The following is a 253122-nucleotide window of genomic DNA, read 5'->3' on the forward strand; positions in this document are numbered from 1 at the left end:
TACATAACAATGTTAAGCTTGATACACAGTGTTCCTGATGTTGTCTATTTTTTTTCACAGGAGACAGTGGATACCCTTGCATGTCCTGGCTGCTCACTCCTTATTTGGCTCCCACACCAGGGCCACAAAGTGCGTATAATTCCGCACTTACAGCCACCAGGCAAGTGGTGGAGCGCTGTATCGGCCTTTTAAAAGGCCGATTCAGATGCCTCCACCGCTCTGGTGGCGAGCTCATGTATGTGCCGGATATGGTGTCTAAAATTGTGGTCCTGTGTGGGATATTTCACAACATTGCCATAAGGAGTGGTGTCCCAATGCAGCCAGAGGATGCCTTACCTGAGGATGGCCCCCCCGAGGTTGGTCGGAGGTCAGTATGTGGGGGGGCCATACGCGATGATGTGGTGGCCAGATTTTTTAGGTAAGTTGTAACAAAACTACAGTGTTTATACCTAATGTGTTTGTGTTTGTTTGCGAACATCTAATTTTGTGTTTTTTTTCTCACCATCTTCTGTTTGTTCACATAATCTTTGGCACTCCAACGCTCACTACTTCCTGCTACCCTTACCAAACCTGGATCTGGTCCTTTTGGGCATATATTCGGGAACCCATATCGCAACGCCATGTTTGTGGAATCATGTTGGCATGGTCCTTCGTCAACCAGTTCTTGATTTTTTGTTTTTATTTAATTATTTCTTGGTATGTGTTGTATTTGAATTTATCACTGTGTTCTTTTTTTGGGAGTGACCACTTTGTTTTCTCTGTTATGTTGTGAATAAATGTTTGGAGAGTGAAATGGTCTTCCTTTTTTGGGACGTTAACAGCAAGTGTAACCAGGTTAACACAAGTTACATTTGACTAAGGGGTAATCCAGTACTGACGCCAGTTGAGCTAAACTGAAATATGTTTTCAGCTTCCCAACCCACACCAAAAGGAAGCCTGGCCCAACCTTGGGATTTGTAAGATTGGCCTAAGCAGCTTGCGCACCAACTAGGAACCTGTAAAATGTAGAAATATGTAATTGACACTACACCCAAAAAGGGAAATGACATTGTTACTGTTATGTGTTTCTTGTGTCTGTTTGACATACAAAGACAAAACACAATCTAACTTTTAAAAAAGGGAAATCCTTGCAGGAACAGTCTACTTATGTCATGCTAAACTATCTTGGTTTTGGATTTAAAAAATGAGCCAGAACGTATATTTGTCTGAATAAATTTATTTTGAAACGTTAACAAAAATAAAAAAACTACTGGCGAAGGAGGCCAGACAGCCGGTCGAGGGCCACCAGAATGCCAATTACATGTTGGCGCATCTGGCCAACACAATCCGCCACCTCTTGCCGACGCCTCTGTTCCTCTGTGGGTGAGAAAAGTGTGTGGGTTAATACAACAATAGGGAATCCACATTAAAAAAACAAAAACACAACGAAATCACTCCTAAACTTAAAAAAAAAAAAAAAAAAAGGGGGTGCTGCCAAAAATACAAGGCCTATGTACAAATTCCCACAGGTGTGATATGTGTATGTTGAAATCACCAGGAAGAGGTAAAGGCAAACTGCAAAATCACCAAAAGTCAAGCCACAAAAACACGAAGAAAGGCACGACACATGATTACATACAAACAGTTTGTGCTTTAAAAAAAAACAAAATAAAAACATACCGGGAGCCAAAACGGGAGCTCCGGAAATGCCTCCATGATCCTCCTCGGAGGATCCGTCATTCCCCAAAGAATGGGGAGGAGTTATGATGGACTCCGGGGAGGGGGTAATTGGAAGAGGGGTGGGTGGAGGAGAGGGGGAAGTGGGACGGAGGGGAAGGAGGCCCGACATTTCCGGGAGAGGGTCTGGGAAGGATGGGGAGGAGTGGGGAATAGGGGAAAGATTTGGGGTGGAGTGTTGGCTGGGGGTTGGGGATAGTGGCCGGGAACGCCGTCTGGACGGACGGTGATGGCGGAGTCTTGGCTGTCCCCCTAAAATATGTCAAAGAAATTGCGGTTAGTTTATGGACAAATCCGGGGACCAAAACTAAAAAAAAAAAACAACCCAAAAAATAAGCCAAATAGGAGTAGAATGAATAAATCAGAAATAGAGGGAAAACATGCACACGCAGATATGAGTACAAATAATAAATAGGACAGACAGGAAAACATGCACACGCAGATATGAGTACAAATAATAAATAGGACAGACAGGAAAACATGAACACGCAGATATGAGTACAAATAATAAATAGGACAGACAGGAAAACATGCACACGCAGTTATGAGTACAAATAATAAATAGGACAGACAGGAAAACATGCACACGCAGATATGAGTACAAATAATAAATAGGACAGACAGGAAAACATGCACACGCAGATATGAGTACAAATAATAAATAGGACAGACAGGAAAACATGCACACGCAGATATGAGTACAAATAATAAATGGGACAGACAGGAAAACATGCACACGCAGTTTGCCCCACAAACACAAACATTAAAACCACAATACATAACACTTACTTTCCAGGATCTGCATGCGAAAGCATGCCAGCAAGCGGGGCGCTCGCCGTTGCAGGTCGGACCACCTGCGCTCCAGCTGCCCGATGTTGCGGCGTGAGCCGAAGGACCGCAGGCGGGACCGTGCCTCCGCATACGCGGAGCGCTTCTGCCGGTTGGTGATGGGTTGAGGTTGGCTGGTGATCCGGCGATCCATGACCTCCGTAAGCACCAGCAGCTCGCGCCTGGTGAATGCGGAGGCTCTCATGATGGCAATGGTGTTTTTCTTAAAAATCATTTTTGATAAAGTGTGTAAAAATTTTCTGATTGGCTTATGTATTTTGGAAATTAACAGGAGCAATTTTATTGGTTAGTGTATGAGTCATGTGTTCGACAGGGCCAGAAATCTCTGGAGAGTTATGATAGGCTTGATGCAGTGACATGCGTAAGCAAATTTAAATAAAGAAATGAACCCAGGGAAATATGCGGGGATCCACAGCAATAGAACAATTGTTTAATTGTGGTTCACATGTTTTTTGAACAATAAAAGCGAATGTTTCATCCGTACGTATTCTGCGGGTAAACACAAACACGGACAAGAGTAAAGTTTCTTGCATTGTGTTGAAAAAAAAAAACAATTAAGCTAATTGATACATTGATTGGCATGATACGATTGAGGGAGGTAGGCAGAATAAAGGAGCAGGTAATCGACATCTGACAAGGCCACTTCCTGTTTATACTTGTGCGTGCGTTCCTTTCAAGCCATTTCGGGGATGTACGCTCGCTATTTCGTACGCTCGTTAGTTAGAGGAGGGGTCGTCAGAGTTTAGGGAGGAATTTTAGATGCGAACGAAAATACGAGCGAGCCATTGAATTTAAATATTTTTGTACGTACGCCTAACGTACGTGCGCCCGCTTGCGAGTGGGTCTGAATGAGGGCCATAGATTGCAAGCTCTGTAAAGAGCTGCATAATGTGTCCATTATATAAATAACTGATAAGTAAATAAATAAATGCCTTAGTCTAAAGTACCCCTTCAGAATCCTATTATAGCTGAAGACTTTATCTAGCAATAAAATAGTTGCATATCCCGCCCCCTTCAAATGTAAATTAGCCTGAAACAATATGAATTTGACCTGTCTAGGTATCATGATACCCAGTCCTGAGGTTACACAGACACACACCTTCTACACGCCTCAGGATTCTATTTACAGTATTGTTAAGTGTAGGAAAAGGAAACAGAGGGATTCAACCATTTTCCATGACCCTGGCTACCAGACATTTGTAAGTAAAACTATCCTGCACTTGGGGTCTCCTTTACAGGTCCTACTCTCTGAGAAATCACTGGGGAGCCGTCCTCCTCTACTCCGTCAGGCCTGGTTAGTCTGGCGCTCTGCTTAGAAGTTATTTGAGGACATGGGTATGGATTCTGATGTTCCGGTCCAGTTTAAAAGTGGTCTTTCCAAGCTGGACTCAGACTTTTTGGCACCCTCATGGGGCCAAATGGAATAGGGGGAGAGTTTAGAAAATTTGAGAAGTACGCACAGACTATAGAATTATTACTTCACATAATCTGACATTTATGCAGGCTCAACATTATGTCCGCACAATAGTATGTTGATTAATGACAGCGGACTTGACTAAATCGCTGAATCAGCTTGTGCAGAAACCGGTCCCACCTCGAAAGGCAATAAGCCACTCATTACAGTATGCTACATTTACCGTTAGATTACTCAAAGGTGTCAACGGGTATAACGAAGTAGCTGGAGAATTTTCCAGGACTCATGATTGAAAAATTACTAAGTTCGTTGGCAAACTCTGCACGTGTTATTCCGGCAATTTCATATACAGAAATGTTTTGTAATCTATTTCACAGAACATATACAGTATATCCCCAAACAGACGTTTCTTTATGATGTTATCAGAGGATCACAGGTGTCCGAAATGTAAGGCTTCTATGGCCGATCTATATCACTGCCTATGGCAGTGCACTTATATTAAAAAAGTTATTTTATGAGGTGTGGCAATTTATGGTCCATCATTTAGTTAGTCCCTTTCCTTTATCCCCGGAATGGGCCACCCTTGGGATACTGCCAGAAGGACTCAGGCCCTCATTCAGAGGCGGTCGTTAGATGCAAGCGGTCACCCTGAATCAGGGCGGCCGCTTGCATCCTGAACGGCTGCCTCCTTGTAGATCGTTAAGCTGTGGGTTACCACCCACAGCTTAACGACCGACCAGGTTGATGGTCGCGATGGTGATCACCATCGCGACCATTGGGGCTTACGACCAGACCCTAAGGTTGGATCTGGGCACTCGTAAGCTCTAAGGAGCTTTCTGCTCTGATGGAGCAGGAAGCTCCCCACTGACATCACTGATTATTTGACAGTGCAGTCGCCCACAAAACGGTAGGCGTTTGTAAAGGAACACTTCCGTTTTGGAAACCACCCCCCGACCCGCCTACCGATCAATATCAACAGCCGCCCCTTTGGTAGCGAGCTCCGGAGCGACTGAGTATCTCTGTTGCTCCGGGGCTTGCGCACGCGCAGTGCACCCGCTGTGCGTGCGCTTGCCTAACCATCGAGCTGGTTACGAGTGCATCGGTGCTCGCGACCGACTCTGAATAAGGTCCTCAGTATCCATAAAGGCTCCAAAAAATTATTACTGGCTGTATCTTCAGCAGCTGGTAAGTGTGTGCTAAAAATGTGGACAAAATACCTCCAACGATGCCCTTATTTAGGGCAAAATTGTATTATATCTTCCGAATGGAATGGGTGGAGGCATCAATACAAAAAGAAAAACGAGTAAAACAATTATTTGACACACGGGAAAGCTTTACTGGAATTTTGTCCATGAATATTAAAATACAGATTCAAAATGGTTTCTGCCAACCAACTGGTTTGAAACTCAGATACTTCTAGGGGAGGATCCGATAGTTAGTTGAATAGACTCAAATTTTGGTAAATGTAGAGGTTCCCGTACGCGCGTATCTATGAACAAGAATTAGTAAAACTGTTTAGAAATTGATATATGAAAACTGTAAAATAATAAATGTTGTAAGACTGGAAAATATGAATATTAAAATGTACAATAGAAATGGTTGAGATTTTAATATGAGCATATGTTTCTAATAAAGTATAATTAAAAAAAAAAAAAAAAAAAAAAATTTGAGAATTTAGCAGTAAATGCTCACACTATTACATAGGTTGAGTTGTATATTCAAAATGGGAAAACATCTAGATGAGAGTTTAAATCTGAAAAACATGGGAGTTTGCATATTCTCTGACTTCATTACATTGGCCGAGTTTAAAAAGTGTGAGAAAACTAACGTTTTGTAATCTCTCACCCTATTACATTTGGCTCGTGGTGTCAATACACTTGGTCACTTGGTTCAAAATGGTGTTCTCCACTCCATCAAACATTTGTGCATGGAGTTTGACCTTCCCCACACGGCCTTTTATAGATATCTCCACCTCAGTCATGCCTTGTGCGCCCAGTTTGGATCTGAGCTTATTTTGATATTCCTTTTCTATTTTAAGACTGCTCTCATTAACTACCCTCTAGTATGACGGTCTCCTATCTTTATAGTGACCTTACCTCTCGCATTCTGCTAGAACCCCTTCTTCCCTTTAAAAATAATTGGGAATCAGACTTGGGTCATCTTCAAGATGAACAATGGACTCAGATACTGGGATCTATACGGTACACTTCACCTTGTGTTAGCTTTCACTTTTTGACAATTATGTTCCAACCAATTTCTCCAAGTGTCGCGCACTTGATTGTGATTTTTTTGGCATTTGTTATGGGACTGCCCTAAGGTTAGTGACTTTTGGATGTTGATATGATCGGATATAGCCAAAGAAAAACCAATCGCACAGGTCATACATATTATTACCAAGTTAGAGAGATATCCCCTTGCAATAATTATCCATAGAAGTATCCATATACAAAGCTAGGGGGTGCTACCACTTCACAAGCTTACATACAGTATGGCACAAAAAGACTGGATAGGAAATAATTTATATTGTGTGGTGTACAAAGAGAAAAAGGTATAAATAAAAAATAATGTTTTACATTTATTAAAATGTAGATGTTAAAAACTGCGAAATAACGTTAAAAGAATCGATGTGTCAAAAGTCAAAACTCGTGAATAAAGTCACTGTGTGCAGGATTGTCGCTGCTGTGTTCAGTAATGTGTAACCAACAAAGTGTCTGATGTCTTAATATAATTATATAGAGTATACCACAGGTAACAGGTTTGTTACACCTAAAGTAGTATATATGTTTAGAAACTAATTATGAATGGATATATGACACAATCTTAATTTCCACATATTGTAATTAGTAGATACATTTACACCCGGGAATATGTATTATCCAGATTGCTGGTGCATCATGTGTGTATCGTCTGTGATTAGGGCTAATACACATCCCCTTTATTACACATCTGTTGCATAACATTTCACATACTGTATGAATTCCAAGGTGTAATCCTTATTACACTACAGGGTCACAGGATTTAATTGGTATGTAGCCATTAATCGATGTGTGATCCAAGGGCCTGATTCGTTACTGATTGCAACTTCGATTGACCACGTAATCGGATGATTTTTGCGCTCTGCGCATGTGTATGCTTTGCAGTGCACAAACACTCCACTGCGATCGCAGTCACTACGCAGACCCAACACAGAGTGATTGACAGGAAGTGAGTGTTTGGTGGGTGGTGACCGGCGAAACGCAGGTGTGCCAGTGCGTTTGAATGCTGTTGCAGGGGCATGCATAAATTAGCCACTGTTATACCATACACATCTTGGCCTTTCACTGCGTGCGATGAGGTTAGCAATTCCTGAGTAAGGTCAGACTTTGTGTAAGTGTGCGTGAGGCTGCGATTGTACTCAATGTTACCAATGGTTTTACAGACTTGCAAAGTATTACGGATGGGTGTAAGGTAAAGGAAGTGTCCTTATGTTTGGCTGCAACGGCATTGCGATCACAATCATTAGCATATTTTTGCAGTGAGACTGCGTGCGTAATCGCAGTTGTGATCCTTAATGAGATCAGGCCCTAATGGTACACACGTAGCGATATAATTGAGCGATTTGAACGCTAACGATATAATTCAAATCGTTATTTTTTTTGTCCCTACCAACTCACCATTGACCAGCGATGCTCGGCCATGTATGGACGATAGCGATATCGTCTATCAGCCTGTGCATGTAGGTCAACTTGCTCGATATCAAGCAGGTTACTATAGGGACCAGCGATCGTTGATGGCGGGTCGCTATAGTCGTCGGGTGAGATGGTGGTGTGCTAGATGATCGATATCGATCATTCAGCACTCCAGGGAGAGTGCAGGACGATCAGCCAGCAATATCGTATCGCTGGCTGATCGCTACGTCTGTATGCACCATTAGTCACACCATCACATACTCATGTATACGATCTACTTGCACCCTCTGAAATTAATACATACTGTACAAGTGATCTCTTGTGTTCAATAGATCACAGTGAGTGTTTATACTATTATGCAGTCATGAGTATATAAGGAACACAGCGAGAGCCCGCAGTTAATGCTTCGTCCCGACTTAGGGCCTGATTCTGCACAATAGCGATTACACACTCAAGTCTCAATGCGAAGATATGCTAATGACTGCAATCGCAATGCCGTCGCAGCCTAACATAAGAACGCCCACCTTACCTTACACACATCTGCAATACTTAGAAAGTCTGTGAAACCATCGGTAACACTGAGTACCATCGCAGCCTCACGCACACTTGCACAAGCTGACATTACTCAGGAATTGCTAACCTAACTAATTGCTAACAGGAATCGCACGCAGTGAAAGCCCAAGCTGTGGATGCCATCGCAGTGGATAATTTATGCACGCCCCTGTAACAGCGTTCAAGCGCACTGGCACACCTCTTTCGCTGACCACCCCCAAAGGGTGCTTCCTGTCAATCACTCTGTGATGGGTCTGCGTAGTCACTGTGATCACAGTGGAGTCTTAGTGCATGCGCACTGCGATGCATACACAGCCCACAACAATCGGCCGATTGCGTGCGTAATCGCAGTTGCTATCGGTAATGAACCAGGCCCCATGATCGGTATGTTTACACTAGCCATAAAGCTTTCATAAATTTCACAAATTATGGGACAGATGGGCTCTCTCCCCACTGGGTCTGTGCAGGCCTAATAGGGTTCTTCCTTGTACAGTAGCATATTGTATTCTTATTCATTTATTTCCCTCCCTTATACGCCTTTCATTTCCCCTTCTTTTTGTTTTACATTTTGATTCTATCCCCAATATGGTTTGCGTTCTTTTCATGATACGAGGTCCAGCTTGACTTCTGCTAATCCTTTGATCGCATAAATTTTGTCACTATTATTATCATTTATTTATATGGCGCCACAAAGGTTCCGCAGTGCCTTACACAGGACATAAACAGATGAGCACACAAGACAAGTACATAAACAAATGAGCACACAAGAAAACAATTATTAAGAGTACAAACAATACAGGACAAATACATGATTTATAAACATTGCAGCATAATACCTAAATAAGCAGCAAGGTGTCAGCAACCAAGTGTTAGGTGCTGTTGTAAATTGAAGTATAAGTAAGGAAAAGAAGCACGTGAGGGAAGAGGGCACTGCTCGTGAGAGCTTACATTCTAAAGGGGAGGGGGCAGACAAACAGGGTGACACAGAAGGGCTGGATTGTGAGGAAGGAACATGGAGTAGTGGGTTAGGATGAGCGCTGGAAAGCTTTGAGGAAGAAAAGGGTCTTGAGAATCCATTTGAAGCTTAGGAGCCAAGAAGCAAAGTTATCAGGGAATTTTGAGTCCAGGGGGACGAAGAAGTCAGCTACTCGAGGAAGTTGGAAGAGGCGAATATCATGAGCATTGAATGGAAATAATAAAATGGAGAGTTTAGAAGGTAAGAGTAGGTGGAAGTGACCAGACAATAGAAGTACCCAAACATCAAGACTGTGGCAACCTCCAGTCCAGGGAGTGTGAAAGAATGTGGAGGCCCCTAAAGGAGATCGCTCCAGGAGAAGTGGTGTCAGATGGGTAAATCCAGGATTTGGTGATGGCTGGGAGATTCAAGGAGTTGGAGATGGAGCTGTCATGGATGGGGGCCAGTTGATTATAGACAGAACTGGCTTTCCAGAGGAGACAGGAGAGGGTGATTATGGTTGCTGTAGTGTGGGGTTGAGATTGATTTAGTGCAGGGGGATAAAGAGAGTGTGGGTATGTGGTGGGCTTCTGAATGAGGAAGAGTGACAGCAGGTGGTGGGCAAGGTGGAGGTTTAGTTTGGTGTGGGTTGAGAAGAAGAGGTATAACATGGAGAAAAGGGAGGGAGCAGTGCTTAGGAGTTATGGGAGATACAGTTGAGAGTACTAGATGGGATGAAGAGAGACAGAGGAGAAGAAGGAGGGAGAGGAGACTGTGGAGGGAGGAAAGAGATGGGAACTGGTAGTAGAGGAAAGAATGATGTAGCTTCTGAGTGATGAGGGGAGCAGAAGAAGAGAGAGACAGTGTAGATGAGGGAATTGGGAGAGAAACAGCAGTAGTAGTGATGAGAGTGAGATACAGGAACAGTACAGTTAAGATGTCAAAAAATTAAGATAAAAGGAAGAAGATTGTTGGTAGATGTGAAGGCACAACTACAATAGTATATAATAAACAAAATGAGTGTAGAGCTGTTAAAGTTGCAGGACTTTAGATTAAGGATAAAGTATTCTTAAAGATGTACAGGTGTTAAACTGGTAGATTTGACAGTGGTACAGTAATGATATTAACAGTACACAGGATAGGTAAAGAGTCCGCACTAGTTTAATTAAGCCAAAATAATTAGTCAAAACCAGCATAATTATCCATCTAGCAGAATTATCTTGGATGATACTAAGTTGGTGGTTCTCCCGAATATATTTTGTGTAATACACATCACATGTTTTGCAGAGAGAGCAAAAAAAAATAAAAACCTGGTTTTTGGGGCACTTACAAAAATTTATGGTGAATAGTACAATGGTAATCTAATTATAGGATATATACAAAAATTATTATGTCCTAAAATATAACTTTTAATGAAAGCATTAAAAAAAGAGTGAAGAGAGATTGTATCTACTCCTGTAAAAAATATAGGCACATAAATCAAGTTATTAGATCACTCAATAAATGCTTTATAGCATAAAAATGGTTTCTAATCAGCGAAAATATATAATGGTTCCCCTATTAAATATTTTGTTCAGTCCTAGGGATTTAATCATTATGGTATAAATCCGTCCCAAGGACCTGTAGGGAAACTCACACTAATAAATGTATCCGATGAAAATTGTAGTATCAATCCATTAGAGCAAAGAAGTATACGGATAAGATATCATCTCCCAACTGTTTGTGTTTACAATTTCCTGTACACATATATCTATTAATTCACAGTAGCAATCTTAATTCTCATTCGCATTTGAAAAAATCTGTTCACTTTGACGTCGAATATAAGCAATTGCATTCATCATATACATTTGTGATATCTGACAACAAACAGAAAATAACAGTGGAGAATTATTATCTCAATTGAAAAGTCCTTAATCAGGCTCAGTTGGTTACAATACAATTATCATATATGCTGCAATTAACTAGTATCTGAGAAACAAATTGAGCAATATATTTGTTGCAGGTACAGCGTGAATTTGATCACAGTGGAAAAAAATATTGAGGTCTAGAAGCTGTTTAGTCTTAGTTTCTAAACAAATGCATAATGACATCTGCTATACAATAGATTGATTAATGAAAAAATGGAAGCATGGAAGCAGTGTCCTATATTGAGATAGCCCTGGGAGGCTCCTCTAGACTCAATTGGATAAATAAAGTGGAAAAAAGAAAAGCTCCAAAAAAGAAGGTAATGCAACCACTTCTGCTTTCGCCTGTCTCTGAGTCAAACAGGGGATGAGAGAGTGGAGATCGCCGTATCTGGAGGAAATGACAGGAGAGTGCTTCTGCTGTTTGGGCACCTAGCCTTCTCACTCCCCTGATACAGGAGGCATTGCAGAGGAAGGTACTAACTTAGCCCAAATGAGAGGGTGATGTGTGGAGGGAGAGGAAAGTACCTGAATCAAAGTCTCCGTGATTGCGGATTTATATGCCTATATTTTTCACAGGAGTAGATACAATCTCTTTTCACTCCTTTTTAATAATACTTTCATTAAAAGTTATATTTAAAGGACATAATATTTTTTGTATATATCCTATAATTAGATTACCATTGTACTATTCACCATAAATTTTTATAAGAGTGCTCCAAAAAACAGATTTTTCTTCAGTTTTGCTCTCTCTGCAAAACATGTGTCATGATATAAACAGTGTAAAGTCAAAAAACATACATTTAAAAATTAAAATGCAGCAATATTAAGTGGTAGTTGCTTGCACTGCTGAAGCAGGGTGTTGGCAAAAGGTGTGTCCAAGTTATATTGAGAGCTGGTGGCTGAGTTGCAAGGTATCCAGAAGCTCAGAAGATCCTTTTCAATTGTTTCCAAGTTGTAAAGAGTTCTTATTAAATGTTGTCCACCTCTGTTCCTTCAGTCTAACTCTTTAAATTCTGCTGTGTATATAATACAACTTAGAAAACAAACCACTTTGAAATGAAAACCTATGCAGCCTGTAACCTACTGAGTATATAGTGAACTATACATGTGTAGCACTGATTGCACCCCACCCCCCAATATTCTCACCCACACCAGATGCAGTGTAGGTCACAGTAACATTTTAATAAACCATTTTGAAAAAATGTGCTACAATTTGGCTTCTGATACTACAGCGCTGAGAGCAACAATGCAGCATGTGCCATGCAAGAGGTTGTTCCACCTGTCACATATCATCCCTGTGATGTGGGGATACAGTCAATATCCCGGCGGCCTCGATGCCGATGCTGATATTGCCGGCATGGGAATTCCGACTGCCGGGATCCCGACTGCTGGCATCCCATACCCAACCTGTGATGTGTTATCACACAATACAAAAATCTTTCAGATTAAAACCACATTCCAAAATGTTTATTTAGAAAATATTTTAAGACGGAAAAGTAAAATGTCAAAAAAAAAAGTAATGTCCAGCAGGAAATACTAAAATATACACAGAGGAACAGTACAGTGCTTAAAATGAGGGCAATCAATCTTTGTTTTTTGTGACATCGAATGGCTTCCACCACTGGGCGAACTGCAAAACTTTCTTCCTTTGGTCATCAAAATTCTCTCGGACAGCTTTCCTCCAAACTCTTGGCTCTAGATCCAGCATGCCCCCGATGATTTCCTGTGAGACAGAAATGTGGAGAGAACCGTGAAGCGTTCAGCAGCTGCCATCCTGTTCCTGTACTGATGGGACTTAATACTAAATCAGGAAAGTGTCCCAGTACAAGAGCAAAAAGCAAATACACGATTTAATTTTAGAGCACTCAATAATGGTCAAATTCTGACATAAACTTGTCTTACGATTTACTTAATGGAAATAATAATATGGTAGTATAAACTTTTTTTTTTTTTTTTTAAGGCAGACCTACTGTACAATCAGGCAAGGAGCCTATCATTACCCCTTTATTTATAACCCACGGATAAACAGATGTGTCCTTACTCAGCTTTGCTCTCAGCATGACTTGTATTCATGAGAGTGGTGTCAGATCTCGCATTACAGTTTCACAAGTGTATTTTCGCACTGCCGTCACTACTGTACTAAGCTTAACATAGCACTTTCTTTTGTGCAAATATTTGCGAAAAAGTAGCCTACCTGCAATGTTAGCTAAAAAGTAGCATAATGTTAGGGTATAATAAGTAGCATACCTGCAATGTTAGCCAAAAAAGTAGCATAATGTTAGGGTAAAAGTAGCCTACCTGCAATGTTATCCAAAAAGTAGCATAATGTTAGGGTAAAAGTAGCATACCTGCAATGTTAGCTAAAAAGTAGCATAATGTTAGGGTAAAGGTAGCCTACCTGCAATGTTATCCAAAAAGTAGCATAATGTTAGGGTAAAAGTAGCATACCTGCAATGTTAGCCAAAATGTAGCATAATGTTAGGGTTAAAGTAGCATACCTGCAATTTTAGCCAAAAAGTAGCATAATGTTAGGGTAAAAGTAGCCTACCTGCAATGTTATCCAAAAAGTAGCATAATGTTAGGGTTAAAGTAGCATACCTGCAATTTTAGCCAAAAAGTAGCATAATGTTAGGGTAAAAGTAGCCTACCTGCAATGTTATCCAAAAAGTAGCATAATGTTAGGGTAAAAGTAGCATACCTGCAATGTTAGCCAAAAAGTAGCATAATGTTAGGGTTAAAGTAGCATACCTGTAATTTTAGCCAAAAAGTAGCATAATGTTAGGGTAAAAGTAGCCTACCTACAGTGTTAGCCAAAAAGTAGCATAATGTTAGGGTAAAAGTAGCCTACCTGCAATGTTAGCCAAAAAAGTAGCATAATGTTAGGGTAAAGGTAGCCTACCTGCAATGTTAGCCAAAAAGTAGCATAATGTTAGGGTAAAAGTAGCATACCTGCAATGTTAGCCAAAAAAGTAGCATAATGTTAGGGTAAAAGTAGCCTACCTGCAGTGTTAGCCAAAAAGTAGCATAATGTTAGGGTAAAAGTAGCATACCTGCAATGTTAGCCAAAAAAGTAGCATAATGTTAGGGTAAAAGTAGCCTACCTGCAATGTTATCCAAAATGTAGCATAATGTTAGGGTAAAAGTAGCCTACCTGCAGTGTTAGCCAAAAAAGTAGCATAATGTTAGGGTAAAGGTAGCCTACCTGCAATGTTAGCCAAAATGTAGCATGTTAGGGTAAAAGTAGCCTACCTGCAATGTTAGCCAAAAAAGTAGCATAATGTTAGGGTAAAAGTAGCCTACCTGCAATGTTATCCAAAAAGTAGCATAATGTTAGGGTAAAGGTAGCCTACCTACAATGTTAGCCAAAAAAGTAGCATAATGTTAGGGTAAAAGTAGCCTACCTGCAATGTTAGCCAAAAAAGTAGCATAATGTTAGGGTAAAGGTAGCCTACCTGCAATGTTAGCCAAAAAAGTAGCATAATGTTAGGGTAAAAGTAGCCTACCTGCAATGTTAGCCAAAAAAGTAGCATAATGTTAGGGTAAAGGTAGCCTACCTGCAATGTTAGCCAAAATGTAGCATAATGTTAGGGTAAAAGTATCATCATATTCGGGTAATTGTAGGAAAGAGCGTGCAGTAAACTAATCAGCATTGCTATCCATACAGAAGACTGACAATGTGGCTAAACGTGGAAAATCATGTGATCATACTGTACATTGCTGTTTGTCATTGATCACTGTATTATATGTATGACATGAGCTCTCCACGTTTAGCCCCATTGTTAATCTTATGGATAGACATTAATGTTCATTGGCCTGAACTCTCTCTCCTACTTTTTCACTAATATGCGTTGTAGACGATACATTAAAACTGAGCTGTGGTTGTATTTGAATTGTTTATTATCATAGGCACCATGATCGCTATGGTAAATGAAAGTTATGCACACACTCAAGAGAGCAGCACACTACAAAATTAGGCAGCAGCGGGTCTACTGGCCGTGCAGCAGGTGCATATTACCTGGCCACTGGTGACTCAGCAGCTCACCACCCTGCGCGAGACTATGTGGCACTGCTAGCTCATCCAACCCGTGTACAGAGGACAGTGTCACAGTAAGGTGCCTGCTGTGTGACGCCCAGTGGCTAGCGTAATTGACGCACCAACGTAGCAATGTCTCAGTCTCATGCCCGTGTTGCTAGTTCCCCCAATGTACAAAGGACGCATTTATCATACAGATAAGTGATCTCAATAAGTTGCTCAATTGGAGTTCATATTAGCAGTGAATTGTGCTTGCTCACTCTCCTGGACCATTCATCCCAGACAGCTGGACATCCTCTTACATTCTGTTCATTTCCCCAATTAAATGGGCAGGTCCATGATGCAATTCACATCACCTCCCCCACCCCGCGGTACCTGCCACTTGCATAGCCCGGAAGGGAGATCACAAACATAGGCAAGTATGTAGGGAAATCTAGTTAAAAGCGCAGCAAGTAAAACACTATTATATTTGCTAATGTCTACAAGCTCATCTCTCTCACTTTGCTTCTAGCTGCAGAGCTCAACATTTCTGTTAACTGAACAGAAGAGAAAACAAAAAAAACACAAAAAACAGTTGTTGGAATGTTCACGGCTGCTAAGCCCCAATTTAATAAATCAATATCTGACACACTGCATTCATTGGTGATATGAAATTCAAATACCTTGCCAAAGTAATGTGGGAACTTGTTCTGATCTTCAATAACGTGAGCAAACCCTCCTTGGAGCCCAAAATCCACAGAAAAATAAGGCAAACCTTTTGGAACCTAAAGACACAAACATAAAAAAAAAAATGTAAATGAAAATTAAAATAAAAAATAATGTGAAAAGGAATTTGTCTAAATATGTACTGAACACACATTGCTGCTGAGCTTGGAAATGAAAAAGACAGATATTAGGGACCTGGATTTTTCAAAGATACAATAATAATATGATGTCATTAAATGCTCGTAATATTGATTTCTTAACCATTATGAAATTTTAATGATGGCCGTGGTCATGCCGCTCTGAATTGATAATGTGGAACAAAATAATGAATTTGTTCGCACTGCTGAACGTTACTAGTAATGTCATATACTGTATGTCCTATTTTATCTAATCCGCTAACTTTCTCACATCCATTGCTTCCGACAGTTACGTCTATTCAGTATTTTATATACAAAGACTCTAAACCAGCCGGTATGCAGCATACCGCCACTGTAATCATAGAAGTAACTCAAAAGATAAATTAGTTCGGGAAAATACGCACGCAACACAGACGAGCCGCCCAATCCCAGTACAACATAGCTTTATAGCCGTCACGTCAAGATGGTAAAACCGGAATCTGTAATCCTGATCACTGACGAACGGGTCGAAGAGTCACATAATGTCAAATAATAATTAGGTCTTTCAGTTGGCACAGGAGATTTTTGCTTCTCCTCTTTAATAAGCCAATACTGGATCTGTTCCTTTTATGTTATTAATAGTATATATACTGTATATAATGAAAAGAACAAAAAAAGATCAAAGAAAAGACCTGTGAAAGGGCGTTCGATGCTAAAGGCTTCCATTAGTGTGATCATTTTAAGATAGTTCTATGGTATCTGTTGAATACCTTTAGGCTTACAATAGATATACAGTACAGTAGGACTAGAAATGGTTAAAAGGAATTTCACCAGTCTTTGTGGAAACGCTGAGTTACAAAGTGTCAAAAACATTTCTCTATCTAAGCAGAAGGCACTTGGCCAGTAATCAATACCTGCCATTAATCCCCATTTTGGATAGCTACTCAATAACCCAGCTCATCTAAATAATACATCTTGATGTTTAGACGGTGAATCATGAAAGCGTTATTTGTCTCCAAACATTGCTGGTTAGGTTCCTAAATTCCAAGTGATAGCATCCACGTTGTGTTTCTTGTGTCAGTGTTTTATAGCAGTTTTAGTGACCATATTAAGTTAGTGGCGAAGCTGGGTGGAGGCTGGCTTGTCACCTACACTGGGTGCGGATGTTGGGGAGGGGAGCGCTGGGTACCTTCAGTGAATTACCCACTGGGTGCCATGAAGGGCTGCCAGCTACTACCAGCATGTGGCTGCACTGGAGTATCGCTGCTGTTCATCATTAGGCTCGGCTGATATACAATAAGCGCGGCATCGGAGCTCCCTGCAGATAAGTCCCAGAAGGTAGCTGCTAGAATAGATCTGCTTTGCCGTAGAGACCTTATGATGTTACAGGCAGTGACCAAAAGATACAACCCACGGATTCACAGACATCGTGACCAGGAGAGATACCAGCCGCACCCTGCTAATACAGTGAGGGGTTACAAACCAGTCAAGAAACACAGAATCAATCCAATTCAACGCAGCACAAAGGGCTATGATTGCATGTAGGAACTCGCACCATGCTGTTGATTTGTGTGCACTTTTGTATAATACAGTATGTAGGGAGATCTGCTGGGCATGTGGGATGGTGTAGGGAGGTCTGTGGGATGGTGGAGGGAGGCATGTGGGAAATGTGGGATGGTGCAGGGAGGTATGTGGGATGGTGTAAAGAGGTCTGTGGGACATGTGGGATGATGTAGGGAGGTCTGTGGGATGGTGTAGGGAGGTCTGTGGGATGGTGTAGGGAGGTCTGTGGGATGGTGTAGGGAGGTCTGCGGGATGGTGTAGGGAGGTCTGCGGGATGGTGTAGGGAGGTCTGTGGGATGGTGTAGGGAGGTCTGTGGGATGGTGTAAGGAGGTCTGTGGGACATGTGGGATGGTGTAGGGTGGTATGTGAAATGGTGAAGGGAGGTCTGTGGGATATGTGGGATGGTGTAGGGAGGTCTATGGGACATGTGGGATAGTGTAGGGAGGTCTGTGGGACATGTGGGATGGTGTAGGGAAGTCTGTTGGACATGTGGGATGGTGTAGGATGATCTGATGGGCATGTGGGATGGTGTATGGAGGTCTGTTGGACATGTGGGATGGTGTAGGGAGGTCTATGGAACATGTGGGATGGTGTAGGAAGATCTGATGGGCATGTGGGATAGTGTAGGGAGGTCTGTGGGACATGTGGGATGTGTAGGAAGATCTGATGGACATGTGGGATGGTGTAGGGAGGTCTGTGGGACATGTGGGATGGTGTAAGAAGATCTGATGGACATGTGGGATGGTGTAGGGAAGTCTGTGGGACATGTGGGGAAGTTTTATGGCATGTTGGATGTCTACCCTTTCAGAACAAATGGGTTTAGGTAGTGGCTGTTTTTTTTTTCAGAGGGGGCGTTAAGGGGAGTGCAGAGCAGAGTCTTTGCCTTGGTGAAAGAAAGTCTAGCTTTGCCCCGGATTAAATTATGTGTCGTCTTAATTTTTCCTCTAAGGGCTCAAGGTGAAAGTCTGTTGCATTCCAAATAGAACAAAATAACTGATGTGGCATGGAGGTCGCCATAATTAGACGTCACTGTCCTACCCTATTCTAACCTTAATTTTCACACTTTGCGTTCCATGAGCACTGAAAAAGACAGGTACTGTACCTTCTTGTCTTAACTATCCCTAAAGTCAAGTAAGAGGTATACAGTATACAGATATCCAGGATAATGAAAAGCACGTGCGTTTAAATAAATCCTAAAGGAGAACTTTCCACCTGTCTAGTGATGTGTTATTTTTACTTCTGGCTTTGTCCCTTGCCCAGAAGCTTTTCAAAGTGTATGAGTTGCATGTTATGGTGCCACCTGTTACTTTTCCTACAACTCAGATCGGCAGGAGTGTATTCCAAACTACTTTGATCTCTGAGGTTTTCTCTCATTCAAAGAACAGTTCCCATCAAGCCTTGTCCCAGGGCCTGGAGTTCCTCTGCTCTGCCATATACGTATTCCATGCAGGCATCAATCAAAATGAGGCATCCGGCTCAGAAAATGGTCCAAAAGCAGTAAAGAGTTTAAGCTGAAGATATGGACACCAGTGGAATAGAGGAATACTGAAGCCATTAAGGAAAAAAGTGGTAGGAGATAGTTTTATACTACTAATTAAATAATGTTTGGGTGTTTTTTTTTTCTCTTTTATGGTGTGACCATCGCCATGGATTACGGCAATTCATCAAAACCACGTGTCATGACTATGTATTTTGTGTGCCCTGGGTAAAGTGTGCTCATGGTACTATGAGCAACAACCTGACCCTGAGAGTGATATGTACTATTATTGTTCCCCTAAAATATATATTTCAGGAACGTCTGCTTGCTATGAATGGGTACAGTATGTCAAAACTGGGTTGCATCAGTTAATCAGAACCAAGTGGCCAGGTGCTATCTAGTATTTGAAGACAAAAGCTTCATGGAAGTAATGTTTGCTCTCACCCAAGGGGGCCATTGTGCAAGTCCAGTACACAGACACACCGGCTGCTAAGAGGGTCGTCTTTAGCACCTTAAGTTGTCTTCTTACAATAAAATATCTTCAAAGCCCAGAGAGATATGAGGTTTTGGTTCCTGGAGCTATGCTAATTTACAAATACACAAACCTTGGGAGCACAAAGGGCCAGTCCTATTGAGCCTGGAAAGAGTGGGGGCTGCTGGGGGAGAGGGTTGTTGTGGAACCATAAGAGCCAGCCACCCACGTTTCACTGTGTTCACTCTACCAGGGAGTGCTCGCCATCTTCGATCTATGGTGGTCTCCCTCCATACACAGATCCCCTAAGATCTCAGAGTAAGACTTAGGTTTCTGACTTTTTATCATTTACTTTTATCTGAAATCAAGCTGTGCATTTATATCTGCATATCTTGTTTATTCACCTGTTTTTCCTTGTTATTTTAACCCTGGAGATATTTTCTCAATAAATCCTAAATATATATCAGCGTATCTGTGCTCTATGAACGCACATGCCTGGAGAGGCCCATGCTACATTTGTGTTATTATTTGTGGAATATTACGTAAGATTTAAGTGTCTGGCGATCGCAAGAGCGCTATTCTAATACTATTCGTGGTGGCAGCTCAAGTAAAACCCAAGTCACAACCGCCCACCTGCGTCAGTTTGGCGTATCTGAGCGCAGGCTGGGGTGCAGGGTCATGACATATGGCAATACCATTTCCAGCAGATACCTGTCACCACACAAATGCTTATTCAATCTTCCATCCATGTAACCGAAGAAGGGTAAATTAATCTAGCTGGCAGCCTGAAAAATGCAATAGTTTGAGGTGAGGATTGGTGCATGAATTATGATGGTCTACATCAGCCATGGCACAACTTGCATCCCTCTGATGGGAGCCCCAGACCCTACAGTAGTGTGAACCAAATAAAGAGAGTATGCACTGCAGGAGGATGTGTTTCTTATGGGGATGTGATGGTGTTGCTGCAGAGGTGAGGAAATGTGGGAAAGGGGAAAGTGTTGCTACATGGGATGGCCACACCCCCTATGGTGGTGCATCCTATTTTGCAGCATTGCACCCACTTCTGTCTCCATAGGGACCTTTTAACAATGCCTTTTCCATGAGTATGTTGTAAATATTTATATATTTAAAAGGAAAGGTTTCATTGTGTACCCTCCAATGAGTGCCATCTCCAAGTGCATCCCCTAGACTAAAAAAGGTTGTGCACCCCTGGCCTACATTGTGAAAACAAAATAAAGTGGACCTTTCACAACCCAACACTGGTATCTATAAAACATCAAACACAAATTTATTAACAGACAAACGTTAGAAATGAAAGGGTCGTTAAAAAACCTAATTTCTAAGTTAGCGGTAACAAAAAATAAAGTAAAAAATAAAAATAAAAAATCAGTTGTCAAAATGAGGCCACCAGATACAACTGTTCAAAAATAAGAGTTATGGTATAACATACCTTTGTTAACACTTTTTCTTCGAGGTCCATGGGGTCCACAGCCAGTACGTTGGGGTATGAATCCCGGTCACCAAACAGTTAATACAAACGAGCTCTCTGCTCCCAGGATGCACCTGGGGTTCATCCTCATATACCCCACCTCCGGCCTCAGGTAGCCAGTTCGTTACCAAGCTCAAGCAGGCAGAGACAAACAAAGGTTAAGAAAGAAAAGACCCATACTTACGAGTCCAGACTCTCAAGAGAAGAAACTACGGAAAACCTCCCCCAGAACTACAGGTGCGTCTGGGTGGGTGTCCTGTGGAACCCATGGACCTCGAAGAAAAAGAGTTAACAAAGGTATGTTATACCATAACTCTTATTTTCTTCTTCGGGGTCCATGGGGTCCACAGCCATTACGTTGGGGATATCCCAAAACACTAACCCTACGGGCGGGGACGCTCCTGACTCTCGGAAGAGAGGAGAATCCTACGCCCGAAGGAGGCATCCCGAGAGGCAAAAGTGTCAAAGGCATAACATTTGACAAAAGTATGGATGGAAGACCATGCGGCTGCTTTACATAATTGCTCAGCAGAAGCACCCCGGCGGGCCGCCCATGATGGACCTACCGCCCTAGTAGAATGTGCCGTCACTGAATCCGACACACGCATACCAGCCTGTGTATAAGCCAATGAAATTGCCTTGCGAATCCACCTGGCCAGTGTCTGTTTATTGACTGGCCAGCCACGCTCATGACAACCATAAAGCACAAAAAGTGAATCAGATTTCCTCCATTTGCTCGTGCGTTTAACATAAATTCTCAACGCACGGACCACATCCAGGGAAGCCTCACCTTGTGAGAGACTTGTGCCCTGAAATGCTGGAACTACTATTTCTTCATTAATATGGAATTTAGACACCACTTTCAGAAGGTAACCCTCCCTAGTACGTAGTACTGCTCTATCTTGATGAAATATCAAGAACGGCTCCCGGAAGGAAAGCGCAGCTAAATCCGACACTCTACGTGCAGATGCCATAGCAAGGAGGAATACCGTCTTTGCTGTTAGCCACTTGATGTCTATTGAATTTAAAGGCTCGAACGGAGGAGCCTGTAAAACCTTCAGAACTAGAGTCAAGTCCCACGGAACAACCGGGGAAACGAAGGGAGGCTGAATCCTCAACACCCCCAGAAAGAAGGTCTTTATATCCGGTCTCAGAGCAATTTTATGTTGGAACCAGACTGAAAGAGCTTAAACCTGTACCCTTAAAGAGGCCAGGCGTAGTCCTTTTTCCAGACCGCTTTGAAGAAAATCCAGCACTCTGGATATCAGGAATTTATGTGGATCATACCCTTTCAGTTCACACCACTGAAAGAAAGTATGCCAAACCCTATAATATATATGGGCTGAGGATGGTTTCCATGCCTTCAGCATCGTCCGTATAACAGACTCAGAAAACCCCTTTTCCCTCAAGACGGAGGCCTCAAGAGCCATGCCATCAAAGATAGCCGATGAAGATCTGGGTACCAGCAGGAACCATGTAGCAACAGATCCGGTCTCAATGGCAGAGGCCATGGAGTGTCTATGGAGAGAGACCGTAGATCTGTGAACCAGTGCCGTCTCGGCCACGCTTGAGCTATTAATATGACGGTGCTGCCCTCTTGTTTGATCTTTCTGACCACTCTGGGCAGAAGAGCAAACGGGGGAAACAGATATACCAGCTTGTAACGCCACTTTACGGTCAGTGCGTCTACAAACTCGGCTCTCGGATCTCTTGTCCAGGATCCGTACCTGGGAACCTTGTTGTTCCTTCTTGATGCCATCAGATCTATTTCTGGTAGACCCCACCTGTCCACAAGGTTCCGAAAGACCTGTGGATGTAATGCCCATTCCCCTGCATTTAGCTCTTGCCGACTGAGAAAATTGGCCTCTCAATTCAGGATTCCTGGAATGAACACGGCAGATATCGTGGGCAGATGAGTCTCTGCCCATACCAGGATTCTTGATACCTCTGCCAAGGCGGCCCGACTCCTTGTGCCCCCTTGATGATTTAGATAGGCGACCGCAGAGCGATTGTCCGACTGTATCTGCACCAACCTGCCCTTTAAGATTTCCTGAGCCTGCATTAAAGCTCTTAGTTCCAGGATATTTATCGGTAGCCGGCTTTCCGTCACTGACCACTTTCCTTGGAAAGTGTGTGACCCCGTCATCGTCGCCCAACCTTGAAGACTGGCGTCGGTTCTGACTAATGTCCAATCCGACACCCAAAAGGGACGACCCTGCCTGAGATGCTTTGTCTGCAACCACCAGGTCAGGGACAACCGTACCTCTGGAGAGAGATGCAGCAGCTGGGACCTGATCGTGCGATGATCCTTGTTCCAGCGGGACAGAATGAATTGCTGCAGTGGTCTGGAGTGGAATTGAGCGTATTCCACCATCCTGAAGGTGGCCACCATCGACCCCAGGACCTGCATGGCTACTAGAACGGATATTTGCCTGTTGCGAAGCAACCTGCGTATTCGTGATTGTAGAGCAAGGATCTTCTCCTCTGACAGATATATTCTCTGCACCACGGAGTCCAATCTCGCTCCCAAATGACACATCTGTTGTACCGGACAGGGTGACGACTTTTGCCAGTTTATGATCCAGCCGTGACTGTACCGACATGATACTGTCAGCCTCAAATGATCCTGTAACTGCTGTGGGGACTGCCCCAGCAACAGGAGGTCATCCAAGTAAAGCAAAATCCTGACGCCTTGGCGCCTGAGGCATGCCATCATCACTGCTATCACCTTGGTGAATACCCGAGGGGCTGTGGACAGGCCAAACGGCAGGGCTTGGAACTGAAAATGTTCGTCCCCTACCGCAAAACTAAGAAATTTTTGATGAGCCTGTGTGATTGGGATGTGAAGGTAGGCATCTTGTATGTCTAGGGACACCATATAGTCCCCCTGTTCCATTGCCAACACAATCGATCGCAAAGTTTCCATCCTGAACCCGGGGGCTCGAACAAATTTGTTGAGCTCTCTCAGATTTAGAATAGGCCGGTATGACCCATTTGGTTTCAGAACCAAGAACAAATTGGAGTAAAACCCCTCTCGGAACTGGTTCTCTGGCACTGGAATCACTACTTCTGATGCTAGTAAGGCAAGAATAGCCTTCTGAAGGGCCAAAGCTCTTTCTGAACCCACCTGCGGGTTTACACAAAAGAACCTTTGAGGAGGAGTCCTCCAAAACGTCAAGGCGTACCCTCGGGAAACAACTCCCCGAACCCAGGCATCCTCCATCGTGAGGTGCCAGGGCTCTGAGGACCGAAGCAGTCGGTCCCCCACCCTGGGATCCCCCAGAGGGAGGCCCGTCCCATCAGGCCACTGGTTTATCCTGGACCCTAGATCCTGGACATTTGTTCTGCCAGGGCTTCCTGGGTCCTGTCTTTCTTGGTGGAAATCTCGCTGAGGGCTGACCTTTGGCCTTGCCCTGCGGCCAAAACCCCCGTAAGGATGCCCTCCTCAATTTAGATGAGGTTGCTGATGGTAAACCTGCCGTCTTTGAGGCTGCCATGGAGGATACAATTTTGTCCAGTTCTGGACCAAAGAGCACACCTCCTGTGATTTGAAGGAATTCTAGGGCTTTTTTGGACCCGACATCTGCCCTCCAATCTTTCAACCAGAGGATCCTACGTGCCACCACGGACTCAGCTGAAACTTTAGAGGAAAGGATCCCTGCATCTAAGGCGGCATCCCCCAAATAAGAGGCCCCTTCTCTAATAAAGGAGATCATATCCAGTTGCTCCTTAGAGGCATCTGGTAAAGACTCCGTTAGAGTTTTGGCCCACTCCTCAATAGCTCTTGCTACCCAAGCAGTGTCCAAAGCTGGGTGGGTGGCCGTTCCTGCCAGCGAAAAAATTGATTTGAGACAAGACTCCAGTCTCCTGTCCGTGGTTTCCTTCAGCGAAACTGCTGGGATTAGTAAAGTGGTACGTTTAATCAGCTGTGCCACATGCGCATCAACTGATGGTGGATTCTCCTACTTGGCACAGTCCTCTGCTGGAAAAGGATATAGAAGCGCCATTCTTTTAAAAGAATGGCTTATCTTATCCGGACGGACCCAGGCTTCCTCCATAAGTTCTGATAAATGTTCAGGCTTTGGGAATTCTGCCTTAACCACTTTTTGGGCGCTTGAACAGGGGGGCTTTCCTAAGCGGAAGATCCCCTTCCTCGATATTTAACACCGATTTTACAGCCCTTATCAGAAAAGGGACATTGGCTACTGGGAAATGATCATCACCCTCCTCGGAGCTAGACTCCTGCAAAAAGTCCTGTGCCTGTTCCTCCTCGGAGGAGGCACTTGAGTACTCACCCATGTAAGGCGGTACATGGCGCCTAGATTTAGGCTGCTTTGGTTTGACAGCCTGAGGCTGAAAAACTCCCGAGGATGATGCCATAACCTTACCAGCACCAGGGTCCATCCAAGGCGGCCACATCATGGGCATAGGATGCATCTGCTGAGGCAAACCCCAAACCGGTGGTACCGGGGAAGCCAGCCGTTCCGCCACCTGAGCCATAACCTGAGAAAATGATGCCCAAGGAGGCTCAGGGCCTGAAACAGGCAAACTTAATTGGTGTGGTGGCTGTCTGAAACAGTTCCCACAAAGCCTATTTTGTAGAAAGTCCTGTGGGGACAAACCTGCCTTACAGGCTACACAGGATATCAGCAACGGGGCTCCCGCCCCCTGACCCTGAGACTCCTTAGACGTAACACTATGTCACTGGTTCTGAGTGTATATGTGCTGCTTTCTACTCTCAACCCACACACCTGTAGCAAGGGAAGGGGAGAGACAGTGACAGTATACAGGAATTACAGTTCTTTTACAGAAGAAACAGTATCCATAAACAACAATCACATGTCATGCATAAATACTCTGCGAGCCATATGCATATAAGCTCTCACTACCATAATCAGCCTCAGCTTAGGTAGGATAGAGCCCTGTAAAAACCAGCAGTAGGCAAGGTATACAGGGAGACTGCCCAGCGTCCTCTCTTGTAGGAGCAGCATTCAGAGAGCAACTGACATACACTCTGGCTGCCCTATATGGAGGCTGGGAGGAACAATCCACAATCAACTGTGCCAGAAGACTGAACTAGCGTGTGGATGGGGGGAGGGGCCGTACCTCCCCTATGCTGCTTGGACCTGCCCGGTAAACTGACCTGGCCGCTCCCACAAGCCCCGGCTGGTCAGGAACATCAAATCCCGGCGGTATAGGCTAGGAGAACAAGCCGTATGCCTCCTGACTGCAGCGTGCCTCCGGACAGTCTCACCGCCGGAGGCCGGACCGCCACGTGGTCCCGGCGTCAGCGGTCACCGCGACCACCTGCTTACCTGCCATCCCCTTGATCCGGTTGCGGTCCAGGGCCAGAAAGCCCCTGCCGAATCCCCTGCCAAGGACCTGCCGAGGCTAGCGGTGCGGCACCAGAGGAGGTAGTTGCAGCGCGTGGCCGGTGCACCTCCAATCAGGCGCGAGGCTGCTTCCAGGACAGCTCAGACCACCCTCTGAGATAGAGAGTAAAACTCTCTTTTTTTTTTTGTACTCTTCTGCAGGACTGCTCCAGCAGTCCCACTGTCTGTGTGGTGAACACACCAAACAGGAAGAACTGGTTACCTGAGGCAGGAGGTGGGGTATATGAGGAGGAAAACCGGTGCATCCTGGGAGCAGAGAGCTCGTTTGTATTAACAGTTATTCATACCCCAACGTAATGGCTGTGGACCCCATGGACCCCGAAGAAGAAAGTATAATAAAACAAAACAAGCTAAGATCATTACAAAAACATTGTTAAGTCGTTTGACAAATAATGAAAAGGAAAAGTGATAACTGAAAAATCTAAAACTAAAAAACATTACACGAGCAACAAGTGAGAAATAGATTAAAAGTAAAAAAGGCATCTTTGTGAGACTGACATTAAATCCGACATTGAAAATGTCAAATAGAGCCCATGGGCTGATCTAGACTTTGTGAGATTTGTCATTACAGGAAAAGCTACAGTCTGCAGACAGCTCGACCTCCTTAGAAAGGACATATAATGTACTGTACAAGAGTGGATATTTTGAGACCGGACGTCTACAACAGCAAATGAATGTCAAGGCATTGCAGGCTGATCACACGGTGATCTGTGCGATGATGGATTACATTACTGGGAAACACATTAATCTATCACTTAAAGTGGATCAGATTTGATATATTCTCATCTAAGAAATACTGGAGAAAATTAATCCTCGCTTGACAAAATTCATACGACTTGAAATAATAGGTAATCTCACACAACTGGCTAGCAATCAGCTTTTTCTTAGTACAGTAAAACAACAGACTTGAAACAGTAGCTTAAATTCATTACTTCTATGGAACTTGAAAAAAAATAAAATTTAATATATATATATATATATATATATATATTATACATATATATACACAGTATATATATATCATATATATACACACAGTATACATGTGAGTGTGTGTTTGCGTGTACTATAACAGGAGGAGTGGCGGATATTTGTTATATATATATATATATATATATATATACATATACACACACACACACACACACACACACACACACACATATATATAAAATATTCTATAGCAGCAACGGGAGATGCAGGCACTTTAACTGAAAATATTTCCACATCTGTGACACAGGAAGTTAAAAACAAACTCTAATACTGACACCATTAAGCATAATTTAATCTGAGAAAGTTAAATTGACACTGCATTCTTATTAATGTCAAGTGTAAGTTAAAATATATAGACGTTCGCAAATTATAGTGGTATGCAAACATTTATCCTTCTTATTTCATATTCCCTATTTGAGAAGATGATTTGCAGTTCATGGTTAGTACATTATTGTTCTACAATGGAAAAAAGCTGTTAAAATATCAGGCCTGCCACACAAAGGGTTATCAATTTCTAAAATGTATTAGAAGTATATTATATATATTACAGGCTACACAGTGCAGATGGGGGACTGCTAAGGTCTACACAGTAATCTTATGGGTTGATTCAGTAAAGCCATGAGGCGGCTTGCACTTCCAGCGGTTACCATATCATTGCAACGGTAACTCGCCCACCCTTGCGGCTAATTGAATTGTCCCCAGAATTGGTGTTTTTACAAAGTGACATGATATAGGGAGGTTGGGTTGACCCACAGGAAAATAGGTGCATTGAAACATCTTTCCTTTAGGATATCATTTTTGGTGGATTGAAAGGTTGAGAAGAGTTTCACAAAATGAATTTGAATAATGCTGCTTCCTAAATTCTTACCACTGATTTGTGCCTCACTTTGAAATCTAATGTAAACTGTTCTAATGAACAACAAGTTAATAATTCATAAAGAAAAACATCATTTTGAAAGTACATTCATTAACATACTGTAGTTTTAACAACATTCACAATCTCCTGCAGCTGGTCTGTAATTTTCACAAGCTACATAATAATCTGCCATAGAGAACTCATTGACCTGCCTATGGCTTCCATTCACCCTTAAAGTGGAGTTGTAAATCAAACGGTGCTTTTTTCCTAAATATAGAAAATACAATGCTGAGCTGGACATAAACAGTTTAGGGCTACTATCTCAACCTGTTCTTCCATCTACTCTTTAAGCTACCGATATCTTCTGTGTAGGTCAAACATTCAATAAAACCATTTAGGTTACATGTAAAGATTTAGGGGGTAATTTTCAGTCTTGCCAATGTTCAGCTGCACACATTCCAAACCTTGAAATTTTGGTTGCACATATTTAGCTGTAGAACTGCTGCTGTGCTTATAACCACTGCCCCGTAGCATGACCACATTTCAGGCAAGATTCAGTTGCTAAAGGGTCTCAAATTCTCCTATACAATATGCCAGTATAAAGAAAAGTTCACAGCGGTCTTAAAGACTGTGAGGTTTCCAGATCTTATGGCTGCAAAACGGCTCCAAGTAATCAAGTCTTCTCCAAAAACTGGTGGTTCTTGTAGTGAAACTCTGTGTTGGTTTTCACCAAGCTTGGTGTTGTGCATTAAGACCGAACGACTAGACTTTGGTCTTGAATGTCCAGAAGACATTGTAGCAAAAGTGGTGCGAGGTTTTCAAATGCAACTCTGCAAGGCCTCCTGTAATGTTCTTTTTTTGAGAGAAGGGGCTAATATCCCTGCTACTTTACCATAAACACCATTCTTGTTCAGTCTTTTTTTCATAGTAGAATAATGAGCATAATGTTTACTATGATATACCGGAGATCCCTGTAAACTTTTGGGTTCTTTGCAATTCGCTGTGGCGCATCATATGGACTGATTCTCGAGTGAATTTGTGGGACCCCATTCCTGGAAAGTTGTCAACTGCCTTCAATGTATCACATTTTTAAATAATATTTCTCATTGAAGAATCATGGACTTCAAACGGTTTGTAAATGGTCTTCTAACCATTTATAGACTGATGAGAAGATGCAATTGCTTCTTTGAAATCTTTGCAAATGTCGTTCCTTTTTGGCATGGTGTAAATGCAAATCAGAATGATCCATACTGAGCTGCCAAAGACTATGCTTTCATGTAGAAGTGAAGTGCACTTGGCGCAAACTACTAGTAAATACTATTGATAGGCATGGAACTAGTAAGGCCGTACCTACTTTATCATGGTTTCTTCAATTTGACTTATTTTTTGATGGGTAAATGATGACTGGTATGGCCCTTTGGTCATGTAAGAATACATTTAAAAAAATGTTAGCACTTTGAGACGGGCAGTTCGCTTTTACTCTATAATGTTCGAATCTCAAAAACGGCATCATATTGGCTATCCGGCTCTCGCGTGTTTTAGATAGCCAATAAGATTAATTCGAACTTGCGCTAATTTGGCGAAAAGAACGTGTCAAATCCGAACCGCTCATCTCTAGTAAAAATGCTGATTTAAAGAAGATATGCTATTTTTTAACAAAATACATACACAGTATATAGACAGGTTCTGAGGCACCAAGACTTTTGGAAGTAAAGGTGCACAGACAGGTATGAGATAAACAGACACATAGGAAGACAGGCTGATTACCACACTGTACTTCAACTATCATGCTACTTACAGATCTCCGGACATCCTTTGAAGAGAGATCGATTAACTTCTTATTCATGGACCATTCCTCGTCAGATTCCATTATTGCTTTCTGGGACAAAGACAAAACTCTCAGTCATAAATCATATCTGGATGGAGGCAATTATAGTGTGAATGAACATCTTTGTTTCCACTGAAGTTATTTTCATTTCTATACTTTGAAAACTCTCTAAGGTCCAATTAGACAAGTTCCAGAAATTTCCATTTATAGGGCACTATACTGTAGATGTGATGCTAATCCTATAAATACACAGTGAGTGAGATGGTCGTACATTGACTATTGCTGACATTACCAGACGAAATGCAATAGATATACGTGACATAACAAGCATGGTAGCAACAGAGGAGGCAGGAGGCCGGCAATTGTCAAGAGCTAATGTCACATCAACATGCTTTGCCTAATGAAATCTTGCCTGGGTTCAATACCATTTTGCTGAGCCACATGTGGATGTGTTCTTCAATACCCCGAGTCCTATTTGCAATGCATTTCACCTTCGCTGCTGAATACATTGAGCTGTGATTCATTTCTGTAATATCCATCCATGAATCTCTGATAATGAGTTTTAAGTAAGTGTGCAGGAAATCCTTTTATACACGGAATTGTTGCCTGATTGAAAAGATGTGATCTTTGGCCTGTCTGCTACAAGACTTCAAGTGCAATTTTACTCCAGAATATCTTAAGACTTTACTGTGGTGAAAACTTTAAAGTCTCTTCAAATAAAAAGTTTTTCTCAGCTATTCCGAAATAAAAATGAAACACTTTATTTAAGTAAAATAAACATGACGTTGTACACAACAGAATCGGTTTCGATGATATTGCAACCATAGCTGTACGCAAATGAATGCAATTAAAATCTGACAAACGATAGATAACATTTAGGCAAGATGGGTGGTATAAATGCTTACTTTGATTGAATAAAAAAAAAAAAGAATGTACAATCATTTTTCCTTATAAAGTTGTATTATGTATGTTGCCCGTGTCTTTGCCCGCGTTGATGTAGTGTCTACTAATATTTTTTTTCATTTGAAGTGTTTTAGTTTGTACTGAGGAAACCCTAAGTGCGCGTGGCATGGGGGCCCACACGGGCGAGTGGCCAGAGCTGCCATCAGTGTTACACGGATTGGGGAGCGGCTGTTCCTTCACCCATCACTCAACCCCGTTCAGTAGCTTTTCAGTTAACCCAGAACAAACAAAGCAGACAAATATTGGGAATTCGGTCTAGGTAGCCTACAAACTATACGTCAAGTGGAAATTGCCTGAAAATTTTTACAAATACAAAGTTACAATTTTATTGACATGTATGCCAAGCTTTCCTACTAGCTCCATATAGATGTCAAATCTATGCCAATTTCTCCACCACTATTGCCATGTTATGCTGAGCCTCAGAACATAGAGTTTATAGGATGTGTGCTGAACATTTCTTGCCCAGAATGCCAGGATAGGAAGTAATGTATATTGAAAGTTGAATGTCAGGTTCTTCAGAATATTTGCTGAACATTGGTTGCTAGTGTTACATACAACGTATGCCAACATTTGGATGCCAGGATGAAGGAGAATGTATGACGCAAAACTGGACAACAGTCGCCAAGGTTAGGAAGAATGCTTGTTGCTAGCTAATAGTGAGTGTAAGAGGATGTACAGTGAAGTGTGGTTGAAAGGGTAGGACGGAAGCTATGCTAAAGACCGATTGCCACCATGAGTATGCCAGTGGCTCGGTGAGAGAGACTGCATGCTGGGTACTAAGATAGGGGGAAGGGATACACAATGAAAGATAATTGCCAGGGTAAAACAGATATATACAATTTAAAGTTGGTAGCTAGGGACAACCAGAATGTAAGCAGCACTGCTTTCCAGAATGTGTCCTAATCACTGGTTTCCAGGGTGAGCGAAAATGTTGTTTATGCTAAGTGCTAATAGAAGGGAGCATACGGACAATGTGGTTTCTACAATCAGTCGGAATGTGTGCAGTACCCGGGTTGCCATGGTCATAGAAAATGTATAATGAACACTTGTTGTCGGGATTGGCAAGGCACAGTAACAGAGTTTGAATGCAGTAGAAATCAACATACGTTAAGCAATAATAATAATAATAATAATAAAATAAAAAAAAAACTCATTAAAAAAAAAAAAAAACTACTGTCAAATAAAACATTTTTAAAATACTGTAGCTCAAAAACTGTGAAATGTGTAAGGGCTACTAACCTTGAAATAAATTGGTGCCATATCTCCAATTTCCTTTGGAAGCGGTATACATTCATAGACCAGATGAAAACGCTTTTTTATGCTCATGTTTGTTTCAAGAAAAACACAATCCAATCCTTTCTCTTCAAACATCTTCACCAGCGCTCTGCGGAACATCTAGGAGACATGAAGAAAAATGATAAAGTCTAGGCTAAGGTATAAAGTCACTATGTAAGGCTCCAGTGCAAGAGAGGGTGGCAACAGGGAAGTGGCACTGACATTAGCTCTGCCTGTTCTAATCAGTCAAGCGAGATTAGTGCACAGGAGCCCAGCACAGTGACTGCAGGAGGTTTTACAGACCATGATTACCGAATGTAAGGCGCATCAAACCCGAGCATTCGTTAAAGCTTAAAACATGAAAGGTAATACCATAATTGACACCTTGTTTAAAACACATTTTTGGAAGAAAAATATCACTAACACACTAACCAACAAAACACATTGGCAAAACTACATTGAACTACAATTATAGATAAAAAAAAAAAATCTATAGATAAAACACATCTGCAAACACATACAGTATAATATATTCACATAATAATATACACAAAGAGAAGACAATTTCTGTTTGCTTGTATAAAACGATATAATATATAAATACCCTGTTAAAACTGTTATATAAAACAAAAATGTTAGAATACATGGTAAATTCATATAATATAAAGAACATGGAATTAAAAAAAAAAAAATGTATAGGAATATATGAATACAGTGAATCTTTCAAGACTTTCTTGGAAACAAATACAACTTCCAGTGCCACCTCTACACGAACAACACCAATATTAACATACAAAACCCTCAACACCACCCCTCAAGCGTCTCATATCTCATCTCTAAGCACTATCCCCTTGTAGCTCTACTGATCTGTCCCCACAGACCTGTGCACTTCATTAGCATACAGTGTACTAGGTATGCAGTTTAAGCATAACGGTGCATGGTGCAGATCACTCGTATTGGGCCTGTCTTTTGTCTTTTTACCCTTGATTGTGTACTTTTCCCTCTATTGTGCTTCTTTTCCCTACCTTTTCCTCTATTGTGCTTCTTCTCCCTACCTTTTCCTCTATTGTGCTTCTTTTCCCTCTAATGTGCTTCTTTTCCTTCTAATGTGCTTTTCCCTACCTCTTCCTCTATTGTGCTTCTTTTCCCTCTATTGTACTTCTTTTCATCTATTGTGCTTCTTTTCCCTCTATTGTACTTCTTTTCATCTATTGTGCTTCTTTTCCCTCTAATGTGCTTCTTTTCCCTACCTTTTCCTCTATTGTGCTTCTTTTCCCTACCTTTTCCTCTAATGTGCTTATTTTCCTCTATTGTGCTTCTTTTCCCTACCTTTTCCTCTATTGTGCTTCTTTTCCCTCTATTGTGCTTCTTTTCCTTCTAATGTGCTTTTCCCTACCTCTTCCTCTATTGTGCTTCTTTTCCCTCTATTGTACTTCTTTTCATCTATTGTGCTTCTTTTCCCTCTATTGTACTTCTTTTCATCTATTGTGCTTCTTTTCCCTCTAATGTGCTTCTTTTCCCTACCTTTTCCTCTATTGTGCTTCTTTTCCCTCTAATGTGCTTCTTTTCCTCTATTGTGCTTCTTTTCCCTACCTTTTCCTCTATTGTGCTTCTTTTCCCTCTATTGTGCTTTTCCCTACCTCTTCCTCTATTGTGCTTCTTTTCCCTCTATTGTACTTCTTTTCATCTATTGTGCTTCTTTTCCCTCTAATGTGCTTCTTTTCCCTACCTTTTCCTCTATTGTGCTTCATTTCCCTACCTTTTCCTCTATTGTGCTTCTTTTCCCTCTAATGTGCTTCTTTTCCTCTATTGTGCTTCTTTTCCCTACCTTTTCCTCTATTGTGCTTCATTTCCCTACCTTTTCCTCTATTGTGCTTCTTTTCCCTCTAATGTGCTTTTCCCTACCTTTTCCTCTATTGTGCTTCTTTTCCCTACCTTTTCCTCTATTGTGCTTCATTTCCCTACCTTTCCCTCTATTGTGCTTCTTTTCCCTCTAATGTGCTTTTCCCTACCTTTTCCTCTATTGTGCTTCTTTTCCCTACCTTTTCCTCTATTGTGCTTCATTTCCCTACCTTTCCCTCTATTGTGCTTCTTTTCCTTCTAATGTGCTTTTCCCTACCTTTTCCTCTATTGTGCTTCTTTTCCCTACCTTTTCCTCTATTGTGCTTCTTTTCCCTCTATTGTGCTTCTTTTCCTTCTAATGTGCTTTTCCCTACCTTTTCCTCTATTGTGCTTCTTTTCCCTACCTTTTCCTCTATTGTGCTTCTTTTCCCTACCCTTTCCTCTATTGTGCTTCTTTTCCCTCTAATGTGCTTCTTTTCCTCTATTGTGCTTCTTTTCCCTACCTTTTCCTCTATTGTGCTTCTTTTCCCTCTATTGTGCTTCTTTTCCTTCTAATGTGCTTTTCCCTACCTCTTCCTCTATTGTGCTTCTTTTCCCTCTATTGTACTTCTTTTCATCTATTGTGCTTCTTTTCCCTCTAATGTGCTTCTTTTCATCTATTGTGCTTCTTTTCCCTACCTTTTCCTCTATTGTGCTTCTTTTCCCTCTAATGTGCTTCTTTTCCTCTATTGTGCTTCTTTTCCCTACCTTTTCCTCTATTGTGCTTCTTTTCCCTCTATTGTGCTTTTCCCTACCTCTTCCTCTATTGTGCTTCTTTTCCCTCTATTGTACTTCTTTTCATCTATTGTGCTTCTTTTCCCTCTAATGTGCTTCTTTTCCCTACCTTTTCCTCTATTGTGCTTCATTTCCCTACCTTTTCCTCTATTGTGCTTCTTTTCCCTCTAATGTGCTTCTTTTCCTCTATTGTGCTTCTTTTCCCTACCTTTTCCTCTATTGTGCTTCATTTCCCTACCTTTTCCTCTATTGTGCTTCTTTTCCCTCTAATGTGCTTTTCCCTACCTTTTCCTCTATTGTGCTTCTTTTCCCTACCTTTTCCTCTATTGTGCTTCATTTCCCTACCTTTCCCTCTATTGTGCTTCTTTTCCCTCTAATGTGCTTTTCCCTACCTTTTCCTCTATTGTGCTTCTTTTCCCTACCTTTTCCTCTATTGTGCTTCATTTCCCTACCTTTCCCTCTATTGTGCTTCTTTTCCTTCTAATGTGCTTTTCCCTACCTTTTCCTCTATTGTGCTTCTTTTCCCTACCTTTTCCTCTATTGTGCTTCTTTTCCCTCTATTGTGCTTCTTTTCCTTCTAATGTGCTTTTCCCTACCTTTTCCTCTATTGTGCTTCTTTTCCCTACCTTTTCCTCTATTGTGCTTCTTTTCCCTACCCTTTCCTCTATTGTGCTTCTTTTCCCTCTAATGTGCTTCTTTTCCTCTATTGTGCTTCTTTTCCCTACCTTTTCCTCTATTGTGCTTCTTTTCCCTCTATTGTGCTTCTTTTCCTTCTAATGTGCTTTTCCCTACCTCTTCCTCTATTGTGCTTCTTTTCCCTCTATTGTACTTCTTTTCATCTATTGTGCTTCTTTTCCCTCTATTGTACTTCTTTTCATCTATTGTGCTTCTTTTCCCTCTAATGTGCTTCTTTTCCCTACCTTTTCCTCTATTGTGCTTCTTTTCCCTACCTTTTCCTCTATTGTGCTTCATTTCCCTACCTTTTCCTCTATTGTGCTTCTTTTCCCTCTAATGTGCTTCTTTTCCTCTATTGTGCTTCTTTTCCCTACCTTTTCCTCTATTGTGCTTCTTTTCCCTCTATTGTGCTTCTTTTCCTTCTAATGTGCTTTTCCCTACCTCTTCCTCTATTGTGCTTCTTTTCCCTCTATTGTACTTCTTTTCATCTATTGTGCTTCTTTTCCCTCTAATGTGCTTCTTTTCCCTACCTTTTCCTCTATTGTGCTTCATTTCCCTACCTTTTCCTCTATTGTGCTTCTTTTCCCTCTAATGTGCTTCTTTTCCTCTATTGTGTTTCATTTCCCTACCTTTTCCTCTATTGTGCTTCTTTTCCCTCTAATGTGCTTCTTCTCCTCTATTGTGCTTCTTTTCCCTACCTTTTCCTCTATTGTGCTTCTTTTCCCTACCTTTTCCTCTATTGTGCTTCTTTTCCCTCTAATGTGCTTCTTTTCCCTACCTTTTCCTCTATTGTGCTTCTTTTCCCTACCTTTTCCTCTATTGTGCTTCATTTCCCTACCTTTTCCTCTATTGTGCTTCTTTTCCCTACCTTTTCCTCTATTGTGCTTCTTTTCCCTCTAATGTGCTTCTTTTTCCTACCTTTTCCTCTATTGTGCTTCATTTCCCTCTAATGTGCTTCTTTTTCCTACCTTTTCCTCTATTGTGCTTCTTTTTCCTACCTTTTCCTCTAATGTGCTTCTTTTCCCTACCTTTTCCTCTATTGTGCTTCTTTTCCCTACCTTTTCCTCTATTGTGCTTCTTTTCCCTCTAATGTGCTTCTTTTCCCTACCTTTTTCCTCTATTGTGCTTCTTTTTCCTACCTTTTCCTCTATTGTGCTTTTTTTTCCTACCTTTTCCTCTATTGTGCTACTTTTTCATCAATTATACGTCTTAGGGCCTGAGTCAGAGATGGACACAATGCCAATGTTTAAGCAGTGTGGGGGAGACTCAATCAGCAGCGGGAATTTACTGCGTACTAATTTATCGCCGTGGGCTATTTAATTAGCCACGCTTAATAGCTATTTTTTTCCCCAAAAAAGAAATCCCCAATGACTGCACCGTTAACGTCCGAATCCGTGAACTTTTCAGAAGTGTTAACGCCCGATAAACAGTGTTAACACATTCAGTTAACGGGTGCTAACACAGGTATCGCATGTAAAAAGGAGCCTAATTGAATACCCTCGGTGATAAAGCCCGAGGCTACTTCCCTTTTCCACCCCCGATAATTTATCGGGGCTAATTGAATCTCCCCCTGAGTGATTATCGGTAATCTGCGCAAGCATCTGAGTCGCACTTGCACGTATCAAGTTTTTCTCATCGCTCGCAGTGAGGATTTATTTGAAAAGTGATCGACAGGCCGGGACTGTTTCTGGGCGCCAATGGGGAGGCGGCGACACAAAGCAGGCGACCGTTTTTTCGGGCGTGTCACTGTCTGCAATGCCGATCCCGCACATGGTTAAAATGGCTCCAGGGTCTCAGTTCCTGCGTCTATTCTGCACAACCATCATATAAATCCAGGCGGCTGTGTCTTTTGCATATTTTCGCTCAGCTGCTGTGTACAAATTAGCGCCCATAACTGAATCGGCCCCTAGGTTGCTTATAGTATATAGTAGTAGGTTCTCATGCTGGCCATACACTAGTACAACCAGCATAAGTTGCGATTCATCTTACGATTCCCTTGAACTCACCGGCAGCTCCCTGGCAGTCCCGACCGCACTTTGGATACACGATGTACATACGATCTCATGTTACGATCGATCGTGTGCCTGCTTAAAAATTGATCAACATTCTTCAAAATGTCACTGAAATAATGCCGGTTGGACACACAATGCATCACATGCAGAAATACACGGCACGATCTGCATACGAATACGATAGATAATATGGGCTGCACATCTGATACGTTTTAAGAGCGGAGGGAGCGCGCATTGGATCGTATCCCACCTAAATACTACACGATTTCCAAACGATTCATCGTACGACGCATCTAAAATCGGGCAATCGGCCCGAAATCACACTAGTGTATGGCCAGCAATAGGATTAGTGTTGTAGCTAAGGCTGTGACCCGCTATTTGGAGTGATGTGAGGATCAGTGTTTGTGGACACATCTGTACCTCTGACCTGTGCCTGGTCTCTTAAAACCACACTCCCACTTACAAGGCTTCTTCACTTCCACTAAACACTTCTAGAAATCCCTACTACACCAGATTAGACTCACCAAGCTGGCGTGATATACAGCTTTGGCAAAAAAAGAAAAAAAAGAAAAGTTCATTAGCATTTACTTATTAAAACATTAAATCAACAAATTCTCCCTCCCTCCTTTCCCCATAATCCAGATTTGGCTGCAGGCCCCTAAATCCACAGGGACCCCGATGCAGTACCGCTGCTGCACCACCACTAGCTCCGCCTCTACAGAACTCCTTAGGTGCAACCTGAAAACTAGGCGATGTTGGTTGAAAACTTGAGCCGTGGTGTAGGACAGAAGTGCAAACAGATCAATGAGAAGAAAATAAAAAATGTGTTTAACTAGAGTTCCCCTTTTCAGTACATTCTCCATTTCATGGTCTATGAAACATCATGCTGAACGCTTTCATTATCTTAACTAATCTACAAAATGAAAGTTTGTTAATAAAACCATAGAGAACATTTTGTTAAATATGACTTATCCTCATGCTACACAGAATTTAATTTTGCTTATAATCATTTTCAGCCCCTTGCGCTATATTCATTAAATGATTACAGAATATTTATTTGCTGTCATAGGAACCCTCAATACAATGAAATTAGACGTCTGGATAATTTCAGACAGCAATTGTAGGAAGTGGTTGTAATTAAGCTTCTCAGGTACTTGATGATGTGAGGGTAGAGGGGATGGGGAACAGCTAAGCACTAAGCAGCTCCATTATATTAGATACAAATTTGAAATTGTACAAAGCAGTTGCCCATTTCTGTGGGTGCCAGGGAGGGGTGGGGTGTGTTTTGGTTTGTGGGGTGTGGACAGAGGGTGATGAGTAAGTGGGGAGATGTGTGTGCGTTATACTGTGATGGTGACGCTGGGGTAAGCTTAGGGGTATGATATAAGACATCAGTCATTTTGAGTATTTAAAGGACACGCACAGGATTGTCTGGTATCCCCTTCCACAGTCAGTCTGTCCTTCCCCCCCCACTGACAGGCTGCAGTCTCAGGACTAGGCTTCTGTGCCAAACCTGGCTGCTCCCACTTAAGAGTATATGACAGGTGCAATTGAACATATCGTTACATAGTTGTAGCTAAGTTTTAATAACTTTCAATTGAAAACATAATTAAAATCTATGTAAAATTTAAAACTTTGCATAGCCTACAAATTGCGTACAGGTTGCCCCAGATGACTGCACACATCAGACAGACACTGTTATGAAGAGAGCAATGAGCAACAATTATAAAACCTAAAATAAAAAAATGTAAAAGAGAGCGAGAAAGCTTCAGAATTCCAAACACTTCATAAAAAACAAATGATTTCCTCACCACTTTGTCAGCAGCTAATTGACCTTTACTTGCTCATTTTGTAAAGTGATTTTCATGACAAACGGGTCTGCTCCTACTTAATGCAGAGAACGTCCTAAATGTGCCGCCGGTTGTTAGCAGTAGCAGGTTAAGTGCTGGAACTTCAGCAGTTTCGTTCCAAACTCTGACATCAGTTAACCCTCATCTCAATTAAAGCGGCAACAATTCCGGATTTTTTTTTCATTCGCATATAACAGACATCCTGCATCTGTTAAACTTAAAATCACTTTCTGCCCATTCAAATTCAGTTCCCTTTTTTGAAATAGATGTATATGTTTTTCTCTTACCATTAGGGTATGTGCCTACGTATGTATAATCAGTTAGGCCTAGCGAAGGTAACCCGCCGATTGCCTGGTGTGAATTTATAACTCAACGGTCAGAAGGATCATTTAAAACGGAAAATGCAGAATTAAGCCATTCTGCATTACATGGCGTTCACAGACACGGGACATCAGGAGTTCATAGAGAAGGGACAGGCTGCACTGTCACAAGGTATTGGTTTTACACACGTACAAAGTCGCAGATTAAGCACACCGGAACTTGGCGTGAGGAAAAGCCCACGGTCGCTTGCATCAGAGCCCTTTTTATACAGATTCAGACTCAGCCGCACACAGATGTACAAATGTCGCACACCCCAGTGATCTGTGTATGCTAGCAATGCAGAATGCAGTTTTGACACTTCTAGTTGATTTATGTATACATATAAAGACGCACATTTTGAGCGATATAGACGATTGGTGCGACTGAAGCAACAGTGTTTAAGGACACATCTGTAAAACATGCGACCTGGTTGGATACTCACCTGAACACAGGCTTGTAAAAAGGTAAAACCTCAGCTCACCAAATGTTACAACAATTGAAACTAACATTCCATGTTTACAAAGTACAGAGAACACGGCTTGTAGTCTCTATAATATACATACATGGCCAGTGCAGAGCTTCTGTGATCTTTATTTCAACAATGTGGTCACATACCACATGCCCCCAAGATATAGGAGTGGTGGGTGCAGTGGTCCAATGGCTTTTGTGTATACATACTAGTACTAATAGTAGGGGCACCTCAATCTGCTCCCCTCTTCTCTGCCCCTCACCCTGCAGCTCTGTCATGTAACGCCCAACTCCAATCCCCCCCCCCCCGACTTCATCCACATTCATCTTTATTCCCTGCTTTCAACAAAACATTTTTTGGGGGCTTGGGCAAAATAAACTAACGGTTTTCTCCTCCTGCTGGGTGTTTCGCTTCTGTAGGACAATGATCAGACTTGTGTGTCCAGATAAGCATGAGAGTGATCTGTGGGGGGGCTGTAGCCTGTGCAATTTACAATAATCACGCTATGTTTTAAACTGGTGCTCAGAAATACTTTTTACATGTTTGGAGCATTAAGCATAAGAGATAGAAGGGGCAGATGTACTAAGCTCTGGAAGGTGATAAAGTGGAGAGTAATAAACGACCAGCCTTGCAGCTCCTAACTGTCATGTTCCAGGCTGTGTTGGAAAATGACAGTTGGGAGCTGATTGGTTGATCGTTTATCACTCTGCACTTTATCACTTCCCAGAGCTTCATCCATCTGCCCCAGGAGACGCAAATGTTACCAGAGTTAATACCATCTTGTTATCTAGAATTCTTTTCCCTCCCTTTACAAGTTGTTCCCAAAGCATTTAGTCAGCTAACTCGGCGGGGGTAGAGTGTGTCATCCAGTATAACCTTGCCCCATAATACATGCAGAATATATTCAAATACTTTTTAATGGAAGCGTATATGCGCACTGCATGTCACTGCGCTCTTTTTTTGCCACAATAAAAAGTGTTCAAACCCTGGTTCGGTAAAGTGTGGCCGGGAAGGTGGGTGAGTGAGCTGGCCCAGGGCGGCAGTGATGGCATGTCACTATGCCATTCGTTGCGGCTCGCCCCTCTACACTTTACAAAAATTTAAAAAAATGAGTGGGGTTATCATTCAAGGGATGGGGCTTGTTGAAAGCAACAGGTTTTACATACAGATGTGTCCTCATACACGTAGCCTAATACGCCATGCGGCTCGAGTGAGCCATCAGCTCCGATGCTACTTACTCGTACCGACCGTTTTTTGCCTCTTTTCATCGGAAAATGCGCCTGAAGTCGCAAACTGATGGACAAACTGCTTCCGGAGACCGCGCTGATTAATATGATACGCGACACTTGTATATCTGTGCGCACCTGGGTCTGTATACAAAGCACAACAGACATTGGCGTGGAAAAAAGCCGCGGCTGCTTCATCATAGAACGTCGCATACAGATTCAGACTCATTCTCACACAGATATAGAAGTGTCTCATATCGAATTAATCAGTGAAGTCTCAGGAAGCCGTTTGTCCATCAGTTTGCGACAAAGACGCAATTTCGGGCAAAAAACACGCTCGCCACAAGCAGAGTCAGATGGGAGCTGGCGCCCCGAGAAGGGCTGTATGGCGCGACTGCGGCATATGTGTACGAGGACACATCTGTACCTGACATGCTTCTAGCTTAGGTACAGTACTTGCTAGCATTGGCTTTGTGACAATAATTATACACCAGCCCTGGTATATAAAACTAGATTTACAGACTACAATAGGAATAAATCACTGACCTGAATCTCATTCCAAATGTCTTCATCCAGCAAAGTGGCTGCAGTGTAATGCTGTAAAGGAACGATAAGGCAATGTCCCTCTGTGAGTGAGAGGTGGTTGGGGAGACACAAGTATACCTAAGGAAACAAACAAACATATTACCATCATATAGTTACATATACCTTTTGGGTCACTTTACAGTATTATTTAAACTACTTGTCGGTATAGTCATCATCATTTTTAAAATATACATTTTAGCATTTAAAGGACAATGCTTGGGATATAATTAGCTTCTTCTTTAAACTTCTCAGCTAATTCATATTCTTTTTTTTACAGCTGCTTATTTTAAATAGGACTAATAGCAAACAGTCCAGGACTGTGGGAGGAGAAGGAAAAGTACCAGGAAAGACTAAAAGATCTTAATATGTATAGTGTGGAGCAGAGAAGGGAAAGGAGGGACATGATAGAAACGTTCAAATATATACAAGGTTTAACAAGGTAAAGGAAGGAGACATTCTCCAAAGGAAGAGAAGTATTAGAACAAGAGGACATGTTCTGAAACTGGAGGGTGGTAGGTTCAGGGGAAATGTGAGGAAAAATTACATCATAGAAAGGGTAGTGGGCAAGTGGAATAGCCTCCCATCACAGGTGGTAAAGGCTAAGACAGTAGAGCAATTTAAACATGCATGGGCTAGACATAAGGATATCCTTCAGAAGAAGCAAGGATCAATAAGGGTTGAGGTAACAATATGTTTAAAAATGGGGCAGACTAGATGGGCCAAGTGGTTCTTATCTGCCGTCAAATTCTATGTTTCTAACAAGGGCACTTTATAACTACTCTCACAGACCCAACCCAACTAAAAATGTGCACGCTGCCTCCAACCCATTTGGCTTGAGCCTCACATGCATACAATGTACCGGATGCACAATGCTAAAGTACACCATCCCATCTTTAGCTGGCAGTACCATTTTTGCCAACAGGTACTAAACTTCATGCCAGACGATGCACAAGGAATTGCCACTGACCTCCTTCAATGTAGAACGGTCTATAAACTAGCACCTTTAAGACTTGTGCTTAGTAAGGACTTCCTAATGAGGGATATTATATGCACGGGGCAGTTGGAGACATCTGAATAGCATTCTGTTGGGTAACTCAAAGTTCTATTTCAGTTGTTCTAGAGCAAGTTGGCTGTTTCACAAAATAACCCCTAGAGCAGTGGTTCCCAAACACAGGGTCTGATTCACTACCCATCGCAACTGCGATTACGCACGCAATCGGATTATTGTTGCATTCTGCGCATGCATCACAGTGCGCATGCATGAACCGGCCACTGCGATCGCAGTGGCTACGCAGACCCATCGCAGAGTGATTGACAGGCAGTACTATTTGTGGGTGGAGACGGAGGTGGTGGACGGGGGAAACGCAAGCGTGCCAGTGCATTTGAACGCGTTGCAGAGGCGTGCATAAATGAGCCACTGTGATACCGTATGCAGCTTGAGTACTCATAGCATGCGGTGAAGTTAGCAATTGCTGAGTAAGGTCAGAGCTGGTGCAAGTGTGCGTGAGGCTGCGATGGTACCGATGGTTTTGCAGTCTTGCTAAAAATAATAGATGTGTCTATTATTTTTATGTCCTCAAGGCACCCCAACAGTCCTGGTTTAATGAAATCCATCCTAAAGCACAGGTGACTTAATTAGTACCTCAGTCAGTTCGATAATACCATTATTTTATTTACCACCAATTATTTATATAGCACACATATTCCGCAGCACTTTACAAAGAATATTTAGCCCCGCCCCACTGGAGCTTACAATCTATATTCCTAACTACATATACACGCACACACTTGCACACTAGGGTTATTTTTTTTTTTTTTGCTGGGAGCCAATTAACATACCAGTATATTTTTGGAATGTGGGAGGAAACCTGAGTATTCATACAAGCACACGGAGAATATAAAAACTCCACACAGTTGGGGTTGTTGTCTGTGCACATGCATGGATATTCTTTAAACCCGGACTGTTAGGGTGCCTTGAAGACAGAGTTTGGGAAACCCTGCTTTAGACAGTTTCAGCATATGTTCTGCTTGATGATGACTTGATAGTCGCTAACATACAAAGTTCTATCAGACCTGTCTCACACATAAGACAAAGTAAAGTGCGTTAATAGACCCACATTGGCAGCTTCAACCACAATGGCGCAGCTGTCGGTTTGCGGGAGAACCGTACCTGAGGGTAGCTAGCTGTGCTCTCAAAAATGAAATCAGAAATGTTGTACAGAACCAGGCCCCTCTTACTACCAAACCAGGAACCGAGCCACCCATAAAAATAACACAATTAGACTATCAGTCTAAACCAGTGGTTCCCAAACTTTTTGAATCTCAGCACCATACAGTATCATCTTTTTTTTTCAAGGCACCCAAAGGCCAAAAGTTTCTTATTGGGAAACTCTGCAAAAATGTATAAATTAAGTAGACTGTGCCTACATGTCATCCTTAGGGTCAGTTATGCCTGGTGGACAGTGTTGCAATTTTGTTTGTCCACATATTTTATGGTTGGCAGCCACAAGCTCTGGTTTTGCCTATAAAATGGACCATAAATAATTTGAACTGGCCCTGGACCACCAACCCGTGGCAAGTGCCTCACGGCACCTGTTTGGGAGTTACTGGTCTAAACATTTGTTTCGAGTGCTAGACAGGAAATTTCCTCTACAAGTATAACCCATCTGCTCCAAAACATTGGCAAACACATTTTTTTACAAATCATTGTGGTCGCTACTTAAAAAAATAAAATAAATAAATGGTTTCCCTGAAGAATGGAATATACATAATAAAGGAGTCACAAATTATTATTGTAGGTCATGCCCTCTAAAATGGGTGACTACAATCGAAACTGGACTCTCTCATAATCTGGACATAAAAATTCCTCTAAACCTTATCCTTTGGAATGTAAAGGAATTTATATTACCATAGGATATCAGCTGGTGAAGAGGTTTACAAGTTAGAAGGAATTTAACACCACAAGGCCCTTACACAGCTGATAACCAATCAAAATATAGTTATTAAACAGGTGAATAAAGGAGGGATGGGGATTGGTTTCATTAAATTGAAGGGATAATTAAAAAAATAACCAGAGTGCGGGGGGGTATTCAATTAGCCATGTTGTTTACTCGGCGGCTAATTGCCATGCTGGATAAATGCAATTAGTGGGGATTACCCCACGCGAGAGTCCCCATAGTCATACTGAACCTCGCAACTCCATAAAGTCAGCGTAATAATCACAAAATCAGGTTCGTGCACGGTGAAAAAAAACATTGGATTGCACAGTTTCCGCGGAATCAGTGGGTTTCCGCGCCTGAATCCCGATTTTTTGGATTGAGTAGCCTTTCCCCACCCCGCAGGGATTTTTGCCGGCAAGTGGGCGTGGGGTAAACCCTGTGTCTAATTGAATACCTCCCCGAGTATCCGAAAATCATTCATGCGGGGCAATTATTGCACAGTGTGTACCTAGCTTTAGATGAAGCCTGATGCGGTCCCATTAATAAAATCTCAGGAAGGTAGAAATCTGGGAAGTTGCTGTGGAGGTGAGCGCAAGACTATCAGGAAAAAATGAGGGAAGGCGAATGTCAAAACAATTTGGGAAAAAGGATGTAATGGGAGACCAATTCACGGGAAACTGCTTTAACATCTGGGTCTTAACATTTTCATAAGTCAGCCGGCGCTCCAGTGTTGGTCAGAGTCGGCTGGTACGCCATGTGTGAATCTAATCCTGGTATTAATGGAACAAACTTATCATAGAATTGACAATAGAACTTCCATCTTGAAGGGAGTGAGTTTTAAACACATACCACTATGTACAGATGTGTCCTCTTTGCATCTTTGCCGTTCACGCTGCAAACTTGCGAACGCATCGCGCCATGTGATTAGCTGTGACCGCGTGCGCATTGCTACACCATGCCACTCGCTGCATTCGTACCATGCAATCCTATGGAGTCGCGGGTGCGAACGCAGCGTGTGTACACGATCGGGAGTGCGCGACTGCCGTCATGTGTGAGGCTATTTGCAAAGATGCAACCCATCAGAAGTATACCGCCATGCTTGTAGGTCTCCAACAGGATTAGATCACTTCATAAAGGGTCTCTAGACTCTAGGTGCAGCACCAGGTATTGTAGTGCATAAAGTTACTTTATGTGCCAATCCAGTAAGTACAGTAATAGGTAGAGAGAAATCGTGAAGTAAATTCTCAGCAAATACTTTTGGCCACACTTGTTCGAGAAGGATCAAGGTTTTAACAGTAGTTCCTAATGGTGTTTACGGCATCCACTGCGGTAAGCTTGTTTTTTACCTGTCTGTTGCACTATTTTCCTCCTTTCCAATCCTGGGGGACATATAGAGGCCAGCACGATATGTAGAGATTTCCAAGCCCACCCTGGAGGCAGACCCTATGGGGTCCATGCATCTACGCTGTATTGACCCAATTTCCAGTTCTACTGACGGCGGGGTCAGGGAAAATCCTCGATTCACAAATCCTGACCAAAAAATATCGGGAATGGAATGTCGGGAATTGTTAACATTAAATTTTCCCCAGAACGCAGATTGTCAGAACGGGGAATCGGGTCGGTTGATGTATGGTCCGCATTAGTCTACTATTGGTGCTCTACAAGTCTGCTCTCTTTCACATCCTCCCTAATTTGACAAAGTTATCACATAAATATCATATACCCCTCCCTCCAATATGACAACAGTAATAATAAACATTGAAAAGAAACAAAAACTGTTTTCTTCCATCTATTAAGCAAGAAAACCTTTTAAATCTAAAACGTAACTTGAATTATTATCCTCACCCAGACGACAAACTTTTGGGGACTGAAGTTACTTTTTTTTCCCATCTGCAGAACCCATAATCACTTGCTTTTATAGACTATTATTTTATCCTGACATATTGTTGGTATATTCTGAGCACATAATAAAGAGCTATGATATTTTGTGTGTGTCACAACCGTTGTGTATGACACATAATAACCAAATAAAGCAGACAGACCCTGACACATGCTGTTCTCTTCACTCTATGAAAGGGAACTTTTCTTCTCTAGGATACCATTTAATCACACTGCAGCGGCAGCTACCATTAATGTACAAAGCCTATTCTCAAGAACACAATGTCAGAATTCATCTTGTAGATGCCAAGCCAGTACCCACTGCCCCATACTGGTAATGCAGCTAGTGCTGAATGTCATCTGTACGGCAATTTCATGCTACCCTGAGTCAGTCTATGGCTTCCAGCTACAAAATAATCTTGCTGTAATCTGATGGAAGAGAAAAGCGGTGTCATCTCTAGACTTTGTCGTGCTGCTCAGAAACTTTCATTTCTTAGCGAGAGAGTCTGTAAAACACGTTTGCCAAAATGAATTCTCGCTAACACACTTTTGCAGCAATCAATGATCCTGTTTTAAGGTGATCAAGAGGCAGCAGCATCGACTTTGGGGACAATTACTAGTGGAAATCCATTTTGCTTAGAGTGTCAGAAACGTGGGAATTGCTTTATGAGATCTAGTGGTTTAGAAGCAACGCTAAACATTTCTGACTGCATGGCCCAAGTTTTCCAGCTGTTTATCACTCTTTGGGCCGGATCTAGAGTTGAACGCTAGTCCGTTGTTCACGCATTTCAGCAATAATTCGGTGGTTTGCGTGTGTCACAGTCGCATTACGCAAGTGCTGTGAATGAAATTGGATATCGCTCGCTGTGAGGATTCAACTGCAAATGACTGACAGGAAGAGGCTGTTTTCTGGTTGGTTACGGGGAATTCCTGCCAAAACGTGGGCGTGTTGGAGCAGTTTCCTGGGCGTGTACTAGCCAGCATCTGCGATCGCGCTCCAGTGTCTCAGATACCACCTCCATTATGAGCGACCATAAACCAGGGATTCCCAACCACGGTCCTCAAGGCACACTAACAGTCCAGATTTTAAGGATAGCCATACTTGAGCACAGGTGACTTAATTAGTACCTCAGTTATTTTGATTAACCATCTGTGCTTAAGCATGGCTATCACTAAAGCCACGACTGTCAGTATGCCTTGAGGACCGAGGTTGGGAATCACTGCCATAACAGACTCCAGGAGTCAATGTCTTGAAAATCTTCGTCCAATGCTGCGTTTGTGTGCGCAGTTGCTGGCCGCTACGAGGGCTCTGCTGGACGTCTCAAAACAAATTCTGCTGCCTGATTCATTAGCATATTATAGCAGTCGCTAAGCGGCACAATTCATATGCAAATTGGGGGTTGATTCATCATGGATCTCAATTGCAACTGTGTATGCAGATCGGTAGATGGTGCGTACTGTGCATGCGTATGCACTGCAATGCCCGTGCGTTAGCATTGCGATCACTCTGCCATCACCTACGTAGATACAAAGCCATCGTAGAGTCAGTGACGCCAGGCCAGTGTTTGGGGGTGGTTGGAGAAACGCAGAAGTACTAGTCCATTTGAACGCCGTTACTTGGGCGTGCATAAATGAGCCACTGTGACAGCATACGCATCTTGAGTACTTACTGCGTGTGACGAGGTTAGCAATTTCTGAGCAAGGTCAGAACTGTTGTAATTAAGTGCGAGAAGCCGATGTTACTCGATGTTCCCGATGTATACGAAGGATTGCGAGGTATTACGATGTGTGAAAGCGGTAGTGGGCGTCTCTATGCTGGCTTTGGGCGCCTCTGTAATGATTTTGTGATTGCAGTTATTCCCATTCCGCTAATTACACACTATAATTATGTGAAACTGTTGACTTGTTTGTATCAGACTCTACTCATGCAACTCACTACCTGTTGTAGTCTCCTTGTTCGGCGCTAGGCAACCCTTGTGGTACCGTATCAACCGTAATAATATAAGTTAAGACCAGAAGGAAATATTTATGTAATTATCTTTTTCTATTATTAATTAGAAAATGTCATCTCCTGTTTTAATTTATCATTTGTTGTTGACCAGCGGTAAGAATTCCCAAATAAACACATTTTAATCCCATAACATTATTTGCCTCATCCGGTGGCGCGGCAAGGCGTAAGGTGACGCTCATTTTGTTTTCACTCCCCGGTGTGTTCACTAAAGGCTGTTGTGTCTTGAAGATTGTGATTTGTGTCACCATGACTTGTCCCCACCTTTTATGCTGAATAGCGTCCTTCTGGGATAATTCCCTGCTCTCTATAAGCCTGGGAGTCTTCCAACAGTCTCCAGGAAAGTAGATAACAGAGTTTTAGTTTTAACGTTTACTTTAGTTTTATTATTATATGCAGCAATCTGTTTAGAAGCTATAAGTCAATAACTTCTGCTAGTAAAAGGTCACTCTCCAAAAACACGGGCAAAACGGTCACCTATTCCAAAATTCCATTATACGCGACGGCTGCTTGAAGATTATATTGTTTTCATACGCAAAGAAAGTCATGTTCTCTGCACAAGCGGGCTTGGCCTGTTTGGGAAATGTGTTCAGACAATACCCAAGTGTGCGGATATTTGTACTTGAGAAAAATATGTTACATTAAGCTGTCTTCCCCCTGACTCATCCATTCCTGCCTATTGTCTCCTGCTGGCTGGAAGCCTCAGCATGCTCACAGGCCATAGTGCTATTAATCATACTGTACACACTCAAAATAGCCTAATACAATAACACTAAAGGGCATATTAATCGCAATCTGCATTTTTAATGCGGAGGTCATAAATATTTTTCACGTATATGCTCAACATACAGATGAATATGTTCACACTAATTTACCATATTTTTCTTGCAAGGAGACGGGCCCCGATAAGAGCCCATTCTGGCGAAGAGCTGGAAGCAGTATGATAGTGTGATGCAAATCACACTGCTTTCTGGTTCATGTCCCCGGCACTCAATGTCGGCCGACGCATGCATCACCGGGGTCTGCGGAGTCTGGAACCCGATGGTCTAAATGCTGACCGCCGGCTTCCAGACTGCTTTATCCCGACTAGGGAAGAATGACAGGGGGGGGGGGGTCGGTTTAGGGCTTAGGGAGGACTTAGGGTTAGGCACGCCCCCGGGAGGTTAGGGTTAGGCTAGGGGGAGGGAGGGTTAGGCACCCCCCCGGTTTAGGCAGCGGTGAAGGGGGGGGTTGGTTATGGTTAGGCACCCCTAAGGAGGGTTAGGTTAGTAAATACTTACCTTTAGGACGATCGGGATTTCCTCCTTTGTCGGGCAGCCGCTGTCGGGAATTGAGCCGGCGGTAATACCTCTCCGGAAGAATTTGCAAAACAGTAGCCCATAAGCTACTATAGGCCATCTGGAGATGGCGTTACTAGCTTAGCTCTGCTTGGTAAACCTGACTGCATAAGCTGCATTTGCGGTCAGAAATGGAGGGACATCGGCAGTTACCGGAGACATCTGCTGCAATCCAACCATGGTACACCTGGGGGATCCTTAATATTTGTGGTTAACCCCCTGAAAACGGTTGTTTTTGGGGAATATCCCACAATAATTGAATGATAAAGAGGCCAATAAAGGATTACTAAGCCTAAAATACAAGCGGCTTAATATAAAACAGCTACTAAAAGAGTGATAGTGTACTGCAAGTTTCCTGAGCTTATAAGAACTGAATATATTTTTAAAGTTGTGTCCATGGAGGAAGATTTTTATTCCACGCAGAGGAGATTCTTTGTCTGTCAGGTTTATTGAAAAACACACAAGTCCATTCTCTGTGTGGATTGCGGGAAGCAGGTCAGATACAGGGCTACCTGCGACAGAAATACTACTGCGGTATCCAAGGTACCCCTGTATCTGTCAGGATGTGTTATACATAGTTACTAGGTTCCAACCTCGCAGCGGTCATTCATTAGTGAGGTCAGTCTGACAGTGAATACAAATTAATTATTTTCTGACTAGGAGGTCAGGTACGTGTTATTCAAGGTATTATGTTACAGGAGAGCGCGCGCAAGTGTGTGTGTATGTATATGTGTATGTATATATGTGTATGTGTGTATGTATATATGTGTATGTGTGTATGTATATATGTGTATGTGTGTGTGTGTGTATGTATATATATGTGTGTATGAAGTGGTTGCTACACAAAGGGAGGTGTTACTGGTGGGGAGGGACTGGAGGCTGTGCTACAAAGAAAAGCCTGCGATTCTGTCTGCACACCTACTACACGCCCTCTAAACTACCCATTTTACACCCATTCTGCCGCTAGTAGAGATGCGACTGAAATGCGCACGACACTGAAGCACAAGCATTTCCCCATCTGTATCATGCCCATCTGTCTGCCGATCCCCTTCAGAATGGTAAGCTCTTGCGAGCAGGGCCCTCTACCCTCTTGTGCTCTCCTTACTTTATGTTCATCTACTTCTTACTCACCACTAGGATACCTAACACTTGGTGCCTATGCTTTGCTGCTTATGTGGGTGTTATGGCCACCTACCACCTATGTATCAATGTATATTATCCATGTCCTTGTCCTTCATTGTATTGTATTTTACTGTAAGTCACTGTTTGGTTATGTACCTTGTAAGGCGCTGCGGAACACTTGTGGCGCCATATAAACGATAATAATAATAATAATTTGTCCATAGTTGAATGTGCTACGTTCCAAAGCTGACCTCGAAAGGCTCTGCCTCTGACCTGTACCTCGTCTCCTAGCAATTTAAGATCAAGGCCGTCTGTATTACGTATCACTTTTTGTTTATAATTGTGCCTCGGTTTATTACATTGGCCGCAGAGTGCATCTAAATGACCTTCGTGCCAAATAAAATCATGCTTTTGCACTTCAGTCTGCATTTAATCCGCACAACAGCGCTCTTAGACACCACGGGTAATGACCTCGCACACACAAAGTCGCTCACAGTGTACCAGGCGCACTCGGTTAGTACTTTTGTCGCAAAGGAAATCTCAGATTAAGCCTAACAATACACGGCACAAGGCAAGGCGCCGTCACTCACATCGGACCTCCATGTTTTACCTTCTAAGCCAGATTAACGACCAAGTAACACAGAGAAGCGCACGAATTGCCAGCGCCTAGTCGGCCTACCCTTACATTGTACTGTTATGGTATCGTTTGTGAAAGGACACTGGCAGGACCCTTAGCTCGGTCCTCAGTCTGTGGTGCACCAAATGGGGCTATCTGGGACTTGGGCACATCTGTAAGTTGGAAAGTTGCGGAATTCTTCCAACTCCTCTATAGACCCCTACACACGGAACAATATTGCTAATGATCCGACGCATCGGAACGACCAATTGTCAATATCGTTCCATGTATGCACTATATTGTGCATTGCGCGCTCCCGTGGGGTCGTCAGTTGCATCGCCTGATTTTCTGAACATGCAGAAAGATCAGGCGATGTGGCTGACAATCCCATGCAGCGCTATGCATCGGGGGGCGGTAGGGCACCGGATCAACCCGTGTGTACGGACCGCCCGATATGTCGGCCTGGGATTGTGGGTCGCATCGACAGGTACACGGCCATCTCAGCTGGCACTTGCTCTTCTGTAGCACTAGGTGAACTTGTGAAAAGTAAAGCTGCATACACACGTGAAGATTTTCTGTCCAACCATCCAACTAGTTGATTGGTTGGAATGAAAATCTGGTAAGGTATGGGAGTAACTGATGATCAGCAATTTGCTCCTAAATGCCAGAAAACAGATGAAAATGGTCGTCAGACAAGTTTGTTAAATGTTTGATCTAAACAATTTGTTCAAACAGTTTTTGTCCATTTTACGGTCGTTTGGGAGCAAATTGCTGATTGTCATTTGCTTTCATACCTTACCACATAGTCATTCCAACCAATCAACTAGTTGGATGGTTGGACAGAAAATCTTTACGTGTGTATCCATTAAGTGCGTGGTATCACAAAACTAGTGATTGCACTGTAATTTTATACACTTGTGATTCCAAAATTATCATTTTGCACACAAAGACATGGATGAAACGAAAGCCGCTGGAAAGATTTGATACTTCAGGGAGGACATTCATTTTTCTGATGAATTGCAGAGAATGCTAATTCTGGAGAACAATAGAAAGTCGCATCTTACCTTGACACCAATAGCAATGATAAGATGCTTTGGAAGCTCAGCATTATCAAAGCAGTATGGACATTTCTCCATCCTGGCGGCGAGGTGTCGATGCTCGGATATCGCTTGTTGTCTCTCCCTCTCCTCTTCCTCATTAGTGCGCTCTTTCTTTGCTGCTTTTGAGACAAACATATCGTCCAGGGTGTAATAATCTTGGTCAGTTTTCTCTGTGAGCTACGAGAAAGAAAGACGCTGATATATTACATCCACAAAACTATACAAGAGAAAGGAAAAACAAAACTCTGACAATAACAACAAACGCGGCAACAGCGATGGACGTTCGGCATGTCGACATTCAGAATTTCAACATGGACGGAATATCAACAATCAAGAATGTTGACAGACAATTTTATGGTTATACTCGTCGATTGACAACTTATAATTGGTAGTTGGTGATACTCAAAAGAGACACCAATTGAAAATTTTAAACTAAGAAAAAACTGACTTAAAGAACAAAGTAATGTATTAAGGTGCATACACACGTAATGATTTTGTAACCAACGATTTTCTGTCAGATTTTCCCTTGAAAAAGTGAACAATTTTTTGAAGTGTAATGAACGATTTTTACAATGATGAACGAAAAATGTTCCTTCCCTTAATGAAAATCGTCATGTTGGACAGTCTGAAATGGACGATGAAACATAACTACAAACGGGAGTGGGCTTGAACGATTATCGTTCATCGTTATAACTCAGAAACTGAACGATTTTTTGAACAATAAAGACGTCGTTAACGACAAATCGTTCAAAAAACTCATTACGTGCGTATGCACCTTTAGGGTATATTTAACATCGCAAATGGGAGAAAAAAAACAGAACACAGACTTAGCTAAAACTGTTGGTTTAAAATTCGCACTTGGCAGTTGACGGCATCTGACTTTGAAACGGACGACTATCGTCCCACTATAGATATTCATAGAAAATGTATTTTGCTCTCAATTATTTTCTTCATTGCCATAAGTTTCCTTTAGAATGTATTAGGCTCTATTCCAGGACTGAGCGCCAAAAGTGATGCTGTCCATAAGGCTTACTGTTATTAGCATCCTTCAGAATAAATCATTCACCTGCTGTCCTCCGTCCTAAACAGGACACACGTCAGAAAATGCACCTGGTGCCAACCACAAAGAAAAATCACAAATTGAAGACACTGTAAGGAGGACACTACGGAAGCAGTATTCACCAATGGAGATTATCACATGAAAACCTGTCATGGTCACACTTACACTGACAATTACCACTTTACTCTCAGCCATGACACAAAATAGAAGTTTGCTGCCTTCAAGAAACCCGGGAAACGTAGGCGGTTATCAGCAAAAATGTTGTAATTCTAATTTATTAAATCTTGTAATTCCTCAATTATAGTACACTGGTATTTACAACTTTTGCTGAAATACTATGGGTATGGCCAAATGTCTCCAATCTCTCATGGCAACTCACTATTCTAAAGCTGAGTACATACTGAGACGATGTCGGCACGATATGTTGTCTCTGGCCGAATCGGAACGATATATCGGCCGCATCGCTCAGTGTGTATGGTCAATATGCGCGCTCCTGCGGTAGCATGCGGTATCGCCGGGTGGCTGTGCTGCACGTTGAACCGGACGGTATCGCACGCGGCCCCGTTGCAGGTAATGTACAACGCAACGAGGGATTGTTCAGTTGTTCATTACCTAGTTCTGATGTGTGCCCAGGATCTGGTATGACACATCATTCAGTGTATACCAAGCTTAAGCACCTTGTCAATACATGTACATCTCTTATCAACTCTCCCACACCAATACCTCTGACCACCATCACTACCTAAGATCTTGCTTCCTACTTCAAGGACAAAACTCACAAGATCACATATGAAAGGGTTTTCCCTGTCCTGACAGCCTGATTAATTCTTTCCCTGCACCCACTGACACCCTCATTTCATAAATGCTATTGGTTTCTATCCTATTCTTCTCCTCCCAACCTTCTGCTGTCCACTCGACCATTTCTCCTCACGAACCAGTCATTCACCATCTACTGTGATCATGCCCAGCCAGGGCATGATCACAGAAGATCATGAGAGGAGGGGGCCCGTGTTCACTCCTCGTGCGGGGCCCCCTCCTCTCTCTGGCGGCCATGGCGCACTGACAGCCTCAGTAGATTCCGAGCACTAGAAAGTGCCCAGAGTCTACTGCGCATGCGCAGATTACCGGGAAAATGGCTGCATCGATTGCGTTTTGTGTAGCGCCTCTTCAGCCGTCGAGGGACTTCGGAGAGATAAGTATTAAAAAGTATGGGTGCATTGTGTGCGGTGTGAGACCCCCTGGACCCATGCACCCATTATAGAAACGCGCCTGTGCAAACCTTATCTAATATCTTTAATCTCTCCCTCTCCGCTGGTCTCTTTCCAGTGTTCCTTCATTCCCTACAGACTACTTTTCCATCTCTCAACTGCCATCCCTCTACGAGCTCCTGGTATGCATTTGCCCCACATGCGGTGTTTTCACGCACAACGTTCTGGACTCTCGTCAGCCATGATTTTGTTCCCAACTCGCCACAGAGACTGTACTCTCTTAGGTGGTCAGCGATTTCACTGCTGCCAAATCTAGAGGCCATTACTTGCTTGAGTTTTCTGTCGACTACTTATGCCAACTAATCGACTCATGCAAACGGTGTGTTCCTTAAGACATAGTGTACCGTTCATCTCATCCTCATTATCCAACTGCTCTTTCAGTGACCCTTTCTCCAGATGCAGCTCAGGCCTAGGCCCTCTGCTCTTCTGTATTTATACCACTTCTCTTAGAAAATGAATATTCTGCTTTGGTTTTCAGTATTACCTTTATAAAGGAGGACACCGATATCCATCCTCTCTGGATGTTCCACCATGACTTTCTGATTGGCTTTGCCATCATTCTACCAGCACGTCATGCATGTCCTCTCGCAACTTCAGACTCAAAAATTTTAAATCTATAAAATCTACAGTACCCGATACCTCCACTTCTGTTAACAAAACAATGTGTGGTTAATAGAAATGGAGGGGTCAGTCAAGTCATTTTTGAATGGTCCTTTGTTCTCTACATACAAGTTTAAGAAATAATTACAGAAAATGCATGTCTTGCACTAGACACTGCAAAAAATGGAATTCATTCAATATCCCACATTGAGAATTAGTGCTTCTACGCTGCTAGTTCCTAAATTTTTAAACTACTTCTACGAACATAAAAAGTAATTAATACAACTGCACCAATACACATCTCTTCACGTATCAAATAATCTTCCAATCTGATCTCTTCTCTTTGCCCAAGATCTGTCCCTTTCATCTCCACTCATTATTCCTCCCAGTACCACTTTCAGGACTTCCGTTCCGTGACTATCCCTCCCTCGTACAGCAAGACTTTCCTCTAGCATACAAACCTTCAAAGGTTCCCTGAAAACATGATTCTTTCGGCAAGCTTATTAAATTTCTGTACACTTAATTGAGCTTTCAAATCTTTCAAAGGCAGCTTTAACCAATCAATCCCCACCCAACCCCCTCTAAATTTCACAACAACTGCAAAGAAAAATGTGTTATGCTTAAACTATATAAAGGAAAGTTAAACAGCTAATTAACATGATCACGTTCAAGCTCCTTTAAGCATGTACAGTATACAGATGTGTCCTGTAGTTGCGACAAACAGCCTCTTTCTGTGCGCCTGGGTTTTGCGGGTTTTTTTGCCAAAAATGCATCTAAGTCGCAATGCAATGTGACTAGGACGCACTGTCACTGAATTTTCTAAAATTAATTGTTATCATGCCGATACATGTATGTAGCATACTATGCTGTAATAATGATGGCAGAACATAGGATTAGACTTAGAATTAGGACTCGCACACCGAATGATTTAATTCTTTATTACACACTCAATTACAGCTCTCGATCCATTATGACTATAGCGTACCGAATGACAGCTTCAGTTAGACAATCAGCTGGTGGTACTACCGACATTGCAGTGTCTTTTTACGCATGCGCAGTTTAAGAAAAGCGACATCTGGTGGACAGAAAGCTGTATTACACTCTACGGCTTTTCCAACGTTTCAGTATGTTACGATGTGACTCAATACGCCACAGCACAACGCGACTAGTAGGGCGCACTACATGGCGTATGGAGCTAATATGTAGCAAGACATCTATTTCTCTATGTATTTGTTTAATATTCAAGTCAAATGTGTTATTATATTTTTGTTTAACCACTTTATCTATTACAAAGATGATATAAACTTTAGGCAAACTAAATTCTGCAAGTATGTTTTTAAGTCCTCTTATATTCTCATAAAGTCATCCGATCTTATTTTAGGCTAATTACTTTACAGCACCACAGGATTAAGTGAATTATTGGGGACAGTCTCGACATCGACAGCAAGAAAAGTTGGATGTTAGGGCAGCCTAGAAAGGCTGGCAGGTTACTGGCCCTGTAGTTTGTGCACATTGTTCATACTATACTCTGTGTGCACAGGGAATCAGTATGTAATACCACCTCACAGTTAAAATCCCAACAGCAGAAGCCCCGCAAAGGCGAATATCCCGACAGCTGATTTTGGTAAGTACCCCTAACCCTATCCCCTACCCTAATCCTCCCTTAGGGTTGCCTAACCCTAACCTCCCCTCTAGTGCCTAACCCTAACCCCCCCTTCCCCGTAGCCGGGCGTCGGGTTCCTGGCTTAGGTCTAATGACAGGCATCGGGATTTCGATGCCTGTCATTAGTACCTTGAGGGATTTGACAGTCGGGAAGCCAGCAGTCGGCATTTCGAGCATCGGCTTCCTGACTGCGTCCCGTGCACAGTACGGAACATTTACTGTTCTGGAACATTACAATAGAGCTGCAGCATCATTTTAGAATGTGACTTCCCCTAGGGCTGGTTAAGGGATCCCGACAGTCAGAATCCCGACGGAGGAAGGTAAGTGTACTAACCCAAACCCATCTTTCCCGCTGCCTAGCCCTAACCCTCTCCCCAACAGCCTAACCCTACTCCCCTCCCCCCTGACAGCCTAATCCTATCCTTCCCCCTGGTGCCTAACCCTAAACCTTCCCCTAACACTTACAGTCGGGGTGCCGGGGGTTGGGATTCTGGAGCCAGGATTCTGACTGCTGTCGGGACTCCGGCACCAGTATTCTAAGCACCAGCATCCCGACCGCCGGGAAGGGGACTACATCCCCTCCCCTCATCTCCTTCTGTTCAGCAGAAAGAGGTGAGGTGGGTGTAGTATTTTTTTTATGTTGAAAATAATAATTTAATAATGCCCGCAAAATGAGATATTATTTCAAATTAAACGTATCATTTGATGGCAAATAATAATAAAAAAAAAAAATTTACATCCAGAAACCTAACAAATGTATGATAACTCTGGTTGTTATAGTTTTACCTCATTAAGACATGTGTAGCTCTTGGCATTAATAATAATATTATTATTAATACTAATTCATTTAAATCAGCTTTTACAATTGTTTTTAATCTCAATCTGTAAATGTTCTGCTTTAAACTTATTTAACCACTAGGTTTTAAGCAGAAAAATAAGTTTGTAACTTTTTAAACAGAAATATGAAAACTGTTAAAAACCAATTTATGTTTTGATCAAGTCACCAAGTATTGAGCCCTTAAGCCCTAAAGTCAATGAACTGAACTTCAGGGCATGACAGTAAAATCCCCACATCTGAGAATAAAACAAGCCCATGAGCCACTTCTTCTTCTACTGAAGACATGTCTGACAGTCCTGGCATTTCCAGGTAAGTGGCCAACTGAACCTGAAACGTACAGGAGCCTCCCTGGAGATGGAGTCGTCTAACCATGACCTACACAGAGATCCCAGGCTGGACTGCTTGTCAAACCTTTTGGGATAGACCGGATGGTTGATGTACTGTATGGAACAACCTATTTCAGGCCATTACACTAAAAAAAGAAAGTTTGTTTGTTTTTTTTAAACATGCACATGACACACTGTAAATAATAACTGCACTTACCCAGTTTCGTAAGTGGCCCCTTATTATTTATATAATTTACAAATTATCCATACCTGCGATGTGTAAGTAAACTCACTAAGGTCATTTCCAAAAGTTTTTTTATTTCTCTCAAAAACTATTTTTTTTTTAATAGAGAAGCAAATGAAGACAGTAGCACCTGTGCGGGTGACCAATTCACAAACAACGTGAAGACCTTTGTAGATTGGCGGCTAGGCACCTAAATATTAAATATGAGAAAAGTAGTGTTGTGGGCGGGCATTCTTTAATTGAGATTCGAAAATTAATGAAGCAGGTGGTCCTAAAGAATAAATAGAGTTTTTGGTGGACAGTAGGTCAGAAATGATCATTAAACTCTTTGAAAAGTATGTATTAATATTAACACATACAACAATATGTCCCCTCTCCATAAATGTACTCCGGTCCTAACATAAATTCATTATATCATTGTGTGTGTGTGTGTGTGTGTGTTCGTTCATCATATGGCTCAGATCAACATCAGAAGGCTGCCTCTAGCATTAACAACAAACCTGCAAAAAGTCCAATTATCTCATTCACCCAACTGGGGAATAGTGGACTAGGGGGACATGTCAAAGCTGCCCCTTCGGATGGCAAAGCTTACACGGCAATGGTGCAGCTCCTTCCAACCAAAACTGCTATCTTTATCTGCAAATATATTAAGCATGAACTGAAGACCACGTGGATCCCTGACACAGTTACTGTGCAAAAGGAACATGTCCCGTCACCCAGGGGGCTTTCACTGATCTGGTAAAAAGTGCTTTTACACTGTAAGAAACAGGCCTCCCCATCTCAATGTAAGTGCGCCGAATCCCCCAAAGAGAACCATGTAGCCTCTGAGGCAAGTCAACCTTTTGTTTGTAGGCAACATAGATCATCTGCTTTCCTATACTCATATTTTCTATTGACATATACAGTATCTCCAAAGTTCTGACAGCAACAGTGAGTGAAGAGCTCCTTCTTCCTCAGTGGACTGACTTCTACCCAACGCCAGAATCACAATGTCCTGATAGAGATGGAATAGAGAAACCACTTGAGGATGAAAAGATGGTTTTGTTCAAAGAACAGCCCTAGCCTCATAAAAGAGGAGATATTCATACTGGACTTCCAGCTCAGACACCCTCTGAGCTGTGGGGATAACCAGGGAAAACAGTGTTTTACACTTAACAGCCTTGAACATCAAATTCGGGACCCAAGGTACAAGTGGAGGTCTGTATGGTGGTCGCACAATCAGTATATAAAAGACAGGCGATTTCAGTATATTATGTTGACACATGAATAGCGAGAGTCACATGGTCATGTTGACAGTCAGCTTTCAGCTAAAGCCTAACCCTATTGGTAACCATAACCGTACTGTCAACATTTTCACTATGTCAACATTTTGCCCATGTCAACAACAGAACATTTGACATTTTGGTCTCGACAATCTGACTGCATACTAGACAGACAGTACAGACTGTCATACTAGACAGACAGTACATAATACACAGCATACTGTATAATAAGCAGGCAGTGTATCATAGCGAAGATTTCAGTAATCATGAAAAATACTACACATTTGTAATTGGGTATCATTGCTTGTAATTTATATTAAAAATGTAAAACCGAACAAGACAAGTTTCACAGGATAATCGGTGTAAAAGGACATAACTAGGTTTTACAATTTAGGAGTGATTGCTCACCGTGCAGTTCTTTGCTGGTGAACCATTCAAATTCCGGTTGTCCTTGAAATTGGACTGAATGTATTCCAGTCTGTGAATACACGTTTCACAAACTAAGGATTCAGGTTTCCTTCGTGAACCTCTCTCTATGAATTACCATCAACTACCTCTGTACGTGTTCATTTACTTTAGAAAGACATATTTGCTGAATATAATTTTTAGAAGTTTCATACTTTTTCTAGCTTGCTAATGGAAGCAGAGGATGAATAGATGAGGCATAGTTCTGAGTATTCTGCTACTGGAGGGGGTACTCTGGAGTCCCCTCTCCATCATTAAGTGGGGGAAGAATTTATTTAGCCACTGATTTAAAAAACAAAACAAAAAACTTTCTAACAATGACAGTTTCAGCTTTTCCTGCAGGGTGCGTCTTTTTTGCTATAAGTAAAATTAGTGCACACTTACATTTTCCACATTCAGATGTCTAAAGCTAGCCACACATCTAAAGATTATCTGTCCAACCAGCCAACTAGTTGATTGGTTGGAATGAAAATCTGGTAAGGAATACAATCAGCAATTTGCTCCCAAACACTGGAAAATGGACAAAAACTGTTGTTTGAACCACTGGTTTAGATCAAACATTAAACAAACTTGTCTGAACGACCATTTTCATCTGTTTTCTGGCATTTAGGAGAAAATTGCTGATCATCATTTACTCCCATACGTTACCAGATTTTCATTCCAACCAATCAACAAGTTGGCTGGTTGGATGTAAGTTGGTCTAGTGTGTGGCCAGCTTAAATTATTGGCTTGTACGTTTCCTCCTGCAGCTACAGCTAATGCTATTAATATACATTGCTCTGTGTCTTAAGTGTACTTCTGTGCATTGCGGACTTTGAATAAAACACAGCATGCTGCGCATTGATTCAACAGTCATTAAGAAAGTAGCTTTGCATCGTATCATACGGAGAACAAAATAAACAAATTGCTGATATAAAGGCATGATAGGAAAGCGCAGACAGAAGCAAAAAAAAAAAAATCTTAGTATTTAGCAAAAGTTATTAGTAGGAATATAATCTTACAGAGCCAGTGACATCACTGAGATAGAAGCAGCAGCCTATTAAATTACGTGGCATCACTAAGACACATAGAACCTGTCAATTCACATGAAATGAATTACATTACTATACATATCACGATCTGGCATGGCACTCCAAATTCACAGACCTCCAAAGGGGTGGAATTTGCATCAAAGTGGGCGGAGCTCTAACATCAGTAGGCATGATTGGATAGAAAGTGGTTGTGTCGGCTCAAATTGGGGCGGATCTGTGGTGGGACTTAAGTCGCATACGCACTTGATGATATGCTCCATGAGCGATATCTAAGTATTTTTCCTGTCAGAAAAGCCATTGCGCATACACACTGAACGATATCGCTCAGTGACCCTTCCCACCCTCATCCCTGACCATGTACAACCTGACTATATCGTCAGGTTACCTTGCAAGTTCAGGAGAAGCGTGCATCGTTAACGATATTTTGCATACACACTGGACGATATTGAACGTGATGAACGATAACGTTATCGTCCGTATCGTTCAATTTATGGGACAGTGTGTATGAGCCTTTAGGATCTTGATTTTGCCTTTATAAATGTTGGAAAGTATGCATTATGGAGATGACTAATGGACTCTGTTTTTTCATAAATTAGATATATAATGTTACATTGGCCAAGAAATGTCTTTGAAATTGCTAGGTAATTTAACTATAGAGTATTTCATATAGTTTTAAATCTGTACCAAGGCAGGAAATGACTCTGTATCTGTGTTTGTGGGTTGTCCTCTCACTATTTGTTTATTTGCTTGCTGACCCTTTGCTGTTTGAGGAGGGTGTGAGGGGAGGGGTAGAATCAGTGTGGACCCCTGGCTTCAGCCATACTTATTACTTATATCTAAAGCTGCTAAAGCCAAGGCTGCGTTTGCAAGAGTGCTTAGTTTTGAAGTAGGGATGTGCAGGCTCGGATAGGTTCCAGTTTGCACGCCGAGTTCGGATTTTTCCCTCCAAAAAAAAGGAACTCAGAAATAGGCAAAAAGTCATCTTGCATGGACAAACATCATCACAAAGTCCAGGAATGATGATATTTGTCCATGCAAGATGACGTTTTGCCTCTTTCTGAGTTCCTTTTTTTTGGAGAGAAAAATCCGAAATCGGCGTGCAAACTGGAACCTATCCGAGCCTGCACATCCCTAATTTGAAGTGTAACTGGAATTTTTAAATTGAAGCCGGAGTTATTTAGGAGTTAAACAGGAGGAGAACAGAAGGAGAAATTAACAAATCAACTATTTCTGCTATTAAGGACTGTTTTAATGTACCACCACACTTCCAACATGCCTATGGATTGTGCCTGTACCTGGATCCCCAATGCTGCTCACATCCCTCCTGATCTCCCCATGCAATCTGGTATGGCATAGTTGGAGTGGATAAGCAAACGACAGAGCAAGATGACCCCTCAAATGGACCTTGGTTGTGGCCCACAAATCTTGAGGCTTGGTGCAATTTTGATCAACTCATTGTCTTTTTCTCTAAAGTTTAAACTAACCATTCCATAAATGTTATATTACTGTCACCCTGTATCCAGCCCATCTGTGTCACCCCTGTCTGTCTTCCACCTCCCCTTAGAATGTAAGCTCTCACGAGCAGGGCCCTCTTCCCTCATGTGCTTCTCCTTCACTTAATTATACAACAGTACCCCACCCTTGGTTGCCAACACCCTGCTGCTTATCTAAGTGTTATGCAGCAATGTATTAATCATGTATCTGTCCTGCATTGTTTGTGCTGTTAACTGTTTTCTTGTGTGCTCATTTGTTTATGTACATTGTAAGGCGCTGCGGAACCCCTGTGGTGCCATATAAATAAAGGATAATAATAAAAGGATAATAAATGTAACACCTACCCCTGTAATAGATGCAATAGGCAGAAGAATAAAAAAGGTTATGTTACACCAATATGATTTATCTATCAATTAAACAAAAAGAATATAAAAACACTGCTCCAACTATATTTTCTCTTTACTAAAACTAGAAATACAATAGCAGTGCATATATGTGTGATAACTATTGAGCACTGTGGCGTAGTGGTTTGCATTACTGCCACACAGCCCTGAAGTCATGAATGCAATTCTCTGTCAAGGCCTATCTTTGTGGAGTTTGCATGTTCTCTCCCAGCTTGCGTGGGTTTCCATTGACAGCTCTGGGTTCCTCCTGCACTCCAAAAAACATACTGGAGGGTTAATTGGCTTCTGACAAAAACAAATTAACACTTCTCTGCGTACACACTGTGCGACGTATGAGCACGCGCAGTACCGAATCATTGCTCAACTCTACGAACATCGCCATTAAGTGTGGCTCAGAATGAGGCCCGGGTTCTCTGTACAGTGCTGTGTAAATTGGTGCCGTTACATAATAAACCACCTCAATCCTTGTGTAATACTTATTTTGATTAATACGGTTTTTCATAGAAGTCTTAGAGATGCATAAATATAATGAAATTGAAAAGCTATGACTAACACGTCAGATTAGATAACGCTGATTAGGACTGAGCAGAGGTCCGATTGCCCTGATATTGCTCTGCACAGGAATATTGCTGGAAACGTCCCACATACTCCAAGTCCCATTGGGGCGGATGATTAAATGATTAGGTGCAAACAATAGCTTGCTCTCTACCTACAGAAGCCTGCACAAAATGACAATAACTTCCTTAATTCTACTTTAATTGCCAGCTTAACTCATAGCTCAGCTAAGCCTATTGTGTGCCTTCCACATTAAAACTAAATCTGCACAAAACAGGTGGCATGTGTAGAGGCTTTAGTTTACATACTACGATTACAATGATTAACCTTGTATATCTTGCCCAAATTATACAATAAATATGTGATGCAACTATATGATTTTTCTCTTTCCTACTCCTATAATCCTGCTCCCCCTGTTCCACCCATCTCCGCTGTTCCTCCCGTGTCCTCCATCGCAGACAGCATGAAGATTAGAGCAGATACAGGTTGAGTCTCCCATTCCAAAATGCTTGGGACCAGGGGTATTTTGGATAACGGAATATTCTGTAGTTTGGAATAATTGTATAGCATAATGAAATATCTTCAGAATAGGACTCAAATATACACACAAAGTATTTATGTGTTATATACACCTTATAGACACACAGCCTTTTTCATAATTTTTAATAATTTGTGCATTAGACAAAGTTTGTGTACATTGAACCATCAAAAATCAAAGGTTTAATTATCTCAGTCATGCCAAAATTATTCCGTATTTCGGAATATTTGGATATGGGAGACTCAACCTGTATAATGAAATATCTTGGGTATGGGACCCAAATCTAAACACAGAATGCATTTATGTTCTATATACACATTATACATACAGCTTGCAGGTCATTTTATACAATATTTTTACTAATTTTGAGCATCAAAAAAAGTTTGTGTATATACTGTACGTGAAATTAATTTATGTTTCATATACACCCTATACACACAGCCTGAAGGTTATTGTATACTGTATATTAATGATCTTGTGCTTTAAAAAAAAAAAAAGTGTGTGTACATTGAACGATCAGAAAGCAAAGGTTTCACTTTCTCAGTCATACTAAAAATATTCGGAATATTACGTATTTCGGAATATTTGGATATGGGAGACTCAACCAGTACTGATAATTGCACAAACATTAGTGGAACTGTGGAGCTGATCAGAAATAAGAAAACTGTACATTTCCAAGTGGAGATGTATAAGCCTTGGAGAGAGAAAGTGGAGAGAGGTAAAGTACCAACCAATTAGCTCCTAACGGTCATGATACAGGCTGAGATTGAAAAATGGCAGTTAGGAGCTAATTAGTTGGTACTTTATCAGTCTCCAAGGCTTAGTAACTCTCATCCCCAGTGAGAAACCTAAAAGGACTGTGGCTGTCTTCTATCGCTGGTTCCTGGTGTATGGTGGCTGCTCCAGTTACTAGGGGGGAAGGTGTGAGCACCTGGTCTGGCCCATCTCTGGAAGGGGGATGTTTTCAGAGCAGGGGAGAAGCTGGGCCCGGGACCTTCTTTCTACAGGCATGGTATCCAGGTAACCAGGACCTCCCTCCAGCTCTCACTGAGGGGAGGGCGTGTGTACGTTTCCCAGCGTACAGGATTATAGAATAGATGTACTCCCTAATGTGTCTAACCCCTTATATACTATGTACTATCTAAGGTGTATATACCCTTATATACTCCCCTATTTTATCACCCTACATACTATGTACCCAGACTGGGGCATGAGGGGCCCACCGGGTGTATGCAGTGGTAGGGGCCCATACTTAAAGGGTGCGGTCAGCCTCCAGAGGGGGTGTGACCAGCCACTACAGCCGCTTGGCTAACCATTTGGCAAAGTTTGGCATAGTTTCCATAGAAGCTTGCCAAGCATCCATGTTTATCTGTGGTCCTGCTCCACCAGGTAACTGCCAGGTAATTGATTAATAGAGTAACAATGTATATTTTGAGTGGACAGTCTGGAACCTGACACCTAGAGGAAGGAGTGGGGCCCCCAGACAGTGGGGCCCACTGGGGAATTCCCCTGTACCCCTGTGGGCCAGTCTAACCCTGTATGTACCCCTAATGTGTGTCTACTCATTTACTATACGCTCTCTAATATGTGTCCTCTATGGAGTCTATTCAAATATCCGCGATGGGGGAGGGGGTCGAGTTGCCTTGGTAATGGAGTGGAAACGCAGCAACGGCACCACAACTACTCCCCCTCCCAGCCCTATGGGCCTGAACAAAAATCATTGAGCCTCTTCAGTGCGGCATATAGCCGCACTTACTCGCAGCTAATTGAATTGGCCCCTATGTACGTCATAATATGTCCTCCTCTAATATATTAGGCACACTTGTAGAGCACATAGGTAAGGTGTATGTGGACACATCTGTATTTGTTTTTTTTTTAAAGTAACATTTTTAAGAAAAAAATTAAAAAAGTTACAAAACCATCTGAAATAGGAAACATTATCTATGTAGGTACTGCACTCCCCCTATGTTTCTATCCCTTGTGTAATAAGGAATGATCAGTGCTGCCTACAAAGTACAGTATACAACTCTTTTCAAGTTGTAATAAATATATCACATAGGTTTTACCCATGTTCTAAACCTAAACTATTGTAGAAGCAATGTTCCTTGTTCTTACGGTTTGTCTTAGTTTACATGAAATTGTTAGGAACATAGTGAAATAGGGGTGTTTTCTGGTCGCCCCTGTGATGCCACTCCTTTTTAGAAATAAGAAACATCCCTGGTTAGTGAGCAGAGATAGCAGCTGGCCACCGCAGTAGAACGCTCGTCTAGTAATACAGAGACCATATACAAATTACCTTTTGTTAAGAGGCTGCCTTAGTGAGTGGGTGTCAGAATGTGATTATGCCAATATAAACCCTGCACTGAAAGCTGTATCTGGGAGGAGGACCAGCTACAGCCATGCATTAGTGCTCTAGAGAAATTCTCTTGCTCCGTGGCTCACTACAAAAGGTGCGGCTGTCGATGTTGATCGACAGCTCGCCCCGTTTTGTAGGCGTGGCGGGGTGGGGGTGGCTTCACAAACGGAGGCGTTCCCATGCGAAAGCCTGACGTTTTGTTGCTGGCCCCACTGACATCACCAGTGATGTCAGTGGGAGAGCTTCCGGCTCTATTAGAGCCAGAAGCTCTCTGGGGCTTGCGGCCACAAGACCCTACCACAAGGGTCTCATCGCAAGCCCTGATGGTCGCGATAGTCTTGACCATCGCCACCATCATCCTGGCCGCTCACAGCTATGCGAGCGGCCAGGAGGCCACACTAAAAAAAAAACAAAAAAACCCACCAAGATTCAGAGCGAGCGCTCTTTTATATCGTCCGGCTCTGAATAAGGGCCACAGACCAGTCACTTGGAGAGAGGACCACCAGACACAGTGTGCTTACTGGTTGCCATTCATCAGCACCTTGTTACCATAGGGCCTGATTCAGAGTTGAATGCTATTGCTCCCGCAGCTGCGTTTTTTTCAGCCGTGGATTTGCGAAAATATGCCACCGGGTCTTGTACCGAGACGCCCACAAGAGCCAATCGCAGCTGTCCGCAAGTGCGTACACATATGTAGCATTGGACGCAGATCATACAAACATCGACTCCTTGAGTCAGTCTATGGTCACTCAGAATGGCCGCCTTAACGGAGAGCCCAGTTTCTTGCGTACGGGATCGCAGAAGCAGAATGTGACACTCCTGCATTTTAATCCAACACTCCAAGTTGCCGCCCCCCGTCACTCACTGCAGTGTGCGGCTATGGTCATGTACTTCGACACCTGCGCAGTGCGACTCATTATATAGTATATTTCCGCAGGACTGGTGGACTCATTTGGGAGTTTCTATAAATAAAAGAACAACCAAAGAGCAGGGGGTTCTGGGAACTGTGACATTTCCAAAAGACTCGGGATTGCTCATTTACGTTGCCTAAGATAAAAGACAGCACAAACTATATCTGGAGACTGGTAACACAGTCGTAAATGCAGAAAATAAAAAGACAATAATAAAGGCCCCTTAATCCAGGTCTGTCAAGAGCTGGTATCAATGTGTTTTTAAGGCATTGACTACACATATCTATGTCCTCCCCCAGAAAGCGATTTGTCTGCACATTGCAGGCATTGTAACCACAGAGCGCTGTATAGAGCACTAGAAGGTCAGATATGCAGAGTACAGGCAGATATAGTATAGATATGCAGTGTGGCTGCTGGGCCGTGGGAGACACGCATGAGCACTGATCTGCTGAGAAATAACAAGAGATATGGTAAGAACTTACCTTTGTTATCTCTGTTTCTACGAAGTCCATAGGGTCCACAGGGTTGACCTTGGGGGTTATAGCTGGAACAGGATCCATGGGCACCACACAGTTAAGCTTTTAGCTCCCAGGATGCACTTGGGTCCTCCTCTATACCTCGCCCCCGAGCCACAGGCACCTCAGTTGGTAAGCAGCCTAGGCCGGAGGAGACTATGGAAGAGAGAAGGAAGACTGGAACACACAAGAAACCATACTCACAGCAATGGGAGACGGAAAACCGGTGACCAGCCACACAGCCCATTTGAAGCCAGGTGCGTCAGGGCGGGCGCCCTGTGGACCCTATGGACTTCGTAGAAACAGAGATAACAAAGGTAAGTTCTTACCATATCTCTTGTTTTCTACTTCAGGGTCCATAGGGGGTCCACAGGGTTGACCTTGGGGATGTCCCAAAGCAGTTCAACTAAGGGCGGGGACGCTCCTGTGCTGAAACGAGCACCCGGCGCCCAAAGGATGCATCCTGAGAGGCGAAGGTGTCAAACGCATAGAACCTCAAAAACGTTTGAATAGAAGACCAAGTGGCCGCCTTACACAGCTGAACAGCAGAAGCGCCACGTCTAGCAGCCCAAGAGGGACCCACAGAACGAGTGGAATGAGCCTTAACAGAGGCTGGCACAGGTAAACCCTCCTGTGCATAAGCCTCACAAATAACGGAACGAAGCCAACGGGCTAACGTTTGTTTGTTGCCAGGCCAACCCCTCTTCTGAAAACCAAAGAGGATAAACAAGGAATCAGACTTCCTAACCGAAGCCGTCCGGTCCACATAGATTCTAAGCCCCCGGACCACATCTAAGGAAGTCTCACCAGCTGAAATATCAGGGGACTGAAAAGCTGGCACAACAAGTTCCTGATTAATGTGGAACTTCGAGACCACTTTGGGCAAAAACTCAGGACGAGTGCGGAGCACCGCTCTATCCTGGTGAAAAATCAGGAAAGGAGGGCGACAGGAAAGCGCCCCCAATTCAGACACCCTCCTGGCAGAAGCAATTGCCAGGAGAAAAACGGTCTTAAATGTCAGCCACTTGAGCTCCACCGACTCAAGAGGCTCAAACGGAGGACCCTGCAGGACCCGTAGAACCACCGCCAAGTCCCAAGGAGCCACAGGAGGCACAAAGGGAGGCTGGATCCAGAGAACACCTTGGAAAAAGGTGTGAACGTCCGGCAGCATTGCAATCCGCCGTTGAAACCACACAGACAAGGCGGAAACCTGAACCTTCAGAGACGCAAGGCGTAAGCCGAGGTCCAATCCTGATTGAAGAAATTCCAAGACCCTAGAAACTCGGAACACCTGAGGATCATAATTTCTGGACTCACACCACTGAAAGTAAGTGTGCCACACCCTGTGATAAATCTGTGCTGAAGCAGGCTTGCGTGCCCTGAGCATGGTACCAATAACCGAACTGGAGAAGCCCCGAGACCTCAAGACGGCTGTCTCAAGAGCCACGCCGTCAAAGACAGCCGACCCAGAACCGGGTAAAGACAGGGCCCTTGAGACAACAGGTCCCGACGCTGAGGAAGAAGGTACGGAGCGTCGATGGAGAGGCTCCTGAGATCGGAGTACCAAGGACGTCTGGGCCACGCCGGAGCTACCAGCACTAGCGTGCCGCCGTCCTGCTTGAATTTCCGCAGAACCCGAGGAAGCAGGGATATCGGAGGAAACAGATACGCCAGGTGAAACGTCCATTGCACCGACAGCGCGTCCACCAGACTTGCGCCTGCGTCTCTTGTCCTTGACCCGTAAAAGGGCAACTTGTGATTGTGACGGGAGGCCATCAAGTCCAGCTCCGGCAGTCCCCACCTGTCCACGAGTAGCTGAAACACCTCTGGGTGAAGCGACCATTCCCCGGGATGCACGTCGTGACGGCTGAGGAAGTCCGCTTCCCAATTGAGGACTCCGGGGATGAAGACCGCCGAGATCGCTGGAATGTGACCCTCCGCCCAAGTCAGGATGCGAGACACCTCCGACATCGCTGCCCGACTGCGAGTTCCTCCTTGGTGGTTGATATACGCCACCGTGGTGGCGTTGTCGGACTGCACCTGTACCGCCCTTCCGTGAAGAGCGGGGCCGGACGACTGCAGGGCCCTGTATACAGCCCTCAGTTCCAGGATGTTGATGGGAAGAAGAGTTTCTTCCGCAGACCAACGACCCTGGAGAGACAATGAGCCGGTCACTGCCCCCCAACCCCGGAGACTGGCATCCGTCGTGAGCAGGACCCAGTCCGGGATCCAAAAGGGGCGCCCCTCGACCAGATGAGCTGTCTGAAGCCACCAAGCCAAAGATTGCCGAACGTCCGAGACAACACCAGCACCTGAGAGCGGATCCGGTGAGGTAACCCATTCCATTCCGATAGAATCAGCCCCTGCAGGGGCCGGGAATGGAACTGGGCAAATTCCACCATGTCGAATGTCGACACCATGGACCCCAGAACTCTCATAGCCGAATGGACCGACAGGCGGCAACTGCGTATCCGCAGCTGTAGGGAGGCGACCTTCTCCGGAGTCAGGAAGATCCTTTGCTGACGCGAATCCAGCAGGGCTCCCAAATGAACCATCCGCTGTGATGGAATCAGGGAGGACTTTTTCCAATTTATCAACCACCCGTGTGCTTGCAGGCAAGCGATCGTCAGGTGGAGATGTTGAAGCAGTACCTCTGGGGAGCTCGCCAGCAACAGGAGGTCGTCCAGATACGGCAGCAGCCGTACATTCTAGTTCCGAAGATGTGCGGCCATGACCGCCATAATCTTCGTCCACACCTTCGGCGCCGTGGAGAGACCAAAGGGTAGCGCCCGGAACTGATAGTGGTGTTGAAGGATAGCGAACCTCAGATACCGCTGGTGCGAAGGTGCTATCGGAACATGGAGGTAGGCGTCCTGGATATCCAGGGACACCATGTAATCCCCCGGTTCCATCGCCAGAATGATGGAACGTAACGTCTCCATCCTGAACTTGGGAACCCTGAGGAATTTGTTCAGAGACTTCAAGTTGAGGATAGGGCGATGAGAACCATTGGGTTTCTGCACCAGAAACAGAGACGAATAATACCCCGTCCCTCGTTGTGATTGAGGAACGGGAACAATGACCCCTGCTTTCAGCAAGGACTCTATAGCCTCCTGAATCCGTAACGCCTTGGTCTTGTCCTGAGAAGGACTAGTGCAGAAAAACTGGTGGGGTGGTCTGTACCGAAAAGACAGGGCGTACCCCTGGGAGACCACTTCTCGAACCCAGGCATCCGTGGTGGTATTGTGCCAGCACTGGGCAAATAGAAGAAGTCGGCCTCCCACTCTGAGGTCCCCCAGAGGGAGGCCCGTCCCATCAGGCCGCAGGTTTATCTTCCTGCTTGGAAGAAGGGCGCCGTGCACTCCAGGCTTGCTTCTTGGTCTTAGAGGCAGTCTTACTCTCAGATTGTCTCGGGAAGGACTGACCTTTCGCCTTCCCCTGAACCCGAAAGGAATGAAAAGCCGAACTCCAAACCTTAGCAGGCAGTTCCGCCGAAGGGAGGAAGGCTGACTTGGATTTAGCCAGGGTATCCACAATTTTGTCCAAGTCCGGACCAAATAGTAATTCCCCATTGAAAGGTAAGGCCTCCAGGCCCTTCTTTGAATCAGAGTCCGCTCTCCAGGACCGCAACCATAAGGATCGGCGGGCAGACACTGCTGCAGCCGATACCCGCGAAGTCAGCAGACTAGCATCTAAAGAAGCTTCTCCAATGTAAGAAGCAGCGTCCCTCATCTGTCCCAACAACGCCCGCTGGACATCCGGAGCATCATCCGAGAAGGTATCTTCCAATGCATTGGCCCACCCCTCAATGGCCTTGGCCACCCAGGAGATGGCCATGGACGGTCGGGCCACCGCCCCGGAGAGGGAGTAAATAGACTTTAAACAAGTCTCAACTTTCCTGTCCGTGGGATCCTTCAGCGAGGATATCGACGGTAATGGTAAAGTAGCGCCCCGAGTTAAACGGGTGACATGGGAATCCACCGCCGGTGGAGTTTCCCATTTTTTACAATGTGCCTCAGGGAAGGGATAATTAGAAGCCAACCGCTTCTGAGGAAGGAATCTCTTACTGGGCGCCTGCCAAGCTACCGCCATATGATCCGTCAACTGATCCGACAGGGGAAACACCGCAGAAGCCACCTTAGTTCTTTTGAAACTAGGAAACTTCGACTTAGGAACTGGTGCCTCATCCTCTATAAGAAGAATAGCTCGCACCGCCCTAACCAGTGCTCGCACATTAATGGACAACTTGGTATCCATTTCCTGGACCGAGGCGTCCGAGTCAGTGTCATCAGAGACCTCCCCATCATCTGAGGAACCCTCTGAGTCCGATACCTGAGCAGCCCGTGCCATGAGTGAGCGTTTTGAACCCCTAGAAGGCATGTCAGTCTGCAACATTGACTGAAAAACCGAGGAAGCGGACGCCAAATTTTGTACTGAGTTGGAGAGCACATCCGCCCAGGGTGGAGGAATCACCATAGGGGCCTGAAAAGGTACCACAGGCTGCTGCGGCACAGGGGAAGCCTGTATATACATAGGCAACCCCGCATAGGGACCCACCGACTGAGACCCAGGAGGACTCCGCAATAACTGCGGGACACCCGGGGAATGGGGGATGGTCGGCTGGGGTAACGCCCTAGTAGGGAGAGCAGTCGGGACCGATAGACGGTCCGCAATAGACACCAGCACTTGAGAAAACATCGCCCACGGTGGTTCCTGCGTCAGAGAAGGACTGGATGGGCCAGGAGCCACCTGGCACCGACTACACAGACCCTCCTGTGACAAATCCTCCCTATCCACTCCTGCAGAACAGCGTCCGCAGGAGGCCAACATCGGAGCCACTGAGTGCTCAACCTCCTCGTCTGACATGACAGAATATATTATATATCTGGCACCAGGGTAGAAGTAAAACGCACTGAACAACAGCCCACAATATGGCACTGAGTAGCACACAACTGTATGTGACGGACCTCACAAATACGTGATCTATATAAGTGAGGTCAGTAGAAACGCCCCTCCCCCACACACCTGTAGGGCTTGTAGGAGAAGTAAAGGGACAGGTATAAGCTGACAGTAAGCGGAAAATAAGCACAGACAGGCAGCACTAGCAAAAGTCACATACCATGCAGAAGTAATACTCACTGCACCTTTACACTACAATCAACCTGCCCAGATTCAGTGTCTGGGAGGGCTATAGTGCTGTGTACGCTGTCCTTAATCAGGGGAGAGGTACACAGGGGGACCGGTCCGCATGCTCCCTGAGAGATCTGCGCTGCCACTGTGAGAAAATGGCCGCTGGAGACCTCAGAGGAGGAGTGGCCGAAGAGTCTGCAGCTCAGCGACGCCAGACTGCGTGCTGAAAGGCGCGCTGAGCTGAGGGGAGGAGCCGCTGAACAGGGAAGGCTTCCTCCCCTGGCTGGCCATAACCCCAGGGATGCTGGCTTCCCGCTTGCCCCTTTATCCCTGGTGGTCTAGTGGTCCCACGGGTTATGGGGGGGGCCCGCCGCCACTGCCAGCAGCCTCCGGTCTGTCCCCAGGACCGGAGGCTAAAGGACTGCATTTAAGGCATTCCGCGCGCCGCCGCTAGCCAGCGACGCGCGGCTCACCTGCATCCCCGGCGACTCCGGCAGCAGTCCTGGGAGGTAGACAGAGTCCGGCTAGTACGGACTCTGCCCTCCCGCCGCGATCCCCAGATCAGTACTGGCGTCGCGGCGCCAGTCGGCGATCAGAGCGGCAGCGTGGGCGTCTGTACAGACAGCCCTTCGCTGCCGTCTGTAGTAAAACAAGAGATCTGGTAAGAACTTACCTTTGTTATCTCTGTTTCTACGAAGTCCATAGGGTCCACAGGGTTGACCTTAGGGGTATAGCTGGATCTGGATCCACGGGCACCACGCAGTTAAAGCTTTGCTGCTCCCAGGATGCACTTGGGTCCGTCCTCCTCTATACCCCGCCCCGGCCACAGGCACCTCAGTTGGTAAGCAGCTAAGGCCGGAGGAGGAGACTAAACAGAGAGAAGGAAGACTGGAACACACAAGAAACCATACTCACAGAAATGGGAGACGGAAAACCGGTGACCAGCCACACAGCCCATTTGAAGCCAGGTGCGTCAGGGCGGGCGCCCTGTGGACCCTATGGACTTCGTAGAAACAGAGATAACAAAGGTAAGTTCTTACCATATCTCTTGTTTTCTACTTCAGGGTCCATAGGGGGTCCACAGGGTTGACCTTGGGGATGTCCCAAAGCAGTTCAACTAAGGGCGGGGACGCTCCTGTGCTGAAAGGAGTACCCGGCGCCCAAAGGATGCATCCTGAGAGGCGAAGGTGTCAAACGCATAAAACCTCAAAAACGTCTGAATTGAAGACCAAGTAGCCGCCTTACACAGCTGAACAGCGGAGGCGCCACGTCTAGCAGCCCAAGAGGGACCCACAGAACGAGTGGAATGAGCCTTAACAGAGGCTGGCACAGGTAAACCCTCCTGTGCATAAGCCTCACAAATAACTGAACGAAGCCAACGGGCTAACGTTTGCTTGTTGGCAGGCCAACCCCTCTTGTGAAAACCGAAGAGAACAAACAAAGAATCCGACTTCCTAAAAGAAGCAGTCCGGTCCACGTAGATTCTAAGTGCCCGGACCACATCTAAGGAAGACTCACCAGCGGAAAGATCAGGTGACTAAAAAGCTGGCACAACAAGTTCCTGATTAATGTGGAACTTTGAGACCACTTTGGGCAAAAACTCAGGACGAGTGCGGAGCACCGCCCTGTCCTGGTGAAAAATCAGAAAAGGGGAGCGACAGGAAAGCGCCCCCAATTCTGAAACCCTCCTGGCAGAAGCAATTGCCAGGAGAAAAATGGTCTTAAACGTCAGCCACTTGAGCTCCACCGACTCAAGCGGCTCAAAAGGAGGACCCTGCAAGACCCGCAGCACCACCGCCAAGTCCCACGGAGCCACCGGAGGCACGAAGGGAGGCTGGATCCTGAGAACACCTTGGAAAAAGGTGTGAACATCTGGCAGTGTAGCAATCCGTCGCTGAAACCACACGGACAAAGCAGACACATGAACCTTCAGAGAGACCAGGCGTAAGCCGAGGTCCAAACCCGATTGAAGAAATTCCAAGATTCTGGAAACCCGAAACACCTGCGGATCATAGTTTCTGGATTCACACCACTGAAAATAAGTGTGCCACACCCTGTGGTAAATCCGCGCGGAAGCAGGCTTGCATGCCCTAAGCATGGTACCAATCACCGAACTGGAGAAACCCCTAGACCTCAAGACGGCTGTCTCAAGAGCCACGCCGTCAAAGACAGCCGACCCAGATCTGGGTAAAGGCAGGGCCCTTGAGACAACAGGTCCCGACGCTGAGGAAGAAGGTACGGAGCGTCGATGGAGAGGCACCTCAGATCGGAGTACCAAGGACGTCTGGGCCACGCCGGAGCCACCAGCACGAGCGTGCCGCCGTCCTGCTTGAATTTCCGCAGAACCCGAGGAAGTAAGGATATCGGAGGAAACAGATACGCCAGGTGAAACGTCCATTGCACCGACAGCGCGTCCACCAGACTTGCGCCTGCGTCTCTTGTCCTTGACCCGTAAAAGGGCAACTTGTGATTGTGACGGGAGGCCATCAAGTCCAGCTCCGGCAGCCCCCACCTGTCCACGAGTAGCTGAAACACCTCTGGGTGAAGCGACCATTCCCCGGGATGCACGTCGTGACGGCTGAGGAAGTCCGCCTCCCAATTGAGGACTCCGGGAATGAAGACTGCCGAGATCGCTGGAACGTGACACTCCGCCCAAGCAAGAATGCGAGACACCTCCGACATTGCTGCCCGACTGCGAGTTCCCCCTTGGTGGTTGATGTACGCCACCGTGGTGGCGTTGTCGGACTGCACCTGAACCGCCCTTCCGTGAAGAGCGGAGCCGGACGACTGCAGGGCCCTGTACACAGCCCGCAGTTCCAGGATGTTGATGGGGAGAAGTGCTTCTTCCGCGGACCAACGACCCTGAAGCGATAATGAGCCGGTCACTGCCCCCCAACCCCGAAGACTGGCATCCGTTGTGAGCAGGACCCAGTCTGGGATCCAAAAGGGGCGCCCCTCGACCAGACGCGCCGTCTGAAGCCACCAAGCCAAAGATTGCCGAACCTCCGGGGACAACACCAGCATCTGAGAGCGGATCCGGTGAAGTAACCCGTTCCATTCCGATAGAATCAGCCCCTGCAGGGGCCGGGAATGGAACTGGGCAAATTCCACCATGTCGAATGTCGACACCATGGACCCCAGAACTCTCATAGCTGAATGGACCGACAGGCGGCAACTGCTCAGGCAACTGTGTATCCGCAGCTGCAGGGAGGAGACCTTCTCTGGAGTCAGGAAAATCCGTTGCTGACGAGAATCCAGCAGGGCTCCCAAATGAACCATCCGCTCTGATGGAATCAGGGAGGACTTCTTCCAGTTTATCAACCACCCGTGTGCTTGAAGACAAGCAATGGTCAGGTGGAGATGTCGAAGAAGCACCTCCGGGGAGCTCGCCAGCAGCAGAAGATCGTCCAGGTACGGCAACAGACGTAGACCCTGACCCCGAAGGTGGGCAGCCATAACCGCCATCACCTTGGTGAACACCCTCGGAGCCGTGGAAAGGCCAAAAGGCAACGCCCGAAATTGGTAGTGATGGTTAAGGATAGCAAACCTCTGATACCGCTGATGTGCCGGTGCTATGGGCACATGGAGATAGGCGTCCTGGATATCGAGGGAGACCATATAATCCCCGGGTTCCATCGCCAGAATGATGGAACGTAACGTTTCCATCCTGAACCTGGGAACTCTGAGGTATCTGTTCAGAGACTTCAAATTCAGGATAGGGCGATGAGAACCATTGGGTTTCTGTACCAGAAACAGAGTAGAACAGTACCCCGTCCCGCGCTGAGACTGCGGAACGGGAACAATGACCCCTGCTTGTAGCAAGGATTCTATAGCTACCTGAATCTGACCAGCCTTGGTCTTGTCCAGAGAAGGACTCGTACAGAAAAACTGGTGGGGCGGTCTGAACCGAAAAGACAGGGCGTACCCCTGAGAGACTACTTCTCGAACCCAGGCATCCGTGGTGGTATTGTGCCAACACTGGGCGAATTGGAGAAGTCGGCCTCCCACTCTGGGGTCCCCCAGAGAGAGGCCCGTCCCATCAGGCAGCAGGCTTATCCTCCTGCTTGGAAGAAGGGCGCCGAGCACTCCATGCCTGCTTCTTGGGCTTGAGTGCGGCCTTGGTCGCCGAATGTCTCGGGAAGGACTGGCCCTTGGCCTTACCCTGAACCCGAAAGGACCGAAAGGCAGAGCTCCTCACTTTAGCCGGCGCAGAGGCCGAAGGGAGAAAAGCCGACTTGGACTTAGCCAAAGTATCCACTATTTTGTCCAAATCCGGACCAAATAGTAAATCACCATTAAAAGGCAAGGCCTCCAGACCCTTTTTTGAATCTGCATCAGCCCTCCAGGACCTCAGCCACAGGGAGCGCCGAGCAGACACCGCTGCAGCCGACACCCTAGAAGTGAGCAGGCTGGCATCCAAAGACGCTTCCCCAATATAGGAAGCTGCATCCCGCATCTGTCCCACTAACGCTCTCTGGATATCCGGAGCCTCATCAGGAAAGGTATCCTCCAAGGCATTGGCCCATGCCTCAATGGCTTTAGCCACCCAGGAGATAGCCATGGACGGGTGAGCCACCGCCCCGGAAAGAGAATAAATGGACTTTAAACAAGTCTCCACCTTCCTGTCCGTGGGATCCTTCAAAGAGGAGATAGACGGCAATGGCAGCGTCGCGCTTTTGATCAAGCGGGTAACGTGGGAATCCACCGCCGGCGGAGTTTCCCATTTCCTGCAATGAGCTTCAGGAAAAGGATAGTTCGCCGCCAACCTCTTCTGTGGATGGAACCTCTTACTAGGTAATTGCCAGGCCGCCGCCATATGATCCGATAATTGATCAGACAGGGGGAACACAGTTGAAGTCACCTTGGCCTTTTTAAAATTAGGAAACTTCGACCTAGGAGCCGGCGCATCATCCTCAACATGTAGGATAGCCCGCACCGCCCTAACTAAGGCTGGAACATTAAGAGGACCATCAGAGTCAGAGTCCTCATGGATTTTTCCATCATCTGAGGACACTTCCGAGTCCGACAACTGCGCAGCTAGTGAACTCACAACCGGACGTTTAGACACCCTTGGTGGCACATCACCTTGCAACATGGACTGAAACGCCGAGGATGAAGCCGCCAGACTCTGTACGGAGCTGGATAGAACATCCACCCAAGGCGGAGGAGCCGTCGGAGCAAAACTCTGCAAAGGCACTACAGACTGCACATACACAGGCAGTCCCGAGTAAGGACCCACAGTCTGGGCCCCGGGGGGAGACCGCAACATTTGTGGAACCCCCGGGGAATGGGGGATGGTGGGCTGCGGCAACGCCCTAGAAGGGACCGCTGATGGGACCGATAACCGGTCCGCAATAGACGCCAGCACCTGTGAAAACATCGCCCAAGGAGGGTCCTGTGATACAGGGGGGTTGGAGGGGCCCGGTACCAGCTGGCACCGCCCGCACAGACCATCCTGAGATAAGTCCTCCCCATCAACTCCAGCAGCACAGCGTCTGCAGGAAAATAACACAGGAGCCACAGAGCGCTCAGTCTCCTCATCAGACATGATACCGTAAATCACAAGAAATAGGTATCACCAGAGGAATTACGGTTTTAACACCCGCGCACTCACCAGTATGCGACACAACAGCCCAGATATGGTACTGTGTAGCACACAACAGTATGTGACTGACCCCACAAATACGTGTTTTATATAAGTGAGGGTCTCAGAAAAACGCCCTTCCCCCACACACCTGCGGGCCGTAGGAGAAGGAAAGGGATAGTTATAAGCTGACAGCAAGGAGAATAAGTCACAGACAGGCAGCACTAGCAATAGTCACATACAATGCAGAAAAGTTAGTACTCACTGCACCTTCCGCTACAATCAACCACCCAGATTCAGTGTCCGGGAGGGCTATAGCGCTGTGTACACTGTCCTTTAGCAGGGGAGAGGTACACAGGGGGCGCGGTCCACTTGATACCGCCTGGGAGTCTGCGATGTGCCAGTAAAGATGGCCGCCGGAGACCTCAGAGGAGGAGTGGCCGAGAGATAAGAGCAGCTCAGCGACGCCAGACTCCTAGTTGAAAGGCGCGCTGAGCTGAGGGGAGGAGCCGCTAGACAGGGAAGGCTGCCTCCCCTGGCTAGCAATTAACCCCCGGGTTGCCAGTCCCGCTACCAGCCTGATACCCTGGTGGTCTAGCGGACACGCGGGGTATTCCTCAATTGAAGGGGAGCCCGCCGCCGCTGCTAGCGCCTCCGGTCTGTCCCCAGAGACCGGAGGCTCCTGACTGCATTGAAGTATCCGCGGGCCGCCGCACGCGGCGACCCGCGGCTTACCTGATCCCCGTCGCGTCCGGCAGCAGTCAAGGGAGTCCCCAGAGCCCGGCTAGTACAGGCTCTGGGGTCCCGCCGCGATCCCCAGATCTGTACTGGCGTCGCGGCGCCAGCGGGGAGAAGGAGCGGCAGCGTGGACGTCCTAAAGGACAGTCTGATGCTGCCGCTCTAAAAGTGTAAAAAAAGTAGAAAAAAATAAAAAAATTTCTCTTTTAAAATAAAGCTTAGGGGCTGCTCCTGCAGCCCCACTGCGACAGGGTGACCCGACTCCGGCCGGGCACCAACTAAAACTGGGGTGCCTGCGGCCGGGGCGGGGCATAGAGGAGGACGGACCCAAGTGCATCCTGGGAGCAGCAAAGCTTTAACTGCGTGGTGCCCGTGGATCCAGATCCAGCTATACCCCTAAGGTCAACCCTGTGGACCCCCTATGGACCCTGAAGTAGAAAAGAAACTAAAATAAATAAATAAATAAAAAAGCTTCTGGGGGCTGCTCCTGCAGCCCCCCTGCGCGGTGACCGACTCCGGCCGGGCACCAGCTTACACTGAGGTGCCTGTGGCTCGGGGGCGGGGTATAGAGGAGGACCCAAGTGCATCCTGGGAGCTAAAAGCTTAACTGTGTGGTGCCCATGGATCCTGTTCCAGCTATAACCCCCAAGGTCAACCCTGTGGACCCCCTATGGACCCTGAAGTAGAAATATTGGGCTCCGGTACTAGGAGGCCTGGGCAAGAGTAGGGGGGTTGGGCACACCGGGCTGTCATTACATGCCGCAATGATCGCTAAATAACTCCATCGTGGTGGTGTGGCTGCACCTATTACGCAGCCCGGCCTCAAAAGTCTTGTATACGGAACTTTGTGCCCACCCCTCTTCCCATCTTTCGGTGCTCCTGCATGTGCACAAAGCACCTGGGTGCCACTGGCATAATGCTGTGCCATTCCTGTCCATGCAAAACATTTTTCGATGTAGCAAATACAAAGCGTATCATAAAATGAAAAAATAAAGGAAAAATTAGAAAGATCAGATTTAAAAACACAAATCAATTTTGCGCAAAGATCTTGGGAGTTTCCGCACTGCGTATGCGCTGGAGCGGAGCAGATACAACTACAGGTGAAGAAAAGCTGTACACAGCTGAGTCGCATCTCTACTTTTGGCTGAAGGGGTATATCTGTGTGGTAACAACGTGTTCGCATTTAGGTTTAAATTCCCACCTTCATGATTTTGCCCGTGCTGCTCCTTACCTCTGGAATTCTCTCCCTCTCCTCATCAGACTCTCCACAAAACGTCAAACGGGCTCTCAGGACCCACTACTTCACCATAGCCATCCAGCTCTCATCCCAACTCACTGCCCCATGCTCTCTGCTCACTGTCTCCACCATCTGCATCATCCCCGTCTGTCTGCCCCATCTCTTTAGAATGTAACCTGTCTCGAGCAGAGTCCTCTTTCCTCACGTGCTTCTCCCTCCCTTACTTATACTATCACATACTCCCCACCATGACAACTAACCCTTGGTTTCAGCCACCCTGCTGCTTATTTGAGTATTATGACCACTATAATACAGCGATGTTTTTAATGGGTTGGGTACAGGATCCCGGCGGTCAGAAAACCGACAGTGGAATCCCAACAGTCAGAATTTTGAAGCATGCAGGTAAATACCCTTATCCTCCCCCTAACCCACCTTTCCCACAGCCTAACCCTAAATCTCGCACCCTGCAGCCCAACCCTAACCCTCCTCCTGGTGCCTAACCCTAACCCATACCCCAACTAATACTTACCGTATCGATGTCAGCGGTCAGGATTCTAGAGCCGGGATTCTGACCAGCGGCATTTCGAACAAATCCCTTATAAAACACGTCCTTGTGCTGCAATGTTTTTTTTACTGCAAGTCGCTGCTTTTTTGTTCTGCTCATTCTCTATTTATGTACTTAGTTAGGCGCTGCAGTCACCTAATGGCGCCATATACATATAGGATAATAATAATGTCCTCATACCGCAACCTTTGCCCCTATCCTCTTAAAATGACAATGCAGAGAAGAGGTGGCAAAGATTTAAACCTACGTTTTATGCCATCTCTGCTGTTGCCATTAGCAGTGAGCCAGACAAACCCTGACTTGTATAATAAAGACACCGCTGTACATTTATGTGGGGATTACAGATGTTGAAGATCTTACTTCTCAGAAGAGAGAGATTTGCATATTTTTTGGCCGTAAGCACTTTTCAGAAGTATATTTTATGCGCAACATTTACATTTTATGATTGCAAACGGTAACCGATCATGATCGCAATGTTTTATGCCTGTGCCACATATGGTATGGTGACACGAGGTAAGGAGACGGCCGCTCCAGTTATTGGAACAATCTGATGATCTCCAGTCAGGTCACGAATGGAGCGCGCTGCTGGAGCAGAGATTTAATTTAGTAAGAACCATGCACAGACCTCATGACACGTTCTAGTGGCAGCGGGGTAACGCATGACAACGCAGACATCTGTACTTAGTAATGATTTCACGCATTTGGCACCAGTCAGAAGAGATTAGCCAAACCGAGCTCTGATTGTAAGCAATAATGGCAGAGCTGCCGGATGATGAGACAGTTCAGTCTTCAAAATCAGTTATGATATCTAGCTACATCTTTGTATAATGTAGGATATTAGGACGCTGCTCTGGCGTCATGGAAGTGACAAGTGTATTTGTGCTGTAGCCGCTGCTAGCATCGTACAAGTAGACACACCGAATACTCTTACCTTTCTAAACCATGGTATACAGATCTGATTATAGAATAGAGGTCGTAGGTACAATATGCACATATTCATCAAACGTTAAATACATCAGCAGCGTTATACATAATACATTTCGCTCTCACACATAGATTTTCTGCATCAGATTGAAAAAAAAAAAAAAAATTCCTTTTCATGTGAATATCTCATGTGGTTAGTTCTCTGGATGTAAGTACATAGCCAGCTCGCTGAGTAACCCCAGGAAAGCGGGGAGCTGCATTGCAGAACCACGGAGAGAAGTAGATGATAGTAACATTTAGTCACTTTATAAAGCCAATCATTTCTGTAGTAATAGGAAAATACTCTGATATAGTATGATATAGATAATGGTATTCTATTCTAATATGATTTTGAACATTTGGAGATATTAGAAGTTATATCATTAGATATGTGTGTGGTATAAAAAGGTCGACAGAATAAAGATCGGCAATCAGAAGGTCGACTGTCTCCGAATATCAACAGTAAAAAGGACGACATGGTCATTCTGTTGACCATCATTGGATGAAACGCGTTGGGGCATATTCCCCACCACATTTGAACTTTATAAGATTGGACTATTTATTTATTAAGGAGACATCAGAGCAATGATGTATATATGCCCTTGATTTTTAATATAGGACTCTAGTAGTCACTACTGATTTATTAATAACAGTACTATATTAGATACAAGCGTAGTGTCTAGTTCATATATAGAACCACATTGCTTGACATTATATATATTATATATATATATATATATATATATATATATATTTTGATAACCCCCACCACCACCTCTATGAGTACTGGGACCAAGGGAACCAGCAGGACGAATTTAGCAGAACAAACACAACAGCGTGGGGTAAGTACAAAGCTTCTTACCCTATCCTGCAGAACAGTGTCACCCATAGTTCCTGATACTGTGCCATATTATATTTGAGGAGGAGAGCGAAGAGGGGCACCACACCATCACCAATCATTCAAGACTACGATCACCAATTATTTAAGAACACCCAACCAATTTGTGTTTTAAAGCTTGGAACTATATGAAGAGACATATATAAGACATTACTCATTTGTATGGACTATTTTTAAGAACACCCTCCCTACAAATTTAAAAGTTGGGACTTTACAAAGATTCACAAATAAAAGTTTTCCAAGGATGTAAGCAACTTCCCTGGTACTTAGTCTCTTTCACAAAGGGAGTCATAGCAAGACATTAATTAACATAAACTAAGATATATTGATTCCAATGCCCCTGAGCGCACCACAACTTTCTTCTTATTTGACCATCATTCTGGAGACATGTATTGAGGTCGACAGGGTTAAATGATCGACACAGCCAAAAGGTTCACCATTTCTCTACAATTTTTTTTGTGATTTTATCCTAACCCTAAAAATCATGAAAAAAACATAACATTTCTGTGTCAACATGTAAAATGTCGGACTTTTAAACTGTCGACCATGTAACCCTGTTGACCTAAATACAAGTTTTCTAATGACGGTCGACCTAATGACCATGTTGACTTTGTTAATGTAAACATTAAGAATGTGTCGACCTTTTTATTGTTGACCAATCGCCCGGAATCCTCAGATACATAATAGAGACTGAAATGGTTAAAGCGACGGGAAACATAACAACTGGGTGCATTCTATTACGATGCATTGTTGAGTGTTCCCCTGCATATGGGCTCTGTGTATTTGTTGTGGTTGCCATAGATACAACTCCCATGTGTCCCAGTTAGCCCATCAAAGATTCCTTGTGGTTGCCATAGATACGGCTCCCATGTGTCCCGGTTTTCCCATCAAACATACTTATTTTACCTTAATGATGTTGTCAAATTAACAGGAGACGGTCAAATAGATTATCACTACTTCATATTACAGTCATCAGGGGGCGGATTCTAAATCGGGCGCAGAAGTGGAGTCTCCTTTTGCCGCAGTCGCGTCCTTATGCGAATGCCGCTACAAAGGCCTTCCCTGGTGTACATCCATGTGTGCAAGGACTGAGACGCCCAATGTCAGCATCTGCAGACGCTGAAATAACGCTCGGCGCGCCTGGTGATGCATTATCGGCCAACTGGCAGAAGTCCCATGGCAGATGCAGCTTGTCTGCCTGTGTATGGACCCCTCTATGTGAGCAGTTCAGCAGCTTTGTATGCAAAGGCTTTCCACGATATGACCGCGACACAAGAGCCGTACAGAAACCCGGAACTCAGAATTCCGACAGGACCTGAATGTCGACATGGACTTTAGGCAGACAACCAATAAGTCCACATTTAACATATCGGCATACAGATTTTAGCTTATTTTTAGGGCTGGGTTTATGGTTAGGCTAAAATAAGCAGGGGGGGGGGGGGGGGAATAAACGTGTTGACATTCTAATGAACACGCCGTCATTTTGACCATCCCAACATTTTTGAATGTCGACATTGGTGGTCAACCGAAAGTCCATGTCCACATTCACGGCATGTCGACTTCTCTTTACACACCACAGCAACATGCCTCCAACACTCCCCATAAGAGGCAACATCTCCATGCGACTTTTTAGACACCCCACTGTTACCTCCTTACCAGGAACGCCCCTCTCATTGCTGATACAGTGCATCGAAATTAGACCCGTACATAAAAAAATTGGTGACACATGCACATAGGAAAAAAAAAAAAAAACGCTCCACCGTGTCAAACATTGCCGCTGCGTACGACTCAGAAGCAACCCCCAGAGCTCATGAGTATCCCAGTTTTTCATGTATAAATCATGGGAGTCATAGTTAAAGAGCCCAGCAATCCTTATAGCCAACTCCATTGTGGTGCGTGTTGCAGTTATTCACCCTGCAGAATACAATCGCAATGCACTCACAGGCAGGGAAAATGTTAGATGACCACAACAAAATGTGCAGCTAATGAGCTACACATCACTAGAGCCTTCTTTACAGGGCCAATCCAGTACAACCTACTGAATTCCATACCCACTATTTCTGACAATCAATGTCATAGGCCTGACTCCTGATACAGACACACATGGCATAATCTGAAGGATGCTGGACCCTACCTTGGACATCATTCTCATATAAAGTTTATTCTGGTCTTCGGCTGTACCCATCTTCTCTCTCTTGACAAGATCTTGAAGACTCTGGTCATCGTCATCGTGGAAGTATCGGACCCTCTCCTTATCAATATGTGTCTCAGCCTGCAACACAAAGCAACATATAGTACAACCTACATCACACAATCACCACTCAACTTACTAACTTTAAACTATCATTTGTAGAGGCATTCATAAAACGAGTTCAGAAAATATATATATTTATACTTGGGAGAGATAGAAGTTTTATTTTGGTGCCGAAGTCATGTAATATATTTTATAGTTTTATGGACATTACTAATATGACCAAAAACTAAAAAAACAAAAACAGTGATATGAAACATTTACGGGGATACTATAAATGTCTACTTTACTTTATTAAAAGATTTTTCTAATATGAATAAACTTTTTTTTTTTTTTTTTAAATAACAAGGGAAATTCCGCCATCTCGTCTATTCCCTGGTCACTTAAATCTCTGCTAAAAAAAAAAAAATACAAATGTCCCTGTGGAACTGATGCGCACTTAGTATGCTTGTGACATCTATGCTTGCAATCAAACCATGCAGCACTTGCCAGGTAGATTTTTAGACCTCATGTACGTAGGCTTTAATATTTAGTGTTTAGTGCATGTTTATAAAGCAGATTTTACACGTTTTGAGGGCACAGTCCAAGAATAATGGGCACACACTCTGATGGTTACCGTCTGTCTAACACAATTGTGCTGGATCTGTAAAAGTTTCAGGAGCTTAATAGAAAGGAAGGTACCAGGTAGGACCATTAACAGGCTACTCAACTTCTGTCAAGGTCAGGGAACTTTTACCTAAGCATCTATGATCATAGGGCCTGATTCAGAGCCGGACGCAATTAGCACTCGCTCGTCCAGAAAATAGGGGTGGCTATTCAAATGAACCATTCACTCTTTGCGGTCTGTTCACGCCTCTAGGTCTGAATGAGCGAACAAAACTTGCGGTCGTTTCTTGAAAAAATACGCCCCTTGGCCGCTCGCATCCTACGTCATGTCCGCTATTTATTAGATTAATCAAGTACATCGACCAGGGTATGAACTGCTCGCTATTCTTGTGGTTGGTTTTTGCTACCACAATTTTGCGAGCAGTTTCTGGCTATAAAATAACCCAGTGACGTGGTCAATGACGCTGCTGTTTTAATTATGCACACCCTTAAAACGCCCGTTTTGACCTTTAAGCACGCCTGCGTTCGGATCTCCACTCCCCGTTTTCAAGCACCTTCCCCCGTTACCACCCACATACGCCTCTCCTCCTGTCACCCAAATTATCAGGCATTCGCTATTTTGCGAGCACATGAATTTCGACCGCACTGACTGGTTCGCGCATGCGTATAACGATCCATATGCATGCGCAGTTGGGCAAACATCGCTCGGAGCGAACGAGCGGCCGCTTACGAGCGGCTCTGAATCAGGCCCATTGTTAGCTCATATAATACAGATGTATATTTTAGGTATAGTGGCCATTCAAGATAGGATATTCTACAACTGCTGATATTGTACATTCAGAGAAAATAAAAAATTGCATAATAAATTGCACACGAGCTTTGTTTTGTCCAGAAAAAAAAAACAAAAAACAATTTATGGAAACCGCAAGTGAACGAGCATCTCTCTTTTATGGCAAACAATAACTAAAGCTTAGTATGCAGCGGTAGGATGCTAGTCTAATATGTTACTAGGCAAATGTATCTGCTGAATATTGCATGCATCAGGACGTCTGCACGCCAGTCATGTTGATGTGAATATTTCCCAGGAGAGGAAGCCTAAATGGAAAAACCCTCAAAAGAAAGAGAACATTAACATGAGCGTTCCTATTAATACAGAGTGAGGAAAAGTTCATTTAGATCCCTAACCTCCCCGGCAAACAAAAAGAAAGCTTATTACACTGGAGATCGCCTCTACCTGCCTGTGTGTGCTTTATGGACTGTGTAGGGATATTAGATAAAGGGATGTCAAGGTGCAGCATGGCATCTCTGCATTAGGTGTACATGTAACGGTACAATGTGCCATGATACAAAAAAGGCAGCATAAAAGTGCTGGACAGCAATGACCTGATTTAATACTGCACTTACAGAATGGAGGCTTTATAAGCCATATAAGTACATTTCAATTAAAAATAAAAGGGAAAATGCTTTTTAGTTTTACACCGAATGACATTTAAATCTTGGAAGATGGACGACCTCTGTCTGCTCTTGGAGCATTGCTGTTTGCTAGTGACTCTAACCTTTGGCTTGTGTGCTGACTAAGCATGTGCTGCCTGCCGTGCCTACATGTGTCATTCCCACCGATACACAGGGCCTGATTCACAGGTGGATTCCTATTAATTCTGTGCATGCGATTTTTACCATCGGGTACAGAGATTGGAATTGCATGGAAATCAATGCAATTCCAATGGTTGTTCCTGGCTAGTGACTGCGCAGTGTAAAGGCTCATACATACTTAACAATAGGCTCCATGAGCAATATCGTTAAGTGTTTTCCCTGCATTGCCGGGCTCAATGTCGTTAACGTCATTGAGCTTACAAAATTAACGATATCGTTCAGTGACGTCACCATCGCTCATCCCCATACTTGCAGAACCTGATGATATCGCCGGGTTGCCCTGTAAGTACGCGGGAGCGCGCATCGTTACCGATCTCTTGCATACACAATGGACGATATTGAACGCGATGAACGATAACGTTATCGTTCATATCGTCTAGTGTGTATGAGGCTTTAGACCGTGCAGAGTCTTCATTCTAGCACCCTGCACCTGTCACAACTCGGGCAGTTCCTCTTTCCTGCCAGGGGTGTCGCTCTCTGCTCTGGTGCTTCCAGCATACTCAGCTGATGTAACAAACTGCTCAGATACAAACCAAAGTGTGCAATAGGCACCAGAGGAAAGAGCGACACCCCAGGCAGGAAAGAGGTACTGCACAGGTTGTGACAGGTGCAGGGTGCTAGAATGAAGACTAGTGCATTGAAAGATGCAGTTCGTCTGGCACCGGCGGCAAATTACCGTCAGACATTCTTAGCTATCATAGAGCTGCTCCAATGTCCAATGGTGCAGCCCATGTCTGAACGATGGGGCACCCAACAGTGGCTTAGAGTGGGCGTCTTAGTAGGCATGAACTCGCAGTAGCAGCTGTGACAAAAGTCGCGGGCATTACTCCACCTCTGAAGCAGGGCCACAGTGTGTGTACCACCCATCTCTGCTTTTGCCTAGTATGAAAAGCCTGAGGATAAAACTTGCTGTATGTCCTACAGCGAAGGTCATCAGTGCCTAACAAAGACGTCAGCGCCAATGTGCTTCTACTACCTGCTCTCCGATGGCCAATTTTATTATGCTCACAAAAGATCTACGCGTTTCACCGGCAGGATCATTTCCCCCCCGACTGCATACGCTTACACACTATAGTGATGTCTATACTAAAGAAATCTGCCATATGACAAATTGCAACTTTTTACGCTCAGTTAACTTTCCTGAACATACACGCTGGCGCGTTCCGTGCTCCATCTCAGCTGTGTTCATGATGGTAATCGTAGCGCATCGATTCAGCAAACAAGGTTAATTGATTTAATTTGAGGAGAACAGAGTTCAGAGAACAATGAAAGTGAGTGCACAGGTTGAACTCTGTACATATCATGGACGCAATCTGCAAAGCTAAATGAGCTCCATTTAAGAAGCGCCCATGTGTTCCGAGCCCTAAAATGCATAAATTTAGTTTACCATCTGTCTTTTTCTCCTTCCTCCTCTTGGCTCCACTGGATCGGACATTGATTTCAGAGGCCAAGCTCGCCCAGACTGATCTGTCCTGACTAGGAGAATCTCTTGTTCTTCTCTTGTGCTGGATCCCTATTAAAAAAAAAAGGTTATCATTAATTTATATAGCTCACGCATACTGTTCAAACTCCCAGAATGCTCTGACAAACAGGAGAAAAGCCATAAGTAGTCCAGTACTGCACCATTCATGACCTCATTTTATCGCAGTATTCCCTATCTGTGATGTAGAATGCGATTCTCATTTACATAAATTCAGAATAAAACTTCCACGGCGCTAGGAAACTTTAAACTACACATGAGGTATTTAAGTCACAGAGCTGGAGTGTTTCTTTCTGAAGTGCATATTAAATTATTCATACGTGCAGACGGCATTTAAAATTTATTGCTAATGAATCTTACTGTGTTTTTCTACCCTTTAACAAAATGATTAGATCTCTTCGCATTGGGAGATTTTTCTTTGGGAAAATGAAAAGTAGTAAAAGCACAATGAAATAGAAGGGGAACACAGGAGGCCTTCTGCGATGTAGCTATTATCTTATAAAACACTAAGCAGGAGGTGATTTGTGAATCGCATGCTATTAAAGCATTTGGAAATGTGCTGCGTGTCGCTGCAGGCCTGGAAATGGTCAGCACCGCGTGGACCCCGCATCAGACAGCGCGAATCATGGGCGTATCACAAATACAGTATGACAAGCTTAACAGCCCCTATTTATAACTAGGGCGTTATTATGTTTGGATTTTAGCAAAATATATGCACCTAACCACATTGTCCCACATTGCTATATTTATGTGCATATTTGCTCTGCAACGGTATAAAAACACTTCCTCAGACTCCAGTGACACACGGCCCATGAGAATTTATATGCTAGGACAACACCACACATTCAGCAAAATACGTTTTTGTTAATGAAGTAATGTTTCAGTATAATGACACCTTTTCTAAATTACCTCCCACGCACCCCAGGGTGGTAAAAGGGTTTCCAGTAGTATTCATGTTGTCAGCACACATCAACTCTGCATGGTGTCCAGTCACGTGCCCCCCCCCCCCCCCCCACTAGGCACTTACCATGTTCTAAAATGGCGTCATTTCGGCCTATGTATTTTAAATAACTGTTCATTAAATTACCCCTTTTTGTTACCAGAAACCTTACATGCATCTAGTAGGGAGAGATAGCCCCTGCCCCTTCTGTTCCCAGGAAGGGGTCTTAGAATCCATGTACTCAACCAAAAGTTGGTTCATGCCCCCCTTTTATTTCCAGGGACAGCTCCCATACTCTCCTGTCTCGTACATGTTACCTGATGTTTTCTTATCTGCTATCATGCAGGGACAGGTGAATGTGGTGTAAAAAAAAAATTATATATATATATATATACATATATACACACATACATACATACACACACACACACGCAGTCGAGTCACATTATTAATAGCCAGCTAATAGCCAGAGTAACCACCGTGTGCAGCACGGACAGCAGCTAGACGGGCTGGGAGTGACTCAGTAAGATGCTGATAGATTGGCACAGGTATCTGGTGCCATGCCACAGCTGCTGGAGGGTGCGTGGTGGAGTAGCCACAGAGCGAACAAAGCTGGAGGTGATCCCAAAGATGCTCAATTGGGTTCAAGTCCGGGGAATTAGGGGGCCAGGGAAGTACTTAGTAGTTGGACGAGCTCGAGTAAAACTTCCATCGGACATTTCTAGCCGCGTGGCATGTCGCATTGTCTTGCTGGAAGATCCCATCTGGCTCAGGGAAGACAATCAGTATGTATGGGTGTACGTGCTCTCCAAGGATGGATTCATAACCAAATTGGTTGAGGGTGCCTTCCACATGGATGAGTGGGCCCAGAGAATGCCATGAAAACATTCCCCAGACCATAATGCTGCCACCACCAGCTTGTGTTCTTCCAACAATGGTTGCAGGGTGTTTGTTCTCCGATGTTTCTCGCATGACACGCCAACGTCCATCCGTTCGATGAAGCAGAAAACATGACTCATCGGAGAAGGCAATCCTTCGCCAATCAACGGAGGTCCAATTCCAATACAGGCGTGAAAATTGAAGCCTTTCCCGCCGATGCACCTTCGTTGGCCTAGAGTAGTGACCATCCATTTGCTTCAGAGCCCCATACGCGGCAGGGTTCACTGAACTGTTGTTTTAGACACGTTTGGTGGCCCCCAGGTTAATTTTGACGGAGAGCTGCTCCACTGTAGCTTGTTGGTTGGCCCTCATGCAACTTTGGAGCCGACGTTTACCACTCACATCAATGGTAGTGGTGCGCCGCAGGTTCCACGTCGGTTATTTGCAATGGTGCCAATTGTCTAGTCACGAAACACCTTCACCAAAGCAGCACGCTGTATATTTAAATGGTTTGGCTAATTTAGCCCTAACTGGTTAAAGTGTATTTTACTTTAACCTCATCTCAATGTTATGTTATGGACTATGAGTATAGGACTTGCAAAAAGTGAGATGTTTGACTCTTGTTTTGAATTTGCACATGATGCCCAAAATATAGCGCCTCATTTTTTTGTGTGCACAATATATAAAGGCATAGGGGGAAATTCAATTAGCTGCAATAAGCTGCTTTGTTGTGAAAGATGGCTTATCATGCTAATTTGTACTTATCACGCTATCCTATTCGCCACAACTTATCGCGGGTATGAATTCTCTATACTATTTGCGGCGAAAAGCTTTTATCACATCATGAGCAGCTGATAAGTTGTGCAAAACCCCGATTTTTGGCTAAAAATGTCGGGACTTGGTTCAGAACCACTAGGACACCCTCCTTAATGACTAATAAGGTAAAAATAATTGTTTAAGTAACTTAATTTGGTCAATAAAGACATGTAAATTCTGGAGAGAAAATGTGCAAAGTACAGGAAAATATGTTAATTTACATGTGGAACAGGTATATGGGGGTGCTGTATGAGTGGACAGGTATATGGGGGTGCTGTATGAGTGGGACAGGTATATGGGGGTGCTGTATGAGTGGGACAGGTATATGGGGGTGCTGTATGAGTGGGACAGGTATATGGGGGTGCTGTATGAGTGGGACAGGTATATGGGGGTGCTGTATGAGTGGGACAGGTATATGGGGGTGCTGTATGAGTGGGACATGTATATGGGGGTGCTGTATGAGTGGGACAGGTATATGGGGGGTGCTGTATGAGTGGGACAGGTATATGGGGGTGCTGTATGAGTGGGACAGGTATATGGGGGTGCTGTATGAGTGGGGCAGGTATATGGGGTGCTGTATAAATGGGACAGGTATATGGGGGTGCGGTATGAGTGGGACAGGTATATGGGGGTGCGGTATGAGTGGGACAGGTATATGGGAGTGCTGTATGAATGGGACAGGTATATGGGGGTGCTGTATGAATGGGACAGGTATATGGGGGTGCTGTATGAGTGGGACAGGTATATGGGGGGTGCTGTATGAATGGGACAGGTATATGGGGGTGCTGTATGAATGGGACAGGTATATGGGGTGCTGTATGAGTGGGACAAGTATATGGGGGTGCTGTATGAGTGGGACAGGTATATGGGGGTGCTGTATGAATGGGACAGGTATATGGGGGTGCTGTATGAGTGGGACAGGTATATGGGGGGTGCTGTATGAGTGGAACAGGTATATGGGGGTGCTGTATGAGTGGGACAGGTATATGGGGGGTGCTGTATGAGTGGGACAGGTATATGGGGGTGCTGTATGAGCGGGACAGGTATATGGGGGTGCAGTATGAATGGGACAGGTATATGGGGGTGCTGTATGAGTGGGACAGGTATATGGGGTGCTGTATGAGTGGGGCAGGTATAATATGAGATATGGTAAGAACTTACCCTTGTTATCTCTATTTCTACGAAGTCCATAGGGTTCCACAGGATACCTTGGGGTATAGGTGTGACGTCAGTCGCAGGGCACCAAAGAGTTAAGCTTTCAGCCTCCCAGGATGCACTAGGTCCCCCTCCTATACCCCGCCCCCGAGCCAAGGCACCTCAGTTAGTTACCAAGCCATAGGCCGGAGGAGGAGAAGGAAGAGAGAGAACAAAGATCTGGACACATACAAGTATCACATTCTCACCAGAGGGAGACGGAAAACCGGTGACCAGAGCAAAGCCCATCTGCAGCACAGGTGCGACAGGGCGGGAGTCCTGTGGAACCCTATGGACTTCGTAGAAATAGAGATAACAAGGGTAAGTTCTTACCATATCTCATATTTTCTACTTCAGGGTCCATAGGGTATCCACAGGATACCTTGGGGATGTCCCAAAGCAGTATCCTATAAGGGTGGGGACGCTCCTGTGCAGAAAGGAGAATCCGCCGCCCGAAGGAAGCATCCTGAGAGGCAAAGGTGTCAAACCTGTAATACCTTACGAAGGTATGGACAGAGGACCACGTAGCAGCCTTGCAGATCTGGACTGCAGAGGCACCACGTCGAGCTGCCCATGAAGGACCCACAGACCTAGTGGAATGAGCCTTCAGAGAAGGAGGAACCGGTAGGCCTTCATGAAGATAAGCTTCAGAAATAGCCATACGGATCCAGGCTGCCAAAGTTTGCTTTGAAGCAGGCCAACCCTTTTTACGGAAGCCATAGAGGACAAACAAAGCGTCCGACTTCCTAAACGAAGAAGTGCGGTCAACATAAGTCCTTAAGGCCCGCACAACATCCAAAGAGGCCTCACCCACGGAAAGACCCGGTGAGTTAAAGGCCGGAACAACGATTTCCTCGTTAACATGAAACTGGGAAACAACTTTGGGAAGAAACTCGGGCCGAGTGCGGAGTACTGCCCTGTTCCCATGAAAAACCAAGAAAGGGGGTCTACAAGAAAGAGCCCCTAACTCAGAAACACGTCTGGCCGAAGCAATAGCCAGAAGTAAAACAGTCTTAGCTGTTAGCCATTTAAGATCCACTGATCCCAGTGGTTCAAACGGCGGTCCTTGGAGAGCCCTCAGGACCACAGCCAAATCCCAAGGCACCACAGGTGGAACAAAGGGCGGCTGAATGCGGACAACACCTTGCATAAAGGTGCGCACATCCGGGATTGTAGCAATCCTACGGTGAAACCAGACAGACAGGGCCGAAACCTGTACCTTCAAAGGAGCAAGGCGAAGCCCATGATCTAGTCCCGCTTGCAGGAAGGAAAGAATCCGAGACAGACGAAACTCCCGCGGTGCATAACCTCTCGGTCGACACCACTGGAAGAACGTATGCCACACGCGATGGTATATCCTCGCGGAAGACGGTTTCCGAGCTCGCAACATGGTATGCACCACAGAGCTGGAAAACCCCCGGGACCTCAGCATGGCCGTCTCAACAGCCACGCCGTCAAAGACAGCCGAGTCAGGTCCGGGTGACGACAAGGACCCTGAGACAGGAGGTCCGGTCGTAGCGGCAACCGCAGAGGACTGTCCACGGACAGACCCTGAAGGTCTGAGAACCAGTGCCGTCTGGGCCACGCGGGAGCTATCAACAGGAGCGTCCCTCCTTCCTGTTTGAATTTCCAGATTACCCGTGGAAGAAGGGAGACCGGAGGGAACAGGTATGCGAACCGGAACGTCCACCGGACGGACAGAGCATACACCAGAGACGCCCCTTCGTCTCTTGTGCGAGACCCGTACACCGGCAACTTGTTGTTGTGCCGGGACGCCATGAGGTCGATCTCTGGAAGACCCCATCTGTCCACCAGTAGTTGAAAAACGTCCGGGTGCAGGGACCATTCCCCCGGATGAATGTCCTGGCGACTTAGAAAGTCCGCCTCCCAATTTAGCACTCCCGGGATGAAGACCGCTGATATGGCCGGAAGATTGCGCTCCGCCCAAACCAGGATCCGAGACACCTCTACGAGAGCCGCCCGGCTTCGGGTTCCTCCTTGCCTGTTTATGTAGGCCACGGTGGTAGCGTTGTCCGACTGGACCTGTACCGGGTGACCCTGGAGAAACCGATGTGCCTGCTGGAGAGCATTGAAGACCGCACAGAGTTCCAAGATATTGATTGGAAGCTCCGCTTCTGTCGGCGTCCACCTGCCCTGGAACAGTTGTGGACCCGAAACTGCTCCCCAGCCCCGAAGACTGGCGTCCGTTGTCAACAGGACCCAATTTGGAACCCAGAACGGACGTTCCTCGCTGAGGTGGGTCGTCTGTAACCACCAAGCAAGGGACAGGCGAACCTCCGGGGTGAGCACAATCGTCTGGGACTTCAGAGACTGAGGCAGCCCGTTCCACTTTGACAGGATCAGGTGCTGCAGAGGTCTGGAGTGAAACTGGGCATATTCCACCATGTCGAACACCGACACCATGGAGCCCAGTAACCTCATCGCCGAGTGTAGAGACACCCGGCGGCTGTGCAGACAACTGCGCACCCTTGACTGTAAAGCAGAGATCTTTTCCTCCATCACGAAGATCTTTTGCTGTCCCGAGTCCAATAAGGCTCCAAGATGCAGAATCCTCCGAGACGGGATTAGAGTGGACTTCTGCCAGTTGATTAGCCAGCCGTGCCGTTGCAGCAGGGCAATGGTCAGGTCCAAGTGGCGTAACAGGAGCTCTGGAGATCCCGCCACCAAAAACAGGTCGTCCAAGTACGGCAACATGCGGACTCCCTGCAGCCGCAGAGAAGCCGCCATGACCGCCATCACCTTGGTGAAAACACGTGGTGCTGTCGCCAGGCCAAAAGGTAACGCCCGAAACTGGAAGTGGTCGCTGCGGATTGCAAACCGGAGGAACTGTTGATGGCGCAAAAGAATAGGGACATGCAGGTAAGCGTCCTGTATGTCCAATGACACCATGTAGTCCCCAGGTTCCAGCGCCAGAATGATGGACCGTAGGGTCTCCATCCGAAACTTCGGTACCCGCAAAGACTTGTTGAGTGCTTTGAGGTTGAGAATCGGACGATACGACCCATTGGGTTTCTGTACCAAAAAAAGATTTGAATAGAAACCCTGGCCACTCTGGGAGAACGGAACAGGCACTAAAACTCCAGCCTGGAGCATAGTGTGCAATACCTTCCGCAGCTCCGTAGCCTTGTTCCGGTCTGATGGTAGACCCGTGGTGAAGAATCGAGCCGGGGGTCTGTGCCGGAAGGAGAGGGCGTACCCATGGGAGACCACCTCCAGAACCCAAGTGTCTGTCGTAGTGACCGACCAACACTGAGCGAACTGCAGCAGGCGGCCTCCCACCCTGGGATCCCCCAAAGGGAGGCCCGGACCGTCAGGCCGCAGGCTTGTCATCTGGCTTGGGGGCCGGACGTCTGGTACTCCATGCCTGCTTCCGGGGCTTGACCGATTTCCTAGGGCCAGCCTGACGAGGAAACGACTGTGGTTTGGGCCTGCCCTGGGCCCTAGATGACCGAAAGGACGATGGTCCAGAACCAGAAGGAGCAGCGGCCCACGGGAGACAAGCCGATTTGGCTGCCGCCAGCGTGGCCACAATCTTATCCAGATCCGGACCGAAGAAAACTTCTCCGGTAAACGGCAACGCTTCCAGACCCTTCTTGGAATCTGCGTCCGCCTTCCAGGATCGCAGTCACAAGGTGCAACGAGCAGCTACCGCTGCTGAAGAAATTCTAGACACCAGAGTACTAATGTCTAGAGCCGCCTCGTTGATGTAGGTGGCCGAATCACGGAGATTGCCAATCAACTCCGCCTGTTCGGCCGGACAGTCGGAATCAAAAGAAGCCTCTAATGAATCCGCCCAGCGCTCCATCGCTCTGGCAATCCAGCAAATGGCCATAGCCGGCCGTGCTGCCCCCCCCGCAAGGGAATAAGCGGACTTCAGGCAGATTTCCACCTTGCGGTCCATAGCATCCTTAAGGGAGGACATGGATGGCATCGGCAATGTGGCACTACGGACAAGACGGGTCATGTGAGAATCCACCTGTGGAGGGGATTCCCACTTAGCAAAATAATTATCCGCGAACGGATAAGCCACCGCCAGGCGTCGCTGCGGCTGGTATCTTTTGCCAGGCTGTTTCCACGCCTCCTCTAAATGGTCCACCAACTGACCCGAAAGAGGAAAGACTGTGGCATCGCCCTTCACGTCTTTGAAAAAGGCATACTTCAACTTAGCCGCTGGGGGAACTTCGTCCTCAATCACCAAGGCTGTGCGGACCGCCCGAATAAGTCCAGGAATATATACTTTGGACTTAGCATCAGCGTCCTTAGTATGGAGAGGTTCCTGATCGTAAGGATCCAGAATCTCCCCATCATCAGACGTCCCTTCGTCATCCTCATAAGGAGCGGACAGAGACACCACCGGCCATTTATGAGGCCGCATCACAGACTCCCCTTGCAACACATCCGACAAGTGCTGTACAGAACTCGTCAGGGAGTTAACCCACGCTGGCTCCTGAGAAACCGGGAGCGGGGAAATAGGGAGACTGTGGGGTCCCACCAATTGTCGTGGGAAACCCTGCATGGGTGACGACACCACAGACTGCTGGGACAAACCCATCGGAGTAAACGCGGGCTGCGGAGCTAACTGGCCCACTAAAGCTGTTAGCGCCTGAGCGAAACAAGCCCAGGGCGGCTCCTGTACCGGTGCTGTAACCGTAAGAGGCCGCGCCATGGACAAACACTGCCGGCAAAGGCCCTCCGCGTTACCCTCCCCCTCCGCTAACGGTACTTTACACGTGGTACACTGTAGCCGGAGGGGAAAATCACTTTCAGACATGATGGCACCACGTATGTGACCCCTCTCACCAATTATATATTAAATAGGCGAGAGACCACCCTGCAGCACCGCACCGCAAGGGCTTAGCAGAAAGAACAGGGACAGTAATAAAGCTGACAGTCTTGAGAAGAAAAGTTACAGGCAGCAGCGCTAGCACAGTCACATACAATGCAAAGAAAATCAATTCCTGCACTAACAGCGCTGATCACTCAACTACACAGACACAGGGCCTGGTAGGACACAGCGCTGCATACACAGACCTGACCACAGCGGAGGAGAGGTATGCGGGGGGACCCAGACCACGATGCTTCCAATGCAGGCTTCCAGCAGCGTTCACCATGCTTCTGAAAAGATGGCCGCCGAGGAGCAGAGAGAAGGCTGGCCTGGGGGAGGAGCGCTGACACAGGGCCAGTCAGCACAGTGCAGAGAGGGCTGTGTGCAGCGGGGGAGGCGCCGGCTGTGAGACAGGGAAGGCGCGCTCCCCTGGCATGCATTTAACCCCTGGGACGCCGCAGCGCTACCGCTCGGCTGCGGTCCGCTGTCCCAGGGGGTAGTGGAAGCGCAGGTTGGTCGCCTGGCTCCACGCTGCAGCCAGTCCCCAGGGAGCCCCTGGCTCGGGGGCGGGGTATAGGTGGGGGACCTAGTGCATCCTGGGAGGCTGAAAGCTTAACTCTTTGGTGCCCTGCGACTGACGTCACACCTATACCCCAAGGTATCCTGTGGATACCCTATGGACCCTGAAATAGAAATGGGGGTTCTGTATGAGTGGGACAGGTATATGGGGGTTCTGTATAAATGGGACAGGTATATGGGGGTGCTGTATGAGTGGGACAGGTATATGGGGGTGCTGTATGAGTGGGACAGGTGTATGGGGGTGCTGTATGAGTGGGACAGGTGTATGGGGGTGCTGTATGAGTGGGACAGGTGTATGGGGGTGCTGTATGAGTGGGACAGGTATATGGGGGTGCTGTATGAGTGGGACAGGTGTATGGGGGTGTCTTTAAATGAGATAAATATATACTTATAGGCATTTTTAGCCACCCCCACTTTAAAGAGAAAACATTAATATTGCCAAAAAAAAACACTTGCTGTCTATCATTATTTGGCTGTTTCAGAAATATGTATAAAAAAGCCATTAGACACAATTTAAAAACCCCAAATATATTGTTATCCTATATCACTTTGCCTTTTTTGGGGTACAGGTAGATTTCCCATTGTCACTGGTAAAAGCAGGAAGAATTTTGAGGCGAATGCCGATTCTCGACTTTTGGGATTGAATTGCGTGAGAAATGGGTGCACCCATATCCACGATAAGTGGAATTCACACGCGTAGGGTGCAAAAACATAGCACATGAAAAGTTACTGTATTATTGCGGTTGATTGAATTCTCCCCTTACTCTCGTAAGAATAAGCGCTGGCAGTAACTGTACACTACAAGCAAGGCTAACCGTAACAAAAAGGCTGAGGGTGGAGTCACTGATAAACTTGTGTTACGCAATTGGCTGGACGTATGTATGACTTAATGATGTATGACTTAATGGTGCATATGTCCCAGGCAGTATATGCACAGTAGCCAACAATTAGCTATTTAGAAGAGCAAATCATATTTTCTTCACCTTTGACTGAGTTGTGCAACTCATATTAAAACACATTCTTTTATCTTTCAAGTTTCCTTATGTTCTATCAACGCATTATGTTTATGTTGTCAGGCACGGTTGTATATTTTTATTGCCCTGTAATACAAGATCTGCAGGTCAATCTGCATTGGATTAAACTACCCCCAGGTGGCCGCTTCCTGTTGTATTACATACGGTACCCTCTGAGAAGTACAGAAGGCAGCTAGAGAACATATAAATCAGTGTATGAAGTAAACATGACATGAGGGCGCATACAGGCCAATTACTCTGCACGTGGGAACCCCTTTTACATCTTATTTTCTACATGTTCTGTGCTGACAAGTCTGTCCTCTACAACAAACACCAAGGCCCTCATTCAGACCCGCTCGCAAACGGGTCGATGGCGGGGCACTGCGCACGCGACACGCGCAAGCCCCGGAGCGAGTGAGAAATTCACTCGCTCCGGGGCTCGCTACAAACGGGGCGCCTGTCTATGTTGATCGACAGCTCACCCCGTTTTGTAGGCGGGGAGGAAGGGGGGGTGGCTGGGAAAACTGGGGTGTTCCTGAAGGAACGCCCGCGGTTTGTGGGCGGCCCTACTGACATCACTCATGATGTCAGTAGCGAGCATCCGGCTCTATTAGAGCATGAAGCTCACTGGGGCTTGTGGCAGACGAGACCCTACCGCAAACCTGATGGTCGCAACCATCGCCTGGGCGCTCGCTAAAGGTGTGGGTGGTCACAGGAGGCCGGCTATAAAAAAAAAAAAAAAAGCGGCCTCCCTCATCAGAGCGAGCGCTCGCTTTTTGCGAGCGGATCTGAATGAGGTCCCAAGTGTGGACTGGAAGATTAGTCTAGAGGTTGCAGTTCAAGTACAAAGTTTAGAGGAACGGGCTATGCTTCTAAACTTGCAAAAAATGAATAAATGTGTTTTGGTGTTCAATGAGGGTATTTAGTATGCCAGCCAAAGAGGCTACAGACATTGCCCATGAATATTACAGCAAAGTCGAGATGCAGGAACACTTGGGAGACAATGCAGACAGGACAATGACAATAGCTGCAGAGATTGCAGAATTATCCGATGAAAACTCGCTCTCATTCTATTTTCTAATAACCCGCTGTCCCCCTGCTGATTTTTTTGTACAGAGTTCTCCCTCTGGAAATTTGTCAAAAGCAAAAAGCTGGAATCTAGAAGACAATAACATAAATTGTCACATTTAGATAGAGAAAGCTTATCTAAAAAAAAAAAAAATGTGCACACAATTAATTCCAGCAAGACAGTTTAATTGCTGCCATATGTTAGGATGGTGCTGAGATACAAAAGTTAATGTAAATTTATCAACATTGGTAATCTGTAGTATATGAAAAATGTTTTACATTAAATGCATTAATTATAATTATCATCATCTTTTATTTCTTACGGGTCAACATAGTACTCGTGGGATCGTGGTACCGGCAGGTAACATACAACAACATGAAATCAGCTTACAGTAAAAAGCGGGGGCAACTATTACTATGTACAGACATGTCCACATATTTCTTACCCCCGTGCGCTACAAGTCGTATTAAACAGAACGTGTGAGCACCATACAACTTGGTAGTGATGAGCTTGTTTTTGTGCGATTTTTTTTAACTTCAAACATGTCTTATTCATAAAGCAATGTGGATATCACACACAAGCAGCTCCTGATATGTAGCATGCCTATGTTCTGTGTGCAACTGCGGTGTATCTGCATGCAAAACGCTATATTACAGTGTCACAGTTGGAGTGGTGTGACAGCAGCCAGAAAGAAAGGTGACAGCAGCCAGAAAGAAAGGTGACAGTAGCCAGAAAGAAAGGTGACAGTAGCCAGAAAGAAAAGGTGACAGTAGCCAGAAAGAAAAGGTGACAGTAGCCAGAAAGAAAAGGTGACAGTAGCCAGAAAGAAAAGGTGACAGTAGCCAGAAAGAAAGGTGACAGCAGCCAGAAAGAAAGGTGACAGCAGCCAGAAAGAAAGGTGACAGTAGCCAGAAAGAAAAGGTGACAGTAGCCAGAAAGAAAAGGTGACAGTAGCCAGAAAGAAAAGGTGACAGTAGCCAGAAAGAAAAGGTGACAGTAGCCAGAAAGAAAGGTGACAGTAGCCAGAAAGAAAAGGTGACAGTAGCCAGAAAGAAAGATGACAGTAGCCAGAAAGAAAAGGTGACAGTAGCCAGAAAGAGATGACAGTAGCCAGAAAGAAAAGGTGCCGGTACCAAGAAAGAAAGGGGACAGTAGCCAGAAAGAAAAGGTGCCGGTACCAAGAAAGAAAGGGGACAATGCCAAAAAGAAAGATGACAGTAGCCAGAAAGAAAGATGACAGTAGCCAGAAAAAAAAAAAGGTGCCGGTACCAAGAAAGAAAGGGGACAATGCCGGTACCCAGAAAGAAAGGTGCTGGTACCCAGAAAGAAAGGGGACGATGTTGGTACCCAAAAAGAAAGGTAACAGTACCTAGAAAGTAAGGATAATATGGCCCATGAAGAAAGGGTACGATGCGTCTACCGGAACAAAAAAAAAAAAGATGACGGTAGCCAAAAAGAAAACTTGCTCCAAGATGTATAGTATGCTATCAATAATAGGACCAAGCAAAGGGACAAATAGCTGGTGATGCTGGGTCACCAGTAAATCAGAGGAAACCAGACTAGGATTCCCAGCATGAGGCTTTGTGAGGCCCTAGTCCCAAGGCTAATTCACCCCAAAAAACAAAAACACTCTGATTTTTACCCCATCTGACAGCTAGTGCTGCACTGAAAGAACTTTCCTTCTGCCTGCATGGAACTCGCTAACACTCCGATGCGACTGCAGCTTTGCGCTAAGTGTCTGTGTTAGATGATATCATAGGGCCTGATTCAGAGGGCATTGGATTGTATTGCCGACGGCTGTATAGCAGCCGGTTCAAACTTCCAATGGACAACCATAGGGCAGGTCAGAGGATCGTTGACGCGACCATTGTGGGATTAATGGTAATGGTCTTTGTAAGTAAGCGGCGGATTAAAGATGCAGTCAGTCGGTGTCTGTGTACAAGTCGTGCAACATTAGTATATTTTCGCAGAACCGCTGCGTACGGAATCGCAGTCGCGGCGGGATTTACGTACACCTCGGATTTAGGCTCATAGTGCTATTTGCATGGCCCCTTCTGATGGCTGTCAGCAGGAAACAGTACGGTAATAGAAGAACAGGATTGTAGGGGGTGACTGCTACTGAGGAGACGCATGATAGCAAAATGTATGGGACCCCAGACCAGAATGCTTATACTATTAAGCCAACCAGCTCTCCTAGTAACTGCTGCAGCTGCTAGACTGCAACGCCAGGTCTGGGATAGGGCTTTTATTGCTATGCTAAGTCAGTCAAGACCCCCAAGTTATAGTTCAGCAAAACTAGTTCTATATGAATTGCCAAATGGCTTTGTTCCCCCCCCCCCACATCTATAATTACCTCGATCCACATTCCGGGTGTGCAAACTAAGGGGCCGATGGCGAGATATACACACCTAGGTTTTGTAGATGGCTCTCGCATGTGCATAGTACTGCGCCTGCTTCGAGGAATAGCGCACTTGTCTACCGGTGATACAGAGATGTATGCACTTTCGACTGAAGGGGTGGATCTGGTTGGTAACATGGAGCTCCCATGTTTAGACATTGCAATTTAAGCAGCCCACTACGTAAAAGGTTGCTGGGAGAAAGTACCCACACCCATTCTTTCGTCTTTCCCGATGCTTGGGGGACAGGGAGCGCTGGCACAGGGCGCCACGAAGATCCGATAAAGGCGCTGCATACAGACAATAATCCACAATTAGTTCCGTGCTTGCAATGCAGCAATTGGACCCAAAATGTAAAACTAATGAGATGAGAAAAATATCATAGCATCCAACTCATTTTAGAATACACAGACAATTGTATATGCAGTACAGTATACAGTGTTTTAATGCTAGATTACAACACAAGTCGAAACTGGTATTCTATTAGTGGTGGGGTTAAAAAGCTGGTGACATATGCTGGAAATAATACCTCTTAACACGTATGTAAATAAATATATAATACATTAGTATTATGAATGGGGATGGTATAAAGAGGGAACACATGGCTCTAACTTGAGAAACTAAAATAAGAAAAAAAAATAATCTATACACTGTATTTTTTCCTTTGATATGTTGCTTAAATATCACCGAAACCTAAGTAACACAAAAGTTTGGTCACTAAGTTTCCAGTACTAGAAGTGTTTGCGTAACACTCGCTGTCAATCAGGACATGCCTGGCTATGATAAGCCCTCATGAAGGGGCCAAACAGCTTCACTTTCTGATTCCCTATTACTACGAACTCATTTTCCACATCAATACACAATACACCCAAGTACGGTTTATAATGTAAAGGCGCACCGAGTGAGAAGACCACAGTAAATTACTGTCAATGATATGCTAATAGCTTCAGTGCAGGTGATTTATTTTTAGATACTTTTAAATTACTTTGGTCATATCTTAGCATGCAATAAACACCGTTGATGTGTCATAAGATACAAATGAGGATGAAGTAATTAACATTCTATTGCACCCCGGTGGAACTTAATTGCTTTTAACAGGAATAGGAAGGAAAGAAACTAATTCAGCTTAAGTCACATTTTGATGTGCAAAAAAAAAATAGATGAGACAAAAAAAAAATGTTAAAGTTTCTCAGATTTAGGAAAGTAAGATGGTTAAAGACAAAAATTAACGTGTACCTGTGAACGAAACACAGTAGACCTCATTTACGGTGCACGCTGGCCACCTTATCTCGTTCCATCGTGAATCAGGTGCACGTTACAGGGATAGCCATAATCACTTTGGTTGTATCCCCAAACACCTGCAAGAATCACCCGCTGCACATCAAATGAAACTATAAACCAGTCTCAGGACACTTGCAGGGGTGCCTCAGGTTGGTGGTCCAGTACCAAACAAAATGATGTGATAAGCAAAACCAGTGCCAATAGCTGCCAATCAAAACAAATATGTGGACAAAAAGAAGCACAGCCCTGTCATCTACCACATAACTGACCCTAAGGGTGACATATAAGAACAATTCACTTCATTTCATTTTTGCGGAATTTCTCATTAAGAAACTTCTGCCCAGGGGTGCTGTGGAAGCAATGCTGACACTCTAGGGCGCCGTGATTCGAAAAAGTTTGGGAACCACTGCTATAAACTATTATAGCACTAGGCAACATGTTGAAAGAATTCTCACAGAATTCCCCATTCACGGACATAGGAGTCTATAGGCCTAATTCAGACCCACAACGCTCGCAAGTGGGTCGATGTTGGCCCAGTGCGCATGCGCACGACGGAGGCGGCTCCGTCGTGCGCACGCGCGAGACCCGGATAGCGGCGGGCAAACTGTCGCTCCAGGTCTCGCACCAAAGGGGACGTGCTGTTGATGTTGAGTGACAGCACGCCCCCTTTGGTGGGCGTGCCTGCCCAGATGGAGGCGTTCCCATGGGAACGCCTACTGTCTGGGGCCGTCCACACTGACATCACAAGTGATGTCAGTGGGAGTGCCTTTGGCTCTGATCGAGCCTAAAGCACTCCAGGGCTTATGGCAACGAGACCCTAACACAAGGGTCTCGTCGCAAGCCCGATGGTGGCGATGGTCTTGACCATCGCGACCTTCTTCCTGGCCGCACGCTATAGCTGTGGAGGAGGAGGCCGCTCTAAAAATGAAGAAGGACGGCGCTGTTTCAGAGCGAGCGCTCTGTCAGAACGCAGGTGTGCCTGGGTGTTTCAACGCCGTTTTTAAGGCGTGCATAATTAACAGACAGCGTCATAGTACACATCACATGCCTATTTTTTACACTGAAGTCCTCGCAGTGCTTGCGGCAGGGTAAAGCAACCACAAGCGCTGCGATCGCTACCGATGGTGCTCTATGTACCAATGTTTTAATACACTTCTTGGAGATGACGTACGCTAGTGGGCGTCTCTACATAGGCTAATGGGTGTCAGCATACACAGAGCGATCGCAAAGTGGGTGTGCTTATGCCTTGGCGAGCGATTGCTTCCCATGGCGTCACTTTGAAAAATTTGCATACGCTGGATGCGAGTGAGCGGCTCTGAATCAGGTCCTTTATCTCTCTCCAAGGCTTAGTACATAAACCTGATAATGTCTGGGTGGAGGGGCTAGCTAAATTATAGTTATTGTCCTAAAATTCATGGGTACTGCTCTGTGACCTGTCATTTTTAAATTAAAATAAGGACTTTTTCATAGTCATTACCTAGTCTGGATGTGCAAACTGAAATCTGCAAGTTCCCCCATTGAGACCCGAGTAAACTCAACATGGGTTTCCCAAATAATAAAAAGTTGCAGTCGTGGGCTTTAACCACAGTAAAAAGTTGCATGACCCAATTCGCAGGTAACTGAATTTACCTATCTTTCAATCCTTTAATATGGGCTCCTTCTCAACCAGTAAATAATTAGACCATACTTTTATGTTGTATTTTCAGCTCTAAATTCTATTTACACCGAGACTATATCAATTTCTAAGCCTCTAAAACGGCCCCTAAAGATCACGTGTTATCCAAATCTAATAAGTGGTTTTAAAAATGAAATGAGCACACCCTTCACCTTAATAGTGAGGTCCCTCTCCTAGAACATTTATCTATGTGTGGTGGAGAGAATGCAGATTTCTATAGTTGGCTGTACCAAAGAGTACATTCTGAACCCTCCTCTGCTACAGCCATCTGACATCACATGCTAGGACAGGGGTAGGGAACCTTTTTTTCTGCCGAGGACCATTTTGATAAATATACAACATTATTTGCGGGCCTGGTGCAGGCCACGCCCCCTCCGCGTGACATCACATGGGGGCGGGGCCACAATCGCCGGTGATAACAGTAATGCCTGGAGCATCCTCAGATGCTCTGGGGAGCTGTAGGGGCAGCGTTGGGACCGTCTGAAGTATCCCAAGGACGCTCCAGGCGGCACTACTGCATAGATTCTGGGTACAGTGTGCCATTAAGGGCACCCTGCTATCCAGATGAGGCTGGCAGAAAAAAGCTCCGAGGGTGAGACCAACTTCAGGGCCTAACTTCATCAGTGACCCCCTAAGATGCAGATGTAAGGGATCTTCAGGTGGGATCAACACCTCCCAGGAAAACCACTTTCTGTCAAGGCATATTTGAAATGAATACATACTGCTCATGTCAGTGTGCATGCTATCCACACTTTAGAGCAATGAGATTGAGTTTAAAAAAATTTGAATATCATGCTATAGCCAGTATCAACATTATGGGCCGTATTCAATTAGCAGCGAAAAGCCGTTATCGGCAATACTTTTTCGTCGATGACGTAATTTTCAACGCTTTTCACTTATCCCCCGTAAACAATTTTTGCGACTTTTCGCCGATGTGAAAAGTCAATGCATCAGACCCAGCAAAAAAGTATCGCCTAAGAATAGGTGGCGAAAAAAAGTGCAGAATTGGGGTTTTGGGGTACAAACTTTAAAAAAAAACACCCTACACCCCTTGGACAGTCCCCAAAAATTGTTCTGTGTCAAAAATGTTTAAAAAAGTACCACAGAACACCCAAAAAAAGGTACTTTCATTTTGGGGGCAAAAAAAAAGTTGGGGGACAAACTTCTAAACTAGCGAAATAGACTCGGGAGGGTCCCCAAGTATGCCCCAGGTGTTTTTTATTATTCCAGATGGCTGTGGCAGGTGGATTTTTCACGATTTTTAAAACTTCACATTAGCCACTTTAAAATATGCTAGTACCCACTTTATGTACCCCAAATTTGATGAGACTAGTTATTTTTCCCCCCAAAAGCACTTATTGAGACCATTTAAAGACCCCAAATACCTTTAGCAGGGCTATTTGGGGGTACCCATAGTGAACCACCAGGTCAGAGCATCTTTTGAGGGGTGTCAGGCTGATTTCCCCAAAAATGACAGGACTTTTCACCGATTTCATTTTCGCGGATTTGAAGGGGATACGCGGGGACGAACGCGATAAGTTTTCAAGCCTGAAACCTGCGATGACGGCGAAAAATCCGGCAACGGACTTTTCGCTCCAAACTGAATATGGCCCTATATATAAATGTCAAACTTAAGGTGTATACACACGGTCACATATGTCAGATGAACGATTTGCAAACGATTGAACGATTTCAGCCTGTATTAAAATTAATGAAATCGTCCAAATCTGACTGAAAACACATCAGATGTCAGATATCGTTATCTGACAAACGGCAACGCGCATCGTTCATCGTTGCCCACATGTCAAATTTTTCTTTCAAATATGAACGATTGAATGATTTTTAAAATCGTTATCGTCCAGATCTGAAGAAAAATCTGACCGTGTGTATGCACCATTGCTGCACTGTAATGAAATCCAGTTTGGAAGTAATTTAGTAAAAGTGCAAATGTGGATTAGTCGCAGATGACCTCACACATTCACAGATAGGGAGAATCAGCCAATCTAGTTTCATACTGTGCTGGGCCATATCCAATAGGATTCTGACTTTTTATTATTTAGGGTGAAGCCATATACTCTGTTGGTCATATATTAAAGTGGTTTGCAAAAAGAAAGACTAACCTACAGTAGCGCCCCGGTACAACGACATACCTGCACTGCCGGCTAAGTAGGGAATTTCACTAATGCTCTGCGAAAAAACTTGGTGCAAAATGGGATCAAACTTATTTATGACAAAAACTAATTTGACAATGGCCCTTGCCCTTGCCCTAAGCCAAACCTGGTTAAATGCAAGACGCCTTTTGTGGGGCATTAATAAAAAATGGTCAGTGCAGTTTTTATAAATGAAGACCCCTTACACTCGTTTTCATCTGGTCAGTTTCTGCATTTAATTATATAATACTAGGCCAATTTGGTTCATAACGAGTGTTACTGAGCAAAATTATTATGAAAAATTGGCCTAAGACGACCTCATACTTTATAGTTTCCAGTATTATTTCCAGATTTTAACTTTATAGAAGCAATAAACGAGAACAATGCTCTAAACGACTTATAAATAATAAAATATTGAAATTAAGGATAAAATGCATGTCTAGTGGAATCATTAATTATTTAGCATGACAGTCTCAAGTTAATTATTGTAGAACCTCAATTATCAAACATGAGCGACTCATTTACATATATACTTTGAAACCAAGTAGGATAGCTGAGGTAAAGTCACGGATTCAAACTACTGAAAATAATTATTTCTAATATAGCAGTCGGTACTATGTAAAATGCAGTGGAGCGGATAACGGTTATAAAAACAGCAACAGCGGAGGAGTGATGAAGTAAAACCTAGAAAAATTATTTAGCCTTCAGCAAAACTTCATTCTTCAAGCAAATTTTAGTTTTTATTAAAACTAAAACCATTGATAGTTTCAATTCATTATTTTTATTTAAGATTTGTAAGAACTCTCCCTGGAGTTGTATAGTCAACAATTCATAATCATCTGTGGGAATGTTATTACTGATTAATCGAAGATGCTTTAAAATTAGAATTTTAATTGCAATGTAATATTGATCTTAATGGGGTTTTCCATGTACAGGTTGAGTCTCCCATATCCAAATATTCCGAAATATGGAATTTTTTTTAGCACGACTGAGATAGCGACACCTTTGCTTTCTGATGGTTCACTGTACACAAAATGAGTTTAAGGCACAAAATTAAAAAATATTGTATAAAATTACCACCAGGGTGTGTGTATAAGGTGTATATGAAACATTAATGAATTTTGCGCATGTACATGCTTTGATGCACAAAATTAAAACTATCACATAAAATTACCTTCAGGTTGTGTGTGTATAAGGTGTACAAACCTAAACGTATTCTGAGTTTAGACTGGTGTCCCATCCCCAAGATATCAGTATGGTATGCGCATATTCCAAAATACTTCTGGTCCCAAGCATTTTGGATATGGCAGACTGAACCTGTACTCTTTCTTCCCCCCCACATTTTAGACACTATTCACTCTTCCCTTATAGCAGCTATCCAGCGTTACCACAGAATCTGATGTATATGCTGTCAATTTTTATGCTTAAAGACAGTGGCGGAACATTGGGCTCCGCAGCAAAACTTAGTTAGGGGCCCGACGATGCTCTATAGCTGCCAGGACCCCCCACTTTGTTCTCAAAAGAAAAAAAAAAAAAGAGAGGGGTCTCACTTTGAGCATGGACAACTCATAAGAGAACCCCACTCTGCTCTATTCTGAGAGGCGTCTTCAAACAGTGCTGCGGGGGATATGGGAGAGGGAGCGGAGGCCAAGCTTCCTCACATCTGGACTTGGAAGCTTCAGCATCCTCTGCACCCACAGTAGTGCAGCCATTGCTTTCTGCATGTGATGGGGCTCTCCAGCTTTGCCATGTTCCTCCAGTCATCTATACTGGAATAACATATTATAATAATGTGATATTATGGTATAGCCAGTTATACAAGGTATTAGGAGTTGGGAAAGCTGGTACTTAGTAACTATCAGCAAAATATTAAGTGCAAACCCAGTCAGTGATGGGTCTTGGTTATAAGGTATTGTGGATTGTTTCAAAGAGGGTTCCATCTCCAGACATCCTTAAATGTTTGGTTCCCTCTGGCAACTTTTCCAAAGCACATAGCTTTAGGTTTTCTGTAGCTCCCTCCTGCACATGAAGGTCTGCGGCTCTTAGGTACCAGGTGTGGCCGTTGGTGTTGATCTCCAGCAAGCAGACGGCATGGCTTATAGTTCAACGAGAGTGCTGACTACCACAGGCTGGCTATGCAGCATTAACAAATGATGGTCACCAAGCAAGGCGTACTACATACAGAGTAATAAAGCTATTGATTAAGCTGAAGAGAACATATACCCTTACATTATTCATTCTATTTAACGCCGTAATGTAAAAATCAATTGCAATTTGGGTGGACATGCTTGGCTGGATCCTTAAACAGAATCCCTAATGATTCTCCTCTAACACCAACTAAGTAAGAAACCGAGGAATGTGATATGTTCTCTCCTACTGAAAGGGCTGAGAGTAATATCCATATCTAGCCCTACACAGACGTTATATTGCAAACAGATGTTGGACGTGTATTAAACTGAAAAAATGTGTCTTTTTGATCATAAAAGCCATTATAAAATAAAATCCTGCTCATTGTGCCCAGTCACGGCTTGGTGGGTCATACGACTGTTGAAAATAGATCTGTAAGCACTTATATACAGCCTTACAGCAGACCTCTCCATATAAAACCACATTGGTGGTCCCCTCGATACAGGGATTTCAGCATGACATCAGCAGATTATCCGGTGAAACCATTAATTTCGGAAGCGCAACACAATTTTGCATTTAGAACATTCCGTTCTTTTTGATGAGCAAAGGGGCAGGAACCAAACAGCTCTGTTCCCAGAACTTCGGGAGATACTTGGGCTTTCACTGCCCAGCTGCCAACAAAGGTGCACTATACAGGCCTGTATGCATTGGGTTACAGACAAAATTACAGCCTAATTACTACCTCAAAAACTTCAAATGGCAGCAACCATCAACTTTTCCACCTGCCAGAACACTTCTCTATTAAAAGAATGACTCCAAATATGAGATTTGATATTTTAGGTTGAGGTCACGTTTGTGGGATGTTAGAGGGACGTTTCTCTACTCATGTTTAGACTGTTTAAGAAACATTTAGTGGCAGCAGTACAGAGTTTTTCGGGGTAGGAACATTAAATGCATCAGGGACCGCAAAAAAACTCATTTGGAAAAGTACTTTTATTTATTTTGTTTTAAATTTATACCCATTGAGCCTCACCCAATACTAAAATGTAATTTCTGAGTATAGCTATTTATTAATGCGTGGCTATGGCCACTTGATATCTGTCTTTCTCTGCTATACTGGCAAACCCTTCCTAATATTAATGGCAAATCTATGCAAGGGAGAAGGCGGGAACATTTCCAACAGGCATTCGAGTAGTACAACAGAGCTAATCACATAAATGTGTAGGAGAGCCATTTATGTAGCTTTGTGCAGAGAGGTGTTTAGCTCAGTTTATTTCCAACTCGTGAATAAACCAAGCACAAGAAAGGAAATAACCAATTAATGTGTGTAGAGAATATAGATACTCTGCCCCATATAGATCAATAGGATGTTATTTTCTATGGCTCACAGGGTAACCGATTTTGTAAATGTAAGGGCATAGAATGGCCTCTTGTTAAGTGGTGTCATAATAGCAAAGGTAATTGATTTAAGAGCCAGACAAAGATGATCACTAACATGTTAATTCTGAAGGGAACTCTAATGAAGTGGTCTAAATGTACATTCAAAAATGCTAACCCTGTCAGCAGGAAGATGCCATAACCTGACAGGACATGGGTCAACAAAACCTTGTAGGTATTCATACAAAGGAAGAAGGATGCAGTCATGTCTGCTACAATTGTGGGACAACGACGACGCCAAATAATTGTTTGCCATCAAAAGAGAATTCAGACATGAGCAGAGGTCAAATGCTTCACCGTATTTCATCTGGGTTTATACGCAGAACTGATATTTCTATAGTAGCTGGGAGCTTGCAAAAATCATATAAAAAGGTCTGAAATCAATTTGAAGGTTGGGTGCGATTTGGAAATCCCTCAGGTATATGGCTTCACAGATATGAGTTACTTAACCTCTCACACATACCATTGTGTCATATTTAAACTCATATTGCATCTAAAATAACAGGGAATGTCAGCAAACCACATTTTAAGTAGACCTTACCCCAGATATGTTATGTACAATTATATGGATGTAAGTTAAATGTGACATGGGCAGTTCTGGAATGTCCCAGATTTAATTACCTGGTCAGCCAGTCAGCAGAGATTTAGTTATGACATACCAAGGCTGGGGGCACAGGGGATAAAAAATATGAACACCCTTTGTTCTATGTTCAGACTTTGGGGATCAGAGACTGTTCCATCAGAATTGGTTGTGATTAATCTGTAAGGTTTTCCTCTTTATTTGAAATTCCAACACATGTATGTAACCTGGAAGCTTTTTCTTAGTAACATTTTTGTACTTAAGCATTGTACTACTTTTTGTAAATACAGTGTCCTTTAGTCATCTAATTCATATATGTTCCAGAACCCAGTCTTTGAGGAGGCTATTAGATGGCAAGGTTATGCTATAACTATTATTAATTGCTAGAAGCAGGGGGTAGACCAGCTTACAGCGTGGTAGTGTGCGTTATCGAGTCTGCGCAATTGTGACAGAGTGTGTGCTACAACTGTTATTGATTGCTAGAAGGGCTCGACCAAGCTAACTGAGTGGGAGTTTGTGCTGGCGAGCCTGCGCAATTGTTATTGAGCATTTCGGGACTGGTGGCCCCTTTGAGTAATCCCCATCAGTGATGACAGTAACAGAAGCAAGGTACAGTCTAGGTACTCAAATGACTCCTCTGACCTTAAGAGTGCAACCCATCGAGTATACTTACTGAGGTCCCTGACCGTGTGCATAACAGCAACACATGGAATTCAAGTTAAACATTAAGAGAATACCTGTTTGTAATTCAGTGACGTCACAGACGCTTAATGAATAAAATGGCTGTTTTCTTGCAAATAGTTACTGCTACCGCCTACAAACAAAAAGTGTTTTAAGATCCATAGCAATTATATACCTGCGCTTTCTCCCTGCTGTCTTTCTCCGGAGCTTGCGGCCTATTTTGTCGCTGCTGACGGGCTTCTTCTAATTGAGCTCGAAGTTTTGAGGCCAATTCCTGCATGAAATAAATATGGTGCAGAAAAATAAGGTCAAATGAAATACAAAACAAGTTTTACAGTGCATTGAACAATATTGCAGAGCAGAAAATAAATTTATACTGCTTTAAGAAAAAAAAACAAACCTTTAAATCTACAAAAAGGATTAAGTTATTGTAGTTTTTGGACAATGTTATGCACTGGCTCAAGTTGCCATGAAAATGTTACCTCTATGGGAACCGCCTACACACGCTGCTATCATCAAATACAAACATTTGGAAAGGGCTATCAAGAAAACGATGCGACAGGAACTTAATAATGAATGAACACGAGACATTTTTCTTTCTAAGTACCTCATATATCAATGAGTGCTATTCTTGTTATCACTCGTTACTAATCTTAAATCATGCTCCAACCAATCAGCTCCTGTCATTTTTTTCCAACACATTACAGTTAGGAGCTGATTGGTTGGAGCAGCATTTAAGATTAGTAACGAGTGATAACCGAATTATCACTTGTTGATAAATGAGGCCTAAATCAGCAGAGTTGCCATTAACAAACGCAAAGGATCGATCATATTGGGACTGCTAATTGCAATGTAGAAATGTTTTTTTTTTTTAAATAGGCTGATAAAACAAAGACAGTTAATGGATGGAATGTTGTCAATCTGAGCTGTAGAAGTGAAGCTATTCAACCATACACACATAATAATCTGCTTATTTTCGAGTTTTATGTAATAAAAGCCATTATTTATGTACAAGTGTACAATGTACAAAATGGGTAACCAATCTGTATGCTGTTACAATAATAAAAACAGATTTGCTCATTAATTTTGCAGTCTGCTACATAATTAAACAATTAATTTTGCGGTTGTGTGGGAATACAATAGCCCACATGATTACATTATATTGCACCCTAGAGACATTGTATTATTGCTGAAAATAACAACATTAATAAAAATGGTAGAGACACGATCAAATAGTTTCTCATTGCACCAGCTCTCGCTTCCCAGCAACTGCAGTTTGTCTGACGTTAGTGGATATTTATCAATAGCGACATCTATGGGACCTGGAGGTAAATTTATAGCCACATATTTTGATAATGTATGATCGGACGCAGCTGAAATAAGCACGAGATAAGCATACACAGGGCCGTCGCGAGCTCCAACGGGCCCGGGCACTGGTGGTGCGTAGCCAAATCTGACCACCGTAACCACGCCTTTTCCCCACCAAAAAAAAAAAACGTAACTAGGATATGCAGCGCCACGCGCTAAGCACGGGGGGAGGGCGTCAATCATTGCGATCGCCCTCAACCGTAAGATTTCTGGATAGCAGCTGTTTTCTGTTCTCTCACTGCCAGATGTGCCGCTGCGTCTGCGCTGCTATATAGGCGCAGTCATCGGTAGTGGGCAGAGCAGTGGGGGGAAATCGCCCAACCCAGGCCCCTCCAATCGGCCCGGGTAAGTAGTACCCGCCCCCTCTCGGCGCCACTGAACATACAGTAGTTGGTGGTGTATTACCAGTGATAACATTTGAAAACACCAGTGTAAAAACTACACATAAATGTGACCATTCCTATTCGGAAGATTACGTGATGAGGCCGGTCCTTGTGAGAAAGGTATTCTGTGGGGTGAGAGCGACGCTTCATGACATCGTCTTTAACGCTCAAAAACTGCATCTTATTCGCAAAAATAAAACCAGCGGAAGCGAAAAAACTACTCTGTTAGAGGACACTGATCACTTTGATGTGACATTTCTACACCTGCGTGCGACAGAGTCAGAATCTATATAGGAAGCGCCACAATGCAGCGGCCGCGACTTTTTCTCGCGCCATGTTCCATTGCTCTTCATGTTCAACCTTGTACGCATTTAAAACAAATTCCTGTGCGGTTAAAGTTACAGCCTGGGGTCTCTAGTGCACTTGGTGTGGCGTTTTGCTGCGTCTGTGATGCGAATAAGACGCATCGTTTACAGAAAAAGATGGTACGCTGCACCTTTTGACGTATAGATGCTAGGGGGTAAATTTACTAAAGTGAGAGTTTTTAGAAGTGAGTTTAAAAAGTGATGTTGCCCATAGCAACCAATCAGATTCTACTTAACATTTAACTAGCACCTTCTGGAAGATAATAGCTAGAATGTGATTGGTTGCTATGGGCAACATCACTTTTCAAACTCACTTCTAAAAACTCTCACTTTAGTAAATTTACCCCCTGCTGTATGAGGACACATCTGTATTTTGTGTGATATGTTCATTTCCATTTTTAATGTGTATGTGCAACTTAATATCTTTAATAAATCTATACATACAGTGTTGCACTAGATTTCTTTCCCCATAACATTCCAGCAGCAGCAGTATACAAGATGGCCGAACACAATCTGATACATTTGCATTATCCACCCCTCCCTGAGGAGGAAGGCAGCCAGAAATGACCCCAGCTACAGGGAGTGAGTACAACAAAGAGAGGGAACTTACCGTGTTACCCATTATTTCTGCTTTAACAATCTTGGCACCAAGTCTATTCATCTCTTCTTCAGAAAGTAATTTGACTGGCGGAGATCTTGAAGGGAGTCTGGATAATAGAACGTAAGTGTAAGAACACCAAAAAATACCACATATTTACATTACGCTGAGCATATGGTCATGAATATTCTTGCCTTAAAAATGCAGATTTATAAATAAGAGATGTGGAAAAAAATCCTCTTCTAAATCATACCAATACCTCCTCTGTCAGGACGACGTGACCGGCGTTAGGAAGCAGAGAAGGGGTATTTTCTAAATTCACTAAATGCATTCGCTGCCACCTGCTGTGCCAAACCCGAACAATTGTGGGTAAAGGAAAAGGCTCAGGTGCTTGTCAATGACAACAAACAGAGAGAAGAGGGGCTCAGGTGCAGTAGATACACCAGGGAGTATATTTACTAAGCTTACAGTGTTTTGCATTTAATATTAATGCCCTTTTAAACCCTTTTAAATCCGGGGGACAGAACTAAAACGTACCTACTGTGCCCCTCTTTTCCATGTTTGTTAGACTATGTCTAACATATGACAGATGTCTGAGGGTAAAAAAATGTTCGTTACAAATGTTTTAAGACTCAGAAGTGGTATGACAAATGGCATTCCGACTGTATTACTCTACATAAACTGATCCCATAAATCATTCATCTTTATTACAGCTATAGAGACATTAACAACCACATCAATAACGGACATAGAAAGGATCAAATGCAATTAAAAAAGGAACAAACTTTACTAGCAAATAAGCAATATACTGTATGTATGATTAAGTACAAACAATAAAATATACCCATAGGTCCTACATGTGAAAAAGACAGTATACACTATTTCAGTTCTGTGATTTACATATCGCTGCACAATCTGGTCCCCTCCAAGTCATAAAATGTGTTAACTCTAATAACGTGACAATCAACAGTATTTACCTTGTCATAACTGACTAACCAATAACAAACCATCATTAAGAGTCCATGGTGAGATTTCAGCGACGTGTGCTCGAGATTTTAAGAAGCAATTATTTTTAAAGGTGCAACCAACCAGAGGGCTACATGTGGCTTTTGGGTGCTCTGCAATTTCACATCGTATAATGCTGGCTGGCCTTTGGGTTAATTGTTTGGGATGCTCATTACTGGGAAGATTGGCAACTGTTTTCATTGTTGTCACATTACTGGGGCACCCACAGGCTATTTACCCTGGCCAATTGGCAAAGAGTGCACCCAAGTTAATTGGCCAGAGACTCCAGCACCAAAGCAGGTCTTAATGGGCTGTGAGCCTATTCCCCACCCCCAGAGCCGTCGTGGATCTATGAATTTATTTTCACACCCAGGTAAATATCTGGTTGGAAATAGCCATCAAGATTGTTAGTGGCTGGATGTGCAGTCGGGTCCGAAGCAGGAAGTAAAGTCACAGCTCAGGTTATCACTTTACTTCTTACTCACTGCTGGGACAGGTAGAAAAAAAATCGCTTACTGCCGCGATAAGGGATGTGAATTTGTAGGGGTATATTGCAATTTACAAAAATATGTCCCACAATGAGAACCAAAGATTTCATCTTGAATCTATTATGCTAGACTAGAATTCAGGTTGTTTATAACATCCTAAGTGCTGTAACTACTTCATGTTATCCCAGCATAGAACAATGAGCCAGAAAAAGTCAGCAGCATCATTATATTATATTATATATATCTCTTTTAAAACAGGCACTGAATGAGCTCTGTTTAAATTAGGTTACAATGAACTTCCAAGTTATCACCTTCCATAGATTTTCTGTGATGGTTTAACGCAAACTATAACAGTTCACATTGCAGTGTCCTCTATAACAATTCGGCTCCCTTAAGTTTCACGGATTCCCACACACGACTGTTTTGTCATGAGACAATCCCCATGGCTGTCTTTGGGAAGACGTGCTCTGTTCGCTATAGCAGGCTATGAAGTATAACTGCATACGCTTCATTTATATTCAACAAGCTACTGAATAGAGTTGGTTTTAAATCATTTAAAGGGCGATGCTTTCTCAACACAGCTACACGAGCACCATCTGGAGAAATGTAGGTACATAACAAACATCTTATATCTAACTTTAAAAAAATGTGACATTCCTCTATGGATACTTTTTCAAAAGGAACGCAGCAGTTGTGACCAGGGTTTGTTTCCAGAATATGCACAGTCTGACTTTCATCAGGTACAGATGTGTCCACATACATCTATCCTCCGTGCGCTACAAGTCGCGCTACACATAACACGTGAGCGCCGTGTGACTCCGTAACGCCAAGCGCCTTTTCGTGTGACTTTTTCTCTCAAAAAGAGAGTGATGCGAATAGGACGCACAAGCAGCTTCTGCTGATTAAAATGATATGCGGTATGCCGATATTCTGTGAGCGAGTGCGGGTGTGTCTGCATGTGAAATGCTGTGTTACAGTATCAGTGGCTGTGACACTGTGACGTAGAAGTTTGCATGCAGAAACAGCCGCAGTCACACACAGAATATAGAGAATGCTGCATATCATTTTAATCAGCAGAAGCTGCCCGTGTGTCCTATTCGCAAAGCTTTACAGAGTCACGCCACAGCATGGCACGACTCGGACTGTTTGACTCGCAAGGAGGCTAAATGTATGCAGAAAAATCTGGACATATAGGCAGGGTGGCGCCTGATGAAATAGGAAAGAAAGAAATGTCAGTTCTAATGGAATGCGCCAAAAGCCATCCTGGTGCATATCTGCATCCTAAATACAGAAGTCTTGGAGACTAAACGCATCATGAATTTCTGGTCGATAGGGGCATCCGTCCAAAAGAAACCAGAAGTGGTTTGTGTTCCACATGCTCTCCACTAGTTGCAAGACATAAAAGAAAGATGTATTCAAGGTGTTCGAATTGCGTAGGCTAGAGAAATGGGGAGTACCCATATGTTTCCAGTGGGCAGCAATGGCAAAATTAGCTGCGTTAAGGATGTGATGGTTTGTGTACAGATGTGTCCTTATACATCTTTGCTGCAGTCGCGTTAAAAGCCCCTCTAGGCACACCAGGTCCCGTGAGACTTTGATAGCTCCAGGAGTCTTTTTTTTGCCGAAAATACACCTAAATCGCAATGCGATGCGGCTATGATGCACCAGTACACTGTATACACAGATTGATTTGATATGCAACACTCATATCTGTGTACGACTGAGTCTGCAGATCTGTATACGAAGTGCTACAATGTAATGGCTGCATCTTTTTTATACCATGTTCTGTTGTGGTTCATATACAGACTCAGTTGCACAGAGATATACAAGTGTTGCATATCAAATTAATCAGCAGTGTCTGCTGGTACGTCCTAGTCACATCGTATGGTGACTAAAGGCTAATAAACACTAGAGGAATTGGTATGAAATACCGCCGGCCCGATTCCCGTCAGCGGCAGCCCGACAGGAGCAGAGTGCGACGCAGCGGAAGCCCGACAGCACTGGAAATCCTGATCGTGGATAGGTAAGTATCCACTAACCTAACCCCCCTAACCCTCCTTAGGGGTGCCTAACCCTAACTTCCCCCCAAGTGCCTAGCCCTAATCCCCCTCTAAGTGCCTAACCCTAACCACCCCCCTCCCCGCTGCCTAAACCTAAGTCCCCCGGGGGGGTGCCTAACCCTAACCCTCCCTCCCCCTAGCCTAACCCTAACCCTCCCGGGGGGTGCCTAACCCCAAGTCCCCCCCGGGAGCCCTAAACCTAACCCTCCCCCCCCGCGGCTGTCCGCTCGCGGCGCCCGGCATCACGATCGTCGGGGAAATGCGGGCGTCTACATCTAGACGCCCGGCATTTCACCCTTGCCGGGATAAGGCAGTCGGGAAGCCAGCTGCCGGTATACAGGCAGTCGGCTTCCTGATTGCTTCCCACACTAGACGATATCTTGAGGAATTTGGCTGATCCCGACGCATCGGAATGACAAATCGTTCATATCGTCCAGTGTGTACGCACAATGCCGATGCGTGATCCCGCAGGTCGTCCATGGCATCCTCAGATCTTTTGTACATGCAAAAAGATCTGAGGATGTAGCTAGTGATACCATGCTGCCGATTGCAGCATGGCCCCTACTACCCCCCTGCTGTCGCTGCTGGCATAGTCAAGTGTGTTTGCACGTGTCGATGACGGCAATGGCCTAATAGAGAAATGGCCAAATTTATTCCACTAGGAGAACTCAGGAAAAGTGGCTAAGTGTGAGAAATCCTGGGGATATTGGATATTATGTCTGATCTAGGGATCAAAAGCTTTGAGATCCTCACCCAGGGGAAAGGAGTTATTGTTCCAGAGTGGGGACTAAAGAAGGTTAATCCAAACACTCTGTTGCAGTAAGCCTATATGGAAAAGTTAGATCGAAGGGCCAGGAGGAAGCTTCCGGTCATTTGGGAGCCAAAAAAAAAAAAAAGAGTAGGGAGATAGAAAGTCTATGGAACAGCTTCAAGATCTACCCAAAGTTGAAGGTGTGGGTCAGCATGGGCTAGGACAGCTTGAGTGAGATTGTAGTAATGTAGTCCGTTAACGAAACGGATTAATTGAATCCCGCATCAAGTCTTTCTTCCTTACACTAATCTCAGTAGGACTGAAGGTTATGAATTGAAATAAACATGAAGAAGATTAAACCACAAGATGTTTCTCTGTGTATTGCCTCTATAATATGTTGGAGTTGTTTACTCTTTAAGATTAAGAATGTTAGTTGTGGTTTTCTCCTGTCCTATAGGACGGCTAGGGGTGCAGTTTGTTAGCTGATGCCAGGCAGATTTAGATCTGGATCACCCTTACACCCTCCCTATTTCTCTGTTGTGTGTGTGAATTTACTGAATTGGTTCAGCTCACTCAAATGAAGACCAATAGAAACAAGAAATGTGAAATAATACTAGGGGGATTCCCTTAAAATAGGCTTTTTTTTTTTTTTTTTTTTAAGTAGTCACAGCGTCCTGCCAGTAGCCACAGCGTAATTATTTTTAAATAACAAAAACATGGTTTAAACTAGCCAACCCTGGTAATACACAAGTAATACTAATGTGATGCAGAGTTGAAATTGAGTGAGTTTTGCGGACGTATCTTGCGTGTTTCCACAATGTGCAAATAGACTGAAAAACAAATAATAGACCGTATAGTAAGGCAAAATGAAAAGGAGAAGAAAAAATCCAGTCTCTGGTTAATATATTCCATTCTTAAATTAAAATGAACATACACATATAGATCATGCACATCTTTAATTACCAAATAAATAAAAATAAAAGCAATGAACCCCTATTCCACATATATTCTACCTACAAGTCTGAAGTTGAAATATCTAAAACAAAACAAATAAAAACAAATGACCACATCTCTCCAATAGTCAGTCTCTATGTGCTGGAGGTCAATCCTGGAAACCCCTCCCCTTCCTTCCCCACATTATAATCAGGACGACGATTGGCCACATTTCATGGTCTGGCTGCAAAACCATTCTCTGCATTTTCATTATGCTGCAACATCCCAGCTGTCTGTTGGTGCGGCCCTGATTCCAGACCCCTGCATTCCGGAGCTTGGGACTAGCAGCTACACCATCCTCAGATGGCATTAGTCGCTGTAGCCTATGAGCTAGAGATCGCCACAATTACTGGCACAGGGTACATGGGGATACCTCCCCAGCAATGGGCGCTGCACAGGCGTGGTCAGCAGATTGAGTATGTGCAGAGACCCGGTAGAGAGATGAAGTGATCACATTAGGGATAACTTCTCTCCTTACACATTGAATGGATGGGATCATTTCAGAACCTCTGTTCCTACTTGTGTATTTTAATACACTTGGGCGGTATATAATTTAGTATTGCCGCAAACAGCGCAATTCTACTATTAGATATGAAGATATTGCACGGCTATCTTTCCATGTTATGCGAGAATCACACAATGGGGGACTCACGTCTATGTGGAAGAATTGTGTGTACAGTATAATGCACACTTGCCTTCTCTCCCGGAAGTTGAGGGATAGCCCCTCATACCCCCGGAAGAGTACCCGGATCTCCCGCATCCAACCCAATTTCCAGGGAAGTGGGCAGAATGGGAGAGATAAAAAAGGGAATTGCAGGTCCAGTACCCCACGCTATGAACTGCTGCACTAATATATACAGTCAGGTCGATAAATATTGGGACATTGACAGAATTTTCAGATTTTGGCCTCTATTCACCATCACAATGGTTTTGAAATGAAACAAACAAGATGTGCTTTAACTGCAGACTTTCAGATTTAATTTGAGGGTAATTACATCCAAATCGGGTGAACGGTGTAGGAATTACAACAGTTTCAATATGTGCTTCCCACTTTTTAAGGGACCAAAGGTAATGGGACTATGAACTCAAAAGCTATTTCATGGACAGGTGTGAGCTATTCCCTCGTTATTTCATTATCAATTAAGCAGGTAAAAGGTCTGGAGTTGATTCTAGGTGTGACATTTGCATTTGGAATCAGTTGCTATCAACTCTCAATATGAGAGCCAAAGAGCTGTCACTATCAGTGAAGCAAGCCATCATTAGGCTGAAAAATCAAAACAAACCCATCAGAGAGATAGCAAAAACATTAGGTGTGGCCAAATCAACTGTTTGGAACATTCTCAAAAAGAAAGAACGCACCGGAGAGCTCAGCAACAACAAAAGACCCGGAAGACCACGGAAAACAACTGTGGTGGATGACAGAAGAATTATTTCCCTGGTGAAGAAAAACCCCTTCACAACAGTTGGCCAAATCAAAAACACTCTACAGGAGGTAGATGTATATGTGTCAAAGTCAACAATCAAGAGAAGACTTCACAAGAGTGAATATAGAGGGTTCACCACAAGATGCAAACCATTGGTGAGCCACAAAAACAGGAAGACCAGATTAGAGTTTGCCAAACAACATCTAAAAAAGCCATTACAGTTCTGGAACAACATCCTATGGACAGATGAGACAAAGATCAACTTGTACCAGAGTGATGGGAAGAGAAGAGAAGGAAAGGAACTGCTCATGATCCAAAACATACCACCTCATCAGTGAAGCATGGTGGTGGTAGTGTCATGGCGTGGGCATGTATGGCTGCCAATGGAACTGGTTCCCTTGTATTTATTGATGATGTGACTGCTGACTAGGGATGTGCAGGCTCGGATAGGTTCGAGTTTGCACGTGGAGTTCGGATTTTTCCCTCCAAAAAAACGGAACTCAGAACGAGGCAAAACGTCATCTTACATGGACGAATATCATCATTCCTGGACTTTTGTCCAGGAATGATGATGTTCGTCCATGTAAGATGACGTTTTGCCTCGTTCTGAGTTCCGTTTTTTTGGAGGCAAAAATCCGAACTCCACGTGCAAACTCGAACCTATCCGAGCCTGCACATCCCTACTGCTGACAAAAGCAGCAGAATGAATTCTGAAGTGTTTCGGGCAATATTATATGCTCATATTCAGTCAAATACTTCAGAACTCATTGGACGGCGCTTCACAGTGCAGATGGACAATGACCCGAAGCATACTGAATAAGCAACCAAGGAGTTTTTTAAGGCTAAAAAGTGGAATGTTATGCAATGGCCAAGTCAATCCCCTGACCTGAATCCAATTGAGCATGCATTTCACTTGATGAAGACAAAACTGAAGGGAAAATGTCCCAAGAACAAGCAGAAACTGAAGACATTTGCAGTAGAGGCCTGGCAAAGCATCACCAGGGATGAAACCCAGCGTCTCGTGATGTCTATGCGTTCCAGAATTCAGGCTGTAATTGCCTGCAAAGGATTTGCAACAAAGTATTAAAAAGTGAAAGTTATTTCTTTATCAATTGATGGAATAACTATCTCATCTAGTCCCAAGGTGCGCTGTCTTGGAGTTATCCTGGACTCATCCCTCTCCTTCAAACCACATATCCAGAACCTTTCACAGTCCTGTCGTTTCCATCTCAAAAATATTTCTAAGATCAGACCCTATCTCACCCAGGATGCTACTAAAACCCTCATACACTCACTGGTCATCTCCAGATTGGACTATTGTAACCTCCTCCTATCTGGCCTCCCCAAATCCCATCTCTCTCCTCTCCAGTCTGTCCTCAATGCTGCTGCACGGCTTATCTTCCTCTCCAAACATTCTGTATCTGCCTCCCCTCTCCTACAAGCCCTACACTGGCTCCCCTTCCCTTTCAGAGTCCAATTTAAGGTTCTCACGCTCGCTCACAAAGCCCTCACCCAATCTTCTCCCATATACATCTCTGATCTCATCTCCCTTCACGCTCCTCTCCGCCCTCTTCGCTCAACTAATGCACGCCGCCTTTCATGCCAGCTGATTACTTCCTCCCACTCCCGCCTCCAAGATTTTGCCCGCACTGCTCCCCACCTCTGGAACTCTCTCCCACTCCGCATCAGACTCTCCACCTGTTTGCAATCCTTCAAACGGGCTCTCAAGACCCACTACTTCATCAAAGCCTTCCAGCTATCATTCTAACTCCTTGCTACATGCTCATTCGTCCCCATCTACCCCATCTGTGTCAACCCAGTTTGTCTTCCCCCACCTTTTTAGAATGTAAGCTCTCACGAGCAGGGCCATCTACCCTCTTGTGCTTCTCCTTACTATAGTGTCATTTACTTCTTACTCACCACTAGGGCACCTAACACTTGGTTGCTTATGCTCTGTTGCTTATCTGGGTGATATGGTCACTAATGTAGCAATATATATTATCCATGTCCTGTATTGTATTGTTCTGTAAGTCACTTGTATACAATTTGTTTTTGTACTTTGTAAGGCGCTGCGGAACACTTGTGGCGCCATATAAATAAATGCTAATAATAATAATTTATGATTGTTTAGTTTGTCCCATTACTTTTGGCCCCTTAAAAAGTGGGAGGCACATATAGAAACCGTTGTAATTCCTACACCGTTCACCTGATTTGGATGTAATTACCCTCAAATTAAATCTGAAAGTCTGCAGTTAAAGCACATCTTGTTTGTTTCATTTCAAAGCCATTGTGGTGGTGAATAGAGGCCAAAATATGAAAATTCTGTCAATGTCCCAATATTTATGGACCTGACTGTAGCTGCTCCTAATCACACAGACTCAGTAAGAAGCCCAGCCAGAGTAACATCTACAGTCACTGGCCTCAATGTGAGGAGCCCCAGATAAAGGAATAACTATATTATTTATACATAGTATATTATGTTTTCCATAGTACTTACACCTGTAGCTCATCTCAGTGACTGTGCTGTAAGAGAATGTCTCTGGGGAATAGTTCTCCTGGTTACAGCAACTTATTGTCTACATGACTATTTTTTTTATTTTTCATTATCCAATTCTACTTTTTATTTATATAGATAAAATAAAAGTATACATTGTTATCATATTGTATGTCCATAAAGATCAAATATAAACCAAAACTTTAATTTTTAAACTTTTACTAAGATGAAACTTTATTAACAAAAACAAATAAAAAGAGGACAAATTGTCAGTGAGGCACTGGGAGAGAGAGGGGAGAAAACAGAATCTTGCACAATAGATTGTGATGTCATAATGGTGTCTGTTCCAGGACTGTACTAAAGAGCTGCTCACTGTACAGACACCTGTCTTGCTGCAGACTCACAGTACAGATAAGCAGCTCTTAGGTATTGGCCTTGATTCATACCAAGCGAATACTGATATGGACCCTGAAGAACACACAGTACGGGAGTCCATTACCCAATTTATGGGAGAACAAAGACTGGATTTACAATACGAAAAAAGAAAGCCCAGAAGTCACCAAGCTCCAGAAGACGACCAACTGAGGGTGACCATAGGGAATGTTTCCTTGGAGATAGCTATGTTTGGTATTCCAAGTACCTGGAATTATGATCCTTCCATAGGCTGGACGGTGATGGAAATGGAATACAGTGCAACGTGGACCCTCACTAAAACACCCCAATGTCCTTCCCCTGCTATAGAGGAGACTGCAGGTGATGTGGGGAACGGAGAACAGAGTAGTCTGGCTGCAGAGAACCAAGAACAGCAGGAAGACATAACACCAGCTGTCCCCAATGATGAGGATATGACAGACGCAATACAACAGCGTAAGAAGGAAGTAAAAGACGAAATAAAAAATAAAAAAGCTGAATTGAGAGAACTCCAGCAGGAGAAGAGGAGAATAAATAAGAAACTCCAAGGAAGGACTCTACCCTCTGGCTGGCGAGGCTTCATAAGCAGGATCAGGACATCCGTGTGCAACGTATTTCTAAGGCGCAACAGGGTCACGCCTGTTGCATGAACTGCTGACTGAACCAGACGTTTATCCCGGGTGCTCCTGCTTAGCAACATATTAATTCTGCTTTTTGGGGAGTCCCCTACCATCTACCCCAATCATCTGTACTCATTGTGCCTCCTATTCACACCTGGAGTGCAATATTGCCAACATCTAGTGTGCCTCTCGGCCTACCAAGTCTTCGCCTGCCGGACCCTACTTCTCACTGCAGGCTTGCCTGCAATCACCGACCACACTGCTTCCACCCCAGTGGTCTGAGACTCCTCTTCTTATATTTTGTAGAATACATTTTATGTATAAATAAATATGCATGTGATTTCACATTATATATATGTATGCATCTGATTCATGTTTATTCCCTTGTTATAGCTGTATTTTGTAGTATAATTGTTCTCAATCTTCTCGAGTATCAGGATATTGATGGATTTGAAGTTGCTGTGGATAATGGGTACAATATCGTCATAGTAGGAGCTGGGACCTTTATCCCAGCCAGGGCCAGGTGTAATGGGTCACCTCTGATATACTCCAATACCAAAAAGTTTTGTATAGCGCTCAAGCCTATGATCTAGTGCCCAATGATATTGTGAGTTAAATAACCAATATGTTGGGCAGGTGTAGTAATTACAGATGCTGGCTGTTATGACCCCTTGGGTGATTGTGTGCTGCCTTGATAAGAAGAGACGTGAACCTAGTGCGAGAGAGCGCACCCAGAAGTGACCACGGGAAAGACCAGATGCCGGCACAGCGTTACAGGAACACAAAGCCTCCAGACTGGGCCACCGGACGGGGCCCAGTCTGTAGTTATCATCTCATTTATTTTGAGCGATGGGTACCTAGAGTGTAGCAGCACACCTGGTTACAAAGAAGCACACTCAGTATGCAGGTACTCCCATTATTTATACTCCAATACCAGACAAAGCTTTAAGGCATCAGGCATACTCCTTTTAGAGCTACAATATTAGGGTGATTCAACATGAAATACACTAATGGCATCCTGCCTGACATTTCCATCCATTACGTTATCTTCATTTGAACCATGCCGTATTGCCTTCACTACCATCTCTTTATCTCTGCATTATCCCCTGTGGACCTTCCCAAAACAACACTCTTCTGCCCCCCCAACCAATCATTTCCTCCAAATCTAGTACCTCACACTTGAAATGGATCATTTTAGTCTTGCTAATCCCAAAGGCGGACTTGTAAAATGTGCTCCCCCCCCTCCCCCTGAGAAATGATGTAAGGCTAAAGAGACACAGCTAGCATGAGGCTGGAGATTTTATGAAACTAGAGAGACCAAGGGAATGGTATGAGGCTGGAGAGACACAGGTAGCATGAGGCTGGAGAGACAGAGGACATGGTATGAGGCTGGAGAGACGGGATTGTATGAAACTAGAGAGACCAAGGGAATGATAGGAGGCTGGAGAGATGGGAATGGTATGAGGCTGGAGAGACACAGGTGGCATGAGGCGGGAGAGACACAGGTAGCATGAGGCTGGAGAGACAAAGGGGATAGTATTAGGCTGGAAAGAAAAAGGTAGGATGAGGCTGGAAGACAGAGCGGATGGTTTGAGGCTATGGGGACACGGTGGAGGGAGGTCTTGAGGAGGTATAGAACATCGATGGATGGGGCTGGTAAGACACACAGAGGATGAGACTATATTGCGGCCACAGTGGCCTGGGTGGTGCTAGACACACCCTTCCAATAATGCATGCCCTAATGAAATGTGCTTGCACGCGTCCAGGAGCGTAGCGAGGGGGGATCCGGTCAAGCTCAAGGCGGCGTTAGAAATGGAAGGCGCCATCGGGACTGTCCAATATGATCACATACTGTGTGTCACACAAAAGTCGCTGCAGTGATCCCGGCGGGTATTTCATGTCAGACAGACTCTGATGACGCCCACTGGCATCACTGCAGCGCGTGCTGCACAACTTTTGAATGACTTGCATCTTCCCTGGGTACTCTAGTACATTTACTGCAGGCAATACTACACAAGCACACAGCCACCACGCTGCTGCGGAGCTACTGGTCTCGTGAGATGATGACATCATCATCTCACGAATGTTAGTTCTCTCCAGGCTCCAGGACTGGGAGGTGCAGAGTCGCAGTCTACTGTGGCCCCTCTGCCCAGCCTTCTACTTACCTGATTCCCCAGCACATGGCCCCGGAGCCGCCCACCCGTGTCCTGCTGCAGCGACACGATGACACTGATAGAAGCAGAGCAGCAGGAAGGATCTGCCCTCAGTGCTGTTCTAGGGCCGCGGACAGTTGACATCCCCCTGAGCAAAGTGCAGGTCAGAGGTAGTGCCCCTCACCCTACTCCCAGATACCTCGCATCACTCCCATTTTTCCAGGCAGCAAACAAAGGAGATCCCTCATCATGATACATACAGACGAGGACAGTAACACAGTCTGTCCTAGACCTTACTGTGAGGAATGGTGTATGTGACACCTCCTCACCCCCCTGCCCCTAAACGGAACCCCCTACACACACCCTCCCTACCTTTATACACCATTCCCCTCACCTACCTCTACCCTGCTTCCAGACACCCAGCCTTCAGCTCCCCACCCTGCCTGCAGACACTCCCTTTTCTCTCTCCCTGCTTTCAGAACATCCCTCCTCCACCTCCTGTAGCAAGTACCACAGACAGTACATCTCTCCCTGCTACCTGACTTAATCTCTCCCTATTACCAGACACCCCCTACCCCTACCCCTACTGCACCCTCCATGCTTACAGACTCCAACCATACTGCCATACTTCTCCCCCTTACTGCCAGAGAAACTGCCCTGCTCATTATAGGTCGGATATTACCACATAACCTACAGAGTATTATTGTGAGGGAGGTGGGGGGAGGAGTATGGTAGGGAGTTTGGCCGTATGAGCAGGAAGATTCTGTAAGTATGAGGGGGGACTGGCCTCATACAGGATATTCCTCCACATATGGCCAAACTCCCTACCATTCTGCCATACTCCTCCCCCCACCTCCCTCACACACACATACTCTGTAGGTTATTTGGTAATATCCGATCTATAATGAGCAGGGGAGTTTCTACATTATTGTTTGGAGTAAAATCATTAATAAATAGTCTCCTATACTTTGATTTTACAGTATATGGACCTAGGGGGGCCCAGATGCTGGCCATGCCTACTTTAGCAAAATTTAGAACGGGTGGTGGTGGGGGGGCACTGTAGCATAGGCATGCTCCGGGCACAATGGCTCCACGCTACACTTCTGCACGCGCCTATGTTCTGAAGAGATCCGTTATTGCCCTGAGCTCCTATTATTCCCTGTTATGCTTTTGTAATATTTAAAACACATTGTACACCTACATAAACGGTTCTACAAATTATAATATAATAATGATGGTATATCATCAGGCATAACATGTAATACATGGTTTCAGCTCTCTACAGCAGTCTTTCCTAAACATATTGCTCAGGGAGCACTAACAGTGCATGTTTTCCAGGTCTCCTCACAGAGGGCCTGATTCAGACCCGCACGCTAGATGCGATCGCTCGCTCCCAGCGTATGGAAATTCGGCTAAGTGACATCAAGGCAGCCGCTCGCAGGTCAAGTCATAAGCACACCCACTATGTATTGGCGAGCGATCACTTTTTGATTGTAGACGCCCACCAGCCTGTCTTAATACGCCCACTTGCGTACGTCATCTCCAGGAAGTGCAAGAAACCATTGGTACATTGAGCACCATCAGATGCGATCGCAGAGCTTGAAGTTGACTATACCCTGCCGCAAGCACTGCGAGCACTTCAGTGTAGATTTCAAGTAAGTGACGTGTCCTATGACGCTGATTGTTAATTATGCACGCCTCTGAAACGGCGTTGAATTTCTCAGGCACGCCTGCGTTCGCACCTCCACTTCCCCGTTTCCAGTGGCCTGCCCGTTACCACCCACAATTGGCACAAACGGCTTGACCTGTACGAGAGTTTCCCCATCGCTTGTACCAGTTCACGCACGCGCAATACGAAGCGTACTCATGCACAGATTGAGAAACATCGCTCGCTCCAAGCGAGCGGCAACTTGCGAGAGGGTCTGAATCAGGCCCAGAATCACAAGTGAAATAATTAGTTCCACCTGTGAATCTTTTAAATTGTGTCAGCCAGTAATGAATACATCTGTGCACCAACCTAAAAAAAATGGAAACCATGCACTGTTATGGTGGGTACAAACCTGAACGACTGTAATTGGACCTATTTTACATCCAATTACCCTTGAGGCCAGAACATACAATATTGAGCGTACACACGACGACTGAACAATATATTGTATCGTTTGATCGTATACGATTTATCGCTGCTCCCATACAGACTACAATGATGACTGGCAATACATGACGTCAAAATTGGCCAAATCGGACTGACATATCGTCTGGTCGGCCGTACACACTACACGATTGGCACCTAATCGCTTGCGATATCTTCCAGTTGGACATGCAGCACAGCCAATCAGAAGATGTCGCATACGACCGGTGGGAGCGCGCAATAGTGCGCACACACTAGCCAATATGTACGATTTGTCGTGCCGATATCAGCCAAGTGTGTAGCCGACCTTAGTGCCGCCTGAGGAATGAGTTCGGGAACCACTGCTTTACAGCATTACTATTTATATACAGTAGACTAGGTATAAATGACACATAAACCATACAATATGATTCTTGCCCGGGAACTGAGCAGTCACAAGGGTTAGGAGACAGCACCTCTTGTACACAGTTATTATAACCAATGATATCACTGACCTGCGCTGCGCAGTCCTACATACTACATACACTGCTATACATACGTTTGGCAACATTAACAAATCTATTATGTATTGCGGAGTTATTTTATAACTGGGCAATAAATATTTATAGGACTATCGGACGCTTATTTCCTGGCTCTCTCCAGGAACCTTAGAACAATAAGGAGATAAGTGATTATTCTTTGTATTTAAATGCATGCATAATTAATTCTATTAAAATTATAATAAATAAAAAAAAATACAAGAGTATCACTATGGGGTCTATTCAATTTGGCTGCGAAAAGCAGTTATCGGCGATGATTTATCGCCGATGACGTCATTTTCACCAATTTCAATTAATCCCGTATTCAATTACAAAGACTTTACGCCGATGCGAAATGGGGATAACTTTCCACCATGTTTTACATTGCGAAACAAAGTGCAGAATTGGGGTTTAGGGGTGCAGGCTTAAAAAAAATAGCTTGCACCCCTGGGAATGGCCCCTAAAATAAATGTGTATCAAAAAAATGAAAAAAAAAAATAAAAAATTAGGAAACCCCAAAAAATGTACTTGAATTTTGGAGTTAAAAAAAATATATAGGGGAAATAGATTCCACAGGGGTCCCCATGTATGCGGCAGGTGTTTTTCTTCATTGTGGGTAGTAGCGGCAGGTGCATTTTTGAAGTATTTTTAAAAATAACTTTAGGGACTTAAAAATATGCTTGCACCCATTTTCATGTACCCCAAATTTGATGGAAATAGCTATTTAAAAAAAAAATTTTTTTTTATCTAAGTGCTATTCTTCACCCCCTCTTAAGCCGCATTTATGCACCTGCCGAGGCCATTACAAACCCCGACTTCCTTCAGCAGGCAAAAATGGGGGTACCCATAATGATCCCCCATGTCTGGACATCTTTAGGGGGGTACCAGGAACATTTCCTGAAAATTCCCGATTTTTTTTCGATACTTACCTTTCCACCTCCCGTTTTCGCTGATTACTAATTGAATACGGGGGATAAAGCAGGCATGCGACCGATAAATTATCCCCATCAAACCTCCGATGTGGAGTGAAAAGTCCAGCACGCACTTTTCGCTCCAAATTGAAAACCCCCCATATGGGGTCAACTCAAATGTGGGCGATGCCGGCGGGGCCCGCGATCTATTGTGCACTTATGCAGCACTTATAGTAGCCCTGTGGGGCTACCAACAGAAATCCCTGCTTTCAATCGGGAAGGGGGGCAAGGGGGGGGGGGGGGGACGCTTGGTGCGCCGTTGCTAGTGTTTCCATGCAGTTCTATAGACCACTATACAGTATGTGCGTATTTCCCTAGTTAGAGTATACCGGCATGACTCAGTGATGCAATGCAGTTGCTGCTGCGTCTTTGTATGTAAATGTGGCAGCGCCGGGAGATGTAATGAGACGCCCAGCAGCAGCTTTGCAAATCCAAGAATCTGAGCTAAATGTTGCAGCATCTGTGTACAAAGGCGCAGCATCGGTCGTAGATCATACGATTGTTGCTGTCCTGGGTGAGTCTATGGCCCCACAGAATGGCTGTGAGAATCGATACACCCGAGCCATATTCCTTACGTATGGGAACGCAGTTCCAGGATGAGACATGGCCCGGAAAAGGGTTTGACACCCCACGAGTTCTTGTCGCCACTCCCAGTTACCTCCCCCAAACAAACCCTTACTGTCAATCACTGCGAATAGTCGCTGCGAGCGACTACAGTAATGTACGTTTAATGTATGCATTATATCGCTCACTCCATAACATCAAAAGGTACAGTAAGCAACAGATGAGCATACGTTTATTTCCACTTCTGTACCAGGCTTTTACATTCACTATTATGGATATCAGACAACTGTGTTCTGCCACCATTTTTTTTAATTTGGGGTGTTCTAGTTGTATTGCTTTGCAAAGAGGGCTTGTTGTGGGAGTGACAAAGAAAAAAATAGGTTAACTTAACCGCTCAATTACTGTTCAGTATGGACAATTGCTGCCAATACCCTTCACAAACGTGTAAAATAAAAAAATAAAAAAAAAAAGAGAAAAAAGGTGTCTGCGCAGTTGTCTATACACAAATACCAAGGCTGTTGAATAATTAATCATATAAATTATACTTATACATGAACTGCAGTTCAATATAAAAACATATTATATCATCACATATAAAATAGTTCTAGGGTGTAACGGATTAGCACATTGGGACTAAATATTGATACAATCATATATACCGTCCCAAATTTATAAACGGTACCGATTGTTGGTATCAGATAATAGTAATACCCTTCTAAAGATAGAGAGGGTATAAATGTATTCATACGTATATGGGTATTTATTGTATAGTCACCAATGAAGACCGCAAAAGCAGAGGCTGGTGTCCCCCATATCCAGGCTAATGAAATACACAGCACTTGATTTTGAAATGGAATAATAGGGGGTCTCCTGATTCGATTCGTGGTCCCCCGTCTCCTATCTTTCTTCTAAGTACCCTACATGAACGCCGTTCCAGCGGCTCCTCACTTGGCAACCTCCTCACAAGTGGCAACCCAGCTACAGGTTTTTAACCTGTGATGTTAGTTCATTGTACACCAATATCCACCAAGAGGGGGGGAACAGAAGCTACAGAATTTTATCTCACAGGAGATGGAGGAATTTCGGAGAAACAGCGTGAGTTTATATTATCATCAAATTTGTTTATACTTAAACACAATTATTTTTTGTTCAATCACCATTTTTATTTACAGCGCACTGGCACAGCGATGGGGACCCAGTACACACCGAGTTTCGCCAACCTGTATATGGGCCGCCTAGAGGAGCGGCTCATTTGGGGGGGGGAGGGAGATTCAGTGCGAATCTGGTCCTCTTTCGGCGATTTATAGACGATTTGTTTTTCATTTGGGATGGTGATGAGGATTCTATTCATGAACTTATGAGTTATCTGAATTTCAATGAATTTAATCTCACATTCACGAGCACTTGTCACTTTAAAACAATTAATTTTCTGGATATCAAATTGGAGGTTGTGAAAGATTGTATACAAACGTGCACTTTTCGTAAAGAAGTAGATATGTATAACTATACTGATTACCAAAGTAATCATAATAAAAAGTGGTTGGACAATATTCCATCTGGACAATTGCGACGTATTCATCGCAATTGTTCAACTATTAAGACTTTTAATGAACAGGCCAATGTCCTGGTGGAGGCATTTAGGGACAAAAACTATCCTGAGGAAATACTACAAAGTGCACTAAATTCAGCTTCAAAACTAAATAGAACGGACCTTTTAGACACAATAGGGATAAAGAAAAAGAACAAAAACAATGGATAGGTCCAATATCTTTGTCTCTTAATGTAATAGTTGTGCACATAAAATTAGAAATATTATGAATAGGAATTTTGGGATATTACAAACAGATTCTCTTCTAAAATCTGAACTGAAATCAGGTCCTTGGGTAATTTTTAAAAGGGCTAATAACTTGAAGACCATATTAGCTCCGAGTTTCTTTAAGAATAAAAATAAAAGCAGTAAAAAAAACGATTAATATAAAATCACCTGAGGGTTGTAATTTACTAGACCTAACAAAAAAGACAATTGGGCGCTATAAATGTGGTCACACTTGTTGTATCACATGCAACTTTGTCGGACTTAGAACTCTGACATTCACGGCTAAAGATTCAGATAGAATGTTTGCAATTAAGTCATTTATTAATTGTAATAGTATATATGTAATTTATCTACTTGAATGTTCATGTAAGCTTAAATATATCGGACGCACCACGAGATCGCTGAAGATTAGGTTCTGCGAACACAGGAGGAACATTATTGATGGTTATGAGAAACAGTGTTTCTATGCACTTCAGTTTGGTACATGGAAAGAATCCTGTGGGTTTAAAAATTGTGGGCATTGAATGTATTGCCCCCACCCCTAGAGGGGGACACAGATATCGTAAACTTTGTATGCGGAGGCTTTCTGGATACACACATTACATACTGTGTATCCAGAGGGCCTCAATGAGACAATAAAAATGTATTTTGAATAATAGAGCGCGTTATGTTTAAATCTTTTTATGCGGAATTAACATATATTTCTATACTTTTTTCATATAGTTATTTATTATTTTTTAAGTGTATGTCTATTTGCTATGGTTTATTTTTGACCATTTGGTCTAGCTATTGCTAACCACCTGTGTAGAATATCTAGTGGGATTAATGGGTTAAAAGGTAGGGTTAATATATTAATTTATTAATTGTTATTCAGGATTATTGTGACTGTTCTTGGTATAGATGTATTACCTTCTATTAGATTTCTATTTTTATTTTCATATATAGTTATTTATTATTTTATCTGCTATGGTCTCTTTTTGACCATCTGGTCTATCTATTGCTAACAATCTGTATAGAATATCTAGTGGGATTAATAGGTTAAAAGGAAGATTTAATATATTCATTTATTATTTTGCAGGATTATTGTGACTGTTCTGGATATAGATCCAATTGAAATATATTTATTATCCTCCATTAGATTTTTATTTTTACATTTTTTTTTTATTTGTCTCCTTGTGTGTCTTCACTACTTCTATACTAAGGCTGTTTTAATTTGTAATTTCACTATGGTATAACAAGTATTGGCAGCTGCATGGGTGTATCTAATTGTAAGTAATTGATTGATTGGATGCAGGATAAATAGACTGCCTTTTTCACAAAGTGTCACTGCAATACCTTTTGAAAAGACTCCTGTCATAGGAGAGAAACGCGTCAAGGAAGGATCACAGTGGACTGCTTTTCATTCATCACCCGCCTCCAGTCTCTTGGCACCACAGCTTTATTCATCTATTCCTCCACCAGCGGTTGCCTCTGGGTCAGCGGTCACTGAGCGGCTCATTGCAGGCACCATCCACCGACCCCTCACCACTCGGACTATCAGTGCGGAGTGCTGCGCTAATAGCCGAACTTCTCTTCATTCCTACACGCCGGAGTCACTAGCTGCTGGAGCGGGGCTACATTGGGGTCCACAGTGCGAGTGTGGTGCACTGCCTCAAGCAGCCGCCTGCACACTCTGGAGTTGGCAGTCGCTGGCGTGGCGCTGCATTGGGATCCATAACACATTCGAACACTCTCCTCCCAAGTGAGGAGCCGCTGGAACGGCGTTCATGTAGGGTACTTACAAGGATCTCGTTGCCAGTTAGGAGACGGGGACCACGGATCAAATCAGGAGACTCCCTATTATTCCATTTCAACATCAAGTGCTGTGTATTTCATTAGCCTGTATATCGGGGACACCAGACTCTGCTTTTGGGATTTTCATTGGTGACTATACAATAAACACCCAGATACATATGAATACATTTATACCCTCTCTATCTTTAGAAGGGTATTACTATTATCTGATACCAACAATCGGTACTGTTTATAAATTTGGGACGGTATATATGATTGTATCAATATTTAGTCCCAATGTGCTAATCAGTTACACCCTAGAGCTATTTTATACCTGATGATATATGTTTTTATATTCAACTGCAGTTCATGTATATGTATACATTTATATGATTAATTATTCAAAAGCCTTGGTATTTGTGTATAGACAACTGCGCAGACACCTTTTTTCTCTTTTTGATGTGGGAGTGGCCCACGTGAGCAGAAGCACTATACAGACTGGTGGCAGCAGCGCCTACACCCACCACTCACACCAATGTCACTGTGTGCCCTGTGCACAGACTGCTATGTAGCCTATCTTATTCACCTACCACTCCCACCAATGACACTGTGTGCCCTGTGCACAGACTGCTATGTAGCCTATCCTATTCACCTACCACTCCCACCAATGTCACTGTGTGCCCTGTGCACAGACTGCTATCTAACCTATCCTATTCACCCACCAATGTCACTGTGTTCCCTGTGCACAGACTGCTATGTAGCCTATGCTATTCACTCACCACTCCCACCAATGTCACTGTGTGCCCTGTGCACAGACTGCTATGTAACCTATCCTATTCACCTACCACTCCCACCAATGTCACTGTGTTCCCTGTGCACAGACTGCTATGTAGCCTATGCTATTCACTCACCACTCCCACCAATGTCACTGTGTGCCCTGTGCACAGACTGCTATGTAGCCTCTCCTATTCACCCACCACTCACACCAATGTCACTGTGTGCCCTGTGCACAGACTGCTATGTAGCCTATCCTATTCACCCACCACTCATACCAATGTCACTGTGTGCCCTGTGCACAGACTATGTAGCCTATCCTATTCACCCACCACTCCCACCAATGTCACTGTGTGCTCTGTGCACAGACTGCTATGTAACCTATCCTATTCACCTACCACTCCTACCAATGTCACTGTGTGCCCTGTGCACAGACTGCTATGTAGCCTATTCTATTCACCCACCACTCAAACCAATGTCACTGTGTGCCCTGTGCACAGACTGCTATGTAGCCTATCCTATTCACCCACCACTCACACCAATGTCACTGTGTGCTCTGTGCACAGACTGCTATGTAACCTATCCTATTCACCTACCACTCCTACCAATGTCACTGTGTGCCCTGTGCACAGACTGCTATGTAGCCTATCCTATTCACCCACCAATGTCACTGTGTTCCCTGTGCACAGACTGCTATGTAGCCTATGCTATTCACTCACCACTCCCACCAATGTCACTGTGTGCCCTGTGCACAGACTGCTATGTAGCCTCTCCTATTCACCCACCACTCATACCAATGTCACTGTGTGCCCTGTGCACAGACTGCTATCTAACCTATCCTATTCACCCACCAATGTCACTGTGTTCCCTGTGCACAGACTGCTATGTAGCCTATGCTATTCACTCACCACTCCCACCAATGTCACTGTGTGCCCTGTGCACAGACTGCTATGTAGCCTCTCCTATTCACCCACCACTCACACCAATGTCACTGTGTGCCCTGTGCACAGACTGCTATGTAGCCTATCCTATTCACCTACCACTCCCACCAATGTCACTGTGTTCCCTGTGCACAGACTGCTATGTAGCCTATGCTATTCACTCACCACTCCCACCAATGTCACTGTGTGCCCTGTGCACAGACTGCTATGTAGCCTCTCCTATTCACCCACCACTCACACCAATGTCACTGTGTGCCCTGTGCACAGACTGCTATGTAGCCTATCCTATTCACCTACCACTCCCACCAATGTCACTGTGTGCCCTGTGCACAGACTGCTATCTAACCTATCCTATTCACCCACCAATGTCACTGTGTTCCCTGTGCACAGACTGCTATGTAGCCTATGCTATTCACTCACCACTCCCACCAATGTCACTGTGTGCCCTGTGCACAGACTGCTATGTAACCTATCCTATTCACCTACCACTCCCACCAATGTCACTGTGTTCCCTGTGCACAGACTGCTATGTAGCCTATGCTATTCACTCACCACTCCCACCAATGTCACTGTGTGCCCTGTGCACAGACTGCTATGTAGCCTCTCCTATTCACCCACCACTCACACCAATGTCACTGTGTGCCCTGTGCACAGACTGCTATGTAGCCTATCCTATTCACCCACCACTCATACCAATGTCACTGTGTGCCCTGTGCACAGACTATGTAGCCTATCCTATTCACCCACCACTCCCACCAATGTCACTGTGTGCTCTGTGCACAGACTGCTATGTAACCTATCCTATTCACCTACCACTCCTACCAATGTCACTGTGTGCCCTGTGCACAGACTGCTATGTAGCCTATTCTATTCACCCACCACTCAAACCAATGTCACTGTGTGCCCTGTGCACAGACTGCTATGTAGCCTATCCTATTCACCCACCACTCACACCAATGTCACTGTGTGCTCTGTGCACAGACTGCTATGTAACCTATCCTATTCACCTACCACTCCTACCAATGTCACTGTGTGCCCTGTGCACAGACTGCTATGTAGCCTATTCTATTCACCCACCACTCAAACCAATGTCACTGTGTGCCCTGTGCACAGACTGCTATGTAGCCTATCCTATTCACCCACCACTCACACCAATGTCACTGTGTGCTCTGTGCACAGACTGCTATGTAACCTATCCTATTCACCTACCACTCACACCAATGTCACTGTGTGCCCTGTGCACAGACTGCTATGTAACCTATCCTATTCACCCACCACTCCCACCAATGTAACTGTGTTCCCTGTGCACAGACTGCTATGTAGCCTATGCTATTCACTCACCACTCCCACCAATGTCACTGTGTGCCCTGTGCACAGACTGCTATGTAACCTATCCTATTCACCTACCACTCACACCAATGTCACGGTGTTCCCTGTGCACAGACTGCTATGTAACCTATCCTATTCACCTACCACTCACACCAATGTCACGGTGTTCCCTGTGCACAGACTGCTATGTAGCCTATCCTATTCACCTACCACTCCTACCAATGTCACTGTGTGCCCTGTGCACAGACTGCTATGTAGCCTATCCTGTTCACCTACCACTCCCACCAATGTCACTGTGTTCCCTGTGCACAGACTGCTATGTAGCCTATGCTATTCACTCACCACTCCCACCAATGTCACTGTGTGCCCTGTGCACAGACTGCTATGTAGCCTATGCTATTCACTCACCACTCCCACCAATGTCACTGTGTGCCCTGTGCACAGACTGCTATGTAGCCTATGCTATTCACTCACCACTCCCACCAATGTCAGTGTGTGCCCTGTGCACAGACTGCTATGTAACCTATCCTATTCACCTACCACTCACACCAATGTCACGGTGTTCCCTGTGCACAGACTGCTATGTAGCCTATCCTATTCACCTACCACTCCTACCAATGTCACTGTGTGCCCTGTGCACAGACTGCTATGTAGCCTATCCTGTTCACCTACCACTCCCACCAATGTCACTGTGTTCCCTGTGCACAGACTGCTATGTAGCCTATGCTATTCACTCACCACTCCCACCAATGTCACTGTGTGCCCTGTGCACAGACTGCTATGTAGCCTATGCTATTCACTCACCACTCCCACCAATGTCACTGTGTGCCCTGTGCACAGACTGCTATGTAGCCTCTCCTATTCACCCACAACTCACACCAATGTCCTGTGTGCTCTGTGCACAGACTGCTATGTAACCTATCCTATTCACCTACCACTCCTACCAATGTCCTGTGTGCTCTGTGCACAGACTGCTATGTAACCTATCCTATTCACCTACCACTCCTACCAATGTCACTGTGTGCCCTGTGCACAGACTGCTATGTAGCCTATTCTATTCACCCACCACTCAAACCAATGTCACTGTGTGCCCTGTGCACAGACTGCTATGTAGCCTATCCTATTCACTCACCACTCACACCAATGTCACTGTGTCCCCTGTGCACAGACTGCTATGTAGCCTATCCTATTCACCCACCACTCACACCAATGTCACTATGTGCCCTGTGCACAGACTGCTATGTAGCCTCTCCTATTCACCCACAACTCACACCAATGTCCTGTGTGCTCTGTGCACAGACTGCTATGTAACCTATCCTATTCACCTACCACTCCTACCAATGTCCTGTGTGCTCTGTGCACAGACTGCTATGTAACCTATCCTATTCACCTACCACTCCTACCAATGTCACTGTGTGCCCTGTGCACAGACTGCTATGTAGCCTATTCTATTCACCCACCACTCAAACCAATGTCACTGTGTGCCCTGTGCACAGACTGCTATGTAGCCTATCCTTTTCACTCACCACTCACACCAATGTCAGTGTGTGCCTGTTGCACAGACTGCTATGTAGCCCATTCTATTCACCCACCACTCACACCAATGTCACTGTGTGCCCTGTGCTCAGTCTGGTATGTAGCCTATCCTATTCACCCACCACTCCCACCAATGTCACTGTGTGCTCTGTGCACAGACTGCTATGTAGCCTATCCTATTCACCTACCACTCCCACCAATGTCACTGTGTGCCCTGTGCACAGACTGCTATGTAACCTATCCTATTCACCTACCACTCCCACCAATGTCACTGTGTGCCCTGTGCACAGACTGCTAGGTAGCCTATCCTATTCACCCACCAATGTCACTGTGTGCCCTGTGCACAGACTGCTATGAAGCCTATCCTATTCACCCACCACTCATACCAGTGTCACTGTGTGCCTGTTGCACAGACTGCTATGTAGCCTATCCTATTCACCCACCACTCCCACCAATATCACTGTGTGCCCTGTGCACAGACTGTGTACCCTATCCTATTCACCCACCACTCCCACCAATGTCACTGTGTGCCCTGTGCACAGACTGCTATGTAGCCTATCCTATTCACCCACCACTCACACCATTGTCACTGTGTGCCTGGTGCACAGACTGCTATGTAGCCTATGCTATTCACTCACCACTCCCACCAATGTCACTGTGTGCCCTGTGCACAGACTGCTATGTAGCCTCTCCTATTCACCCACAACTCACACCAATGTCCTGTGTGCTCTGTGCACAGACTGCTATGTAACCTATCCTATTCACCTACCACTCCTACCAATGTCCTGTGTGCTCTGTGCACAGACTGCTATGTAACCTATCCTATTCACCTACCACTCCTACCAATGTCACTGTGTGCCCTGTGCACAGACTGCTATGTAGCCTATTCTATTCACCCACCACTCAAACCAATGTCACTGTGTGCCCTGTGCACAGACTGCTATGTAGCCTATCCTATTCACTCACCACTCACACCAATGTCACTGTGTCCCCTGTGCACAGACTGCTATGTAGCCTATCCTATTCACCCACCACTCACACCAATGTCACTATGTGCCCTGTGCACAGACTGCTATGTAGCCTCTCCTATTCACCCACAACTCACACCAATGTCCTGTGTGCTCTGTGCACAGACTGCTATGTAACCTATCCTATTCACCTACCACTCCTACCAATGTCCTGTGTGCTCTGTGCACAGACTGCTATGTAACCTATCCTATTCACCTACCACTCCTACCAATGTCACTGTGTGCCCTGTGCACAGACTGCTATGTAGCCTATTCTATTCACCCACCACTCAAACCAATGTCACTGTGTGCCCTGTGCACAGAGTGCTATGTAGCCTATCCTTTTCACTCACCACTCACACCAATGTCACTGTGTCCCCTGTGCACAGACTGCTATGTAGCCTATCCTATTCACCCACCACTCACACCATTGTCAGTGTGTGCCTGTTGCACAGACTGCTATGTAGCCCATTCTATTCACCCACCACTCACACCAATGTCACTGTGTGCCCTGTGCTCAGTCTGGTATGTAGCCTATCCTATTCACCCACCACTCCCACCAATGTCACTGTGTGCTCTGTGCACAGACTGCTATGTAGCCTATCCTATTCACCTACCACTCCCACCAATGTCACTGTGTGCCCTGTGCACAGACTGCTATGTAACCTATCCTATTCACCTACCACTCCCACCAATGTCACTGTGTGCCCTGTGCACAGACTGCTAGGTAGCCTATCCTATTCACCCACCAATGTCACTGTGTGCCCTGTGCACAGACTGCTATGAAGCCTATCCTATTCACCCACCACTCATACCAGTGTCACTGTGTGCCTGTTGCACAGACTGCTATGTAGCCTATCCTATTCACCCACCACTCCCACCAATATCACTGTGTGCCCTGTGCACAGACTGTGTACCCTATCCTATTCACCCACCACTCCCACCAATGTCACTGTGTGCCCTGTGCACAGACTGCTATGTAGCCTATCCTATTCACCCACCACTCACACCATTGTCACTGTGTGCCTGGTGCACAGACTGCTATGTAGCCTATGCTATTCACTCACCACTCCCACCAATGTCACTGTGTGCCCTGTGCACAGACTGCTATGTAGCCTCTCCTATTCACCCACAACTCACACCAATGTCCTGTGTGCTCTGTGCACAGACTGCTATGTAACCTATCCTATTCACCTACCACTCCTACCAATGTCCTGTGTGCTCTGTGCACAGACTGCTATGTAACCTATCCTATTCACCTACCACTCCTACCAATGTCACTGTGTGCCCTGTGCACAGACTGCTATGTAGCCTATTCTATTCACCCACCACTCAAACCAATGTCACTGTGTGCCCTGTGCACAGACTGCTATGTAGCCTATCCTATTCACTCACCACTCACACCAATGTCACTGTGTCCCCTGTGCACAGACTGCTATGTAGCCTATCCTATTCACCCACCACTCACACCAATGTCACTATGTGCCCTGTGCACAGACTGCTATGTAGCCTCTCCTATTCACCCACAACTCACACCAATGTCCTGTGTGCTCTGTGCACAGACTGCTATGTAACCTATCCTATTCACCTACCACTCCTACCAATGTCCTGTGTGCTCTGTGCACAGACTGCTATGTAACCTATCCTATTCACCTACCACTCCTACCAATGTCACTGTGTGCCCTGTGCACAGACTGCTATGTAGCCTATTCTATTCACCCACCACTCAAACCAATGTCACTGTGTGCCCTGTGCACAGACTGCTATGTAGCCTATCCTTTTCACTCACCACTCACACCAATGTCACTGTGTCCCCTGTGCACAGACTGCTATGTAGCCTATCCTATTCACCCACCACTCACACCATTGTCAGTGTGTGCCTGTTGCACAGACTGCTATGTAGCCCATTCTATTCACCCACCACTCACACCAATGTCACTGTGTGCCCTGTGCTCAGTCTGGTATGTAGCCTATCCTATTCACCCACCACTCCCACCAATGTCACTGTGTGCTCTGTGCACAGACTGCTATGTAGCCTATCCTATTCACCTACCACTCCCACCAATGTCACTGTGTGCCCTGTGCACAGACTGCTATGTAACCTATCCTATTCACCTACCACTCCCACCAATGTCACTGTGTGCCCTGTGCACAGACTGCTATGTAGCCTATCCTATTCACCCACCAATGTCACTGTGTGCCCTGTGCACAGACTGCTATGAAGCCTATCCTATTCACCCACCACTCATACCAGTGTCACTGTGTGCCTGTTGCACAGACTGCTATGTAGCCTATCCTATTCACCCACCACTCCCACCAATATCACTGTGTGCCCTGTGCACAGACTGTGTACCCTATCCTATTCACCCACCACTCCCACCAATGTCACTGTGTGCCCTGTGCACAGACTGCTATGTAGCCTATCCTATTCACCCACCACTCACACCATTGTCACTGTGTGCCTGGTGCACAGACTGCTATGTAGCCTATGCTATTCACTCACCACTCCCACCAATGTCACTGTGTGCCCTGTGCACAGACTGCTATGTAGCCTCTCCTATTCACCCACAACTCACACCAATGTCCTGTGTGCTCTGTGCACAGACTGCTATGTAACCTATCCTATTCACCTACCACTCCTACCAATGTCCTGTGTGCTCTGTGCACAGACTGCTATGTAACCTATCCTATTCACCTACCACTCCTACCAATGTCACTGTGTGCCCTGTGCACAGACTGCTATGTAGCCTATTCTATTCACCCACCACTCAAACCAATGTCACTGTGTGCCCTGTGCACAGACTGCTATGTAGCCTATCCTATTCACTCACCACTCACACCAATGTCACTGTGTCCCCTGTGCACAGACTGCTATGTAGCCTATCCTATTCACCCACCACTCACACCAATGTCACTATGTGCCCTGTGCACAGACTGCTATGTAGCCTCTCCTATTCACCCACAACTCACACCAATGTCCTGTGTGCTCTGTGCACAGACTGCTATGTAACCTATCCTATTCACCTACCACTCCTACCAATGTCCTGTGTGCTCTGTGCACAGACTGCTATGTAACCTATCCTATTCACCTACCACTCCTACCAATGTCACTGTGTGCCCTGTGCACAGACTGCTATGTAGCCTATTCTATTCACCCACCACTCAAACCAATGTCACTGTGTGCCCTGTGCACAGACTGCTATGTAGCCTATCCTTTTCACTCACCACTCACACCAATGTCACTGTGTCCCCTGTGCACAGACTGCTATGTAGCCTATCCTATTCACCCACCACTCACACCATTGTCAGTGTGTGCCTGTTGCACAGACTGCTATGTAGCCCATTCTATTCACCCACCACTCACACCAATGTCACTGTGTGCCCTGTGCTCAGTCTGGTATGTAGCCTATCCTATTCACCCACCACTCCCACCAATGTCACTGTGTGCTCTGTGCACAGACTGCTATGTAGCCTATCCTATTCACCTACCACTCCCACCAATGTCACTGTGTGCCCTGTGCACAGACTGCTATGTAACCTATCCTATTCACCTACCACTCCCACCAATGTCACTGTGTGCCCTGTGCACAGACTGCTAGGTAGCCTATCCTATTCACCCACCAATGTCACTGTGTGCCCTGTGCACAGACTGCTATGAAGCCTATCCTATTCACCCACCACTCATACCAGTGTCACTGTGTGCCTGTTGCACAGACTGCTATGTAGCCTATCCTATTCACCCACCACTCCCACCAATATCACTGTGTGCCCTGTGCACAGACTGTGTACCCTATCCTATTCACCCACCACTCCCACCAATGTCACTGTGTGCCCTGTGCACAGACTGCTATGTAGCCTATCCTATTCACCCACCACTCACACCATTGTCACTGTGTGCCTGGTGCACAGACTGCTATGTAGCCTATGCTATTCACTCACCACTCCCACCAATGTCACTGTGTGCCCTGTGCACAGACTGCTATGTAGCCTCTCCTATTCACCCACAACTCACACCAATGTCCTGTGTGCTCTGTGCACAGACTGCTATGTAACCTATCCTATTCACCTACCACTCCTACCAATGTCCTGTGTGCTCTGTGCACAGACTGCTATGTAACCTATCCTATTCACCTACCACTCCTACCAATGTCACTGTGTGCCCTGTGCACAGACTGCTATGTAGCCTATTCTATTCACCCACCACTCAAACCAATGTCACTGTGTGCCCTGTGCACAGACTGCTATGTAGCCTATCCTATTCACTCACCACTCACACCAATGTCACTGTGTCCCCTGTGCACAGACTGCTATGTAGCCTATACTATTCACCCACCACTCACACCAATGTCACTATGTGCCCTGTGCACAGACTGCTATGTAGCCTCTCCTATTCACCCACAACTCACACCAATGTCCTGTGTGCTCTGTGCACAGACTGCTATGTAACCTATCCTATTCACCTACCACTCCTACCAATGTCCTGTGTGCTCTGTGCACAGACTGCTATGTAACCTATCCTATTCACCTACCACTCCTACCAATGTCACTGTGTGCCCTGTGCACAGACTGCTATGTAGCCTATTCTATTCACCCACCACTCAAACCAATGTCACTGTGTGCCCTGTGCACAGACTGCTATGTAGCCTATCCTTTTCACTCACCACTCACACCAATGTCACTGTGTCCCCTGTGCACAGACTGCTATGTAGCCTATCCTATTCACCCACCACTCACACCATTGTCAGTGTGTGCCTGTTGCACAGACTGCTATGTAGCCCATTCTATTCACCCACCACTCACACCAATGTCACTGTGTGCCCTGTGCTCAGTCTGGTATGTAGCCTATCCTATTCACCCACCACTCCCACCAATGTCACTGTGTGCTCTGTGCACAGACTGCTATGTAGCCTATCCTATTCACCTACCACTCCCACCAATGTCACTGTGTGCCCTGTGCACAGACTGCTATGTAACCTATCCTATTCACCTACCACTCCCACCAATGTCACTGTGTGCCCTGTGCACAGACTGCTAGGTAGCCTATCCTATTCACCCACCAATGTCACTGTGTGCCCTGTGCACAGACTGCTATGAAGCCTATCCTATTCACCCACCACTCATACCAGTGTCACTGTGTGCCTGTTGCAAAGACTGCTATGTAGCCTATCCTATTCACCCACCACTCCCACCAATATCACTGTGTGCCCTGTGCACAGACTGTGTACCCTATCCTATTCACCCACCACTCCCACCAATGTCACTGTGTGCCCTGTGCACAGACTGCTATGTAACCTATCCTATTCACCTACCACTCCCACCAATGTCACTGTGTGCCCTGTGCACAGACTGCTAGGTAGCCTATCCTATTCACCCACCAATGTCACTGTGTGCCCTGTGCACAGACTGCTATGAAGCCTCTCCTATTCACCCACCACTCATACCAGTGTCACTGTGTGCCTGTTGCACAGACTGCTATGTAGCCTATCCTATTCACCCACCACTCCCACCAATATCACTGTGTGCCCTGTGCATAGACTGTGTACCCTATCCTATTCACCCACCACTCCCACCAATGTCACTGTGTGCCTGGTGCACAGACTGCTATGTAGCCTATCCTATTCACTCACCACTCACACCAATGTCACCGTGTCCTCTGTGCACAGACTGCTATGTAACCTATCATATTAAACTGAATGCAGGCTGAAAAACCCTCTCTCCCCACCTCTTACCGGCCACGTGCGTGGTGCCACACCTATCTCTTGCAATGATGTCAATAACTTTTGATTGTTATTGCTCAGCTTTAACTTGACGGATCGAAATGACAAAGTGCAGATTATTTCTAGGAGTTTCCACTACAAAATGACGCAGTTTTTATGAAAATCGGTTCAGTAATTTTTGCGCCAACTTGGACAGTACGTTCTTATGAAATTAGTATAGATTTAACGCCACCCCAAAAATACGGGACACATTCAGTATCCTGACATGTGGGGTGCCGACGCTTAGAACAGCGGCGCCGCAACCCTGACAGCCGGCATCCCGAAGATGAGTAATGGGCTTAGGGGGAGGGTTAGGCGCTAAGGGGGAGGAGTTAGGTGTAGGCACTGGGGTGGGGAGGTTAGGTTTAGGCACTGGGGTGGGGAGGTTAAGTTTAGGCAGTAGGGGGGGTTATGGTTAGGTTTAGGGGTTAGGTTACTCATCTCTCCACATCAGGATTGTAACCTGGTCGGAATTCTGACCGCCGGGATCCCGAGCACCGGTATCCTGTACCCAACCCCAAAAATACAGATGGCAGTGTTTAGTAAGGGAACAGAGACATCAGCTCTTCTAATACACTGTGTAAAATTAATGAAATTAAGCCAGACAATCTAGGCCTAGTTGAGAGGTGGACACAGAGCGCTCACAGCTGTACAAAATCCCCCCCCCCCCCCAGATTACGCGCCAAATGCAGAGATTTTCTCATTAACTCAGAAAGATTGAGAGATAAAACTGTGAGATCAGGACACCGGAGGGCAAATGCTGGAGACCCCCAATATTCTGGGACATTTACCAAGCCTGCATTTGTAGTGCGGACAGTCCTTGAAAATCAGTATTCTTCATTCCATTGTCCCGGTACTGAGATAAGATACCAACGCTAAAGCTGGGTACACACTGAGATATATTGGCCGATCAATTGATCGGACAATTTACCTGCTGCCCGTCGGCCAGTGATAGGTCTGTGAACGTCGTTGTTCATAGACATATCGTGACGGCTGTGATGCACAGCCGATGGACAGATATCGCTGTCCATCGACAAATGTGTACGAGTGGTCTGCCTGAAAGATGATGGTCGTTCAGTGTATATGAACGACCATCATCTATAATATACCTGCAAATCAATCGATCTGCAGATTTATCTGCTAGGTGTGGATTTACAACACCAGCCTTATGTAAGCATTGTGTTACTGCCATATCTGCACGCTGAGGGAATTCCTGGCTGTGAGCGGAGCATATTTCTTCTCTTGAAGTTGGATCTCTCTATAAAAGAACCACAGGATATTTTTTCTACCTTTTAACAACATATTGATGGTGAAGTGTTACAAAAAGAGTATCACACTATTGTGTCTGTTTTTTGTATATGGTTTATTCCTTTATGTTGCTGGAGACGTCAATCAAAGGTGGAACATACATAAGAGTCTATGATAAGGATTGTGGACTAAATGTCCATGTGAATGAAGCCTTTTTAAGTGCAATTGTAGGTCAATTTTTTTTCAGGCTCTATCTTTAAGTTGGGTGCACACTAAACGATCCGATGGATCGGACCATCAGATCGTCAAAATCGTCTAATGTGTACCCACTAGGTCGGCCTTTGCGCGCTCCCGCGGGGTCATCAACCGCATCATCAGGTTGTCCCTACATGCAGCTCAATCCAACGTTGCGACTGACGAACTCGTGCAGCAGGATGTGGCAGGAGCCGACATATTGGGCGGCCGGGTAGCAGATCGTCTTATGTGTACTAGCCGTCTGATATGTTGGCCCGTCGGTGTGAGGGGAGGGGGGGGGGTGGTTTACTCTTCACATTGTTGTATCCAGCTTTAACACCGCAATCTGAAACCAAATATGGACTTTTCAGAAGTGCAAAATTGCTAAAATCGTGGCTTGTATGACACATTTTTGTATTGGTCACAGAATACTAGTCTGCAGAAGACAAAAGTGAAGGAGGCTTTGCCTGCTAGAGTTTGTTAGGACTGAGATTCCAGTTTCTCGCCCCAAGGTAACCATCGCAACTTACCCTGGATGTGATAAAGCAGTCATTCTAAAAAGTAGAGTATTTCTTTGCCCTTTAGCAAACGGACACCGTAACTAATTGTCATTTTTATGTGTACGGACAATGGGAATGTAAAAAAATCATTAGAGGCGAGCTCATTTATTCTCCGCAAGGCGAGTAAGTTCATTATTGGAATGGAGATGAGAAGGCATTGCATTACACAGCAGCTATCCGGCACTAATATTAGAGGAGAGCGGTGTAACTCAGTCTGCCGTGTACATACGGAGAAGAAAAGATAAAAACCTAATAGATCTGCTCTGTTGAGCTGCAGGAAGCTAGAGAGCACAGAAGCCGCACGGTTTGATAGGGGGGGAAAAAATATTTCCTCTCTGTTGGTCTCTGAGATTTGGGCTTGCAAAACCATTGGAAGCAGCAGGTGGTTATCAATTAGGAAAGCTTTCAGCGACACTCCTCTTTTATGCTGTTTTCTTAACCTATTCACTACATGGCAGGTCTTAAAAGAGAACCGCCTGACCTCTGCAGCTCGCTACAAAGCTGGTGTTATTGGAAACACTTTTTCATCTAAATTATTCCAAATAACAGAAGTAGAAATGTTGCTGGATAAAAATACAAAAAATACATTGAAAAAAAAAAAAAAAGACAAATAAAATATTTATCTACATACATACATACATACATACATACATACATATATATATATATATATAGCAAAATTTGTTGGTAAAACTGGTTAAGGGCAGAAATCTGTTATAGAATATGTTCGATTTGGCCCCAAGGGGTTGAATATATTCAATTTCTTGTAGGACAACCTGTATGTATCCCGATGAGACATGAATAATGGAACAATACATAGATAGTGGAATGAGAAATACAGAAAAAACTGCTATTGGCCAGTTAGAAAGGGATTAATGTTGAGACCACTAAAATCAAAAACTTAGTGCATCCACACTAAAACACTTTGCGAGTTCTCTAGATTACTGTATTAATGGACACAAAGAGCAAAGGCCATTTAACATCTACCGTCTCTCTGTTCCGTGTTTAAACAAGAACATGAAGGAGATGGATACCAGTATAAAGACTGACTCTCCCCCACTCTTCCCCTCCCTGATCACCTCCGCCCACTACTGCGCCCAACCTCGGGAATGCCTTTCCACACTCAGACTTCCACCTAGCCTTCCAGCCTTTAAATGTATCCGTAAAACTCACATTTTCACTCAAGTCTACCCCCAACCTCCTCCTAGGTTCACTGCTCTCCACACTCTGAGTCCGATCTTTTCCCTTTAGAATGTAGGCTCAGCGCACAGGGCACTGTCTCCTTAGGTTTTCCCTAAGTGACATGTAATTTGCAGGTTGGTTGTGATTAAGGCCCTTATTTATCAACGAGTTTTATTATTCACAACGAGTGATAAAACTTGTTGCATATGATAATAGTGCTCCAGCCAATCAGCTCCCAACTGTAATTTTTCAAACAGATGACAGTTGGGAGCTGATTGGCTGGAGCACCATTTATCATAAACAACGAGTTTTATCAATTGTTGTGAATGACAAAACTCGTTGATAACTGAGGCCCTTAGTATTTTTGTTAATCTGTGAACCTGTCAGTATCGGTCTGACTTGTTTACTTAAGTAATCCTGTATGTTCTATGCATACATACATCACTCCAGAACCATTGTGGTGTCATAAAAAATTAAAAGCAAAGAATATATAACGCAACTGGCAACTTCAGGAAACTTAAAATGTTTAAAAAACTTATTCTATTAATGAAAAGATTACCGTGGAGATGGAGGCCTGGCTTCAGAAGACGGAGGGTCCTTTACATCTGAATCCTTGCTACTGGATTCTGCATTCGGTCTTACGACTTTAGAGACCTCAAGATTGGATTGCTGTTTCGTTTCATGTTGACTTTTTGATGACGTTCTCCTCCATGATGGCTGAGGATCATCGCTTGCAGGCTTAGAGTATCGATTTTGTGTCGAGGCCTCAGGAGATAAGATGGACTTATGTCTTTGTGGTTTTAATCCAGTGGCAAATGACACATCGTCCTCATCTTCAGATGGTTTTAAGAACTGGTGCTTGAGTTTGGAAGAAGAACTTTTATGATCAGCAGTCTCTCCAAAATGTTTTGCTAGATATCCTCTACGTTCTGATTCTGTTCTCTTCCCCTTGAAATCACTTTCCTCTGCATTTGTTTTACCTAAGCTATCTTCCCCACCGTGTCTATGGGAAGATCTATCATGTCTGCGATTGTCCCTATAATTATCTTGATTTGTTTCATAGTCCTCGGGTTTTACAAATCTCCGCGATTCATCGTTGTGATACGACGATCTTCTCCAGCTATCTTTTCGGTCATCGCGTTCTCTTCTGGGATTCTGTGAAGCCGCTTTTTCAGCAGCTTCCATTTTGTTTTGGAAGATTTCCATAGACTGCCCAAGATAAAAAAAAAAGAAGAAAAGAAAAATACAATTAAAAATTATGGAAACAAACAATAGACATTGCTAAAAATGACAATACCACAACATAACTTGTACAGCAAAAATGGTTTTATATAGATAACCTATACTAAAAACTGAGAACAACTAACAAAAAGTAAAGAAAAAAGTTGTAACACGGTATTTGATTTATGTGTAGCTGTACGGGCCTATCCATTACACCAGGGCTAGACAAAACCCGGGGGCCAGGTTCCCATTGCGACCAGAAATGGTTGCCTGGCGACCAGATTTCAGCAACCCCCGGGCCCTGTAGTCAGTGGCGGGCTGGGCCGGGGGGCAGGCTGCCATGTGCCCCCTGGGCCGCAACGCCATGCGGGCCGCAGGCAGTCTGTGTCTCTGTGACACAGACTGCACCGCGCATGTAGCGCTGACCGGACAGAGTCTGGTCAGCGCTACACAGTGACTGACAAACACACAGCCGCCGGCGCCGGCAGCTGTGTGTTTGTTTTGTGTGGCAGCCAATGAGAGTCTGTTAGACTCTCACTGACTGCCGCTGCGCCCACTGCAGGAGGCGCTCCATCTTCCGGCTCCTGCAGTGGGTAATGGGAGAGACGTCATGCAGAGCGGCCCGGCCGGGGAGGACGAACGGAGGAGCGGATGGCGGCGGGAGCGGGGATTCAGGTAAGTTTTTTTTTTGTTTATTACATGTGGCACTACAAGGGGGAGAGCACTACTGGGGGGCACTAAAAGGGGGAGAACACTACTGGGGGCACTACAAGGGTGGGACTACTACTGGGGGCACTACAAGGGGGAGAACACTACTGGGGGCACTACAAGGGGGAGAACACTACTGGGGGCACTACAAGGGGGAGAACACTACTGGGGGCACTAAAAGGGGGAAGAGTACTACTGGACACTACAAGGGGGGATTACTACTGGGGGTACTACAAGGGTGGGACTACTACTGGGGGCACTACAAGGGTGGGACTACTACTGGGGGCACTAAAAGGGGGGAGAGCACTACTGTGGGCAATACATAGGGGGGGACCACTTCTGGGGGCACTATATGTGGGGACCACTACTGGGGGCACTGCATAGGGGGTGTGGCCGCTACTGGGGGCACTGCACAGGGGGTGTGGCCGCTACTGGGGGCACTGCACAGGGGGTGTGGCCGCTACTGGGGCACTGTATTGGGGGGGGTGTAACTAACACACTGTATAGGGGGGTGCTACTAAGGACAATGCATAGTGGGGACTACTACTGGGGGCACTGCATAGGGGGACTACTACTGGAGGCACTGCAGAGGGGGGACTACTACTGGCGGCAATGCAGAGGGGGGACTACTACTGGGGGCACTGCAGAGGGGGGACCACTACTGGGGGCACTGCAGAGGGGGGGACCACTACTGGGGGCACTGCAGAGGGGGGGACCACTACTGGGGGCACTGCAGAGGGGGGGACCACTACTGGGGGCACTGCAGAGGGGGGGACCACTACTGGGGGCACTGCAGAGGGGGGGACCACTACTGGGGGCACTGCAGAGGGGTGCCCAAAAGCATATTCTTGCATCTGGGCCCACCACTCTCTAGTTCGCCCACTGCCGGTGGTGGCTTTGCTTGCCCGGGGTTTTTTGACTGCAGAGGGGTGGTCTTTCTGGGGGTTGGTTGTCTGGAGAGGCGGGTTAGCTGCTCAATAATGTGGCTGTGGGAGGGTGGTTTACCTGGGGTACCCAGTTAGTGGTGTGGCCATGGGGGTTGGTTGCCTGGAGCGTAGGTGCTCAGTAATGCTGCCCTGGGGGAAGGGGGGTCTGGCTCCTACACTTTCATCCTGGCTCCTAGGTTTTAGAAAAATTTGTCAAGCTCTGCATTACACGACGTTTTGAACGATACGACCAAATCCAGGAGGTTTTGGTCGCATTGTTCACAAAGTCGTGTAACGGATAGCCGGCAAGGACCAGCGATGCGCGTGCACGCTGAGTCCTTGCCGACCCCTAATATCTACGGAACATGCTGATCAACATGACGACGATCGTCAGGTTCCCCATGTTCCAAGATAGGAGGTCGGGATCCTGCACTGAAAGATGTTCAGTGAACGTCATTCAGTGCGGGCACCGTACCCGGCGACCTGAAGGTCTGACCGCTAGACGTTCAGTTTTTCTGGTCGCCTAATGGATAGGCCCCTTTACAGCAAAAACAGTATAAATCCCATGGTTTTATAGGATGTACGTAGGAAAAATTAAAAACCGTAGTGATTGTCACCGTTAGTGTCCCATCACCTAAACACAGTAAAGGCCATCATTCTACACTTTACCAATATTCCTAACAAAGCAGCTAGGAACAATTGACAAGTCAGACATGCGGCATGAGAACGGCTGAAACAAGTGTGCGTAGGTTCGTATATTGTACTATAACAATTTGATAAGGGGGAAAAAAAAAAGTACAATATGCAAATATATAAAGTAATACTAAATTATTCTTACACCATATCTTTGAGCTATGATGTCGTCCAGGTTCCTCTTCTCTCGTTCCGACTGTTCCTTCATTCTCTGCAATGATTTTTTTAGCCAGCTCAGGCCCCCATCTTCAACATGCTGAACTAGGGGACAAGTACAATAATATAGGACTCGGGTACGATAGCATTGAAACTCCAAACTTTCTCTTCAAGCCCTACTGCTATGGAAAACAAGCTACAATATGTAGTAGGGATCTTAACAAGAATCACTTTTGCTGTTGAACCTACGTAATACTGATTATTTATTCAGTAGGATATGAAGGGTGCCATTTTTTTTTTTTTTTTTAAACCCCACCTGAATTTTAAGTTTTAACAACATATACTTACACTAGTCTTCCTTCTAGCACTCTGCACCTGTCACAACCCGTGCAGTTCCTCTATCCTGCCTGGGGTGTCGCTCCCTGCTCTGGTGCTTCTAGCACACTCAGATAATGCAACAAACTGCTGAGATTAAGGAGTTTGTGTGCTAGAAGCACCAGAGCAGAGAGCGAAATCACAGACAGGAAAGAGGAACTGCACGGGTTCTAACAGCTGCAGGGTGCTAGAATGAATACTACTTACACTATATTCTCTGAATTTATTTTAACTTGAAGCACAAACATTATTATTATTAGTGGTAAGGTAACAGGAAAAAGAGGTTTTCAACTTTAGCTCCCAGTTGTTAAATCAACTAAAATACTATTTCCTTAATAGGACTACATATAATCGCAAGAAATAGAGGGTATATTACATGGGACAGGAACGACCATCATCTCTTGAATTTACACTTTAAACTGCATAATCCTCTGAATGGTAACATTTAGTTTACAAATCCTTTAAAGGTGTATATGTAAACAAGCCTTCCTTAACAAAACATTGCTCTTGTGTAGCTAAATGGAACCTGTAGCCAGATGTTAAATAAACTCTAAAAGGTGCATACACACGGAACTATATATCGATACGATATGAACGATAATATCGTTCAACAATATATCGTTCATATCGGTCATTTTTATTCAGTGAACGACCAACGATGCGCGTTACCGCATGAACGATAACGATATCTATGATCGTCCGTACGTGGCAGAATGTCTTTCATGTCGTTGGTGGTACAAATCGTACCATGTGTATGCAGCTTTAGTCGGCTAACTGTATTTGCCCTGTTCCTGCCAAAAATCGCCACGGAAAATCCTATAGAGTTCTTCTATAAAGCCTGTGTAATGGATCGTGTTCAAACAGTGAGGAGTCCCAGGGTGAAAGATTATTAGAGAACTCAATGGATATTGCGGGCTGGGGGGCTATTAGGAAGGGATTTTTCTTGTGTAATCAGTCAGCAATTTTTATTTATTTATTTATTTTTTAAAACAAAGACAACAATTCCGCCCAGAATTAATATAACAAATACTATAAAAACCCTATATCCACAACTAGACCACCATGACAAACCCCAATACCTGATCAATGGTCAGTTCACCTGCTGGATGATGTGGCAGTTTGAACTGGAATTACATCACCAAACATTAAAGGTGCCCACACACATACCGATGTGCTCACGATCCGACGATGTGTCCAATTTCCCTTGAAACTCTCCCCCGGCAGCTGTGAACACGATATGCTGTCCAATCTTCATCCGATCTCCTGCAGCCAGAGTTTTTAACAGTGCATTTGTGTCTAGATTGTCAGATCTGCCGTACTGCACAGCAGATCTGAAGATGCGATGTGCGACCTGCGAGGGGCGCGCATCGCATCGTGATCGTGAGTGGGGACTCACGATTTGGGCATTTTTTACCCCATCTGTCGTTCCAATGTGTCGGAATCAGCCAGATCTGGAAAAAAATCGCTATGTGTGTGGGCACTTTAAGAGTGTTTAATGACCAAGTACCAATCTAACTCAGGCAAGCCCTGATGTCTCTAAATGCTAGAACAGCAACTTCTCCTGCCTTGCTCTGGCCAAGTTCACCGGGGATTTGGAACTGGGAGGTGAATTTAACCAATGGCGAGGGACCCAGACACTGGACCCTTCCAATTCCAGGAGGACGAGAGGGGTTGCCATACAATTTTAACACTTTCTGGGGTAAATGTTTAAACATAAGACCATGAAGATTAATAAATAAAAAAAGAAATGTTGAACCAAACCAAAATAAGAAACTAAAAGTACTGTATAATTAAAAAGCAAACCAGGGAATACCAGAAAAGGGGACATTTAATGTTTACTGTAGCAGCCAAGTTTTACATATCTTCTAAGTTACATTTATGAGTACTTTAATTTAAGTAAAGTGCAGGGAGTTATAGAAAGATCAGGTGACTTTTTACGTTAAACCAGTGTAATGGTGCGTACACACGGTCAGATACAACAGGACGACATGAACAATAACGATATCGATCATATCGTTATCGTTCATATCATCCTGTTCTTGGGCCCTTCCAACCCCCAAACGATGGTCGATATCGACCATCTTCCGTGCATGCATGCCAACCTGGTTGATATCGACCAGGTTAGCCTGGTTACTAAAGGGACCCTCGTTATAGTTGTTTGGGGGTTGGTACATGTGCTGGATGTTCGATATCGAACATCCAGCGCATGCAGGACGATCATACAATGATATCTGATCATTGTCTGATTGCTCCGTGTGTATGGATCTTATAATGTATCAAAGTATCTGATACATCAGGTTTTAGTAGCTCCAGTGTCCAGTATGAATCCGTGAAGACTCATCCAGAAGATTAGGAATCCAAAGTGAGTTAATTTACTTCCGTTTCATTTTACTACTGCAAGAACTGCACCCCCTGGTTCTGCAATTGATCCTAACCTGCTGAATGCTTCTCTGAAATTACTAAATAACACTACAACATAATACTGTTAATTAGGTCACAACTTTTTTTTTTCTTTTCATTTTCTGTCTTTTTTTATTTTTATATTTTAACAAAAGCGATTAAGAAAAAAAGGGAATTGGGATAAGCAGCTTTTTGACCAATTGAACATAAATGTAAACACAATTTATGTTATAGTAGGGATCGCGCTCTCTTTAGTGAATGTAGTAGATGTTGTAGATTGGACCCCACTTGCAGAAACACTGTGAGTGAAATAATGCAGACTGGATATATACCAAGGGGGATGTACAGAGTAATTTATTGATGTCACTCGCAGTATAGTGAGGACTAACTGTTTAAAATACATGCATGTGGCAGCTAATAATCTGCGTGGTTTATGCAGGGGAACATATGCAGGTGGTGGGGAGAGATGGGGGGGAGGGGGAATGGACAGGCACTGGACAGATGGATCGTGCAGGGGACAGTCCAGTGACGTGACTAAGTGTGCAGGGGGAGGGCGTCCCGCACCGCACTGCACTGAGCAGCTGATGGTAGTTATGAGCTGTTAGTATCACAAAGTCAGGGTTGAAGTATAACAAGTCTAGATGACAGTCTTGGTGAGGCCTCATCTTATCTTCTTTCTTGGTCCGGGTCCTGGTATCTTCTTTTGGCAGTCTTCATCCACTCCTACTATAGCCGTTGGTCAGACCGTGTTCCAGCGTGCGCCTTCAGTGCGGCTGCTGGTTTGGTCTCCACAGTATGTAAAGTGCTGAATCCCGTCCGGACCCGCGATCTCGCGGGCTGGAGGGGAAGAGCAGGCTCCAGACTACTGTGCTCTCAACTCCCTGAGGAAGGCTAGAGGTTAGCCGACACGCGTAGGAGCTTCTCATCACACACATCTATCATACGTCCCTCCGCTTTCCCAAGTCTCCTCTCAGCAGAGTTGAGCGCACAGTAGTCTGGAGCCTGCTACCATCTACCATCAGCTGCTCAGTGCAGTGCGGTGCGGGACGCCCTCCCCCTGCACACTTAGTCACGTCACTGGACTGTCCCCTGCACGATCCATCTGTCCAGTGCCTGTCCATTCCCCCTCCCCCCCATCTCTCCCCACCACCTGCATATGTTCCTTTGCATAAACCACGCAGAGTATTAGCTGCCACATGCATGTATTTTAAACAGTTAGTCCTCACTATACTGCGAGTGACATCAATAAATTACTCTGTACATCCCCCTTGGTATATATCCAGTCTGCATTATTTCACTCAGTGTTTCAGCAAGTGGGGTCCAATCTACAACATTTACTACATTCACTAAAGAGAGCGCGATCCCTACTATAACATAAATTGTGTTTACATTTATGTTCAATTGGTCATTTATCACACTAGTTTAGATTGGGGCATCTAAACATAGGGATCTGCAGCACTCACATCAATTGCTTCTAGTACCTACAGTGAGCGCCGAGAAACGGATCTACATGATCTCCCTCTACATACAGCTTTTTGTAATATCCTGTTACTATTATAATGCTTACTGGAGCTATTACATTAGGACTTACAACAGTATTGAAAGTACATGGTTACCGATTTATCCCAGCACTTACCGCTAGGTATATTATATGCACACAAATCCATTAGAACAGGTTCAATTCCAGACTACGTCACCCTGTGCATAATGCCTCCGTCACTATAATGCCAGTTTGGTCTGTAGCAATACTGAAGTTGGTGGTATGAAGAGGGGGCAAGGTGCCAATACTGTATACACATAGAACAATCCAACTTTCCCAGCAATACAGCCTACTCTTATTTATCTAGTAACTTGCAGGGTTCTGAAAAGTCGCCTCTGTAATTTTAGATGGAGAGAACAGGAACATTTTAGAAAACTGTACGGTGCTTGTGAGGGACGCTGGCATTGGGGAAAAATTATTACATTGGTTCTAATAATGTACTAGATTGTTAAGAAGAAAGAAATAAGAAAATAGATAGATGACAAATGTTTAATAATACTTTTCTGTGGCGGCAGAACTGCAATTTCCACTCATTCAAGGCCCCTTCCGACTCTTCAGTGTGACAGGGAAAAATACCAACAGACAAGCTAAATCTAGGAAGCCGCGTCAGTGGAAATTGCATTTACCTTTTTTAACTGAGGTTACATCTCCCTCCTCTGGTGGCAATCCTGAACCACCGTCCTTCCAGAACGGGTTCAATTCCCTGGCTTGCAGCTTTTCCTGAAATAAATACAAACTCTCATTTTCAATAAACTCTGCAATCTCTCCAAAACGGTTTTGTAAAAAGCTCAATAGATAAGAGAGAGAACAATATGTGCCGGGCTCCCCATTTCAGAATGCATACCTACTGAGATGGGGTTTAAATGCCGAGATTAAAAACCGTGACAGGACTATTTTTAAAGCTGCAATCTCATGAAGGAAAAAAAAAAATTGGTGTATGCTTTAACAAATCACTGAGGCAGGCTATAAGATGAATGCCATTATTTACCATTTTCCCTTGTTTGTTTTCTACAGGCTGTTATTAATGATTTATGATTCTATACATTGTCATGGCAATCGCTTTGGAACGCAGCCTCCGAGTTCTGTGTGCACTGCAAAATCCACTCTTCTTTCTTCCGTTTGCCATTAAATGGCATGCTGAGCTGTGTATGAGCTTGTGTCTGGCAGTCATATTTGTTTGCACTCCAGAGAGATTTTGAAAAGGAGATAATGATTTGTAGGATAGCAAAGAAAAATTACCTGCAAGCTTAAAAAGAAAAAATCCCTCGTACCGTACATGTAAAAGGACAAATTGCGTGGATCCAGTCATTCAGACACTGATGTGAACCAGGCCAATCACATCCCACTTTTCGGTTTGACAGGGCCACTGGCCAATCAGGTTGAAGCTTGATCCGTCAGAACACAATCTTGGCACTAGCTTAATATGTGCTGGACGCTGCCAATTGAGAGCACTTTGTTTTGGTATTAAAGCGGTTGCTGTGGTTGCAGTGACTTTCCTGCCCTAGCCATACATAGGAATATGGAGTATATACCACTGTGCATGTAAAAGAGATAGGAACAAACACTCTACTTCTGAATACGCTGCATTTGTTCATTCCCAGGACAGTTGTAAGATCTGTATCAACTCCCCTGACAAAGAGACAGCAGATCTAACATGTGATAAATATAAAGGAGGTGTCAATAGTCACTGCAGAAAGCATAACAATCCTATCATCACCTAACAGCAGCATCACATATGGAGGAGAATGTAAAGCAATACATGCCAGGGCAAACGTCCAATGGTAATGTGATGAAATACAGTTCCACAACATGGCACAGGTAATGCGAGGGACATGTAATTTCTATGCTAAGTAAGACAAATTTCACATGGGTACACCTGCGTCATGACCGTACACATGTTATTTCTGGGTCTCTAGAATTCCTGCTGGTTATGTTATACAACGCTCTAGCGATCACATAGATCTACGGGGATAGTTGAGCAGAATGCAGCGCTGCACTCTTAGAGTAAAATATGGTTTCCTGTTGTAGGGAATCTGTCACCAGGGTGTGTACAGAAAAGTAGCTACTCTGAAACATATCAAATATACATCATTTCAAGTAATAGCAATATCAGAGCTGTGGCAGCAGGTACCACTCAATGGCATCAGAGACTATCAAAATAATATCTACTTTCGTCGGCAGCATAGAGTCTGGAAACAGAATTAATTTAGCATAAAAGAGTACGACCCTATTTTCTATATCAAGAAGTGCGGTTCTTCCGTCATAATAAGGTAGGTCTAGTGACTACGTCTGCACCATGCCGGCTGTAGGTAGAGAGAGGGGTGTCTACTTCCTTAAGATAGCCTGTTTTTCTAAGTTAATACTGACGATAAGGAGAGGGTGGGGTTGTTAATCTGGGAGAAAAGGCTGCTAATTATCAAAACAAGTGAAAAGCATCGCCTTATAAACCCAGGAGTGCCTAACCAGGTGTATGGTGTTTGTGTAATGCTAAAATGTTAAGCTTTTAGGGCAACACCACATATTATGGACAGTGGCCTGTCTCTTCCACGGTCATAGGAACTAATTCAGAGGCGCTCGTAAAATGCGAGCTCTCGCTCTGAATGAGGGTGGCTGCTTCTATCTTCTGAGCCAGCCTCCTGGCCGCTCGCTAGGCTGTGGGTGACCATCGGGGCTTGCGACGAGACCCTTGTGGTAGAGTTTCGTCTACTGCAAGCCCCAGTGAGCTTTCGGCTCTATCAGAGCCGGAAGCTCACCACTGACATCACCAGTGATGTCAGTGGGGCCGCCCCCAAACGGCAGGCGTTCCGACGGGAACGCCTTAGTTTGTGAAGCCACCCCCCCGCCACAACTACAAAATGGGGCGAGCTATCGATCACCATCGACAGCTGCTCCTTTTGTAGTGAGCCCCGGAGCGAGAGAATTTGTCTCTCGCTCCGGGGATTGCGCACGCGCAGTGCGGCCGCTGCGCGTGCGCAGAGCCCAACATCGACCCGCCTGCGTGCGCTCAGGCGCTTGCGATCAGGTCTGAATGAGACCCATAGTGTGCTGGATAGGATCTAACAAACAGGCAGGACTAAGGAAGTCTTTTTGCCAGGAGAACCATATTTTACCCCAGGGGGTCTGTCGAATTGGAGTAAGCATTTGCATGCCATGCAGACGCCAACATACTTTTACATTTGTTAGAAGCAGCAAGGTCTGTAGGAAATCGCCAAGGTCTATAAATGACCAAGGTTGGCCAAGCTGTCTATGGTAACCCAGACTGGGGCGCTAATCGTACAAACCAATAGGTTCAATACCTTAGGTGAGGAATCGAGCAGTCAGGGAATTAGAAACTAAAAAATAATCAATCCAGGACAGGGCGTCATGAATACGGCAGTAGTAGGTAAACTCTATCGGTAGGGTGTCTGAGAAGCCAAGCGTCTGGCAGTTGCCTATTAAGATGACGTAAACCAATTTAAAGTTGTCGAAAAGAGCCTGCAACTGGGGACTGGTGTTCCATACTTTGAAAGCAATTAAGTTAATGTTCCTATCTGTTGTCATGGAGGTGTCGAAACGGCATAAAGATCATTAGCTATGTTCAGGAACAATTGCTTGTCATATGCAGTATAAGTTACAGAGGGCTCTATTTATTTACATTATTTTTAGAAAAATAATGTGAAATAGGGTGTTTTCACACCCTTTTCACATTATTTTAGTATCACCTACAGTTACTAAAGGGCAACTGGAGTAGAATTCGTAAAATTCGACTCCAAGCCCTAAGTATCACTTATTTTTAGTAAGCGATCGCAGGGGGCGAGGCTTAGCAACGGGGGCGGGGCTTGGCGACAGGGGGGGTAGCAGCGGCGGCCAGTCGGCGCATGCGCGTGGCACCTGTCACTGTATTTTTTACGAAAATACCGTGATAAGGCTCCAGAGGGGATTTGCAGGGCCAGAGCTTTCTCGCAAGCTCTGTCTCTGCAAGGGATTTGTAGTAAATTCCTGTGATATTGCCTGAATTCGCAATGCGAATTCAATCGGTAATATCACACTACAATCTGCATTACAAATTCGGATTGTAGTAAATAGAGCCCATAATGTGTAGGGGGTACCATTTATTTTCAACTGAACAATAACATATTGGCCAGCAGGGTCAACCTTTTCGATGTAGTAAATCAAAAGTTTGGCCCCTGCGCACCAGTATGTACACTCCTGATCGAGAATTAAATGAGGCAAATGCTACAACTATCTGTCTAAGCATAGAAAGACAGTGTCACAGGATAAAGGGAGGGGGAAGGGGGAAGGAAAAGGGGGTGGGAGGAACAACACAAGGATTCAAAAACAGCTTGAAACAATATAGTTCTATGAGGAAGGCAATCAACATGAAACAACAATATAAGAATGAGGCGAGGAACTCGCCTACATCCCTGAGACAATATAAAGAGGAGCTAGGGAGTAGAAATCTATGATGAAGAAGCCCAGCCCATCAGAGATAAATTACCACCTCACATTGCATATTGAAAACATAAAATGATACAGTTGGAATATAAATCACACTAAAGAGAATGCAATTAGCATATAACATGAAACAGATATAATCAAGCATGAGGTAAGCTTAAAAACTGAGGACATAAGTACATGCACTACTAGGTTTTAAATTTGGTTATCAAACTCAATGGTCAGTTGGAATAATCCATTGAGTCATGTGTTCCCTTGCTATGAGTCGTCCTCACCTAGAAACGCCAAGGCACCAAAGGCTGAAGTAAAGTCCTTATAGTCCAAGCCATTAAAAATACAAATACGAGCCGGGAAGAGAAGAGCGAATTTCATACAGGAGTCATCTCCTTCCTGGTTCTAGTTACCTCTGCCGAATAGTCCTGGAACAGTAGGAGACTACAGTATGACCAGACCACTCCAGATTTCTGAGCCTCTGAGCAGTCATCCAGAGCAGAGTTTTCTGAGCGTAGTATTAGTATATAATAATGACTGTGCGAAGATGGGAGGAGGATGTTACTCTGGTTGGACCAAGGTGATGGGCATGCTCAACTTCAAAATGACAGAGTAAATCCGGAAGGTCGGACTTGAGGAAGTTATAAAGGGCGAAGTCCTTGAGATCCTCCGCGAAGCCTAACAAATGAAGACTGCTTCCCCTAGAGCGGTTTTCTAGATTGCCGAGCTTATTGTGCATTTAGTTGTGAACTTTTTGTAGGAAAGTAAAATTGTTCCTGTAAGGTAACGATATCTGGAGCGTGTTCTCCAAGCCACTATTTGTTAGCGGTGACTTGGAATGAGGTTTGGGCTAGTTGATTCATTAAGACTGTGATAGCTGCATAAAACTTCAGTTTGTGAGTGAAATGGGGGTTCCATTGTCTCCAGGATAGCCCACACAACGTCTGGGTAGGACACCTTTTTTAGGGAAGTCTGCAGAGAGCATCTCATCCTTTATTGTCTTACGCTCAACTTTTGATCTTTGTGATTTTGCTGGTGTGGGATTCATAATGAATTTATCCATATTAAAAGTATAGTCAAAGCAGGGAGACATCAGAATAGGAAAGGAGATAGGAGGAGATGAAGTGCTGCCAACATCCATATTTAGGCATGCATTACATGTCCTTCAGGAATAGGCAGGTGTTGCCAGAGAGAACTGGGAAAGGCTTTGTGGTATGTTCGCAGTGGACTGGTGGGCCAAAAAGGACAAATACCGTGTGGAGAGATCTTCCAAGATGGCAGCTGTTCAGAAGGAGGGAAGCTCCGAGGAGCAGGCCAAGCAGTCCAGCGCTGGGACCAGCAGGAGATAAGCCACCTGCCGCTGTCTAGAAGCCAGGTGCTGGGGACACCGAGCACACGTCCAATCAGCTGCAGCCACAGCCAGCCAGAGAGCGTCTGCCATCAGTGAGTAGATCGGGAGACTAGACAGCCTCCTGGATCTGAGCAGTGACCAGTCACTGCGTCCACACCTTGAGGGGAGGCGATTAAAGTTAGTAGAGGCGGTTAATGCTGGCCAGGAAGAGCATAGAATGTAAACCAGGGCACTGGTGATCGGGGCTCACTAGCCATGCATCCTCCTCCATAAAAGTTTTTTTTTTTCTTAATTCAGTAAATTTTTACTGAAATTTCCCTTTTCATACAAAAAAACAATAAGTAATTAAAAGTATGGCAGACATGTAGAAACAAATGCGACATACATTAGATATTGGCATAGGGCAGTGTACAAATAATGAAAGACATAACACAGAAAACAGGATATACAATTTAGCCCACATATATTATATATATATTTATTAATACAAAAAAGTGAATTCAGCGCCAGTAAGTAATAGTGACAAGTGTGAACTGTCAAACTGTTAGTATATATTAATGCGGATAAGCCCAAATAGATATATCTATGACTTAGGGCGACAATACCGCTACTAGTGTGTATCTAAAAACAACAGGACTTATAGATATTGAATAAAGTGCATATTAGTGGCAAAGTAGCATATAGAAAGTAAATAAACAAACACCAGTTTGGACCAAACATTGATTAGGAACATAAATACTGCCATTAATGTACATAGGCTAAATGACCTTATGACATACAATCCAATGTCTAGGGACCTAGCTTTTTCCCTAAGGACTATATGCAGAACTCCTATACTTTTCATTCAGATAAGCGATCTCCTCATTTTATTGTATGCGGTTTTTATTGTATTTATGTAATAAGGTTTGCCCTAATTTATATGGGGGAACCGCCTTTTATGAACTCTTCATGTGTTTAGAATAAAATTATCCCTTTTTTTACGTATTGGTATATATAATTTTATTTATTTATAATCACTTATGCACTTTAGGCATTTAGCACTTTACTAGCCATTGGATTGTACGTCATAAGGTCATTTAGCCTATGTACATTAATGGCAGTATTTATGTTCTGAATCAATGTATGGTCCAAACTAGTGTTTATTTATTTACTTTCTATATGCTACTTTGCCACTAATATGCACTTTATTCAATAGGCTATAAGTCCTGTTGTTTTTAGATACACACTAATAGCGGTATTGTCGCCCTAAGTCATTCCCCCCTTTTTTCTTTATATATATATATATATATATATATATATATATATATATAAAAAATATTGTGGGAACCCGAAGGCGCCTTTCGGGCCCACCTAGACTCAGGTGAGTACATAAATATTCTGCCACTACAAATTCCAAATATTTCATTTGCATCTCAAAACAGTATAGAATATCAAGATAAGAAAAAACAAAACATCCACATCTGCCCGGATATACAAAGAGAAAAAAAAAAAAACAGAAACAAACCCCCCAGAAACCTCCACCCTGTATGACCTAACCCCAACCTAGGTATACCTGGATCCCCAACTCCCAGCCCCCAGTCTACACTAAACTACCTATCTAACTAAAAAACCCTCCCCCCCAACCCAAATAGAGGATGTCAGATCAAAATAATTGACAAGGGCAATGCACTAAATGACCCTAAGCTTGGCTAAGCCCAGCTCTCCCGCACTACACGAAAGTGAAATTCCACCCTTAAACAATACTTAAATTGTTACAGACATATATGTACATCAATAGTGAGTAGAAAAAAGTATAAAAGGTGTCCTAACCAGTGAGGCAAAAGGGTGAGTTACATAACATTATCCGGCCAGGCCTCAATCCCTTGAAGAGACAAAAATAGAAAAACAGACCTGTCCCAGCTCACTTGATAACGAGCAAAAGAACACAAAGGATTTTGTAACGACAAGTCCCATATTTCAAGCACTCCCCACATGACCGGATAATGGATCTTTTGAAGGACCGTAGAAAAATTGAAACACTCAGGTAGGAAGCAGTGAAACTCAGGTAAGGTTTCAGCTATTAAAAAGGAGGAATCCAAGACACACTCAGGTACGGGAAACGGGAGGACCTCAGATTCATACATCGAAGGTACATCCGATCCAACCCCTGCGCGAATCTTCAAAGTATCATAGCTAGGAGAAAGGACTTCCATCGCATGGTCCGCAAACTTATTGAGACGTCTCTGAGTAGAGGCAGCAATGGCCTGAAGGATCTGTTGCAGAGAGCTACCCATAATAGAGGTATGCAGCCACGGAGAGAAACAAAGTCACTAAAAGCAGATCCAGGATATGGATCATACTACAGGAACCATACAACTTCAAATTGGGTTTCCTGTTGCACCAGATACCACATATGCCTATATGTATCAATGTCATTAACCCCACATAAGTCACTATCTCTCCTTCGGAAGCGTGGGGGTGCTACAACGGACAATGTGTAATACCACAGACTAATACAAAGAAGAAGGAAATGTCCATTGCAGTGACCTAATCGAAAAATAAAGCATAAAATATAACTTTTATTAATTTATACATAATATACAAGGACTAAAAAGTGAAATATCTAAAAAGGGGGAAATAGTGTGTGTAATATGAATGAGTGTATTAATAAAAAGGCGTACGCTCCTATTCCACTATGTATCCTAATGTTAGTATCAATTGACTGGTTACCATATGTAAGCCAGGATAGGTAAAGACCTAATCACCTTATTACTACGATCCATGCATGGGAATAATGTATGGTCTATATCATGTATAAATTAAGGTTTGCGTGATATAAGGGACCTTATCCCCTTGTAGATATATAATATAGTAAGGTACCTGTGTCCAAATGGAAGCTGAATGGTTTCCCACTATTCTAGGGGGGAGTAATATTTTCCTCTAATATCATAGCCCACGCTACCTAAATTATATTATGGATTGGAGCGTGTGAGGATTGCCATTTCACTGTTCCAAATGGTGAAAATGGAGAATAACTCTCCTATTAGCATTTATTAATAGATTATCACCCAATTCTTATACAGTGTTCATGAGTACTCCACTTTTTATAGTGTTTCTCCACATGTGTACACAAATGTGGTGTTCTTTATTTCTAATATTGACTCTTTGCTGTCTCAGCACATTTATAGTGTGATTCTTCTCTTTATTCGTCACTCTTGCAGTGACAAAATTTAGTGCTTATATCCTAAATATTCAACCACATTTATACCCCTTTTACACCAGAGCAAAAACCTGGGTTTTTGCTGGGTCTACCCGGGTCGCAGCTCAGTGTAAAAGGGTCCCTGAAAAATAACCTGAGTCAAGTGACCCTGCAATCCAACCCAGGTAGCTACCAGGGTTGGACCCAGGATGGACCCAGGTAATGGTGCAGTGTAAACGGTGCAACCCGGGTTATCTGATCTGGATCATGCCTAAAATGAGCGGATTGGTGGTTGTGGAGCATTCACCTCCCACTTTTTATGACCTCACAGGTTTAGCAGGGCAGACCTCAGTTCAGTGTGAACAGGGCTGACCTTTGAGTAACCCAGATCAAAGGTGCAGTGTAAATGGGTCTGACCAGGGTTGGAACCATGTCCAAAAACCCAGGTCGGACCTGGGTTTTTGGTGGAAAAGAGGTATAAGTGTCTTATAGCTCTTAATATAGATATATGTCTCCCACACAATTTCTAGCTTTATTCCATATGATTTATAACATACATACTCCCATCAATCTATATGCAAGTGTTGCTGGGAAATAATTTATGCAGATAGTGAGTATCTGTCATTCTCACTGTCCTGCTGTATCTACCAATGTCTCTGTGCTTAAGTGCATGTCCGGGGGGTCCCTCTGTGATATGGCACTGCACCAAGTTAATGTGTCATCAGTAATCAGAGCATTTAATTACATTGGTATATTTTTCACCTTTTATTTTATGCCTTAATTTATACATGATATAGACCATACATTATTCCCATGCATGGTTCATAGTAATAAGGTGATAAGGTCTTTACCTATCCCGGCTTACATATGGTAACCAGTCAACTGATACTAACATTAGGATACATAGTGGAATAGGAGCGTACGCCTTTTTATTAATACACTCATTCATATTACACACACTATTCCCCCCTTTTTAAATATTTTGCTTTTTAGTCTTTGTATATTATGTATAAATTAATAAAAGTTATATTTTATACTACAGGAACCACCAGCCCAACAGGAGAAAGCAACCAGCGGCAAGAATGCGGCGGCTAGTACACCAGAGCTCACCAGATCAGGCCACAGAGGAGAAGGGTCAACAGCAGACAACAGGTAGCCGATATGCAAGAGGATCCCCGGAAGAAGAGACCATCGGACTGCCGAGACAGAGGAGCAGTGCACCCGCAGCACCAGTGACGCTGCACAAGCAGGAAACCTCAGGAGGCAGCCACAGATCAGAGCAGTCTCAAAATGGCTCAGCGGGTCCCACACCGCTTGGGACGATCCAGACAGGATTAAGGAGGAGCAGGGAGCAACCACGCAGCACAGTCAGGTAACCGGATATCACCGCCAAGGACTGGGAGAGAGCCGTCAGCCGGATACAGCAGAGAAAGACAGCCACTGGAACTAGGAGCACCACAGCACAGGATCCGACCGCAGAGACCACCAGGCAGCAGGTAAGTGGACACTGGATGGGAAACACACAGGCGATGCAGAAGGTAATATCACACTGGTATATCCAAATTGAAGCGGGTAGATCCACCTGACCAGGATATTTAATCAGGATAAAGCGGGAGAGCTGGCAGAGAGCGTCCTACACCATGCTACTCCAGGCCACGCCCCCACACCATGCTACTCCAGGCCACGCCCCCCACACCATGCTACTCCAGGCCACGCCCCCGACACCATGCTACTCCAGGCCACGCCCCCCACATCATGCTACTCCAGGCCACGCCCCGAAAATCTGGTCCATAAAAGATATTTTTAATTACAAAATTATGCAGACACCTGTCAAATATATCATCTGTCACTATTAATAAGCTGCATTTCAGCTACTCTATCCACTAAAATAATCAGGAAGGATGGAGCATATTGCAAACCAGACACTGAAGGGTATATTTATGAAAAGTCGATTTTAATCCATTTTAAAATTGATCTAAATCAAATCAACAGTGATGTTGTATTCTGGGGCTAAATCACACATTTACTAACCGACCGTGTTTTTTTAAATGTTAGTAAATGTGTGATTTAGCCCCAGAAACACAACATCGATGTTGATTGATTTGGATCAATTTGAAAATCGATTAAAAACTGACCTTTAGTAAATATACCTCTAAGTTTTCTGCAGGGCGGACCAGTTAACATCTTAAATAATGACACGTGACAACCGCAAATGATACAGCTCTGAACTGAAATCAATGCAAACATCAAGTTACTATGGAGAATAAACTAGGCAACACAAACGACACAAGCAGAAATTGCTGCTCGACATAAATATGGACCGGCAGGACTTTAATAACAAAGAGACATCAAACTGGAAGAATACAATTCAATTTGCACTTGAGGAGATTAAGCGGAGAGCAGCGACATAACACACGCATAAAAAAAATAGCTTTGCCAGTTCAATGCTATTTAGTCTGTATGATGCATGACCTTGAGAAAGCCAGAGAGAGACACAAATATTGTCAGCACGAACATTACAGCTCCCTGGTCACAGGAGCAGCGGTACAGGGAAATGCCTCAGGAAGATAGCGCCATTCGCAGCGTACAGGTTATGTTTATAAGATGCAAAGGTAAACAACGTTCCCCAGCCGAGATACCAACAACAGCGCACGCCAACATTGCAGCGTGATAAGTAATAAACAAGGAGGAATGTAAGCGGAGAACGCAGGAAGGCAGCAATTATATTTCTATGCAAGGTTTTAATTTCACTATATTTATCATTAAAATGATTAAAAGGGAAAAAACACAAATTATTCTGTACAAATTACATGTGTGCATTTTTTATATTTTTTTTTTACCTAAGAACTCAATCTTTTCAACTAATATTTCCCAAGTATTTTTTTCCTTCAGTAGCACCAATATTAAAAGTATATTCCCTCATGCCACTTTACGCTATAATGTTCAGTCAGGCATGGGCGCCAGGATTTTAGTATTCAACTAGCCGCACGAATTTCAGCAGCGGTAATTTTCAATAGAAATTAACTAAGCTTTAGTCCTCGTAGCCGCTGAGCCGATGCAAAGTTCAGAAAAATCATCAATTAAAGCTAAAAGTGTAAGGACTTTGTTCAGAACCCCTGGGACATTCACCCTTCCCCCATAATGATTAATTGGGGGATCAGTATGTAATGGTCGGCGGTTCAAATCCCGACAGCGGAAGCCCGGCAGGGGTGAAGATCCTGACAGCTAAAAAGGTGAGTATAACTAACCCTATTCTCCCCCCTAACCCTAACCTCACCCAGGGGGTGGCTATCCCTAACCTTCCCCTAGGGGGTGCCTAACCTTCCCCCGGGGGGTGCCTAACCTTAACCTTCCCCCAGGGGGTGCCTAACCCTAACCCCCTTTCCCCTAGCCTAGACCTAACCCTCCTGGGGGGGTGCCTAACCCTAAGTCCCCCCGGGAGCGTTAAAGCCCAACACCCCCCCCTGCGCGGCTGTCCGCGCCTAGCTTACCTTCGTTGGGTATGACGGGCGCCTAATGACAGGCGTTGAAATCCCGACGCCTGTCATTAGTACCTTGCCGGGATTTGACAGTCGGGAAGCCGGCGGTCGGCATTTCGACCGTCGGCTTCCTGACTGCATCCCTTAATTAGGCAATTTGAAGTTTTCAATTAGCTTAGTTATGACAAAAAAGGGGATTTAGTACTCGCACAAGAGCAATTCGATTATTATAATTTTTTTAATCCAGGCATTTTTATTTATTTTGCAGTAAATAAACAATAAACTACAATACAATTAACATATACATATACATGTGTGGTCTCCTTATTAAAGTTTGTCTGATAAACACTTCAAAATATTGAGTTTACAAAACATAATTTGAGCATAGACTTTAAAGTACAATGCACAATTCACGTATAGATAAATCATCAGAGGTCATATAATATATACAAATAAATCAGGCGCTCTCTGGCACCTCCAGTGGATTAGTTATTGAATCACAGGCTCACGAATTTACAGTCGGCCACAATTAAATAGATATTACCATATGCATCGTGACATATAGGTTAACCAGTATTTATAGGTCTCACAAAGTTCCATCCCCACAAAGGTCCATGGGAGGAGGAGCTGCTGTGGCTGGGCATGCCCACCAGCAGTGATTTTAGTTACTGCCCGCTGCCCCCACTGTCTCAGCCACCCGATCCTGCTGCTGCCAGCTGTATGAGCTGCCGCCCAATCAGAGCTGTGCTGAGAGCTCCAATCGCGGTAGGACAGCAAGAGCAGAGGTGCCGTCCACCTGTCCAGTCCCACCATTGCCCGCTGTCAAGCTGACTTGGAGTGCATGCCCCTAGGCATTCCAAATGCCCTAGGCATTTGCCTAGTATGTCTATGCCTGGGGCCGGCTCTGTTCGTGAGCCACGGTCTCGTTTACAGCAGTTGGATTATTTACATATTATTATATACTGCACCCATACATAAGGTCTAATTGATATATATTTAATTTCATGTGGGAGGTACACCCTAGAATAAATATCACATACAAGATAAAAGGGGTAGTACATGTATTCTAATGTGGGGCACTGAAATAAGCAGTATCTCCTAAAATGTGACATTTATTACATTAATTAAAAGCAAATTATAACAACAGAATGTGAAGTGATATGTCACGTGTGTAATATCGCTTTTATACCAAAAAGCCGGGTTTGACCCGGAGGTTGGAACAGGCCAATAGAACATCGACAAGCAATTGTGCCTCGATGGTGACCCCAAGTTGTGATCTGGGTTGCAGCGCTGGGATTACGCAAATGCAAATATTTCTGTATTTGCATTTTAAATGGACGGAATTTCACAGTCACTTGTGTGCGTCTGTAAATTCCGTCCATCTCTGAATCAGGCCTTTTGTGTGCACATGAAAAGGGGGAAAGGCCACACATCATGCCCCCATTTCATGTCACACTAGACGTGTGTAAATCGCTTCCCCAGACCCTCAGAACAGGTGAGTGTTCCGTCCCTAGCTCTCCCCCCGAAATACAGGATTAGTCCTGACAAAATTGGGATGGATGAGGAGGTATGCATACATACATAGGGCAGGATGTATCAAGCATCGCATGTGAGGGCTTCCAGGTTTATGACCCGGGGGTCCTACAGCAGATGCACGGCCGCGGGGGACACTGGGAGGGACCCTATTGGATCCCTTTTGGGGAGTTATGGGGAAAGAAGCCCATAGGCTTGTATAGACAATGCCATCTATAGAAGGCTTTGCCTATCTAATACAAGCTCCAGAAATTTCTGCTTTCCAGAGCTTGAAACATATGGGGAATGCGGTCGAACATCCGAAACCAGTAGTTTTCAGAGTTTTGACCACACTTTTTGCCCATAGACACACACATACATACAGTCACACCACACATATATACAAATACATAGTAACCCACATACACAGTCACACTTATTCACTCAGTCACACACATACATACTTATTCACACACATACAAACACACTTATTCACACACACACACATACAAACACACTTATTCACACACATACAAACACACTTATTCACACAGTCACACACTAATGCACAAACTTAAGCCGCATACACAGGGGACGATGTGCTGTATGAACGATATTGGTGAAAGATTTCCCTTGAACTCTCTGTAACGCAAGACAAATGATATTGGGTGTACACACTGACAGATATCTCTCAGTGAAGTCATCCTGCCACATCTCTGAACAGGCAATTCTTGACGATATCATGCAAATTGGCCTGCATGTACGGACGACCAAAGATCTCGCTATTGTCCAGCGGGAGCGCTCATCGTTGGTCGTTCACTGCATACATACTGAACGATATGAACGATATATCGTTGAGCGATATCGTTAACGTTCAAAGATATCATCTCATGTGTATGCCCCATTACATACAGTCACGCACTTATACACATACAGTCACGCACTTATACACGCAGCCACACAATAATACACAGACTTACATATATAAACACATACATACTGTCACAAATATATACGGATACACACTCATAGTTACAGACACACACATTTATACACAGACATACATACAGTCACAGACAGACAATATAGTAGGCCCCTCCTCACCCTCTCAACTGACAGTGTACACTACACTCAATGTCTGTAGGAAAGTAGTTCCTCCGTCCCCTCCTCTTTCCCCCATGCTGCTGGCCTGGCACTGATTGTCGTGTAGCCCCGCTCCTTACCTGACTCCACCTACCTCCCTTTTAGCTTCCTCCTATAGCTTGAAGTGCTGTCCCGCAATCAATGGCCAGGGGGTTCCCCAGAGAAGGGGGGCCCAGCGTGAAGTGCCCCCTGTGCCCCCCTACTTAATCCGGCTCTAGTGATTGTGCCCACCTGGGCAGTTAGCTAAACTGATGTCATACTCAAATAATGTTCATCTATGGAGATATAGGCAGCTGAATTGCAGATTAAGCTCTACACTAGGGTTTCCCAAACTCGGTCCTCGGTCCACAGATGGTATAATCACACTGACTGAGGTACTAATTAAATAACATATGCTTAAGCATAGCTATCCTTAACACTTGGACCGTTAGGATGCCTTGAGGACAGAGGGGCTAATTCAGCATTTCACGCAAGTGCAATGCTGAAAGCAGATTCCGGATTATCGTGAATCTGCGCGTTCGCAGGACCCATTCTGCGAGTGTGCAGAATGGTCCTGCGTAATTGTACGTAGCCCCTTCAATACCTCTGACTGATTGACAGGCAGAGGCATTTAAGGGGCGGTGTGGGGTTGGCCGGCGTTCCCGGAAGAGTGTCTGCCCCGTTTTTTTGGGAGTGGTAAGGAAGGGACTGCGCAGACGGATGCAGTTTCCAGGCCTCGCAAGCCGGCCCAACCCGAGTACGCTGAGGCTTATTCAGCTGGCCGGCAGCCCGGTTTAAATCAATGAACACAGCTTGAGACATACCTCGGTCGCAGAGCTGGGATTGCAAATGCAGCCATACACCTCCTACAGCATTTGCTTATTAGCAAGGACGGCATTGCAAAGCTGCACGCTATTCCGTCCGATGCTGAATCACCCCTAGAGTTTGGGAAAAACTGCTCTATCCGACAGATTTTTTTTACCTTGTGAAAAAAGTAAAAGCAGGTACGTCTTAGGAACGTCTTAGGACTGCAATTTTTGAAATCGGTGCCAAAAGCTGTACAGGCCTGTCCCCCCCCCCCCTCCCCCTCACTGCTCTGCACAGCTCCCCTGATCCACCCTCCAGTAATAATGGACCACATTTCACATAAAACCATGGTGCAAGAAAGTACAACAAAACCCCCCTCCCCTAATGGTTACACCATTATCCCTCTGAAGCCGCTCCGCAATCCCTGGAGACGCATAGACCCTACTACCGGAGAGCTCTATTCAGCTGGAGATAGGAGACAGTAGACAGCTGGGAGGTACTGGAGGATCAGCGTAGACTGGGACAGACAGCAGGGATCAGAGCAGGCCAGGATGGAAAGGAGTCATCAGCACAGGCCGGGATGGACAGAAGCACAGCAGTCACCGCAGGCAACACTCCTGTGCATGATATGAACACTGCAGTACTATAGGCACGAATCTCCGCCAGAGCTGATGAGGATCTGCTTCCTCAGTCACTGCAAAATCTGGTAGCCAGGCAGCAAAATCTTGTAGCCATGGCGACCTGGTCCCCGGGATTTGTCGAGCCCTGTCCTAGATCCAACACAGCAACAACCTGAACATTGCTGATGGTGCACTGAGGAGTCAGTGACCGTTGCACCCACCCCCCACTAACCAAAGTTAGTCTGACATATATGCCAACCTTCAGGGGACCCGAGTCTACTTGACATGGAATGACTCTAGTAAAAAAAAACAATAAAAAAAAACAAATTTCTAATCTGAAGCCCCTTTGTCCTGAGATATCAGCCACACGCACCACATTCTGTTTGGCCAGGTCTTTTGTCAGGCACGGAGAAGTGGGCTGAGCAGTGGTGGTGCACACAAGAGGTCACTGAAGCTGCTTGGTCATCAGTGCTGGACCCAGGTAAGCTCGGGTTTGGAGTTTTACTTCGTGTATTACACCCAGAACGGAATTTTTGCTCTTGGATGGAATTATCCTTTCAATAATGCATTAAATAAGTATCCCAGAAACAAAACAATGAACACAGCCTGATACATAACTTGGAAACACAAAGTTTGCCAACTCAACTATTAAATGCAATTCACTGAAGATACAGCTTTCAGATGAATGACTGTGTTACCTTTTCTACCGCTTCAGCTTTTTCACGCTCCAGTGTCTTTTCCTTATGTTTTTCTGCTCTTAATGCGGCTGTTGATGTCGCTTTCAAAGACATAAAGTCTAAGGTCATCCACTCGTCCCTCTGAAATGGAAGCGCAGGTTCATTTAGCATTACAAAACATACAGTCGATCTTTGGTCTCATGGGTAAATAGCTTTAGCAGACCACACAAAATCTGTCAGGTGCCTAAGTGGCTGCTGCGTCAATAGCACATCGCCAGCATCCTAAACTATGCACAATTCTCACGTAAGAGACAGGATATACATAGGGCTTGATTCACTTGGATGTGTACGCCACACATGACTGGGAAACAATGACATTTTATTGTGAATAAATTAGATATACAGAAAGTGAGACACTGGGGAAGCTTTCCACCAATCAGGCAGCAGGCACTGAGACGATGTCATCGCAAATACAGTAAGCTACTGCTGCGGTTTATGGTGACCTTTCAAATGTTGCAACAATGAGGTCAGCAATAGGGCGACTTGCAGAGAGGGCATCTATAGGTCTCTTCCATGTTACCGGAGGCACAATTAGCGCTTGCAAGTGCGTCGATGGCCGGGCAGTGCGCACGCGTGAACCCTGTAGCAAGTGAATTTTCACTTGCTGCGGGACTCACTACACGACAGGGCGGCTGTCGACTGTGAATGACAGCTCGCCCCGTTTTGTAGGCGTGCAGGGGGGTGGCTGGACAAACGTTGGAGTTCCTGAAGGAACGCCTGCCATTTGTGGGCGGCCCTACTGACATCACCAGTGATGTCAGTAGTGAACTTCCTGCTCTATTAGAGCAGGAAGTTCACTGGGGCTTGCGGTGGACGAGACCCTACCACAAGGGTCTCGTCGCAAGCCTGATGGTCGTGATAATCGCGACCATCGCCAGGCCGCCCGCTAAAGCTGTGGGTGGTCCTCGCTGTGCGTCCTCATACTTTATTCCTGTATTTGTGTTGTAAATGCACAGAGCTATATACTACACAAATAGAAAATAGAGAGGCAATTCAACTGAATCCTATCAGCTGCATGTGGCATATATTTGCCTGAACAAATTGGTATAGTGTTAATACATATCAATTGTTTATGGTTAGTTGTTAATTTGGAGATTTGAATAAATGTACACTATAGTTAGTATTACTCCTCTTAAATCACCCTCTTAGTTATGACTATACATGATGAATATGCCATATTCCTCATGGAAATCCCTTTTATGTACATACTTCATATCTGTGTTATGGAAAGATATAATTCTGATCACATATTTATAATAGTATACATCAGTTCCACTCCTCACGGATAGTGTTATATAACTTTTCCTCATCAGGTCACTGACCATATATAATATAATAAAATCCTTCACAAATGCACATTCAGGCCGAAGTCTGTACTTAGAGTGAGGTGATTTAGTATTATTAGACTGTCTCGATATTATTACATACTAATACACAATATATCTCTATTGTACTCTATACACAATATATCTGTATTGTACTCTATACTCTATTATATTTTATTGTCTCTCTATTCATTGTTCACTTCAAATTTTAAATATGACTCTGCTGCTATTAGGGGCTTTATTCTCTATAGCCCTTATCCCTTCAGCTGTACTCTGTATATTTTAGAGGAGAGATGTTTGGCAACAATGTTGCTGTTATCAATTAAATTGTAACTTGTGTAGCTAAAAGCTCAGGTCTAATTACACCTATTATACGGTGGTGGGTTTCACTTTACCACCCCGCTATCACAATATTCATATTATATTACAACATCACAATTAATTCTTTGAGGCGCACACAGCGAGCGTGCCGATGCGCGTTTCGCTGTTGTGAGCTTTGTCAAGGCAGCGTGAGCAGTGTCAACACTGAGGAAATTGACATCTTGAATGTCGACATATTGACTATAGCAAATCAGTTTTAAGTATATTGGTAAGTTTTAGAAATGTTTCTAGTATGTGTTAATTGCAAAAAGCAGTTACAGTCCACAGTGTTCTACCCAGAAAATTTTGCCAGCCGGGTGGCATCAAGATGTAGCCAGGCGATAGCCTTTACAACAATGCAAATGGTGAAATCCTGATCTTATATTGAAGTGGTGTTAAATTCAAAACTTAGCGGTCCAGTTGTCTTTGTTGTAATCAAAGACTGTAGGATCTGGTCCCACTAGTGATCATCAGGTTATGTAGTGTGCTCGGCTTCATGCGGTTCCTTAAACAGGTTCTAATTCGTTTACAGTAGAAAATCCTTAGAGCTGACCAGATATTGCCCACTTTTTTTTTTTAGACACAAATACATATTTAAGAGCGGCCAGATACTGCAGACTTACCATCTGGACATAGATAGTAGTGTTCACTAAAGGTACAGCGGCAGGCAGGGCGCCGGACCTAGAGCACTTCTGCGCGCCCCCGAAAAGGGGGTGTGGCCAATTAAAAGGGGGCGTGTCTTTATTACACGTCCCCTTTCCGTCACTCTTGGGGGCGTGCCCGACACTTACGGACATGCCGGGCAGCCCCCAAGCACCGCTGTCACATGCGCCCAGCGCCCATTCACTGGCGGTAACCGCTTCTCTGCCGCAGGCTGTTTAAGCGGGGCGCCGCGCTGGAGGCCAGGGTGCTTTCTGCCCTTCAAAAATAGGGCAGGGCGCAGTGCCCCGCTGAAATGACTTAGCCGGAACTCTAGCTAGACAGCCCCTCTTGCTGGCTGGACAGATGGCAGCGCTGCCCAGATACTGCCCCACTTGCTATCTGGACTGATAGCCAGCCCAGATACTGCCCCTCTTGGTGGCTATACACAGATGGTAGGGCTACACAGATACTGCCCTACTTGCTGGCTGGACTAAGAGCCAGATCAGGTGCTGCCTCACTTGCTGGCTACACAGAAGGCCCAATAATAAACAACGCTCTGGCTAGACACAGATGGTGACACTGCCCAGATACTGCCCAACTTGCTGGGTACACATAAGGCCCCGTAACATACACGCGGCTGCAGAGACTGGATGCAGGCAGTCCACTCTCTTCACTGTTCACCAATGACTGTTCCCATCAGCAACCACAAGCTCTTTCTTTTACTCTGGGGGGAGGGGGGGGGGAATCCATTCTGACTTGCAGCCTGACGCTGCCCCGCACTGTGACGTGGCCAATGAGTCATGCCACAATGACTTATCTATAAGAAATGTCAGTGCTGTGCGACTTTTGATCTGACTTACTATGCGATCAGCATTTGAGCTGGTCTAAACCAGTAGTTCTCAATCATATTCCATTTGGGTATCACCCAAGAGCCCACTTTGCATTATTTGTACCTGCAGCATTTACAAACCAATACATTTGTAATGAATATAATTGGTATACATGTCTAGGCACTGCTATAGATAGAAGCAATAAATCTGCTATAGTTAAGATTTAAAACAAAAAACAAAACATGAATTGTACAGTAGTGTCCTCATACAGCACCCCCCGCGAGAATCCTGGTGCGAGTGAGCACCAGGTTTCATGTGACTAGGCAAGCGCTGAGCGTCTTTTTGAAGTATTTTTTGCCCTAAAATGTGTCTCAGAGCCGTGTTCAATTAGAGTGGATCCGAGATACTTTTCCGCCTCCCAAACTTTTCGCCTACATCGCGTCTTTTTTAGGCGGAAAAGTATAGCGGCCGTGCCCGATAAAGCCCCCGTATTCAATATGGAAGTACGCGAAAACGGGACCCGGCGAAACTTGAACAGGTGGAAAATACTGTCAGATTTGGGGAAATCAGCCTGACACCCCCCAAAAGATGCTCTGACATGGGGGTTCCCTATGTAACCCCCGATTTGGCTTGCTGAAGGTATTTGGTGTTTTTAAACGGGTTCAATAGCTGCTAAATAGCGTTTTTCTATATGTGGTGCAGAATAGTATTCAGGAGTATTTTTTCCAGAAAATAACTTATCCCAGCAAATTTGGGGTACTTGAAATTGGGGGTCAGCATATTTTAAAGTTGCTAAAGTGAAGTCGAAAAAATTGTGAAAAATCCACCTGCTGCAAGCACCGGCAATGAAAAAAACACTTGGGGCATACTTGGGAACCCCCACCAGAGTCAAGTTCACTAGTTTTTAACTTTGTCCCCCAACATTTTTTTTTTTTGCCCCCAAATTGAAAGCGATTTTTTTTTTGGGGTGTTCTTAAGTGTTTTTGTTTTATTTTTTGACACAGTATACCTTTGGGGGACTGCATGAAGGCTGCACGGGGGTTCCCGCAATGTTGCACCCCAAAACCCCAATTCTGCACTTTTTTTCCGCCTCCTATTCATAGGCGATACTTTACCGCCTATTGAATACAGGGTAAAAGCCAAACAGGCGAAAATGACGTCATCGGCGAAAAGTTTTCACCAAAAACACGCGAAAACGGCTTTTCGCCTCAAATTGAACACGGCCCTTAGTAGCAAACTGATGTGACAAACCGCTTCACAAGACTGAACGTATTAATTTGATATGTGACAATTGTATATCTGTGCGCGGTTGAATCTGCATACGAAGAACAATTGACTGTGGCGTGGAAAATGGCGTTGGCAGCTGCATCGTAGCACTTTGTATACAGATTCAGACAGATATAGGTGCGCACATCAAATTAATCAGTGCAATTTTATTAAGCGGTTTGTCGCATCCGTTTGTGACTAAGACGCATTTTTAGATAAAAAAAGACGTTTGGCGCAAGCCGAGTCAGATTGGACCTGGCGTGCAGAGAAGGGCTTTTTGGCGCGACTGCAGCCAAAACAGAGAGCACAAATGTACATAGATATTTCTATATAAAATATAGTCCATACAGATGTCTCCTCATACACATAGCATCTTTGCGCCATATGGTGCGAGACGCTTGGCGCGACTGAGACACTCCTGCCCGGCTATGAAGCATGCTTTTTCCACAAATAGTGCTCTAAGTTGCATCTCATCTGCTAGGTTGCGACTTTTGTTGCAAAGAAATTGATACAACATAAGTAGCAGATTAAGCATAACGTAACCTTATGGCAGGAATAGCAGAGTTTGCTTGTATAGGAGTCTTTTTTTTTTATTTTTTTAAAGATTTGCAACTTAGTCGCACACACATGGACAAGTACCACACGCCTCAGGGGTCAGTGGACGCTAGCAATGTAGTTTTGTTGTTATAGCAGGATGCAAATTTTAAAAAAGGAAGCTCGCCGTGGCTAATTGACAAGGACCCTGGCTAGCCAAGAGGGGCTTTTTGGCGCACCTAGGGCAAAGGTGCACAAGGACACATCTGTATACTTTCTTTTACAGGGATAGACTTTATACATTTGTTATTCAGGCTTGTACAAGTACCCCCAAACGTCACAGCGAGTAACCCAAGTTGAGAACCACCGGTATAAATGTACATGCAGACAGCATAACATGAAGACATACAATACAGGTGCGCAGAACCATACACAACTTAAAAAAAAGTTTTATCTTGAGAATATATTTAATCATACACAAACTATTCACATGTACTTGTATAAAGACAAACAGTTATAAATGAATAATATTTTTTGGAAAGTACAAAAAAAAAAAAAAAACTAAAATTGAATGATGGAGAATTGGACCCATATGTTGCTAGGAAAACATGTACCAGGGGCATTGGCGCAACTAATCATGGAATCGGCTAGCCAGCACTGAGAACACCTGCGCCCATCAGTTCAATGGGACATTCGGTTCGTGGGCCCAGATGGCTGTGTGCTATTAAATTCCTAGATGAGGAGGCAGCTAGGACAAACCATGGCTGGAAAACAACTTCGCATTGGCGTGTGAAGCAGATGAAACACTGAGACAATAAGTCACTTTTCATCTTAGTTTAATTAATAAAGGAACAAAGTAGAAGCAAGGTGTCCTTCAGAAACCGGTCGAAACTGTACTTCATGCCGTCAAAGGTCTTCAGCATAATATGATGTATTGGGTGGAAACATTAATTGTGCAATTTGTGTTTTATTTAAATAGCGGATATTGCAGATCTGTTACTGAAACCCCCCCCGCCCTCCCCCCTCATTTCTACCAAACTCAGTAGTTAGAGAAAGAGATTTATGCCAAATGAGATGAACGGGAGAAGATCCTCATTGACAGCGCAGAACCTAGAGATCTAGGGTCTCCCCCAGATGTACTTTGTAAGGCGCTGCGGAACACTTGTGGCGCCATATAAATAAATGATAATAATAATAATAATAATCTGCTACGTCCTAAATTTGGGTTTGTCAGCCTAATCCCCCAGTCTTTATCCTGTTAGTGTTCCTCAATGCTAAACTAACCGCAAAATTAGGCTGCTTTTATTATTATTACCAGTTATTTATATAGCGCACACATATTCCGCAGCGCTGTACAGAGAGAATATCTTACCATTCACATCAGTCCCTCCCCCAGTGGAGCTTACAATCTTTATTCTTTACCACATGCACACACATACACACAGGTTCATTTTTGTGGGGAGCCAATTAACCTACCAGTATATTTTTGGAGTGTGGGAGGAAACCGGAGCACCCGAAGGAAACCCACGCAAGCACAGGGAGAATATACAAACTCCACACAGGTAGGGCCGTGGTGGGAATCAAACCCACGACCTCAGTGCTGTGAGGCAGTAACGCTAACCATTACACCGTCTGTGCTGTTATGTTCCATCTTAGGGTTTTACATGTTGCAGGCAGCCATGAGAGGTCCCAGGAAATCCCAGCTGCTTCCTACCGCCTTCCTATCATCCTCCCTGCTACATAAGCGTCTGGTAAGTAAAGTATTTCTGCCTGACATTGGGAAGGGTAGTGGTGCGACAGTTTTAATCGCGAATTAGAAATTAAGATCTTTAAATGGGCCGTTTAGTAGTTACATGTAGCAGGAACTGCCCCTACTGCATGCATAAAACATCTTCCTGTACATTATGGTACTTTAGGGGTTTTTTTGCCTTATAAATTCCATCACATGGGAACGATTCAATTGTTTTTTAGGCGTGCTAATTAATGGGTATCTAATATAGCAAATCAATTGTTTGGGTGCCCATTAATTAACACGCTTGTCGCGTTCCATCAGACCAGGTTTAGCCACGTAACATGGCTAAACCCATCTATAGTCCTGGTAAGGGCGCCCAAACAAACCACGGACTTATCGCACATTTCTGCTCGTCACCTCAGTAGGGTGTGAGCAGAAATGTCGGTGGAGCCGGCTAACGCGCCTGAACGGAGCAACAATTGAATTGCTTCGTCAGGCGCCCATCAATCACAACCGTGGGCACTAACAATTGTATCGCCCCCCTTTAAGTCAAATGAGAAATCCATAAAAGAAAATATATATATATATATACACACACTGAGGAGGCCTGTAAGACAAAAGGGAAAGGAAGGTCCACAAACAGCTTCTCAGACTTTGGTACTGCCCCTTTAAGTGGGATGGCTGCGCTGCCAACATAGTTATCATATATTGGGGTCTATTTTCTAAGCAGTGTTAGGAGTCAGAGTGAAAAGTGATAAGAAAGTGATAAGGTGCAAGCCAATCAGCTCCCAATTGTCATTTTTCAAACAGCTTGTGAGATGACAGTTGGGAGCTGATTGGCTGGCACCTTATCACTTTTCCCTCTGTCTCCAAACACTGCTTAGTAAATAGACCCCGTTGTCTCAAGGCGATAAATAAACTGCAAACTGTGGTTCTTAAAATGTTATTACTTTCTAAATAATTGGATATGGTAGGACAGGAATACGTCCTATATACTGACTGCCAGCAGTTAAGCAGCACTCTCCTGTCACCGCATGACCGTTTGTCGATAAAGCCAATCAACAGGAGTCTTTGAGAAGTGCAGCACAATGGTCAATATGACCAATACATTTAAATTCAATAATCTTCAGTGTAACATTGTTTTGTCTTATATACAAATAAACCATTTATATGTTAGTATCAGGGGCGTATCTACCCATTGGCCAGGATGGCACTCGCCAGGGGCGCCGACCAAAGGGGGCGCTGTCCGGCAGTGCCACCAGTAGCCAAGGGGTGGACAAGTCCCCCGGCCCCACAAGTGTAGGGCAGACCACAGTGAGAGTGGTCTGCCCTACACAGTTTACAAACAGACAGCCGCCAGCACTGGCTGTGTGTTTGTAATAGCAGCCAGCTAATGAGACTCAGACAGACTCTCATTTGCTGCTGCGTCGTCCACGGAGGGAACCGGCTGGAGCTCGCTAATGAGCTCCGTGTGCCGGCTCCCCCCGCAGCATGTGACGGGAGAGACGTTATACGTCATGACATCTCTCCCATGCAGGAGAAGAGCGTCTGGGACTCAGAGCGGACAGCGGCGGTCGCGTCAGGAGCGGGGATCAGGTACGTTGAATTTTTTTTTGTTCTTTGTGTGTGTGTTTGTGTGTGTAAGCCTGGCACTACAGGGGGGGCACCCGTTACTGGGGGGCACTGTATGGGTGTGGCCACTACTGGGGGTGGCCACTACTGGGGGCACTGTATAGGGAGGGGGACTACTACTGGGGGCACTGTATAGGGGGGGCTACTACTGGGGGCAATGCAGCATAGGGGGGATTACTATTGGGGCACTGCATAGGGGGGGTGGGGGGCACCAGTCCATTACATTGCCAGGGACGCTTGGATCACTAGATACACCGTGGTTAGTGGGTATCAAGAGTCATAGAAACTGTCCCAGCCCCTATCTGTATCTAATACAGGACAGTGATATAAGAACCACACAGTTTCCTTGGTAATGAAGCAGTAAAATACCTCAGCTGATGGGCCGGTTTCTTTTGCAGGAGGCTCCACTTGGACTTTCCAGGCCTTCTTCTCGCCAGCTGGTTGGGAAGGGGCTGCTACGACCCATTCTCCCTCCGAATCCTGCAAACAGAAGACCAATTACTAAATGACAACAACCAAGTGAAGATGGCAGATACATTTCCTATAATCCCCTGGGAGCTACGGACAAAGAGTTTGGATCATTTGTGGTTATGAAGAAGCAGCAGACATTTTGGAAATTGAAATCATATTCAGGGAAATTTACGTGTGCAGATGCTGTAGTAGATTTAATAAGCAATGTAAGAAAACAAATAGGGGGGAATTCAATTGTGTTTTTCGCTCCGGATTTCCCGTCTACGGTGACGGGAGATCAGGGGAGGCAATATTCAATTGTTTTGGTTGATGATGCATTTTCGCGCATGTCGCACCCAAAAGCACCAGGGTTAGTTGCGTAAAGCCTTTCAACCCGTGTAAAGATCTCGTTAGCGCGGTCAAACGGCAGTTTGGGCGCCCAAAAACCAGACAGGCAGCGAGCAGAAATCTGTGCGCCCGTGGCATTCGCGCCCGTTCGGAGCAACAATTGCATTGCTCCTTCAGTCACCCATTACTAACAGCGAAAACAAATGAAATTTCCCCCGTAGATTTTTTTAGTAGAGGCAGCCAATTTGTTGACTAAAATAATATTAAGGAGAATTTACATGTGCAGATGGTGCGTAATATAATTAATAAGCAATGTAAAGGTGCGTATCCACTACACAAGAGTGGAACGACTGCATGATTGCAACATCGTAATCGTGCAATCGTTCTCCAACCTGTGCAGTGGATAATGTGCCCACACTGAACGATATGTCATTCAGTGCAGGCACCCTCCCTCATCCCCGAACATGCGCAACCTGACGTTATCAGCAAGTTGGCCTGCATGGTCAGGCGATGATAGATGTCAAAAACGGAATGGGATTGTTAGGCCAGCGGCTGTTTACATCCCGAAAAGGCTAGCCCGGCAGGACGGAATCCCGACAGCGGAGGTAAAGTAACCCTAACCCTCCCCTGTCACCCCCTACCTAACCCTAACCCTCCCTTAGGGGTGCCTAACCTTAACCTTCCCCCGTTAGTGCCTAAACCTAACCTCCCCTCCCCCCCGCAAGCTAAACCTAACCCTCCCAGGGGATTGCCTAACCCTAAGTCCCCACGGGGTACCATAAACCTAACCCCCCCATCCCTGGGCTAAGTGAATAGTTACCCTGTCAGCGACGATCGGGATAGCGGGGGGGGTCGGGGTTCCTGCGTCGGGATGACGCCTGTCATGACTCCCTAGCCGGCATTCTGCCGTCGAGATTGTGTCACATAGCTACACCCAGTCAAAAACGACCAGCAGGAGCGCACATCGCTGGTCGTTTTCAACATTTTAATGCACGATTTGTGAACGATTAATGAGCGATTCAACGATAACGATGTCGTAATCGTTTAATCGCTCATTTTAATCGCCTAGTGGATACGCACCTTAAGAAATTATTTATTTTTCTATTTTCAACATTGCACAGATGTGATCAAATGTGAAGAAAATAATTTGCATAAATTAGCAGCCTATGTTCAGAATCAGATACATTATTACATCATTAAGCAGCGATGGGCTAACGCCAAGGTTAATTGACAGAGAGAAGGTCACCTGGTACATTCTTACAGGCACACGACACAAAAGTCACCTCCATAATGGAGGCCTGTGTAAAATGCATCCAGGGATAGCATCTCTTACTGTTTATTTAGGATTTATCTGTCACAGTGGGATTAATGGTACTGGAAGGAGAAATTATACCAAGATAATGGTGCCCTTCTCTGAAAATAAACATTACAGCTCAGCAGCACAACTTACCTCCATGGCTTTTAAATTAAATTACAGCATGAAGGCGAATAAATAAATAAATCTCTCCCATAACATGAGCTACGTACCGTGGAACCGTCCGAGGTGCCGCTATTCTCAGATTTGGTCTTTTTGCTCTTTTTCTTTTTTTCTCTCTTCGATTTTTTGCCTTTTTTCTTCTTTCCAGAATGTTCCTGAAGCAACACAAAAGGGGAAGGTGTGTGAGGGAACAGTAGGTTCCAGCCGTCCCGGAGGCCATTTTGCACAGTTATGTACACCACTACGCTTCTGTGATGCCTCCTGCACTTTGTCCAGTATGTTACAGATGCAAGGGTGACAGCAGCGGGCACAGGGCCTGATTCAGAGCCGGACGCAATTTGCGAACCGTCGTTCAGAAAAAGGGGCCGGCTATTTAAATTGAGCGCTCGCTCTTTGCGGTCTGTTGACGCCTCTGTGTCTGAGCGAGCGAAACATGCGCTCGCTATTTTGTAAAGACGCCCCCTGGCCGTTCGCATCATACGTCATCTCCGCTATTTATTAGATTAATCGAGTACATCAAAAGGCGTCTGAACTGCTCGCAGTGCTTGTGGTAGGATTTACTTCCCGCAGTCACTGCGAGCAGTTCAGGCTAAAAGACAACCAATTGACGTAGTCGATGACACTCCCTTACTAATTATGCACACCCATTAAATGCCCGTTTTGACCGTTTGGCACGCCTGCGTTCGGATCTCCACTCCCCGTTTTCAAGCACCGTCCCCTGTTACCACCCACAAACGCCTCATTCTGTCACTCAAATTAGCAGGCCCTCACTGATTTGCGAGTGCATGATTTCCGACCGCAATGACTGGTTGGCGCATGCGTATTACGACCCATACGCATACGCAGATGTGCGAAAATCGCTCGGAGCGAGCTGCCGCTTACGAGCAGCTCTGAATCAGGCCCACAGTGTAGACTTGGTCAAACAGAACAATCATTATTGGTCTACAAGGGAATTTTTAAGCCTGGCACTGCATCAATGTATCTACAGCAGTGGATGCCAATTATTTTCTACCTGGGCACCACCCAGCAGCCCATTTCCATTACATGTATCCACAACACTTACAAAGCAATAAATAATTCAATGAAGAATATAATTGATAACTAAAATGTTTAGGCGCTGCTATACATAAAAGCAATAAATGTGTTACAAACAGGATTAAAAAAAAAATACAAGTAGATTGAATTGTCAATATACTTTATATTTCTCACATTGCAAAAAAGAAAAAAAAAAAAACAGTTAAAGGGGACGATTCGCAATGAAGGAGGTCCCGGAGCTATTCAATTGACCACCATGTTAAGACGACTAAAGGATTTCTTCTCGTGTTCTCCTGAGGGTGCGAGAAGAAATCCAACTAAAGTCCCAGCCGAGAAGTTGTGTGCTGGCTTAGCGCGGTGCTAACAACCTCATGGCCGGCACTTTAGTCGGAGAATGCCGGTTCTCGCTACTAAACATCCAGGTTAAGGCTCTGGAGCCGGCGTTCTCCGATTTAAGTTGGACTAAAAAGCGCGATGAATTGATTAGTTCTGGGACTAACTTCCCGGCACTATTCACCGTGCACTTAATTGAATCGCCCCATTTGTGTCAATAAAACTATAGTCACAGATATGCTTTATTACTATTACAGTTGAAGGGATGTAGTTATCAGACCGGTGGACGGCATGCCGTCGGTCTGAAACCAGACCATGAAAGTCCAACACGGGACTTAAGAAAGGCGTCAAAATACTGAATCAACTAGAACTTGTAAACCATATAGGGTAAGATGTATCAAACCGTGGAGAAAGAAAGTACCAACCAATCAGCTCCTGTAATTTTTCAAACACAACCTGTAACATGGCAGTTAGGATCGGATTGGTTGGTAATTTATCTCTCTCCAAGGTTTGACACATTTCCTCCATAGTAATACACTATCCTTGGCTGAGATCAGCCACAGGTAGGGGGCGCCTTGCCAGAAATGATCTAAATCCAGATAATCTTTATTCTATAGGAAACACCAGTGATATTGACACTATATTCTCCTGCCGGTACATATTTTTTGACATACCCCCAAACGTCACAGCAGGAATCACTGATCTAAAAGAATACAACTCTCATTTAGCTCTTGTCTTATTAAAATAGACTAAAAATAAAAAAATAAAATAACAAAATAAATGTGTGACATTAATGTCTTATTATAACTAGGATAGCTGCCTTTTATACAGAGAAGACACGGGGGAGCTTGTGGCCATGAGGGCTGCAGAGATGGGGAGAATAGGTGGTTAGTAGCAAAACAATGGGGGGGGGGGGTTATTTTCTGGCGCCTGCTGTGTGCTACTTGTGTAACTTGCATGTCACTCACAAATTATAGCCACCCTTTATTGCTTTATTAATGAACCATTCCTAGCCGCTACATTAGTACTGCACAACACACAGCAGAACAGAATATACAGCGTGCAGTTATAAATAACACTTCTATAAAACACGTCCTCATTTCTATCCATTATAGCTTCTCTTATACTAGGTACAGATACCAATATATATTATCAAAATAAATGGGGGGGAATACAAGAACACATTTTAGGACAACATCTGGGGAAGCACTATGTTCAGAATTATAATTATTTATGTGTATATTTATTTTACATTCTTGAATAATTTAGCCCAGGTCCCTAAAAATAAAACTATATCTAAAAATTATAGCATAATAAAGCACCATCAGTGATAAAAAAAATATGAGATATGGTAAGAACTTACCCTTGTTATCTCTATTTCTACGAAGTCCATAGGGTTCCACAGGATAACTTGGGGTATAGGTGTGACGTCAGTCGCAGGGCACCAAAGAGTTAAGCTTTCAGCCTCCCAGGATACACTAGGTCCCCCTCCTATACCCCGCCCCCGGGCCAAGGCACCTCAGTTAGTTACCAAGCCCTAGGCCGGAGGAGGAGAAGGAAGAGAGAGAACAAAGATCTGGACACATACAAGAATCACATTCTCACCAGAGGGAGACGGAAAACCGGTGACCAGAGCAAAGCCCATCTGCAGCACAGGTGCGACAGGGCGGGAGTCCTGTGGAACCCTGTGGACTTCGTAGAAATAGAGATAACAAGGGTAAGTTCTTACCATATCTCATATTTTCTACTTCAGGGTCCATAGGGTATCCACAGGATACCTTGGGGATGTCCCAAAGCAGTATCCTTTAAGGGTGGGGACGCTCCTGTGCAGAAAGGAGAATCCGCCGCCCGAAGGAAGCATCCTGAGAGGCGAAGGTGTCAAACCTGTAATACCTCACGAAGGTATGGACAGAAGACCACGTAGCAGCCTTGCAGATCTGAACTGCCGAGGCACCACGTCGAGCTGCCCACGAAGGACCCACAGACCTAGTGGAATGAGCCTTCAGAGAAGGAGGGACCGGTAGGCCTTCATGAAGATAAGCTTCAGAAATAGCCATACGGATCCAGGCTGCCAAAGTTTGCTTTGAAGCAGGCCAACCCTTTTTACAGAAGCCATAGAGGACAACAAAGCGTCCGACTTCCTAAACGAAGAAGTGCGGTCAACATAAGTCCTTAAGGCCCGCACAACATCCAAAGAGGCCTCACCCACGGAAAGACCCGGTGAGTTAAAGGCCGGAACAACTATTTCCTCGTTAACATGAAACTGGGAAACAACTTTGGGAAGAAACTCGGGCCGAGTGCGGAGCACTGCCCTGTTCCCATGAAAAACCAAGAAAGGGGGTCTACAAGAAAGAGCCCCTAACTCAGAAACACGTCTGGCCGAAGCAACGGCCAGAAGGAAAACAGTCTTAGCTGTTAGCCATTTAATATCCACTGAGCCCAGTGGTTCAAACGGCGGTCCTTGGAGAGCCCTCAGGACCACAGCCAAATCCCAAGGCGCCACAGGTGGAACAAAGGGCGGCTGAATACGGAGAACACCTTGCATAAAGGTGCGCACATCCGGGATTGTAGCAATCCTACGGTGAAACCAGACAGATAGGGCCGAAACCTGTACCTTCAAAGAAGCAAGGCGAAGCCCATGATCTAGTCCCGCTTGCAGGAAGGCGAGAATCCGAGACAGACGAAACTCCCGCGGTGCATAACCTCTCGGTCGACACCACTGGAAGAACGTATGCCACACGCGATGGTATATCCTCGCGGAAGACGGTTTCCGAGCTCGTAACATGGTACGCACCACAGAGCTGGAAAACCCCCGGGACCTCAGCATGGCCGTCTCAACAGCCACGCCGCCAAAGACAGCCGAGTCAGGTCCGGGTGAAGACAAGGACCCTGAGACAGAAGGTCCGGTCGTATCGGCAACCGCAGAGGACTGTCCACGGACAGACCCTGAAGGTCTGAGAACCAGTGCCGTCTGGGCCACGCGGGAGCTATCAACAGGAGTGTCCCTCCTTCCTGTTTGAATTTCCGGATTACCCGTGGAAGAAGGGAGACCGAAGGGAACAGGTATGCGAACCTGAACGTCCACCGGACGGACAGAGCATCCACCAGAGATGCCCCTTCGTCTCTTGTGCGAGACCCGTACACCGGCAACTTGTTGTTGTGCCGGGACGCCATGAGGTCGATTTCTGGAAGACCCCACCTGTCCACCAGTAGTTGAAAAACGTCCGGGTGCAGGGACCATTCCCCTGGATGAACGTCCTGGCGACTTAGAAAGTCCACCTCCCAATTTAGCACTCCCGGGATGAAGACCGCTGATATGGCCGGAAGATTGCGCTCCGCCCAAACCAGGATCCGAGACACCTCTACGAGAGCCGCCCGACTGCGAGTTCCTCCTTGCCTGTTTATGTAGGCCACGGTGGTAGCATTGTCTGACTGGACCTGCACCGGGTGACCCTGGAGAAACCGCTGTGCCTGCAGGAGAGCATTGAAGACCGCACGGAGTTCCAAGATATTTATTGGAAGCTCCGCTTCTGTCGGCGTCCACCTGCCCTGGAACAAGTGTGGACCCGAAACTGCTCCCCAGCCCCGAAGACTGGCGTCCGTTGTCAACAGGACCCAATTTGGAACCCAGAACGGACGTCCCTTGTTGAGGTGGGTCGTCTTTAACCACCACGCAAGGGACAGGCGAACCTCCGGGGTGAGCACAATCGTCAGGACTTCAGAGACTGAGGCAGCCCGTTCCACTTGGACAGGATCAGGTGCTGCAGAGGTCTGGAGTGAAACTGGGCGTATTCCACCATGTCGAACACCGACACCATGGAGCCCAGTAACCTCATCGCCGAGTGTAAGGACAACCGGCGGCTGTGCAGACAACTGCGCACCCTTGACTGTAAAGCAGAGATCTTGTCCTCCGTCACGAAGATCCTTTGCTGTCCCGAGTCCAATAAGGCTCCAAGATGCAGAATCCTCCGAGACGGGATTAGAGTGGACTTCTGCCAGTTGATTAGCCAGCCGTGCCGTTGCAGCAGTGCAATGGTCAGGTCCAAGTGGTGTAACAGGAGCTCTGGAGATCCTGCCACCAATAACAGGTCGTCCAAGTACGGCAACATGCGGACTCCTTGCAGCCGCAGAGAAGCCGCCATGACCGCCATCACCTTGGTGAAAACACGTGGTGCTGTCGCCAGGCCAAAAGGTAACGCCCAAAACTGGAAGTGGTCGCTGCGGATTGCAAACCGAAGGAACTCTTGATGGCGCAAAAGAATAGGGACATGCAGGTAAGCGTCCTGTATGTCCAATGACACCATGTAGTCCCCAGGTTCCAGCGCCAGAATGATGGACCGTAGGGTCTCCATCCGAAACTTCGGGACCCGCAAAGACTTGTTGAGTGCTTTGAGGTTGAGAATCGGACGATATGACCCATTGGGTTTCTGTACCAAAAATAGATTTGAATAGAAACCCTGGCCCCTCTGGGAGAATGGAACAGGCACTATAACTCCAGCCTGGAGCATAGTGTGCAATACCTTCCGCAGCTCCGTAGCCTTGTTCCGGTCTGATGGTAGACCCGTGGTGAAGAATCGAGCCGGGGGTCTGTGCCGGAAGGAGAGGGCATACCCGTGGGAGACCACCTCCAGAACCCAAGTGTCTGTCGTAGTGAACGACCAACACCGGGAGAACTGCAGCAGGCGGCCTCCCACCCTGGGATCCCCCAAGGGGAGACCCGGACCGTCAGGCCGCAGGCTTGTCATCTGGCTTGGGGGCCGGACGTCTTGTACTCCATGCCTGTTTCCGGGGCTTGACCGATTTCTTAGGGCCAGCCTGTTGAGGAAACGACTGTGGTTTGGGCCTGCCCTGGGCCCTAGATGACCGAAAGGACGATGGTCCAGAACCAGAAGGAGCAGCGGCCGACGGGAGACAAGCAGATTTGGCTGCCGCCAGCGTGGCCACAATCTTATCCAGATCCGGACCGAAGAGAACTTCTCCGGTAAACGGCAATGCTTCCAGACCTTTCTTGGAATCTGCGTCCGCCTTCCAGGATCGCAGCCACAAGGTGCGACGAGCAGCTACCGCTGCTGAAGAAATTCTAGACACCAGAGTACTAATGTCTAGAGCCGCCTCGTTGATGTAGGTGGCCGAATCACGGAGATTGCCAATCAACTCCGCCTGTTCGGCCGGACAGTCGGAATCAAAAGAAGCCTCTAATGAATCCGCTCAGCGCTCCATCGCTCTGGCAACCCAGCAAATGGCCATAGCCGGCCGTGCTGCCCCCCCTGCAAGGGAATAAGCGGACTTCAGGCAGATTTCTACCTTGCGGTCCGTAGCATCCTTAAGGGAGGACATGGATGGCATCGGCAATGTGGCACTACGGACAAGACGGGTCACGTGAGAATCCACCTGTGGAGGGGATTCCCACTTAGCAAAATAATTATCCGCGAACGGATAAGCCACCGCCAGGCGTCTCTGCGGCTGGTATCTTTTGCCAGGTTGTTTCCACGCCTCCTCTAAATGGTCCACCAACTGACCCGAAAGAGGAAAGACTGTGGCATCGCCCTTCACATCTTTGAAAAAGGCATACTTAGATTTAGCCGCTGGGGGAACTTCGTCCTCAATCACCAAGGCTGTGCGGACCGCCCGAATAAGTCCAGGAATATATACTTTGGACTTAGCATCAGCGTCCTTAGTATGGAGAGGTTCCTGATCGTAAGGATCCAGAATCTCCCCATCATCAGACGTCCCTTCGTCATCCTCATAAGGAGCGGACAGAGACGCCACCGGCCTTTTATGAGGCCGCATCACAGACTCCCCTTGCAACACATCCGACAAGTGCTGTACAGAACTCGTCAGGGAGTTAACCCACGCTGGCTCCTGAGAACCCGGGAGCGGGGAAATAGGGAGACTGTGGGGTACCACCAATTGTCATGGGAACCCCTGCATGGGTGACGACACCACAGACTGCTGGGACAAACCCATCGGAGTAAACGCGGGCTGCGGAGCTAACTGGCCCACTAAAGCTGTTAACGCCTGGGCGAAACAAGCCCAGGGCGGCTCCTGTACCGGTGCTGTAACCGTAATAGGCCGCGCCATGGACAAACACTGCCGGCAAGGCCCTCCGCGCTACCCTCCCCCTCCGCTAACGGTACTTTGCACGTGGTACACTGTAGCCGGAGGGGAAAATCACTTTCAGACATGATGGCACCACGTATGTGACCTCTCTCACCAATTAAGTATTAAATAGGCGAGAGACCACCCTGCAGCACCGCACCGCAAGGGCTTTAGCAGAAAGAACAGGGACAGTAATAAAGCTGACAGTTTAGAGAAGAAAAGTTACAGGCAGCGCTAGCACAGTCACATACAATGCAGAGAAATAACATTTCCTGCACTAACAGCGCTGATCACTCAACTACACAGACACAGCGCCTGGTAGGACACAGCGCTGCATACACAGACCTGAGCCACAGCGGAGGAGAGGTATGCGGGGGGACCCAGACCACGATGCTTCCTTCCAGACTTCCAGCAGCGTTCACCATGCGTTGCAGAGAAGATGGCCGCCGAGGACAGAGAGAAGCTGGCCTGGGGGAGGAGCGCTGACACAGGACCAGTCAGCACAGTGCAGAGAGGGCTGTGTGCAGCGGGGGAGGCGCCGGCTGTGAGACAGGGAAGGCGCGCTCCCCTGGCATGCATTTAACCCCTGGGACGCCGCAGCGCTACCGCTCTGCTGCGGTCCGCTGTCCCAGGGGGTAGTGGAAAGCGCAGGTTCAGTACCTGGCTCCACGCTGCAGCCAGTCCCCAGGGAGCCCCCTGCCTGGGGACTTAGGACCATGTGACCAGCGGGGACCCACCGCGGGACCCCGCTGCTTACCTTTGTCCCCCTTGGATCCGGCCATGGTCCGGAACATCTGGGGTCACACCTGTGACCCCAGATGCTCACCAGCATCCCCGGATCGGTACCGGCGTTCTGGTACCGGCGGGGGTGTAGGGAAGACAGCATGGACGTCAGGACTGACTGTCCATGCTGTACATCCAGATGTGCAGCCACAGCTGCACTGAAGAAAGCTTCAGGGGCTCTTCTAGCCACCACTCCGACAGGTGCACCCGACGCCGGCCGGGCACCAAACTAAACTGAGGTGCCTTGGCCCAGGGGGCGGGGTATAGGAGGGGGACCTAGTGCATCCTGGGAGGCTGAAAGCTTAACTCTTTGGTGCCCTGCGACTGACGTCACACCTATACCCCAAGGTATCCTGTGGATACCCTATGGACCCTGAAGTAGAAATATATATATATATATATATATATATATATATATATATAGAAGGCAACAATAGCACTCACTTGCATTCTCTATCGAGTAAAGAAAAATGAGTTTCATTTAACTAAAATGTACCAAAAATTCTAACGTGTCCGGTAACAAGTTACAGTGTATCCTTGGTGATTAACAGCTTCTCTAGTAAAGACAGGCGGGACTCGTCTTAATCAAATGGGAGGGACTTAACTAAAAGTTCCTGCCCCCCCTTGTAGATGATGTCTCTCGGACACACAGGGAATATGATGAGGTCATTAAGCCCTGCTCTTTATAGGCAAAACAGCCTGGAAGAGGCCATTAAAAGTGCCCCTTGCACCTCCTGTCACCCACAGACTCGTGGTTACACTCCTTTGAAAGAGGAGTCTCGTCTTTTAAATAATGTGACCCCCTGAGAAGTTATTCTCTGGTGATCCTACCTGATCACCAGAGAACACCCCTGCACTGTAGAACCCACTATGAAATCCTGGGATGGGGGGGGGGGGGGGACTTTAATAAACTATGGGGCACCCTTATTTGAAAAAGGATAGTACTCGCTTTTCAAAGTGAGCAACTGCAGAAATACTAGCAGAGCCGGCAGGTTAGTAAGGGCGTTTACATGCACCATCTCGTCCATGATAGCACTTACACACCCGGGGACACCCTCGTATGAAAGACTGGAGTCGCTTCTTTCAAACAATGGGCCTTCTTTCAAACAATGGGCCGCAATGGCGATACTTACGCAGAACAAGCGATTGTGTGCTAATGCGAATGCCACACTGTGCACGAGCAGCAATTGTTTTGCGCCTACGTTCATATGGAGGAACCATTCATAAAGTGAGTGACAGGTCGTCAGCGTTTCCGGATGGGTGGCAAAACGTAGGCATGTCTGACAGTTTAAACGTCTTTTGTGGGCGCTCATAAATTAGCCTCTGTGATCTCCTGTGCCGTATGAGAGCTCTCTGTGTGTCAGGAGCGCTGCATTGTTTGCGGCTGGAACTGGTGGAAGGCGGCCTCCCATGCTGGGGGTTCCGAGGTGGTGGCCTACGCCATCAAGCTGCAGGCTTATTGGCTGGCTGTATTTGGAACCCTTAAATGAGGATCCCTGAGACAAGGAATAAAATTGTCCCTTGGCTTTGCCTTGCAGCCAAAAGAAGCGAAAGCAGAACCCTTTCCACTTAGGAACTATGGAAGGTAGGAACGCAGACCTGGACGCCGGCACAGCAGCTACAATCTTATCTAGCTCATGTCCGAGTAAAATATCCACTGTGAAATTTTGAGTGTCTTGTGACTTTAACAGCAGATGTTAAGAAACTACCTGACATAAAGCCATGAAAAACCTGTGCTTCTTAAAAGTAGCTTCATGATTTGATGCTAAAATTATAAAAGTAGAATCATTTGTTTTGTCTACGTAATGGGGACTATAAAACCCATGGAGAAGCATTTTCGTATGCATGTATCCCAATAAGCGGTTAATGAATTTGCTTTGCACTGAAATCTTGAAGAGGACATCCATAACTGGATCAATATCTGGGCGGACCACATGGATACAGATTTATACAGTTAAGAGTACAAAACACTACTGTGATGGGCATGAAAGTAATATATGGACAAAGGGTTTAATGTAGCAGGCACAAAACAGTACTGTGTTAAGCTTAGGGCGATAGTCCTGGGTACTGAGCTAAATATAGTGGGCACAGAACAAAACTGTGGCAGGCATGAGACTTTAGTTGGGCAGGAGGATTTATATAGCTGGTACATAACACTATTATAGCGGGGGGGTGACTATAATGGTGGATACAAGGCTAGCTATACTGGGCACAGAAGAGTATTGTGGTGGACATGAGGCTGTACTAATGGGCACAAAAGAGTATTGCAGGGGACAGGAGGCTATAACAATGGGGACAGAACAGAATTGTAGTGGGCATGAGGCTATAAAAATGGGCACAGAAAAGTATTGTGTTGGGATAAGGAAATAATAAAGGGCACAGAACAGTTGTTAATAGGAAATATGAACGTAAAGTGCCTACCCTCATTGTTAGCCATTGTATTTTACTTTACAAGAGTAACGCTGCAACGCACGCACATGACAGCGTCACCTCCCAACCCTCCCTGCTTGGCACCTGCACTCCTTACCCTTTGCCTGGACTGTGCGGAGAAGGATAGATTTTTATCACTCTGCTCGTCCTGCCTTTCTCAGGTATATGCAGAGAACAAGTTGCATTCTGTCTAAAGGAATTTATAGCCAATTTATACTTCAGACTTTTACATTTGGAACTTGAATGGCTTCGTTGTCCTGGCTGCAGGAATAGAAATATGAATACAGTACTTTGTACATGATCAGCTGCAGTGACAGGAATCAGAATCAAAATACACGTTTTTTTAATTCTGATATTAAGTCTCAACATACAAATAAAAGAATAGCAAAGCCAGAAGACAAACATTGCTGCATGCAGGTGAGACTGGTTGCTATCTCTACATAACAACATTCACAAAGAACCAGGAGGCCTGGTATAGAGCCATTTTCAATATATATTTCTTTCAATTTTCTTTAGTCATAATCATTCTAGCACCCTGCACCTGTAACAACCCGTGCAGTTCCTGTCTGGGGCGTCGCCCTCTGCTCTGGTGCTTCTAGCACCCTCAGTTAATGCAGAAAACTGCGGAGATACAGACCAGTGTGCTAGAATCACCAAACCGACAGTGACACCCCAGGCAGAAAAGAGGAACTGCACGGGCTGTGACAGGTGCAGGGTGCTAGAATGAACACTAGATATACAATCTGTGATAACCTATGTCTGCTATGTGCCAAGGTCCACAGAACACCCTCAGCAGAGCGAGGCAGGAAGAAAGTCATACAAAAGGTACTGTCGGGGATTAAAATTAGTACAATCTTAATGTAAAACTATAACAAAGCAAAGGCAACATCAATAACAACATTAGGTCACATAACCTTCATGAAAAGACAGCGATCCATCCATGGAAGCGGCTGATATGCCAATATGAGGTTGGGTAAGATATAAGATGTGGGAATGCAAGTTATGCTCTGGGAGACCCTGCGGTGAGGTGGAAAACCTACACAGAGATGGGCAAATGGGCAACTAAAATTTGAGTGGAATGCAACAAAGTGAGTTCAAAACATTTCTGAAGTGTTGGTCTGGTATTTAAAAGAAGAGAGTGTATATATTTCCCCCAGCATTGAAAGAGAACAATGACTCCATATTATGTGTAGATTCCTATCCAGTAGTGCCAAGGAGCCAAAAATAGCACACTGTGAACTTACTCTGCAGGGAATACCTAGGGTGGCATTGCCATGATATGCCAGGCTGTCCAAAAGTGTTGTAAATGTTGTCAGAGTCAAAAACTATGAAGAGGTCAGCCTTATGAGTACTGTGAAAGTATATAAAATGAGGATTCTGTAAAGATCGGCCCAGTGGTAGTCTCAAAGTAGTGTCATGACGCGTTTCATTGTGAATTAACCCACACCTTCATCTTATGAAGTTGTGAGTTATTCCACAATGAAATACATCAATATTCTCAATTTAGAAATTATTTAGAACAGGGGCAGACAAATTGTGGCATTCCAGCAAGCCCTGCCACAGTTTTGCTGTTAGGGCAGGGTACACATATACCAGACTGTAGCACAGGAGATGCACCAAGCCTCGGCAAGTGATAAAATACCAACCAATCACCTACAGTCATTTATCAAACACAGCCTGTAAAATTAGTTAGGAGCTGACTGGTTGGTACTTTATCACTCTCCACGGCTTAATACATCTCCACCATTACATAAGGATCAATGAACTTACACACCTGTACCTCAAGGCATATAATGGAACCCCCTGCCAGTCTGTGACCACCATTCACTTAAGGCCCCCATAATCTTTCCCTTTTTCAATCGATTATGGCAATTCTGCAGTCGATTGAAAAAGGGAAAGATTTTTATACACAATCGATTGCAAATTGCAGAATTGCTGATGTAAGGGGGCCTATACACCAGTGCTTGAACCTAACTGCCGGTGTACTGCACATAGTCATACTCGTCACATGACCTTAGATTGTAAGCTCATTTGGGCAGAGCCATGTTTATCTTCTGTTTTATTTCATCAATAAAATGTGTTTTCATTATGACCCAATTTGCATTTTATAAAGGATAATACATGCAGAAATATCTTTTCTACACACAACCTGTTACAGCTGCTGCCCGCACAAGCCAGCCAGAAGTATGCCACCTTACATTGATGTCACTATGTTACGCACTGGCTCAGACTATGCTAGTATGCTGCCAGTACCCATAAGGGAGATACAGAATAGCGCCACTGAGCTCCATCTCCAGCATCACGCCTCTCACCTCTGATTGCCAAAATATACTATTTTAAAAAAAAACTCTTCTTAATGCAAAATGAAAATATTAAAAAATACCTTACCTGTTCTATCTGCTCTAGTCGGTGACTGACATCATTCAGCATCCAGGTGTCTTCACCCCGCAACCGCCTCTGCTCTTTTCTCCTCTCTTCTTTTTCATGTTCTTCTTTAGCCTTTAATACAGAAAGCAATATCGTAACATCTTTCCATGGATATTATGTACATGCACTTTATCTGCAGTGCCAGTCGCACATAGCCCCCAGCATTATGTGAATATATAGCACATAATCCTGATCTCAACATAATAAAGTTGGCTGCAGTGGTCTCCTCTGTCTCATTCTGCCCCAGGGTCTCGCATTTCTCCGTAAAATAAAGAGTAAAGCGCAGGATTTTGCGCTTTACACGCCTCCTTTAAATGCAGAATGATTTTGCACATAAACGTTATCAGTAATATAAACACTGCTAGGGAGCTCAGACACAACCGTGTCATAGATGTCTCATAAATATGGTATTATCTAACTTACATTTATTATTGAAAATGGACACTTAAAAAGGGGAATATCCAATCAGTTGCGAGTTTACTAAAAATCTCGCATCTGCAGGGTTTTTCCCGCAGGTGGAAGATTTTGGGTATTCAATTGGTTGCAGGGTGTTTGGGCGCCTCCAGAGCAGGTCCAATTTTTCCTTAAATCTTTATTTTAAGAAAAAATGAAGGGACTTGCTTCTGGATCCCTGCAGCACCACCCATAATGACTAATTAAGCAATTGGAGGTTTCCAATTAGCTTAATTAGTCCAATAGATACTCGCCTTCTAGCAGATCTGTCTTCCTTCTCCGATTCTTTGGCATGCTGAAGTCTTCCCTCGGACGTCTGCGGAGTGTGTGAGTGTCCCTAGTCAGTGACCCCGTTAGTTGGGTGTCACCCACTCCTGTGATGTGTGTGCAAGTCCATGACCCCGTCCAGTGTGTTTTGAGTGTGTGTGACCTCAGTGTGCTGTGCAGTCAATCACCTCCAAGCAGCAGCAGACGCAACCAGTTCAGGGAGTGTGGAGAAGCAGCAGCCGGGCACAGCAGAGACCGGAGCAGCCAGAGCACAGCAGAGACCGAAGCAACCGGAACAGATACGTTTTGTTTTTTTCTTCCTTCTCCCCCCTACGTGATTGTGCTCGCAAAGAAACCTGCAATTTTTTTTTAATTGGATACTGCGGTACCTGTAGTAATCCAAAATTGATTGCAGGCAAAAACCTCGCAACCAATTGGATATGCCCCTTAAAACCTTCACAACAGGATGACGACATCATAGATGTAGACACCTGAGGGTAAATGTAATAGGCCGTGGCTTTGAGACATCGGCAAGTCCTGTGCGAGACGGCCCAATGTTTTAGCAAACTTTTATTAGGTAAGACCAGGTTGATTTTGCCTATTAAAAGACAGCTATAGTACTTTAAAACATCGGGCAGTCTCGCACAGGACTCGCCAATGTCTCAAAGCCGCAGCCTATTACATTCACCCCCAGGAATATGCTGACGTAGACAGAATGTTGACATTACCATTAGGGTTAGATTTACCTTCTATACACATTATTAACATTCTGACCATGTCGATATTTATTCAATTTCAGCATGCTGATTAAGTTGACCTGTCTACTACCGACATTATGACCATGTTGACATTCTCATGTCAGCAAAGTATACCAAACCCCAGGACAGTACTAATTCTTAAAGTGCCCACACACTGTCAGATATTTTGCACGATTTGCCAATTTCAACGCATCGGAACGACAAATTGTGCAAATCGTGAGTGTCCACTCACGATGCGCGTACTTGGGGGTCGTACATCGCATCTTCAGATCTTCCCTCCTGCTGGTAAGATCTGGCAATCTCGTTAACGATGCACTGGAAATAGTTAAGGACGCCCGATAGGTCGTTAGTAGATCGGTTGTCAAAATGAACACTTTATGCACGGTATAATCAGTCCAGGGCTGCCAGGGAGTTCAAGGGAAATCGGTGACGACATTGTTCAGTGTGTGGGCACCATAAGGGTGGTACTGCTGATTGAGTGCTGATATTGTTGTGGCACTGCATAGTGCTGATACAATTGTTGGTGGAAGGACAACAATCTGGTAACTTGTGCTGCTGTGTGGGGAGCATGGAGTGGAAAAAGGACAGCATGCACAAGAGGAGAGTAGTGGGCTTATAAGTGCAGCATGCCTCAGTGAAGACATGGGGGCTGGTTAGAGTTGGTACAGTAGGTTGAGCTCCGGTGGCTGGTATGTATGAAATTTGTACATGAAATTCATGAGGTTGGTAAGCGCCGCATTGCAGGAGGTTTGCAAATGTGATATTTCATGGTGGAGAAAAAGAAGTTGATAGGGGTAGTACTGTTTAGTGGCAGAGTGGAGTCCCAGAAAGGTGTCATTTGTAGAAGGTATGGTAGTGGTATTGCTAGCTAGAGGACAATAGAATAGGAAGGGTTGCACCTCTGGATAGAAGGCAGGAGACTAGCAATAATGGCACTGCAGGGGACGTATTGCTGCGTGTATGGCAGGAGGCTGGTAAGGGTGGAATTGTTTGAGAAGGGTGAGGTGGAAGGGGGTATTGCTGGATGTAAGAGAGCGATCTGGCAAGGGTGATACTGCTGGGTCAAAGTCAGGGAACTGGTATTGGTTCCAATGCTGAGTAGTGAGCAGTAGGCTGTCAGTAGTGGTATAGCTGGGCAGAGGACAGGGAACTGGAAGGGGTGGCAAAGCTGAGAAGGCAGGAGTCTAATAGGGTTAACAATGCTGGAATAGAGGCAGGGGAGTTTTGGGAGTAGCAATGCAGAGACAAAAGCAGGGGACTAGTAGATGTAACGATGCTGGGACAAAGACAGGGGATATTGTACTGCTGGGTAGAGGGCAGGGCACTGGTATGGGTGGCACTGCTGAGTACAGGGCAGGAGCTAGTATGGGTGGAATTGAGGAGCAGAGGACAGGGCACTGGTATGGGTGGCACTGCTGAGTAGAGGACAGGATACTGGTATGGGTGGCACTGGTGAGTAGAGGACAGGAGGCTGGTATGGGTGGCACTGCTGAGTAGAGGACAGGAGGCTGGTATGGGTGGCAAGGCTGAGTAGAGGACAGGAGGCTGGTATGGGTGACACGGCTGAGTAGAGGGCAGGGCACTGGTATGGGTGGCACTGCTGAGTAGAGGGCAGGAGGCTGGTATGGGTGAGAGTGGTGAGCAGATAGCAGGGCACTGGTATGGGTGGCACTGCTGATTAGAAAGCACAGGCCGGTAAGGGAGGCACTGCTGAGTAAAGGGCAGGTGCACTGCTGGTTGGAGACACAGGATCTGGCAGAGCAGAGGTGGGTAGTAGTGTGGAGATACAGATAAATCCGGATCAGAAGCTCCAGTACCTGACTCAGCAGCTGCTCCCGGGCTCTCCTCTTACTCTCTTTCCTGTCCTCTATACTCCCCGCAGATTCAAAACTACTCCCGTAAGCTGCCATCACTCTGCTGCCGTACGGCGAGACGCATATGGCCGCAAAATGTAAAACACGATCACCTTTCTGGCTGTCGTAAACAGTCCCTGTACCGTACGCATACAGTGTCTGCTGTCACCCGGGTCCCGCACGTGAACACCGCCATGTTGCTACACCCGGATGTGAAATGAAATATTAAATCAATGAGACGGTTATGCTGCAGTGCTGCACGGTGTTCCCTCACTGCCATCACATCACGTGGTGATCAGACCATGTGACCGCTCTCGTAGGAACAATAGTTAATAATTGGAAAGTGGAAGACTCAACATTTAATTACTCAACCGCAATGATAATAAGTGGGGAGCTATAGGCTCCTAATGCTGTCTCATAGATTGATGTGCGTATGTACTGGCAGATAGGTGATGGGAGAACCAATGAATGTTTTATACTCTACCATGAATGAATGGGGTATATGGTTTTGAGCAGTAGAGAGTAATCGATAGAGATCGAATGATTATGTGCACACACTATACATGTGTATATCTCTACAGATGTGTCCTGCTCAATATGCAGCGAATTGCGCCACATGTGGCGCAAGGCGTGCATCCGCACCTCCATAGGATTGCATGGTGCGAACGCAGTGCACGCCATAGCATACCGTAGCATATGCTGCTGCCGGTAATCACATGGTGCGATGTGTGCGCACATTTGTAGCAAAAGAGAAAGGGGTAAGGTGTGCGTGTATTCATTAATACTGCTATTACACCAAAGTCCCGGGTCAGACCTGAGTTTTGGGACATGGGGCCTGATTCAGACCCACTCGCGAGCGGCTGTCCGCTCGCAAGTGGGTCGATGGTGTGCGCATGCGCACGACAGAGGGAGCTCCGTCGTGCGCATGCGCGAGACGCGACGAGCGAAGTACTTTCCTTCTCTCGTTGTGTCTGATCAAAGGGGGCGTGCTGTCGATGTTGATTGACAGCATGCCCCCTTTGGTGGGCGTGCCGAGGGCGTGCCTGCCAGACGGAGGCGTTCCCAAGGGAACGCCTCCTGTCAGAAGCCGGCCCCACTGACATCACTAATGATGTCAATGGGAGTGATTTTGGCTCTGATAGAGCTAAAATCACTCCTGGCCTTGCGGTTGAGAAACTCAACAGCAGGTTCCTGCTCGCACTGGCGATGGTCAAGACCATCGCGACCATCATCCTGCACGCTCGTATAGGCTGTGGGTGGTGACCCATAGCTATACGAGCGTCCAGGAGGACGCTCCATATTTATGGGGTTGGGCCCTGATTCAGAGCGAGCGCTCTGGTCAGAGCGTCCGGCTCTGAATCAGGGCCATGGTTCCAACCCACATCAGACCCTGTTTACACTGCTACTTCGACCCAGGATATTGCCAGGTCAGCTCCATTTATACCCCTTTTCCACCTAAATTCCGGGTCTGACCCGGAGTTGGAACAAAGTTCCTATTCGGATCAGACCCGGAATTTTGCCGGCGCCGACTCGGGATATTCCCGAGTCAGCGCCGCTCACACCGCAGTCGGGTCTGCATAGGCCCGGCTTTTGCGGAGTGAAAGTGGACGCTTGGAGATGACGTCATCTCCAAGCGCCACTGAAGCCGGACCAATCGGCCGGCTAGCAGCGCACTCCAGGTCATCGTGACCCGGAGTGCGCTGTTCTCACAGCAGGGTTTCACGGGCTAAGCCCGTGTTAGACCCTGCTAGTTACCTGGGTTGGATTGCCGGGTCACTTGACCCGGCGATCCAACCCTCTCCCCTTTTACACCAGGGAGCTGCCCGGGTTAACCCTTCAAGAACCCGGGTTTTAGCTCCGGTGTAAAAGGGGTATTACACTGAACCTGGGTCAGGTCTTGCATAGCCTATGTTTTTTTTTTTTTATATACATCCAAGTTATTTGTAAAATACATCACTCATTATGGAAGTGAGATAGCGGTAGTGGGAGGTGATGGGCGTCTCTATGCCGGCAGTGCGCCAGAATTGCGAATGCATTCACTAGTATATTTTCGCAGAAGATCTGCATGCGTGATAGCAGCTGCAATCGCGATCCGTAATGAATCAGGCCCATAGATTGTAAGCTCAACTGGTGCAGAGTCAGATGGAAATGGACAAATATAGTAAGTAAAGTGCAGAATGTGTGTGCGCTATATAAATAACTGCTCCATATATATATATATATATATATATATATATATATATATACTGTACATACACATCATGCAAGTATGGGAGCCATTTGCCACCCTCATCCAAGTGAGGCCAGCAATGCTGCTGCTCGGCTCCCCTCCCCTTCATGCTGCTCCGGCGGTCAGGAGGGTACAGGAACTCCAGAAATAGATGGGTTGGCAGAGAGCCGGATGAGATGCCCAGGGTCAGCCCCAGCAGCGCGTTTACACTGACATTCAAGCCGGGTAGTGTCCGTGTTAAACACTGCTAGCTACCCGGTTTGAAATAAAACAGTTTTTTTTAAAAGGACCTTTTTACACTAGACAAAATTCCAGGTTGATGTGCGCTCACGTGCCATAACTTGGGAATTTGAGCCCAGTGTAAAAGGGGTATTATATGAGACAGAACATGGTGATTTGCGTCTGGAGAGATATAAGGATTGAATAGGACTGCACCATCCTATACCTTTCCATCCTGCATACGGTTGTCAGCCACGTGCAGGACGATGTCGCTGACGATGCACGTAAACGTGCAATTGAGGTTACACACTGAGCGTTATGGACGATACATTGTTATGATTCGCCTCGGAACTATATTTCATCTAATCACCTCTGTACCCGGCCTAGGCATAGATAATTCTGAAGGTGCATACACACTAGACGATGTGCTGTATGAAAGATATCTGTCAGTGAAGTCATCCTGCCACATCTCTGAACAGGCAATTCATGACGATATCGTCAGATTGGTCTGCATATACGGACTACTAAAGACATCATTATCGCTCAGCGTGAGCACGAATCGTTAGTCGTTCACTGCATACACACTGAACGATATGAATGAGATATCGTTATCGTCCATATCGTTCATAAAAATCGTCCCGTGTGTATGCACCTTGAGACAGAAACATGAGGTTAAACATGAGTAAAACAAAGCTGTGGCTGATAACTGCAATCAATGCTGTGAGACAGATTTCAGTGCATCCAATTTGGTAACAATTAGAATCAATTAAAGGTCTCTTGTTTAAGACAAGCACAAGCAGGGGCATTTCTAGAGAGGAGGGGACCCGTGTGCAGTCTCCGACACAGGCCCCCTCCTCTCCATCTGGCTGCACACTGAGCGGCGCGCGGCTAGCGCCACACTTATGAACTCTGGGCACTAGAGTGTGCCCATAGTGTATAGCGCATGCACTGGTCACCGGAAAAATGGCAGCCATTTGCTCTGTACTGCACATGCGCAAACGATGGGAAAATGGCCGTGGCGGCCATTTTGCAGCCATTTTTTACAGGCGCAGGCACCGGAGCCAACGTGGGACTCCGGAGAGGTACGTTTTATGGGTGCAGGGTGTGCGGTGCAGGTCCCCCCGGACCCAGGGGCCCGTTTGCCCCGCACACCCTGCACCCATTATAGATACGTCCCTGAGCACAAAACAAAAGGGCGGTGAGAGTATTGTATATACCAAAGGTTCCCAAACGCAGTCCTCAAGGCTCCCCGACAGTTCAGGTTTTAGAGATATCCATGGTTGAGCACAGGTGACTTAATTAGTACCTCAGTGAATTTGATTTAACCACCTATGCTCAACAATGGCTATCTTTAAAACCTGAACTGTCGGGGAGCCTTGAGGACCGCGTTTTATGAACCTCTGGTATATATCATCACCCTTCTTATCTAGATTTTACATCCCGTACTTATATGTTAATAGTTAACATTTCATATTTCTACTATTAAAGCCATCCTACATTGGCACATGTACCACCCCACCGCTAATGGCTCCCACTATGGGAGGGTAGGTGAAAGGTCAGTGGGGAGGCCAGGAGCCAGGGATTAGTCAAAATAGGGGAAAAAGAGGGAGATTTGTTAACGGGTTCAATATGCTAGTTTACAATCATTGTATTAGGGATATTCATCAGCAGAAGACATGGATAGTAAGCCGTGTAGCCGAAATGTGTTGCTTCTTTTTTTTATTTTTGAGAAGAAGCAGCTCAGATGGAACAACAGTGAGTGCAGATCCTAAAACAATATTAGCAGAGACTTCTGCCAACATAGAGCAGCAGCTGTAACCATTTCCATGCAGGGGAGACATGCTCTGCTACATAATCAGGCAGCGTACAGCAAACAGAGCTTATCCCTATTTTTATAGTATGTCAAAACTCTTATGAATCGATTCAATTAACTCGCCACACTTTCGGTATCACCGGACTTGCTAATTTGTGTTGGCAGCCCCATAGGGCTGTGTACAAAAATCTGATAGTCCAGGGCGAGATTGGACCACAAGGGGGGTGACTTCGGCTGCCATTGACAGCGTTTCTGTGCCGTTGCAGTGGAAACTCTCCCCCCTCGCATACAATTGAATTGACCCCTTAATGCAAATTACACATTTGATGTCAGAAAAGGGTAATTTTTTTGTTGTGTAAATTAATAACCTTAGGACTGTAGCGACAGTTCCTGCTTAATACAAAACCCTTTCTCAGGAGTTTTTACTATATGTTTGTTCGTTTAAAACCGTATAAGCTAAAATTCGATTACTTCTTTCTTCAGAAAACATACCTTCTGACCTATTGCTACATACAGAAAACCCATCTAACCGGCATGTCACGGTAATTATTACTCAATATAGCGTTGATGTCTCTTAAATCCTCCACTAGTTCCTGTTTTCCTAGAACAAATATCACCACATAAAAACCTTGAAATGTGAGTGGGACAAACTTGCACAGTATTCCGGAATTCAGCTGCCCCGCAGTATAAAGATGGCAAATTAGCTTCTATTGTGTAGCATCCTTGGCTCATTACATGGCTATAACATAGTTACTCCCGCTTCAAGATGCTGTGGGGTAAAGTTAGCTAACAAGTGACCCTGCACATGCAGGTTTGATAACAGTTGAACTACTGTAATGCATACTTGCTTACCCTCCCGAAAATTGGGTGCCGCTCTCGACCTCTCGGGAAGGCAGGCAAGGCTCCGGGCTGCCGCCGACACCTCCTATCCCCCCGCAATTACATGTAAAAGTCCCGCAGCGGAGGGAGGCGGTGACACGATTCCCGCGGAATCGCGTCATTTTGGCCCAGCCCCCTGCTGTACAATGTCCGTAATATCGGCAGTGTGTAGCGGAGGCAGTACCAAAAGAATGCGATCGCGTGGCTCCGCGCCCCGCCCACAAACACTTGTCGTCTGGCTGGCCCCGCCCCATGTGCTGACAGGCCCCCTCACTCATGCCAATCTGGCTGCTCCCTCCCAGAAGGGGCAGCCAGATAGTCGGCAAGTATGCTGTAATGCAAATATAGTGATGCGCCTCTGAAGGGAGTCCGTCCTTGCAGTGTGCTTGGAGTGAAGTAACGGCAGCAACGGTCTCTTCACTCCTCTGTCAGGACTTCTGGGTAGGCATGGCCTACTGACCACGCATGTGCGACAGCCTCTCCTGATCATTTTTGTGAAGTGTAGCCGATAAGCTACAGCGGCTAACACCATCTTCCGATGGCATTAGCTGGGGGCCAAACTCCGGAAAAGCTTAGAAACCTATGGGGGTTGCTGCTGCCATCGGAAATGAAGGGACTGCAGCAGTTATCGATGTCTGGAAATATTTAATGATAAATAGGCCTCAAAGATGTATTTACAGTCACATACTCACAGTGTTTCATCCTCAAGCACACATCACTTGATCCCATTAATTTAGTTTGCAAATTAAATTGTTATGTCCAATCATAACAAGTGACTGTTTCAGTCAAAGTAACACTTCAGTATTGGCTGAAGAGCTGACAGGCCGTGTAATGGGATTGTCACTAAATCTAGGACGACAGGACACAGCCTCAAAAATACTTTGTAGCAGCATCCAGTATACAATATGTATGTTTCCACAATGGGTCTCATTCAGACCCGCTCGCGAGCGATGTACGCTCGCAAGCGGGTCGATGTTACCCAAATGCGCACGATGGAGACGCCTCCGTCGTGCGTATGGGCGAGACCCGGCGAGCGATGGGGAAGCCGTCACTCGGGATCTCGCACCAAAGGGGGCGTGCTGTCGATGGTGATTGACACCACGCCCCCTTTGGTGGGCGTGCCGGGGGCGTGACTGCCCAGATGGAAGCGTTCCCATGGGAACGCCTACCGTCTGGGTCCGGCCCCACTGACATCACTAGTGATGTCAGTGGGAGTGTTTTTGGCTCTGATAGAGCCAAAAGCACTCCAGGGCTTGCGGCAGACGAGACCCTACCACAAGGGTCTCGTCGCAAGCCCGATGGTCGCGATGGTCTTGACCATCGCGACCATCTTTTTGGGCGCTCACATAAGCTGTGAGTGGTCACCCACAGCTATGCGAGCGGCCAGGAGGCCGCTCCAATTTTAGGTAGGCCGGCCCTGATTCAGAGCGAGCGCTCTAGTCAGAGCGTCCGGCTCTGAGTCATGCCCAATGTGTGCAACAGGCACAGAGCATAGACAATAAGGCCCTTAAAAAAAAACTATGCTGGCAATTGTAGTTCTGGTAGCCAGGGTCATCTGGGATACATAGTGCTAAATCGGAACTTACTAATGAAAAAGTAGAAAAGCTATATTTAAAATAATAGATATTACCCCAAACCTCATTCACCATTTTATTGAAATCCTAATTCCAAAGAGATTCTCTTCTTCCCCTGATAGACCAGGCTGAGCTGCTCCTTACGGAGACCTAAGGGCTTATGACAAGAGCCTGACCAGCTTTGCTCTGATTGGTTAGAACATAGGGGACGATTCAGTCCCGTACGCAACGCAGCGCACTTTTGCCGTCAGTGGCAAGGCTTAAGGACGCCCTCTATGTCTTAGAGAGCGACGGCAGAGCGAATGCACGCCAGTCTAAAGATACCCCCTTTTCTTTTGCAGCACGCGTCATCCCCAGGAAGTGTATGCAATATCAGTAGCATCGGAGCTGCTCGTAGCCCGTGAGGTAGACCCTACCCTGCCGCAAGCACTGCGATCACTGCAGGCTGAAATACAACCAGGTGACGTGTACAATGACGCCTCCAAGTATGCACGCCCATGAAACGCCGTTAGCGTTCACACATCCACACCCTCATTTTCATAGACCTTTCCTGATACCACCCACAAACAGCACTATCTGTCACTCAAAGTAGCGCTCAGTCTGTGTACTTCAAGCACCCGATTCCTGATCGCTAATACTGGCTTGCACACGTGCACTGCGGCCTATGCGCAGAATGTGAAAATCGGCCAGCTACGAGCAAACGCCGCATTGCGTCTGGGTCAGAATCGGGCCCATAGTGCTCTGTATTGTTAGTTATATCTAATGATCATGTGTAATCTTATTGTGATGAGATTACATGATAACAATGTAAGAAAATAATTATTAATGCTCTCTGCCAAGTGCCATTACAGCCTAACAAAATGTTGTCACCTTTCTTTTCAAAAGCAAAAATGTACCCCATTGTTTCTGACCCCTAGGCTATTACTGCATCAGACTTTGCAAAAATACAAGCTACAGTATATGGGTCTGGACATGTCACTCTGTAACATGGGACATGTAGAATGGGGCCCTTGTCATATATCTGTGATACCAGCACCAGCCCAGTCAGTATGATCTGATATTCTGCAGGAGAATCCAGCCCACAAGGAACCTGCAGTTCAGGGCTAACTAAATTAAAGCTGGGAGCAAAGAAAAAGAAAAGTTATATCACTTTTACACTACAGTCCCGGGTCTAACCTGGTGTTTGGAGCATGGTTCCAATTCGGGACAGTCCCTGTTCCCACTGCTGTGTCGACCTGGGCTATTCCCGGGTTCGGAACCGTTCACACTGCACACGGGTGCACTGGAACGTTTTTTCCGGCGCTTGGAGATGACATCATCTCCAAGCGCCGAGAAACTCGTAAGTCCCCATGCTGTAAATGGGAGCCCGGTTGTACGAACCAAGTTACCCGTTCGTACTGCAGGGTTACACAGGTCGTTCTCATGTTAAACCCTGCAAGTTACCCAGGTTGGATTGCCGCGTCGCCCGACCCAGGAATCCAACCCTTGCACCTTTTACAACTAGCAGCAACCCTGCAATTATCTGGATTTTAGCTGTGTTGTAAAAGGGGTATAACTTTGCACCATACTACAATGTAAGGGGTGCAAATACATAATTTGTTTGCTTTTGCATGCAGAGTAAATAATGGCTGCCCGACAGCTTTATTTGTACCCTGCAGTTTCGATTGAGATAGAACACGCTCCGTCGAAATCTAAATCTCCATGCACATTTTAAATCTGCCGACCCGCAGTGCAACATGGTTTCTCCCAGGTGTTACAGTTACTGCTTTTTTTTTTTTTTTTAGATATTTTAAATATTTTTATCCCATTGTAGACAGAAAGCCTACAAAATGTAAACCAACATATTCTGCTCAACACATAGATTCCAAGTATGCACAATAAGCTGGTGCTTTATAGATAAGGGATAATGATACATAATCCATGGGTCAACACCTGGTCAAGTGCAATGGAGGAGAAAATGATGCTGAGATAGTATGGAAATAGCAGCTCCAAGTGAATGGAGTGAAGAAGGTAATTGCAGAGAACGGTCCTGGTGCTATGTTGTCATCAGTCTGACAGATGTGAGTGACGCTCCTTGTTAGGAGAGAAGTCCCAGGATAGCACTCTATTACTGCAGCAGTGGAGAAGGTAATTGTGGGGTTGAACTGTCCTCCTGGTGCAATGTTGTCATCAGTCTGACAGATGTAAGTGAGAGAAGTTCCAGGTTAGCCCAGCAGTGTAAATGCTCCTATAAAACACTGTCGTTATTGTACTCTCCTGGGAGGTTGGGTAATGTAATGGTCCTCTGACAAGTCAAGGTCAATCAGGACGACTTGGCGTGGCAAATCAATAGTGGTCTCATTCCTTGCAGGTAGCTATCTTTATCATTTCTAATGCTGGGTACACATTGGCCGGTATATCGGCCATTCAATTGAAAGGCCGATATATTCTGGGTGCCTTGGCCGGGTGTGGACCAGCGATATATCTGTGAACTTCGTTCACAGACATATCACGTTGGCTAAGCAGCACAGGCGATTGCTGATATATCTGTAGATATACCGGCACATGGTGTTATGTGTACGGGTGGTCAGCTGACCGCCCATACACTTGCTGCAGAGGCCACCACTGACTGACGTCACAACTGGACGGGCACAACACATCGGGCCAACGGTTGGTAAGTGTGTATGCAATTACCAATCTGCAGATAGGACGGCGATCGGTCCAATGGCCAATCCGTTGTCCTAGTGGGTACCAAGCTTTAGTCTACGGGGTTTAAAGGTAAGAAAAAGACTCGCCTAAGGGAACACTCTTATTAACAATTTATTACATTAAAACATAACTTTGAGTAATGTAAAATTAGTAAGTATAAAATAACAATACAATATACAAACAACAGCAAAAAATCATGCTGTAGAAACTTGAAGTGAAATGAGGGATTACATTATCAAAAGTATAGACAGGCTGGACGTGAGCCTCAAAATCGGTGAAAATACCAGAAGAAATGTATAAATATGTATAAAACATATATAACAGTTAATATTAAAATGCATGAAGTCTCATTAACAGGTAAAGTATTCAATATACTGTATAGCCGAATATTAATAAATTAAATTAAACCAGAGGTATTCTTAATATGGTAATTATCATGTGTCCACATAGAAAGAAGCATTATAGGTAGGGTAGTGTAAGGTTGTGTTCCAAACTCTGCTGCTCCATGTGTGTCCTGAGACAGTGAACAAAGAGTGAGATACTTCTACTGACAACTACCCCTTTGGAACAGAAGAGAAGATCGCTACAGTAAATCAAACTCTTCTGCTGTCAGCTATCTGTCTCTTGGCCGAGATGGGTATGGGATGCAGGCAGTCAAAATCCTGACGCCGGCATCCCGACAGGGTTAGGATACGGACACCTGTCTATGGGTACACAAGAGAAACCTCAGCGCGAATGAGACAGAGAATCAAATATCAGTGCAGCAGTAATAAAAGAAGTGATATTAATGTTGGAACGTAGGGACCTGTCTGTGCGTATCCTAACCCTCCCCCTCTCCCTACCCTAGCCCTCCCCGGTGCCTGAACCTAACATCCCCCCTAGTGCCTAACCCTCCCATGTAGTGCCTAACCCTCCCCCTAGTGCCTAACCCCCAACCCCGCTACTTACCTTTGGGATGCCAGCGCCGGGATTCTGACAGGTGTCTGAATGTATCTCCTCTTGGACATCCAACAGTTGATGAGTGACAAGGGTGATTAGCTGCAGTTAGAAACACAGAGGGCCTGATTCAGAGCCGGACATTCTTTCAGAGCGCTCGCTTTGAATCAGGGCAGCATTTTTTTTTTGTGAGCTGGCCTCCTGGCTGCTCGCTAAGCTGTGGGTGACCACCCGCAGCTTTTGCGAGCAGCCAGGTGATGGTCGCGACCATCGGGCTTGCGACGAAACCCTTGTGGTAGGGTCTCGTCCATCGCAAGCCCCAGTGAGCTTCCGGCTCTAATAGAGTCGGAAGCTCACTACTGAGGCCACCCCCAAGCAGCAGGCGTTCCTTTGGGAACGCCTCCGTTTGGCCACCCACCCCCCCTGCCCGCCTCCAAAACGGGGCGAGCTGTCAATCAAAATCGACAGCCGCCCCGTTTTGGTGCGAGACCCGTAGCGACGGAGTGCCTCTGTCGCTGGCCGGGTCTCGTGCATGCGCATGCCGGAGCCGACTCTGGCGTGCACATGCGCAGTGACGGACCATCGACCCACTTGCGAGCGCTGCGTGCTCGCGAGCAGGTCTTAATCAGGCCCAGTGTCAGGTAACAAGTAACCATTTCATTGATTCCTCCAGTTGTGTTAAATAAAACTGATCTTGCTCTGTTTGTCTGTTATGCTTGTATCTATACAAACAAAAGATGAGCAGGTCTGGTTTTCCGAGAACTGAACCCACCCGAACATAGGGGATGCGAGTCTGGCTCGGGGTTTCCCGCCTAAGTCGGAATCCAAAACGAGGCAAAACGTCATCATCCCACTGTCGGATTCTCGCGGGTTTTGGATTGTATAAAGGTCCCGGTGATTGGCGCCATTTTCACTCCGGCTGTGGAGAAGTGTACAGAGCAGACGTGCAGTCAGTGTTGTGTGTCACTATTTGTTCGAGGGTGCAGTGTTGTCAGGCTGGGGCTGCAGTACATTAAGTGGGGGTGTGCTGCTGTGTCACTCACTGTTATCCTGTCAATCAACTGGCAGGGGCTGCAGTACATAAAGGGCTTCTGCTGTGTTGTCCATAAAGGGACTCGGGCTGCAGTACATAAAGGGCGGCTGCTGTGTTGTCCATAAAGGGACTCGGGCTGCAGTACATAAAGGGCGGCTGCTGTGTTGTCCATAAAGGGACTCGGGCTGCAGTACATAAAGGGCTTCTGCTGTGTTGTCCATAAAGGGACTCAGGCTGCAGTACATAAAGGGCTTCTGCTGTATTTGTCCATAAAGGGACTCGGGCTGCAGTACATAAAGGGCTTCTGCTGTGTTGTCCATAAAGGGACTTGGGCTGCAGTACATAAAGGGCGGCTGCTGTGTTGTCCATAAAGGGACTCGGGCTGCAGTACATAAAGGGCGGCTGCTGTGTTGTCCATAAAGGGACTCGGGGCTGCAGTACATAATGGGCGGCTGCTGTGTTGTCCATAAAGGGGCTTGGGCTGCAGTACATAAAGGGCGGCTGCTGTGTTGTCCATAAAGGGACTCGGGCTGCAGTACATAAAGGGCGGCTGCTGTGTTGTCCATAAAGGGGCTTGGGCTGCAGTACATAAAGGGTGGCTGCTGTGTTGTCCATAAAGGGGCTAGGGCTGTAGTACATAAAGGGGTGCTGTGTCATCCAGGGGTGCTCTTCCCCAGTGTATAAAAAATAAAAGCTAAAATTGTATTATTTTTTTTTTTGGTGTGTCTGCTAGCCAGGTAGTTACGCTATTATTGTTCGGTGACACTTCCGGTCAGACCGCAGTTTATCATCCACGTATTTGTGACTCTGCAGGTGGTCTGTCCGTACTCCACTGCTGCCATAAAAGGGTGCTGTGTTGATCATCAAGGGGCTCCTGCCCCGTCCAGGGGTGCTTTTCCCCAGTGTAAAAAAAATAAAAGTGCAATATAAAATTAGCATTCCTCAAAAAAGAAGAAAATATTATTTTTTTTATTTTTTTGTGTGTGTGTGCGCATGTTAGCAACTTAGCTACGTTGTTATTGTTTGGTGACACTGCCGGCCAGACCGCAGTTTATCATCTACGTATTGTGGCACTATAAGTCGTAGCGCAGAGTGTTATTCTTATTTAGAAAAAATATTGTGACACTGTACGTGGTACCGCAGAGTTTTACTCAGAAAAAATCTTGTGATTCTGTAAGTGGAAGCGCAGTGTAATATTCAACTTTTCACTTCTTTCCTCAATCATAAATAAATGATTAGTCTACACGCCGACTACAAGGCCACAACAAAGTGCTAAATAACATTTATAATATATATAAAACATAATGACATCACTGTATGTGGTAACGCAATGTGTTATTCTTTTCTTATTCATAAAAAGTATTGTGACACTGTAGGTCATTGATACCGCAGTGTAATATTTAAAATTGGTACAAATTGATGTGTGTGCTGGTAATCCACTTCATTCGTGTTTGTTGATATGGAGAACAGTCAGCTGAGAGGAGAGCAGGAACCACATACTAGGGCTGGAGCTGCTGCCAGTGCCACCAGTCATGACGATACTAGTCCATCTATGTCATCTACTAAAGCCGATGCCCAAGGGCATACAGGGCTTAAGTCAGGGCATCTAAAATCAAAGAACCACACTATTACATTGGTAAAGAAAGAAACATCAAAAGGAAAAGTTAGCTACAGAAAGACATAAAATTGGCAATATGCCTTTCACCACACGAAGTGGCAAGGAAAGGCTTAAGCCTTGGCCTTTATTTATGACTGGTGGTTCTGCCTTTTATGATGATGTAAGCCCTTCTCCCTGTAGACTGTTCAAAAAAATGTTAAGGCACAGGAACCAACCGTGCGCTCAGAAATATCACAAATCTGTCACGGCTGTAGCAGAAGTATGGGAAACTATGGGCCTTAGTTGCGGGAGAAAGCAGAGACGAGGTCCATTCCGCAAGAGGAAGGTAAGCAGGAGATATCTGTAATATTAGTGTATGGGGACAGTGGGCCATTCCGCAAGAGGAAGGTAAGCAGGAGATATCTGTGATATTAGTGTATGGGGGACAGCGGGCCATTCCACAAGAGGAAGGTAAGTAGGAGATATCTGTGATACTAGTGTATGAGGACAGCGGTCCATTCCGCCAGAGGAAGGTAAGCAGGAGATAAGTGATACTAGTGTATGAGGACAGCGGGCCATTCCGCAAGAGGAAGATAAGCAGGAGATATCTGTGATACAAGTGTATGAGGACAGCGGTCCATTCCGCAAGAGGAAGATAAGCAGGAGATATCTGTGATACAAGTGTATGAGGACAACGGGCCATTCCGCAAGAGGAAGATAAGCAGGAGATATCTGGGATACTAGTGTATGGGGACAGCGGGCCATTCCACAAGAGGAAGGTAAGCAGGAGATCTGTGATACTAGTGTATGGGGACAGCGGGCCATTCCGCCAGAGGAAGGTAAGCAGGAGATATCTGTGATATCTCCTGCTGTACCTTCTTGATGAATAGCCTGATAACTTAATTTTTACAAAAGCAGGTGAAAATGCGCATTTTCACCTGCTTTTGTAAAAATTAAGTGATAAGTGATAATGAATTTACTCTCCATAAAAGGAAAACACATGAGAAACAATTTAAATAAAAGTGCATAGAGTCAACAAAGTATATATTCTAAAACTCACAAGATACAGTGTGGTTAAGAAAATGTCTTATTTGTTCTAAGGAAACACATTTACTCAGCAATGCATATTCATATTGAAAGCTCTCATCCTAACCAGCTACTCCATGCTCCCTCCTCTCTGTCTATCCCATCTGTGTCACGCCTGTTTGTCTGCACCTCCCCTTTAGAATGTAAGCTCTTGCGAGCAGGGCCCTCTACCCTCTTGTGCTTCTCCATACTTTATTTTTATCAACTTCTTACTCCCTACTAGGACACCTAACACTTGGCTGCTTATGCTCTTGTTGTATTTGTAAATAAACCTTTTAATACATTCCTGCCTATAAACCTCTAAGATTCACCTGCCTAGAACCTCTAAGACAAAACCTGCCTATAAACCTCTAAGATTCACCTGCCTAGAACCTCTAAGACAAAACCTGCCTATAAACCTCTAAGATTCACCTGCCTAGAACCTCTAAGACAAAACCTGCCTATAAACCTCTAAACACAACGCTAATTGCGTACGCAGTATGACCGCAAATAAAGACAGGAGTGGAATCTGTGGTTCCAACGCACAAGTATTATTCAGGTAAAAGTACAGTCAGTTACACGCAATCTATACATACATAATTTAGGCGTCAAAAGAAATAATACAGACCAAGTACGGTTATACATACGCTGCGCCTCTGGACCCAGAGATAGACTTCTGACTAGATATCCTCAGTTCACCCAAAATTCAGCATGAACTGGCAAACCAGTGTTCGGACACATGTATTTATTCCCCCCCAGACTGAAACAGGACAAAGGGAGAACTTCCTGCTGATCTCATTGGTTCCCAGAGGAGAAGCATATGTAACGACACATTTAACAGGTTGTTTCAAATAGACTTTCCCTGCCTCTAACAGCCGGAGTCTTTCTGGTAACGCCTCCTTTAGCATCCTAACAGTTGAATCTAAAATATACATTTTGGTTGCTTGTAGGTTCTGCGGTCCATAACTCGAGAATGCATAATGCGATCTCCTCACCGATAGCACCGGGAAACTGTGGAAAGAGTATGCATCAGAACAACTCCAAGAATGACATGTTTATCTTGTATAATTCCTTAGTTAACAAATATCTTTATTTCTTAGCATTTAAACTAACTGAACCTTCTTGAATCATACATTTTGATGCTTAAGGAACCTTATGTGCAAATATGTAGTGTGTGGGTATTCGGGGTTTGGTATAAGGACGCTAGTTATTAATGGGTGAGATTTTAAGTGCATAATCTCTCATACACGAAGTGAACATCCAGCAGTGTGGATGGCTGAGGGTTGTAGTTCTACATGCCCTCTGTCAGCAGGCCCCCACCTTTTGTGTGTTCAAAGGAAAACAAAACCTCTTTTGTTCTCACAGACTCTTGTGTGAAATGCAAATGTATTATCACCTCAAACTGTGGGATTTGGGGCCATCCTGTCTAGGATTCAGGCAAATCCAATTGTGTAGATATTATATTACAATTGCCACAACTATACTTTATCTGCATCCAGGGATTCCCAATTTGTATGTAAAAATACCCATTGTCTCTTCTTATTTACTTCTACTCAGAAAGCTGGTTTTTCCCGTTGCCCTTGGTAGGTTAACAAAAACATTGCCATCTGTTCTTAGCTCCTGAGTTATAACTTGAATTAATGCTGACCACAAAAATGGTGTCTTGCGATCTCATTTCCAAAATGGATTCTTGCGGCCATTCGCAAGATGGCGTCGCTGCGATTAAAACAACATGCTATCACAACCTAATTTGAATCTGTTTAGCCATGCATGAGAATATACCGTTCAATGTTATTATGGTATGACACAGTATGGTCATTTGAACCACAAGGATAATGCGTCTCCGGGAGGGATATAAAACTGCCCTTATACGCACACCGCGGATCCTTAAGGGATCGTGGGAAAGATGTGGGGATGCACCTATCCTATAAGAAGAGCCTTGGAAGGGGTTGGGACTGCATTTCCTAAGATGACTTAAAACAACATAAATGTTATATCCATGTACGACCACTCAAACTCAGGCTACATTGTTATACACTACGTCATAACTCAGGATTGAATTACAGTTCTTCCTTATTATTGTTATTCACATTTTCACAACAATTTACTGTACTGAAATTGGACCGGCACTCCCCTGATTTGGTATAGCACTCCTCCTCCTGACTCCACTCCATCAGCTCCACCATCAGCTCACATCTCCTTTATCGGTCCCCCATCACAGACACCGAGCATCCCCAAACAGATCATCATGACAAAAAAAATAAAACTCTGGAAAAAAAAAAGAACTAGGATGACCACAGCAGACCACTCCATTGCTTGAAGCACTGATCTACACATTTCTTTAGCTCAGATATCTCACCGTCACCTTTTTAATCCTTCTGGCACAAGCTCGCAATCGACAGGTCCACGTTATCGGCCTTGTCTCTGCCTTGTTTCTCCACCGGTTGGTTAACCTCCCTATAGTGAGCGGAATGGACCCACGTATCTTCCCTGGCCACCCTTTGAGGATGCTGTATCGTCAGATACGGACCTTTCCACCGATCAGTCAAACAACCTGAGCTAAAAAAAAATTTGGGTCATAACAAATTCTTCCAGATTTGACATCATGACAGTTTGCATTAGACATGTTAGTTAATAACACTTCCAATTTCGGTTATTCTCATTCATCTTCGTGAGACCCTGCACAGTAACCTCATTATAATATTTTCACATGAGACTGCCTGTTTGGACAGTATCTCAAAGGGGGGGGCAAATAAAGGAAAAGACAATCTGGGATAATCTCAGTGTTGTTACCCATCATCTTACACATGTACTTGGAAACGTCACCTATAAAATAAGTCCCCCTATCATTTTTAATAATTCTAGGGATATAGTATCTGCATACAGGTTCCTGCAATTAAATCTTGTTATCAATAGCTACTGCTCTAAATAATGCCTGTGCCACTGGGTTGGATAGTATTCCGAGTAGTCGACCTCAGCCTGGCATGGCTGCCGTTTATCCTTAGCAACCTTGTGTCCTATGAGTGGGAGATAAAGCACAACAGTTTAATATCATTTAAACATGACCCAAAATACAACAATAAATCATCCACATTTTACATTAGAACAGATCCATTGATAGGTTGAAAAGATTGTAAACAGTCATATAAGGCCTGGGAGAAGATACTGGGGTTACCTATGAACTCATGGGAAACTCGTGTTCCTGTGTGGTGTTCTTCGCTTTGCAGTACTTACTTATGTGTCCCACTTGGTGACAGTTAAAACATAATTTTGAAGGGGTGGATGAAAAGATTGTTGTGGGATTGGAGCAAGAGGGAAAGGTGGTGGGTATGGGTAAGGATAGGGAGGGTAAGGATATTGTGGGGGATATGAGTATGGGACCTGTGGTTGTGTATGATATGTGGGGTAAGGATGTGTTTGCTGTGGTGTGGGATTGGTGAGGACGTGTAATTGTTCAGGTGCAGGTGTGTGTGTGGGTGCAGGTGTGTCGGTTGGCTGTGATGTTAACGTCATTCTCTCCAGAGCTTGTATACTGACAGCCATTAATTTTTCGCTCTGGGTCTCCCTCTTTTTTTTTTTTTTATGTTTTTGTCATGTTCTATGGCAGACTCTATGAGGTTATCTATTGTAAGTCCCTGCCAGCCAGGCTGTGAGGTCTGAACCCGAGTCTTTAAATCGTCTTTCAGACCGTCCATGAGTACCGTGACTATCATTCCCCTGTGGTGAGTGCTATTTTTAATATCTTCTATCCCATTGTACTGGGTGATAGCCTGCAGAGCCCGGTCGCAATATTCTTCTGCAGTTTCACTCTCTTTTTGCTTAATTGTAAAAATTTTGTTAGAGTTAACTACTACTGGAAAATATACACCCAATTGAGTTACAATGCGGGAAATGTTACCTTGGTTTACTTGGTCTGTTAAGGGAACGTCGCCATCCAATACACAGTCCGTGATAAATTTTGTCACGTCGGTATTGCGTGGTAGACAGGCCCTTAACACCACACGCCAATCTTTATTAGTGGGCTCATGAGAACTACCCAAATTTCTCAAAAATCTCTGACATTTGGCTAGTTCCTTTTTGGGATTGGGGAAATCATTTATGATGGAATTCAGTTCTGCTCTTGTCCATGGACAATGCATTACTACTTCCCTCGTGGGCACTACACCGTTTGCATCCGCATTTCCATTCGGAACAGTTATTGTCCGAATGGGATGCAGACCGGCATCGTTGCTACCTCTGACCTGGTTACCTGGCTAGGGGTTTAATCTGCTGCTGCTACGTATGGTATTAACAACTTCCTCAATGGGTGCAGAGTGTATTAACACTTCCCTTGCTGTTACCGATGGAGATGGCGGCACCACCCGTGATTGTGGTGATGCAGCATCTATCATTTGCACAGCATGGGAAATGGCAGACATTACAATAGGCTCATCTTCTACATCATAAACATTTTCTTTATGGTTACTTAAGAGGGGGTACAAATTACTTGTTACATTTTTATTGGTATTTTTGGTAACCGTACTTGCACCTCCATCCACATAAGGTGGGGGAGGTGAGCGTGAACTGCTGGCAATACTCTCCACGACGCTACTTTGCCGCACGTGCGCGCCAATTTGCGGCTCGCCCGTATTGCATCTCAGCGTTGTGGATGTATTTTCTGGCAATGCGCTCGCAACGCTAGTTTGCGTCGTTTGCACATTTTTAAGCCAAGCATCCCCTTCATGCTGCCATATTTTTTTAAACATTCAAAATACTTAATTTTTATTCTCTCGGGATCGCACCATACTGATGTGATCCTGGACATTATCTAACACATTTTTATCAAAACTACCAATTCTGGGAAACTGTCTAACACTCTTTCTCATCATATTCCTCAATTAGCAGCACATCATTGCCTAACATTTCTACTGTTTGCGTGGCTCCCATTCTGAGACAACTCCTACACTTTTCAATAAAAATTTAAACTGGTGAAAGACAATCAAGATACTGTCACTTACCTACGGACGAAATTTCTAGATGCGCCCCGCTCACCTACGGACGAAATTTCTAGATGCGCCCCGCTCACCTACGGACGAAATTTCTAGATGCGCCCCGCTCACCTACGGACAAAATTTCTAGATGCGCCCCGCTCACCTATTATCTCTCAGCTCACAATCACACCTAGTGCGGCTCAACTACAATGCTCAAATTTTATTGAACACTGCAGTCACACTGAGAGCCGGTCCCTAACAAAAATAACAAACCATACACCTGCTCTGTGTACTGAACGGTAAGCTGCTTACCGAGCGGCTAGGCTAACCCTTGCACCTAGCCCTTAAGGATCATACGATACCCTTAACTGTCCAACACATACTCACTGTTACACACTTTTTCTCTGCGCAGAAAATAAACGTTTAACCCATATATTGGTAGATAGAAAAAAATGTAAACCTTAATGGCTTTGTTCAAACACGTGGCATAAGAACCGGAAGTGCGTATACGCTTATTGTGCGACCGGCCGCATACACAATTATGCGACTACCACACAAGCGTATAATGACTTTTTAACTGCGTACGCAAAAATGCATCTCAGCCGCATACTCAATACTGCGGCACCCCTCTAAACGTAAGGTTCTATCAACAGAGAAAAAAAACTTTTTTTTTTCTCTCTTGTCCCTGGATTCTGATCAGCGCTTCCTCTACACAATAACCGGCAGTACGCTCTCAGCAACACTGTGGTAATGAAAGACTAATGCATCTCTCAAAAGGCGCCTCCACCCTTTTGCTGAGAGAGGACTGACGGAGTGTTATCGTGTATCAGATAGTGTGATAAACCGATGAGCCCCCACTGTTGTATTTGTAAATAAGCCTTTTAATACATTCCTGCCTATAAACCTCTAAGATTCACCTGCCTAGAACCTCTAAGACAAAACCTGCCTATAAACCTCTAAACACAACGCTAATTGCGTACGCAGTATGACCGCAAATAAAGACAGGAGTGGAATCTGTGGTTCCAACGCACAAGTATTATTCAGGTAAAAGTACAGTCAGTTACACGCAATCTATACATACATAATTTAGGCGTCAAAAGAAATAATACAGACCAAGTACGGTTATACATACGCTGCGCCTCTGGACCCAGAGATAGACTTCTGACTAGATATCCTCAGTTCACCCAAAATTCAGCATGAACTGGCAAAACAGTGTTCGGACACATGTATTTATTCCCCCCCAGACTGAAACAGGACAAAGGGAGAACTTCCTGCTGATCTCATTGGTTCCCAGAGGAGAAGCATATGTAACGACACATTTAACAGGTTGTTTCAAATAGACTTTCCCTGCCTCTAACAGCCGGAGTCTTTCTGGTAACGCCTCCTTTAGCATCCTAACAGTTGAATCTAAAATATAAATTTTGGTTGCTTGTAGGTTCTGCGGTCCATAACTCGAGAATGCATAATGCGATCTCCTCACCGATAGCACCGGGAAACTGTGGAAAGAGTATGCATCAGAACAACTCCAAGAATGACATGTTTATCTTGTATAATTCCTTAGTTAACAAATATCTTTATTTCTTAGCATTTAAACTAACTGAACCTTCTTGAATCATACATTTTGATGCTTATGGAACCTTATGTGCGAATATGTAGTGTGTGGGTATTCGGGGTTTGGTATAAGGACGCTAGTTATTAATGGGTGAGATTTAAGTGCATAATCTCTCATACACGAAGTGAACATCCAGCAGTGTGGATGGCTGAGGGTTGTAGTTCTACATGCCCTCTGTCAGCAGGCCCCCACCTTTTGTGTGTTCAAAGGAAAACAAAACCTCTTTTGTTCTCACAGACTCTTGTGTGAAATGCAAATGTATTATCACCTCAAACTGTGGGATTTGGGGCCATCCTGTCTAGGATTCAGGCAAATCCAATTGTGTAGATATTATATTACAATTGCCACAACTATACTTTATCTGCATCCAGGGATTCCCAATTTGTATGTAAAAATACCCATTGTCTCTTCTTATTTACTTCTACTCAGAAAGCTGGTTTTTCCCGTTGCCCTTGGTAGGTTAACAAAAACATTGCCATCTGTTCTTAGCTCCTGAGTTATAACTTGAATTAATGCTGACCACAAAAATGGTGTCTTGCGATCTCATTTCCAAAATGGAGTCTTGCGGCCATTCGCAAGATGGCGTCGCTGCGATTAAATTTTAAACTGAACTTGTCTCACTCAATTATTCAGCTTCGACACTCTGTTGCTTATTTGGGTGTTACAGTCTCCAATGTAGCAATGTATATTATACCTGTCCTTGTCCTCCATTGTATTGCACTGTTAGTCACTATTTTGGTTATGTACTATGTAAGGCGATGCGGAACACTTGTGGCACCATATAAATAAACAATAATAATAATAATAATAAAGTTAGCATAGGCCGTTTTCTCCATTCCAGACCAGGGGAAAAAAATACAAAATCCCTATTTTTGGCAAAAAATGTGGGGATTTCTATCAGAACCCTTTGGACACCCCCCCAATGATAAATGACGCCAAAAAAATTAGCAAGTTGCGCACTTTGGCGAAAAACGACAGTGCAAATTTTGGGTAAAAAACAAGAAAACATTGAAAATGGTTTTAATGTATTGGGTCTGATTTTTCGGGGGGCAGTATGGATGTGTGAAGTATTTTAAACATCGCACGCAGTCGCAGCAGGCATTTTTTTACGGTTTTTAAAATTGTATTTGTACGATGCAAAAATATACGTGCACCCAATGGACGTGGAACAGTAATTTCCTGGAAAAAAAATAGCTTCCTATCATTTTCAACGGTTTTTATTTTTTTTCATCCAAAATTGTGCGGTCGTTTTTCGCCAATTGCATTTTCGCCTGTTTTTTGGCAAAAATATTGCCGTTTTTTGTCCTATGGCGAAAAAAAATGGTCGTTTTCGCCACTAATTGAATATTGCCCTATGTTTGGAAGCGTATGAAATGACAGTTGGTGTGGCTCTCCTATTTGAATTTTGGACTGCTCTGCAGCCTCGCCACTGGTTGCGACTACACCCCAACAGTGCGAAGGCATGCTACCATGTGGAGACATCCATCCTCTGCACCAGGGCCCGAACAATGTTCAGTTCTCCCTGGAGGATAGTTGGGGGAGGCTGTGAGGTCAGGCATCATTATTCTAATGGGCCTATTTCCATATGGAGGCCTGTCGCTCCTCTCCCAGCAGCCCATTATTAATCCAGTCCTGAAGTTCATACAATCCACTTGTTTTAATAATCCGAAATGCCTGGGAGGTCACTGGAGAAACACTTAACAAAGTTGCACCTGAAGAATTTCGTAAAAACAACAAGTGCCATACAAACCAATACAGGTACAAAACTGGATTGCAACAACTCATGGGAAGTAATGGTGATAGGTCTCATTTCAATGAGACTTGGGACACAGGGTCTCATTCAGACCCGCTCGCAAGTGGGTTGATGTTACCCAAATGCGCATGCACACGACAGAGGCTGCTCCGTCGTGCGCATGAGCGAGACCCGGTGAGCGACGGGGAAGCCGTCGCTAGGGGTCTCGCACCAAAGGGGGCGTGCTGTTGATGGTGATTGACAGCACGCCCCCTTTGGTGGGCGTGCCGGGGGCGTGGCTGCCCAGACGGAGGCGTTCCCATGGGAACGCCTACCGTCTGGGTCAGGCCCCACTGACATCACTAGTGATGTCAGTGGGAGTGTTTTTGGCTCTGATAGAGCCAAAAGCACTCCGGGCTTGCGGCAGACAAGACCCTACCACAAGGGTCTCATCGCAAGTCCGATGGTCGCGATGGTCTTGACCATTGCGACCATCTTTTTGGCCGCTCGCATAAGCTGTGGGTGTTCACCCACAGCTATGCGAGCGGCCAGGAGGCCACTCCAATTTTAGGTAGGCCGGCCCTGATTCAGAGCGAGCGCTCTGGTCAGAGTGTCCTGCTCTGAATCAGGCCCACAGGCTTTGAGAAGCTCCATTTGTGAGTTAGAACATACACTGCAAGAAAAGCTTAAATGAGCTCCAACGGCTACGACACAAAGCAATGAAAATACCTGAGATTGCCATTCACTCGTGTAATGTACTTAGCTCTCTGCTGTCAGGCTCACAAGATGTCAGAATAAATTACATTTCTTGCCAACAACATTGGTTCACTTAATATTCAAACAGTATCAGTGCACGATCGTTGTCTCAGTCCCTCAACCAGGGAATCTCATTACATTTTCAACTAATCCATGAAATCGCAACTTGGCCCCACGTACAGCTTTCCTTCTTAATTCAGGCCGCAGTTTATGGGCTATTATGGAAATGATACAATCTAACAGGGGAGAAGAAGCGTTAGCAGAATGATGATCCAAATAGCTTTGTCATTGAACAGTTTCCTTTCAAAAAATAATATTTATTGAGATTATATAGCTAAGCTATTTTTTTTTTTGTCTATAAGATCTTTGGTATATTTTATTTTTATGTGTACTATGAGCAGTCTAATGGTGCGTACACACGGTCAGATAAGGTGTCAGATTTGTATGATAAGGATCCTATCGTTATCGTTAAATCTGACAGCTTCTGGCCCCTGCAAACGACCAAATGATGGTCGATGCGCGGCCACATATGGTCATTATCGACCATCGTCGGTAGTCCATGCAAGCAGGCAGACCTGGTCGATATCGACCAGGTTAGCCTGTTTACTATAGTGACCTGCAATCATTAATCGTGGGTCGTTATAGTTGTAAGGGGCTTGCAGCATGTGTTGGATGTTCGATAACGATCATCCAACACATGCAGGACGATCAGATAATAATCGTTATCTGATCGTACCCCCGTTGTACCGTGTGTACGCACCATAAGGCTTGTTAGCTGGAAATGCAGATCAAACACCATTTGCTCAGGTAAAACAGACATTTATTAGGCTTCATCGTTTTTGCTTGACACATCCAGAGAAGGGAGAGGGGAGGGGGATACGATCCTCAAGTGGAATGAAGAATCTCTCAAAGGTGAAGACATTATTGATTGCCATAAAAAGTGATGTACATCACTGGTTATGGGAATCAATAATGTCTTCACCTTTGAGAGATTCTTCATTCCACTTGAGGATCGTCTCTCCCTCCTCTGGATGTGTCAAGCAAAAAAGGAAGCTAAATGATATAGTTGAAAAAGCGTGACTATTTTTTAAGGACACCAACTACTCTCTTGTTACAAGTAAAATAAAGCTTCCCTGCAGACAGATGTATTATAATATAATAAGACATAATAACGTTAGGGGGCTATTTGATGGCTGATGATAATCACATAGGTCTAACGGTTTACCAAACCAACTGAAGAAGGTGTCTAGAGCATCTGTTCTCGCAAATAAGCTTTATGGAAGAAGAAGATTATGGTGATGAGAATAATAATAATGACTTGGACATTATGCAGCCTTTTCAGTGAGTCAATCAAACAGTGGTTTCAGTCATCATGACCCCCTGACCTGGAAGTAGATGTGGCCAGTGGCAATTAGTCCTTTCCTGAAGTCAAGTGGAGTAGTAATAGCGTGCCACTATGGAAAGGTATCGATCCCCTTCAGTATATGTATCTGGAAGTGACGTGCAGTGAGGCGGAAGTGACGTTCCATGCCCATAAAGGCCACCAAAAGATTTGTTTGCTCACCAGGCTTCGGGCACAGTGACTCGCTTCGCTCACCACAGGTTTTTTATTCCCCCTCTATGTCCATGTGGATAGTAGGGAATGACGTTGGACAGTAACTGATGACGTCAGGGTGCAAAAACTGAAAAGGAACTATCCACTTCCGTACCACTATGGTCATTACTCTGTAAGCTTATTGGCTTAATGGCTTGGTAACAGTGTGCCTCATGCTGCCTGTTAGGAAGGGACGTAGTTGAATGACAACGAGTACCTACAAAATAATTATTGCACTCTTAAAATTCTGAATTAATTCACTGCTCAATGCTCTTACTCCGGATTGTGATTGACAGTGTTTATATAAAGCTTCTAGCAGCTTTTTTGTTTACTTCTATTTAGGGGACTATGGCCCTCATTCAGAGCCGGACGCTATTTGCGGTCGTTCGTTTAAAAACAAGGGGTGGCTATTCAAATGATCCGTACGCACATTGCAGTCTGTTCACACCTCTAAGTCTGAACGAATGAGCAAAACATACGCTCGTTTATTTGTTAAAAACGCCCCCTGGCTGCACGCATCCTACGTCATGTCCGCTATTTATTAGATTAATCGAGTACATCGACCAGCGTATGAATTGCTCGCTATTCTTGTGGTTGGTGTTTGCTACCACAAATTTGCGTGCAGTTCTGGCTATAAAATAACCCAGTGACGTGGTCAATGACGCTGCTGTTTTAAATATACACACCCATAAAACGCCCGTTTTGACCTTTAAGCACGCCTGCGTTCGGATCTCCACTCCCCATTTTCAAGCACCTTCCCCTGTTACCACCCACATACGCCTCATTCTGTCACTCAAAATAGCAGGCACTCGCTATATTGCGTACAAAGGATTTTCGACCGCACTGACTGGTTCGCGCATGCGTGCTAAAAAGCGTACGCATGCGCAGATGTGCAAACATCGCTCGGAACGAGCGTACTGCCGCTAACGAGCGGCTCTGAATGAGGGCCTATGTACTAAGCCTTGTATGGAAATAAAGTGAACAGAGGTAAAGTGCCAGCCAATCAGCTCCTAACTGCCATGTAACAGGCTGTGTTGGTTGGTACTTTTATCTCCATCCACGGATTAGTAAATACACCCCTTATTTTTTATTTTTTTTCCTTATCTTGATCTTTACAATAAAACAGTACCATGTGAATATCAGCATTGTGTACAGTTAGTGTCCACCTCTGAATTAAGCCCTGTATGACCTAGTCTAAAAATGTAAAAAATCTGTACAAAAAAATATAAATATTAAGAACGCATTTGCTATTTATGTATTGGCAGTTATGTTTAAAACAGTTATATCTCATAATAAAAAAAAATAAAGAATACACATTATCCAGTAAAAACAACATATCTGCACCATAAACCTACAAATGAGGTAAAAAAATTCCATACCAAAGTGTGTTTTTTGTTTTGTGAATTTCAGATTAAAGACACATTTTTTGAAGGTTACAAATAAAAGCAAATTTCAGCTCACAACTGTCTTTTTACATTTTTTTTATTTCTTTAAACCATTGGGTTTCACGTCATTGCGCCAGAATGCCCGTTTTTCCACATTCATTTAAAAACAAATTTATCTAAACAATCTGAAAAACAGCAGAAATGTTTCCAATTGCTGTGACTTGCCCGGAAACAAAATAATATATTGTTAGAGAGAACACGGTGCACTCATGGAAATAAACACACTTGTTATTTCTGTAAAAATCACTTGGAGATTGTTGTTTTTCTTTCCATGAGCTATGCAATATTCATTGCAGGCTATAGGCTATTGGTGTGACCTGTCATTGACTCCAGCACATAACGGTTTCCATTAGGGGAGCAATTTTCACTGATCACAGGCTGGTTTTCTATAGCACAACCGAATATGTTTGCTGGCAAATAAACAAATATAATAATTCAGATTTTTCATGCTGTTTTTATATAGACTGGTGAAAAAATAAAACCGTAGCTGATCTGTGTATCCAACAGCTTTGTGGTTGCTGAAAACTCTAACTTAGTTAAACATGAGTAAATGATAATTGCACGGGCAATTTTTAATTTGCGCTCTTGTTCTCTCTTTTTCTTCTGTAAAACGGTTTCCCTACCACCAACTCTCTGCCTAATGTGCCTGAATCTCCTACGCCTGTGGCATGCTGACAAGATGTCTTGTAGGCTGAGGAATTTATGATACCTTGAAACTTCTGCCTGCTATGTGTGTTATAGGACTACGTATACAGGCGAGCAGCACTATGTGGCCTGGTTACCACCTGACAGTGGCGTAACTACTGTGGGTGCAGGGGGTGCGGCTGCTATGGGGCCCGGACCAACCCGGGGCCCGGGCCTCCCCCTGCACCTAAGCTGCCAGGCCTCTGTCCACGGCCCTTCCCTCCGCACCCTCCCCCATCACTCTACTCAATCCCCTCTACTTCACTTACCTGCTCCGTGGTCACGTCTTCCCAGTCAGCTCCGGCTCTACCCATTGACTGATACTGGGAGAAGGCGTGGTCGCCTCTTCCCAGCATCAGCGAGATGGAGCCAACCGGGAGGTGCGCCTGCCCTGCACAATGCGACCATGGATCAAGTAAGTTGGGGAGTGAGGAGGGTGCTGGGGGAAGCCTCAGGCCAATGGGGGGCCACGGGATGAGAGCGGGGGCGGTAGGCTGAGAGGGGGGCCTGTAAAAATTTTTGCTATGGGGCCCACGTACGTATAGTTACGCCCCTGCCACTTGATGAAAACACTAAGCAGCCTCAGGGCTAGTCTATAAGATTTCCCTCTAGGCCATAGGCTCTCAAACTGGGTCCTCAGGACCGGGTGCATGTTTTCCAGATCTCCAAAACATACTGGTAGATTGATTGGCTTCTGACAAAATAAAAACAAAACTCTAGTGTGCATGTGGGTGTACATGTGGTAGAGACTGGGGCGTTTCTAGAGAGGAGGGGCCCGTGTGCAGTCTCCGACACTGGTCCCCTCCTCTCCGCCCAGTGACCGGCAGTGCACTGAGCTGTGCGCGGCCAGCGCAGGAGTTATAGACTCTGGGCACTAGAGTGTGCCCAGAGTCTATAGTGTATGCACATATCACCGGGAAAATGCCCGCGTCGGCCATTTTCCCTGTATTGCGCATGTGCAAACGACAGGAAAATGCCCGCCGTGGCCATTTTCCAGTCGTTATACAGTGCCGGACGCCAGCGCCGACGTGGGACTCCGGAGATGTAAGTAATATTATGAGTGCAGGGTGGGAGGTGTGGGGCCCTCCTGGACCCAGGGGCCCGTGTTCCCCGCAAAACCTGCACCCATTATAGATACGCTCCTGGGTAGAGAACATATATGGTAAGCTCCATTGGGGCAGCGACTGATGTGTATGACTCCGGACCCCACACAGTTCACATTTTCCAGGTCACCCAGCAGGTGTATTTATTACTCACTGACCCATTTTAAAAGATCCACAGGTGGAGCTAATTATTACACTTGTGATGCCGTGAGACCTGCAAAACATGCACTGTTTGGGGTCCTGAGGACCAAGTTTGAGAACCTGTGGACTAGTGATAGAGAAAATGTTGGCAAGCAGCCCATGAGTTAATTAAGTAGTAGAAAATATTATGAAACTTCTCACATTTTTTTAATTTACCCTAGCTAAGAAATTAGTGTCAGATGCATTTTTATCTGAATCCAAAACCAAAAAACTTGAGGGTGGTTTTCAGAGGCGTAACAAGGGTTTTAGGAGCCCAGGGCTAGATGAAGAACGGCGCCTCCACACACACACAGACACACACACTAAACTACATGTGCGCACCGCAGTTGCGTGGAAAAAATGGGCAAAACCACATACAGGAAAGGGGGCTGGGCACTGAAAATGGGGCGTGCCAACATGACACACCACCTGTTTCTCGTTACTCTGGGAACATTCCTTTCCATATGCACCTTACCTATATGGTAGTTTCTTACAATGTGGAACCTCTTAGGAAATGTATCCTTCCTGGAGTGACGGCATCTTCAGTCGGTATTCACTATTCATGTCTGGAAGATGACTGTTTGTGTAGGAGTATTAACAAGATTATCATCATAGAACAGCGTTCTACCAGACTGGTGTCCCCTGTTTCTCTCAGCCACACCATAATCTCCCCCCTGCATCTCTCAGCCACACCATCTCCCCCCTGCATCTCTCAGCCACACCATCTCCCCCCTGCATCTCTCAGCCACACCATCATCTCCCCCTGCGTCGTCTCTCTGCAAACCATTACCTCCCCATCGCATTGTCTCTCAGCTCACCATTATCTTCCCTCCGCGTCATCTCTCAGCACATCATCATCTACCCCCGTGTCGTCTCTCAGCACACCATCATCTCCCCCATGCGTCGTCTCTCAGCACACCATCATCTTCCCCCTTGTCTCTCAGCCACACCATCATCTCTCCCCTGCGTTGTCTCTCAGCACACCATCATCTCCCCCCTGCGTCGACTCTCAGCACACCATCATCTCACCCTGCATCGTCTCTCAGCACACCATCATCTCCCCCCTGCATCGTCTCTCAGCACACCATCATCTTCCCACTGTCTCTCAGCCACACCATCATCTCTCCCGTGTCGTCTCTCTGCAGCACACCATCATCTCCCCCGTGTTGTCTCTCAGCACACCACCTCACCCTCTGCATCGTCCCCCTCTTCATTCTATGTCTCTGTGTGTCTCCCGCCCTTCATTCTATGTCTCTGTGTGTTTCTCCTGGGTCTCCCCCCCTCTCCTCACCTTCAGCCAGGAGTCGGGAGCCAACGGGATGGTGAGGCCAGGCAGCAGGCTGAAGCTCAGGATCCAGGAAGCATGACGCTGGCATCGTGGTCACGCTCCTGGCAGCAGCCCTAAAAAGTGGGTGCTGCTGTCTGCTGCAGTAACGCCGCCGAGCACCACGGGTCTTGCTTGGCAGCACAATGGGGACAGGCTAGAGGGAGGTCGGCTGCAGCAGAAAGGTGTTGGGCGGTTGGTGCGGGTACGATGCCCTGATCGGCGGTGCCCCCAGCTGCTGCTGCCTGCTGCAGTAACGCCACCGAGCACCACAAACCTTGCTCGGCGGTGCAATGGGGACCGGCGGAAGGGAGAGCGGCTGCAGTGGAAAGGTGGCGGGCAGTCAGTGCGGGTATGATGCCCTGGTCAGCGGCGCTCCCTCTGCTGGGCCTGCCATGGCGCCCAGAGCATGTACCCCGCTCGACCCCCCCTGGATACGCCACTGGTGGTTTTTCAAAACCAAAACACAAAGATAAATCCAGATCCCTAACCAAAACACTTAGGTCCGTGTACATCTCTAATAATCATGTTAGTGTATCCCTGGTACTGTACTAGATATAGAAGCACGTCCAGCATTTATCACATGGAATGTTATGATTACAGTCTTTGGTCTACAATCTAGGTTTGTAAAGTTCCTTCACACAGTTTTCATCCTCATATTGTTCTCTACAAGGCTCCACTCAGGAAGAAGGACAAGTTATGTCAGCGGGAGGAGAAGGTTATTTATACATATGAGAGCAGAGAATAGCATAAATACTCAGCATTATTATTATGTGTTATTTATAAAGCTACAGCACATTCTGAAGTGCTTTACAATTGGGAACAAACACAGTAATGAATAAATAAGACAGAACACAAGGTAAGTGGACCCTGCTTGCAAGCAATAGGAGTCTACTGTATAATGCATTGACCTACATAACAAATCAATGCATTAATTCCAGATTTGCACATTAAAAAGCAAGTAAAGCCAGTATTTGCCATGAATTTATAGCAAATTCATGTAATATTGGGTTGAATAATAAATGCAATATGATTAAGTTTTTATACTTACTGTAGCTACCAAATAAGTTAATTATATATGTGTTCTTTTCTGCAACAGGTTGTCATGTTAGTAGGGAGGGGGTTCTTCTTACACATGCAGCAAAGAGAAACGCTCCCAATACTTACATTTTGTGATTCTCAACACCCCATAAAGCGAGCATAGCTACATTAATGGAGGCTACTGTTCAGCCCTGGGTCAAAAGTCCTGACAGTAGGGGAGGTGGTAAATTCCTCCATATTCAGGGTTGTCCCCAAAGACGTATCTATAATGGGTGCAGGGTGTGCAGTACACATGGGCCCCTGGGACCAGGGGGGCCCACACCCCACATCCTGCACCCATATAGTGTTATACTTACAAGTCTGTAGTCCCCAGAATGCTGCACAGCACACCCCACATCCTGCACCAATATAGTGTTATACTTACCTGTCCATAGTCCCCAGAATGCTGCACAGCACACCGCACACCCTGCAACAATATAGTGTTATACTTACCTGTCCATAGTCCCCAGAATGCTGCACAGCACACTGCACACCCTGCAACAATATAGTGTTATACTTACCTGTCTGTAATCTCCAGAATGCTGCACAGCACACCCCACACCCTGCACCAATATAGTGTTATACTTACCTGTCCATAGTCCCCAGAATGCTGCACAGCACACCCCACATCCTGCACCAATATAGTGTTATACTTACAAGTCTGTAATCTCCAGAATGCTGCACAGCACACCCCACACCCTGCACCAATATAGTGTTATACTTACCTGTCCGTAGTCTCCAGAATACTGCACAGCACACCCCACATCCTGCACCAATATAGTGTTATACTTACCTGTCCATAGTCCCCAGAATGCTGCACAGCACACCCCACATCCTGCACCAATATAGTGTTATACTTACAAGTCTGTAATCTCCAGAATGCTGCACAGCACACCCCACACCCTGCACCAATATAGTGTTATACTTACCTGTCCGTAGTCTCCAGAATGCTGCACAGCACACCCCACACCCTGCACCCATTTAATGTTATACTTACTTGTCCATAGTCCCCAGAATGCTGCACAGCACACCGCACACCCTGCACCAATATAGTGTTATACTTACCTTTCTGTAGTCTCCAGAATGCTGCACAGCACACCCCACACCCTGCACCAATATAGTGTTATACTTACCTGTATGTAGTCTCCAGAATGCTGCACAGCACACCCCACACCCTGCACCAATATAGTGTTATACTTACCTGTCCATAGTCCCCAGAATGCTGCACAGCACACCACACATCCTGCACCAATATAGTGTTATACTTACCTGTCCGTAGTCTCCAGAATGCTGCACAGCACACCACACACCCTGCACCAATATAGTGTTATACTTAACTGTCCATAGTCCCCAGAATGCTGCACAGCACACCACACATCCTGCACCAATATAGTGTTATACTTACCTGTCCGTAGTCTCCAGAATGCTGCACAGCACACCCCACACCCTGCACCAATATAGTGTTATACTTACCTGTCCATAGTCCCCAGAATGCTGCACAGCACACCACACATCCTGCACCATATAGTGTTATACTTACCTGTCCATAGTCCCCAGAATGCTGCACAGCACACCGCACACCATGCACCAATATAGTGTTATACTTACAAGTCCGTAGTCTCCAGAATGCTGCACAGCACACCACACACCCTGCACCAATATAGTGTTATACTTAACTGTCCATAGTCCCCAGAATGCTGCACAGCACACCACACATCCTGCACCATATAGTGTTATACTTACCTGTCCGTAGTCTCCAGAATGCTGCACAGCACACCGCACACCATGCACCAATATAGTGTTATACTTACAAGTCCGTAGTCTCCAGAATGCTGCACAGCACACCACACATCCTGCACCAATATGGTGTTATACTTACTTGTCCGTAGTCTCCAGAATGCTGCACAGCACACCACACATCCTGCACCATGTAGTGTTATACTTACCTGTCCGTAGTCTCCAGAATGCTGCACAGCAGTCAGTGCCAGATTAAGGTCTGCATGGGCCTGGAGCTGAACTTCATGAAGGGCCTATTGTGTGCCGCTGCAGGTATGACCAGCATTGGCAACTGTCTTGAACCACTTTATAGTGGAGCTCCTAAATAAATTGATGGAGGTTTTTTTGTAAAATGGTGAAAACTGTATGGTATGCTTTTTCTTAACCCCCTAGAATAGTTTAGATCAGGGCTCAACAAATCCCGGGGGCCAGGTCGCCATGGCTACCAGATTTTGCTGCCTGGCTACTAGATTTTGCAGTGAGGGAGAAAGCAGATCCTCATCAACTCTGGCGGAGATTCGTGCCTATAGTATTGCGGTGTTCATATCATGCACAGGAGTGCATGTGCTGAGTGTCGCCTGCGGTGACTGCTGTGCCTCTGTCCGTCCCGGCCTGCGCTGATGACTCCTCTCCATCTTGGCCTGCTCTGATCCCTGCGGTCTGTCCCAGTCTATGCTGATCTTCCTGTACGTCCCGGCTGTCTACTGTCTCCTATCTGCGGCTGCATAGAGCTCTCCGGTAGTAGGGTCTACGGTGTGACCACGATGGGAAGGGGGTTTTGTTGTACTTTCTGGCACCATTATTTTATGTGAAATGTGGTGTGTTATTACTGGAGGGTGGGGGGGGGGGGGTGGAGCAGGGGAGCTGTGCAGAGCAATGAGGGGGCCTCCATTTTACTGCATCCATTCAACTGTGACAATTTTGTGGACTAGTATAGTGTGTATAACAATTGCATAGCACACAGAGCTGTGCTCCTCACTCCTGTAATTTTTTTTGAGGGGACTGTGGTCTGGCTCCTACACTTTCATCCTGGCTCCTAGATTTTAGAAAAATTTGTCAAGCCCTGATTTAGATTAATAAGAAAAGAACAAAAAATTCTTAAAATTGTTCACTGCAAATTACCATATTTATGTACGTTTTCATCCCACATTCGTAACCACTGTAGTAAAATAATTAGTGAACTGCCTTCTTAGGTGTTGCCTTTTAATAAAAAAAAAACAATGGCAATACTGGACCAGGACAGTAAGGGTTAACTTTGACAGAGGACGATTTGGTGCATCCCCACTCTGGCAAGAAACTTAAATCAATTACATCCTTATCTGCAGTAGTAGTTACATGATCTATTTTATTAGCTATCCAAAAGGATTCCTCTACATCGGTGTGTGTAAATATACAGAGAATATATATATATATATATATATATATAGTTAGATAGATAATGCAAATAACAGTGCAGTGACTGCCATATAATATAGAGAGCATCGCAGTGGTTACAGATAATACTGAGAACATCTCAGTTACTGACATATAATACAGAGAACATTGCAGAGACTGCCATATAGTACAGAGGACATCACATTGACCTCCATATAATGCAGAGGACACGACAGTGACTCTCATAGAGTACAGAGAACATCACAGTGACCTCCATATAATGCAGAGAACATCACAGTGACTGCCATATAATATAGAAAGCATTGCAGTGACCAACATAATATGTAGAAAACATTGTCGTGACTGCCATATAATACATAGAGCATTGCAGTGACTGACATATAAGATCGTGACTGCCATACAATACAGAGCATCGGTGCCTGCCATAATACACCAAGCATTCAAGTGACCACTACAAAGAACATAGCAGTGACCACAATATAACATAAAGAGCATTGCAGTGAGTGCCATATAATACAGTGAACATTGCAGTGAGTGCCATATAATACAGAGAACATTGCAGTGAGTGCCATATAATACAGAGAACATTGCAGTGAGTGCCATATAATACAGAGAACATTGCAGTGAGTTCCATATAATACAGAGAACATTGCAGTGAGTGCCATATAATACAGAGAACATTGCAATGAGTGCCATATGAAACAGAGAGCGTCTCAGTGACCAACAGATAATACAGAGATCATTACAGTGACGTCATATTATACAGAGAGCACCGCAGTAAGTGCCATATAATACAGGGGGATGTCTCAACCCTAACACTGTAATCCCGGTAAGGGATTTAACATAGGGCGTCAAATTACCAACGCCTATGTTAGTCCCAATGCCGGAACGCCGAGAGGACGCTGGACCGATCGTTCTCTGCCTGGGGTAAGTATACACGTAGCCGGGGATGGGGGGGTTAGGTTTAGGGACTCCCGGGGGAACTTAGGGCTAGGCACCCCCCACCGGGGAAGGCTAGGGGCCAGGGGAAGGGAGGGTCAGGTTTAGGCACTGGGGGAAGGTTAGGGTTAGACACCCCCAAGTGAGGGTTAGGATTAGGGTGCAGGGAGGGGGGCTAGGTTTAGGCACTGGGAGGGAGGTTAGGGTTAGGCACCCCTAAGGGAGGGTTAGGGGAGGGAGAGGGGTAGAGATAGTATACTTACCTGCACTGTTGGGATCTTCACCCATCGGGCTGCCGGTGTCGGGATTTGAACCGCCGGGCTCACGTCCGGCGGTCATACATACTTGTTCCAATACAGGGCATCATGATAGATATACTACACTAAGCATAAGTGACCGCCATACACTTTACAAAAAAAACCATTGCAGTGAGTGCCATATAATACAGAGAACTCCAAAGGCCACCACAAAATACAGAGGACACCACAGCCACAGACTATGGCCCCTGAAATATGGGATAAACCAGATAACAAGTTGTTGGCAGATAGAGGTCTATAATACAGCACAGCCCCACAGCTGCCTAACGCCTCCATCCGTCACTACTGCCGCCCTCTATACTGTGTGCACCGCAGCTAGTGTGTCAACACAGACACACTGAGCCTGCGGCTGTGTTGTAGTAAAGCAGAGCCAAGGCAGGAGGCCAACATAGATACACATACAAACACACATATATATATGTGTGTTTGTATGTGTATCAGAGCCGTAACTAGACATTTTGGAGCCCTGTGCCAAAAGGAGCAGTGCCGCCCACACCCCCTAATTTTTCAAATAGGGACGTAAGATAATGCCCCTGAAAAAGGGCCATGGCCTCATGGGGAAAGGCCAGGGAAGAGATAGGGGAGGCCAGCAGATGCTGGGGGTAAAACAAGAGGAGGCTAAAAGTAAGAATTATAATAAACAGGAAAATTGACAGGCCCAAACAGCGCCCCCTGCCCTGCAGTGCCCTGTACCCTGTGTTGTACTACCCTAGTTACGGCCCCGAGAGAATATATATATAAATATATGTATCTATATAAACACACACACAAACCACTCGGACCAGCACTCAATACTTCTCAATTGTGACAATGACATGGGTGCTCACACTTTTGTTATCCTGACGAAGGGGCCGCAGGGGCCTTGAAACATTGAAACAGAAATATTACTTTGTACCAAATCCTGGAGTGACGCACTGTGTTCTGCCACATACCGTGGCTCTGCATACTAACCGAATATTTAATATATATATATAATTATATATATATATATATATATATATATACAGAGAGAGAGAGAGGCATATAATTACTCTATATATACACATTATCTCTCTTTCTCTCTCTATACAGAGCAGAGGTGTGGCACTCTTAAGGTGCCCATACACGGTGCGATATAGCAGCCGACCCGAATGATTGGTTTGATATCGCTGCTATATCGTACCATGTGTGGGTATGATATCGGCCAGAGCACGCTCTCGTGGGGTCGTACATCGCACCCCCAGATCTTACTGCAAGTTCAATTGATCTGGAGATGCGATGTACGATCCCACACAGCGCTATGCGGGTGGGGGAGGGGGGTGCCGGCATATGGGGCGGTCAGCAACCCGATCACAGCGTGTGTGGGGACCATCCAATATGTCGGACGTCGGATCCCCCATCGCATCGCAAGGTGCATATTGCACCGTTTATGGGGGCCTTTAGCTTAAACATTTTCTGAGACTGGATGCAGTATCAGTGTGACTCAATGACTGAAATGTTGATAGTGCATTCAGTCTCAGAAAATGTTTATTTAAGCTAAAGGCTGGTACACACAAGACGATGCCAGGAGCATTCGACAGCATGGGCCCCGCTAACAATATAGCCTGTCGGACCTGCATGCAGGTCCGACAAGCAATGTCGCTGACAACGCACGGGAGCGCACGTCATCAACGACATAGCTGGTACACGCTGGTTGATGCGGACGATATGTTGGCCCGATCCGCCGGATCGGGCAAAATATCGTCTAGTGTGCACCCGGCATTAGAGTGCCCCAACTCTGCTATGTAGATTTTTCTGACTGTGAGGACTAGGGGGGTCATTCAGACCCACTCGCAAGCGGCAGTACGCTCGCAAGTGGGTCGATGTTCCCCACTGCGCATGCGCATGACGGAGGGAGCTCCGTCGTGCGCATGCGCAAGACCCGGACTGCGACAGCCAAGCTGTCGCTCCGGGTCTCGCACCAAAGGGGGCGTGCTGTCGATGGTGACTGACAGCACGCCCCCTTTGGTGGGCATGCCTGCCAGACAGAGGCGTTCCCATGGGAACGCCTACAGTCTGAAGCCGGCCCCACTGACATCACTAGTGATGTCAGTGGGAGTGATTTTGGCTCTGATAGAGCCAAAATCACTCCAGGGCTTGTGGCTGGGAAACCCTACCGCAGGGTTTCCGTCGCAAGTCCGATGGTCGCGATGGTCAAGACCATCGCGACCATCTTTTTGAACACTCGTATATGCTGTGGGCGGTGACCCACAGCTATACGAGCGTCCAGGAGGACGCTCCATTTTAATGGAGGAGGGCCTTGATTCAGAGCGAGCGCTCTGGTCAGAGCGTCCGGCTCTGAATCAGGGCCTAGGTTCTTTATTGTTGGTAGTGCCAGACAATGGGAAAAAAAAAATAATAATATATATAATTATATATACACATAATTATATATACACACATACATAGGTGCCAGCCAGTATACCTACCTGTGGGTTGCTTGCTCCTAATGGCTGGTGACAGCTCCCTCCCTCCTGTGCAGGGCTGACATCTCATAATTTCTATGCCAGCAGTCAGCTCAATCAATGGAGGTGGGTGGGGATGAATGGACCGTGCTTCAGATGAAAGGGGACATAGCTGCAGATGCAGATGGGACCCCTAGCACGAATTGGGGGCGGAGCTTCGGCCGGTATGGGGGCGGAGCTTCGGCCGGTATGGGGGCGGAGCTTAACACTGCAAGGAGACCCTGTAAGGAGAGGATACTCGGATAACACAGGGGCGGGGCTTCAGACAGTCTGGGGGTGGAGCCTCGAATGACGGAGCTTCGGATTGCCGATGTGAGGTGGGTAGAGAGGGGGTGACTGGCCGGGGGTAGAGAGGGGGTGACTGGCCGGGGCCTGGGGCTTCCCTCCACTGCAGTGCAGACAGCGGTGACAGGGATTTTTTTTTTAAAATTCCCTTTCAAAACTGCCTGCACTGCAATGGATCCTGTGGGCCTATTTTCAAGGTGGGCCTGGAGCTGTAGCTCCACCCGCCCCATTAGTAATCCGGCCCTGACAGCAGTGCCCGGTTGGCGCTGGAGAGCAGAAAAAAATCACTGGGAAAATGGCGACGACAACAAGCCAGAATCTACTGTGCTGCCAGAGAGGAGGGTGTCTGCACTGAGTGTGCACACGGGCCCTCTCCTCTAAAATGCCCCTGGTTGCCCCCCTAAGTGGGACAGTATGACAGCTTGGCAGACTTGCTTTGTATAAATGTACCATGGACCTGATACAGAGATGGAAGCAAATCCAGACGCGACTTTGTCTTTGTACGCAGTGGCTGTGCAAAAATAGGCAAATGAAGCTCCCGCCATGATTTGTATTGAGAAGCCCACAAGCACCTGTGCACATAGACGCAGCATCTGGTGCAGATCAGATGATTATCAAAGTTTAGTAACCATATGGCTGATAAGAATGGCCGTCGGAACTGATATGCCGGAGCCTCAGAGCGGCGTACGGGATCACAGTCGCAGGTTGAGACACACCCCAAAAATGGAAATGGCACGTCTGCATTTGAGTCCCCCCTGGTACCGCCCACAAACGGCCCATGACTGTAAATCACTTTGCGAATAAGTCCTCTCTGTGACTGCTGTCGCACGACTATCATGGTCAGGGTTGGGCTGGCCCACAGGGGCACAGGGGAAATCAGGAGTGAGCTCTGGCTTTCGGCTGCCGCTGCAGGGAGGGAGCCAGGTGCCCGCTGATAACAAATATCAGCGGGCGCCCGGCAAATGGAGCCTCCCTGTGGCGGCTAGTAGGAGGGGGCCGGCGCTGGGGTTTTTTTTTTCTGGGATTTTTTTTTTCTTCTCCTGGGGACTCAGTGGTGCCCTCTATGGGCCGGCACTCCGGGCGATGGCCCTGTTAGGCCACCCCTAGAACCGCCACTGGGTCCTACCCTCCTTTCTCTAGGTGTCAGGTTCCAGACCTCAAATTATAGATTGTTACTTGCCCCTCGTAACACAGCCACTGTGCACTTTACAGAGTGCTGGTGCTGCAGCAATGCACGGGACCCGGCAACAACAAGAGAAGGGATAAAGGGCCTAATTCAGTCGATGGTGGCCCAGTGCGCATGCGCACGGCGGAGCCGGCTCCGTCGTGCGCATGCGCGAGACCCGGATAGCGACGGGCCAGCCGTTGCTCCGGGTCTCGCTACAAAGGGGGCGTGCTGTCGATGGTGAGTGACAGCACGCCCCCTTTGGTGGGCGTGCCGGGGTGTGGCTGCCCAGACGGAGGCGTTCCCATGGGAACGCCTGCCGTCTGGGGCCGGCCCCACTGACATCACAAGTGATGTCAGGTCAGTGGGAGTGCTCTCGGCTCTGATAAAGCCAAAAGCACTCCAGGGCTTGCAGCAACGAGACCCTACCACAAGGGTCTCGTCGCAAGCCCGATGGTCTCGATGGTCTTGACCATCGCGACCATCTTCCTGGCCGCTCGCTGTATCTGTGGGTGGTCACCCACAGCTACACGAGCTGCCAGGAGGCCCTGATTCAGAGCGAGAGCTCTGTCAGAGTGTCCGGCTCTGAATCAGGATCTCTTTTTGACAGCCGGAGCCCGGGGGACATGCCACACCACACTGCAAAAATAATGTTTTTTTCTACCCCTTAGGGGCGTGGCCATGAGTGACAGCCGTTGACAACGTTATATATATATATATATATATATACACGCCGCCCCCCCTAAAGCAAGAGTCTAGATCCGCCCCTGCTCTATTGGAAGGTCAATTACTTGTAAGAGTAGAACCACTGATCAACATGCGGGCTTGGTTCCCTTCTATAGAAACTACTGCACACCAAGATTTGCTTAATGGTTAGTCAAATGTCTGTGGTACCTGGCCACACCCTCTCTGGTGGAAGACCACGCCCCTTAAGCATGGGCCCTTACCACTGCATTTTCCCGCTGGTCCCTTCATACCCCAGTCCAACATTGATCGCAACTGTTTGGGTTAACATTAGAATTGCATCCATCTCTTATTGGAGCCAGTGCATTGGGTGTTAGCTCCTTATAGGACCAGATGCCTCTTCTATGCCGGTTCATGTGCAGTGGGTGCGGGGCCGGTCTACACAGTGTTCACAGGCTGGAGTGGCATCTCCAGAACTATACAAAAAAATTGTTATGGGGCCTGACAATGCACTTTTCCATCCTTAGCAGAGCCACTATGTTACAGCAACTAAAATGACAGTAGTTTTATCTGGGATGTAGTCACCATCCCGGTGGTCAGGATGCTGGCACTTAGAATACCGGCGCTGGAATCCCAATACCAGTCAGAATTCCGGCTCCAGAATCAGGACCACCGGCATCTCGGCGGTAAGTATTCGGGCTAGGGCCAGCTTTGGGGTTAGGGCTTAGACACTGGGGGTTGGTTAGGGTTAGGCTGCGGGAGGGGTCAGGTTGCAGGGAGGGTTAGGCTGCGGAGGGGGAGGGGTTAGGCTGCAGGGGAGGGTTAGACTGCAGGAAAGGTAGGTTAGGGGGAAGGATGGGGTAAGGCTACTTACCTTCAGGTGTCGGGATTCTGACATTCGGGGTGCCGCTGTTGGTATTCTGACCACTAGCATCCCGACTGCTGGGATCCCGTACCCAACCTGTTTTTATCTTTTTAGCCTGTAATGGATCCCAATAGGTTTCAATACTGAAGATATGAGAAAGGCTTAAGCTCTTCACAATGGAATAGGGATGTATTAAAAGAGCTGCAGTGAAATACAAGGTGAACAATGAGCAATGTATTTAACCTTCGCTGTCCTATCTGACTGACCTTTAACATTTTATGGTCCTGAGTATGCAAATAAATAAATGAACTGAGCTACTGGTTGGATTTGTTCCATGCCAGTGGTCGAAGTGGGACGGTATACGGCGGTATGAAATACCGCCACTTCCCGGCCCCACTTCATTTTAGCCCCAGAAGAGAATGCACCAGCGCTGGGATGCAGTATGGCATCCCAGCGCTGGAACAGCGGCGGCAATGGCAATGAGTAGAGATGTGTCCCACAGGGGGCACATCTCAATCAACAGCAGTGGAGATGCTGGCATGTAACCGGGACAAAGCAATCATCCGGCCCCGGCTGCATTGTAAGCACTAAGCAGCACACACTGGCATCAAGGGGCTCGCAGCTGCCAGCCAATCCCGGGGCTCGCGGCCGCCAGCCAATCATGGGGCTCGCGGCCGCCGGCCAATGGCAGCTTCTCATTGGCTCACACTACTGCACCAGCAATGAGGACCCTATGCTCCTGGCAGCTCCATTCCAGCAGCGCAGGTAAGAGGGAAGTAGAGAGAGGGACAGAGAGAGGGAGGCAGGCAGTTAGTATTGTAGGGGGTGAAAGAGAGGGAATCAGTGAGAAGGGCAGGGTGTGAGAGAGGGGAGCAGGCAGGGAGAAGTGTGGGGGTGGGGGGGGGGTAAGACGTACAGTGGGGTTATATGGAAGCAGGGGCCAATCTCCATACACCCACCTCTAAATTCCCACTTCGAGCACTGGGCCTGATTCAGAGCCGGACGCTCTGACCAGAGCGCTCGCTTTGAATCAGGACCCTCCTACCTAAACTTGGAGCGGCCTCTTGGACGCTCGCATAGCTGTGGGTTACCACCCACAGCTTATACGAGTGTCCATGATGATGGTCGCAATGGTCAAGACCATCGCGACCATCGGGCTTGCGACGAGACCCTGCGGTAGGGTCTCAGTGACCGCAAGCCCTGGAGTGATTTTGGCTCTATCAGAGCCAAAATCACTCCACTGACATCACTAGTGATGTCAGTGGGGCCGGACCCAAACGGTAGGCGTTCCCATGGGAACGCCTCCATCTGGCAGCCACGCCCCGGCACGCCCACCAAAGGGGGCGTGCTGTCAATCAACATCGACAGCACGCCCCCTTTGGTGCAAGACCTGGAGCAATGGCTTCCCCGTCGCTCCCCGGGTCTTGCGCATGCGCACGACGGAGCTCCCTCCGTCGTACGCATGCGCACTAGGGCACCATCAACCCGCTTGCGAGCGCTCAGCGCTCGCGAGTGGGTCTGAATCAGGCCCACTGTTCCATGCTATAATGAGAAACCTAATACAATAGTATTGAGCACTAATTACAGGTGGCTGATACAGGCTTTTCATTGTTATGTTAAAAGTAGATGCACAGCATTAATATAATTCCTTATTTATAAGCATTGCTGTACATGGGGGAGATCATATTATAAACAAATGACATACAGTCACATGAAAACAAGGTAAGAGAATATAAACGGGATTATCCATACTTCCCAACCTTTATGAACTCCCATTTGTAGTGCAACATTTGTCTCTAGGAAGCGCCTGGACCGCCCACTTCACGGGGAAATTGGGAGGCAACCTGGAGGCTGTACCACTCTCCGGGAGAACACCCCAGATTTCGGGAGTGTCCCGTACGTTCCGGAAGAGTAGGTAACAGGGCCGGTGCAAGGTTTCCGGGCACCCTAGGCAACATTTCACCAACCGCCCCTGCTCCCTACAATTCATAATATGCCATGCATAAGTCTCCCCAGTTATTTATCATGCCACACAGCAGTGTCCCAAACTCATAATATACCATATAGGATAATACACACAGCAGAGCACCAAAATCATAATGTACCTCATAACACTGCTGCAAATTCATAATATGCCACAGAGCTGTGCCACAGATTCATTATATGTCACTCAGCCATGAATTATGCCATTCCTTTTTTTTTTCTTTGTGGGCTCAGTGATGCCCTCCAATGGCTGGCGCCGTTAGGCGTCTGCCTAAGGTTGCCTAATGGCAGCACCGGCCCTGGTAGGTAAGAACGCCTTGGTGTAACATTCTCAGCTGTGTGTCTCACCCAGTTTCATTGTACCATCTCTTTCCCTATATCTCCTCAGCCCCTCACAGGTGATGTTTTGTCCTTAGCATTTAGGCTCTCTCTCTTCTGGTTATTCCTGCTACATTCACACGCAGTGGAGTCTTAGGGCCTGATTCAGAGCCGGACGCTATTTGCGCTCGCTCGGTCAGAAAAAGGGGCTGGCTATTTAAATTGAGCGCTCGCTCTTTGCGGTCTGTTGACGCCTCTATGTCTGAGCAAGCGAACGAAACATGCGCTCGCTATTTTGTAAAGACGCCCTCTGGCCGCTCGCATCCTACGTCATCTCTGCTATTTATTTGATTAATCGAGTACATCGAAAGGCATCTGAACTGCTCGCAGTACTTGTGGTTGGATTTTCCTACCGCAATCATGCGAACAGTTCAGGCTAAGAGACAACCAAGTGACGTGGTCGATGACGCTGCTTTGTTAATTATGCACACCCTTAAAACGCCCGTTTTGACCGTTTGGCACACCTGCGTTCGGATCACCACTCCCCGTTTTCAAGCACCTTCCCCTGTTACCACCCACAAACGCCTCATCCTGTCACTCAAATTAGCAGGCACTCGCTATTTGGCGAGCGCTCGATTTCCGATCGCACTGACTGGTTGGCGCATGCGCAGTTGTGCAAACATCGCTCAGAGCGAACGAGCGGCCGCTTACGAGCGGCTCTGACTCAGGCCCTTAGTGCTGTGACAGTGCACACTGGTTTGGCTGATATGCCGTGGTAGCATCTAGAAGTAATCAAAAAAACAAAATACACAAAATGGGATCTTGTTTACATAATTCTGGGGTGTAATAAGATGCTGGCTGTAGTTAGTGTGATGTATCCAGGGAGGATGCACGTCTTGAAAGCATCCAGCATTCAGTCACATCCTTAAATATGAAGCTTAGCTGCAGCAATCAGACATGTAATGGGCTAAACAAATGCAATATTATGTACAATATGGCCATCACTGTTCCTCCCAGCTTACAGATGTATGGAGTACGAGTAGGGCTTTATTATGTAACTAAATATCTGACAGATCAATAAACCTGGTCACACATAATCTCTGACTATGACTCAAAGAGCAACATGAAGTAAAAGCACATTGCTTACCCAAAGTAATACAGACGGGATGGTGTCAATGAAAAGTTGATACTATATTAATAAAAATCAACTTACTGTTACTGGTTAGGTTCCCCCACCTTCCTAGAGGCTGGATTACCTTCACTGATTGTGAACCACATGCACTCATGTCCTGTTTTCCTTCATGATTTTGATTGGATACACCGGTAAGGCAACCGCTGGGAGAAGAGACAGAGGGCCTGATTCAGAGCCAGACGCTCTTTCAGAGCGCTCGCTCTGAATCAGTTCCCTCCCTCTCTTTTTTTAGAGCGGCCTCCTGGCCGCTGGAATAGCTGTCGGTGCATAGCTGTGGGTGACCACCCACAGCTATAGCGAGCGGCCAAAAAGATGGTCGCGATGGTCAAGACCATCGGGCTTGCGACGAGACCCTTGTGGTAGGGTCTCGTCTGTCGCAAGCCCTGGAGTGCTTTTGGCTCTATCAGAGCCAAAAGCACTACCATTGACATCACTTGTGATGTCAGTGGGGCCGGCCCCAGACGGTAGGCGTTCCCATGGGAACGCCTCCGTCTGGCCAGCCACACCCACCAAAGGGGGCGTGCTGTCACTCACCATCGACAGCACGCCCCCTTTGTAGCGAGACCCATAGCGACAGCTTGCCCGTCGCTATCCGGGTCTCGCGCATGCGCACGACAGAGCCGGGTCCGTCGTGCGCATGCGCACTGGCCCAGCATCGACCCGCTTGCGAGCACTCAGCGCTCGCGAGCGGGTCTGAATCAGGCCCAGAATTTGGAACTTCCTGTAGGGAGCATCTTGACATACTAATGGTGTCAGAGGAGCAAGGGTGGTGGGCACTGTCAGTTAGGGATAGCCATTAAAGCTTTCACCATCGATGGCAGACTACCGACTGAATGCCAGCGATGGTTTGAACCATTGATGAGGAAAGGGGACAGGGCAAAGGGGCAAAATGTGGGACTGAGCTATGTGCCGTAGATTCTACACTGGGTTGGGATGACAACATTGCATGTCCAATCAATGGTTGAGAACCATCGAACCTCTGCCATTGATAGCAAAACCATTGACCATCGGTGGCAAGCCATTGATGGTTGCTAACCATAGATGGTTGATGGCCATTCCTGCTGTTATTTGGTCCAACTGCGACAAGGATGAGTTTGTAACAGGAGTCTATCGCTGTGTCATCGATTGTCCGGCATTGTGACACTGTATGTCCATGTCAGTCACTATCATTGTGATTCTGTGTGTCTTAATTATATTCAATGAAAACTGATGTATTATACAGTAAGTTATAATGTATCTTACCTCGCCAACTATTCTAAGCAAGTAACCTTGGAATTCAGTTACTAATACAAAATGTCAGGGAAGTGGGGAAGTCGTTGGTGAATATTAACATCATTATAATTCTCAGTAGAAGGCACGATTCTCTCTCTCTCTATATATACACAGTATGCATGTCCATTCAGATGCACTAGGTACAATTCCAGGACAAGAAAAAAAAGGAATTTTTTTCGCAAGTACACTTCGAAAGACCAGCAATAAGATACGAATAGTATATGATTATAGAAATACAGAGATTTATATTTGCAAATATATGTTTAAGCACCGAGCCGTGTCAAGGCGTCCCTGTACCAGTGTCCCTAACGCTACATGATAATAGTACCCACTTTGGGTCATATAATTGCATACTGTTGTGCCACATGATAATACCACATACATTAATATATCTACTGTAAATTGAAATCCAACTCACCTGGAGGTACTGTACCCCACAGTCCACCAAATAGCACTACAGGAACCATCACCCGATCCACATGTTGGTTCCATCCATGCCTCTCAGAACAGTAATATAAAATAATGGCAGCTCAGATCAACCTAATGGTCTTTCACAGGTGCATGAAAGGGAGGGTTTTAAATTGGACAGTTCCAGGAGACTCTGCATGCTTAGGACACGATCTGACATGTCACCAGCATGACAATTCCACACCCACTTTGTCAGTTTCAAAGACATAGAGGACCTAATTCAGTCTTGGACAGAAATGACAGCCATCTCCTCTTCTAGTGTGCATGTGCAAGGGAAGGGTGCCGGGATGAAAGTTGAAGGGGGCACGTAGACAAGGCCAAAGTACAGCAAGGGTGCGTAGATGTGGATTACGGCCAAGGTGGCCAGCATCTACTGTATGTAGGGATGGACATTGGAAGCCGATGGTTAGCAACCATCTATGTTCCAGATATGATGGAAGTACTCCATCGAATAGCAGGAATTCGATGGCTGGCAGCCATCTGATGTAGCTTTCCGATGCCCATCCGATGACTGTTTTTTTTCAGCTGCGGACACCCAGAAATGGTGTCTGCAGCTCCGCTAAATCATACCTCACAACTGTCCTGCAGTGGGAGCATAGATACTTTGCGCAAATTCAGTACAGGGGGAGGCTGGGGGCAGCCCAGCATCTCGGAGAGTGCTGGACACGCCCCCCACAGTAATGTGAAAGGGGATGTTGTGTGGCTCCACCAACTTTTAAGGCACAAGTATATCTATCACGATGATTGCGATGTGATGGCTAGTTGCCATGGGAAGCAATCGGGAAGCCGACTGCCTAAATACCGGCAGCCGGCTTCTCGACTGTCTTATCCCGGCAAGGGTGAAATGCCGGGCGTCTAGATGTAGACGCCCGCATTTCCCCGACGCCGGGAGACCGGCATCACGATCGTAGTGATGCCGGGCGCCGCAAGCGGACAGCCGCGCAGGGGGGGGGGGGGTTTAGGGCTCCCGTTGGGGACTTAGGGTTAGGCACCCCCCCGGGAGGGTTAGGCTAGGGGGAGGGAGGGTTAGGCACCCCCCCGGGGGACTTAGGTTTAGGCAGCGGGGTGGTTAGGATTAGGCACTTAGAGGGGGGGATTAGGCACTTGGGGGGGAAGTTAGGGTTAGGCACCCCTAAGGAGGGTGAGGGGAGTTAGGTTAGTGGATACTTACCTATCCACGATCGGGATTTCCAGCGCTGTCCGGCTTCCGCTGCTTTGCACTCTGCTCCTGTCGGGCTGCCGCTGACGGGTATCGAACCGCCGGCCGCATTTCATACCCATTCCATTGCCATCGCATCGCTGGATTTGGTGACAGAAGCCCGGCGATCATTCAATCCCGGACTTTCGAATGTCCATTCCTACATCTGTGTGTAGGGACCTGACTTGCATGTGCGCAAACCCTGGTGAACCTGTGCTGATGGCTGCATCGGATTGGTCAAAAGCTTCTAAAACACACCCATTTATGCATATGCAGTTAAAATGCTGTAACTGTGACTTAAAAGCAAGATTACAGTGTACAGAACACCTTTTTTATTATAAAGTATGTCCCCTGCTGTGTGGGAAGGCTGCCCATATGTTTATTAGTGTTGATTTACAAAAAATCAATGTGGTACTCCTGTCATATTCCTAGTACTGTACATCTGATGCTGTTATTTGCACATTTGCTGGAGTTGGTTGCATCTGGCATACGCAGCAAAAGCAACAATAAAGATTTTTCTGGACGTTTTGTTGCGATTACATTTGCAACCAACTCCAGAATGTTGGAGATACAGGCTAAATAGATCATTATTTACAGTAGCTCATTGTCAATTATGACATCATGTACTCCCATCTATCCTTCTCTTCACAAAAGTCATTATTCATTACATAAAAAAACACACACTAGACGGGAGCTGAGCGGTGGAGATCTGATGATGACCTGACTTCCTACATCCAACAGTAATTCCTGCGCCCTGCGGCACCCTCAAAGCTTGGAATTTCCAGCAGCGATAACCAGAAATGAAGTGTCAATTCTGTCACACAAGTCTCTCATGAAATGAGTAAAAGAAAATGATGACCAGGGTGAGCAGCTAATGATGTGATAACAGTCTATGCACAGAGGGCCTAATTCAGACCCGCTCGAGAGCGCTCGCAAGCGGGTCGATGTTGGCCAAGTGCGCATGCGCACGACGGAGGCGGCTCCGTCGTGCGCATGCGCGAGACCCGAATAACGACAGCCAAGCCGTTGCTATGGGTCTCGCACCAAAGGGGGCGTGCTGTCGATGGTGAGTGCCAGCACGCCCTTTGGTGGGCGTGCCGGGGGGGTGGCCGCCCAGACGGAGGCGTTCCCACGGGAACGCCTACCGTCTGGGACCGGCCCCACTGACAAAAGCACTCCAGGGCTTGCGGCAATGAGACCCTACCGCAAGGGTCTCGTCGCAAGCCCGATAGTCGCGATGGTCTTGACCATCGCGACCATCTTCCTGGCCGCTTGCTATAGCTGTGGGAGGTCACCCACAGATATACGAGCGGCCAGGAGGCCGCTCCAAAAAGAGGGACGGCCCTGATTCAGAGCGAGCGCTCTGTCAGAGCGTCCGGCTCTGAATCAGGGCCAGAGAGCGGACTGCAGTGCCCCAGACGCTGCCAGGACCAAGAAGTGATTTGGGAATCAACACAGTCCAGATAAGGTACATAATAGGGGCATTTAGCTTTGTCTAATCCCTTCCCGTATTAATTGATCTCCGTCAATCCGTTGCCCATTCATATGAAAGTGCACAACGACAATACATACATTTTGGAATTTGCCTAGAACAGGGGGATGTACAGTGTACACTAGCCATAGTGTGACCGGGCTTTGAGCAAACTCAGAAGCTCATTTAAAAATGGAGTAATTGTTTGTACTGTCATTTTGGGTTTATTACTAGTTGTGTTTAGCATATGAAGGAGCATTATGCTAATAAGTTTAAAAATATTATGAGGGGCATTTAATATGTGTGCACCTGAGTCTGTATACAACAGGACTTGGAATGAAAAAGCTGCGGCCGCTGTAGCAATTCGTATACAGATTCATAGACTCAGTGGCACACAGATATACAAGTGTCGCATATCAAATTAATCAGCACAGTCTGCTGGTGCATCTTAGTCACATCCCATAGTGACTTAGGGTCGTACTCATTCGTTTCACCTCCGGAAAACTTTTGCCTGCCTGACTTTTTGCCGTCATCGCGTGTTTTGGGCGCGGAAACTTATCGTGCACGTCCCCGCTATTCGCCATATTCAATTACAAACCACGTGAAAACGGCAAGCGGCGAATTCAGTACAGGCGGAAAGTGCTGTCAGAATTGGGGAAATCAGCCTGAACCCCCCAAAAACATACACTAACATTGGGGACCAATGTAGATGTGTCCGAATAGCCCTAATAAGACTGTTTGGGGTACTTAAGTTGTTTCAATAGTGTCTTTGCATAAGCAGTGAAGAATGGCATTAAGCTGTTTTTTTTTGTGAAAATAAGTAGCCCTGGCAAATTTGGGGTACTTGAAAATGGGTGCTAGCATATTTTTAGGTCTCTAAAGTGAAGTTTTAAAAAACTTGAAAAACGCACCTGCTGCATGCACCTGCAATCTTAAAAACACCTGGCCCCTCCTTACAGCACCCCAAGAAGTCTACTTCGCTAGTTTTTATGCATGACCCCCACTTTGTGCTTTTTCGCAACCAAAATGTAAGTACTTTTTTGGGGTGTTCTCAAATTTCCCCCCCGGGATTTTTTGACACAGCTGTCCTTTGGGGGGCTGTCCCAAGGGTTCTGAGTGGTTTCCCCACCTTTGCACCCCAAAACAAAAAAGCTGCACTTATTATCTCCTGCTATTCAGAGGGAAATCTATTTCGCCTATTACATTGCAGTGACTTTCCACGTAGGTGAAAACCGGCTGGAATTGAAGTTCGGACCACGCGAAAAGCACTGATCCGCGATACTTTTCTGCGGAAAACGGCTTTTCCCTTCTAATTGAATACGGCCCTTAGACGTATTTTCGGCAAAAAAGACGCATAAAATATGCCCGACGTTTGCAGTCTCATGGGACTTAGTGCGCCAAGAGGGGCTTTTTAGCGTGACTGCAGCAAAGATGTGTAAGGACACATCTGTATGATCTGGATTGGCAGATGGGGGCTTTTTAACATGAATTTCACCAATACCCTGAGGTATCATTGATGGCGGCCAATCGGCTTATCCAACCGGCTGTTCCAGCCCAATCGGGGAATCGGTGAAACAGCCGCCTGATGTATGGGGCCCTTAATGGAGATGCTGATTGTACAGACCAGTCTGTTTTAGAATGCAGTGTTGTTTGGCAGTGACCTATTCCTGGTTGTCAGTAATGGGGCATATAAGCGCTGACTCCATAGGGGCAATTCTCCCAAGCTACAAGGCCTGCAAGTTAC

At 45.4% G+C, this 253122-nt stretch overlaps 1 protein-coding gene across 3 annotated transcripts; it reads right to left on the bottom strand.

The window, feature by feature from the left end:
* Nucleotides 1–12513: 12513 nt before the first annotated feature.
* CWF19L2 (CWF19 like cell cycle control factor 2) lies at nt 12514–203249 on the bottom strand. Of its 3 annotated transcripts, XR_015872510.1 has the most exons (19): nt 203018–203249; nt 199684–199794; nt 186666–186770; nt 184710–184820; nt 175981–176100; nt 159415–159508; nt 154463–154578; nt 151329–151978; nt 116043–116139; nt 113492–113590; nt 89561–89686; nt 85798–85935; nt 52983–53195; nt 41980–42096; nt 32190–32345; nt 29958–30038; nt 15757–15858; nt 13360–13759; nt 12704–12784 (listed from the first exon to the last, which is right to left on the bottom strand). XR_015872510.1 is itself a non-coding variant. In XM_088456757.1 (18 exons), the coding sequence occupies exons 1-18, from the start codon at nt 203108–203110 to the stop codon at nt 12644–12646; spliced, it is 2670 nt and encodes an 889-aa protein (XP_088312883.1). In that variant the 5' UTR covers nt 203111–203249; the 3' UTR covers nt 12514–12643. The 3 variants fall into 3 exon arrangements, 2 of the variants coding, with proteins under 2 accessions (XP_088312883.1, XP_088312884.1); XM_088456757.1 differs by lacking the exon at nt 13360–13759 and having other exon boundaries at nt 12514–12784; XM_088456758.1 differs by lacking the exons at nt 12704–12784; nt 13360–13759 and adding an exon at nt 14055–14111.
* Between the last annotated feature and the right edge of the window lie 49873 nt (nt 203250–253122).

Source organism: Taudactylus pleione, unplaced genomic scaffold, assembly GCF_031769625.1.
Source record: "Taudactylus pleione unplaced genomic scaffold, aTauple2 ptg000711l, whole genome shotgun sequence".
Classification (NCBI taxonomy): Eukaryota; Metazoa; Chordata; class Amphibia; order Anura; family Myobatrachidae; genus Taudactylus; species Taudactylus pleione.

Coding starts and splice junctions, on each gene's coding strand:
- CWF19L2 (XM_088456757.1), bottom strand. CDS start 203,110: ATGGCAGCTTACGGGAGTAGTTTTGAATCTGCGGGGAGTATAGAGGAC. Junction 159,509..175,980: donor AAGCTGAAGCGGTAGAAAAG/GTAACACAGTCA, acceptor TATTTATTTCAG/GAAAAGCTGCAAGCCAGGGA. Junction 42,097..52,982: donor TCATTGCTATTGGTGTCAAG/GTAAGATGCGAC, acceptor TTGTTTCCTTAG/GTATACTTGTGTCTCCCCAA.